The sequence below is a fragment of the Aulonocara stuartgranti genome, assembly GCF_965226115.1.
Source record: "Aulonocara stuartgranti genome assembly, chromosome: 16".
In the NCBI taxonomy this organism is placed as follows: Eukaryota; Metazoa; Chordata; class Actinopteri; order Cichliformes; family Cichlidae; genus Aulonocara; species Aulonocara stuartgranti.
This window is the reverse complement of record NC_138952.1, coordinates 4868754-5105594: the sequence shown is the minus strand read 5'-3', so window position 1 is coordinate 5105594 and position 236841 is coordinate 4868754. Positions and strand designations below refer to the sequence as shown.

The following is a 236841-nucleotide window of genomic DNA, read 5'->3' as shown; positions in this document are numbered from 1 at the left end:
AGAGAACCTGCAGGCACACAAAATAAATGTCCTACAGGTTTATCGAGCTTGCTCTAGATGGAAATCTTTTAGTAACTGTTAATGATCTTATGCCTTTTGTTTTTCTGATGAAAACAAATTGTGTCAGTGGGCCATCATGTCCTGCTGTAGTTTATACCGTATACTCTATATGCTTGCTATCACAACATCAAATTTCGGTCCTTGCCAGGAAATAAAGGTGTTTGTGATCACTGTTGTATCATTATTGTATGTACTTTTATGCACTTCTGTCTCCTTTCATAGCAATTTAAAAGTAACTTATTTTAAGGACCATGATCACATTAGAAATTGCAGCAAATAGAAAACAAATTAACAAAAATAAGAATCGAAATAAAACTAAGAATGAAGAGCCCATCTTCATTGCTTGCACTTTGTTAATAAATGCCTACAATCTGCAATCTGTGCTGGGGGACCATGCAGAGATTTGCTGCGCTTTAAAGCCAAAATATGCCATAGCTATTGCTGTAAATAGCTTCGTCCAGTAGCTTGAACTGATTGCTACTATTGCTGGCACCTAAAAATCCCCGATCCTGTCTTTTTTCTTTAACTCTCTGGTCAAAATGCTAAATTACCTGAAGAGACATAACTCAGAGACACAGTGAAGATAAACCGCTCCCAGCCAAAGAGGTGCAGCCTCAACTTTGCATCAGCTGTTGTATTTTTCAAAATTTGGTTGTGACTTTCATGTGCAGTCACTACCATTCTATGTTAATAAAATCATGGATGAACATTTCCCATAATAAACTGCAGTTTAAATATTTTTTAAACTCTAATTATATTATTTCAGATGGACTGAGTCTTACCTATCAAATGGCAAATCCAAATCTAGAATCTACTACATACATTTACTACTACATAATGGCTTGGGTTGTGGGGCGATCGTGGCTCAAGAGTTGGCAGTTTGTCTTGTAATCGGAAGGTTGCCAGTTTGAGCCCCGTCTCGGACCGTCTCGGTCGTTGTGTCCTTGAGCAAGACACTTTGCCCTACCGCCTACTGGTGATGGCCAGAGGGGCCGATGGCGCGATATGGCAGCCTCGCTTCTGTCAGTCTGCCCCACGGCAGCTGTGGCTACAACTGTAGCTGCCTCCACCAGTGTGTGAATGTGAGAGTGAATGAATAGTGGAATTGTAAAGCGCTTTGAGGGTCTCGAAAAGTGCTATATAAATGCAATCCACTATTATTATTATTATTATTATTATTATTATTATTATTATTATTATTATGGTTTGAGGGAACACACAAGGACCCAAATGCTCATAAAGTCCCGTCTTTGGTCAATTCCAAAGGTCAGATCTTTAATGAAAGGCAAAAGCAAATAAATGCGCTTTCATGGAGGCATTCAAGTTATTAATAAAAAGGAAATTAAGTGAATGCAAGAAATTGCTGGATAGAAGTAGAAACAAGACAACCTGGCAACACATAGAGGGGAATGGGAGTATTTATATTGAATAGACTAATGAAGTGATTGGATGCTAGTGGAAAAACTGCAATCTCAGTCACATGGGCCCAGAGACCATTTGGCAACCACCTGGAAATCTCTAGTTGCTAGGGAAAAAATATGAACTTACCATCTGATTGGCGAATGGTTGCTGGGTGTTACTAGGTAAAACTGGTCATAGAGGTAAACACTTCCCTGTGATCATTTTAGTTGCTACCAGAAGACCTTCAAAGTAAAAGTTGTGTCTCACCTTTTCAGCCAACATGTTTCAAATGGCCCAACTTTACTTGAAGGCGGATGGTCTCTGTTTCCAGTTTGTGTCACATTTTTCACATTTTCACTAATACTCTGCGAGAACTTGGCGAGTGTTTGAAGACAAGTCATTGTCTTCCATGCAAACTATGTGCAAGTGCAGAAATCTGCTAGCAACTACTTTGAGCCAGACAACGACTGGAGGAGGCTGTCTGCTTATTTCAGCCTTGAGTACCACTGTTGTCCCTCTCTTGGTCTTGATGTTATCTGGGTCTTTAGAATTCTTAGCAGGAACTGGGACAGATTAACTCTGTGAACCACATGATTCTACATTAATCAGCAAGAGTCAACCTTTGTATCTGACATGTGGGGCAAAGTTCTCATCAGTGATTATTTTAAAAATTCTTCATGTCATAATCAAGAAAATAAAAAATAAAAAATCTTATAATCATAACCAGACCACAAGTGCCAATACATCAGGGTCTTCAAAAACATAGCAGTACTTGGGACCAACCTTCAGTCCTTTGCCATCCTGCCATCCTTGTACCAGACAATGAAAGGGTCCGGGAAAGCGCTAACACTACACTTCAGCTTTGCTGTGCTGCCTTCAACAAGGACCACATCTCTGAGGTCTTGCAGGATCTTAGGAGGGCCTTTCTCTTGCCACTCTTTATGTGACCTAGATGAGAAATATAGGCATTTATAACAAGTAATAAGTTATAAGTTCAGTGAGTCTAAAAGGTTTGAGGACATAGGTACAATCTCTTGAAGGTGTTTCTGGTGCAATGTAGACTTTATGAGACAAGTCAGTCCATCCAGTGAATATGTTGTTGCACTGTCGGTTCTTAAGGGGTAAAAAAATCCAGCAAACAAGCATCTTAAACATTTCTTATGCCTCAAAACCTCCTTGATTGTCAGTGACACCAACAAGAATTAAAGATTCTCTTACCTGTGTCCACGATATAATGCCTAATAATAATATTAATAATAATTAAGTATTGCACCCGGGAGGGGGTGAAGTCTCAGCTTTGGACATCTGCAGCGGAAAGAGATAGTAAACATATATTTAACAATTTCCAAACTAGTCTGACTGGAAATTTCTCTTGCACCATTTCTTTACAGCTTATTCCCTCTCTTCTTACCTTGGAGATCCTGTCAAAGATACACACAGCTTCAGATCCACTACAGAGTCAGCAAACCTAAGAAATCTGATGCTTTATAAGCAGTAAGTATTGTGTCATACAGTCATTCATTCTCCTTTGGTTACTACTGATGAGATTGATTGAAGATGCGCAACATATGTTCCAAAGATATTTTCCCATCTTCATATAGAAATCAAATACTCGTGAGAATCACTGAAGCAGTTCATAGTTTAGTTATAGTAGAGGGAGTATTCTGGAATATGGATCTCCCCAGCATGAAAATAAGCACATAGTTGTTGGTCTTCAGGGTGATGCAGATGGAGTGGTGTAAGGTTGGACTTACCACACTCAGTAATTCTTTATGGATCAGCCGTGATGTGTATACCATTTTCAGCATGGTCTTACATGCAGTTTTCAGCCAAGAAGATGGCAAGTTTTCCCTTATATTTGTCACATTTCCTTTATTGTTCTTAATCTTAACAACTGTCATGCCGTTTCCATGCCAGATTCAAATGTTTCACAGATAAAAAGCAGAAGCCGTAACAAATACAGTCACTCAATAAATAAACAATTTGCAAAAGACACACGCACACAAAGCGGCCACAGTCATATTATCAAAATAAAGAAATAGTCATTCTTTTTGACAAACTACAATCTCTGTGAGTCTAATATCTGTCACGAGGCACTGCAACACATTCCACAAAATTTTAAATACAAAATGTAGAGCGCTCTTGTGTCGTCTGCTTACAAACAGCTGTCATTTCATTTAAAAGATGAACAAATAAAGTTATTATAAATTGCACAGACATTTAGGATTTAATGCAACGTTGCATTTCATGCAGGACTTGCATGTTTTCATTCAGGTTTGAAACAATTTCCTTAGTGATTATACTCTGCATAGGAAAAGGAGCCAAAGAAGACAAGAGCTGCAGAAGGGCAGTATTTATCTAGCAATAGCATTAGACAATAAAGCAATAGTGAAATAATTTCATAGGATTACCAACTACTTGTCAGTTAATACACAGTAAAACAACTCATGATTTTATGTATGAAGCAGCTTTTAAACACCCGAAAAACTGAATCTGTCCACAAATGGATCTAAACTCTCATAAGTGTTACACTTTGAGTTAAGTGAGCAAATCTGTGCTTGATATCAGTACGTATGAAAGCAACAGCATCAAAAATCAAATGTGCTGGTCTGAAAACTTAGTTTACCCCCAAAGGGGAAAGCATATATTATAAAAAAGCAAATTAGCCTTTGATGTGCCATAAAATGATAGAATCTGTGTTCAGTTTAGTGCTAGAGCCAATGAGAACAGATTCCAAACAAATGTTTGGTGTTTTATTATATTTTTTCTCTGAAAATAAAACAGTTACAGAGCCTGGTTTTCATAATTTACTGTGTATATTATATTTAAAACATATATTTAGATCTGCATATTTATGGATATCCATACTTAAATATATCTTTTATAGACAACTTTTTCTGGCATGCCCCACTTGAGAAAGTTTACATTTCAGTTATTTCAACTTCAATGAAATAAATGAGTGAGTAGAGTAGATGCACAGTTGTATCTGCAAACTCTTTCATTTTTTTTCATAAATAATATTGATTCAACTTAGTTTCACTCCATATTTTATAAAGCCACCTGCAGTGGCTCTAAGCCCCATAATTGGGGCCTGCCCCACATCTTGAGAACCACTAGATTTTGTGATCCGATGTTTATTATGGTCTTCAGGGGCTCATATGATGAATTTATGCTATTAGTGCTTATGGTGTCTTGTATGCTTGTATAGCATGGAAACATATAATTGAGGCTATACATAATTTAGGTTCAGCTTAATGCTAATTATAACGATTTTATGTCTTTTTATATATTAAAAAAAGGTTTTGCCAGTTAAGCCTACATTCTTTAAAAACAATGAAGCAAACTGCTTTCTCAAAGCAGTAGCTGTTGGTAATTAAAAACACTAAAATAAGGACTAATACACTCAGTAACGTCTATTATTTAATTTTTATTTTTTGCTGATTAATGCTCTTCAAGGGCACTTTGGGGGACCGTGATACCCCGGTGAGTTCCTAAAATGCTTCAGTTTCCCTTTCATCCCCTGAATTTTTTCAGATGTGATTAAGTGTTTTTGATGTTAGTAAAACTTCATTACACATGTCGAAAGTTGTTTTGTAAAACTCAGATATGAGTATCTCTTTGTGGCTTAGGTATCTCGCTGCGGTTTGAGTAAAAGAGTTTACTTTAAGCCAATGACAGCTTATCTGTGGTGAAGAAACGAATGCCTATTTGCCCTGCAAAACCGTCCACATTATCACTGGGAGGAAAACAGTTTTATATGGAAGCTCAAAGATGACAACGGGATAAGAAATTTAAAAAGTAAATTCTGCTTTTGAGAATGAGATCATCATTACCGTGCTGTCTAAGAACACAAGGAAAGGGGAAAAATGCAGACAAGTGTCCTATTCTAATAGCCCTTGTAGAGAAGCCACCAGAGTTTCCTCTTAACTCAGTACATATTTTTAAAAACAAACAAACAAAAACTTTCTGGAACTGCTACAGTCTTTAAAATCACTGAAGTGCCAACAGCACCATCATACCACTACAATTCCCTAAACTCGTTTGTGGGTTTGGAGAGTGACTTTTGTTTAAATCAAGGACACAGAATTAGACATAATTCAGTGCATTTACAACCCTCTCTCCTTACCTTGGCTTTCATTAATGCTGTTTTGTCAAAGCTGCAGACATCGCTGGGTTACACACAAGGCATTGTTCAGCATCTGTGCCCTGATACTCTGGACTGTGGCCTTTATGAGACAGGACTGACACTCCGAACTCATTTTTTGACATCCAGGGTAAATGTTATGTATATTTTACCCATCACCCATCCATTTTCTTAACTACTTATTTTGGCCTGTGGGAAGAAACATCTGCAGGGATACCCAGAGAAACCCCAAACAGGCTCAGGCAGAACACACAAAGTCCACATAGAATGATGGCAGATTCAGACTCAGAACCTTGTTGCTGTGAAGCAACCATGCTAACCACAGCTCCACCTTGCCAGTCATTTTTCTTACTCCTAAACTAAACTTAACCAGAAAATTCAGCCATACCTCTTTTTTAGTGCTTATCCAACGTGGGTTTGTGGCACACACTCTCACATCTACTACTGTAACACACTTAAAATAGCCAAGTCAACCCATGCAGGAACATGGCGAAGATGGGAATTCCACAGAGAAAGTCAAAGACAAGGAAGTTTGAATGTTCTTGGTGTGAGGGGACAGTGCTACCCACTCCACCACCACACCCAAAACAAATCAGCAAATGAAAAAAACAACAAAAAAAACCCAAAACGTGTAGTAAACACAAAAGTTTCAATCTGACGTGAACCTGGGTCTCCTACCACTGCTACACCTCCATCCTAATATCTAATATCTCTGAAACACAACTGCTACCTCTCTGTGGCCAATACCATCCCTGCCTCTGTGCAACAGAGAGAAGATTCTGGCAGCATCTGACAAAAAACAGCATTATCTGATGCCATGGGATGATAATGCATTAAAAATTCTGGTCAGGAAACATTAGAATGTCAACTATAGACTACTATTTTAGATGTGCTCCAGTGACAAAGGTGTCAGTTGTTTCAATATGTACTTTTAATTGTGTAGATTATCCCTTATTTTAAAGTTGTGCTAAGAGCTTTTTGCTGAGGAATTAAATGAGGTTTTCTACTAAATTATGGCCGGTGACCACACTGTATTTGTTTTTCCTCTCTTTACAATGTTCAGCCAACAGTAAGAAAGGAATTAATTCAAAAATGTTTGCAAAGTTACAAACCTTGAGGTACTAGCTTGAAAAGAACAGCCTGCCCTGTATGAACAAGGTTCACGGTATACAAAATGCAGTCAGGCTCTTTCAGAGAGTTCCTTAATGCATTAGATTCTCTTTTAGAACCAGATTAGAAATAGAAATTATGTTTCTGTAGATCACAGCCATTGCTGGTTTTGTGGGTTTTTCTTCTTCTGATCAAGTTCAAGTCAGACCTGGAGGGACCACCTCACTGTAGCCTCAAGTTTTATCTCGCTTGGATGTTTGCCCCCCATTCCCACCACAAAGTCCTGCCACAATGGTGTGGGAGTTCTCTTCACTAGGTGACAGGTGCAGTGGGTGATACTGGCACATTCGGTGTGGCAGGGCTAGTGGGGGTTTGTGGCGAGCTCTGGTAAGACCGCAGGAGAACTTTGTGCTTGGTTGCCACCTCCGCTCGCCTGCGCTGCTGGTCAGCCAAGAATTCCTTGAGACGGGTGGTTGTAAAGGTAAGAGTTTGCCTACGAAGGCGCATCAAGTAGGCATCTTGAAGCCAGGAGTTGCTGAAGCAGTCCTTGATGGATGGACGGGCCCTGTTGAGCATGACAAGGAGCCAAATATTACAAATTGGCAATACTTTCAAAGTACGGCAAAAATGAGAAGAATCCATTATTCAGCTTACCATGGGTAGCTACAGAGGATCTTTTTAAGAAACAGAGAGGCACTTTGGGACACATTCTGGTAAAGTTTAGAGAGGTCAAACTTTGCTGCCTGGATTCTGGCTTCAGTCTCCTGAGGATCATTATCCATGAAAGCCGACCTGCCGCTCAACCTGAAAAATCAGGAGGAAGATTTCATACTACCAAAAGAAATATATAATAGAATAATACCTAAAAAGTCTTGAAATTAAAAATACAAATGTAGCAGACCATTCTTAATCATAAGCCTGATCTTTTATAAAGAACACAAATATATTTCTATTTAAAGAGAACTCAGAGGGTGGAAGCTGTGAAAGCAATACTCACATGATGAAAGTAAGCACGCCTACACTCCAGATGTCAGCTGGTGGGCCCACAACATCCCCTTTCAACATCTCTGGAGCTGCAAGAAAAAGGACAAATTCACGGCCTTTATTATCTGTGTGTACAAAGAGCTTTCATTTATCACTTTGACTTAGATTTTTGTTTGTGTGTGTTATAATTTCTTTTCTGATAAATGGCCACAGTTAAGATTACATAACGTACACAAAGGTTTTTTATCTATTTAAAATGCTTAAGAAAACTATAATATATCTATTATAGTTATAATATATCCAAAAGACAAAGTCCATATTTAAATGCACAGTTGTTATTCTTTAACCGCGTTGGTTTAAAACCATCAGTTATTCAGTACATATATATTGAGTAGTATAATCAAAGGCTCTCTTATAAATGAAAAACAATTCCAAGGACCCTCTCGTAGTTCCAACATAAAACAACTTGTATGGTCAGTTTCACTTGACAGTGTCAACTGACTCAAATATTTCACACTGCTTTCAAGCTAGCTAGTTGGCTAAAACTGTAAGTTAGCTAATGCTGCTGTAGGGGCAGCTCGTTAAACACTGAGAAAATGAATTATCTCATGACAATTTGATTATCTGTTGGCCCAAAGATAACATGGGTGGAAAGGCCACACTTGTATAGCCACTACCTTTACTGAAGTTCATTATAGCAAAAAAAAAGTGGGTCAAATGACTGATTTATAACCATTTATGTACATCCTGCTATCGGTACATACAAAATATTTTCTCTGTATGAAGTTAGCTTACATTTAGCAAACATTGGCTTACATGCTCATTAAACTTAAAAAGAACAGCATTCATTTTGTAATATGCTGAAGGTTTTCAGATGAAAATAAATTCAATATTTGCTCCCTATCAGCTCTGTTTTAGTCTTCATCCACTTATAAGTAAAATATCTGTCGTTTAAACTCTTGATTGCTCTGCTGTGTCGAGCAATTAGACAGAAACTGTCATGATTGGTGGTTCTCCGCTCTATTTAATTTCAATTCCATTTTCATTATATAGCGTCAAATCACAGCAGCAGCTGCTTCAAGGCACTCTCATGGTTTTGAGCCTTTTAAGTTGAACTCAAATTAAGGAATTTATTATCATAAGATTTTCTATAGTTATTATCGTCATCATTGTATTATTTCCATTGCACTGTTAAAAAACAAAAATCCTTACATATGTACTCCAGTGTTCCAACAGGAGGACTGAATTGCTTCAGGAACAGAGGGTTGTATGTCTGAGCACTGCCAAAGTCAATGATCTTGATGACATTCATATAGGTGACAATAATATTGTCCGGCTTGATGTCCAGGTGGAGGATGCGTCGAGCGTGGAGGTAGTCCAAACCTTGGAGGATCTGCACGACGTAGGTTACCACATCGTCCTCCGAGTAACGGAATCTAAGAGACACGATTAAACAGCTTCTTAAGCACTCCAAGTAGAACAGTTTAGGGCACTCGTTTATGGATAGTGCTAAAAATGGCCTATCTAATCATACCTATCAATAAGGCTGTAGAGCAGCTCCTTCCCACTGCAGTACTCAGAGATAAGCACCAGGTAGCGTGGCGTGACATAGGCTTCGTGTAGAGCCATGATCCTTTCGTGATGAAGCGACTTGAGAATGTCATATTCCTGCAGCACTGCCTGCTTGTTGTCTGCCTCATATGGAACAATCTTAGCCATGAAAAGGTTGCCTGTGGCGTTCTCCCGACATTCACGGATCACACCAAACCGACCTCTGCATGAGAAAGCAATGATATAAACTTCCAATGGAAAAGCACAGAAAATTCTCTATGTCAATTATAAATAGCTACTAATTCAGACCGTAAATGTTTTACAAAACTTATCACCTTGCTTTCTCATCCATGAATGTATACGGTTTCTGTGGAACTCCCTGACGCAGAGATCCCTCTCCAGGCTTCCCCAGTGGGGTCCTACGTCCTGATGGCGTGATCCGTCCTGATGGAGTGATCCGGCCAGATGGGGTAGTGTGAGTGTCCCCTCCTTGCAACACTGGTGTCAAGCTCTGCACCACCACCACAGGTGGGGAGATGGTTGCGGGAGTGACTGAAGGGGTGGTAGTTGTTGGGGTGGAAGTAGTTTGGGAAGGTGGAGTAGCACGAGCAGTGGCAGCTGGCACATACATTGGCACAGATGAAATAGGTTTCCCTATTATAGGTGCAGGTGGTGGAACAGGGGATGGAGGTTTGTTGGTCAACTGGAGGACAGTATGTACTGGACTCTGAGGTTTGGGTGGAACAACAGGCGGGGGTGTCAGCTTTGTCTGGGGTTTGCTCACACTGATGCTAATAGAGCTCTTGGCTTTGGCTGGTGTGGCTTGGGCAGTTGTTGTGGTCTTAACAGGAGCCGACTCTGCCGGGGCAGTACTAACAGCAGGACTGATGGTTACTGGAGAGGCAGATTTAACCAAAGGTGGAGCAGGAGCTGATGTTGATGGAGGGGCAAGTTGAGCATTCGTCACTGTTGTGGATTTACTGGGAGCTAGTTTCATGGGAGGCACTTTCATGGATGACATCATTACAGCAGGGGGAGGAGGAGAAATTGCAGGAACAGTCTTCACCACTACTGTGGCACTGGATTTAGCTGGTTCTATGAAAAACAAGAAAAGGCAAGAAGCTACTTGATTTTATGCATTAATGCAACAAATACAACACAGAGGTTTGTTTTACCTCAACTGGAGTCGAATAATTTGTCATATATATTATTCCATCAAAAACAAAATTATACACATAAAAATATAACCTTCTATAATGAGCTGAGCACAACAACAACAACAACAACAACGATAGATACAAATGTAAATCTTTCAGTTTTGAAAGTTCTTTAATTATTTCATTGATAAGGGTATGTAAAACAATTGAAGGTTTTCTGTAAATACCTGAGGCATCCATGCTCAAGACCTTTGAGAGGTTGCTGTAGGGGCCCTGGCCAGCTTTGTTGACACATGCCACCCTGAATCTGAAGGAGCCCCCTGCTGCTAAGTCAGTCACATTGTAATAACAGTCTGCTATCCCAGTGGCCACAATCAGCCAGTTGTTCTCACCTGAGGACAGATGTGGAAGGAATATTAAGATCACTTGCTTAAAGTAGCAGTATGAAATTAAATACTCCCTTTGACTGAGGGTTTTTGTCTTTATTTAATTTAATTTTAAAAGACATGCTCAAGAGTTAAACACAAGTACACCTAAAACACATTAGTGTGTCTCCTTATGATACTTGATCAAGTGTTCTTAGCTTAAAGCCTATATCAGAATCAGAAAGACTTTATCCCCAAGGGCCAATTAGATATGCCCTAATATGCCCTAATGAATACATGGCAACCAAATAGAGATATACAGTGTCTGGGATTCTAGTTGCAATTCCTCTTTGTCACTCGCCATGTCTCATGAAATATATATGCAATACATGTGTTTTTCTGTGCTTGTTTGAGACCCAAGTTTGTTCAGTGTAGCCCTTTCAAAACCTTAGTTTTAGGTTTTGAAAGGGTTACTTAGGACATCGTCTTGATGCATTCTCAATCATGCATCTCATCATTGAAAGAGGCCTGTGGACACTCTTTCAATGATGAGGATGTAACATCCTGGACAGGGAGGAACGCTGGTTTGAGCGCGGAGTCAAGGAGGCCATTTCTGTGAAAAGGGAAAGACCATCTCTAATCGAGGAGGGGGCCTAAGGGTACATCTTTCACCATCTTACAATACTGTGATTGCAGCCATTCCCCAACTCTCTGTGAATGGTACTCATGGCCACTGATCAGTGGTCTTTGATCAATGGTCATGAGAATTTGCATAATTATGATGAAGGTGACCTCCCAGCCCATTGTTCCTTCAGTGGGCTGGTTTCACCTATTATGCAAATGTACTGTTTATAAGAAACCTGCAGTCAGCTGAGACTGAAGAAGTCAGTTGGATGAGTAACGAAACGTTTCTCCCACTGAAAACGCTACATCTAGATGAACAGAATCAACTTTTGGAGAGTTACTTAGGATAGGTCTAATAAATCTAACAATGGATGTACAGCAGTGTTAATCTAGATTACAGAATTATTGCAAACACAGACCCTCTGCTCGCCTCTCCAGAGAGTATGTGCAGGGAGCCATTGTGTCTGAAGGCCTCCACAGAACCAGTGCAGTGTTGTTGTACTTCTGAGGAATCTCTGGGGTCCCAGGACGGTTGGGCAGGCCTGTAAAACAAATATATTAGTATTACTAGTAATACTGTTGGGATAAAGTAAATGTACTTCTTCAAAGACTCAAACAATGTCTCATTTCTTACGTGCAAGAGATATTGTGCAAGAGCTTGATACTGAGGCCAGCGGGTTCGTAGCCACACATTCATAAACCCCTGCGTCCTTTTTGGTGGTCTGCATTATCATCAGCAGCTGCCTCCCATCAGGACAAGCAATCATATTCATCCTGGCATCAATCTCTAGGGGCTTCTTGTCTGAGAAAGAACACATGCACAGGGAGGGAATTTTGAAGGTGAATATTTATTTCCTTTTTCTTACCTACCCTTTTCTTACTTGCCCTGTGTCAGGTTGTAAATTTGAGCCCATTTATGCTGCTTAAGGATACCACTCCAAAGAACATGATACTGGCATAACAACTCATTCAAGAATAATCTCAGCTGTTTTACCTACAGCAACATTTATGTTCACTGTATGTAGCATTTGTAATTACATCATATTTGCATCAATATGCAACATAATGTGTCTCTGCACTCATGGATGTTAGAGGAATTATGCAAATTACTGCAAAATGCAAACAGAATGATTCTATTCACATGCACATGTATTACCCTCACTAAGACACTACTGTTTATTCCCATTAAAGATCCTCACCTTTCATCCAGGTAATGTGTGGGTGGGGACTTCCAGCTGGCAAACAGCTGAGTGTCACTGGATCTCCCTCCAGCAGCACATGATCTCTCAGTTTGATATGGAATACTGGAGGGAAATCTGGAAGTTGAAGACATTACAATAATTAATCGCATAAATACTGTACGATGAAAGGTAAAACTAACAGTTATGATTATGAAGTAATTTTTTTAAAAATCTGAAATTGAGCATATCTGAGGCCTCAGCAAATACATTTCTGTACATCCTATTGGCAAATGTCATGTATAAAACCCTATTTACATCATAATGTTAATTTAAAATATAACGTGTCTCAAGATAACTATTAACTATATGACTAATATAGCATGTCTGTGGCTGTTGTAGCCTTTGCAAGATGCTTTACAACCCACTGCCACCTTGTTATTTTAATGCTGTTTTTGGCTTCTTTGTTGCAAGTGATGGTTGCATTTTTTTGTAATGGGGTCTTGCTGCTGCTTTTTGTGCCTGAGGCTTCCCAGTCTGACTGAAATACACATTTTGCTAAGTAACTATATTTTAGTGAGAAAAAATATATTTCTTAGTCACAAGCATTTTGACCAAGCAGATGGAAACTGTCACATTCTAAAATACCACTATTGCACGGTGACAATAATGTCACAGATCCACTCTCTGCTGGTGATGTTTGGTTTTATTTCTGGTCTGGTAAAGAAAGTGAAGTGTCTGCTGGCTGTAGCTTCATATTTAAGGGCTACATATAAGTAAGTGGTCTTCCTATTAAAATAAAAAGGAGGCCCATACTAAATGTCATCATTGCCTTACCCAAATACTTTATGCACACTCTTATATAACTTACCAGAAGCCAGTTTAGAGTATTGACGTGAACGTAAGGAACTACTATCTCGAGAGATTGCTGTTGGTATGTCAGGCTGTGACACTGTCTTATCTCGCCTCCCTCTAGTCAGGCCCCATCGATCCCAGCGGGATCTGCGCTCAGCCTCCAAGCCTGCTACAAGAAAAGAAATAGGAAAGAAAAGCTTCATAAATTACATCACTCTTAAAAAAGTACAACAGATAGTCCTCTGGTAAAATATTGATTCAAAATGGAAAGGTAACTGGACATACCCTTTGCTGTGTCTGATTTTAGGCTGGACATAGACTCTAGAGACTCGGTTGAGGCACCATTAGTGGCCTGAGATACTAGCTGGTTCTGAGGAACTTTCGTTGCACGGCTCTCTGATGTTGAACGACGAAGCATGGAAAGAATGGGTGTCCTCTTGGGTTCCTTGTCTTCTGATGCTCTTCTCTCCTCTGAGTAGCTGCGGATTCTTGTAGAGATCCCAGCAACTGTTGATTCAATTTTCCTGCGCATTGCCAACACTGGAGATTCATTTGGTTTCTTAATCTCTTTTTCATCATTTTCCACCAATCTATCAGTTCCCCCATCCATTCTTGACATCTCTACTTCTTTCTTCTCCTGAGACCCTCTTCGGCCCAGAGTCCAAGAAAGCCTACGTCTCGAGGCAACAGAATCATCTTCCTTCATCATTTCCTCTTTGCGCTCTGTTGATGGAGTCCTCTTCAAGCGCATTGAGAGCCTTCTCATAAAGCCTTGGTCCTTTTGAGCTTCACGAAGATCCTGGACTGACTTTGACTTCTCCTCAAGTCTTCTTGGTTTTAATTCTAAAGGTGCACCCGTTGGCCCAGGTCTGTATATCTCTTCACTTTTCTCTGTAGAATCTGCAGCAGCTTGTAATCCATCATCTTGCTTTGAGCGTGACAGAAACTTCAGACTTCTGGTGAGAGAAGATTCACGTTTTTTAAAGCGTGCCTCAAAGACCTCTTCAGAGGTGATATCCTGTAGGTCTGCTCCTGCTGAAAGCCCTTCTTGGGCTGAAGAATATGTAACAGTCTTGGGTGGAGTGGGTTCTTTTGTTATCATCTCTGGTGATGCTACTCTGGAATATACAGCAGGGTGCTCAGTGGTTGAAACGGTGGCTGGCTTTGGTGGACCAGGTATTTCAGAGCTGGCAGGGGAAGATATACCCGTTGATACTGGGGATGATGAAATCGTTGGAGTAACAACAGGTGTAGAAGGGCCTAGCGGTGGCTCACTGAGTGGCTGAAGTGTGGGGACCATCATAGTCTGCATTATACTGGCATATGCTGAAGTCCTTCCATCTGGCAGAACAACTCGAGCAGGAAGCGAGGGTGTCGCATACGTTGAAACAACTTTTCCTGGGGAAGTGGAATATTCTTGTGTTGGTCTCAGCATAAATGAGCTTGTGGTTATTGTCACCTCAGGGGATTTCTCAGGGATAGTTACTTTCTCTTCTATATGTTCTATAACATCTTTTACGTTTTCCTTAGTGTTTGATTCAGTGACAGTATCAACTCTTTCCTCTTCTTCTTTCATTAACTCTTCCTTTTCTTCATGCTTCTTTTCTCCCTCTTCTTCCTCTTCCATTTTCTCTTCTAATGCAGGACTTTGGACCATAGAAGGAGGTGTAGGAATTCTCTGACCTACAGACTCTGATTCCATCATTGGTTCTTCTGAAATACTCATGTCCTTCTCTGAGAATCCACTGGTGCTTGATCTCTCATCAAAATTGCTATCTGTGGTCAGCCCTTCCATCTTTTCACTTATAGTCTCATCTGGCTTTATTTCTTTTTCCATAAACGATTCCTCACTCTCAGTTTTGGTTGGACTTTCCTGCAAAACCGACTCTGGTGTTGGCGGTTTTGGTGAAGGCTCCCTGGGAGTCACTGGGCGGGAGTCTAGCTTGGTTTGCTCTGTTAGAGATGACATAGATATAGCTTCTTTGAGCCTTCTCTCTTCTATCTGTGCCAAGGGAATCTCCAGAGGCGCTCCTGAACGGCGGTGCAAAGGTATGGGTTCTGAATCCCCCTGACTGAAAGAAGTGCTTTTGCGCAAAACTTTTGGTTTAGGAACTTCATCCCTTGGGAAATCACTGGATGCAGCTCTTGTTAGTGGAGGTGGGCCCAAACGGACTGTACGAGAATACCGATCTGAGGACACTGCACGTTTTTCATCTCCCATTCCTAATGTTTCCAACAGAGGTCCTCTCAGTCCACTCATCTTGTTGTCCACAGAGCCACCACGAAGCAGTCGTTGCCTCATCAGCTCCAGTTTGAGAGCATAGTCTTCTTGGCTCATCTTGGCAGTTCCTGGGCTGGTGCTCCTTTTTGGTAGTTCCATAGAGACAGCTTTCTTCAGAACTCTTCTGCCATCATCTTGACTTCCTTCTCCAGGTGCTTCTTCTGGTGTAATCCGAAGCATCAATGCACTATCAGCTGAGCCACCACGCCTTAGCTCTCCTCTTCGTCGTCCACCTTCTGGTTTGTCTGACTCCATGCTTGAACCCCGTCTCAGTGGTTTTCTAGACAGCTCTGATTTTTGGGGCAATTCAGCAGGTGATTCTTCCTCATCTGAAGAACCCTTTTCATTGGGTTGTGATGATCTTTTCCTCAGGCGGCCTTTGCCTCCCACTTCAAGTCCTTCTTTATCCATTTCTTTAGGATCACACTCCATTGCCTCCTGGCCTTGAACAGAAGACCCAGACCAGGTACTTGCTCCGTTCTGCTTCCCTGCCTCCTGCTCATCAGTCTGAATGTCATTCAGTGACATCCTTGATCCAGAGAAGTCCATGTTAAGTGGCATTGGAATAAAAGGTAGTTCATCTATGTCCTCATCAGAATCAGAGGAAGATGATGGTGGTGGCGAACCCTCTTTAAGGTGCCTGGGAATTGCGATGGAAACATGGCTGGAGGAATCATTTAGCAATTCGGGTATGGACCTCATGACCATTTTTGATTTATAGCTGATCAGAGAACGCTAAAAAAAGGAAAATGTGACAAAATAAATACCACAATGTGACCTTGGAACATGCAGTAATAAAGAATTACAACCCATCTCACCTGCCACCTCCTGCGAGATACAAATTTCTTTAAGGCCTCTGTACTTATGGCCTTCCCCTTACTAAGGGTCTGTACAATAAATGGACATGAAATTTAAAACAAATAAATGAGAAATGGGACTTTACTAAGAATTGCCAAATGGATATCACTTATTCATACCTTGAACCAGGGGTGTCTGAGACATTCCTGCGTGTCTGGTCGTCTAAAATGATAAAACAAATATGAAAACTGAAAATAAATAAATCTGCAATAGGCTATGTGATAAATAAGTATCAGACAAAATTCTGGAAATGCTGAAACAAAAATCTTTGATTTTAATTTTATTAAATTCAAGCTCAGTACAGTGAATAAAAATAATATGTAATGACAAATCTTTATACTTCTGATCATTAACTCAGTGTTGTTGACTTGGATATGACTGTTTTCATAAATTATTATATTTGATGTATGACATTCGATGATACATAATAACTGATGACAGTTATCCATCAAGTCAGGATTTTACTGTGGTTGACACATAACTGTTTGCAAGTATTGAAACTTGGACTAAAAGAGATACAGCGGTGTTACTCACAGTCTGTCAGCCACCAGCAGCTTTATGATGAAACCTTTAGCTTCTCGGCAAAGATCGGCAAACATGCCCTCCTCAAAAGCCACGTTATAGTTTCTGATGTTCAGTACAGAGCTGCGATCATTCTCGCCAGCAAATGGAGATACACCGGTGAGACTGACAAGAGAAATAATAGCATTTAATAATAACAAACTTAATAAGAAACTTAGATGTAGTCCTGACCAACACACTGAAAAAGGTTTTTAGCATTATGGAAAATTGAAACTAATGAAAAATGTGCTTACCACAGATATGCTATTACTCCAACAGGCCTAGAAAAGTAAAGAAAAAATACAGTGTTTAAGATCAGGACATTAACAAATATTTGTAAGTACTGTATTCTAAAGCTTTTCTACTGTGATAGTCAGATTAGGGAAAACAGCGGAATGACCAAAATTACTGGAACCACCATGATCTTATTGGCTTTGAAACTGCTTTGGGACCAGGTGTACAACTACTCACATACAGCTGCTGTCTTAAAAGCAAAAGAAAACAGAAATAAGAAAGAATCAGTCTGCCCTCTATCTGCTATTAGTTTTCAATTGAATGCAGTCAAGCTGGAAATTAAATGCAATGTGTTTGTGCTAACTTGACAAACAACTGTGATAAATCCTCCAAAACTGCTAAACTGTTGCAGTCAACATAGACAGAAAGTCCCAGGAGGAAATTCAATTCAGAGTTCTCCCAGAACCTCATAAATGTGAAACAAAAATGTAAAAATTCCTTCACAAATAGTGATTTAGTTGTTGCAGGATGGCAACAAAATGACGTAGGGAATTGGCAACTTTGTTTTCTTTTTTAAATTTACTGTTTTAAATAAAATATAGGGTTCAAAAGCAAGGCAGAGTTGGGGTCTTATTTAGAAAATAAAACCAGAATAGAACCAGCTGGCAACCTGTTGAGCGTAGTCCGCTGTTGCAAGAAGATGCGTCACAGACAAGTTGCACTCATCAGTACAGACAGTCTCAGATCAACTGAAATGTGTTGACAATGTGTCTATTTTTTTTTTTTTAACTAGATAGCTGCTATTTGCAAACCTTTGGCCATCTGTTAGAGAGGGATATCAGTTAGCCTGAGTCGGACTGTGATTGCTTGGAGACAGGTTGCTACCCACCAGGACAGATATAAGTGGTTGACCAGAGACTGAGGGCGTTGCACGTTCAGCCTCTGGGCGACCAGTTGGTCACTGCAACTAATTGCAACTGGGTTTCAACAAAAAATAAATACATAACAAATCAGTGCAATCATTGGGCTACCTCTGATTTTCACTAATCGCATGGAAGGTTCTGTCCTATTTTTAGTGTAGTGTGACTGAGTCATACCATATATCTGTTGCTTTTGACACGGGGCTCTGATTGACAATTTCTGGTGCAACAAATTCTGGGGTGCCATATTTGCAGTACTGAGCTTCATCAGGTGTGATCTCCACCGCGTTGCCAAAATCACAGAGTCGGATTTGATCACCATGGGGGTCCGCCATGAGGATGTTTTCAGGCTGATGAGAGAATTAGGAAATAATATCTAACCCACTGTCTGCTATGAAAGTGCAACTGATCATTTAAAAATAACCTTCTGACACACAAGATGATGGAAGTATAGATTGAGTACTCTTATTTATCTACCTTGATGTCCAGGTGTATGATGTTCGAATGATGAAGGTAGTCCAATCCTTCAAGAAGTTGTCTAATACATGAACGAACCTGATGGTCCAAAAAACAAAAACAAAAAAAACCAGAAGAATTTTTTGATCAGATAATAAGAAAATATAGATAAAAGTAGTATTTACTTAGTGAAAAATTGGGATCCTTACATCAGACTCCATTACTGTCGATTTTCTTGTAAATCTGTCAAGCAGCTCCTCGTGGCATCTTTAACGATCAGTTAAGGCATTTCTTTTTGTTAAATTAAATGCACTTTGTAACAAATTATTTATTATGTTATAACCAGTGTTGGGCAAGTTACTTTGAAAAAGTGATTAATTATAGTTACTAGGTACTTCTTCAAAAAAGTAACTGAGTTAGTAACTGAGTTACAAGATTCTAAAAGTAATTAATTACCTAAAAAGTAACTATAGTGTTACTTAAAAAAATGTTTAACCCTCTGGGGTCCAGGGTATAATTGGCCATTTTTAACTACTTTTGATGTTTCCTCCACATTTCACCTTTAAAAACTATTTACTTTGCCTTGTTTGGTATCATTCTTTTCAGCACAACCTCACGTGTCTGAATTTACAGTCATGTTTTCATTTTGACATACTGTATTAACACAACTGATCTAGAATCAGACAAAAAACATAAAATCAGAGTAGAAAAAAGTTCTGTTTTTTACTGTAACAACCACAAACATGTTTATTGAATCATATTTCATAACTTTAAATGCAAATATAAATTGTCAATTTTAAAATGCACAAGTTTTGCAAACAACAAAGTTATTTGCAGCCATTTACCTTTTACCCTTTTTTCTTTATAACCATTTCAAACTATTTACAGAACAATCAGCTGTTCTGCATTCAATAAGATGTCACACAAATTATTTGTGCCACTCCAAATATTTTTGTCCACTATAAAGGAAACATCACAGCCTGATACCTGCAGGTCTGACAGCAGCAGGTGTATCACTCCTGTTTCTACCTGGAGACAAAACTATCCACAACACTCTACACTAACTACACAAGACAACACATTAACTACACACTCCAAACACGCTAAACGTCACAAATCTCTCACATCTCAAAACTCGCTCTCTCTGTTTTTCCCCTGTGTTTTTGTTTGTTTGTTTGTTTTTGCTCATAAGCAGAGAGCGCTTGCTGCGCTGTCCTTAGACAGCAAACGTGACGAAACTATTGAAGAAAAAACGCCGCGTATATATTGTTTATCATGACTCTGGTTTTACGTGGCCTATCAACACAATTTAAAAACTGGTATATATCACCTTGTTGCTTTGTCATCTTAAAGCGGTCATGTGATTGGCTTACCATGACTATTATACTCTTCCTCAGTCAAACAGCAGCACTCATGCGATTGTTGTGCGAGAAAGTGATTGCCGCCCACGGGAGCGCGCGCAGCTGCTTAAAGCAGTAGGGCCCAAATTACTTACAGCTACTTCCGTGCAACTGATATAAGATGCGGTAAGCTGAAGGCAGCTTCAACCGTCTGTTTGTTGAAAAATAGTAACGCGACCGCTCCGCATTTTCTTGTTAGTAATGGTAACGGAGTTGTAACGATAGGAATAGTAATTAGTTAGATTACTCGTTACTGAAAAAAGTAACGCCGTTACCAGTTATTCCTATCACTGGTTATAACGCATTCAATATTAAAATATTCTTTTAACATAAACCTGGTATATTATACTAAGGCTAACTGAGTACTCAGCATCAGAAGGTTTGTTTTCTGACTGCTTTTAAATGTGGATACATTTCAGTGATGATGACAACAGCATTCTTCTTCTCAAAGGCATCATGAAAGTAAAGCACTCTCTCGTGGTCCAGCTTGGAAAGCAGCTTCATCTCTCTCAGAGCGGATGTCTTCTTCTTGGCCCGCGTGGAAATAAACTTTGCAGCGTGCTCCATCTTGTCTGCCTTCTGGGTCGCACGTTTCACATAGGAAAAAGCACCTCTGGAGAAACAGTTCATCAGTTTCATAATTTCTTATTAGTTGAAAAAAGACTGTCAAATAACAGTGCACGTCAGCTGTGGGATCTTTTCTTAAAACCGATTTACCTTCCAATTTCCTTGTGGATGTCATAGTAATCAGTCAGTCGGCGCATTTTCCTTAGAATAGTTTCCTCATCGTCGATGGGATCTTCTTTACTTTTAGCTACAGCAAAGATAAAAGATTAAATGAGTTCCATCAATTTGTTCATTCAAGAGCCTTTGACACCTCAGACAGACAGACTGGCTTCTTACCTTCATGAACGGTGAGTTCAGCTTTACAGGATACAGATCCGGCTAAGTTCCTTGCTGTGCAGGTGTAAACCCCAGAGTCTTCCGGACGAGCATTTAGAACCACCAGGGAGCATTCATTATCATCGTACACAAACGTGTAATGACTGCTCTCTGACAGCAGGATATCATTCTGAAAGCAAATATGCTACGTTTTACAGCGGGTCGTCTTGCGTTTGCTAAAAACTCCCTAAAAACTCTTATGGTTATTTCCCATTTCACTAATTTAGTTAACAGCACAGAGAAACCAGTAAAGAATAACTAGTCATGCAGGGCCATTGTATTAAACACTATAATGGATGGAAACCTTGAACCACAAGATGTCAGGGATGGGTTTGCCCTCCACAACCACAGCAAAGCGAGGGGTATCCCCAGCACAAACATCCAAATCTTCCATAATGGTCTCAAATGTTGGTGGAGCTGTAATGACAGTACAAAGTTCAATTAATTTTGAGGCAATTATTTGCAGTTATTTTGTACTTAGTCTCCAAATATGTCCATCACTAGAATTCTGAAAGCAGATGTCAGAGATGATCTGACTGAGAAACTGAGGGACTACTCATGCTGATACAGCAGAGATCTGGACTCACAGTAGGTCCACCCTAAAGTACACTTCATCCTCCTTTTTGACACTAGTTCAGATCATTATCATGTTGTAGACCTGATGAATCAACACCAGTGAATAAACCCATTATAAACATAAACTCCTAAGGGAACATGTTAACTGAAGTCATAGGTCTTGCAATCTATTTTCCTTAATTCTAAACAATCCGACTTCTTTTTGAAACAGTCGCCCCCTGCTGGCCATTAGAGAGACTGCATTTCAACAAAAGCTTTGCTTTTAAACCCAGAGACTATGTTCATAATTTATATGCACACAGTCTACCTGAAATCTATACCTGCCATCTCCACAATGAATTTGCAGCTGTCACTGCCATACTTATTGGAGGCCACAAACTCCATCTCTCCAATGTCAGCGCTCTTCACTTTCAGCAGCTTCAGCGTGTGCTGGTCGTCATCTGGCATTGTCATCTCATATAGGCCTGGCTTGTTGGCCAGGACCACTCCTCTCCTGGGAACAAAAGCATTTTCAGTCAGGTCAGATACTTATAGGAAGGAGGGCAGCAGAGTGTCACTGAGTCAGGACATAATAATAGACTTTCTTAACTGCTCTGGAATCCTGGATAATCACTGGGAATAAAGCAGCTGCCTCTTTGCATACTGTCATACTGTATTTATGCTTCCCAGTAACAGTACATGTATCCTGTTATGTACTAAGTCAGAAAGGGGACAAACGGCACTAGATTCTCTCATGCGACAGGAATATGTTTGAATTTTTTTTCTTTAGTGAAATTAAAGTAAAACTCATTCATTTCCTTGAGTTTCTCTTTTTCTAAAAACAACAAAATGAAGTGTATTGACAGAAACTAACCTTTTCCAGATGACTGAAGCATTAACATGATTGAGAGTCATTGAGATAGTGACCGACTGGTTTTCCATCACATATACAGTTTCTGGCTTATCGATAATCACTGGAGCCTCCTGCACATAAGGACCTGAAGACATAAACCACAGAGGTAATATTTAACAGATTTGTTCTGGATGGATGGATGAATGGATGGATGGATGGATGATCTATAAAGTCAAACCTACCTCTGTCCAGGAGCTGCACTGGGTCAGTAGCTGGTGAGGGCTTGCTGAAAGCCTTGGAGGTGATGGTGAGTACCCTGAAAGCATAGCGCACACCTTTGGAGAGTGTTGTGATGGTGTAAGTTGTCTCCTTCAGGCCTGAAGCTATAATGATCCACTGGATGGAGCCTAAGGCTTGCTGTTGGATGGCGTACATCAAAGAGCTGGGATCTGGAAGAAAAAAAAAGGCTTTTGATTCAAAATGCTTTGGGTCAATGATTCCTTTTTATATCACGCAGTATATGAAGTAAGTACATAAAGTACAACATGTAAAAACTGGAGCACCTCACAGTGTGTCAGTATGTTATTTTTAGCATTTATTCTTGATGTTTTTTCATAATGAAATCTGCTGCTTGTTTCAGTGTCCCAGCTGTAAAACCAGAGATGAGTAAGTCTTACCCAGAAATGAAAGAACACATCACACTCACAGCCTGGCCATTTGTCAAACACTTTGTTTTCTTTCATTCGGACACATTTGGGACTACAATTTACAAAATGAATATTGTGAAAACTTAAACTTAAATAATAAAATAAATAAATCAGTAAAATCATTAAGTAAAAAATAGCTTAGCTTAATAGCTTATCCAACATAACCTTTTCCCTTCTCCTATTTTATTTTTATGTTTTATGATTTTGTAAACTGCCTGTTTTTATGCTTGCTTTGTTCTGCTGTGTACAGTGTCCTTGAGTGTTCTGAAAGGCACTTTTAAATAAAATGTATTATTATTATTATTATTATTATTATTAAGACAGAAAAGTAGCAAATGAGACCATAAACACATCATGTAAATCTTATACTGAGGTCATAAAACAGAGAAACTGAGAAATGGGATAATTTGCTCATAGTCTTTTAGACCAGCAGCCCCCAACCTTTTTTGCACCACGGAACATTTATGTCCGACAATATTTTCATGGACCGGCCTTTAAGGTGTCGCGGATAAATACAACAAAATAAAACCAGTACCGGTACCAAATAAAAAAAAGATTTATTCATAACACAAGGAAAAAGACCGAGGGAAACCCAGTTAATGATAAAAACAATTGCAAAAAAATAACACTAAAAACCATAAATTTCACAACCGAGCCTCAACTCTCGCAGCCCGGTACCAAACGACTCACGGACCAGTACCGGTCCGTGGCCCGGGGGTTGGGGACCACTGTTTTAGACAACCCAGTGTTTTTTTGGAACCAGAACTGTTGCCCTCTGCTGGACATTAGAAAGAATGCACTGGCTTTACTTTTTAGACCTAGAAGCAAGGTCCATCTTTTACATTCAGTCTATGATCAAATGGCCCTCAGCTCAGATCTGTTCCATGTTGAAAGCGATAGATTACAATCTGTCAGACTTTCATGGAAAGATGAGATAGACACAAATATTTTAAAATGCATGTCTGAAAGAGACCTTAGAGAATAAGATAAGATAAGATAAGATAACCTTTATTAGTCCCACACGTGGGAAATTTGTTTTGTCACAGCAGGAAGTGGACAGTGCAAAAGTTATGAGGCAAAAATTAGAATACAATAAGAATAAATACAGTACACAACTGTACAGAATAGAATAAAATAAAATACTATATACAGTAGAATAAAATAAAATAAAATAAATATACAATAAGATAAAAATAGAATACAAATACAAATACTATATACAACTGAGTAAAAATACAACGATGACAGAAAGAATGTTCTGCATTAAATGTGTAAAACAATAAATAACTTAAGAATAAGGAATATATTGTTTTGTCTCTTGAATATAGCACATGTGACAATGTTTTTGCTTACCAATGGAAGGGTCCAGCCTCCTTGGTTTCTTCCAGCTCAAGGTGATGGTTTTGCCAGTAATGGATTCTATGACTGGAGTCCCATCAGGTGGGTCAGGGAGGATGTCTGAAAATGACAATGGATTTAGGCAGCTGTATTTTTCTCTGGTGTGGTGCGGCATGGGGCAGCATCAATCTATAAGGTGTACTTGAGTACGGTTGTGTAATCAAAACATGTTTCTTTCTCCAGAGCGTTCAATTCAGTTCAATTTTATTTATATAGCATCAAATCAGAATGAGAGTTTCCTCAAAGCACTTGAGGAAGAAGAAAAAAAAATTACCTGTAACATAGAGATGAGCATAGCAGGTGGCCTTCCCAACTTTGTTAGAGATGACACTCTTGTAGACACCACCGTGGGCATGGCACACAGAGCGGATGACCAGGCTGTGAACATCACGAACTGCAACAGGAGAAAGCGGCTTGGCTTACTCGGTTTTACACGACACAGACAAGGAAGACTGAGGCAGTGTGGATTCATTCAGGGGTGTAAGTGCTCAGTGTAGCAGCTATAGAATAACGACACTCTCTGTATTTAATTAAACCCTGATCTCACAATGAAATTCTGTGTACTTTTGCTCCACGCAACAAGAAAGAGGACAGCACCCTCGTTTTTGAAAATTGGTCTTTGTAGATTAAAGGTAGTTGAAATGATTTGCTGCTGAAGCACAGAAGTAACTGTCGCAATGATCCTGGCAATGAAGAAGCAAACAGGGCAAAAAGAGAATGATAAAATCACTTCCTCAATAAAGAAGTCTTTGGTTCTGATTATTACTGCTAGATCAGTAATGGTTATTGTACCTGCTTAATACAAGCAGTTATTTTTTAAATGAAGTAATAAAAAAAATATTTGTTTGCGTTTGCTGAAAAGAAAATCATACATAAAGGAATTTCCATACAAAGGATGGAAATAAATATCAGATGAATATAAATCCATTCTGCAAAACTTACACTGTGTCATCTTTCTGTCCTCTGTGCTTTCAATCCTCTTTCCATTGTGGAACCAGGCGATAGTTGGATACGGCAAACCAGCCACTTTGCATTTGAGCACAGCCTCTTTTCCCTCAATCACATCCAGGTCATAAAGGGGTTTGATGAAGTCAGGCATGGTGAAACGCTCCACCTCATTCTCTGGGACCTCTGGCTCTTCAGGTATGGAGGGCATTTTCTCCAATTTAGCCCTGAAGTGATGAGAAGAAGAATTGGATAGGTAACAATGAACACCACTGGGAGCTCAAGCGGAATTTCAAAAAGCACACGTGATCCAGAGAAAATCAAACACTCTTACATCTGTGAGGAGATGGCTGGACGTGGCTCCTGTATGTAAAGTTCAGCAGAGCTCTCTGCCTCGCCGTGACTGTTATGGGCTCTGACAGTGTAAAAACCCTCATCATCGCTGGTCACGTGAGAAATGACGAGAGAATGGCGGCCACCCTCCTGAAGAATACGAATGTCCTCACTTTCTGTAAGTAAATGATCTAAAGGAAAAAGGAAAACATATCCATATGGTTTTATATTGGAGGAGCATAAGTAAGATAAGCTAGAAGTTTACCCAGTAAAACTTTAAAGATAAGTGATTGATCAGAGATAATTAAAAACACCAAATGATAAAGAATGCAAAAGTCAGTAAGAGATTTTGTGTTTATAATTAATTAGATGTTCCAAAAAAGTTTCACTTTTTGCTTGCTATTAAGCGACAATTTAATTAAAACTTGACAGTTGATTTTATATCTGATTTACCATCAGATTAAGAAATAAGGCTAAAATCGTCAGTTGGCAGTGAAATTCAGTGATACAAAGAAAAAAGAGAACACTCCAACAATCACATGACCCCTGTGAGCAAGCACTTTGGTGACAGTGGAGGGAAAAACTCCCTTTTAACAGGAAGAAACCTCTGGCAGAACCAGGCTCAGGGAGGGGCGGGGCCATCTGCTGCGACCAGTTAGGGTGAAATGAAGTCAGGGGTTATTGCACTGCCCACAGAAGGAGTGTGTGTATAAGTGACAGCGTCATCAACCTAGAGGAGTATAAGTATGTTCCTACCAAAGTGGCTCCAGGTGACTTTAGGAGGTGGCGTCCCACTGACTTTGCAGTCAAATCGAGCGTTGCGCCCCTCAATTACTTCCAAAACATCCAAATTGCGAGTAAAGAGAGGTTCGAGGGAGGGGATGACTTTGAGTTTGCCACATGAGGTCACTTCCTCTAAAAAATGAAAAAAATATCTCTTAAGTAGAAACGAGTTAGAAGTGATAAATATACTTCTTCAAGTTTTGCATCATGCATGTGGGATATATCCTTGACACTTACCTTTAGCTGTGCTGAGTTTGCACATGTATGTTCCGCTGTCATCTTCATGTACAGAGTTAAGCAGCAGGCGGCACTTTCTTCCATCAAAGTGCATTTTACAATTGAGCAATGCTGGCTGGATCAGTTTCCCATCTGCAAGCCAGTCCACATCCGTGTCCTTTGGTCCAATGACGTGACACTCAAACAAAACAGTCTCTCCAGCCTTGGCTGTGATGTCCCTGACTGCCCGGATAACTGCGAGACCTGGCTCCACTGGTGGTGCTGGATATAAATAAAGTACATTTTCTGAAGATTGCTGTTAAGTGATACAAAAACGGTGATGTTGTGAAGTAGTTCCAGCCCTCTGTTTATGTTTTTAGTCACGTGGAACTATGGTAAAGGAATTGGAGGCATTTCTTTACAATGTAGAACAAAATTACTTCCCCAAAACTGACACGGACATAATTAATCGGTGAACAAGAGCGAAATGTCGATTTATGCATTCTTAATTAAACAAGCAGAAAAATACATACCTTTCACCTCCAGCTTTGCTTCACACTGCTTCGTCCCATACTCATTAATAATCCTACAAGTGTAAATCCCAGAGTCCGACTTCACTGCCGACTTGATTGTCATTTCAAAGGCGCCATCCTTCATCTCACGTACAATGTGACGTGGGCCTGTTTTTACCGTCACTCTGTCCCTCAGCCTACAAGAGCACATGGGACCAATTGTTTCTATATTTTTCAACAAGAGGTAAATTACTCATACACTGTATTTCAGTTTTTCAATAAAGGATGGTCAAGCACACGTTTTGTCCCACCACATTAGGGGGTGGAATACATTGTCTTTTCTGCTATTGTCTCTTTAGATTCATGACTAACTCTTATGACAAAACCTGCATGAATGACTCAGCCGTTTATTGTCAGCTACATTAAAAAAATAAGACTGGCATTATTAGCCGTAATGTTAAATTTAGCATTAAAAGAACCCCACAAAAAGACCAAAAGCAGTATGTAATTTTCTCTTTTTTAACTGTTGTGTTGTCACTTTTCTATTAAAACACATTTACAGAGAGTGCTATTTTCAATTAAATCATATATTTGGATACCATATTTTAGCTCTAAAATTTATTTGTACATTTATTTCCTTTTTTGTGCTTTACTTTGATATAACTTTTGCATTTGCAGCTATATGAGACTAACTTAAAACCAACTATCTTATGAAGAAAAGTATCACCAAGTTAAAGTTGCAACAGGAAAAGGAAATGATCTCATCTCTACATCGTAAGATCACTTCACTGATTAAGCATGGGGGTATGCAAAAGCATCACATGCAATAAAAAACCAATTTAAAAGTTTTGACTTTAAAACTTTAAGTTTCCACCTCCTTTAATGAATTAAAGGACCATGCTCAAAAACAAACTATGCATTCATGTTTCCTCATGGTTTGTGCTGTCCATATCTTATGGAAGCAATGAGTTTAAGTAGACTGATGAAGTGAGGGGGGGACCTACCAATACAGCATAGGTTTGGGTTGTCCACTTATTCGGACAGACATGGTGACTTCCTGTCCCTCAATGACAGCTTGATCACTCATTGTTACCTGTTTAAAATTTAATGCAAGTTAGACGCTTAGAGATGCATTTCACCTGTAAGTTTTATGAGAGATGTGTTGATGGGGTGACCACACAGCAGATAATACATTTATTAAGGGAAAATTAATACTGATAGAATGCTTAGTATGGAAGATATTTCCATGCAGTATTGTTGCCACTGTTCGATTAACATACTATGGTCACACTAAAGGGCAAAGTAAGATTTATCCAATGAACCCTGCACAGTCTCACCAAGAATGCAGGGGGTTTCCTAAAATGTGTGTCAATAGTTCGCCTTGGCTCTGGCCCCCCAAAGTCCATGACTTCTTCCATGGGGCTGAGATACTCTTCATCAGATGTAATAGGGCTGCTGATATCCATAGGAACACCCAAGTTTCCCTTTGGTTCCTGCACAGAATCTGCAAAGCCAGAAATTGTACTATTATAATCATTGTCATACCTTGATACCTTTTTTAACAATCAAGTCCCATTTATACTTTTTTTTTTTTTTTACTGAGAGCAAAACTGAAAGAGTACAAGGGGATTTAAAAGAGTTCACATATTGAATAAAACATCCCTCCTGTTTAAAACACATTTAGAACCTAAGATGCCAAATGTGAAATCTAAACAATGGTGGATTCACAGTGAGTGGAGCCACTGAGCCTCATTGGGCACTTTATAGGTTCAGTTTTGCCTCTGAGTTTCCATGGTAACTATAAGTGAGGTTATTCAGCTGGAATATATGGCGCACACATTTCGCTGAGAGAGATAATGACAAGGGAGCCAGGAGAGAAATACAATGCCAACGTGGGAAGAGACTACGAGATGATTTTTAAGACGACAAAAATGGCCTCTGAAAATGAATACTGTAAACTGGAAATTACTGCTTAGTACATTTACCTTTTTTTTGATTAGGCTGCATATTATACTAGTGTAGGGGGAGTGATAAATGTCCTGTTCAATTTCTGAGCGACTACAATAAAAGTTTAATATAATAACTGACGTGGCCTTTCTGTGTGGAGTTTGTATAATCGTCCAATAGCTGTGTTGGTTTTCTCCAGATATTCTGGCTTCCTGTTGCAGTTCGAAGAAATGCATGTTAGTTTAATTAGGGGATTCTGAATTGGCTTTAAATGTGAATGAGAGAATGAATAGTTGTGTCAGTGTTAGCACTGTGATGGACGGGCAACCTGTCCGGAGTGTACCCCACTACTTGCCCATTGTCCACCTAGATAGGCTGCATGCTTCGTTGGGTAAGAGATTATGGATGTATGTATAGATATGGATGTTCCTTTAGCCTCAGTCAGACAGGCCTTTGCGATGCTTTTGGTCTCATGTCCCAAAACATAAACTTACCTGCTTTAACTATAAGAGTGGCACTGCTTGAAGCTCTTCCCATCTGATTAACAGCAGTTACACAGTATCTTCCCCCATCACTTATTTTAGCTGATCTGATGAGAAGACTATGTCGTTCACCCTCCACTTTGACTGCATAATTTGCAATCCCAGTGACCTCAGTGTTGTCTATAGTCCAGGTGACTTAAACAGAGAAGAAAACAAAATAAATCCACCTCTCCATCAACTGATTCAAAGTTACCTTTAAGGGTTTTGCTGTTGAAATAAAAATTACAAAAAATTACCTTCAGGGCTAGGGGTTCCAGCAATTATAGTTCTTAGCAGTACATCTGCACCAGCAGATGCTACAGTATCCTGGAGGGGAAACTCAAACATAGGAGCCTCCATGGGGTCTTCTCCGGCAGACACATAAGAATCATCTGAAGAATCTGCACATTTTAACAAGAGACAAACTTAAAGTGATTTTTGTTCCTTTGCTCAAATTACAAAAATGACACTAGAGGACAGAGAAAGTCACTTTATTAGACATTACCACAAAAAAGCTTACAAAAGAAACAGAACAAATCTAACCTAACTCTGGAGACAGGGGTCGTGTACGACGGTTCTTTCCTCTGGACTTTTGCTGTTGTCCCTCTTTGGCACCAGCACGCTTCTGTTTAGGCTCACTTGTGCTTACAGGAACATCCTCTTCCATTTTTTCATCTTCAACAATAATTGTAGGTACCTTAATCTTAGAGATTGGTTTAGAAAGTTCCACTTCCATTTTCTCCTCTGTTGGAGAGCTTGGTAATATTCTTGGGGGTTTTGAAGGGGCAAGATCTTGCACAATGATGGGCCTTTTTTGTACCAGAGGACTCTCAGGTCTGTTTTCAATTTTTCTTACTGCAACTTCTATTGGTGTCTTTCTCCCCGAAGTCTCATCCTTTTGCGTTTGTACAGGAGACTCTTGGATGTGTGGGGATTCTTGCATTCGAGATACCCTTTGTACAAGAGGACTCGGTGGCCTTCGTTCAACTTTGCGCAACGTCATCTCTGTAACATTTCTGCTTGGTGAATCTTCCCTGTGTTGATTATATATTGCTGGTGATGATGATCGTTGAATAATTTCTGTAACAGGACTGACTCTATTGAATTCTCTCACCGATCGTTGTCCTGGTAAGTCAGATAACTGCATTGACTCTGGGGTGCCTGCAACTTCTCCAACTCTACTAACTGGTACAGCTGTTAAACCAGTGTCTGCTGTCTTTTGAGGTTGAGATTTCTGCTCATGTTGTGTTTGCTGCTGTTGCTGCATCGGTTGCTTACTTAGTTCCCTTTCTCTCTGTTCTTTTGCCCACTGGACTCGTTCCCTTTCTTGGAGTTTTTGCAGGACCTGAGGAGGAATAGGTTCAATTTTCCTGAAAGGCTGGCGCTGCTTGACCTTCAGGGTTAGCTGTTCAGTTGAAAACGATTTCTTCAGATGAGGTTTACCAACAAGCTTTTTAATGCGTTGGAGCTCCTCAGTGAACTTGTTTTCAATGTCCTGAACTTTTTGAGAGTAGCGAGGTTTCTCTTCCAGCGAAGCTGCTCTCTGTTTAAACATAGACCTTCGTTCAGCAGCATCTTCTTTTAGAGCTTCCCTAAGATCTTCCCTTGAACTTTCTCTAGAGATACCCAAATGGCTTCCTCCATCATCTGAATCCACAGATCCAGCCCGATTGAACCCTGCCCAGGATCTTCCCGAAATGGAACCTTCTGGAATATCAAGACTCCGTCTCCGCTCCTCTAAGTCACGGACCTTCTCAAAAACCTTTGAACTAGCCCTTGTAAGCTTTGGAGAGGGTCTAAGAGTAAATTCTTTCTTGGAATATTCACTCAGTGGAGTCTGTGGTCGGGAATCTTGGGTGTTACTTTGGGACACAGATTTTGGCTGCTTAACCTTTTCTTCAAACTCCCCAGGCACGGTGTCTTGGTATTCAGTTGGCACAACGATTTTCTTCCGCAAGCTAAGAGGAGTAGTTGAACCAGAGCGACTTGGCATTGGAGAGGTGGAGGTGCGTTTGACCAGTCTTGGAGATGGGGGTGGGAGAACTTGTGTGGGAGATTCTCTTGAAAAATCCTCAGACTGGCTCCTGAAATAGAGGATTTGAGGAAAAATCTGTTAAAATTAGGAAGCTGTTGCTAATTTACAACCTTACTCATTACTGTGTTTTAGCACTGAATTCAAGTCCAGTAGTATAGTCAACACACAAAGTTCTTTTTACTGTAATTGTTGGGGTTACCATCAATGCTGTATGTTTTGTACTTGCCTGTTAGAGTGATCTTCATGTCCATGTGTTTTACTGACATCCTGGGCACATTTTTCCATCACTGTGTCTCGTGTGAAAGAAGAGATGCATTAACACATTTGTATGGCAAAAATTCTAGGTCAGGTATTCATGTTCAAATCTCCACCAAATAATATTTCTATGTAAACACTGGATGAAGTGACTTGCTGTATCACTGCAGGCTCTGCCATCTGTATAGAACACTGCTGGTAACCACTGTGGAGAACTGAGGTTCTAAAAAGACAGTTATTTCCCTGATCAGACATACAAGGAGAGCAAAAGAGTGAAGGAGAGAAAGACCTCCAACACAAAAAGTACACAATATATATATATATATAGATATATATATAGATAGATCTAGGTCGATAGATCTATATCGATAGATCTAGATCGACAGACAGACAGACAGACAGACAGACAGACAGACAGATAGATAGATAGATATACATGTTTGTTTCTGTGTCAGAAGTAGCCAAAAAGAAAACTAGAGAAAAAAAAAACAATGGAAATGAAAACTGTTATTTTTCATTAGGTTCATGTGATTGCCTTCAGCTCCATTTTCTTTCTTGTTGTTGGTACTACTATCTTACAACCTCATAGCAGGTCTCAGTACCATCCTGTAAGCACTGATGCAAATTAATGATTGAAATCAGAAACAGTTCATACCTGCAGGCACAGCCTGGTCCTCAACATCCCCGCTATCTTCTTTGGTCTCATATTGGTCTCCACCTTCATCTTCTGTTGTTTCAGAATCTGAAATAAATAAAGCAAAATAAATGGAAAATTACTTGTGATGTAATCACATTTCAACTAGACCAGTTTGTGAAGAACATTATTTGGTGAGAAAATAAAAGTGCATTTGAAAGCATACTTGTAAAAAAAGCAGAAAATAAAAGTAAGGACAATCTAAAACTATTTACTAAATGAAGCATGGCACCATCTGTGATGTTGTTTGGCAACAATGGAAAACTGTCTTTCTGCAGTGGAAACAAAAGATGTAACAGACAGTGGACAGGATATCGTCACTATTACCTTATCATGTTCAGTTCACTTTATGGAGATGCTTGGTGAAAGAAACTGAAGTGATTTTCCTGACCCCCTTTTGGGGGTGAAGTGGGGGGGACTAACAATCTGAATCAGAATACTTTCTTTATACCAAAGGAAATTATGTAATGCCACTGAAATTTTCTGTGGCACTTAACTGAATTTCATAATATATGTAGTTGTTCTACTTGATGAGTTGACGCCCCCAGGGTCTCATTAGCACAGCTAAGCTGAATATACTAAATTTGTTACAGCTGAATTGTTGCTGAGTCTTGTCACCCATAATTACTTCAACGACATCAGCAAATTTATTTCAAGGAAGGGAATACAAGAAGAAAATAACTACAAGTGTGTTCATATTTTCAGCAGAAATGTATCCTCTTTAAACCTAAAAAACTGTTCCAGCTGTACTATCTGATAAATATGACTGTTCTTCACAGGCTGAGAGAAAATTCAGTCATTGGTAGGACTCAAAATAGAAAGCAGTATTGAGTCACTGGCATCCCAGCAGCTCTCATGAGGTGTTTGCTTCACAGTAGGTGGAACCACTTATAAAAAAAAAAGAAATAAATAAATAACAGAAGCTATCTCTTGTTCTCTTGCAGTAAAAGAACACAACAGGGTAACGCTGGCCACAATGGAAATGGTGGAAAAATGTTTTCAAAAACAGGCTTGTTTGAAATCAGCAGACAGAAAAAGTCAGCTATAAACTACACAGAAAAGCTTAGAGTCCTACTCACAGCTATTTAATCTGTATTTAGCTACACTGCACATTCATGCAATATTAATATCACATAACATAATTTTACATTTCAAAGTAAAACACTTTCACACAGACACAACATTGTAAAGAGTATTATTACACAGTATAACATCATATTTCTCAGTGTGACACATTATTTTTCCAAAGCAGTCATTCGAATCCGCTGATTTTGTCCAAGACTAAACTACTGAAAATTTACACAAACATACATTAAATAATTGAAAATTTATTGCTGTGCCCTTTACGTCAACTAACTTTCTCATGCGATGCTTGTTTAGGCTTGAATAAATAAATAAATAAAACTATATGGTTTGTTAGGTCTAGGGAAACATAATAACAGGGTGCAAATATGGACTTCCTTTTATGTGAAATACATGTTCCTGTATCCTTTGGAGAAGCTCTACTGAAAATGTAAGTATTACATTTTTTTTCCTGTATTAATTTCAATAACAATTCATCGACTATGACTTTGGTCCTTTGTAGACATTCCAGGTTTGAGGAGCTCAGGTAACATTAATGTATTTGTACTCTGTCATTATATTAAGCAATGCTATCCTTCTCTTTGACACTTTAATCGCTCACCTCAAAGTTGAGAAATACAACTTCAGCACCTGTCCTCTTTGATATATTGCAAGGCAATAATCATTCTTCACAACACTAAAATATACCATCCCTCTATCCACCCATCCTCTTCCACTTATCCATAAAATATACCCCAAAATGACAAAACACAGAAATGATATTTAGCCATTTTATGGTATCAGTGTATGTGTTGTACCATTATCATTCAGTCTTAATCTTGGGACAGTTCAATGAGGTCTCAGATTCACTTTTCTGTGCTTCTTCTTCTTCATCCCAAGTTAATTAACTTCTTTTCAATTCGCCTCATTCATTTGATAAGTGCCACCATGCCATGAAGAGTCATTATGCAGTGACTCCAGTAAGTCACTTATGTTTTAATTAAATATAACTGAATGAATGTGAATTATAATCGGGATATTTTTATTACGAAAATATACTCCAGTATCATTTTTTTGCATTCCTTATAAAACTAGCTTGTAGTATAAAATTAGCATGTCATAATATCTTGTTTGAAGTCAAGGTGGAGCAGTGATGTCTTTCTATGTTGGCTCTGCGGTGGACTAGCAACCTCTCCTCTGTGCCTCTTACCCAATATCTACTGTGAACCTAAGTTAGATGATAGACAATGAATAAGCCGAGGAAGTCCCTGATTGGTTGCACATGAGAAGCAGACAATATTAAATCCCTGCTGACAGTGATTTTATAACTCTTTTAGTAACTGACAGTTAATAACACTGTGACTGACTGCACAGGGTATTATCAATCATGCTGTAGTCTCAGAACAGTACAGTACATGAGCCTGTCACTCAGAAAAAAAACCAGAGCTTAACTTACAGTTTCCAAAATCCAATTTAATAATTGTCAAGAATATTTTTAGTGTCACTGTGAAATCTGTTAGAGGAGGTAGAATATAAATGATTGTCTGGGCAGGGGTGTCACCAAGGGGGGCCAGGGGGGCCAGCAGGCATCCCCAAAAAACTGCTGGCCCTCCCACTGCCCCTTTTTCGGCAAGACCCTATGTTGGTAATAGTTTAAATAAACGTGCGCACAAGAGAGAGGAAGACACCCTACAATGAGTTGAAACAAACTTGTTATTTCTTCCTGCATATATGATGTTTGTCATTCGTATTGTGTCACTTTGTATGTCTCATTATTTCACATCGTCACCCCCTCCCCTCCGCTGCGCCCCTGCATTGTTCTGTTTTTGGTGTGCCACCCCAATATTTGTAGTGGCCCCCTAATGGCCACCCCTATATCTGGGTTACAGTTGCTACCGGTTTGCTGGTGCACAAATAGACATAAAAGTGCACACCAAATAACACCAAAGAGCCCTTAAGTATAACAAGTAGTTCTGGAAGTTTCCTCTCAACATCGCAGCACTGCATGGAAGAATTTTAGTGAAACTTTTAGTGAGACTCTCCTGTAGTTTTCTGAAGTTCAAAGCTACGGAAGAGCTTTGAGGTTGACTGAGTTTCTAGTTGGTTATAGCTCACAGTAACACTGCTCCTTCTCAATTAAGGACTTGCAGAGTGAGCTCTGTTAAGCAGCACCATTGCCTCTGCCACTGTCAGCTGAAACAACAGTGTGGTCAGTTCAACAGTAATATTTATAAAATGTCGGTGTCAGCATTTTAAATGAAATATTTTACGGCGCTTTAATGCTCTATTCACAGATGAAGGTTAAATCACTGCAGGAAGAAGAGAAAGATAAATTGAAATAGCACTTGCCTGTTTTGTTCTTTGGTCTGAATGTTTTTTCATAGGCACTGCTGGTATGTCCTCGACAGGTATTTTTTGTCTTGGCTTACACACAGCAGCAGGGTATTCCCCGAGATACACTGGGGGCTCCGAGCCATTACTACACGCCTAACTGAGCAAATTTCCTAAGAAAACATGAGCAATTTCTATTAAAAAAAAAGACTGAACTTATTACATATTGTAACTCTCCTAACATGCAGACAAAAGCTCCTCACTAAAACGGAAAGAAAAATGAAAAGAAAAGGCACTTTGGTCCATTACGTAACAAGTCAGAGTCTCAGCAGCTCTTGTGAGAGAATCCGTTTCTGAAAAGCACAGAGCAGAGACCTCCGTCCGCAGGTGGAAATGTCTGTTGAATGCATATCATGCACTCTGAGGGAGCCCCCCTGTCCACACAATAGCCAGCGACAGCGTAAGCATCTTCCCCCGCTGCGTTCCACCCCACAGGCAGTGCACACCGATAGGCAGAAAAACCAGTGGGAGTGATCCAGCCCTCTTGAGATCAGTGTTCTACAGCACTGGTTGACATTTTTCATGTTTCCCTTCCTCCCCATGTGTCTGTGTCTTTTTCATCAACGGGTATAATGAGCCGATGTTGTGTTGTTGGAAGAGAGGGGGAGAATCGCCGCAACAGCTAAAAGGGACCTCCTCACTCCTCTGCATTGCTGGAGCACTGTTCGAGCTCACAGAAAATGTGTTAGCCTACTGGCTGCTTTAACTGACTGCACAAGCTTTGCTCACTGCTAGAGATTGTTGTTTTTCCACATGACAATTTCAACTGCTCATAATACTTTATTGTTTTGACGTAGTAATTGCAGTTAATATTCTATCTTTAGTACAGTTTGAATCAATTGAAACAATACCTGCTTGCACAGTAGAATAAATCAGTACACAGAAACATGCTTAAAATAACATTTCAGTTCACACATGGTTACACAGTACTCTCAGCAAAATGACTGTGTGAGAGTGCAGAATAAAGTCTATATTACTAAGATAATAGTTCATATAATTACTAATGATTGCAGATCACAAATGCAAAGCAAATGTAGTGAGCACTTTCATTATAGGAGCCACCTTTCGGGCTTAATTACATGGTCTGTTGATTATGTAACCTCAGGCCTTTTCGTTTCCTTGGCAGCTGAATATCATGTGTGACTTCGACGTTAACCTCACGCTCTAATGACATGAAATCATGGGCCGCTTTGCTTTTACACTTGCTGTGTGCTACAACAGCTCATTCTAGAATAGTTATGTAAATGTACAGTCACCAGTCACTTTGTTAGCAACACATGTTCACGTGTTTGTTAACGCAAATATCTAATCAGCCAGTCACATGGCAGCAACTCAGTGCTTACTGAAGTTCAAACTGTGCATCAGGATGGGGTAAAAGGTTATTTAAGTGACTGAAGATGGCACGGTTGTTTAATTTTCCCCCATGTAACCACGTCTGGCATTCACAGAGAGCAGATATCCAGTAAGAGGCAGATCTCTGGGCAAAGTACCCTGTTGATGCCAGAGGCCAGAGAAAAACAGCCGGACTGTTTTGAGCTGATGAGAAGGAGGCTCTGACGCAGAAAACATCTTTTCATAACCAACATGTGCAGAAGAACACACAACATCTGTTTATGTTTATAAAAGAAAAAATATTGGACAACGTATCAGTTTTGGGGTTTTTAAATAATCAAATGTTGGCATCAGTATTGGTCTTAAAGATCCTGTACTGGTTGGTCTTTACTCTTAGTCATTATATTCAGTTTGTCATCTGGAATTCAGATTTAGAAAACTGTCACCAGTACATATCCAAGGCCATGTGACCAGCACCGTTAGTAACCAGTTTATTTAAGCTCTTTTCATAATGTGTGGATTCCTAATGGCTGCTAAGTTCTTTTGCTTATCCATCACTTCACCTTCTTCTGTTCAAACATGGAAATCACAGTTGCATTATATTTCATAGTTTGGATTATGTATTCACTGAATTATGGTTTGTAGCTGTGTTTGGTTTTTGACTCTTGAAAAATCTTTAAAGGGTGCACTATGGACTCTAGTATGTTTTTGCACATTGCAGTGAAATCCAGAGAGCTAGCTATTTGTTTATGTTTAAAGCTTTAATTCTTTGTTTCCATTAACTTCAATTTGCACATGTATAGAAAATTTAAACTACAAAAATTGACCTTCAGGATGTTTTAATTTGATATTTACTTGTGACCATATTGTTCATGTTAATACTGTTTATACTTGGACTGTGTATAAAATGAGTAAACTGTAATTAATATTTGGTAAAAGCCTTTTTATCAGACAGAATAGTTATGAGTGAGATCATTTTCAGAACACACTTTAGAAGATCGTCACTAGTCTCTGAGACCCTTAATAATTAAAGACCTGGGACAAAAATCAGCATTTGTGCATGTTTACATCTCGTGATGCCCTTCTGTATTTCTTATGAGCTGGATGGAAACAAGACATCACTGACACACTCAAAAACTCTGACCAAACAGACTCCAATATTCTAAACCATTTACAGCTCACATAAACCCCTTACCTGTCCTTCTGTCCATTGAAAAACACAATAATTTGTTGATGTACTTATGAAGCAACACGGCGCTGTAGGGGATTTCCACAGTGTAACTGTGGCTCCACCTGTTCACTCACATTCAAGGTCTAGGAGGAAGACAACACGGTGAGGAAACTATCCAAACATACTGGAAAAAGGCCACCGTCACACTCTGTGGCGACAGCTAATGTTCCCAGATGTAGGCAGTGCCAAGCAGTATCATTTAAGCTTCAGACAGGCACTACACCTTTCTAAATCAAATCACTATCAGCCAGTGACCAAAGTGATTCACTCACCTTATGTTTTTAGTGTTTTTCCTGCTTCCTGAGACATAAATCAAAATGAAAGCTAATGTTCTGTATCTGCTGGATGTGTCAAAGAGCAACTGTTTGGCTGCTTTACTGTCATAAAAGGTGATAATAGATGTGTGTTGTGTATAAAATAGCAAAAATAGAAAATAAAGAACGCTGCAAATATTTCGATCATCTTTCAGCTTATTGTTTGGTTTCATAGCAAAGGTGTAAAGAACCAAAAAGCTTTGATACGACCTGCCTGGCACCAAATGACAGACTAAGTTAGCAGCTAAGAGTCAGATGTTTCACACTGGAGATGGCAATGACTAAGCTAATAGGAGCTTAATAGCAGGTGGCCAGAAATACACGAATCAATGCTATTGTGGCCCCGTGTCTGGATGTGTAAATATGCAGCTACTGAGTAAATACAATAAATCAACTGCCTAATTAAAGGCAAAAACTAAATAAGGAAAAAGGCATGACATCATTCAGCATGTGGCAGACAGTTTTTTGGTTGTATATTTAGATGATGTGGATTCAAACGCGTACCTTTTCCTGATCAGTGTGCGTGTGTTGGTGGGTCATGCAGGGCTCGGCTAAAATTAGCAGTGATGTCTTCCTGTGTAACAGGAGAGACGCTGGCCTGCTAACATCAGAAAAATCTAAGGCCTGGCACATTCCACTGTATAAATAACTAGGGAGAGTTGGTGGACAAGGGGGGCGGGACAGAGAGACATTTTCAAAGACGGAGGAAGAGGTGGGAGAGGGAGAGAAAGAGAGAGGGAAAAGGTTCAGGCCGGATCATTGAGTGATGGGACAGCTGTAGACTACGAACATGGTGGAGAAGAAGAGAGCTGAATCAAAGTGAAGGTTAAAATGGAGCGACAAATGAAAACTTCCCAGCATAAAAAGCCCAGCAGCACAGGACTTGTTTAGTCCTCACAGGCTGTAAATGCTGACAAAGCTCTCGTCCAGCTAACGGTTCCACAATTGTTAAACTGATCACATGAAACATGAACATTCATGTGAATATTGTGTTGCCTGCTTACATGAAAGCACATTTTTTGCAATGTGATTGCTGTAAACATTGTCATACTGTATCATGTGATAGGGATGTAATAGGACTTCTGCATTATGGTCATTATTTATCTCTAAATGTGTTGGTTTCTCTGATACATACAGTTTGTTAATGAGGTGGTGACACTGGTTTGTTTTTTCTGCGATATATCGTATGATGTTGCAGATTAATGTGCGGTTTCTGGATTTTTAAAACGAAAGGCCAATTATATTTTTTCCAACAATCAAACAGAAATTGAGACTCAACCAAGACTTGTTTAGTTTAACAGCCTGGTTGTGAGATCCTGTTGCGCAGTTTTGTGTATCTTTTTGTGGACAGTGTCCAAGCATTCAATATTTATGTAGGAAAGGAAATGTTATACGCTGCAGTATTTTTTTGCTGCCTACACTACAAACAATTCTTGTGATCAGCTGTCCAGTTTGCAGACTTCACCACTCTTTTAGAACCCATTTTTCTGTCCTAGGCTTGCACAATCTCTCTTGTTCTTTGATACGAGGAAAAACTGTTATATAAGGACCCAGTCCCTTTTCCCACCAGAAAACACTTTCAATCTTCCAAACTTTAGTGATGTTTAAGTGAGTACAGTGTATCCAGGAGAGATGGTTCTGACATCTTTGCTCACGTAAATGCATGCCACATGTAATATATTCTAACAGCAGGAAAGGGCAGTTAGAAACTTAAGCAAGAGTTTCCCTACACACTGGTGCTGACTGCAGAACAATGACAAATGCTGGGGCTGATATATGAAGGGCAAATTTGAGGAGCAGCTAATGCCATTTTTCAAAGCAGCTGAGGTGGTCAAAGCACTCAGGTGAGCTGAATTTAGATCAGTGCCGGGGATGACAAGAAGCATGAGAAGAGGTTTTTGTTGATAAGAATGCATTGCACCGGCCTCCGGAGCGTCTCCAGTTAGACATTGAGGAATCTAACTGTAATGCATTCTCAGGGACTCACCTCAGCTAAATCGGTCAAAAGCAGCGGTTGGCTTAAGGGTGGTTTATTTTCAGCATGCATGGTGGAAATCCAGCTTTTCCACTACATGCTTTTCTCAAACAACAATGCACCACAAAGGGAGACTATACTTGTATCTTACTGCACGCTTCAGCAGGACAGAACATCGAAGAAAAACAATATGCTTTGCAAGCACACACTGCATTTGGCTGTTTGTGCGTATAAGTTTATTCTTTATTATCTGATTTTGCGATTATATTTTAGGTGTTTTGCCTCAATCTCAGCTTCAATCACAGTGCCATGCACTGACCTTGAGTGAAATGATAATGATATAAACTGATTTAACATTGAAAAGAACGGTGAGCTATAATAATGATCTTGTGACAATGAAGCCTATGGAGCAACTTGCATCCTTTTTGGAATATTAACTGCAACTCCAACCCTGGTGGAATAGATTCACAGACGGATCAGCGGCTGCTCTAGCACGTCATCCCTGTCCTTGTGTACATGTGCAAAACATGGATGTATACGATGACTGACACTTCACCACCAGCATTGAAAAATTGTTGAAGCTTTGACTTGTCACTGGCAGCACGTAGCAACAAGTTTGTAGCTAGATTTGTTGGCTTCCATTAAAAATAACTTTCAGACATTTGCTTCTGCCATCAGTCGTGCATCAATACGTGCAGCTACATTTTTAAAAGCTGCATGGACACATTTGAGATTGATTTTTAGCAAATGCAGTTGCTATTTTGCTCTCCATGTGCGCTGTTTAGCTGCAGACTGGTCAGAGGAAGATGGTCTATAATCAGACTGCAAATGGAAATCATGAAAGCTTCTTGTCATGAAAACCTTGTCCTTTGCTTTCATATTCTGCATATTCATTTGCAGATGCTTGTTTATAGAGATTACTGATATTCTAAAGGCTCAGGAACCAATCAAGCACCATAGTGGACTTTTAAGGGAAAACTGGAGGGTTTTTTCCAATTAATTTGAAGGTTACTTTTGGAAAAGTGTGGTATAAAATATGTTTTAGTGGATTTTCACATGTCAAAACCTGCAAAGTGAATCCAGAAAAAGCTATTCAGTCTGAAGTAAACCTTTAGACAGATGGATATTACCTTCACCCAGATCCAGTACAGCAAGCACAGCGCTGCTCCGAGCCTCTCCCAGGTGATTGTTGGCAATGCAGGTGTAGAGACCAGCATCACTCGGTTTGCAATCCCTAATCCATAGCCCTCCGTACTCTTGGTTCTCCATGTTGAGGAGTTCATCGTTATGGTACCAATACAGGGAAGGCTGTGGATCTCCAGCCACAGTCACCTTCAGACGGATGTCACAGCCTGTCCCCACGGCAGCGTTCCTCATTTTCCGTGTAAAAACCGGTGGGGTTGGGGTGTGGTAACCAGGTCCTTGAGGTTCCGGGACAACTTGGTCTGGGCTTGCTTTGGACCGTTTTGGGGGGATGATGGGACTTGGTGGTGCCCCTGCTTCATCTGCCCCTTTTTTCAGGGTCATTTGCACCTCAGCTTTTCTCATGGCTAAAACAGTCTACCTGGACTTTATGATTATATCACTACCTGGGCCTTGTCTTAGCAAGCCGTAGTCATGCCTTAAAAGGGCATTAGAGGCTACAGGTTACACACATACACACATACATTACAGCTAACATGGCGTTCATGTTTTTGAACATTGGAGAGATAAATTCATTTTACTTTTACTTTAGAAACACGTCAATAAGATTAAGTGCTCCTTGAATTGCTGTTCTCTAACCGCAGCTGTTGTTTGAAGAAGAAAAAGAAATTGTTGATCATCAGGTAATTAAGCAGATAGAGATAGCTGCCGCTCTCCTGCCTGAAGGTATTTTTAGGGCAAGACCTACTGGATCATGTTGCATTAACGGCTCCCTGGACTTGTCTGTTAGAAGTGACGGTTGCTTCTCCCCCTTCTTTTCGTGGTCTTCTCTGACTTTTCAAACTTTTGTAACCAGTTCCCAGAAGTGTGTAACGCATTCACTCAGCATTGTGTGAAAGTCTTCAGTGAGATTCCTCTTTATTCCTGGTGGCCTTGAGAGTGTTTCTTGGTTGGCTTCTGGTTGAATGGAAGCATCAAGTCCTCTCTGGTGAGTCGCACAGTGCCCCCCCCCTCCCACCTTATCCCATGAGTTAAACCGCCCCACTCATGATCTCCCCCTTAGCTCTACCAGTCAGGGGAAATGACAGTCACAGCCCAGCAAGTCTTAGAACGACAGCTGCATGCTGAACCATCTGACCACTCACTGCTGGGCTCCCGCCCCCTTGTAATTTTTAGCCAACCTGAGGTCAGTAGAACATGTGAGGTGGCGCAACACTTGGTACACCAGAGGGTCTGCATGGGGCATATGTTCAATTTCTAAGTCACAGAGTCTGACATTGCCCCACCCCCCCCCACCCCCCATTATGTGTAAGGTGTCAAATTTCATGTGTATCATTCAAAACAAATTTATCATTGGAATAATTATGTGAGGCAAGAGTTGGACCAATGAAACAAATATTGTAGGAATCCTTAAGTATTTAGTAGCAAAGGTAGCTGAGGTGGCGTCAGAGGTGCTAACCTGTTGGCTGATGTTGGCTAGTATGTCGCATAATCCCCCCCCCCCCCCCAAAAAAAAAAAAAAAAACGTAGCAAAACTGTGCACATTGTTTTCAGAAACCATAGATCATATATTAAAAAAATATTAACGTGAGTGTTAATGTTGCATAGCTTGCCCTCCAGTTGGCACTTCCAACGCACAGGACTTTGTAACATCTAGTTAAGGTAGACCTTAAACAAGTCAATTTATTACGGTCACAAATGTTAGGTCAAAAGAAAAAATATCTGTGGGTTTATCGGAATATCTGTTTTTTTAAATCACCAAATACTTCTATCGGTGTTGTTCTTAAAAATCCTTTAGTGGCTGGTCTTATTTTTCTATTAGTCATTACATTCAGTTTGCCATCTGTAATTTATGACTGATATTGAGTGTTATAAGTGTTGATGGTACAAAGTTTGCCCACCAGTGGGCCCTCTGGAACTTCTCTGCTGGCAATACACATGTTTGAAGTACCTGACACGCACTGTGGAAACAAGTAACTACACGAAACAAATGGTGGAGACATCTGTTCATGATTGATATGTCTGAATCATGGACTTAACAACTATCAGCTGATATTTCCCAGGATATTGGCTTTTTAAATATCAATTTAATATCAGCATCTTAAAAAGTCTTTATCAGTCGAGCTCTAATTATCAAGCCTGAAGTTGCATTTGCATTTTCAGCATCGTAAGTTTGCCTTGGAAATGGGAAATGTCGACATGCCCTAAAGCAGACCTTCCCAAAGTGTGGGGCCCGCCCCCTAGGGAGGGGGAGGGGCGCAGAGCCATGGCAACAGTATCCCACATTCTTGATTTTTAGTTCACAAACACTTGTTGTAATGACTACTCCTGACATTTTGGAGATGTTAGCGCTTTATACAGTAAAGTTACAGCGGGATACAAATAACATCAGGCTGATCCTGCCACGATTTGTCCCCCGGTTCAAATCACAGACAAACAGTATCCCACAGTTGTTTGTTTTTAAACCCATTTTGCACAGAGAGGCGTTTTTTTTTATTTGATAGCAATGTTGAATATTATTACTCAGGGAAAAAAACAACTACACAAACATAATCACACTGTGACGCCTCTGCCTTTGTAAATGGAGGGACAGTAGCTGCCTGTTTGTATGTAAGCTGTAAAACCTGAAGATAGTCAGATTAACAGAAACGTATTTTGTCTCTATCTGCCATTCTGCAATTCATCTCATGTAAACAAAAACGTGGCGCACAGCGTGACGTGAAAAAGGGCACATACCTTTGACGTTGCCTGGCGAACTCTGTATTCCTTGTTCACATGTACACGCAAAAAAGGAGTTTTAAAAAGATCTCCGTTTTCGGTGATTCAAAACGCTGTTCACGTGTGAACGAAACAGCTGCGTTTTCAAAAATAGCCGTGTAAATGTGGATGTAGCGTAAAAGAGTTAGTAGTTTATTTTCTTACTACCTGTAATTTATTGCAGATTACTTGTATTTGGTTAATTGTTTACTAAATGTTTGAGTTGTGAAATAAACCACAATGGAGCAAAATATGGGTGTGTGTGGTTGGAGGATGTGTGCGTGCGCGCGTGCACGCGCGGGGGGGGCGAACATTTTTCTTGTAAAACAAAGGGGGCCTAAAGAATTTATTGTTTTGTTTGTTTCTTTATTTTATTTACTAATGTTCGATGTTTATCAAACAAATGGTTTACTTAATAAAGTTTAACATGAGAGACTTATGACTCTGATGTCCAACACTCTATAGACAAGGAAATAAAGTTAAACCTTATAAAACTGACACAAAAACTGAATCTGGAAGTGGCTTTCCATCAACAAACCCAAATTTAAGTTGTATAATCGTGTATATAATTGTACTTTTATCACAAACCGTGCCCAAAACAGCTCAAAAAACCTGCGGTCTCCCAGTATTGCTACACATTTAGTGCTAGCATGCTAGCTTTGCACATGTACTTGTCCATTTATATTTATATGTATATTTATACCTATATCTCTATCTTTATCTCTTTATCTTAATATTTATCTATCAATATCTCTGTTTTACACTCATTTTATACGAGTGCCTGATGTTTGAGATATATTTGCTGCTATGACAACTCAGTTTTCCTCCGGGATTAATAAAGTCTCTGATTCTGATTTACAATATACATGAATGCTGAAAGAAGCTGCAAACTTCAGCTGCAATGAAAACAAAAAAGCCTGACATACATGGAGCAGTTTTGTTGTAAAAAAGGACAAAGCTTGTAAGACCTGGGCAGTGAGAAAAACATGAACCTTTTAATTAACCTCTTACACCTGGTAGGAAAAAAGGAAAAGCACAAAACCCAAGAAAGCAACGTTTTGGGCTGTAAATGTTAGATTAAAAAGTTTGAAAATCCACTTTCATAGCTTTTGCATCCTGGATTTGTGAAAACTATTTAAAGTTAGACACAAGTTCAGCAGTAGCAGTTGGTTAGTTGCACACCTGCAAGTTCTTCCCGGCAAAATAGGAGTTTCTGTGGATCATCCAAACTGGCGCTATTTCTGCAAACCCAACAGCCAGTGCCAGTATTGAACCAACATGCTTGTCAGTTATCAAGTAAATTAGATGTTTTTGATCATTTTGTAATCAAGAGGGAGTAGATATCGCTCCTCCGATCTCAAATATGGCTGCATTTCTGTGGCTGCAGTCATCAAAACTTCTGCTTTTTCTCCCCTATACAAGCAAAGTTCACACCATTAACCCAATGGTGGGAACCTTGTGGAGGGGGGGGGGGTTTCCCATCATTTGACTGTGGTGTCTCAGCTGATCAATGAACACGTAAACCTCCAATGACTCTGCGGTGTCATATCAATCACAAACAAAGGAGCAAAGTGGATGGTTTTATTCATTTCTCATATATACAGACGTTGATGGCAACCATATACAGATACAAAAATGTGAATGCATTTCTATAAAAATAACTCAATGTTATGTAATTGATGAACTGATGTTTCACAATCTACCGCCGAATTGTTGCAACTCAGAGTTCACTGGCAAGGGCTCAGTGTTAATGTTGTAATGCTGCGATGTCGTGTTGAAACGCGACATTTTTTATTTTCTCTTTCTTCAGAATCGTCATTGAAGATGACGGGGCGAATTTAACAAAAAAGTGTGTGCAGCAAATCAAAGTTAAATAATAATAAAATAGAATCTAAAGTCTTAAAAAGTATGTACACTAATAATATTATTACACAAATTATTTAAAAATATTTTGAAGTCTTTCTTTGACAAATATTAGCTGCAGTACAAATATGAGGATTATCAAAACTAGCAGTTTCCCACACTTTAATCCCCACATTAAATCTCCCTGATCAGCTGATCTGAGTAGTTTCAAGTGTCTCTGATGTTCTCACATGATTGTAGGCGTGAGCTCCGATGACAGCGAAAATCTGCTGCTTCTTGATGTTGACGATCTTTCAATGATTCCTATCTTTGCCATTAACTGCCGTAGCCTCCTTCTGAATTTCTCTCCCAGGAAAGCGTACAGCACTGGGTTTAAACAGCTGTGAAGCAGGGCCAGACTCTGGGTGACAAACATGGCCTGGTCCACTGCTGTCCTCGCTGGGCACTGATACTCTACTATCTTTGCCCTGAAAAATGTGTCCACTATCACTACTAGGTGGTACGGCGTCCAACAAAGCAGGAAAGCGAGGACCACGAATATGATAACTTTCATGGCTCGCTGGCGTTGAAACCCCCCACGGATGTGAAGGAGGCGATGGATGGTGATTCCGTAGCAGGGCAGCATGATGGCCAGGGGGATGAAAAAACCCAAAGTGTGGCGGAGAATTCTGGTGGCCAGTCGCCACTCATCAGCAGTGCTGGGATCGTATTTTTCAGTGCACAGTACGTGACTAGAGTTGTAAGAGGTGAAAGTGGAGCTGAACAAGCCCGGGAGGGACAGAAGCGCTCCGACAATCCAGACGGCGGCACAAACTCCCCAGCTGACCAGCTGTCGATTAGTCCTACGAACCTCCATGGCGCGCACAATCACAGTGTACCGGTCCACACTGATGCAAGTCAAGAAGAGAATGGTTGAGTAGAAGCTCACCTCTTGGAGGACAGTGACTATTTTGCACATGGCTTCTCCAAATACCCAGCCCCGAGTAACCGAGGTGGCCCAGAACGGGAGGGTGATGGCGAGCAAGAGGTCTGCGATCGCCAGGTGGAGGAGGTAGAGGTCAGAAGGGGTCAAAGGTTGCTTGCTTAAGCTGATCACCAGCCCCACCACCACGTTACCGGGAAGTGCCATCACAAAAATGAGGACATAAAAGACACTGACAACGATCATCACAGTATCTGAGATGGTGTGAAAGCTACAGGGCTGGGTGGCGGGGTCAAGTAAAAAGTCTGTGTAATTATAGCTAAAGTTCAGAGCATCGTAAATGGCACCAAAATCCTCCCAGGACAATGATGCGTTTGGTTCTGAGGACAAAAAAGAAAAAAAGAAAAGAAAGCATTAAATTATTACAAAGACTTTTCCCAAACAGATTTAAGTTGATGAAAGGAGGATGAAAAAACTCACCAGTCATTGTGATGTCTTCTCAGCGGGACGCACTGAATGTGTCACACAAAGGCATTTGTCTCCTAAATGATGTATCCCTCTAGACCCCTCCCACCAGGTCCATTTTCCTGTTTGCGTCACACACACAGACTTTGATTTGCTCAAGAATCCAAACATGAAGGAAGTCTGTTTCCAGTCCCATTTACATTTACACATAGCTGCAAGCATATAGCACAACGTCACTGTCATTTATTTCTTTTTACAGCTTCATGTGTTGTTGTTTTTTCTTTTTAATACATCATTACAGAGTATTTTTAATAGTCTTTTTTTGTTGTTGTTGCTAAACCACAGTGCTTCCCCCAAAACAAACCCAGGCCCATGATGTGAATCACTGTGTCATGGGATTACTGTCACACTGGAGGCAAAATTGAAACAGAAACCACTTGTTGATGTGGTCTGTGAAATCTGTGAAATAAAAAAACACTGTTTGTTTTGTTTTGTTCCATGCATCGCGATCGTGTAAGCCATATACAGAAAAAATGGGAAAATAAGGAAAAAAAGCCTGGGGTACCGTTCAGCCTGTCGACAGTAGGATCTTTAGGAGTTGCCAGATCATCTTTTACCGCAACCATCAACCTGTGCCCTGGCCTGAAAATATGAACAGTTACAGCAATCTGACAGCAGAAGGGTTACCGTCATGATGATAATTCAGTGATTGCAGATTGGGGAAAAGCCTTGAATGTCGTGCACCTGAGTGCACAGTGATGCTGGTATAGCTACAGGTTATACATGAGTTGTATCAGGGTTGCCAGATTCCCAAAAGAGATTGTCAGTAGATGCAGTGAAGCTGTCAGCATGTGAGGCTGATAAGAGATCCTTCTTTGTAAATAAACCAATGGTGTGGCTTAAGAAAATCCTACGTGGCCTGCTTCTAGAGCTGTTGTGCTCAAAAGATTTCCAGTAAACTTGACAATAGCCTTTCAGGCCGAGGGGTAAAATACAAAATGAAGCAAAACACACCACAACATTGCTCCACCTTTTCCGACTCAGTTTAGAATCCTATACAAATGATTTTGTATGTGTTCAAAATTTTTTTAAATTAGTCGATATGTTCAAAATTTATTGATGTAACAGGTTGAAATCCTCATGTCGGCTTCTGTCGGTACAAATCTAAAATATGACAAATCACACGACGCTACTAGACTTCTGATGAAACACTGAGGAAGTTCCCAGCTCATCACATTCTTTGTCAACACGAGTGTCTAAGATCACATTTCCTGCCACACTTCTCATGTGTGTGTCAACTTCCAGTGTCACAAGCTCTCGGCTTTTATCATAAACATGTTTTGAACATATGGTTCTTTGAAAAAAATAATAAAATAACTTTAAAAAATAGTTCTTTGAAAGGTGCTCAGCAGTGACATGATTGCAAAAAAAGACTAAGAAAAAAACACATCTTGGTAAATAAAAGTAGAAATATAGAGTTACAGTAAAATGAACAAGTGATTACAACACATGAGCAACACAGAAATGAATTCTGAAACAGTGCTTTAAATATTTGAAATGAGCCTCGACCTCTGATTGAGAACAGGATTAGTGTATCAGGAGCTGTAAAAATAATCTTTTGGATTAGGGATGTTAAAACTGATGGGTTGTTTGATTGGATTTACTTTGCAATTCTGGACCAGGTCAACTTAGATGCTCTAAGATACAGTGGGAATGTGCAGCAGAAATCTAGACTCACTAACCCGAACACTGAGCCACACTGAAAAAAACCTGCCTGATATCAAAGACGACAGACAGATTCTCACTTTTATCATCTGTGAGACGGGATTGTATTTGCAGGATCTTATTGTGTTGTGAAGACTTTAATGGGGGGGAAGGAACGTTACCCATTAACATCAAAGTGTACTTGGCACGCCAATCTAACTTGCATGGTGTATTGCAGGGGTGTCAAACATAAGGCCCAGGGGCCAAAAATCATCCTGGTGAAGATTCCTATCCAATCACAGCTTTTCCCCACACATAAAATCCTCCCCAGCGGCCATTTATACTAAAGTAATTAAATGATAAATTTTACCCATTTACTTCTTACAGGCCAAACAGTCGTGCTGACAGATATCTTCCTTTAGAACTGGATGCAAAAACAGAATCATTATGAAGAAGTGCTGTGTGTTTGGAAACTTTTTTTTTTTCAAGGTCACACAAAAACAGAAGTTTAAAAATTTGAATAAACGTTATTTAAACTCAACAGATTTTTCTCCACGGGGGGGAGAAACTCTTGCAAATGAAATTTGCAATTTTAGTAAAGACAAGTTGGATGTGCAGTGCTAATGTATTTAAGAGCTGCTTATTCAAAGGGGATTTTGTGCATTTCCCACTTTGCTGAAATTAAAATAAAGACATTCAGTGGAAAGACGATGATTCGGGGACGGGCATATTTAAATTTATCTTTATGCAGGTGCTCAGGATCTAAGTTCACCCTACAATGAGGTTTGATACCCTAAATTTGTCTTACTTTAAATATGACGTGAAGTCCAGCTGTTTAGACTAAAAAAAAACAAAAAAACAAAACACTCCTACAGCTGCTTTAGGGATCTCTTGTAGTCCCAGCAGCACACAGATCAAACAGCTGGCCTCTACAGGCAACTACACTTTTGTTCCACTTGTGCACACAGAAGACAAAGGTGGTGTCCTGGTGTTTTTGTGCAGCTTGAAGTCTACATGTACGTAAACTAACGTGAAAGGCCCTTTCACCTTTTGACATAGAGAGTAAGAATCAAACAAAAAAAAATAAAAAGAGAAAAACCACAAGTGCGTCAGAAAAGTGAGACTGGGAAATTGCGCCATCCTGAGGCCATAACGTTTAGGTGCTTGGTGCAACAGAGGATATGAAGACAGGGTTTTGTCGAAAGCAACACATTGCTTCAAAACAAAATTCTTAATGCAAATGCTTTCATTTGTACAGACATAAGGGTCCTAACCCAACTGTGATAAAGGAAGTTAAACAATAAAACTCCAGTTCCACTTCTGCTTGAGCAATCTCGCCAAAAACCTGAAGTAAAGAAAAGTAAAACGGTAAAGTAACCATTGTCTGGGCATGCGAAGGCATGTCCAAAAATAACATAATTTATCAATCTGGGCACTAGATGGTGCTGTAGAGTGCAATGATGAGCAGAAAGTAGGTTTATTTTGCCGTTGGTGGCAGTGTGGAGCTTTAATAGAGGTGGCAGCATGTTTACAGGACGATGAGTCTTTTGGGGTGATGTGCATTCAGGCCCCTGAACACTTCTCATGTAGGCTTTAAACTGCAGTGTAAGAATATATCAGCGACAGTACGAGTAACTCAAGCTCTCAAACAGACTACAGAAAAGCAAATGTGACAGAAAATTGCTCTAAAATTTATTTGGTGAACCGTTTTTGCCAGTATTTAAGTGGTCCCTAAAGGTACAGTTGATGGCCAACAAAGAAAAAAAGAAAAAGAAAGAAAACAACAAAACATGTCTTATTGAAAAGAAAAAAAGAAACCGTTCACTATCAGTCTACCTACCAATAATTAAAACTCAAAACTAACACCTTTCCTTTCACACAGTCACTTCAGAAAACAGTTTGGTTTGAAGAGTTTCACGTGGGCAGTCAGTTCAACTACTTATTTTCACAACTTAAGGCCTTTTTTTTTTCCTCTAAAAAACTAAATAAAGCAGAAACTGATTTCCTGAATTAAATGACAGCTAAGCCTCGACATAAATTAAGAGAAGAAAGTGCATCAAGTGTTCAAGTAGGGTGTATAGTTTTAAAGAACATGAAGAGGGCAAGGGTTCAGGTTGGTGTTTGTTTGGGAGTTGGGGGGGTAACACTGGCACAGAACTGGCAACTTGAAGAAGAAGGGTGCAGACTGGGAAGCTGCCCACACCTCAGCCACACCAGGTCGCGACTATCTAAGAAGCCCTGAAAATGCATAAAGTGGTAGATCATAATCACACTGTGCTGCTTATGAGAGCACTACCTGCACTACGGATGACAGACGACACATCTGATCATGTTAGCCTGGATTAAAAAAGAAAGAAATTCTGCAAGTAGTCAGTTGTTTGGTTTTTTTTGTTTTTTTATAGCCAACACAGGCTGTGATGAAGACGGGGCAGACAGGTCGGAAAGCTGTAAGAGGGGGGTAAATGGTGACGTCCATAGATTTCTCACATACCACCCTCCCCTGCACCTTCTAACCCCCAATTTCATCTTTTGGCACGTCGTGGGTCCCTGCCGTTGCTAATTGTAACTGAGGACTTTGTAGCTGGTGGGGCTCCAGCAGCAGTAACCGAAGGGGCACCGTTGCCAGGCGACCGTCCATTGGGCCGCCCGACGTTCCCAAACGTGGGGTCACGGGGTGCACCAGGTGGTTGATTATTGTTGGCATATGGCGGCATGGCACCGTTACCTGCAGGTTAGAAACATGAGTCAGTCCTCACTCATTTCTGTTTTTTGTCTCACATTTGTGGGTGCGACTGAAGTGTGTTTTGTTTTAACATGTCACCTTCTTCCTTTTAAAATCACAACATGAGTCATTTGTTAGAAGCAAGCTCATGATTGCCACCTCATGTTTGGTGTATTTTCTTTATTTTACCGCCAAGTTGTGTTTTAACTCTAGTTAAAACTAAACTAAGTGAGAAAATTACATAACCCTTGAAATGCCAGCCTTTTCATCCCTTAAAAGATTATTAAGCACATTTGTGAATAATTCAATTGATGACAGACGAACTTCTTTTAGCTGCTTCGCCTTATGCCAGTCCCTGTCTGGAATCTGAGTTTTTGAGGCTCCATCAGTACAGACATAAAGCTTTGTAAATGCAGGTGACTACAACAACAAACCCAATGTTAGCATCAAAGTGTACAATTACATAACACATGCACACAAGTCATCAGTCAGCTTGTGGTTAACTCAAAATTTGCATTAGGAAAATACACTGACCTGGTGGAGCAGATGTACCTGAATTCTGATTGGGTGGAGAGTTCCCCCTCTGATTCTGGTCAGGCTTCCCCTGGTAGACAAAGAGGAAGGCCACCTTAAATATATTTTCACTTAGACTGAGGCATGCAGAAAGCTTGCAGAAGATAGTTTAGCTTGATTTATTTGGGGAAATGCACAGATCTGCGTGAGAACAGGACAACCAAAGTGTTCTTGAGGGGTCTGCACCAGCTGGCCAGTTTCCTAAGAGTACTCACAGACTTGTTTTGCTGGTTTGCTTGGGCTAGCAGCTCTGGGTTTGGTTCACTGAAGTTGGGCACTTCTGAATACACCATACAGAATCTGGAAAGATATTAGAGAACATTTAATCATCTTGTATGATCGTTTCAGCCATCAGCTGTATTGCACTCATCCTTATGAAGAAATGCCCCACTATTCACACTTTATCAGCCAAGGGAAAGCCAGACTGTAACAACCACAAACTGTACTGTAGTAGAGGTCAGTGTGCAAACTTATAAAATGAAATTTTATTCGCTTTAGAAATAAACTTCAAAAATGCTCCAATCATATTTTGTGAAATGCATTAAAATGCTTGACTGTGTTTTAAAACTGCCTAAAACTAAAAATGTTTTACCATTACATTTTACAAAGCATGACTCTGGAACAGAGTGATACGCTAAGCAGAATTCCAAGAGGGACCGGAGCATTACATAAATAGATGTGTGTGACCATCTACTTACTCTCCAATCTTCTGTAGATCTCCTCCTCTTCCAGTGTATAAGGTCAGGCAGCCTTTCCATATAGATGCATAGCTAGCAGAGAAATACCAGGTTAAACTGGTGCAGACATACAAAATATGCAAACACCGATCTCTCTGGCAACATTGAAGATTTCTACATCCGCAGTCTTACCCTCTGGTTAGCTTGATGATGTCCCCTGGCTGAATAAGGCTGCCGAGTTCATCCCAAACGGAGATAGCTATGCTACCGCTCTTGTCTGCCACCTTGCATGAGCGCACCTCATGGCCATCTTTCGTTTTGGTTACTCGACCTAACAAAAAAAAAAAAAGAAAAAAAGACTCAAGGTACAAATAGCTCTACCAGAGGCCAACTCTCAACTTTCACATAGAACAGTATTAAATCAAAGCCTCACTGTATTTAGGCTGTATCTCTCATGGCTTTCACAGCAAAGCTGCCGGTCCCTTTAAGAAAAAGGAGCACGAGTTGATGTAGGGAGAGACCGCTTTAGCCTCACAGTCCAACTACTCACCTATTTCCAAAACGATGAACACGATATTCAAATTTTTCGAGCCAGGCTTCACATCCTTTATCAAAAACAAGGCCTCGTTTGTTGGTGCTGCCATTATTAGTGTCGAGGGTGGAAAAAACGGACCACTGATGTCTCTCTTCCTGTCACTCAAACTCAGCAGCTATAACTGTCGTTACTATGTAATGGGGAGCTAAAACCGTTAGCTTCAGCTTAGCTAACTAGTTAGCCTGTCAGCCTTGCTACTTCTAACACGTATCTTAACTGTTTATAACATAAAACACAGGGGACCAGCGCCTTAGATAACCCACATTAAACTTAACACAAACGCTTGTGACAGTGGTGAAGGACAACTATACTCTTTACAGCTAACTGACACTAGCAGGGTGACAAGATAGCTCCGCTAAGGAACAATTCGCTAAATGTTTGCTAGCTCCCAGTTAGCTACCTTATTTTAGTTTCAGAATACGAGTGTCTGGATATCTCGTTTTTCGCGATTATCGCCATAATGTCAGCTTCATTCTTCTCATAAAATTAGCTAACGTAGAATCCGTTGCAAAGTAGCTGTCAAGTACTCAAAACGATGTTTCGAAATCAGATACCAATAGGCTGACAAATCCAGAATCCCTGGTTCAATCTGAGGTTCCTGTTTTAACAAATACCACTCCACTGACTGCAAGTTACATTACAGCTTAATGTGCTGCCTGTACTTCTAGCCTTTTTTAGTAGATCCACTCGATCATTTAGACACTTCTTTTTAATGCTTTTAAACTAATCGACCGCATTTCCTTTGTGTGCCTTTTGTAAGTATAAAGAACTGTTAGCCTTGTTAGCGCGCAGTCTGGCCAAATGCTTTGTTATACGACTAGTGTGTCTATTTTTAACTATCTGTAGCCCCAGTAGCGTTGCTGTTGTTCGAACAACACTTATTGTTAAACGTCCGAGGTGTTAATCCCTAAATACTACGGCCCCCAAAACGCTGTTTTTTTAAAAAAAAAAAAACTGTACACACTGCCAACTACACGGTTTAACCTTCCTGAACAATGCCCCAAAAACTACGTCAGCTGTACTGCCGGTCAGTTTTATCTCCACCGGACGATTCCATTTTTCTACACGGCGAAGGGGTATATTCGTAAAAGTATATTTTAATGTGATTTTATATAGACAAATCAATATATAGAGAACAATTGTATAGTTGTATTCTTGTAAGATACTGCATCCAAAACCATAAAAAGGCACAAAACCTAGCTGTTTAGAGTTGCAAATGAAAGCAGTTGGTTTTTACCATAGCAAATGAATTCCATTCACAAACAACGCGAGACGAGAGGAAATGTGAGTTTACTATCAACCGTAAAACGAACGGTGGTTTGCTTATTTATTTATTTTTAATAATGTCGCATCCGTTTTACTAATCTCGGTTTATCGTTGTTTTTGTCTTCAAGGTGTCCCAGTTTAAACACAGATTTCACTCAGAGTGTAGAATCCGTCATTTAGCACTAGGTATCGTGGGTAACCCTTCGGGGACACACATTGTATTAAATCAATAAATTGGGTCCAGTTTGACAAGTTTCTGAACGATTGAGTGTGAGCGTGTTTTATAAGAAGAAATTTGTGGCAATCAAAAGTTTTATCGTCACGAACAGGATTCGAACCTGTGCGGGGAAACCCCATTGGATTTCGAGTCCAACGCCTTAACCTCTCGGCCACCGTGACTATACAATCTGGTTCCACATATCTTTTTCACTATAAACATAAGCACTGCCGAGCGTTTACGTTACATATATATTTGGCTGAATTGTGCAAACAAACAGTTGCGTTTCCTACCGTGCTACTTACTACTGTGCAGTGAACGAGAAGAAGGATGGGGCGGTGGAAGAAGCGCAGGGTGTTTGCTTGATTTCGGACATAGGAGGGAGACAAACACCATCAAAACACCCCGCTCGCTCGCTCACAAACGTCGGAGAAATAAAGCTCATTAGACGTTTTAACGATGTACGCAAAAGAGCTGCGTAAAATATAGTGATCTTAAATAAGTTTTTTCTTGTGGATTTTATAAACGTTGTATCGGACAGTAATAAAAGTAAGGTTACGACTGCTGTGGAAATTTCCTTCCAAAGTTTATTGTTGGCAAAGGAAATGCCGGTATCGATGTCCTCTTATTAACAGGAAGATTACCTCACTTTATTGGTAGAAATCAAAATTAAAATCAAAAGGGTTTTTATTGCGAATCGCTTCTACAGAACATTTTGGTTAGTCTCCGTTTTAATTGGATTAAACTGTGTTAAAGGAATAATGTGATCTTATGTTACTGTGCAATCCAAATTAATGGAAATTTGTATTTCTACAGTATCTGATTACTGATCTTGCTACTCAGTGCTAGTGTATATAAAGTCAATGGTTAATATATAAAGTCAATAGTTAGTGCTAGGGATCGGGGGTTAAGGTTGGTCTAAGGTGCTGCGCAACATTAAACCACAACCAACCTGGATTTTGTTGTTTATATAGAATGAGAATGAATAATCTGATCTAATCTCTGTATCATGAATCCACACTGTGTAAATAAGGGTTGAGTAACCTCGCCACTCCTTTCAGATATGGGTGATACACAGCCCTGCCTGCTCTAAAGTGTACTAGATTCCAGCCCTATGACAAAACTAAACAACCATACAGCCCTGTCAGCAACAAGCTTAACTAGCCTACATGTTTTCTACGCAATTTTAGGTCAAAGGTATTGAATTAAAGGAGACTTACTACTAGGACTCTACTAGCTTTGTAGGATTCACATTTCACAATAATGCATATTCATCTTATACTGGGTCATATGGAGGCCCTTAATACATTCTCTCGCTGAAAAGGGTAGCTTGCTTCTGAATGGCCATCTCCAGGTGGTTTGAAAAGCAACTTTAAGCCTGAGCTATCTATAAACATTTAGGAATACTTGCTTTTAATGACCTCATACAGATCTAAGAGCAAGGATTACTTGTACACACTGCATACCTCATTATTTACAACTATAGTCGTATTTTATATGTGCATTCACACAAGTTTGACAGAAAAACAAGGAAAAGCACAATAGATAATCTTTACCTACCTCTATGTAAGATCTACACCATTATCGTGTTTAACCTTAACATAGATTAAAAGAAAACAAACAAAACAATTTCAGTGTTATAAAATGTTTATTAATGTATACAATACTAAAGTCTGCAAAGGAAAGGTCAGCATGTTTACAAGATTGGTGAGGGGAGCACATTTAAGCCCTCAAGTGATGAGTAATCTTCTGCCATGAAGGAAACTTCTTTGGTTTAAGTGGTTATCTAAGTCAGCCGGCTAAGAAGCAAAACCAAAGGTTATGTTAAACACAAGATCACTACCTGACAGTGCTCAAAGTGTGTAGCACACCGTGGTCCTCATAACTCGTAGATTTAACAATGCAAAGAACGAAAAGAAGACTTTTGAACAAATACACATTGTATACATTTATTTTTTAGCAGACCAGATATCACCAAGTAGCACATTTGCATGAATAAGCAGAAAGTACACATACACCTAGTGTTCAATCCATTTTCATCTTGGGTGATTTATATGAAAAATGTAAATGAAAAGCAAAGGTTAAACACACTCAAGTTGTTCAAAAGGATACATATCAAATTGCTTTACGCATTTATTCTTAACAGATCTTACTCAATAAACGTGCAGAGTATTGCTGTAACACACAAAGCACTTTCTTTTTCTCCAAATACTGTAATACCAAAATGTGCTGTGTTTGCAGGGACTGTTATTTGGCTTTGAATTTTAGTGAAAGATAAAATTCTTTACTTTTACTTCAACCTACAAACCGTTTTGACGGAAAAAAAAAAAAAAGCTCTGAAATGCAAGCAAGCTGCAGAGGCCATTTATAAAAACAGAGCCATGAATACCCTTAGATTACTGCTTAAACATAGTAACAACAATAGTTAAACAGCATATTTAACAATTAACATACTTTATTTGTTTAGTTGTATTTCAACAGTGGATAGTAGGTTTTCCCCCACGTGGTGTAAACATACAACACAGTCTATACAGCTTTGCTGTAGTAAATTCTCTATTTAATCTGATATCTGATGTATACATAAGATTTTTTATATTGCTGTTCATTTCCCATGTTAAATATTCCCATTGATTTTCCACAAATGAAGCTAAAACAATACATATGTTCCTGCATAAAACATACTGACTGAATACAAGTGTAAGAACTTCTTTTTTTTTAATTTGTTTTTATTTTTAAAATGTGGCACATATATGAAGCGAGTCACCTGAATGATAATCTTAAGCTCAACTATTATTATAATTAGGAATGTGTCCACACTTTTAATAAATTGATCTTTAATGTATAGTTTAGATTTTATTTTTTGACTTAAGACTAAAGCATTATTACTCACTTCAATCAGAAGCAGTGTAACACATCTGGTTCCCACAGTTTAAACACAATCCTACTAAGATGCACATACTGTTGCTCAAAGGCAACTTTAGCATCTTTCCCAACAGCTCAAGTTCTATCCTAGACATCTCACCTCGCCCTCCACTATGAGCTCATGCCTAGGAGCCTCTGCCGGGGCATAATACCTGTGGCTCCACGTACGCTGTTCCTCTCTCTGCACTCCCAATAAGGAGGCCAAGGGCATGAAAAATGGGCTGAGAAAGAGTCATCCGTCAAACCTAGGAATGCTGCCTTCTGCCTTTATCCACTTCTGTGACCTCTCTGGATCCACTGCACTTGGTTGGGCTTGCTAAATTATTTTTAGGAAGTCATGGCATTGGACAGCTTGGGAAAAGCTCCAAGGAAGAGCAACAAGAGAAGGGTCACTTTACAGGAACTTGAAGGAATGACTTTCAAACACAAAGTTGATGTTTGCACCTCCTTTAAAATGTCTCATGGAGTTAATTTCAAAAAATTAAAAACTCCACGGAATTTCCGGCATGGTTTACTATCACTCTTATATACAAAAAGCATAGTAATCCAAGCCTACTGGGGAGCAGTTCCTTATACCAGCTGGTGCATGATAAAGACACTGCAGGTGAATGTCTGTGCAGCAACAAGACAGACGGGCTTTAGTGATGAAACAGTGTTTACATTTTAAACATATGAATCCCAGTAAACATTTCACCATGAAAGTTAGGAACGCCTTCAAGACAAACACTTTAGAATCACCCAAGTATCACATAATGACAGAAATCTCACAGATACATTTAATTTATGTACTGAAGGCAGTTATCGCATAGCAGTGTGCCTCACATAGAAAAATATAATCATTTCTCCAAAAGAGACACTTAGTATCTCAGTATTAAAACAATGTCTTCTACATTTCAAGCAGCTTCTATACTGCAGTCGTATGCTTTATTTGCATCAGCGTGACTGAACTCAAACTTAATTCAACCATAATAACCACAATTTTTTAAGGATGTTCTGAGGGTTTTAAAATGTATCTATTACATTTCATTTCTATGTGATGCAACAGATAATTGTTAGAAGTCAAATGGCAGCAGTATGTAATTCAAATAGTGCTTCAGATAGTCAATGTTTAAATTGTTAGGAATGACGAAAGTGGATCTCACTATGGGACTATATGCAATGCGTAAAACCCGAAGTGAAGGACAAGAGGCAAGACACAACCACCTGTTAGTCTACATCAGGTCAGCATAGGCCTAAGATTTCAGTGAACAAGCTCTAGTCCACTACTTAAAAAAAACAAAACAAACAAAAAAAAACCCACCCCAAGACCTTTTCACTAAAAAATGCTGAAAAGTCCCATTCCAACTATTGCACAACCTGGCAACACACTGCCTCACCAGGCTGTGGGCAGAACCACGGTTGGCAAAGATTTACTATTTTTCACAAAAACACAAAGAACAAAAGAAGCTATCTGTCAGTGAGGAAGAGCGGGCCAGGAGCAGACAAACACAGCAGGAGGGAGGTATTTGGTCCCGTGCCCAGGAGATGTGCACCTATTGAAGTGGTAGGCACCAGCTGAAGAGAGTAAATTCTGCAACGTTGCCTTATTTGGACAACTTAACTACAGAGTTCATGGAGCAGTTGCACTAGAAGCTTCAATCTGAACTCTTCACAACAAGTACTGTCCGGGGTTGCTGACCACATCAGGGTTTTTAGACTTTTCTGGTGATAATTAAAGGTAGTGTTGTGGGAAAGGTTTGGGGGTGGACTACCTCGAGAGGTCGAGAGGACATTTCTAGTGTAAATAGGTGCTAAAGACGAGAACATGAGACAGTTTGCGGTGGAGGGATAATTTGTGCCTGCTGTGTGCTCAGCAATCGGAGAAAGAAAAGAATAAACGGGCAACTAGAGCTTGTGATCAAAATTCAATCAGATTAAGAAACTTGCTCCAGAGCAACTGCCGCTGCGGTAATCTGGGTATCTGCTGCCGTCTCAACAGGAGTTTTCTGTTCCTCTTTTTTTCTTCTTCTTCTTCTTCATCCTCTTCATCATCCACACCAAGATCATCTTGCTCTGGAAGTGCCAGACCAGCAACATGATCACCATTAATCTCACTTGATGCTTTTCCATTGAACTCTGCCTTCAAGCTTTCTGGGCTGGAAGGGCTTAGCATCTCCTCCACAACCCCCTCATGGGTATGCACTTCTGCCCGGTTGAGCTTGGCATCCATGCTTCCCAAAGGAGGAATCTCTACGTGGGCTCCTCCTATAGACTTGGGCACATCTTGTGAAGGAGACTCCCCGTCTCTGACCTTCTTGACATTGAAGGTCATGGGAGACACCTTAAAAGAGGAGCTCTTGGCAGTTGGGCTCTTGGGGTGGTTAGGGGTGAAGCTCTTCTTGATCTTCTCACGTTTCTCTGGTGGCACAATCTTGGTGGTGATCTGGCTCATCTTTTTTTCGATGCTCTGGCGTGAGAAGGCCTTCTTGAGGCTGTCGACCTTTTTCAGGCTGGACCGTTTGAACCTGTCAGACCTTCTCTCATAAAATACGGAAGTGGCCCCTAAACCTTCACAATCCAGACTATCTTGTTCCTCGTGTGTTGGAAGCTCATCGTCGGAGGACAGGTTAACGCTCTGGAGGACCTCATCTTGGGTATGGATGCCATCAGTGGAGCCTGTAACAGATGGAGCAGGCCGGGTGGATTCTGCATCATACTGGCTTGGTTGTGGGGTCTTGAGGGAGTCCTTGACTGACACAGTGGTAGGGATCTCATTGTCTTCCTGGTGGAGAAACAGAAGGATAGAAAGAAGTTTATCAAGAGGGCAATCATTTTGATGAGTAAAAGAAAACTATGAACAAGGGCAAGTCTGACAAGCAATGCGCTAATGCTGTCTGGATTGGCTATGGCTGGTTTATACTTAAATCTACTGATGATTGCTACCACAGTCTACATCCTGACAATTTAAGTACAGAAGGTGTGCTTCAAACTGCACTTTCAAGCACACATTACTGTGTACTTTTTGGTTAAGCACAGTTGTTTCTGATTCATCGGAAACTGACGTCTGTGTTTAATATTCTCAGCCTGCTGAGGACTGAAGAAACGAGTCTCTGCATGCCTCCCAGATTTTCTCCTCAAGGTGCCTGAGGAATTCCACCTGTTTCTTTGCAGCAGTCAAACACTTCATACTGTCTTTTATACCGCCGACCTCCCCATCCATAAACATACCGATAACCACTAACCCGGTAAAATAAGAAGCAATCGTTTCCATATGCAGACATTCATTTTGTTCAACTCTCTTTTTCTATGAGCTCCCCCGCCTCCGTTTGACTTCGTCCCCACCCATCTGTGCACAAACATGCTATCACACACATACACAGCCAATGTTCTCCTCCACTGGGGATTTATGAGCCTCAGTGCCCCCCAACCCCTGCCCCTATCCTTTCACACCCAGGAGTGAGTGCAGAGTGAAGGTGAAGCTTCAGTGGTTGACATACCCCACTACACATTTGAAATGCTCATAAACAAACCCTCCCTGGAAGAGCCTAAATATCGCCACTGTATTCTCATCTTTGAGCTAATTTAATGTAGCACAGTGTGAAGTTTGAAATGCATTTTAATGCTTTACAGTCCATAACACATGATGTATGAGCTGACTGACTAAATTAACTTCTATAATTTCTTGAAGCAGACCCATTATGGTTTTGAGTGCTTTTCTTTATTTTGTGACACACACACACACACACACACACACACACACACACACACACACACACACACCCTCTGAGCCAAACCCTCAGGTTTCAGAGTGTTCTGAACATATTTTAAGACACCCTTTTCTGCTCCTCAATCTGTATGATGTCAGAGTGGATGTTCCTTATATGGTAATTTCAGCCACATGAAGCCCCTCCCACATTCTGCTCAAAGGACGCAATTACGTGTACATTAAGTTGATCGATTTCTTTGAATATGTGAACTTTGTGGGAAATCTGTCACTGTAATGTGAGGTCACAGATCAATAGTGGAGGAGCACATTTTTGAGATCTTTAACATCTACATATATAAGTTATAATAACCAGTAAAGGTGCCATTAACCTTTATAGCTGACTAAAAGTAAAGCTGAACTAAGCCAAAAATAAAACTCTGGCTAGAAAAAAAAAAAAAACTTACAATATTAAATACAATAAAGATCTCTTTCTAGTCTTTGTCGGTTTTGGTCATTTCTTTTCCAAAAGAAAGAAAGAAAAAAAAAAAAAAAAAAAAGGGCCCGAGGAGACCTTGACAAATCTTTTTTTATTGCAACTAGGGTGACTCAATAAAAAGACAAGACTGTCAGTCAAGTATTTGTGTTGCAGTTCCTCTTCTGAGCTTCTTGAACATTGCCCACTGCCAAATACCACTCATATTATCATAAAAAACGAAACCACTAGCTTTTTCTTTGCATCTTGCACGTAAGAAAGAGTCTTCATTCAAATATGACTACACTTTAAAGAATGCTCTTGGGTATTATGAGAACGCTTAAAGCATCAGGATGGTTTGTTGTTGAATGCCACCATGCATCTTTCTTGGAGTGGACTGGGCCAACCACACTGGAACAAGGCCAACAACAAGGTCTTTGAAATGCCTAAAACGTGCCCCATTCTGTACAATTCTGTAGCCCTTTTGTTGATGCATAAAAAAGATGCAAAATGATAATAATTATAAAATGAGTCATGATATAAATAAATTTTGCCTTAGTTAAAAAGCCCAATCAGTTGCAACAATATAAATTACTGTGATTGCAGTGTTTGTATGCAAAAGATTTAACTCTTTATTTGCAAGAAAACATCCTCACATTTTCAATGTCATTTCTGAATTCGTCTGATCTTCTGCACAAACTCAACCAAACTGGGTGACATGAAATCTGAAATACTCCAAAACACACCATTTGCCGCATGCTCGTAATTTCCCAATGTTTAAAATGTATATGGCCCATTTCTAAACGTATTCATGCTCTGCTGTCATTTATTGCATCCTTTGTGGGAAGGAAAGTGAATTTCATGAAGCCTTAGTGAATTCTTTCAGCTGTTTATCTGTCATGCCATAGCAGATAAGCATCAATCTCTGTCATCGGTAGATGACAACTTCTTTAGGAATAGGCAGATAGCGGCCGGTCAACGATATAGCAGTGTTCACCTGAACTGTACATTCCGAAAAAATGAAGACAGGCTATGTTCTGCTGCCGTAGCTTTTCCGAGCACCTAAACTACAACTTATGTAAAGCTTTTGTGAAATGGTAAGTAATGCCCTCCTGTTTTTAACCACCTTGCAGATGCCTGATATCTCCAGCTTCATCTGAAACATGCAGCTGTGATTCGCAGTTGAGGTGTGCCAAGCCAATAAATCTGTCAGCATGTTATATAAAGCACAACACCCAGAAAACCCAGGGACACATTTTTTAAGGTGAAGGAAAAGAACAATGCATGTTTTACAGCTTCAGAATATAAAATGCAATATAGACAGAGTAAAGTTGATAAAGCAGATTCATTTCAGAAGTGCAAGCCAGTTACAACAGCTTCCAGAAATCATATGGCAATTTCTAAAGAAATTACACCTCATGAAATTTCTTTCTGGGATGTTTCTAAGAAATACAAAATCTCAAAGAAATCATGATCTGAGAATGTAGAAAGTCTTTATTCACCACCAACCAGTGTTAGGTGTAACCCTTCACAAAACACTGTTATTCTACATAATAGTTATAGTTACTTTTTAAATGCTAGTAATTATTTGCAAGTAAGGTGTCACTCTGAGGAAAATAACAAGCTTGACGCTGGTTATGTGGTGCAGAAAATGCTACAAATATCAACTTACTATGCAATGGGGTAAAGTCAGTAGACTCAGAGTTAAATATACAGTAGAGTAGATAACCTGCTGGCTGTGTAACCAACCTGTGCAAGAAAAATGCACTTGGGTGTTTACTTTTCATCACGCAACTAACCAGTTACTTATTGATATGTAATGCTGTAATTTTAAAAATTACATTTTAATAGAAGAATTCTTTCAATGCAACCCAAAACGTTTCTTTAAAAAACAATATCAGCCCAAAAGTGCCCTCAAAAACAAATGAGGGTTGCCATCTGTCCTACAAATTGGGAACTGTGATGCACTCTGGATTTTGGGCTTGAAATCCCCCCCAAAAAAGACAAAGAGTGGCACCTTGGGGAACAGCTCTGGTTACCCGCTGCCTCTCAGTTGGTTTAACTGTAATCTCTCCCTTTCAGTTTTGTTCTCTGTGGCACTTCATTGTTGTTCGTGAATGGGCAGAATCTGAATGCCCTATTTTGGTGCTGGTCTGACACTGCAGGACCGCCACAGAAACATGTTCATGCAGACACAAATCAGAATAGCCAGGAGCTCTGAGGGTGACAGCTTAAAAAAAAAAAAAAAAAAAAAAAAAATCAAACACATTAGAGATTACAGAGAAATGCCAGAAATCTCACTTCTAGGAAGATGATGGTGCTCCAGGCTTTGTGCTTATCTCCTCTGTTCGTGTGTGTACACTTCAGATTGAGTTGGGCAGTTTTAATCAGCATGATGTATGAGATTTCTTAAGGGTTAAGCACCCATCTAAAATCTGACCAGCTGTGATTAGCAAAAAAATCAGAGCCAATATGGCCTCTCCTGACCCCCAGTGGAGCATTTCCTGGTAATAAACACTAATCTTCCCTGATTGTTCTGTGCAGTTAAGGTTTCTAAAGATTCAATCTTGACACCTCTGCACCAGTCTGGGCACGTCACAGACTTTGTGATTTGGCTCAAACATGTTTGGGGTAATCAGTGTGGGTGCTGAAGTGTGTGTGGGAGGCAAATTAAACACAGAGACTGAGTTCTGAGCCCACCTGTGACTAAATCTACAAGAGTTTGTTCAGTAACACTGTTATTAACTGAGACATGCATTGCTCAAAATGTATGGAGATGGCTTTAAATCCAAGAGATGTACATTGCGCTATATTTATGGGACTCTCTATAGAGAACAACAGGGTAACCAGTGCGATTGCTTAATCTAAAACAACTAAAGTTGTTATGAAGGGGTAAACTACCTATGGAGGACAATCCAGTGTTTGTGCCAGGCTATAAACATGCTTGTAGTGCTTCTAATGTAATAATTTTAACCTGGGATTTGTGGGACAATTTGTCAGCACATAAGGGTGAAGTAGCTTTTAAAGAAAGGATCTTTTTATTACTTCGTGAATCAGAAACTACCGTCTACATTTTAGGCCCTACATGTTATTTAGAAAACTTTGTGAATATAGATGGGAATAAAAGCAGAAAGTTGGGTGGATTTACACTCACTAGCCACTTCTTTACTTGCACCACTAGCACTGGGTTGGACCTCCTTTTAAAACCGCCTCAAATCTTTTTGGCACAGATTCAACAAGGTGCTGAAACATTCCTCAGAGATTCCTCAAGTCAGCAACAGCCTGTGGCATTTAGATGATCAGTTTGTACTAAGAGGCCTGACCTTACCATCTGAATGTCGCAGCAGAAATCAAGACTAATCAGACCAGGCAATGTTTTTACAATCTTCTGTTGTCCAGTTTTGGTGAGCTCGTGCAAACTGTAGCCTCTAGTCTGCATCTAGTGTGGTTTTCTGTCGTTGTAGCCCATCTGCTTCAAGATTTGACGTGTTGCGCGTTTAGAGATCCTCGTCCGCATACCTTGGTTGTAGTGAATGGTTGTTTTGAGTTACTGCTGCCTTCCTATCAGCTCAAAGCAGCTTGGACACTCTCTTCTTAAGTCTGACATCAACAAAGCATTTTGCTCAGAGAAGCTCAGTGAAATCTTTGTCTTTTTGGACCAGTCTCCAGAAATTCTGCAGATGGGTGTATGAGAAAATCCCAGCAAATCAGCAGTTTCTGAAATACTCAGAGCAAACAATAACCATGGCGCATTTAACGTGATTAAAATCATCTCTCTTTCCCCATTCTGTTCAATCTGAATTTCATCAGGTCATCTTGACCATGTCTACAGGAGCAGAGTTGCTGCCATGTGACTGGCTTATTAGACACCAGCATTCAAATGCAGATTCATGGATGTACGTAATGAAGTACCTCATAAGAGCTACCAGAGATGAAATTTCAGATATAACTTTGGTTTGTTTGGCTGCCCAAGTATATTAAAATAGTGTGATATTAGCTTGCCCTCAGATTAGCTCCCAACAGTGTTAGCAAGCAAGCAACAAACAAAATTTCCCTAAATACCATTTGACCCATGAGTGTCCTGTGTGTGTGTGGACCTTGCATTCTGGTACAGGGCTCTTGGGAACCCTCTTAATTAATGCACCATCTAAGCAATCACTCATTAGCCCCCGAGAATGCGATACAGCATGTGTGTTTGAGTGTTTGTGTGCAGCCATGTAGGACGCCAACCATTATAATTAAAATATATTTGGAAGCAACCACAAAACAAAGTTAATTTAGTGTGACAGGCGGTTTACTGTACATTACAGGGCACACACTTCAAAGATATCTTGTACTAATAATTATATAATGTAGTTCAAGAGCCCATGTAACTGTTGCATGTAGGCCTGTCAAGATAATTATTTCATTGACTGAATATATGCACATGAACACATTTTTTTCTTCGTATTGTTGACCACACATTTGTTTATGTCAAATTACGAGCAGCCTTTTAGCCTACACGATGCCACAATGCACTACAGGATTTTCACCACCCTTCTACGACTTGGGGCCGCGCCTACGCGGGATGAACGGGAAAAGAACATGCCGAGACACGTTTTTCTCTCATACCTTCCCACACTGCTTATGTTTTTTCCCCTCCTTCCTTTCAGTCTTGTTTTCAGACAGCTCCTCCACAGACATGAACACCACACACACCATAGTAATTCACGGAATATTGCCTATAAAACAACAACTGTGACCTTGGGCACATTTTGGATGATCCATTAGGTGATCACTTTGTACAAGTGTAGAAAGAATAGATATTCTTGTGAACTGTGGACAGATTACTAGATACTTTGCTATGACATGAGCTCATTGGTATTTTGGCTAGATGAGCTAAAGACAGAATTATCCATTATGTCATCGATTGTTTTATTGACTCTGTATTTACAGATTTACACTATTATTAGTGCAGCCTAGACTTAAAACTAGTAGTAGATTAAGAATAAAATTCTGCACGTCAGTCAACAAAACTGAAGCACAGACTCCCTGATTACATTAAAATATGTCAAAGGGCACCAATAGCACAAACAGGGTTAAATGCCAAGGGTAAGTAAGTACGGTAAGCATGTTGACTCACTATTGAAGTCAACCTCAAGTCCTAGAGAAGCTGAAGAGACATCAAAGTAGGTGCAGTGAAGATAACACATTACCAGTACCTAAAGCTCATGTTTCTTCCCCTCCCTCTGTCAGCTGCCTATTTCTACTCAGAAAGTTGAAAAGATTGGGTTCAGAGCTCTCCACATCTCTGCTGTTTTGCATTAGAGCCAAATGAAAGAAGAAACATCATTTTGATTTTGTCTTTGTTACCTCTATCAAGGCAGCTAGGTTTTAACTGCCCAGTCAAAAAGCAGGACTCAATACATTTTGTTATCAAGGAGTGGATTAGAAGGAGTTTTTCTTAATTCAACTCTTAATTCACCACCAGAGACAACTGAACAGGCATCCACAGAGGCCCTCTATATGCAATGTTTGATAATTCACTGCTCTTTGAAAGGTTGTATTAATTCATTAACATGTCACCCATGCTACCAAACAATACGGTTTTTCCTGGGACATGTTTTTTAACAAAAGTAGCAATGGTGACAGGACAAGTTGGAGGGTAGAGTTACAATCTAATTGCAAGCATGCAACATGTTGCTAAGCTTCAAGAGTCACTTGCTGTACTCAGATAAAGAGATCAGGGTGGGGAAAGGCAGAGTTGCAACTGAGTGAAAGAAGTGAACTGGGCTCGCATTACTGGATGAGTGACTTCATGTTTACACCGCATGCACCATGACATCCTATACTGTTTCTTTTGTATCTCTTCTCTCCTCTTAGTTTACATATGCGTGCACGTGAATACAAACATCCGTTCACATATTCAGAAAGCACAGGATGGACCTCAGAGGACAAATCCAGTCTTTGGCTTTCTCGACATTCACATGAACCTCAACTGGAGTTTCTGTTTAGAACTTATTGGCAAACTTCACCATTAATAGCTCACGGAAAGAAAATAATCAGGACACCAAAGCACACAGCAATTAAATGTGTGTTTTTCTGGCTCTTCAGCTGAACGGGGTTCCACCAGGTGAGGCTGGAGCAGGTGTGCTGGTATAGTTAGTCAGGTGGCCTCCTGGGAACAGCAGCAATGAGAGGGCACAGCATCACCACCACTCACACAGAAATCTCTGTTACTCTTGTAATTTTAGAATGAGGAAATCTGGAAGTTTATTTTAAAAAGAATAAACAGACGAGAGAGCGGAATGACTCTGTGCTGCTCGCACAGAATGGACAGCTCCAGATACAGAGATTTTTTACCCCCTTTTTCGACAGTCAAAACAAAAGGTCAAATACAAAGTTGTGAAAGATTTCCATCTTCCCACTGTTTCAAAATTTGCCAATCCTCACCATCTGTACAATACCACTGTCCATTACACCACAGCCACGCTCGTCGATTCCCAGAACAATAGCAGTGTCAAGTCCACCTGGAACTCACATGATTGCGCACATTTGCAGTCACTTTCACCCCTACCCAGCTTTTTCCAAAACCTCACATCCCGTCTACCCTCCAACCCAGTGTGAATGAAGAGCCATCTGTGGACACAGGAAGGAAATGAAGAAAAGGAAATTGAATTCTACTATTCTGACTGTAATTTTACCAAGAGACCTGATAAAATACCACTGTGCTCTACACATTCACTTCTGAATGTAGAAACAAGGACTGTATTGTAGCCCGTCATTCCAAATATGTATCAATTATGACAAACATGATCATAAAAACAGAAGAAAAAAAAATCTCATCAACGACTTTGCTCCAATTTTGAATCCTGCCCCTTGGCGTAATACCCACAGAGCTTTGCAAACAACTCGGAGCATTCTTTTGCATTTGCACCCCTCCCATATCTGCCTCACCAAAAGAAAACAGCGAGCTTGTGTAATTGCACAATACAATAACCAATTGAGCCACGATATCATGCTTACGTGCTGGCAGAATGGAAGCTGTGGCAGTCTAGAGAAGCTGCCATTATTGCTGTTGACATAAATGATGATGTTGAGGAAACCTGTTGACACAACCTATTATTTACAGGACAACCGTGAGTGCACTTTGGCTGCTGATGCGCTTCATATTCTGTCACATAAGCTCTCCAGTCCTAATTAATTCACCTATGGCCTCGTATCCATTATACAAACCCATTATTGACTTGATCTCTGGAGCCTTGTCGCTTATTGTACTTCCTCTGCATCAACCAGATCCCAAAGTTTAGCACAATCTACCCAACAGAGAATGATGCAGAGTGCTAAATAATATCTTCACTAGTTTGCACTCTTGTGTTAACCCCCCTTTGCTTTTTTGTTCGAATCTCTCAAGATCCTTCTTCACACAAAGCTCATTGTGTGCGTGTGTATCAAAACCATTGTTTGATAAGGGCTGTGGGAGCATTTTTGATAAGGCTCTCTATTTGTCACAATGTTTACTCCATACAAAGGTTAAAGGGCACATGTGTCCGCAGTACAGACAGGAATGCTAACATGTCAAATTTTCACATTCCGTTTAAGAGCAGAGGAATGAGAACAAAATAGTTATTGTTGTCTCTCTTCCGGGCATGAATGTAGAGGCCTAAAAGAAGGGATTAGACAGATCACAAAAGTCAGAAACGGCAAACGACTCTTTACCCCTCAAAGGCCTACTAGGAATAACGCTACAAGCGCTTTCCTGAACTCAATTATTGGATTTGCAATGGATTTGCAATGGAAGCAAAGCTACTCTTGGAAAAAATAAATAAATCTACAGTAATGTCATCACACACACGTTTTTGCTGACATATAGTGACATGTCAAAACCTGTCAAAAAGGTGGCATTACCCTTAGTCTGTACTTAGTTCAATGTGTGGGCAGGGTGGGGCTTTACACACATTGTGAAACAGAGAGCAGAGGACACAAGTGGCAGCTTTGGCAGCCAGCCATATAAATTAAATAAGTGCACATTATTAACAAACCAAAATGTTCCGTTTCTTTTGTATTTAGTTTTTTCCCCCTCCCTTTTAATTCGATTAAGTAGAAGAGCTTCAGTCTTTCCATGTTTTACACTGATCAGCAGTTGCTGAGAAGCTTTTGCTGCACTAGCAGTGAGATTATAAGGCAGTTTCAACTCCAGTAACTTCCTCCTCACTTCAGTGGTCTCTCCTTTGCTCTACATGGACATGATAGAAGGTGATGGGCATCTTGTAACAGAGCATATCATGAAACTGACATATACACACTGAAACCAAGAGCACAAAAACTAGTGAAACTGTACACCGCACAGAAATTCAAGAAGTGCACACAATCCACTTTTTTGCCTTCAGTTTCCTGGAGGGATGTCCAACTGGGAAGATGGGGCACCCTTCTAAATCCACGGTGGTGGAAACACTGAGCTTCATTACCTTATTAATAATCTGAGATATCATGGAAAATGCTCCCGGCGCTTCCCAAATAAAGACGTGCATTGCATCATGCAATACACTGAGAGACTACTACCTTTGTTGTATGTCTGCAAGCATGACTTTACTGCAAAAATATCATAAATTAAACAGTCAGACCAGATTATCAGTCATACAGTATCAGTCAGTTGCAGATACCCATCCAGGCTCTAATGTTACCACCTCTTTTCTGCGTTATTAAAGCTGTTACAGATGCTATTTTACTCGAACATTCTGCGGTTGCAAACTTGCCTTTGCCTCAGAGGCTGAAACTGTTGAGCCGACTCGTCAAACCTGAATGTTACATCAGGAATAAAAGTAAGCACTTAAGGTAATAGATCCCCATTCTGATGCATGGGGTTTGCTCATTTACAAACTTCTGTATAATCTCCACACTCGTTCTTATACTATCATTAACTGACAATTGCAGGCCACGTATTCACTTTGCCTTTTTTTCTGACTTCCTATCATTTTTCACTCTATATTTATCCCTTACTCGCAGTTCTGCCATTTTTATTTTTTGCTGTCAGGAAAAAGCCAGAGGATTATCTGAGGAATGAACCCCAAAGGAAAAGAAAGAATGATAACAAAGCGAGAACCCATGCTGTAAACACAGTTCATTATTCAACTAGAAAGCACGCCTTAAAGGCTGCACACCCATTTGAGACTATTATCACTGAGACCAGTTTTACTCTTTAGAGTCTTGCTTCAAACAGCACTTTCTAAAAATATTCCTAACAGAAAAAAAAAATCTCACTGTAGAGGACACAAGTCATACTCGTGATCACATGATTCCTATCTAGAAATGTCAGCATTGTACATGTGGTCTAATTCAATTTACAGCCAAATGTAGCCAAAAATCTACATTTTGTGCAAAATGCATTATCACATGTTGATTCGTAAGAGGCAAAAAAACGCACACATGTAATTTGAGTCATGAGCTTTATTAATCCATTTCCTATCTGTTGAACTGGAACATGATAACAGATCTTATCTGTCAGTCACATTTAAAATCAGTTCTGTTTAAAGTAACTTTTCCACAACTGCAAAGCCACCACACCCACCTGTTGCTTAAAGAAATGGGAAAATAAGACTTTGATTTTAAATTAAACTTGTGCTCAGCTTGAGTTGCAGTGTTACTCGCTTACTGTTGAGTATGAGCATGTATTATACAATAGAACAGAATAGCTCTTTATTGCCCTTTATCATCATTGTACATGTATAACATTACTAATAAAGTCACTAATGGAGCAATTTGGAGAAGATGTATTGTATAGTTACTTGTGTATTATGTAACATTAGATTACAGCCATCATCTCCGTAAATAGCTTCAGATATTCTGCTGGTGAGCCAAGCAAAGAAGCACAATCCTCAGTATTAGTGAGCTTCTGACGAGCCTTTTTATTAAAGTGATTCTATGAAAGCACAAGAAACGTGTGTATGTAATTACAATAATTAACCATAATTATTCAGCAAAACTCATGATAGTTATACTAATCAGCCATACAGAGTCATTGTGTTGGGTTTAATATTAAAAAAAGTACAGTTAAAGGATAAACCGGAAAACTGGTTGAGAACTAAGCCAAACAATGGACGCAATACATCCAACAGCTATTTAAGCCCCATTCCTCAACCAAGTACGATTCAGAATAAAACATTAATGCAGGTTTGCAAATGGTTAACTTTAGGCCTCAGTCACAAAGGCCTACAGATGTGCTGATGATCATCTGGCAACCACCTGTTCCTAGGGAATGCGAGTGGTTGCTAGTAGTTACTAGCATGAAACTGGTTGCAAAGAGGTGTATGGTGCTGCATTGGTGGGTTGCAAGCAGAGTGGTGTGGTGGTCAGTAGTTTGCATGGAAGAAGCTTATTTATCTGCAAACACTCAAACTACTTGGTAAGAGGCACTAAAACTGAAATGTGAAAAAGTAACAACATTTGTCTTCAAAGTAAAAGTTGCACGTCGGTTGTAGCACAAGGTCCAGCACATTCTTTGTGACCAATCGGCAAACGATCAGAGAATACACTTGTGCCCGGGGTGTGACGGGGGTCTACAGGGCTACCTGACTGAGGCCTTAATAAAACTAAAAGGACAAAAAATGTCATCACTTGGATCTTCTGAGATGTGAACTCATCTTGTGACTGAACGTTTGCGGTTCCATCTTCAATCTGACAAAAAGTTCTGAACTTACACTATTAGTTGCTAAGAAAGCCAAATATTACTTCAACCTCCTTTCCCTGCACTGTAGATGATTTTGTCTTTACCCATGGCTGCATAAAGTAACGTAACTAGTTACTCACTTTAACTACACCTTTGCTGTATTCAACATCTGCGGCATGTATGCACAGCAGGTCTGAATGCACTGAAACAGCTAGCACGGCTTTCAGCCATAACGTGGTGAGATCGACCACGTCAAAGAGGGAGACATACAACAAACCTCGACTGTAGCCTGCAGACAGCTTCCTGCTCCAACCTGTAAAAATACTGTGAACATACACAATACGTACTCCAGTTGCACTCAAATATCTAATTACTCTTGTTAGAAAACAGATTTTATAAGGAAAGCTAATAAGAGAGCCACCCTGAGTTCAGCTTGAAGGTTTTTTCTTGTCTGTTGTGTCACAGTTCACTTGAATATACAATTTGGGACTTGAATAAGAGTTTAAAGTTGTGCACTACAACTACTACCGTTTTGATTTTTTTCCAACCCTGCTCATTCAGCTTCTTTGAACTACCAGTACAGTTACAGTGCAGGGCTTGGAACGTTACCCGTTTTTCCTCCCTTTTAGAGAATAACAAAGCAAAAGAAAACAACCTTTTCTTCCTGTTTGGAAAGCTGAGATTAAGTCACAACCTTGTGTCGCTGTATAAAGGCTCCAAATCAACCGGTAGCAAAGCAAACAAAATGAAAATGACAAACTCTAAACCAATCAATCAAATGGTAAAAGGTGGTAAAGAGGTTTCTAGCCGATGCGAAAAGAGTGAATATAACTACATGAACGTTTTGTCCAGTTGACAGCAGCAAAACACAGTAAGTGTGTTTATTCTGGCCTGAGAGCCTGTTTGTCTTTCCTCGCAGAGCAATATGAAGGTTCTTTGATAGGTCATGTAAGTGTGACGGTGTGAGAGACGGGGCTTCTGTTGCTCCCACTGGCTCTCTGCGATTAGCGATCCTGCAAACCCAGACAATCGTCGAACATCCCCTTTCCCATCCCTTCGAGGAAAGAAGCACAGCTGTACTCTCGCTGCTAAATATACAGCAAAGCTCTGCACACATGCAAAGTGACAGAACAAATAAAACCCTCACGCCGCTCAAATTCAATTTGCCACAGAGGTTGACGTGGTTGTTGCAAGGCTATTCCACAGTGAAATAAACACAGATGGGAGCGTTATGATCTACTTAGAATAAATGACTTTTCTGTCGCAGCAAATTAAATTCCAAATACAGCGCGTTTCATGTAGCGTGCCACAGAGATGCAAATTCAGATAAGCTATAAGATCTCCAAGACCCCTCAGGTAATGAGCCTTTGAAGCGCGCCTATGTGACGAATAATAGGAAAAGAAATTTTTGCGATCCAACGTTTTACCTCTCCAAAGAGAAATTACCAAAACAGTCTTGACACTGTACACAGCGGAATCTCTGATGACTTGGAACTCTGTCTGTTTTGCGTGTGTGCATGTGTGTGCGCACACAGCAACAAAAGGCCTGGAGATGGGAGGGCGGTGCGGAGACAGGAAAAGCACTGATGCACAAAACAAACAAAGCCCAAGCAGCAGTAATTAAGACCTCGTTAGTCCTCGTTATGCGCAGGAATGCAGCAGAAATCGCTGCCATTTCTGACCGACCGCGGCCAAAGCTAGTATGGGACCCCTGCTCCGTGCAACTGAGGGCATTTAACCAACAGCCCTCTGTGTTTCCGCCTCATCTAGCACGTACAGGGTTTTGGATCAATTCTGCAGAGCAGGGAGGTGAATAGAAGAAAGTTTGGCTCTAGTGTGGGCGGCAAAATATCAAAGAGCAGCGTGAGACGTGTGGCATGTGCTTTAGCGAAGTTTCAGGGAACCAGGACAGGTGGTTTGACCAGAGAGAGAGAAGGGGGAAAAAAAGGTGGATTTAGTTTAAAAAACAGAAACCGGGAGTGAAACAGAGCAGATAAAAAGATACCAGACAAAAAACAGAGTACAGCACTAGATGGAGAAAATATGGACCTACTGGTACCAAATAAGAGAGATTAGGAGAGGTGTAAAGCGATGGAAGAGTCAAAACAGGTGAAGGAAGAAGGGCTGCATTTAACTTCTTTTACTACCCACTCCCCTGGGGGCACTCTGAGTGTCATTTACAAGCTCTGGAGCTGTATACACCTGACCCAACATATCAGCATGACATCCACTGGGCAAGTTGCAAGAATGCACATGTTTTGCACACACGCCCTTAAGGTCATTCCTAGTCTTTCTACACCCATCTGCAAACACTCCACCTCTTAGCCTGACGTGAAATTGGGGGGAAAATGAAGGAACATTTTAAGCAGAACCCAAAATAACAACAGAAACTCTACTCGTGCTCATTTATATGCTGCTTAGGTGAGAGAAACTCGAGCACATGCAATTTGACGGTGCATCGAAAGCCAGCAGCACTGTCCACTCTCATTATCTCCAAAGCAACAAGTCACTCCCTTCTAGCACATACATACTAAACGATCTTGGCACCTGCTGCGTTTGAACAACAGAGCCTCAGTACCTGGGAAACCAGATAACAACAGCGGTTAAAAGCTTGCCGAGGCTCTGGCTGTGTCAACAGTGCCCCCCCCCCTTTTCACTACCTGGGCACAAACTAGTACACACATGCTCACAGGTACCCACGCACACGTGAAAAACCATGCACGAAGACTCCCACAGCCACGCGGCAATCATCAGTCGGCGCAACAATGTATGGAAAACAATTTTCAGTTCTTTTAATGTTCCTTGATAAGTGAGGGACGGTTTAGGTGAAGAACCATTAGTCATAGTTTTCACTCGAAACCATCTCCTGGAATTACAGAAAGTGGAGAACTTTTTTTCCTTGCCTGAGTACAGGTGTGATATGGCAGTAAAAGTGGGAAATCCATCCAAAGAAACCACTTGTCTCTCTGAATTATGACTGTGGGGTGTAAACAGATCCACTTAAAGTCAGAGTCTGAGCCCTCCTCTATTATCCTGTGCAGCTCCATTCCCAGACACACCCTTCTCCTCACAAACAGGACTCAAATGTACTCGAAAGGGCCTCAACTCATAAATAATCTGATTATATTTTGCGTTGGTTTTTCGCTCAGACTTCTTTTAATGTGCACACGTGTTTGTTTAAAAGCCTGCTCCGCAAGTTTTGCAGAGCTGAAAATGAAAATGTCGCAAATCACTTACGACTCGTCACGTGTCAGTGCCAACCAGGCACATGGCGAGTGTGCACACAACCAAACACACCCAAAACTGCAGTCAAATGTAAATGCAAATAAAGCCAACACACACAAGTTCACTCATCTACCTTAAAGCAGTAGTCCAACCATTGAACACTGAGTTTTAAACAATTTAAAAGGTTACTCGAGTTACACTGAAGATGTTCTCATTTTTTCCCTCCGTTTTCCTTCTAGGAGCAGGTCTCACCACTCTGCCGCCATCTTGAAATGCATCCAGACACTTGTTTGGGCAGTTATTTTGGAATATTACCAGGTCATAAAAATGGCACGCATAGGAACCACAAATTTGTCAAATCTGATAAATAGTGCTTAGAAATCTGCCGACTTTACCCCAAAATAAAGGTTATAAAAATGATTTTTTCCCCTCCTTTTGACATTTTCCTTCCAAACCATCTTTGTTGTTGCTGAATTCATGATGCGTTTAGTGCTACGTCTCCCTGCCTGATCATGTCTCTGTTTGTAACGCCATATTTTGCTCTGCTTCAGATACTGTTTTAAACCCAGGTGAAGGGACCGTGCTGACGTCACTATAACGCCACCAGCGTTACATTTTCAGAGTGTGCAGTATTCCAGCTCATGCAACTAAATTAACTGTCTGGCTGCGTTTACAGACTTGGACTTAGAGTTTGTGAATAAAACGAGCTTCATATAAAAACTCGGGGGACTGCACCTTTAAAATTAGCACAAAGGGGCGTTTATTCTGGCTGGAATGCTGTCTGTGCGTCTTGGACACAACGTTAGTGTTTCTTTGTGCTTCCCTTACCTGGAAGATGAGCACTTTGAAGTGGTTCCTCTTCAGCAGGTGGCTGTGGTTGTTCTCCAGCTTCTTCACCTGCACCGCCTGCTTGTCCAGGCGCACCCTCACTTCCTTCAAGTGCCCGCTGGTTTTGCGAGAGCGCTCCAGCAGCTTGTCCACGTTTAAGGCGGTGGTGAGGTGGTTCTTGGTCAAGCGGATCACGTCGCCCTGCACGCTCTGCACCGCGTTCTCCAGGTCGGCCTGCCGCTGCTCCATCCGCTGCTGGTTGTCCTGCACCGCCTCCATCATGTTTACCAGCTTGTCCAGCAGCGCCACCACCGTTATTGCGCTCACCTGTCCGCGGTCCACCGGGCTCCCAGGGGCGACCGCGCCCGGGCTGGTTGGCATTTTAAAGCCGAACCTGGAGAGGGTACCGGTCGGGGTCCGGGTCGGAGAGGACGAGGTGGGCGGGGAGGACGCCGGGCAGAAGCTCGGGATGAGGAGCTCCGGGTTCTCGGACTGCTGGCTGCTCTCGGGCTGGGGGCTGCCCTCGGGCTGCGGGATGGTGTGGGTGCTGCCAGAGGCGCTGCTGCTGGGCTCGGCGTGGGGCGCTTCTTCTTCCATGGCTCACGGGTGGTCGTGTGTCCCGCAGTGACTGCGTGTCTTAGAGGCACACGGGAAAGTTTTGCAGACTCTCGGATGCTGCTGCTGCTGCTGCCACTTGTTGCAACTGGAGAGAGGTGTAAACTAATTCCTGCACTTTTCTCGGCCTCCACGCCCCTTTGCCTCTTTCTCTCTGCACCCCACACACGCACAAACACGCCGTGAACTTTCAAAACACCTCCCCTGCAGGGAAGGAGGGAGGGGCCAGGCTGCTATGGTAACCGTGAGGGCCTAGCCCAGTTGACAATATAGAGGTAGAGTTGCAGTGTGTATGTGTGTGTGTGGTGTTTTCGTGTGACTGCCACCCATTCTACATTGAACAAGCCTGGCTGCATTTGAAAAATATCTGTGAAGGCTACTATTGTTTACAACAGTCAGGTGGTGTGTGTGTGTGTGTGTGTGTGTGTGTGTGTGTGTGTGTGATAAATCACATACATTGTTTTGTCTAAGCCAAAGCCTGGCATGTGTCTCTATCCTTATATGTTGGTGTATGATTTGGTGTGTGAGTGCCCCGTGTGCCCCCTGCTCTTGTTTTTGACTTTGGCCAAACTGACATGGAAATGTGGAAATCCCTGTTTCAACAGTGAGCTCATCTGTTGCCTGGCACGCTGCCCTGGCCTTTGTGTCAATCAGCCTCTTTGTCGCTGTGACTGTAAATCTTACTTTAACAGTAACACAATTGCCTAATCTGCCTTAACATGTTGTATCAAGTAAATATGCCACATTTATTAAGAATGTGTCACAAAACTAGAGACAGAAATTTGAATAAGAGCAGAGAAGCAAGTGTGTTCAGCCAAGTCATTGGTTCCCCCCCCCAAACAGAAAAACTGCTGTACATCAAAGCTAATAAAACAAGGTAGTCAAGCCCCCGCCCGAGTTTTATTGGATTCTTCCTGATAGAGTAAAGGCTTGGTTGGTTTGGTTTTCAACTGTCTCATCTAAGATCAATACTGTCCCACCCCTAAGCTCAGATTAGGTTTTCCACAACTACTGTAGCTCATGCAAAAAGCCACACCTCAAAACAAGCATAAAAAGAAAGCTGGCAGAGGCCACCGCCAAATCACATTCATAAAAACAGTCATCTCTCTGTTTTTGATAACAATTATTACATCTCTGTTACTTTAATATGCTTATTTGCTGCCTTGGTAAGGGTTGCATTTGAACATGTGGTTCTGCTTCTGTTGTGCATTTCTGTAAAGAAGAAGCTGCAGTCAGGGCTCAGTTAGCTTAGCACAAAGATAGAGTTGTAAAATGCATGTCCAGTGTTTGCAAAATATACCGATCAGCGCATGAAACTTCATTCATTTATCATCCATTAGCACGTAATTTGTTTGTTCATTTAAAACCAAAGAGGACAGAATGACATCATGGAATTTTATGAGGGAGGCTGCAGCATGGACTATATTTTGACCAGGTGCAGTGACCTGGCCATAAAGGAGGTATGCTAATTAGTGAGCTTTCAAGTCGCTTTGTTTGCTTCAGTCAACTCTGTGTCTCCAAATAAAAAGCAAAGGGAAGAGTGGCATCTGTCTGCTCATCCAAGAACTCGTTCATTGCCAGCATTAACGCATATCGTGGGTGTTCCACTCACAAGAGAACAGTACCTCTCCACATCCATCTTGTGTTAGCACCTATGATCTATCCCTACTATATGCAAACAAACTCATTTAACATATTATTTGAAATGTCCGAGTCAATCTGTAGATTCTATCTTCTGTTCCACCAACAGCACTATAGCTCAGAAGCTGCCAAAACTAACGATTGTACCTGCGATTAGGCTGCACAGCCACTCATGCTGTGCCCTGCTTTCACTTCCGTAACTGATCAGCTTATATTTGCCTTTATGCAAAACAATTGCTAATAATTGTCACCAGCAGTAAAAGCATTTTTGGAACAGCTGAGCATTCAGTGCCTCTGATCCCATTACTGCAACCCCCCTCACACACACACACACACACACTGTTGCCAAGAGCTTGCTCATTGCATCTTTCATACTGAGCTCCCTGCTCAAGATTGAATGACCCTAAAAATTCGACAACTTCTGCTCTTTCAAAAAGAGACTGCTGCCTTTATTTACAAGACAACAAAAGTTTTCCATTTTCCTGTTCCAGCTCCCCGTTTTCAGTACATTCAAAGGTGACAGATTCCCACACCAACATCCAAGACCAACACCTCTTCTCAAGGTGACTTGCCCAATAAGCCTAAGAGCTGTCAGAGCAGTGTGGAAGTGCTAGACACAACTCGCCCAAACAAATTTCCTTCCTCATCTAACTCTGGACTCCAGTTTTTCCTACCTCCTCTCTCTGTCACTTCTTCCCCTTAGAGATGCACACTTTAGTCAACATAAAAGCGTGACCTCTTGTTCCTAGCTTTTGAACTCTGATTTTTTCCCACTTTCACCCAGGGGACAGAGTGAAGGGAATGGTAACCCCATCCTGTCATTTTTCCAGCTGTCCCCTTCCTTTCCTTTGCTGTCCTTTCCTCTGTTCCCACTATTCCTCCTTTCCTCTTTTCTGTGATCTCTGTAACACGTATGCTTTCCTGAGTCCCTCCAGTGTTCTTTATGGTCAAATATACATTTCACACTTTTCCTCTGTTATGTGAAGGAATTTTGCGTTGCTTATTTTTGCCTTTAGCTTTCCTGCAGATAAGATGGAACCAATAAAGAGGTCTTTATTGGAGCTGGTGGGAGTATATCTATACAACTTGATGTATTTGCCCTCTGGAGGCTGCAAGTGCATGACCTATTTCTGACCATTCAGTGAAGGTTTTTCCTACATTACAACTGGGCATTTTTTATTGAATTGAAAGGTGCAGTTTCGGTTAGTATTTTCCTTGTTTTTCATGAAAAAAAATTTCCCATAATCAAACTTTTAACTGCAGAAACAAGCAGTGGTTGAAAGTACTGCAGAAAAGAATCATAGTCCCAATATCCAATCCTTTGAGCAAACAAGCCTCTGCAAGTTATATTGATTAAACGAGCTTTGTATCCTTTGTATCTGGGAAACATACCTGGAGTTGCTTGAAAACCAGCAGCAGGGGGAGTGGCTGTAACCGTTGGCTGCTGGCAAAGTATCTGGGTGGATGACTAATCATTCAAGAATAGTTGATGAACTAGTTTCATTGAATCTGACATGCGGTTTCATGCATGGGGGATCATTTAGAATCTCTTTGCAAAAAAGTCAGCAGTTTTGGTTCACTTTCCTCTTTTTCTAAAGGCAACGTAACCAGTTTGATTACCGGTAATTAAAAATATGCCTTTTTGTTTGCAGTGGTGACAGACATTGACTTTGATGTTTGCAGACAATACTGTAATCCATAGTGATAGTGGAGACGGGTGGAAGAGAGCCTAGAGAGGAGGAGGTATGCTCTGGGGAGAAGTGGAACGAAAGTCAGTAGAAGTAAGACAGACAATATGTATGCAGAAAAGAGATGAAGAAGAGAGTGCAGGGTGGGGTAGGTGGAGATGAGTAAAAAGGAAAGTTTACAAGATAGTGATAGTGACACCTGTCGTGATGATAAAAAGACAGGAGGCTAAGATGAAGATTTTCACTGGGAGAGACCCGGATGGACAGGATTAGAAATGAGAGGGACAGCTCAGATCAAGTGGTTTGGAGACAAAGCTAGAGAGACAAGACTGAGATAGTTTGGACATGTAAAGAGGAGGTGGTTATACTGGACAAAGGATGTTGAATGTGGAGTTGCCAGGGAGAAAAGAGAAAGACCACAGAGAAGATTCATCTATGTAGTGAAGGAGGACATGCAGAGGGTTTGCTTGATAGAATAGGATGGATCAGGTGAGATGGAGGAAGATCATTTGCTGTGGCGACCTCTGCCACAAGAAGAAGAAGAAGAAGAAGAAGCCTGTTTCACCTTAACATTGTACTTTTTGACAGGGATAGCTTCTCAAACAATGGAGCACCTTTAATCTTTCTTCCTGCTTTTTTGTACCGTGCTTCCTTGTCATTGTTAACTGTATCAGTTTGTCAGCTTTGAAAAATGGCGCCCATCCTTTGCATGTTGTTTCAGGACATGTTTGTGGATGCAAGAATGCAACTGAAAGACCCTGAGGCAGAATTTGTACCACATTTAATGACAGACTCTTGTATACTCTCAGATATTATGCTCTGAAATTTCAAGTGTTCAGCTCTCGTGTTGAGCTTTTCTGACAGATAGTTCAGTGAATCTTTGCTTTTATTTAACTGCTGCATGTGCATTATGGATACTGAATTCACAGTGATGTTTAAGTCTGGGACCTTTGTCAGTGGATTAAACAAAAACATTACTCATCATCTTAAATACACGTCAGTCTACTTTTTAGGAAAACCTGCTCCAGCATTAGCAAGATACAACACACTCTTCTATTTGCTCAGTTTTTTGTCTTGACTTTCTAAATCCATTTGATCATCACTTTGGTGTTAATTACTTCGGTGACCAAGACAAGGTTTTGCTGCCCCACCGAGAATGGATTTTGCAGGTCCTAAATTCAAAACAACAAACAAAAAGAGGCTAAAAAAAGTTGCGTAGAGATAAGGAGAACAGTTGGGTGGGGGGATATTTTTGTTACCAGCAAGTTGGATTTTTAGAGCAACATCTGCATGAGACAGTATTAAATTATTAGCTGACGATAGGAAGACTTTCCAGGTTTGTCACCAGGACAGATACTGTCTAACTGGTGCTTAAAAATATTGGATATAATTTTGCATGTTATATCTATAACTGCATCTAAATTGCTCCAAAGGGCACCAACAGAGTTGAGTGCTAGTGATCATGGAGTCCAGTTAGTAGTTAGACCTAGAAGACAAATTGCACCTACAGCTGCCTGTGTCAAAACCTGCTGTCCAACCAAGTTATTCGTGAAGACAAACCTTAAACCCTTTAACAAAATTTAAATGGGTGAGCTTGGGAATTAGCTATAGAGACCAAAGCTCAAGACCAAGACAAAAGACCCAAATTCCTACCAAAGTAGGACCAATACACAACAGGACACAATAGATTTGTGCTTTTGAACTAACTCATATGTTGGAGATAATTAGGCATTTTGAGGCCTTTAAATCTCCCAAAACATAATTTTGGATTAACAGATTTTGATTTTTTGGAAACCACAAAACTGATTTTCCAGCAAATCTGCAAAAAACAAAAAAAACAACTGTATTTCAAATCTAACCACCCATCTGTCTACTCAAACTCCATAGTTAGTTTTCTCTGGTTATGTGATATTTGCAAGAACCACAACAAACAGTCCCTGATCAGTGTTTAAATGGGACCCCTAATGTTTGTGATTACCAGCAACAATCCCTCACAGGTGGGCATACCTGTGATGATGCGATGAATGCCCGGCAGTGTTTGATTTGTATAACCAGCTATGACTGGATGTCTGGTTGCACAGTGGGAAGGAAGGAAGCAATGTTACCCTTTTGTCGTTAAATCAAAGGCCCCCACAGAGGAGAAAATGGCATGCTGGGACCGTAACAGATGGCGATGGATCTTTAAATGACCCTTTTTCACAGACCAGCGTGTGTTAGACACACGCTCACTTAAAGGTGGCCTTGTACGTTGCTAGAGTGTGTGCGTGTGTTTTCTTTGGTGTGTGTTTCTGCGATGCTATCAATTCTGGAGCTAATGGACCAATTTCCAAGGTGGTGAGCTTTACACACATGCCCTCAGAATGTGAGGGAATGCCTGGCATTTGTGTACTTCTTCGTTGGTCAAGTGTGCATGTTTTCATGTGTACAACACCATCAATTTTCAAACCAATGAGCCAATTCTTCCCTGCAAAAAGTGGTTGAAATGCCATTTGTTGATTGTAAAATCAATGTGAGGGCTCTCTTGCCCAGTCATTCAGCTTGGTGCTTCCCCCGAGTGAGGGTTCCTGAAACACAGCCACGTGCCTCCTAGCAAAATGGTTTGATTTCACTGTTTTCTTTTTAATTCATCACGGGTACTTCTCTCAGCACCGCCTGTAATTTTCCAGAGGGAGATCTTCAAGTAGAGAATATGTTATTATTATTATTTTTTTTAGTGGTATGTAGATTATTCGTGTTTCATTACCCTGGAAAGCAAGACTGCATGTTTGAACATGCTGTTTAAAAAAGGAGCAAGATGAGGAGTCACGCATTTCTAAGAAAGGTGTCAGATTCCAGTCCTGAATGCGCTCTGGTCTACAGGGTTTCTTTTTGATGTGCGCAGGTTGTTATGAGGTGAACATAGAATCAAACCGTGGGTGTTATTGTCCATTTGGGGTCTTTGTTCAGACTCACATTAAATTTGAAGTTGCATCCACAGTAAAAATTGGCAGTGTCTTCTTCCTCCGCTCCACTATTACGGCTGCAGCTCAGAGGGGTTGTAACGGGTGAGAGAAAACAAAACTAGACCTGACAAGCTCAAATCTTCTGCAGAGTCTGCTGACTTGCAAAGAGAAACAGGAGGCCTTTAAATGCTTGTCAATGCAAATAGGATCAAACAGTTTAAAGAAGCGGGAAAATAAATGTTCTGTTCTTGCATAATCTTCCTGAAGAAGATGAAATCAAGCAGAATCATTAGTTTTATAACTAGGCTCTTTACAATAGAAGTACAAAGCACCAAAACTTAATGCTTAGACACTGTATGGAGTGACACATCAGTGTCCAATGTGGTGCTTTATGTGCAAGTATACCATCAACACTGACACAAATACAAGAAAACAGCCTTTGAATAGCTGTTCAATGTAGTGACCACTATGGGTGAGAGGGTTAATTACTCCCCAGAAAAGTAATTTGATACACTACTCATTATATTATTTTTTGTGTTACACATTGCCACATAACTTCCAGTTAGCAACACAAACCTTAGACTACAGTTCCGCACACAAACACAAATCTCTGTGCTGATGAGAACACGCATCTTTCTCTTAGTTTTTATGTATGAACACAAAACTAACAATGCAAAGCAGAGATGAAAACCAACCCAGAGAAACTTCAAAGCAATCGTCACAGTGATTCAAGTAACAATGGAGGCTATGCTGGTGCAATGCTGACCGCTCATCACTGCCTTTGTTACCTGCTGAAGTTCAGGCTCTGTCTGCTGGCCTGGGGTCAGCTTATACTCAGCTTTATCATCACTCTGGGATCTTGGCTTGCTTTGTGTTAGCATGCTGTCTGTGCAAATGCTTGCAAAGAGCCTAAGTTGTGTTATCAGTATGAAACTGTTGGTTCTGTCCTGGACGCAGTTTGCACTTTACCATCCAATGAAATAAAAGTAATGTTCATATCACTTCTGGTGGTAAAACAGACAGTGCATGCAATACAGAGCACAGGTTAAAGAAAATAGTTTCTTTATTTTTACTGTATCTGTGCGTAACCGAACAACAGGTGAATGCCAAGAGCAAGAAGAATTGTAAATATTGGAGGACGAACTTGTTATCAGCTGTAGCATTTGCCAGACTCCAGGGTCTCAGCTGAGAGCAGATACTCAGACATTCACAAAGATTTCCTTCCTGCTCCTCCCTGGCCTAGAGCCCATTGGATCTGAGCCTAAAGCTGCAGGGGGAGACAGGAAACTGACAGGATTACACTGACTGGGTCCTGCCAGGTTCTGTGCAGACACATAAGTGGGTGTACCAATGACTGAACTGCAAGAAACCATGACTTTTTACTTTGTAATTTCAGTGAGGGTGAAGGGTAAAGTGTGTACTGTGACACTACACAATTTCCATTATGAGATACTGATACAACAGCAACCTTGCTCGCCCTTCCTTATAGGTTTAAAGAGGTAAAGTTTGTTGCAAGTGGGAAAATGGAGGGAAATGTGAGTGCTATTAGATGTTGTTGTTCTTTGTATACTTATAATTACTGCTACGTGAAATGTATCCTTTCCTGAATATTCCATAAAAAACTCTGCATAGGTTATGTAATTGTTTAAAGTTATTAGTTCTATCAAAATGACCCAGGATTTTCCAGAGCAGAATTCTAGGATTGTTAACTTTTCCTTTTTTGGGATAGTCTTTTGCCGATTCCCATAATAATGTGACTTTGATGTTCTTAATGCACTAGGTGGCGCCTGGAAGAAGTCTCAAGAAGTGTGCATTCTACAGTTCGCCCTTCAACAGCCCCACAGGAAAAAAAAAAGTAATTTTGTAACTCATTCTGTAAAAAATCGGTGGTTTAATCAATACTTATAGGGTGACCAACCATCCTCTGTCTTTTGCATTTGTTGACTTGGAAAAACCTATATGACATTTTATTTCACCATTCACCATCAGAGAAGGCATTGTTTAAATATGTTAAAGTTTTCTTTAAGCAAACAGTATTATAAACTTCATCATGACTGGGCCAAGTGTCCTCTTCTTTGGAAATCAAAATATGGTCACCCCATAGAACCTATTATCATATTCAATATCTGTAAAAAAAACAAAAACAAATAAACAAATAAACTTGTAAAACTTGTAAAAGCCTCAAATATGGAGGACACAGTTAAATCATCTGTACAGGCAACAAGAAGGCTACACGTTAATCGTGACTGGATGAGTCAGGTCCAAAGGAAATCAGCTTTAATCCTCGAACAGACCTTTTTCCATGCAGCAGACGTTTTGACATAAATAAAGACAGGTGTTACTAATCACATTTATTAGAACTCTGGGCTTAAATAGAACAGCACCTACAATGAGGTTATTAGTAATGCCAGTGTTTTATACTATTTAATGTCAAACAGGTGCCGTGAAATTGATACAATGACAGAGAAACATAGCGGTTCTAGTAAGCAGTAATGATTTCCTCACGTCCCTATTACCGGTTTTTAAAACATCAATTCGTTGTCGGCAGGATTCGAACCTGCGCGGGGAGACCCCAATGGATTTCTAGTCCATCGCCTTAACCACTCGGCCACGACAACTACACAAACAGTTTCGATATGAGAAATGAGTTCTGATGAGTCCGTGATTCCACTTTTTAGCACAGCTCGTCAAACACACACTTTCTCAGTGATGTTACCGCATCTGTGACGCGGCTGTGTACAGAAGAGGCGCATGCTGAGGTCAAGTTCCGGTGAATGCAGCGCCATCTGGTGGCGGCTGACACCTGTTGCACTGTGGTTACCTGTTACTGTTAAAACAGTTTTTAAAAAGTGCCCGTTTTAACTCAAGGTTTATTTTCGTCCTTTATTATCTAATTGGTGATTCAATGGAAAAAAATGGAGAAGATCAGAATTTTACAATAATACAAAAACACGTGAAACAAAGTCATCTCCTCAGTAAGCAGATTCACCAAGTTTCTGATCAAACTGACCACAACTAAAATAAATAAATAAATAATAATTACACTTAATACATATTTATATATTCACAGTAACAAAAAGTAACAAAAATATTTTTTCTCTCCTAGTTTTAGTTTATAGTTTAGTTTTAGGAATCAGGTGAAAAAAATCCCAACAACAACAGCTGAGCAAACTCGCACTGAATTCATTGTAAGTGTATATTAATATAATGTTGGCGTATCAAAAGTAAATGCATTCAGTGCAGAAAGGAACTCATGTAAGAGTAATTAACACCATCAGTAATTATGTTCATGTGTCAGTAGCTGATGTAGCACTGTATAGTACTACTGTTGTGGCTGGATAAGGTGGGTGGAGCCTAATTTACTACAGAACCGCATCCCCTTCTTACCATATGTGTTTAATTAAAACTCAGATTTTAGAGTAATTTAGTAAATTAATACCCTCCTCAAAAAACTGAAGGGCACACTTGGCACTCTGCACCAGAGACAAAGATGTTTTGATTCCTAACTGAGCAGACTGATATTCCTGAAGTTTAACTGACTTTGTGATCATCTAGTTTTCACTTAATAAAAAAATAATAAACTTTTTAATTAGTTTATAATACCAGATATAGCGTGGAATAAAATTTTATGAAAGTCATAGATATGTAATTTATTCAATGCAAAATAATTCCAATATGACTTATAGTGTAACTGTAAAAAAAAAATTAAAAGGCTTTATGTTAAAATTTGGCTTTGAGCTGTGTTTGGGGTTTTAAATTCCCTGCTTCACAAAGATGCAAAGCAGAGGGTTGCTTCCCCTCATGGGAGTTCAGCTCTAAGAAGCAAAGCGCCGTTTTCATTCTATAGTTATCCTAATGCTGAAAAGGCATTTTATTTTACCCCACCTCAGGTCTTTATTACTTTCTTGAAAGGTAGTTTAGAGATCCTTCCACCCATCAGCACTTCACAGTGTTTTGCCATCTTTCTTTAATTCTGTGTGATGGCTTTTTTCTCTGTCTCATCAGAGCTTGATGTATTGATGTCGGTGTGTTCATTTTTGATCTGTCTGCTTGTGTTTTAGATAGAGCTGATGTAGTCTCCACAGTGTTACAGAGTTCTGTGCACTACCAAGTTAGAAACTTTCAGTCTGGAATTACAATCGGACTTCTGACACTTTCTTGTAGTTCTGATGTTTCCTGCTATCACAGTGCTGCTTAGTGAGCAATGTTCTGCTGGAAGTTTGAGGCAGATGAATAATGACTGCAAGCTGATTTGCACGAATAAGCCTCTGATGAGTCGATCAAAACCACCGTTATCAGTCATCTGAGTGACATCTGAATAATGGAAGGGCAATAACTCACGGAAATCTAAGCTTTTATACAAGGAAGCCAAACCAAAAGAAATCATGCAGACCCTAAATCTCTCTATGCCATTTCCCCCTTTCTCCTCAGGGACAGCTGCTCCTCCCTGAGCTCAGTTCAGAGGTCAACTTAAAAAGAAGTTCCTCCTCCCCACATTTGACAGGCACATGCTCAGATTTGTCTTAATATTAAAGTTTTTACCTCTTTACCCTGCAATATAAAGTAGTATGAACTGGCAACTTAGCCTTCCATCCTCTGTTGCTTGTGGGGACAGAGATACCCAGGCCTCCTTTGTCCAGCCACCTTCTCCAACTCCACCTGAGAGACATAATCTCACCAGCACGTCCTGGATCTAGCCCAGGACCTTTACCCATTTGGAGATGCCCAAAACAGCTCAACTGGGAGGTGTCCAGAAGGTAATCCTAGTCAGATGCATTGAACCACCTCAACTTGCACTGTTGAGTAGTCTACTCTGACTCCCTCTCAAAACACTGAGCTCCTCAACCTGTCAACTTGTTTGGTCACTACCCTCCACGTGCAGCCATAGATGTGGGTGAGAATGCTGATCTGATAGTGAAGCTACAGCTTCACTTTCGTGCTCAGCTTTCTGTTCATCATAACAAACCAACACAAGATCTGCATTACTGCAGATTACTATTTACTCATCCTATAGAACTGCAATCACAGCACAGGTTTTTGTGTCACTTTTTCTATGTGGTACAGCTGAGTGTGAAGCAGCTGGTTTGAGTTCCTGTGGCTTTGGTCTTATGCTTCAGAATGGTGGATTCACTGTTAAGGATAGAAGGCGATTAAATGTCTCCCAACCTTACCTGACTGATGATTACCTGATGATACTGATTCCCTGACTGAGCAGATTGGTGTGATGTCAACAGTAACTCGGATCATTGTGATGAAGAAACAGCTAAAACAAAAAGTAAGGCTTTCAATCTCTGAGATTATGTAAGTTCCAGCCTCCATCGATGGCCATGAGCTCTGTGTGCAGAGTCTACTTCAGCTATACCACAGGGCCAGAAGTGGGGTATACCTATATCCATCCCATATTGACACAAAACAATCACACAAATGAAACTGTCACATGAGAAAAAGTGAGATCCAGATCATATGCAGTATGTGTATGACCAATCCATCCTTTAAAATTGACTTAAACTGGCCTATTTTAACTAAGTCTGAATAAGGTAAGAGTGATGTGTGTAGGTGTGGAACTAGACTGTTGCTTCATGTCGTAAAGAGCCAGGTGAGGTGATTCCAAAATCCAGTCAGGATGCCACAGGCATTCTCTCCTTGGAGATTTTCCAGGCATTTCCACCTGGAAGGGGGACACTGGTGTAAACCAATAACTCACCGTGCCTCAGTATCCCCCTGGAGAAACAGAAAAACACTGAGAAAAATGGATGGATGGTGATACAGATTATGATTATGACACTAATAAACACTACCAACATGTCATTGCTTCAAAACAGACAAAGACCGACACAGAATATGTTACATTTCGTGATATAAATTATTTATTTACATTTACAGAAAAATTACCCCATCAAGACAACGTAGTAATAACTATTGGAAATAGAACCCAAGATACAGTAGCTGACGTCATCGTCACAACCGAACAGAGAGCTCTATAATAACATTGTGCCCTCTGTCAAAGGTCTCCTATAACACAAGGTGCAAGGCATCACGTGTAGCCCCCAAACCCCCCCACCCCCCTCCCAGGCTGAACACACACCTCATTAAAAGCCAGATACCCTGCTTTGCACTACCCCGATTTGCTTTGTACCCCTCATCTACAAAGAACAGCTAGCCCACCTCTACCAAAGTGCACACATCTAATACACATTCACACACACACACATTCAGTATCCTCCGCACCCCCCCCTCCCGAGTCCTCATAGTTCGTGTTTTGTTTAGTTTTTTTCAGGAAAAACCTTCAGAAAAAGGTGCAAGGAGACACATGGGCATGGGTAGGGGGCTGGCGGCGGCGGTGACTGATGACAGCATTTCTCCAATGTGTAATCATTGTCACCTCACTTGTGTGCCAGCTCTGTCTTTGCTTTGCCACCATCCTCCATGGACATTCTTTGAGTTCATACTGGGAGAGAGGGCGAAGAGTGATGGGAAGCAGATGCTAATTTTCAGGGTTGGCCTACTTGGGGGCGGGGAAGAAACATCTAACGCCACAGTGCTCCGTAACGTGGAGAGGGGACTCTGTCTGGTGTGTCTGGGCTCAGATCAGTCGGGTGGAGGCGCGCATGGTATTCTCTGAACTGAAGTGGACATTGTTCTGCTTCTGCCGGTTGATCCTGTTGGTCCGTGGGCACTTCCTGAAACACAAAATCACGAAGAAGATGAATTACTGTTTTAATATTAATCTAATAACTCAGACTTTAAAGGGAGAAACATGGATGGCAGACTGCTGCTTTAATACAATACAATACCTCTGCTTTAATACTTTAAAGCAGAGGTCCCAAACCTTTTTCATGTAAATCACCTGTCAGGGACACAGATGTTAGCACACGATTATAATGACCAAAAGAATTCATGATACACGCAATATGACTGAAAAATGAGTAAAAATCACCTTTTTTAAAAATGACTACAGTTTAGAATGTAACAGCACCAACAAATTGAGTATTAAAAAAAGAATACTAAAAATAAAGTAAAGCTTAATTTGTAACCTTAAACAAGCATGAAGAAAAACACATTTGTAAATCACAGTTAGAGCCTGCTTCTTTCTTTTATGTTGCATATGTTCAGGTTCACTGTTAATAAGTCTGAGTTTGGGATTCATGTGCCTGCTTCTTTGACTCGTGCAACCCCCAAAGGCCACATCCACCAGGCCGAGAGACCGGAGAGTCACACCTACTGAAAGGTTTGCATTCCGCGATCGATTGGCGAGTGGTTGTTGGCAGTCACTGAGAAATTTGTTAAAGCTCCAGTCACGCCAGGGACCAGTTAGTGGCCCCCTGGCAACCACAGGTTGCTAGGGAGAAATGTATTCCCTGACAACTGGAGACTGAGCAGCCTCTTTGCGATTTGTTTCAGCTGTGTCTGATTGTGTGACTGCAGCTACACTGATGTATGCCGCATTCACCTCCAAATGGGGAACATAACAAAGATCCCAGGGCATTGGAAGGACTTTCAAGCACCTCTGATCCCAATTAGACTGCCAGAAAAAGACCGATCCATGGAAGCCCCACCCAGCAACCCCACAGCATCCAAAGGATCTGTGCCTGACGTTCTGATGCCAAACAACCCAAAGCACTCCGTGTGATTCTGAGTACATAGCCATGCTATTCAGCAATACTCAGCGTTGCTTGCAAAACTTATTGCTGCAAAAACAAAAGAAGCATCTGAAAACAAATCAGATGAACACCTGTTTGAGACTTTTGTAGCGGGAAAATGAGAGGACAATCTGTAGAGACATGATTTTCTTTTTTAACAGAAACAGAAAATAGCATTTCATAAGATGCTGAATTTGTAGGAAATGACTAACATCTTCATCTTTGAAAAATCAAACAAAATATTGTCTTTGCCAACAATTTCATAGGAACCAGAGGGCTTGGGCTCCACAGAAGAAGTTCAAGTTATAAAAGCCTTGTTTGTTCTGTTCATTTTATAAGACAGAAGTAACGAATAATAAAAATAAAATGGTGGAAACATGGTATTTTGCAGGGAAGTCCTTTTGAACAGACCTTTTCCAAGATGTCACAAAATCTCTTACACAAGAGGCAAAGCATAGGGATGACCTTTTCCACTTCCCCCTGTTTGTCCTTTAACTGAATGGCAAATCTTTACAACAAACAGAAATCACATAAAACTCCAGCAACATTCATAAAACGCAACAAATGACGCGCAAATTCGATCGGCTTGACAGAGATGGAGCGAGTCAGTAACCGCTGAAACGCTCGCCTGCGTCGATTCGCTTGGAAGTTCATTCCTTTCGACTCGTAGAAGAATTTTCAAGTATGTTTTTGTGTTAAATGGATATCGCTACGCTGCAGGACACATTAGTGTTGCTGTCGCTGTATTTCGTGTTATAAATTCTCTCTTTGCTTCTTTATCTCCTCTCCTTACCCTCTCACCCTGCTCCACTTTCTCATTTCGCCCCTCCTCCTCCTCCCTCCTTTGCTCGGAGGAGCAGTTTTGTCTCGGTCAAAACTCCTTTAAAATCTTTTATTAAATGTCATAAATTGCTTAGGTCAGCCAGAGGCAGACAAGCTGCAGGCTATATGTGAATGTGTGTGTTTGTGGCTCTGAGTGTGGGTGGGTTTTTATAGTGAATACAAAATGCTTATGTTAAAACACAAGTGTCTGTGTGTGTGTGCATGCTGGACTATACAGATATGTGTGGGTTTCTGTGCTTGCATACACACCTGCAGGTTTTCAGATATGTGTGTGTGTGTGTGTGTGTGTGCCCCCTGAGAACGTGACAGTACTTTCTATGTGTGCCCAAAACCTCGGTGACCTTTCAGCTGTTGCCTACATGCTCAGGAGTCTGTAACTCCCAGATACACACCCAGGCTCATTAGTAGGCTGTTTTTGTATATGTGTGTGTGTTCGAGCATGACTCACCTGGTAATGCAGAGCACCACCACACAGATGATGACCACCTGGAGTGCTCCGATGATAGAGGCGATGAGGACATAGTGCAGTTTGCCGGAGCCTGGCACCACATAGAGGACGTTGTACTCCTTGATGTCACAATGGGGGCCCCTAAAACCCGAGTGACAGCTGAGATCACGCACACACAGACGCACAAACGCACAAGAGTGGGGGGAAAGTGAGAGAGAAAGCGAGTCATTCCTGTGCACGGAGTGACAGGTTCATTATTTTTAGCATTTCTAATTGAAACGTCACCGAGTGTTTGATAAAGACATTGCGGTGGAACGCCGCATTTCTGTGACAGTGTGGTGACTTTATTTTTTCCTTAGCTGTAGCTGTTCAGATGAACATGACTGATGGGGTTTGCGGTTAGCGGTATAAAAATGCATAATCTTCTCTTTGTTCTAGGCCTGTGGGCATACTAATGCTGCCATTATAGATAGTGTGTTAAGCTGTGTGTCTGTATAGAACATACACATGTAGCTGCCACAGTGAAGTGCTGAAAGCAACCAGATGAAAACGTCAAGTAGTGCGATTGGTCAGGTTGGGCTCCTTGTGTTTTCTCTTACAAGCTTCTGATATCAGGAGATTAATAGGGAAGACACTCAGGGAATAATGGAATGTAAGAACAGTTACTGCAGGGACTATAATTAAAGCATGATGCAATTCGGTCATGATACATCCATCTTGTGGTGCGGCGCTGGTATCAGTGTGTGAAATCAAACACTGAACGATTAATCAAAGCTTTCGCTGTGGGGAGCTGTGGCGCTCGAGCTGTCATTGACACCTTAGGACAAAAATAAAATCCAGATTTTATTTTAGAAAATAGAAAATCTATAGAAAACCTTCTCAGGAAATGATCTTCGGGGTGGATAGATATTAACTATTTGTTATCTGGGGTGCCAAACTCATTTAGCTCATCCCAAGTAGGTCAAGCCACTTGAGCCACATTTCAAGAAAAGCCACATACCATCTTAAAAAGAGAAAATCTAAAATGTGTCCTTTTTTGATGTAAATAAGGACATAGGTACATATATTTAATAAACTATCTGCTTACAAAGATCAGTAACAACAGAATAAGAGATGCAAAAGCAGCAATAGGTCCCAGCTTTTCTACATTCAGTTCATTTTCTGTCATTATAAAGAACACCTGCTCCTTGGATTCATCACTTTACTTGTTGTTTGTAGCGCTTTCTTTGTGCATAGGAATTTGCTAAGAGTGCTGCCCCCTGGTGGAGGCTAAAGAATCTGCATTTTCAAATGTGCACATTGAAAAACAAAGATGCAAACACAGAGTTTTGTCTTGCAGGTTATGGTCGGGTGAGCTGGTGAGCTGGTTAGTACTTGGATGCGAGTCAACATGGAAAACCTAGGTGGTGCAAAGTTGGGTGACGTAGTTGGTTGAGTGGTTAGGAGACAAGACACACCTTTCTGTGTGGAACTGGTGTGCCTGTGTGGGTCTTTGCCAGCATGACAGCAGTAAGTATGCCCACTTCCACAGCTCAGTTTCTATGTATTCAATGATATTGTCTCATTTTTTATACTGTATGACAGTTTGAGCTTTGCTATCTATAATTAGGCATTTGACATCTTTATACAACCAAACTCTGAAAACAATGGATAGAAAGCCTGTTTGGTGGCATCCTTGTCACATTTTAAAGAAATATAATTTACTTAGTTTTGAGAGATTTATTCATTTGTCTTTTCTTAACTTAGTTTTCAAATGTATAAACAGTCTGGGTCCAGAGTGTTTTTCCAGACACGTTCAAAGAAAAGACAGTGATAGCATTACTGGGAGGCAAGGTGTGACTGTGAAATACCACATCACAGATCTAAAGTTGGACAGCAGCAAGCCACAGCAATTTTAAATACATCATAAATCATAATTTCACAAAGATTCATACCCTCTAGCATGTATACATGCTAGAACATACTTGAAAACATGCACAACCAATGTGCATTTTACAACATATCTAATTTATACTAATCTTTTCCATATGGGTGTTGAACGTGTGTCAAACCCTGAGTCCCAAATATTGCTTTGAATGACACCAGCTCCTACTTGAAAACATGTTAGCGTGGCTGTGAAGAGCTCTAGACCTCAGGCTGGGGCGAGACTGACAGCCTTCTCTAATAGGCCAGATGTTTGGCTGGATGGTTCCAGCCCACTGGCTGTATGGTTGATACCTCTGCGCTTATTTCGAGGGTATTTTCTGACATCTGACAAAACAAAACAAAAAATACCCAAATTTCACCACCCTGCAAAAAAGTGAAGTCAAAATGAACAATGCTGGGTTCATACCACAAGTTTGTTTTGCTACGTTTAGTCCAAAATTATTTCAGAATTTAAAAAAGTCCAGCAAATATCAAAAGTGTAAATTAGAGTCCAAACAACAATGACCCAAAACATCTTATTGAACTTGTTACTCTCACCAAAAAACCTGATACAAAAGAAATGAAGACAGGTGTTGCAAGCTTGGCTACACTGTTGCCTTTGTGTGTCAGATACAGCCTGGCTTCCATACAAGGACATGTGGGGTAAAACAGACAAAAACCCTTTTGTATTTAGAGCATTTTGTATTTAGAGGTAGTCTTTTACGGATGCAATCGGCAGCATAATACTACAGGTTTTGCCAGCTTGGTGTAGACCTTGAGTGGGAAAACACACACAAACACACACAAAAGACTAATGGAGATGATCTTTGTCCTCAGAGACGAGCTAAAACAGTCCCCCTTTTAATCTCCCCTTCTCCTCCATCTCCTCTTTACCTGCTTTTCCTGTCTCTGGGGAGGTTGTTACCCACCAACACCTGCACATCCTTGTTTGGCACAAACACACACACACAAACACACAACCTGCTTCACATTCTCTATCCCTTCGACCTGACAGCGTACGAGATGAACATTGCAACCTTGTTCTGTTCGGGGGTTGTGCTTGGTTTCCACACTCGTGTACCGCACAAACACACACACAGTCACAGACATGCACCACTCCCACAGAGACCGCTGCGCTTTCCTTCACATTAAGATACAGACTTTGCCTCGTACAGCCATCAGGGGGCAGCAGAGACCCTCCGCACTCCCTGGCTGCTCAGCATGCAAAGAGAACCTCTGGGATGATCGAGGTGAGAGAGAAAGTAGAGAGAGATAGCGCCAGCGAGAGACTCCGAGACCCCCTGGCTGCTACACTATCAGGCTGTAAAAGATGGCAGACCTGAGCAGCACACATGTATACTGGCTTGGTGTGTGGGTGGTGGGTTTTAATATCATTCCTCAGTGTGCCTTTTTGTAAATGCATATCTCTGCTGCCTGTGTTAAGTGTATTCTGTGTGCCTGTATGAATATGAAATTTGCACCTGTGTGGCCAATTCTCAGCTGGTGTGTCTGTCGGCAAAATAGGGGCACAGGGGTGCACAGAATTCACGGTTTCGCATGAACTCTGGTTTTAGAGTGACAGCTTGATACACACAGTGAAAGCATCAATTTATTTTCAAAAAAGGAAAATGCTCTAAAGTTTGTAATTGTCCGTAATTCCAACGTTAAATGCTGAAGCAACTAAATGCTGCACTCTCTCAGTACAGAATTGGACCTGTTTCTTCTGTGACGGTAAAAACATAGACTGTATATAGTAGATGGATGTATTTAAACCCACCTACTACCATTTTCAAACAGCTTCGAGAATTTTAGCTGTGACTGTTTTGTTATTTAGGGCCACAAATGATCATACTTAATTTCCAGCTAGATAGCGAGCTTTTTTAACTAAGAGTATTGGATTCGTTTTTCAGTCCTGGAGGTTACGGCTTGAGTAAAAAAAACATTATGGGACATAATATACTTTCAGCTTCTCTCTTGAATGGACCCAGATGTTTGACTTGGTACATTATATATTGTATCATAAGCCACGACCTGAACACATACATGAAAAGATATTTGCCCTCTTCCTGATTTCTTCGCACTTAAATGTTTTAGATCGTCAAATAAATTTCATTTTTAGACAAAGGTAAGCTGAGTTAACACAAAAATACATGTTTGAAATGATAATTTAATTTATTAAGGGAAAAAAGTCTCTTCAAACCTACCCGACTCTGTGTGAAAAATTAATTGCTGCCATTGTTAAATCATGAATTAACTGTGATTATCCACATATTTTGCAAAGCTGGGTTTAATTTCAATAGGTACACCCAGGCCTCATCACTGCCAGACCTGTTGAATTGAGAAGTCACTTAAATAGAACCTTTCTGACAAAGTAAAGCGGGCTAAACAATCTCAAAAAGCAATTCATAGTCCTACAATCTCAAGAATAGCAGAGAAGCAAACTCACATCTATCAAAATCATTTCTAAGGTTCTGGGACTCCAACGAACCATGACGAGAACCATTATCCAAAACTGGAGAAATCTGAAACAGTGGTGAACGTTTTCAGGAGCAGGCAGCCTACTGTTGAATCAGGAGGTCACAAGAACTGCAGAGTTCATGATTCAGCACAAGAAAGAGACGATGATGATCCCCAATATGTTTGGGAAAATACTCTGTGGACTGTTTAGACAAAAGTTTTACTTTTTAGAAGGTTTGAGTTCCGTTATCTGGCATAAAACTACCGCGGCACTTCATAACAAGAACATCATACCAACAGTCAAACATGGTGGTGGTAGTGTGGTGGTCTGGCGAGCTGCTTTGCTGCTTCAGGATCTTGAGGACTTGCCACAACTGCTCTCTGTCCGACCACCAGTTCATGCCCTGAAACTAAAGTGAACTTGGATTATGCATATCTGAAACACACAGCTCTCCGTCTGAATGACTCAACAAACTGATGGTTTTGGACTTAAATCGGATGGAGATGCTTTGGTTTAACCTTCACCACCTCCAATGTGGCATCGCTGTGAGATTTGAAAGACTCATTAGCAGTTGCAGTTGTCAAGGGTGACACAATGACTTATTTCATTCAGGGGGCTTTTACTTTAAATTTAAATTACTAATAAATTACTAATAAAGTCTATCATCATTTGAAAACTGTATTTTGTATTTACTTTAGTTATGTTTGCTAATATTACAATTTATTTGATGACATTTTTTTGTCTGTAAATACCAACTTAAAAATCTCAAACACTGCACGAATCTTTAAATAATTCATAGTTTCCTCCTTCCACATATAATATGTTTTTTTATAAAGATTTGACTGAGCTGGCACAGAATGACTTGCAGCGTCTGTCGCTTTGCTGTCACTTTGCAGATTTTATCAACAATAACAAATTTAATAATTCCAGCAAATACGCAGTAATAACAGGATAAGGCTTTCAGGGTTAATAAAAATAATAAATCATTTAAATTGATCACTTTTATTCAACATCATAAATGAACATGGATGAAGCAGGAAAGCCAGTAAATCCATCTGCATTTATCTATGATTGAATGTGAGAGTTTCTTAAAGTGTCTGTTATCAGCAGCTGCTTCAAGTTTCTGCTTCAGTTCATGAATCCCCTGCAGCCATCCGAAGGCAGCGGCACAGATATGTTGATACATCTGCAGTTTATGATTAGAGCACAGCAACATCAGAGCGCCGAGCTATTACGCACACTTGTACACCGTTACATGCAAATGACACTAGGCTGCTACAAAGTAACCACACATCCCCACAAATCACTGGTGTAGTACTACATGATTTACTGCTTTATACCACATCTGCACCAAGAAGATGCCTGGATTTCTCTGTAGCTGCTTAAAATGCCCCAGGATATGTCCTCCCTTTCCTTTATTTTTGGGCTATATTTTTGTCACAAAGAAAATGGGCAGGTAGACACGAGCATTGTACTGATCAAAGTTCAGGCAACAGAGTAGTCTGTGTGCATAACAATTACAAAACTGAGTGCTTCAGCTGTATGATCACACCCAAAGATGGAAAACTAAAAACTAAAAATGTTTGTATATAACAATGTGACATCTCCATCCATCCATCCATCCATCCATCCTCTCATGCTTCTCTAGCTCTTCTGGGGGCATACGAAACCATTCCCAAGCCAGTGTGTTCTGAGTCGGTCCAGGGACTTCTCATAGTAGGATATGTCTGAAACACTTCACCTAGGAGGTGCCCAGGATGCATCCAGATCAGATGCCCACAGCATTGTGATGGAGTCCTTTCGTTGTGGAAGAGTAGTAACTCTACTCTGAGTCCCCCCCCCCCGAATGTCTGATCTCTTAGGTTGAGCTTCTACACCTTACAGAGGAATCTCTTTTCCACCATTTGTTTCCATTCTCATTCTGTCCATCACCACCCAGATAACCTGACCACAGGTGAGGGTGGGATTATATCAACTGATAGACTGACGGCTTTGTTTTCATGCTCAGCTCGCTCTGCAACACAACAGACTGGAACAGCTTCTTCATCACTGATGACTGTGCTAATTCATCTGTCAGTCTCTTGTTCCATTCTTCCTTCATTCATGAACAAGACCCCAAGATACTTACATAAGATATTCATCTGTTTGGGGTAGCAACTCAAGGGCAACCAGTAGTCGGCACTCCACCCTTTTCCGGCCGAGAATCATGGCCTCAGACTTGGAGATGCTATTTTTTACCCCAGATGCTTCACACTTGGCTGCAAACTGCCCAGTGCAATCTGGAGGTAATGGGTCAATGAAGCCAACAGAACGACATCATCTGCAAAAAGCAGAGATGAGATCTGAGACCGTCGTACCCGAGACCTTCCAACCCTTGGCTGCACCCTAGAAAATGGTTTGAACCTGCAGGGGTCTCGAGGCGCTCTGGCTTTCTCCCAAACTCCAAAGACATGCATGCGAGATTATAATTGGAGATTCTGAAATTGGTGTGGATGTGAATGTGAAGATGACTGGTGACACTCACACTATGACAGCTACAATAGGCTCCTCCCCTCTGCGACCCTGAACTGGATAACCAGTTGAGAAAAATGGTGGATGGAAGGATTTTTTGACAGAACTTTTATTTGAGTGATTTTGTTTTGTTTTGCAAATGAACAGAAACATGATAATGGAATTAACTATTATGCTAATTTACCCAGTTATTTGACTTCAATTTTCAAGCAGACATTAAACTATTAAAAACTGAACAGTTTGTGACTAGTTCTAGTCAAAAAATATATATTACACTTGTTTAGAGCGGCACATTGTCAGATGTAATCCACCTCAATTCTGATAAGATGGCAGTTTGCAGACTAGCTCATTAAAGAACCAAGAATAAGAGGCCATCGCCGGCCGATACTTTCAGAATGCTGCAACTGGTGCTTCTTTAGTGCTCTACAACAGCAGCATTCTCCCATATGATATAAGCATTTGGAATTACACACTGAAAGTCAATAACTATATGCAAATAAGAGTATAGTTAGTTTACGACCAGTTATTGTAGACTTTCAGACTCGTAAATTGTTATAGAATATGTTGGATGTCAACAGCTGTCAGACCATTATAGCTATTGAAAAAGTGGGACATCTATCTCACTTGGCCTGTATATTCTGGGTGTTAGGGAGTTTGGTGTTTATGAGGTGCTGCTCCATCATTGGCGTATACATTACTGCGAGGGAGTATGCCTACTACAGTAAAATAGACTACACCACTGCTCCACATACAGTACAGCAAACTGGTCTGTTGGGACTTTTCATTCAGGTTATGATCAGATACTGGATTAAAATATTTTTCAAATAAAACCTCCTTTCCAACTCTCTCTTTTAGTAAAAGTTAAGCACGTTGCAAAGCAGTCATGGCTGTGTTACATTTCATGACACAATGTAACCATTTATGATGTGAGCTGGAGTCGAATTAAAACTCAAATCGCATCCTATAACAAGTGATGCAGTCGTATACTGCAAATTACTCTGTTTTTTTACAATTAATTTTTTACTGTAAGTTTCTGCCATCATTATACAAATACAGTAAAACCAATAAAACACACGCCATCTGCACTTCTGTGGCAGTGCGGGCTTAGGCTGTGCCTCTCTGCGCTGTGCAGACAATGATATGAATTCCCAGAGTGTCTTTGGGATTGTTAAGGTATTCAGGGTTTTTTGTAAATGCAGGCTATCCTCTCGAACCACTTTCGCTGTGAGCCAAAGGAAAATCACTGGCATTCTAATTAAATTATTTTTCTAAAGCGTTTTATTAATTGGGCTCCATTTACTCAAGCTTAATAACCAGGATATTTAGAGCGCCCTAGGGTATTATTTTCAATACTGTGAAATCTTGATAGGTTTTTGTTTATCAAACGACTAAAAATAGCAGGAAATGCACTGATTTCTGTCCAGTGAGGTAAACCAGACTCACTGCCTTTATTATAAGTGGCTCGCTCATCCTCAGGAGTGCACCTCCCCAAAGGCTCATTCTAAGCTGAGAAAAATCCCTGCCTGTCTGTGAATAGCACAGCTGCAGCAGAAGCTGACACTTTAAAAAAAACAACTATAATCACAACCCTCTCTGATATGTATATATCCCCCTTCAGCCTCTTACTGTGTGCTGTATGGATGTGAACCACAGTCAAAGGCGTGATTGCAGATGGCACAAAGTCTGTGGGTCCAAGACCCGAAGCCCACCGCACACCGCAAAATAAGACCCTAGATCATAAAGCATGGGGATGGAAACACCAGCATCCTCATTAAGCAACAACAAACCCAACATGGGATTAATTTGAAGCAGTGCAGCATATTTGACTGGTCAACAGCCCGTCCAACCATTACAGCAGGAGGGATCTTAAACACATCTCGCTCTCAGCGCACTGGCTTATATTCATTTAAAATAAACAAGGCTGATTAAAAAATAAATTTGCTCCAGCACTTGCCAAGGAATTTCTAAATTTTACAGCTGATTAGCCATCTTACATTCCACACTTCCTGTTAGTGTCTGCAGATCACACAGAGAGAGAGAGGAACAACAAATTTGTGATAAAAAAGACAGAACGGGCCTCAGTCATCTCGCTTCGTGTAGGGTTTGTTTGTTTGAGTGGAAACCTAATGAGTACGGTATGCTCGACTGATAAGTAGAAAATGGCCAACGCTCTGATCGTAATAGTTAACATAAATATAAAATTGATGATGGGAAGCTTTTTAAAATCCATTTCTCTCATTATAAATAATAGTTAATACCATCTACAATCCAGAATACTCTGCTACAAGTACATCATATTTAGGAAACAATGGTGGGCTGGCTAGCTTTTAAGTCAGAATGTCAAACTTGTGTTCAAATGTTGCAACTTGATATGTCACATGTGTATCTTTGCTTAAGACGCAAACCACATTTGTTGTCAGTCTCACAACACACCACCAACAGGCTTCCTCCACTGGCTAACTCAGAACTCAGAAGCCTGTTATCATTGGTAACCAGTGATAGAGAGTGACCAGTTTATGTGGGAGGCATCTCGTGGTCATGGGAAGACACGAGATGCCTGGCTTTTGACATGGCAAATGTCAAAAGCCAGAAGCCAGACCCTCACAGAGATAATGAGACAGTGGTCAGCTACGTTAGGCACCGACACTAACCTAAAGAACGCCCAGAAATGAAACCAAACAAGTGCAAATATCATAATTTGACATCAAAAATTAAACAGCCTTTTACCTGCTCTGTGCATTGTCTGTGTGACCTGTTGTGCTCATACAACAACAGAGCAGGTAGGCGAGTGTCTGGCTTGTATACTGATCCTGCACATCTTACCTGTGACTTGAACAAAGTTATGTTTTTTTTTTGTTTGCATTCAGGGACCGATTGCAAGTAGTTGCAGCAGTTAACTGATCACCCAGAGGCCCACCAAGTTATTTTATAGTTAAATGACCATCCTGCAGCAACTACATGACCATGTGTGGAGAATTTCTGAATTTATTACGTCTTCAGATCTTTGGGATTGTGGTTGGCTTCTGAATGTAAGCGGTTAATGTGAATTTCTGTGCAACAGATTTGCAACAGATGGCAACAGATTTGCGATTTTTATTTTTTTATCACACTTAATTGCCGTTTTATCACCCCACAGATTGCCTGTAATTGCCAACTTGACCCTATTCAGTGCAAACTAACAGCAGACGGACTCCATCTTACCGCCACTTTTAAGCGTCATGTCGCTGCACCAAAGTCGCTTTGAAGACGGCAGCTGACTGCGAATGGTCTTCGAAGCAGCTAATTCAAAAGCAAAGAGATTCCGAGTTCACTGCACACAGACCCAATGATTTTGGTCATGCCTATTTTCACTGGTGTGACTGCAGCATTAATCAAATTCCCAGAAGTGAGAACGCATCTGTGAAACAGACTATCTCCTGCAGTGTGCTGCATGTGAGAAAGAAGGAGCACGAAAAAGCTCCTGATTTAATTCTCCTGACGTTATCCTCTGTTCATGTGCGAAAACATGTATTATCACTTTGTAATATCATTGTCGTTTTTCTGTTTCCCCTCTTCCTATGAACCTCTCTACAACTGTGTGTGTGTGTGTGTGTGTGTGTGTGTGTGTGTGTGTGTGTGTGCATGTGTACCTGCAGGAAGGCTGAGCCAGGACGCTGGGGAACTGACACTCTCCATGGACGCAGTAGTTTTTATAGCGATCTGGACAGGGGATGGACAAACCGCGGGCCAGTCCGTTCCTGGTCTCCTCTTTCTCCCCTACAAACACACGAGACCCTTAAAATCTGCCACTGCCCCTCAGGAAGAGATGAATTATAACAAGTGGGAAACATGAAAGGATGACGAACAGAGGAAAGTCTGGGAGCAAATCTAATTCATCTTTGAATGACAGCACATGTTATGTGCTTATCTGCCACCATCATGGAAGCACTCACCCGTGGGGTCGGTCCGTGCGAAGTGTCCATCTCCGCCTTTGTTCCCAATTATGTCATCTGGAAAGGCCAAAGACACATTAAAGCTGAGCTCAGGTCACCGCAACCTGTCCTACAGCTCCATCGCAGGTTACTCATGCACAGTGATGCTACTGCAGGTAAAGAGGACTGAATGTGAATTATCATCTCAACAAAAGGTTCATGTGCAGTGTGCGCCTGTGTGCTTAATGCGTATAAATGGGAGCCATTCTCTTCAAGTCAGAAACCGCCACCCCTAATGTATTACACCGAACAAAGGCCAGAATGGAGCAGAGTCGGGTGGAAAAGATCAGACGGAATAATGCATTTTTGCTCACCCCATTGACGCTGCATCGAGTTCTACTTTTCACAATGGCTAGACAAAATCACCTTCAAATCATTATCATTTTATTGCGATTGATTTTTTCTTTTTTTTCAGAGGTCAGTACGATCGTTCCCTCAAACAGAAGCTGTGAAAGCATTCTTCAGATTCATGATGCAAGACTTGTGGCTGGATCTGTGACTTAGAATTTACTTCTTATTTTTCTTCTTTTATTTATTTCTTTATTCACAAGAACACCTGAGGCACAGTAAAAGAAAAGAGACTCAGAAAGATTTCAGTGAGTTCAGAAGCTCAAGTCCCGTATGCGTGACATCCACTTAAGAAAAATCAAATGAAGAAAACAAATGAATTTTAAAACGTAGCCAGCGGCGAGACGCTACAAGCTCAACAGACTGCAGCTCCAGTGGATTCAACGAGTATCTGGTTAAATTTGTCTGTGGAGCTGAGGTTCAACAATATCTTCACAAGGTTATCTGCGCTTTTTGTTGAGCTACTGTAGCAGAAGCCGTTTCCTAATAGCATGAAAGTGGAGCATAATCAGCCATCTAAGTGCCGGGGTGTCACTGTGAGTCCTTGCTAACATGAGGTCGTCTCAGTGCCTCCATTTCATGCTATTTGTCTTTTTCCTTGATTGAAACAGAATCAAACGGGGTGGTCTGACCTACAGGACATAACATGAGGGAATACAGATTTCTGTTTGTGTTCCAGGGCTCGTTAGCCCTGATTGCTTTACTTCCCATTACTTCTCAAAAGACCTATTTGTCCTGTGTGTACTTAGAACCTCTCAAATGGTCTCTTACACTAAAAAAATAACTACAGATCTTAAAAGGTGCATTTGACTCCAGAATCAAAGCCTGTAGTGTTTCTTTTAGAATGTTTAGGTGTAAATCACCTAGTTTGGGAGATTTCTGTCTCTTCTTTCACATAATGGAACTAAATGACTCTCTGAAAAAGCTTTATGTAACCCAGGTCCCACGTAGCTATGGTAAAGCTAGAGTATATAGTACAATGAGACTGGGCCTGGGTTCGTAGTGCTACTAATAATAATACCTGATACCCTCTAATTGCTATAATAAGGACCACCACAACTGTATTTTACACAAATTTATCCCTCACCGGGTATTTATTTAGACAAAAGAAATGAATAAAATAAACAGTTACTTTAATAAAATGGATTGAATTCAAATAAACAAACAAAAATACTGTAAAAATGACTACATGGATTTTAAATAAAAGATTATCAACCCAAAATACCTCCTTTTTAGGTATTTCAACTGTTATTTCAGCTACAACAGCTCACACCTTTAACATGGATGAATTTCAACCTTTGACAATAACTTTGATCAACTACACACTTACTCAATTTAAACCGATTGTGTAACAGTGGGCCCACACACACACACACACACTTTAACCTGTCCACACTACACCTGTAGCACGGTGCTTGATGCAGGCCTGATTCGAAGTTCGGGTGCGGTGAGGCCTAAAACTGATGGCCGCTTCACTCAAACTGAGCAATAAACAAAATATGTGCACTTTAGTTCCAGTTAGTACTCACGAGTCCAATGAGTTTGTTAGTGGGGCAATCAGAAACGGGCAGTTAGTTCACCAGTAGTGAAGACAGTCAGGGGTAAGAAAACAACAGTCAGGGGCGAGGAAACAGCAGGGTCCATCCGGGCAGAAACCTCTCTCTCCTTTCAGAGCGTCCCTCGGCTTCTAAACACATTAAAACACTTGAGCTACAATACCAAATGCTATCACATAACGATTTAGCATTAGCATGCTTTGCTGAAAATCACAGAGCTAAACATACAGCATGGTATCACAGCACATAACGCGGTAAGTTGCGCTAATTAGCAAGTCGCTAGTTAGCATCACATATCACGATATTATATCACTATAACGAATAGTTACAGTACAAATGTCAAGGCACACAGTCTCATTTACCTCTTGCAGATCACAAATAAGTACTATCAGGACCACGGGTAGTCGACCTCAATGACACACTTAGATGCAAAATCCACACCACGTTTGCCTTACGACATCTCTCTCTTCAGACTTAGCTTCTGTGTCCGCTCCCACAGATTCACACAAACATTACCACTCGTCCCGCCCCCATAGCAGAGAAGAGTGACATTGACTGGCTCGTCAGCACAACAACCAATGACAATACCATATTGAGATAACTGACACTAGATGGGTAAATAAACTTAGGTTGCACCCCAACATATTTAGTGTGTACAGAAAATGAACTCTAAATCATGAAACCCTTTTACTTATTGGACTCTTAACTGTAAATGAAATACATTTGTACCAAAGCATATGATTTTTAAACGTTTTATCAACTATTTATAGTTTAACCATTTTTTATTACAGTACACTTTTTCTTTATACTGCAAGCCCAAATAATTGCAGACAGGGCTACACCCTCCCCCTTCTAACCGTGTAGATGTCCTCATCACACCTCTGACTTCTCTTTAGCTTTACAGGGTGATGGTCATCCTCACTTCCTAAGAACTTCTTCGATGACTTAGAACGTCCCTTTGTTTCACTGACGTCTGGAGGGTTTAATTTTAGTTGAATGACCATACCATGGTGCATGATGGTAACAGGCTCACAAGATGGGTGACCTGGCTTTTCATAGGTCAATCTCAAGGGTGGTTTTGGTTTCCTGAGGGATTTTCGGGATGTGGAGAACTGTTCACTCTCATTTCTTGTACCTCTATGAGAATTGTCACTTCGGGTTCTGTTTGAAAAGGGTGAACTTGTTTCCCGTTCCTCCTCTTGCTCTCCCATAGACTCATTTGTCTCTTGAGCATCATATTCCAGCATAGTAGGTGTATCATCTCCAGATGAGTTTTCACTTTCTCTTACTGGTTGACTTTCTGCTTCTTCAAAATGTTCCTCCTCAGAAGTGTCATCCTCTTCCGAAGTCTGATGTGGCATTGCCAGTTGTCTCCTGACCTCTTGCACACCAAAACTTTGCGGATTATGGACAGCTTCAAACATTTCATCTGAGGATGCTGTGTCACTTTCTTCAACTGGATCAGGCGGTTTAACTGCTTGACTTTTCTGGGCACGATGTGCTCTGGTTACGGGTCTCCTAATGTGTCCTGTGTCATCCGATGGATTAGGCATCCTGACCATATAACCAATGGGCAACAGGTGGTCTCGATGGAGAGTTTTGAGTACACCTGGACCATGTTCTGGTTTTACCTTATAAACAGGCAGGTTAGTCAACTTCTCCACTACAACATACGGTGTAGATTTCCAACGATCCTGCAGTTTATGCTTGCCTTTTATTCCAACATTCTGAATGAGAACCCTGTCTCCCTTCTCCAAAGGCAGATCTCTCACGCGTTGGTCATAATGTGCTTTGTTCTTCAAATGATTTTTTGTAGCTGCATTTGATGCAAGTTTGTATGCGTCCTGCAACTCTTTTCTCATCCGTGAAACATACTGTTGGTAGGAGGATTCACTTTCACCATTTGGCGAGATTCCAAAGCAGACGTCGATGGGCAGTCTAGCTTCTCTCCCGAACATGAGATAATAAGGTGAGTACCCCGTGGCATCACTCCTTGTACAATTGTACGCGTGTACCAGGTGGGTGATATGCTGGCTCCAACACTGTTTCTTTGCAGTGTCCATGGTACCGAGCATTGCTAGAAGGGTTCTGTTGAATCTTTCCGGTTGCGCATCACCTTGCGGGTGGTAGGGAGACGTTCGTGACTTCCGAATCCCCAACATGGACAACAGCTCCTTGATCAGTCGACTCTCAAAGTCTCTGCCCTGATCAGAGTGTATTCGTGCAGGTAGACCGTAGTGCATGAAGTACTTCTCCCACAGGACTTTTGCAACGGTAATGGCTCTTTGATCTTTGGTAGGAAACGCCTGTGCATAACGTGTATAGTGATCTGTCACAACTAACACATTTGCAACACCTTTAGAATCCGGCTCTATCTGTAAGAAATCAATGCAGACCAAGTCTAGAGGGCCATTGCTTGTTATCTGATTCAAGGGCGAGGCACGCTGAGGGAGCATCTTCCTGGAGATGCACCTTCCACAAGTGCGAATATACTGCTCAATCTCAGCTGCCATACGAGGCCAGTAAAACCTCTCTTTAATCAGTTCTGTTGTTCGCTCTGCTCCCATGTGCCCACACTCATCATGCAGAGACCTTAACACCATAGACCTGTATCTTGCTGGCAAGACAAGCTGCCGGCTTTGTTTTCCAGCCATTTTTTCTTTTACTCTGTAGAGTATTCCATCACTCAACTCCAATTTGCGACTTTCACGGAGGAGCATCACAGTCTCTGGCGAGTCAGTTTTAGAGCGAGCAAACTCTTTATTGCTCTTGATGGCTTTCTTCAATGGCCCAATGGTAGGGTCCATATCTTGTGATGTTTGAATGTCTTTTGGGCTCAGCTGATCGAGGATGTTTACGCTGAGATTCACAGGAAATGCATAGGCTTCTGGTACTGCAGAGGCAGGAGCACCAAGTTGATCCACCAATCTGTCAGGTACAACTGCTCCTTCCCTGATGCAGGCTCGTTTACAGAGAGCTTTAATGCCAGCAGGCGGGATGGAAGTCCATTCTCCAACTTCCTCTTGGGCATACTGTCGGGACAGCAAGTCAGCATCAATGTGGTGGCGCCCAGGGCGGTACTGTATGGTGAAATCATACGTGGCGAGGGCAGCGAGCCAGCGATGCCCTACAGCACTGAGCTTAGCCGAGGTCAATACATACGTTAAGGGGTTATTGTCAGTCCTGACAATGAATTTGGCACCATACAGGTAGTCGTGAAATTTATCCACAACGGCCCACTTTAATGCCAAGAATTCCAGTTGATGAACTGGATAGTTACGTTCTGAGTCTTTGAGCTTTCGGCTTGCGAAAGCTACCGGCCTTAGGCCCTCGGGGTGTTCTTGGTTCAAGACAGCACCTAAACCATTCATGCTGGCGTCCACATGCAGGATGTATGTCTTGGTGGGGTCAGCAAATGCCAATACTGGAGCATTGATCAGACATTCACGGATCTGTTCAAAAGCAGCCTGGCAGGCTGGAGTCCATCGTTCCCCAAACGGCTCGGATGCTTTAAAATAGGTGTGGTTTGGGTCTACACTCTTCTTGGCTTTGGGGTCTTTCCAAGTGGGTGCATAACCCTTGGTGAGTTCTGACAAAGGACGGACAATGGCGGAGTAGTTGGCTATGAACCTCCGATAGTAACTACAAAATCCGAGGAAAGACTTGAGAGGTTTCAAGTGAGTGGGCACTTTCCAGTGTTTCACCACCTCAACCTTCTCTGGATCGGTGGCTATTCCATTGGTGGATACAATGTGACCCACATACTTAACTTGAGGACGACAGAATTGACATTTGTCAATGGAGACTTTCAAACCAATCTCCTCTAGTCTGTCCAACACCTTAAAGAGGCGTTGCTCATGCTCTTCAAGCGTTCTTCCAAAGACAATGATGTCATCCAAATACACAAGGGCTTCCAGAAGATGCATGTCCCCAACAGCCTTTTCCATTAAGCGTTGGAACGTTGCAGGAGCTCCAGTGATCCCTTGTGGCATGCGCTCAAATTGATAGAAGCCCAGGGGGCAAATAAATGCCGTCTTTTCCTTGTCCTCCTCAGCCATTTCTATCTGATAGTAGCCACTACGCAGATCTAGGACTGAGAACCATCGGCTGCCTGACAAGGAGTCCAAGGCATCATCAATGCGTGGCATTGTATACTGATCAGGTGTAGTGCGGTTGTTCAGTGTTCTGTAATCAATACAGATTCTTATGGCCCCATTCTTTTTCCGCACAACAACAATTGGGGAGGCATATGGGCTACGGGACTCTGTTATAATGCCAGCAGCCAACAGCTGCTGTATGTGTCGCCTCACATCATCAATGTCGGCTGGGGCTAGTCTCCTTGACCTCTCCCTGAAAGGTCTAGGGTCATGTAGACGAATGTGGTGTTCAACACCTTTAGCCAAGCCAACGTCCCACTCCTGCATTGAGAAGACATTTCTCCTCTCAGCTAACTTCTGCCGAAGTCTACTTTTCCACTCCTCGGGGATAGGGGAGTCCCCAAAGTCAAAGAGGTTTGGATCTATTTTCTCAGTGGCCAGGTCAGAGGGTTGGGCTGGGGTGACTGTATCCACGGCAAACATTTCAGCAATGACAGATCCCACTGGTATGGAGACTGTCTTGGTGGACTCATTTTGGAGGAGTACATTCAAGCTATTGCTGTCTATACCAGCATCTGAGAGCACACCTGGCTGTACCAGCACGCCGGCAGGGAGTAACTGGGTAGAGGGTGCATCAATCAAGATAAGGTCTTTGGAGGGGGCACTGTGCCTGTCTACTTTGCAGGTGGCATAGCAATTTGCTCCTGGGGCGATAGAAAGAGGGCAGGGCCCTTTCCATTTTATCTGTCCCAGCACATCATTTTTTGGCAGTTGCTCCTGTGCCCTAATGGGGGCATACACAGACTGAATTCTCATGGAATGAGCTGTGTTCTGGTCACCTTTCATTTGCACCAAATCCCATAGGCGGTGGAACAGAGACGTATTGGTGCCCACCAACACGGGGGTTTGTTGCTGGTTTTTCGGGTCAGGACAAATCAATGCGAGCACTTCTACTCGCCCAGAGACACCAGTGATCTCCTTGGTAAACTCCATCTCTACAACAACATAGCCTTTGTAGGGATACTCTGTGTCAGCAAGTCCCCAGAGTCCCAAGCGGGAGAGAGGTTTTATGGGGACATCTGCCAAGTGTTGGTTATACCAGCTTTCAAAGATAATAGTCACGTTAGACCCACTATCAATAAGAGCATCACAGGCCACATCATTGACTTTGACTGTGTGAATAAATGACGGGCCTACAAGACCCTCAGGCAGGCCTGTGTCAGTTTCTGGGACTTCAACCTTGTTGGTCCGAGCAACGCATTGCTCTTCTCCTGTAGGATTTGGGTCCTCCTTGTTAGGACCAGATACTCCTCGTACTAATCGTATGAGTTTTCTTATGACTTTCTGCGGGTTCTCAGGTGCAGCGCACCTTGTAGCTATGTGACCATTTTCTCCACATTTATAGCAGAAATATTCATCACTCTCTCTAGCAGATGATGCTTTAAAAGAAGCAGGCTTGGGGCAAGAAGCTGCTTTGTGTCTGCGAGACTGAGTTGAGTGTTCTTGTGGGGGGTCACTTGTAGACTTCACCGCCATCACACTCATTTTATGTTCTAGTACTTTTACTTGCTTTCTGAGTGACTGTATTTCACTCTGTGAATCACTTTTCTGTTTTTGCTTCTCTGTTGGGGGTTTGAAAGTGCAATCAGACAGTGGTTGACTTCCTAAGTGGGTTCTTTCCTCTAACTGTGCTCTCAACTCTTGAATCTGAGCTTGCAGTTCACTCTGAGTGACCGCTTCAAACTCTTTCTCCTTTTCCACCCGAACTGTACGAACCCTTTGGTGACACTTAGATGTGGTCTGGCTTTGTTTGGCTGCTTGACGGCCTTCCTCTTCCATCACCTCTCTTAACAAGTTCAGGAATGAGGGAGGATTTTCCATTCGCTCCCTTATTTTCAACTGAAGCAACATAAGCTCAGAAGTGGATCCTTTAACTAACTGCTCTAACCGAGCTTTGTTAGCAGCACTAACTGGTAAACCACCTCCCTGGACTACTTTAACAAGAGACCTCTCTAATCTTCGCAGAAACTCAGACAGGTGCTCACCAGGCTGTTGGAGAAGGGCTCTGAATGACAGATAGAGCTCCTCTGCGGACTCTACTCTGCCAAAAATGGTCTCTATGGCCTCTATGTAGTCCTGGGAACTAGCATCAGGTTGAGTCAGACGCACGGCCTGAATGATCTCCAAGGCAGGCCCTTTGAGACTTTCCAGTATGCGTCTACGTTTTTCTTTATCGGAGCACTCGCCTTCATCTACTAGGAGTCTCGCTTGCTCCAACCAGGTATCCAAGACTTCTTCCCCAGCTGGGGTGGGAATGACGCCGGAAAATGTCCTTAGGCGTCTATATGGATGGCTTTCAGGCTGTTTGTTTGTTCTGACCATTAACTCACCTACTGCACGGATGATGGCTTCAGAATTACCATCCACTTCCCCTCCGTGGGTGCGTAACCCTTGGATATCCTCTAAGGTTTTCCCTTCATTCTGCAGAAAAGTGAGTAACTTTCCCTCAAAGTCATCTGGCTGAGGTTCAATGTAGTACACTGCTTTCCAGCCACTTCCACCACTTATTGGCATTATCTCAGGGGGGATTGTCGTGGGGTTTATCTCCTCACGACACTCACACAACACCATTAATGATTTTAGTTGAGAGTTAAACATTTTTCCCTTAACTACTACTTTTCCCAAAGCTTTGATAGTCCCTGCTGTTTCTTCTATTTCATCTCTCGAAACACCTTCCGGTACCCCATACAATAGTAGAGCATGTTTCAAATCTATTGATTCCCCTTTGCACCAGTTGACCAACTCAAGTTGTGATGGTCTGCTCCTTTGTTGTGTCATCATTGCTATCTGGTTTATTTTTTTGTTGCACGTTTGACTACTTTAACAATTTGACAGTTGTGGGGTCGACCTGTTATCCTCTTGGTCCAAAAATAAATTTAGTTTACTTTAGTTAAATATCCCAGCGGTGCCTCCATTTATGTAACCCAGGTCCCACGTAGCTATGGTAAAGCTAGAGTATATAGTACAATGAGACTGGGCCTGGGTTCGTAGTGCTACTAATAATAATACCTGATACCCTCTAATTGCTATAATAAGGACCACCACAACTGTATTTTACACAAATTTATCCCTCACCGGGTATTTATTTAGACAAAAGAAATGAATAAAATAAACAGTTACTTTAATAAAATGGATTGAATTCAAATAAACAAACAAAAATACTGTAAAAATGACTACATGGATTTTAAATAAAAGATTATCAACCCAAAATACCTCCTTTTTAGGTATTTCAACTGTTATTTCAGCTACAACAGCTCACACCTTTAACATGGATGAATTTCAACCTTTGACAATAACTTTGATCAACTACACACTTACTCAATTTAAACCGATTGTGTAACAGTGGGCCCACACACACACACACACACTTTAACCTGTCCACACTACACCTGTAGCACGGTGCTTGATGCAGGCCTGATTCGAAGTTCGGGTGCGGTGAGGCCTAAAACTGATGGCCGCTTCACTCAAACTGAGCAATAAACAAAATATGTGCACTTTAGTTCCAGTTAGTACTCACGAGTCCAATGAGTTTGTTAGTGGGGCAATCAGAAACGGGCAGTTAATTCACCAGTAGTGAAGACAGTCAGGGGTAAGAAAACAACAGTCAGGGGCGAGGAAACAGCAGGGTCCATCCGGGCAGAAACCTCTCTCTCCTTTCAGAGCGTCCCTCGGCTTCTAAACACATTAAAACACTTGAGCTACAATACCAAATGCTATCACATAACGATTTAGCATTAGCATGCTTTGCTGAAAATCACAGAGCTAAACATACAGCATGGTATCACAGCACATAACGCGGTAAGTTGCGCTAATTAGCAAGTCGCTAGTTAGCATCACATATCACGATATTATATCACTATAACGAATAGTTACAGTACAAATGTCAAGGCACACAGTCTCATTTACCTCTTGCAGATCACAAATAAGTACTATCAGGACCACGGGTAGTCGACCTCAATGACACACTTAGATGCAAAATCCACACCACGTTTGCCTTACGACATCTCTCTCTTCAGACTTAGCTTCTGTGTCCGCTCCCACAGATTCACACAAACATTACCACTCGTCCCGCCCCCATAGCAGAGAAGAGTGACATTGACTGGCTCGTCAGCACAACAACCAATGACAATACCATATTGAGATAACTGACACTAGATGGGTAAATAAACTTAGGTTGCACCCCAACATATTTAGTGTGTACAGAAAATGAACTCTAAATCATGAAACCCTTTTACTTATTGGACTCTTAACTGTAAATGAAATACATTTGTACCAAAGCATATGATTTTTAAACGTTTTATCAACTATTTATAGTTTAACCATTTTTTATTACAGTACACTTTTTCTTTATACTGCAAGCCCAAATAATTGCAGACAGGGCTACATTTATTTAAAAACTCAGCAACTATTTCTAGAAATCATCACCTGGTTAAAAAAAAAAAGCACTCACAACAGGATTTACTTTTGTATGAACTTTTTTCCGCTACCAAACGACATGTGTCAGGTGTATCAATCTGCAAAAGGAAGCTTTTGTGACAATAAACACTGATGTTTCTGCGCTGAGCTGAGCTACAAGGTTACCGAGTTGCATTCTTGTATAGACTGGAAATAATGCCTAAAATAATTCCAAAATGAAAGTTCTTACATTTCCATGGGCTTTTGGAAAACACAATGCTCTCAGTGCAAAGCAGTCTTACGTGTACATACAGCCCACAGAAGGCAGCAATAAAAACAACAGACAACAAATCCATAATTAAAGTAAGAATAAGGTCGTCAGCGCGCCGTCCATCTCCAGTGCTTCACTCAACATCTTAACAGAGCCTAACTGCATCTGGTGAGTGACTCAGTCTGACTTAGTGGGTTCGCTGTGGGAAGTGAGTCTCTCACAGAGTGCAAGGGAATTAGCTGCGACTACGGTAAAGTGAATGTTGGTGGTGGTGACCAGCCACAAAGTGTGCAGACAAGCTCAGGCTGCAGTAAAGTCTGTTACATAATGAGAAGAGAGCCGCAGTAAACTGGAAAGTGAGGCTGACACTGATTCTCCTCAACACCTTTGCAAAGTGTTCAGATGACCAGCAGACCAGAAAACAAGACTTTCTGGCTAAGAGGTTAGTGCTAAGCACTGCACCACTGTGCTGCCTTCGCCTCTGAGGACACTAAGCTTTGACTGTCTACAGGCCATGGATATACACTCACTGGACACATTATTAGGTACACCTTGCTAGTACTGGGTAGAACCCACATTTGCCCTAATTCTTCACTTCACAGACTGAAGAAGCTTTGGGATATGGTGTGTTACCCTGCTGGAAGCAATAGATGAAACACTATGATCATAAATGGATGGACATTTAAACGATGGTCACTTGGTGCTAAGGGACATAAAGTGCTAAGAAAATATCCCCCACACCATTACACCACCAACACCAATCTGAATCACTGATACAAGGCTGGATGGATCCATCGTTTCATGTTGTTTACACCAAGTTCTGATCCTGCCATCCAAAAGTCACAGCAGAAGTCGAGACTCAATGGACCAGGTAACGTTTTCCTTATCTTCTGTTGTCCAATATGGTGAGATCTTCTGTATTGGTTGTAATGACTGGTTTGAGTAACTGGGGTTGCTTGAAGCAACCAAATAAAAGTTAAATCAAATTTTGTATTAAGATGTGCATTTGCAATTTTGAAACAACTCAGGTGTGATTTAAAAGTTAATATTCAATTTTATTTATATAGCCTCAAATCACAACAGTTGTCTAAAGTCTACTAAACCTGATGTTTTGAACAAAATGTAACCTTCAACTATTCAACAGAATTAGCAGAATAGCAACAAAATTGCTAATTGTTAAAATCTGGTTGAATTCAAACCTTTGTGATAGTCTGAAAAGATTTTTCTAACAAACTTTAAACTGAAAGGAACTGTGTTTTTAAGGGCATGACTTGCTGAGCAGATTCAGCTTGGACAAAAAAGGTCCATGGAAATCTGGTGCTTCAAATCTTTCATATCTATAACTAAAGCTATATTTTGGTAGTTGGAGCTCCACATGAATACCATTTAGTTCCATTATAGTCAAGAATACTCGGTAGTATAATACTGATTTTAGGTTTTAAACCACACAAACCGTAAATGACATTAAACGAAATAAAAACACATTTGTCTGTCTCTGTCTTCTACATGTATTCGAACTATAACTCAGTTTAAGGATTAAAGCACTGAGATTAATAAAAAAAACAACTTTATCCCCAGAAATAGTGCGCCAATATCAAAGATACTACATTAAAAAAAGGAGGGATTAACATTGTGTAAAATTATCTGTATATGTAGCAGCAGCGGCTCTGAGGATTATCTTTCCACACCATTCCAAAATTTGATTGAGTGAAACTTTCTTTAATTATAAAATGTGGCTGGAACTGCAGCTGGAGGGAGATGCAAAATCACGCCGCCTGCATTTAGCTCTGCACGATGCCTCATTTGCCTCCGTGTTTTCACTCCAACGTGACGCAAACACCTGTTCATGGAGGTACACTGACGGCTTCCGCTGCGTTTGTGAAAGTGTTGTTGTGCCTTTCAGAGTCAGTGTGCTAGTGTGCATTTGAGAGTCTGACCGTGGCAGTGGCCCAGGTACTTGACCTCGATGCGCTCCTGCTTCTGACAGGATGCCTCCTTCACCTGGCAGGGGTTGTCATAGGAACGACCATCTGAGGCGCACACTGGGTTGAAGCTGATGTGGGAACAGTCGATGTTGCAGACACACCTAACGAACAAAACAAATATCCATGTTACAGCAAACCTTCTGATTATCAAAGTCAAAAATCTAAAATAATGAAAACAGAAATATTAATAAAAATGAGAGAATCCTTATTCTGGAAACGCTGCTTTGTGTGTTTGGCTGCCGGAGACAAATTCATTCAGGGATTAAAGGCAAGACAGCAAAAAAACCCTACATTTGCACTCAGACAGAATGCTGGACCATGCATAGTAATCCTGTTCAAACTGGGGTTTCGGCTCATTCAATTTGACACAATAGCAAATGTATTTAACTTCTGCAAAAGAAAAAAAAAGAGAGAGGCTGCACCGAGGGCTTGACTGACAAATGATGTTCTCTTACAAAGGCAGGAAGCAATTAATAATGAAAGAACTGTAGATAACAAAGCAGTGCATTTTAATGTTGTGGAGAAAACAGCACACACTCACATACAATTCAAGCTGTCGGGTGTGGAATTCATTGGAGATAAGATAGAATAGCTTAAATGTAAAATAATAACAACTTATATGTTAATATGCCAATGCCATTGTTGAAAATCCATTGTACTATGCAGAAAAGCTTGTTTCTTGTATCTGGCTTTATAACAAGCTAATATAACGTCCTTCAACTAAACTTAAACCTGCTTAGAAATTCACAAAATCATAATGATGGGCTCGAGATGCGAGGCAGGCGTCACAAGGTGTGACCTACATTTTTTTTTTAAAACGAAGCAAAGTAGTTTAAAGGCCTGATCTTTCACCTCTAAAATTAGCCGAGTTTGTTTTCTCTACATAGTCAAAGGAGCTTGCAAAGAAAAGCGTCTGGACTTCTTTAAGTTACTTGAAGACGTTTCACCTCTCATCCGAGAAGCTTCTTCAGTTCTAAGGTCAAATGGTGGAGAGTCCCAGATATAAACCTAGTGGGAGTGACCCCCCACAGAAGGACAAAAGGACCCCCTGATGATCCTCTAATCGCCTGAGCCAAGGTGTGAAACTGGGTGTGGGTCCCAATCAGCCAGAGTTTCGGGTGAGTTCATTGTGAAACCTGGCCCCACCTTATCATGCGAATTCCTGAGATTGAAGAAGCTTCTCGGATGAGAGGTGAAACGTCTTCAAGTAACTTAAAGAAGTCCAGACGCTTTTCTTTGCAAGCTCCTTTGACTACGATGACCTGGATGACTGAGAACCTTCACAGACATTTCTCTACATAATGAATTTGTTGCTTTCTTCCACCGAGCTGGCGTTTCTGCTGTGTTTTTGTGGCAGACTGAAAAAAACATCAATTTCTCCAGGAATCTGGAGCTTACTTGATGCTTTTAGCTCTTGCAAATTAACCAGGCAATTTGCTGGCGTGCCACAATTTTCGATTAAATTTCAGTGCGAGTGTTTGTGTGTCTGTTTGCGTTCTTCTCCCGGCCTGACATCTGCATAAATGACAGCGAGAGCGAAGCACCGCGCACACCTGCGTGCATGTGCATATTTGTGTATTTGTGTGTGTGTATTTCGGCATTAGTGTAGTGTGACCCTTAAGTCTGTGACAGGCCTGATCAGCAAAAATTACAGCCAGATTGCCTTCCCCAGACAGTTGCTGAGTAGCGCTGAACGCAAGATTCTGTAATTATAAATCTGTCATTATTCTCCCGGCCTTTTCATTTTCCCCTGGTGCCAAGCTCTCAGTAAAGCACAGGCATTCAGCTGTCTTACAGCAGCATTTACATACACGCCCACATGGGCGCCCGCCAACACATAAACAGATGCCCAAACACGCACTCACACACACACCTTGACAATCAGCCGTGATGATTCGTACTGCTGACATTGATGTTGATTGAAACGCCGTGCAGCAGAGTGTGGCAGCGCTCAGCTACTGTTGTAATGATGGATCAGCAAAGTAAGAATGATGTGAAGAAAGGCTTCGTTATGCATCAGAGAGGACGCGCTTGTGTTGAGGCTGCCGACATCCAAAATCCCACATGACACTGAAGGTGAGCTGCCACAACTATGAATGACCCAACACTCCTGAGGGCTGCTCAATGAAACTGTAACGCTGTGATTCCAAATACCATTTCTCACCAATGACAAGAAAAAAAGGCCAGTTTTCGTCTCTAATTAGGGGTACAAAAATAACAGTCTGAATCTATGCACAACCACAGACATGACACACAATTTGATATAGCTTTAAAAAAACAAAATGAAAAAAAAAGCCCTCTCTGTTCACTCTGTTTTTGCTGTTGGCGTGTGTGCACCAAACAACCTTCTCTTGCTAGTTAGCTCCATTTTCAGATAGAAAAACTACAAAGAAATGTCACATTGTACCATATACTAAACTGCCTGAAATCCTGACACTGACTTCTCCTCCTGCAACATGAAGAGTAGCTTTAAAAATGTACCAGAACTCTACATGTCATTTAAGAAATGTGTGGGAACCGAATGCCGCTAATGCTATTTTAAAACTCTTCCTGACTGACGTCAAATACAAAAGAACTACATCGTATGGCAAGCTAAACAAGCTAGGATGCCGTTAGCAGCATATGTGTTTGATTAATAACTGATGAAATACTGACCTAGTTTTAGTTTAGTTTTCACTTTTCACATAATGGACTATGGATCTGGACAAGCTCAAGAAGCAACCCCTGGGAGTGAAAAATAAAGCAGACACAGAAACAGCAAAAACTGCATTTCCTCGATTGGCAACTTAACATTCTGGCCACTGTGATCTTAGATTTTTCAAGCAGGTGTCACGAGTTTGTGCTGGATCTTAATAATGAGAGAGACACTGCACATTCAAACTTAGCTGGCCTGCCCTAAATCATATTCTACACTAATGGAGACCATGATTTACAAAATGAGCATTATGCTGTATTTAGTACAAGCACAGACTCCTCGGAAACGTGCTTACTGAGGGAATGAATCAGTGTAACTGAGGGCCTGTTTTTTCTATAGAGTTCTACACAACTGCACTTCTTTTTGCAAACAGTTGCCATGTGATAAAGAAAACATAAGAAAGAATGCAGGTTTAAGGTGTTTCCATATAGGTTTCACTTTTCAGGCCCAGAGGCAATATATAAAGTTATAGTAAATTCCCTTAGACCAGGGGTGTCCAATTCCAGGCTCAAGGGCGGGTGTCCTGCAGGTTTTAGATATCATCCTAAATCAAATGATTAGTTCATCACCAGGCCTCTGGAGAACCTCAAGACATGTTGAGGAGGTAATTTAGCCATTTAAATCAACTGTGTTGGATCAAGGACACATCTAAAACCTGCAGGACACTGGCCCTTGAGCCTGGAGATGGACACCCCTGCCTTAGACCCTCATGTCAATGCCAAGTTTTTGAGACCTCTACTTTATTGATTGTATTGATACCAACTGTGATAGGATTGAAACTTTGTTTCTTTCCTAGAAGTTATTTTTTTTTGTTTTTGTTTAGAAAAAAAAAACAAAAAAAAACATACCTTTATTTAAAGCCTATACCGAATATGTGAAAATACTAGCTGTGCATTTACTTGCAAAATTTGCAGTATGGCATTACATAAATAAAATGAATTGAATTAGATTGGACATGTTAATCATGTTTCTGGTGTTTGATTCCTTTTGGAACATTTGTAATGCAATACAAAATAAGGTGTTGATTTTCCAAGCCAAATGGGTGTAGTCACAGTGGTTGTGTTCGTCTTCTATATACAATCTAATCAAGACAATGATTATTACACATCCCATTGCATTAAGGTGGATGCAGATTTTACAAATAGGACTCTCAGCAATCAAGCTCAAATTATCTGCATAGCTAGATACCACTGGAGGCAAGTGATTTTTATTTTTTTTTGTCATTTGTGTTAACCTTTAAAGATTATACAGCACAGGCTTTAATTTTTGCAAAAGCTGCCCTGAAGACAAGATTAGGCTTACAATTATAGTGCCCGCGTTATCATAAAAAGTATCTAAATGGGAACAGTTTCAGCATGAAAGGAAGCAGCAAGACTCAAAGAATCAAAGCACAGTCTTCCCAGCTTCTGAACTGAGAGCAAGTGTCCAGACATCCATCACCAAAAAACATAATATAGGCTTAACAACACGGTCGTATACATGTGCACATGCACACCACTCATCTCCCATCGTAGAACACTTTCAGACTGTTGTCCATCCCGAGAGGCCGCAGTTGGTCGGTGGCTGATATCTGTGCTCCATACATTTTTAATGAGGCCTCTCACTTTCTCCACAATAGGCACTATACCACCAGACTGCAGTGCGTCAACACATCCTAGTGCTACCCGCAGACAGCCATGCACAAAAACTCATATGCATAAAGAAGACAGCTATCGTTTTGCCGTAGTCTTTGTTTTCCCCATTCTCCTTTTCACACACACCAAGCCATTCCTTCACACATGCTGCTGAGAGGTACAGAGGGGTAAAGAAGTGTTAAATGAAAGGTAGCAGTGTGATTGCAAATGTGCGAACTATATCCAAGTGTATGCACAACGTGTGTGAGAGAGTACTTTCCTAGCAGGATGTGTAGTATTGATTAGTTTCTGGCGATTTCCCTCCCATCAAAGCCTCCCCACCTCCAGACTGTCTGCGGGCTCCCAACTGAAAAGGCCACTTTACACACATTTCAACACTTACAGCAGCTGAGGACAACATATCCACTGACTGCCTCATGTTGTGTACAAATCCTTAGCAGCTAACCTCACTGCAACTGAACACAGCATTGATTTTCATAATCCTCAGCCTCAAATTTCACTGTAATCCTTTGAAAAACTGTGCGAGAGAAGCAAATAGACAAACAGAGCCAGAGAGAGAGATGTGGAGACAGGGAGAGCAAAACAGTAACGGTGCAATGCAAAGTAAGGAAGAGAAAATATACAATAAAACCCAACAGGCACAAACAGCAAAAATAAATTGCAATGCTCTGTGACACAAAATGTTATGAGTCCAGTAGTCATTGATGGATTGCTGAACAGGTATACTGGGCGCAGACAAACAACTTGTACAGGTGCTAGATCAAAAAACAAATTGAAGACAGAAGGTCATCACAAAGCAGAAAAAGCTATTTACAGACATAAACACATTCATCATCTAGGTCGATGTGATGTGTTATCTTCATGAGATGTACTCGCAGACGTCACCTGACAGAGCAGAGCTGGATAACACAGCTGATATTCCCATGAGAAGGAGAACATGGCGGAATGGGAAAAACAAAGCAAAACTACAGACTGATAAATAATAACACTGCTCGGTCTGTACAGTCATCTCTGGGCCAAAAGTCAATGTAAACATTTAATATAAGACATAAAATCTAAAGTCTATTCGTACACGCAAAGAGACCACAAAGAGTTACAAACTAACTAAAAGTAAAGTAGTTATCCAGTGCTCACAAAGGGATGTCAAATAACCTCAAAAAGGTCTCCAAAGAGATGTAAAAAATCTACATCAAAACACAGAAAGTTAAAATATGACTACACGTGGAGGTAAAACTTCACACCTCCACAAAAAGATGCAGAACAATGACAAAGGGACAAATAAAGTCTATGAAAAGTTAGAAAAACCCCTATAAACCACATCTAGGCATTGTACTGATAAACTCCCTGATAGCCGATTGTTTGGTGGACTCTCTTATGCCGTAACAAGACGTTGCGGGAAATCTGGAACTTCAGTTGACATACAGCGGACAATTTAAAATGTTCTTCTTGGTCCTTGATGACAGATGCAATGTTTGCAACACAGTCCAGTTAAAGTTTGAGATTACAAAGGGGATGGCAGCAATGCACTCAGTGACAGGGACCGCGTCAGGAGTGATTCGTTCATGGGGGAAAACGAATGCTTCGATAAGCTGGGGCTGTGAAAAACTGTTGCATTTTTAAAGTAGATGCATGAGGAAGCTGTCAGGTGGCTCAGCCTGGCCAAAAAGCTAACAGAGTGTGGGACCTGAGAGCTGAAATACGAGTTTTGTGAGAAGAAGGACAAGGACATTCCAGAGCTCTCAGATGCAGAATAGAAGGCAGATGCTACATTTGCTGTTGATGTGACCGTCCTTCATGTTTTCACCTCGGACATTGATTTCGCTCACTGAAGAAAAAAAAACAAAACAGACTGAAAAACTGCAGATTATATAATTCAACTACAAGTAAAATAGCAGTAGCACTTTGTATAAAGTTAAAAGTCCTTTTTTTGCAAAACCATGCACATTTTGTGCACAACAGTTTTTGTCAATGTTGATTAAACTGCAATAACACATTGGCGTTTTAACTAGAGATGGACCGATCTGATATTACGTATCGGTATCGGTCCGATACTGACCTAAATTACTGGATCGGATATCGGAGAAAAATAAAAAATGTAATCCGATCCATTAAATATCACGAAAGCACCTCACAAAACTTGCAACACTCCGTAACTCACCTCAGAACGTTAGCACGTCGGAGCAGTATGCATCACGTGATAGAGCGGCTGTGGCATGCCGGACCTGTCGGTGGTCTGGATAGCATTTGGAGCTTCGCTAGCAACCCGGCATTTCATCTCCGACAAAGTTATCCCCGAGAGAAGTAAAGCAAGTGTGTAAGTCCATCTCTGAATGTTTGTAAAGCATTCCTGCCTTAAGCTTAACAAGCGACTGCCTCTTGCTCTCCGGCTGCTACTTCAATCATGAAACTGCTTAACGATCAGCTGATCGGCTTTTCTGTCGCGAGTCCGTGTCTCTAGTTTGCTTTTGGCCCACTTTGCACCAGAAAGAGGAAACCAGCGGCTGAACAACAGCAGCACGTTTAAGCTTGATCAGCTGTTGTTAGAATTTATTTAATCTTACTTTCTACTCCAGGATCTTTTTCTACGTAGCTGACGCTGGTAACTGTGCAGGGGCGGATCTAGCAAAGTTTAGCCAGGGGGGCCGATAGGGCATTAACAGGGAAAAGGGGCACAAAGACATACTTTTCTTTCTTATTCTCATTTAAAATGTCTAGCTTTAAATAAATAATTATCTAACACCCAAAGTTTTAATTTGATGTAAAATGAATAGAAGTCAATTACTGTATATAGTAACTAGTAAGTCTAATATACCCTAGTAAGCTATAGTACTTTTTCCTTTGGGAAGGTACCATCTGTGCAGTCTGCAATTTTGTTGAAGAAAGATGTTGAATCTATTTAATATTTCTTGAAAAATAATTGATTTCTGTGCATTTTTTTTCACACTGCATCAAATTAAGGTTGATTACGTCGATTAAGCATCATGAGGTGGAGTGTGAGGGGTGGTTCCCTATTTTTTATTTATTTATTTTTGTTGTTGCTGGGAGTTGGAACCCTATTAGTTAGGTTGCTTAATATTTCTGCTAAGTACTCTTTAAAATACCAGAATAGGGAGGATGGTGTAGGTTTAAGTTTATTAGATTGATCAGTATTGCTGAACTATGAAATACTTTTTTTTGCATACAGGTATAACAGAATAGCTTTAGTGTAGTTGTTGTTTTAAACTTGAGTATGAACTTATACAAAATGCAGCAAGATATTTAAAAACAGTTTTGTTGATTAAAAAACACTATATCGGATTCATATCGGTATCGGCAGATATCCAAATTTATGATATCGGTATCGGACATAAAAAAGTGGTATCGTGCCATCTCTAATTTTAACTGTGCCTATTTCACATTTTCACTGCCTGATTGTAACAGATACTCTTACAAGCAGCAGTTTCCCATGTGAGCCTTTGGGAAAATGAATTGCTGGCACGTGATTTTACAAATTGGAAACAAAATAAAATGACAAACGAATGAACAGAGTCTATTAAAAGTTACTATATTACAATAACTGGGTGTAAAACAAATGAAAAACCAGAAAAGGACTCAAAACTTCTTTAAAGAGGTGCCAACCAGCATCAAAGACATACTACAACAACTTTCAAGGTCACCATTGCTGCAAGTGAAACCACAACAAATGGATTTAGAAACAGAACGAAGAGATGAGAAGTGACAAAGCCTATGAAAAGTTCAAAAATGTACATTATGCATTACATACAAATGTTATCAAAAATAGTCTAAAAACTAAACAAAGGGATGCAAAGCAGAGACCAAAGAGTCTATTGTGAAGTTACTAAATTAGTATAACTTTATATAAAATAACAAAACACTCAAAATTTCTACAAAGAGATGCAAAATATCTACAAAAGGCCTCAAAATATCCAGAAACACACTATTAAAACTATAAGAATGTCACATGACAAAACACTACAGAGGTCTAAAAAGTACTAAAAGGAAATGTAAAACAACTAGAGTGATAAGTACGACTAAAACAAAGAAAAATGAACATATAGAAATTGCAAATGAATGATAAAAAAAGCAAAGCTCTGGTTTACATGCAGGAGGGGTAGTTTGCTCTCCACAGAATGGTTTCAGTGAGGAGATGAGTGCTGGCTTTTAAAAAACCCTCTCAGGAGGTCTAACCCCAGTGTTCGTGCAGCAAGTGTCCCTTGCCATGACCGGTTCACTCGCTGCTCCTCCTCTTCCTTAATTCTATCAACACCGATGGGTGCTACTGATGGGTTTGAAAGCATGGATTTTTCTGGGTAATTACAGTTTTACACCACAAATGGATCTAAATGGATTTTTTTGTGACACTGTATTGATCCCTCAGGGGCAAATTTGTCTTTTTTTGCTTGCTGTCTGCCTCCAGAATATAGAGAGGTGGAGTAAGGCTACTAAGGCTCTTTGATACAGCAGGAACAAGTGCAGTAAAGTTTACCCAAAAGAGGTTCTTGCAAACTACACAGAAAGACTAAGCACATTTCTCCTTTTCCTATCTGAATCAATAAAGAGAAGAAGATTGATTTATGAAGACTGATTTATGGTGAGTCGAGATAGACTTTATTGATTCCTGCAGGAAAAAAATGTTCTCTCTCTTTAACCCATCGCAAAAACTAAGACCAGTGGGCAGCCCCTATGCGGCAACAATAGAGTTTCAAGCAAATGCCTTGGTCAAGGGTATTTTTAACCGAGTATTTGATGATGAATCATAAATGATGACAACTGGAATTATCTGAACTTTGTTGAAGAGGGAAAAAAAATGCTGAAATAGTTTTTATGTTATCCTGACCAAGCAAAAGCTGAACAGCTTATAACATGCTGGCATGCATTCTATTATACTGTCAGGATGTATAAAAATAATAATCAGGTTTTAAAACAACAAAAATTAAAGATGCAAATAGCAAACTGATAAATTCATTTTAAACAAAGCAAAAAATAAAAAGTGCAAAATCACGTCATCACCATCAGCAATTTATTTCAAAACAGCTTCTAGAATAGTTTTAACCATAGCCTTTATCCGGACCTCTAAATTGCTGCACACATTTCAGACCCTTTTCCATCAGGGTTTCACATAAATTTAGTTTTGTGACTCAGTAATGGCTGCAACCGCAGTTAGAAAAGCAACTGAGCAAATCACAGCTTTTTACGAGAAATTACAAATGTGGAAGTTGTGTACCTGTACTGAAGCCAAAAAAATCTGTGACAGGAAAATTGGTACAAAACAAGCACTGATGGGCTGTTTGGAATACTGCCAAGTTGAGACCTTGTGCATCCGGGTTGATTGGGACAATTGCTTGTTCTAACAACTGCAGCGTGTTATAGTGTAGCAGGACCAATATCCACAATAACACAATGAAATAATTTTTCACTTTCTCATCAGGTTTACCATTGTGTAAACCAATGACAGTACACAGAGTGCTTCGTTGCATAACAACAAATGACAAATTTGGTTTCTGGCCAAACTAATCACCAATGTTGGGATGTGATTGACTGGAAGTCTTGCAGCGATGTTGGCGAGCTAACTTATAGCAAAAATGCAACTTTGCAATTACTTTATCTGACCACAGGACAGCTAAAGGAGCAATATAATAATATATAAAACTGCAATACAGTAATATCCACTGATTAAAATTCAAATTACAGTAAGGTGACAATATTGATACTGCTCTTCTGGCTGATAATCATGAAGCAATAACAGCAGCTAGTTAGCTTAAATATGTAAGAAAACTTCAGACCTAAGAATACATAAAATGGACACAGCCACCATAATATTCTTTGTTTGTGGACTAGTGATCATTTGTAACAGAAAACACTGTTATATTGCATAGAAAATGGTTGTAGCAATCACCATCTGTTAGTGCGCTATGAGATTGTACTCGTGTAGTGCACTTCCTCAGTGCTTTCCGAAAAGTACTGATGTTCAAGCATAGACTGTAATGCATCAAGGAAAAGGAGAGAAACATCTCAATATGAAGCGACACTAGGCATTTGTTTTCATTAGTTTGGGAAAATATGCCGATATGCTATAACGATATGGAATATGCATATAACACAAAAATGTCTTTGTTATATTCAACTTGCATGAAAGAAATGAAAAAAAAAAAGCAGAGAAAGTGGCTGAAAGTCTTGTTTTCATTTTGCCAATGAGCTTAATTTTTCTACAAAACAAGTAGTGAATGATCAGTGCTGATGTATAAAGGTACTTTCAACTGTTCTCTTTTCCCAAAGGGTTGCTACAATGGATGGATTTGAATAGTTTTCCAGGACTGGGACAGGGTTTGTGTCACATCCTGGTCTTGAACTGAGGATCACGCACATTTAAGGCAAAATGTGTTAACCACTACACTGTGGAGCCACAAACTAGTGCTAATGCATAAATAAAGTAATATTAGAATTTTACTAACTGAAACGAATCCCAGCACAGTGGAGTATTTATTGGCTGGTCTCTCTCTCATAGAGGGCCGAATGACTTGTGAGATAACTGCACTGAAAAGCATCAGCAAATGCCTTAGCGATGGTTAAATGTAGTAGACAGTTAGAGGCGTTCAAACATCAATCAATCAACGTCAATAATACATAACTCTAAGCCTTCACACAGTGAGTGTGATGCACCATAGTTCATAAATGTGTTCATCTCTTCCATAAATTCTTTTAACATGGGAGTGTATGTGGATTGTTGAGCTTCTGAAGCCAGCTTCAGGTGGATATCAAAGGAGGTGCAGTTTTAGAAACTTCTCCTGGGCTTTGTTTTTTAGGCCAGGAGTTTGTCATTTGATTAAAACTGAAAGCAGGAGGAAACAGTTAACATAGGCCTGTCCAAATATGGCAAAATCTTCTTACCAACCAACACCACTTAACCTCGCTAATTAACGCTAATTAACAAGAAATAAACACGAAACTGAATAATTAAGTGACAACGAGACGCCACTTCATTCTGATTATCAGCCCACGTCAGGTCCCATATATCTGAGCGTTGCAGTGCTTTACATGGCAGCAAACAATTTGCAGAGGAAAATTATTCCTTAATTATTCATATCTGCATTTCTTGTGCGAAAATAGGAAAAATGTTTCACGTCACATCACTTTATCCTCACCTGGTATTTGATTACTTTCTTCTCTCTCCACTCATTGTTTCATCAGCTGACGGTTTGTTTGATTAAACTCAGCTGCCTCCTGATTGGAATAACCTGTCATTTTAATCAAAATGATCTTATATTATGCCAGTTGTTGGGTGCTGTTTGATGAAAATTACCTGCTGTTGGTTTGCAATTACCTTTCTGATTATTCGCCAGAAACATTCTTATCAAAACACCTTTGGGGCTTTTGAAAGATTAAAGGGTACTTGCTGTTCCTGTTTTTACAAGAAAGGACACTGAAATATTCATACGTCTGTTTATGTCAACTGCTTTTTTAACGAGATGCATTATTGACTTTCGCTGCCTCTCTCGCCCGTTGTCTCCTCCCTCCCTGCATTATGTAGAGTATAATTGTCTTTATTTCAGCTTGTGCTAAATATGCTCAAGGCTCCTCTTGCTTTAATGTTTTTGGTTTTCTGTGCACAAAACCATTGAAAGCACTTTGCTGTTGTGACCTTATGGATTCTCCCTTTGGATATTAAGAAATTGCCAATAAATCAATTTATGTGCTTTAGCAGAATATTAAGGTGCATTTGTGGAAGTGGGAGGCATCAGGAGGAGTGGACTCCAGCTGTTCAGTATTTGCAACAGGGCTCAGAATGCATCATGAAGCCGTTCCTTGGCATTACGGTTATTGCACACCCGGGTACATTATCTTTCCATTACATCAAGCAGTTTGATAGAGTCATACTCTCAGGGCACTTCTAATTTCTAGCGGTACATCTGGGATTTCTTAGAAGCGCTACCTTCCTTTTTGCTGATACCAGCTGACGGTGTTCCACACCAAATCTGTACCGTCGGTTCATTTAAGCCTCATTCATGCTGCACAAAGCACTGATGCTTTCGCTGGAACAGTTGAGCCTTCTTCTAATTGGCTTCTGAACACGCGTGTTTTTATGTACCCCTGAGGATGTTTTTAGTGCTGCCTACTTGCTAATGCATGTGGGCGAGCCAAAAAACACATTACCTGCATCCATCTCATCTGCAGTAAATGGTTAAATCTATGACAAACGTTATTTCATCACTGAACTAGTTTTTCTTGTGTAAGTCAAAGTCATTTTTGGCCTGACATTGCCAAGTCCTGTAAGGATAGTAATTGGATTTCCAGAATAAGCGAAAATCTCCTTTCTCTCCCTGCCCTGCTCTAGTAATTGAGGTTAAATGAAATGGTCAGCCATGCACTAAACCTCAGTGGGTGTTCAGAACTGAGCGTCTGCAGGATAAAAGAGGGCTCTTATTTGAGTTCTTTGTGTTCAGACTTGCCAAAATGTCTCAAATAACAAACATAAGGGGTATATTTATGATGAAAATAACATGATTTGTGTGAGAAGGCTTTGACAACATCAGTGATGTACCTCATCTGACTCACCATCACCAGTGAACCTATAATGAGTGAGGTTTTCTTGTGGTTGGCTGTACTGCACAAACTGTGACCTTGACCATGGCTTAGGTGAAGAGCCATTAGGTGATCACTGAGTGCAAGTTTGATTAAGTTGTGACCACTTCTCTAGAAGGAGTACTGATTCTTGTGGACTGTGGACCGACATGAGCTCACTGGCTTTAAAAACGGTAGATGCAAGCGTTTCGGTTGGGAACACTAACCATACATCTTCTGCGTCCACATCGCACTCTGCCCCAAACTGGCAAATGTCACAGGTGGACGTCTCCTTCAGCCCAGTCTCCGCTGAGCCCTCTCCTCCTGCAAGAAACAGAGAGAAACAGAGGAAAACATGCGATGACTGATTCGTTGCTGCCATTTCTTCTCTTACTTGTTGTCTAAAAGCCAGCAGGCTCTTTCCAACCTCTCACAATGTGACCATGAGAAAGCAGACAAGTGCATTTACATTCTGCCATATCCCGTCATAATCCCAGCGAAGCTATCTCCTTCATCCATTCACTCTTACCCCCTTCCTCCACCCCTTTCGAGTCCCTCGCCTGACTCTCATCTATCTCTCTCAAATCCCCGCTGATCTCTTCGGAGTCCCTCTTTTATTTCATCTCGCTGATTTTCTCGCTCTGAGAGTGCGACGACTCTTTGGCGGCGGTGTAGGTACTGGCGTCAGGCTTATGGTGGCTTAGGGACCCCACCGGTGCATATCACGCCTCATGAGTGGCCGAAGGGGAGAAGAAAGGGGGGGAGAGAAAAGTAATCTGGCCAATCTCAAATTGCATTCTCCTACCACAGAGGATTCTGCACGCTCTTTCGTGCTTTTTCTCCCTTCCCTTCGGCCCTCTTCTCCATTAGACAAGCTCTATTTTTAAACTTACCAGGGCCCGTGGGGACAACTTTGGAAAAGAAGATGAAGAGGTGGAACTTGGCATCATTTCCCCATGTCATATCTTTAATCTCCCCAACACACACACACGCTTGCACAGACACCCACGCTGCTGCCACCACGCATTGCTCCCTTGTGTCACGTCTTTCATTTTCCCTTCAGAAACTTTTGTTATTTCTTGTGATCCCTCGCGACACGCTGGATTGAATTGGAAAGAACTCCGGTAGAAAGGTTTTAACCTGATTTTCCACTAAAAGGCTTAAGTTGAGTTTGACTCTTCTTTTAAGGTCAAAGTCAGTTAGGTCTGCTTTGTTTGACTGTTAACATGTGAAGTTCCTTATCCATAACTCTCAGCTTGAATTTTGTTGCTATTGGTCAGATTATCCCAACAGCTTTGTCCGTGCCTTTTGCTTGTGTCCAATCCCACAATGCAGCCTACAAGAGTGAAAACTTCTTTTGCTGAGGATGTTAAGCTCCTTTCAAATGCTCTGCCTTTGCTTTCGGTGTTTTCTTTTGAAGCTGCGTCTGATGCTGCTGCAGGTGTTAGACGGCAGCCATGGCAATGAGGCAGCATGTCCTCTGAATGCTGAACATCTGCAGTCATGTGAAAAGATGTACATTTTGAATTCACTGCTTTACCTTCAGGTCACAGGGCTGGCAAGAATACAAAATGTGAAACGGTGTTGATGTTTAGCCATCGAGTTTAACGTGAATGCAGAGAGAAATCTTTTGCTTAGTTTGTCTTTTTAAACCTCTTTCAAGTTCCACTTTAGGTTAACTTTGAAATGCCTAATCAACAAATAGCACGCTTACTTTATAAATGCTTTAAAACATAGAAATTTTCTTTGTAAAAGTTTTGTTCACCTAATTCTGCAGTAAAAAAAAATCAGTAGATGACTTTGAACTAATAAATAAATCTTGGACTGGCTCTTTTATAGTGCTTTTCTACACCTGAGAACTCAAAAGTTCTTTATATAGCATTTCTCATTTACTCAAGCACTTTTTTTCATCTATATCTGCTCATATTTGAAAATATTCATCCTTTATCGTATTCTGGGTCTTTGTGTAACACTCACAGGTTGTCTTCAGTCTGAAACAAGATGTTTTAGCTTCCTAGCCTCTCTGGCTTGTCTTCTGATTGGCTCTGCACTGCAAACAGAACATTTGAACAGAAGTTGGCTGAACCTCCTTTAAAAGCACAGTTTTACAAATGTTTTATAAAGTATTCTTGCATCTGTATGATAGCTTAATGTATGTGAGAGTGGATATCCTTAGTACAGTCACAATATCAGACACACAGCTCTGGTGGTGAGCACAGAAGTTGGCTCAAAGAGTGCTACAACAGCTTGTTTCAGGCTGAACAAACTAAGGGCTACACCAAGGCTCAACACAGGATAAATAAGGATTATTTGAACTATAAATGCATGTACCAAAGGCACTCTAGTAGAAACCATGAATAAAAATATGGAACTATAAATAAATTGCCTCTTTAAAGTGATAATGTTCAGCTGTTATACTGATTTATTCCGGTGTATTTATCTTGTTCTTAGATATACAGTGTAACCAGAATGGACAAAACATGATGCCTGCCTACAAATTGCATTCAATTAAAAGTGTGTTGAGAGCCCTGTAAGAGTAAAATGTGTTATATAAATTCCAGTCAATGCACCACTTACAATTTACACCCTCAAAGGTAAACATTTATCTTGTTTTTAGCTGCTAAATAATATATTGATTAAAGTTTTTATCTTCTAACACATTTCTTCTTCCCTTTGGTAAGTCAAGCTCCAAAACTCCAGGAGTTTCACTTTGCACAATGTAACTCATTAGTATATTTTCTTTATATCCTCTTTGCTCTGGTAATTGCCATCTTGTTCAAATTCTTCAGTTTGCAAGTCAGAGGTGTTCTTATAAATCTACGTAAAGAATAGATGAGATGTATGCAATGCGCAACATCAGAGGCCGAATACAAAAAAATAAATAAAATCTGCTAACGTGCCCTTTAAAGCCCATTAACAGGAAAAAGAAATCCATGTCTGTGAATTCATATACTTCCAAGGACTTCTGTCAGTGTTGTTCTCAAGTGTTCAACAGCGCATAGCAGTTCAATTATATGGACTCGGGTTTTGTCTCACATCAGAGTTTAGCGTATTGTCAGCGCAGACACTCCAGCTGATTGAATTAGCCAGTTGTGACTCTTTGACCACTGATGTGAATGTAATTTCCCTTATTTCCACCTGTCATGTATGTTTTGGTGTGTGAAATTCTCTCTCCCTCTCTGTTACACACACACACACACACACACACACACACACAGGTTGCAGCAATTTTCAGTTCTTGGAGGCACCAGAACTAGCCAGCCTCTCCAGCCTTTCTGTACTCTGTCAAATGATCAGCTTCGAATAAAGGCTTGTGGGCAGGCGAGCATGTAAGCTCTCCCACGACTCTACTCTCCCACAATTGCACACGGGAGAAGGAGAGGGAGACAGAGAGAGCGAGCCCATGCATGTTTCTGTATCGCCCGCTTGTATTTCTTACATGTGTATTCGCGCATACATGGCACAGATGCCAGGATTATCTCCATGCCTGCTTCTTTCTGTCCTTTTCTCCATAGAACTGCAGCCAACACTTCACGCACTTTTCCCCAGATCCCCATTCTCAGTATTGCAGACACAATTACCAAAAGCAACTTGGGACAGGCAGTATTTTCCACATTCCAAATCCCCGATAGAGTCTCATGTAGCACTAACACAACATCTCCCGTGTTTCTGTGCCTGCTAATCCCAGGAATCAGGAGACACAGCTGCGTAATAACTGAAATGATTAGCCCCTCTGCTGCCCCCACAATCACCCCCCACCGGCTCCTACATCACCTAATATCGATCCATGCCTGGACCAGAGCGGTCGACCGGCCTCCTCTATGAGTAAGATCCTATAGCCTCACCTTCATCTCTAACAAAACCTGCCTTCCCTTTGTTTTAATGCTTTCAGGCTAAATAAACACATGAAATGTAGATTTTGTGCAAGACTACAGCAAAAGGAGAGAAGAAGGCACAGAAAGAAGAGAGAAGGGACGTTTAGGATTAAGTTACTAGGCAGAGAAGAAGAGATCAGAGTGAAAAATGTGCGTTAAAGGGGAGATAAGCAGGATAAGAGATAAAATGACAGAGGAGTAAAAAAATGGTGGATCAGTCACAAAGGTGCTGTGGACCTTCATCCGGGGGTTAGAGAGCATTCTTAATCCCCTTAGTACTGTGTATGGAGATTAGCCATGCATGCATCCACGGAAATTCACATAAAAAAAAAACAGCAGAATTCATCACTCCACTGGTGGCGCTAGCTATGCATTCTCCAGGCTGCCGTAGAAAAAACGGTTTGCTGCAAGGGAGGACACCAGCGACAAGCCTGGAGCTCATTTAACTGCAGCAGCCGCCTGAGTCAGTGTGCTGAAAGCAGGCGCTGGTCGATTTGTTCGGCTCCTGTAACTTGTGAAATAAAAGCAGGGACATCCAGTGTGCAGTCCCTGAAGCATATTTGTGATTCTGGGTGAATTGCAACTGAGGTCTAGCAGTTAACCACAATCATTTCTCACGCAGATTGTGACTTTACGAGCATATTATGACAAAAGGAACATTGCCGTCCAATCTAGTGGTGACATTTTTGTGCAAATGTGAACACAGTTTATTCACCGCCAACAGCAAATAGATCAGCTGCACAGATGTAGCTGTTAACTACCAACATATGTAGCAACTGTGCGTTTCTGCGACTGCACACACGCTTTCGAATCTATAATAATAATTTCCCACCAGTACGCGCTCATTTCGTTTTGTTTTTTATTACCTACAAATGTTCATGAACTGGAGTCACAAAGATCAGGACAACATGTTCTTTACGCATTTCAGTTAAAACATTTTCAATTCACATCCTCCGCTGAAAATTTGCATTTGTCTATTTGTGCTGTGTGTCTTTCTGTTGGCTTCATTTGCAATGACGACACATCTAAAATTCACTTTGCATTCAGTCTAAACACACCTTGTGACACAATCGTGTTTAAAGTACCTATCAGAGAACTAGCATGTGAACTAAATTTAAACACATTCAAAGGAAAGGCTGATGTGGAGCCACCGAACAACACACAAAGGCACTGAATAGTAAAGCAAAAATATAAGTAGAGGATAAGTAGCCCGTCCTCCAAAAATGTCCACGAATGATCGGCTCTGAATGAGCTACAGGCTTTCATAGCTGAGATAGGACCTGCTAATGCTGGAGTGATTTTGCCTGCCATTGCTTTATGCCTATCAAAAACGAGGCTAGTATTTGCCAGAAGACTTAGCAGAGACTCGGTGAAAGAGGGTTATATGGTTAAAAAAAAAAACTCTGCAGCCCAGATTATGACAGTAACACTGGATCTGAGTGTGATGACTTAAAAACAACCATCTCTGTCTCAGACCGATCCAGATTTCACGCTCCCCTGATAGAGCTCAAGTCCTTTGGCAAGCGAAAATAGAGGACAAATTGCATCGTCCAGATGTGCCAAGCAGATAGAGACCTATTGATATTGGCCCAGGGCTGTAACGGCTGCCAAAAGCGCCTCTACTAACTATTGACTTGAGTGGTGGGAGTGTTACTTTTGTGTTCTTTGTTGCTCTTATTTTCTTTCTTCCTCCCTCTCATGCTCTTCCTCTCCCCCTTGGTTGAATCTCAGCTTATAACCATGCATTGGTCAGAGGGCCCGGTGGCGCCAGTGTCCGGCAGCCTCACCTCTGTCAGTGCGCCCCAGGATGGCTGTGGCTACAATGTAGCTTGCCATCACCAGTGTGTGAATGTGTGTGTGAATGGGTGGATGACAGGTTGTGTAAAGCACTTTGGGGTCCTTAGGGACTAGAAAAGCGCTATACAAATACAGGCCATTATTCCTGAATGAGCATATTCTCCACCACATGTGCGACAGTGTGGTGCAGTTGCATCTTTCTTCATGTCGATGCATTAGTGAAATAAGAAGGAGATTAAGAGAGAACAGAGGTGGGGGTCGTTGATTTGAGCGAGCGTACAGAGGGAACAAGAGACAGGCACAGGCTTGCACAAACAATAAGACAAACACGCAAGCACGCACGCGCAAAGACACACACCCAACGCGCCCATCATTGGGATGATGAATGAAGCCCACACAGCCCTGGAAAACAGAGCAGGACCAATACGACCTTGGTTGCAAACACACTGGGGAGAGATGGAGTGTGGTGGAGAGGGATGAGAGAGAGATGGAGGCTGATATATCCTACATGTGGCTGTGTGTGGCTGCTGAAACATACTGGGACGACCCCACATTTTGCTGTTACTGCAGAACGCCTCTTCAAATGGTTCTGTTTACAAAATGAGGCTTAAAACTTTTCTTTTTGATAGTTAGTGTTGGATCAAGTGACAACTCCCTTAGTTACACTGCAATAGGTCTGTGCTGCTGGTGTTTCTTCTTCACTCCCATCTTTATACATCACTTTACATCATTATTTATTATTAATCTCTGGCTCTCTTCCACAGCATGTCTTTTTGTCCTTTCTCCCTCCGATCACCCCCCAACCAGTCACAGCACATGGCTGCCTCTCCCTGAGCCTGGTTCTGCTGGAGGTTTCTTCCTGTTAAATGTTTTTTTTCTTTCCCACTTTTGACAAGTAATTGCTCAAAGGGGGTTGTTTGATTGTCGGGGTTTGATCTATATTATAGTGGGGTCTCTACCTTACAATATAAAGCACCTTGAGGTGACTGCTGTTGTAATTTGGCACTATGTAAATAAAGCTGAATTGAATTGCGTCTAGAATTTAGATCTAACATGTTTACTGCAATTTATTTAAACCCCCTGTTTATTTGGCTAAGATGGAAGGATGTTTTGGCCATATATTGTAATAACAAAATATAATATTACATAATTAATAAGGATTGAGAGCAGAAAAATTGCAAAAGTAAAAATGATTGTGGAAAATGTGACGATGCCTAATCAGTGATAAGGGAAGTTGGCTTACAAAGAAATATATAAAAGGTTTGAATGTTGGGAAACCTTTGATTAGTGGTTCAAACTAATGGTAATATGTCAACTGTTAGTTACAGTCAGTTAAAGTTATTTATGTTCAGCCATCAACATGTTGTTGTAAATAACATGGGCTTGTTTCATTTGATTATTTAAAGTGTCCATGTTTTGACATTTGGACTTTTAAGCATATGACAAATGACACAGCTGACTGATTACTAATTATATTTAGATGTTGAAACGAATGCGGTTAAGGTTAGGTTAATTGGTGATTATAAATTGATTATAGGTGTAAGTGTGAGTCCTGTGGTACCAAGACTGGACCTGTCAGACTGGACAGGTCTAGGCTTCAGCTGAGACATTAGTCTGTCAAGTAGGATTTTTCAAAGTACACATCATAAACTTAATCAAGAGCTGTGCATTAATGTTTTTAGTTATGTGTACCTAATGAATTACACCTTATCCAAATGCTTAGTTGGACTGCGTGCGCCAAATGTCCTGTGTACAGGCTACTAAATATATGTACCATGCCAGCAAAACAAAATTATGCCTACTGGCAGGTGTGATAAATCTAACCAAGGGCTGTTTTCTTCCCGTAAAACGACATGCGATCCATGAAAAGTGATCCAGGAAGCAATGAACATGAGCTAAGTAGCTGATAATGGCCTGGGATGATGATACAGAATCTATTGTACAGTATCACTGTATCAACATCGCAGTGCAACCTTGCACACAGTTTGAACCCTGCCTCATTTAAGATGTAATCTCTCTGTTGTGTGGAGAGCTCCATTAAAATTAGACCGTGCTGACAATTAAACTATGAAAGCCATCAATCAAAATGACATTATCTACGGGGACACTGCCCCAAGTGGCTGATCTGACAGGGCGAGCTGGGCCAGAGTACAGAAGACAGCCAAATAATCCATAAACATAATGGACATCAATATTGAAAAGATGACAGATGAGACTGCCGACAGAGGCCAGGATTCAATTTCTATTCTTTTTTTTGCTGTGGGAGACCATATCGCGTTTCACAAAGTCATTTGTCAGCCATAAGGCCAGTGAGGAGAAGCCAAGCTTCTCCAACATGTGAGCCAAGGGCGGTTGTTCCACTGACGCAAATGGCAAAATGAATCAGGCATGGGACAATAATGACAGTGATATAAATAATGAAACCATCAAAGTGTTTGGTGGACATTGGCACAGAAACACATCATGTGAACTACAGTGACATAACATAAAACCGATTAAGCTATATTTTCTAAGGCTGTGAATGAGCGTATTTTATTTGCAGTCAAATAATTAAAAGGCGAAACTCTTCTTAAGCTCTGGGAGCTTCTTTTATTAACAGTGCGAGCCGGCAAAAAAATTGCTTGCAAATAATTTACATGTGGAAGCAGAAAAGAAAAGATTTACTTCCAGTCTCGAACTGATCCAGCCGGAGTTCAAGGATCCTCGTTCTCCAGCTGGTTTGAGAAATGGGCTTCTCCTTCAGAAAAGATCGATTGTTAACATGATTGTTTATCACTGCAAGTAATCCATGCACCAACGAAGAAGCAGTGCTGTTGGACTGCATTGGGTTTGCCACGACAAATTTTGCTCGCCGGAGTCTGACCTGATCACACAATAAGTCAGACAGTGTCCACACCAGGATAGATTCACTACTGGTTTTATCATTATTATAATCCAATTGCAAATAATTTGCAATTAAAGAGATGATAAACATGCACAAACCCGGCCCTACCCTGTAACAATGGGATAAAATATGATTTGAATTCTCACTTGACCCTGTAAGAAGCACAGAAACAGAAGATATATTTTATTGTATAGTAATAAAGTTGTGTTGCTGGAGTTCTGAATTTACTAAGGAGTGATACTTGACTGTGATATGACAAGCTGCAATATTTGAGCTTAACTTTTGTGAGCATGCTGACCTGATGTTTCTCCAAAACCACAGTTTGATTTTTTTTTTTTTCGGAAAGGAAAAAATAATAAAAAAGAAGCAGTTTTAAGTAGGCATAAGAAATTCCACATGGGTCTCATAGTATTAGCATTAAGAAACCAAGAGACCAAACTGCTGATGTTTGTATTATTTTTGGATTTGTATTCAGCCTCAGTTTCAGAATTGTTCCACCCCTAATGCTAACAAATGAGGTAGCAGTAATCCCTTATAGCAGCCACTCTGGAAATCATTAAAGGGAAATGCTCATTTCCAAATCCATATGTTTTTATTCTTGGACTCTACTAGAGTAGCTTTGCATGTTTCACAGTGCAAAATAATCCTTATTTATTGCACACCAGTTTTGACAAAGATTTTGCAAGGCTGTACAAGAAAAGCCTGCTTAAATCTTTCTGTGAATGTTTGCAAAGATCTACAAAGGATTATTCCTGAATACCCAGATCCACAGCGCCATGTCAAAGTACCATTCCTCGCCTAACCAAGAGCAAAGTTCGGCCACGAATGAGACTCAAGCTGCTCCTGGACCGAGGTCAGCCTAACTGGTAGTGGGAGAGACAAACAAGTCAGCCAGATCATTCTCACAGTGCTGTGGTTATGTAAGACTTAACTCCATGAATTTTGTCCGTCAATGTGCATGCATCACATAAACCTGCCAAAATTGAAAGTGCAATACACACACGGTGACCTCTGTCGAAATCCCACAAATGCTAGGCACAGCTTCAGCCAGGTAAAACTTCTATCAGCAATAACAAAGGGGATGTTAATGTAACATAATCCATAAACAATGTTCCCAACTGGGTCAGAGCCTTTATGAGTGGATTAAAAATATGAATTATGGTTCTAAAACTCCATCTCTCCCTGCTTTAAGAGGATTAGATCACACATTCTGTTCTCCTCACACCCAAATGGCCCAGGATGTGTCACCTACAGTCTCTGTAGTCAACCAGAGCTCAGGGGAAGTGCATTCAGGTTACTAACATAGGACTTTAGTGTATGTTTTATATATGTGATTTCACTATATTCACTTGTTGGAAAACAACAACAACAAAAAACCCACAGGTATTAAAACTCTTTACTAATTAAAATAATTATGACTTAATTGAAGGCATCTAAACATCCATCCATCCATCCATCTTCATCCGCTTTGTCCGGGGCCGGGTCGCGGGGGCAGCAGCGGGCAGGGGCGGGGGCCTCTTTGCTTAGGCTGCTGCTTAGGCATCTAAACAGAACAAATAATAATGGCACGTGCTGCAGTCTTACGAGAGAAACATACCATAAAATTAGGATTCATAAAGTAACACTGAGAACTTGGAAGAACATTATTTCACACTGCACTGATTCCCCAACAACAGAGTGTGGAATCAGCTTTTGTGCCGTTTCCCTGCATATTTGCAGCGGTTTACACCGACCTTTTTCTGAGCAGCCCCTTCCTTTGTTGTGTCCCAGCTTTTAATCCGGAAATATGCTAAACTAGCCTAAAGCAAGTCACATTGGGCTTTAAATAAGACAGGGAGAAGGCGCTGCACACTGCTCCCTCTTTAAGAGGACACCCATCTATTTTAAGTTTGTTATCACTAATGCGTTATGACAAAGCAACATTCTGGTCCAAAGCACTTACTGTCTATTAAGGTGAAAAAATGGATTAAAAAAAAAATCAACCTCACAAAATCATTCACGCCTTTGTGTCTGCTTAATTTCAGTTCCATTTAATTTGATTCAAATGTGACAGCTAGCACCATCGGGGCAAATATGCAAGCAGTCTCCATTACTTAGCCAATGATTTTCTTTCTTGGTGTATACTTCCCTCCATCATGCCATTGTTTGTCCTCATATACACAGCCCACAAGGATTCTGAATTTCCAAGCCATATCTCACATCAGCATGCTCGTTGGAAATTCAATTAATTTCCCTCTCAGCTTGCACTAGCAGCTAGGCCTCTCTAACCTTGGCATATTTACACTCAAGCCCCTGCACAAGGTGAAGAATATACAGGAATGAGCTGGCAGCGAGTAACACTCTCTCTGTGTCTCTGGCTTTTTCTATCCGACCCTTGTGGAAAATTGTGATGCACTCTGGTTTGTTGAGTGGTCCTTCTGCAAAAATATCGTGTCCTATGCGGCTTGTTTGGGACACAAGTAGCCCACCTGGACCAATGCTACAGTGTGAAGCTTCCGTGGATAGGTACTGTGGCACACTTCATCCTACTGTGATGGTGTAAAGTTACCTAAATATATTAAGGCAACATTTTAAATGTCTGCTAATTAGATCTTAGCTCATAACAACACAGACAGGCATTATTCTGGCTTGACAGGGGGCTACAAAACTAAGTAAAGCAGGCATAAACATGTCAATCAGGCACAGTGTGTACACATCCACGGTGCTGAGAAGTGATCTAATTAGGTATATGAAGTGGAAACACCTGTAGGGTGAGGCCTCTAAGCATCTCGACAATACAAAATCCTGTAATGTTTTTATTCAACCTGACAAAAACTACAGCTCCTGCACATTTTCCATGTGCAGCTTAAATGAGGCAATCATTTGGCCAAGTACACTTCATCCCTTTTTCATTTATTTTTGGTGACGCTTAATGAAAAGTCTTTGCATGTGTTTGCCTCATCTATGTAGTGGCAGCAGGGAAAGAAGCTGTTGGCATGTCTCTGTCTATTAAGCTTGCAGACAAACAAGACACATGTTAAAATGTCTATAAATCCATGCATAAAAATCAAAATTTGTGACTTAATGGGGAGTTATGTTCCTCAGTAGGTGAAGGGATGTTATACAGAGACAGACACAGAGAAAGTAAATTAGAACATTTCTCAAAATGTCACACTGTTCCTTTAAATTAATTCCTTAGGCAGCATCGGATGATAGCAAAAAAGAATGATATTTTACCCATTAATGGCCCAGTCGCACCGGAGAAATATATGACAGCTACGTTCTTGTCACAAGGAAGGATCATTAAGGGTGATTTCACTATTTCTGGAGGAATTTCTGCAACAGATTTGTGATTTTCCCCAATTTATCACAGTTGATCTCAGTATCAACAAACAGATTGCGTCTAATTACCAACTTGAGCATGTTCAATCACAAACTGCTAGCAGACTGACTCTGTCTTATTAACATATAATCGTGACCTTGATGCACCAAAGTTGCTTTGAAAAGTGTCAGAGACCTCTGACCAAGTGGTCAGAGACCTCGTCCCTGTCTTTGCAGCAACTACTTCAAAGTCAATGAGACTGCAAGTTAGTGTACATGGTTACAATGATTTTGGCTGTGTCATGGTCCCTAATGTGACTGCAGCATAATGACCACAACCCAGCATCATATTTACATTTACAGAAAGTGAACAGCCAAGTTCAATCAGTGTGTAAACAAGTTATGCTGAGCCATAGCCTCTCTCATTTAAGATTAGTTTAAAATGACCCATTCATGCTAATTTATACCAATTATATTCCCAATGATAGGCTCCAAAAATGACTGCGGACAGCCAATTGAGCCAAAGCAGTGCAGTAAAGGTATTGTAGTGCAAAAATACACATGTACATTTCCTTCATGTTGCCACAGGAATTAACATGTATTAAGGCGTTTCTACCAACATCTCTTGTTTTTGTTCTTTATAGATCTTAATGACGCGTTTCTCCTGGCTAACCAGACAGCTCTCAGTTGGTCCATGTTTTGCAGAAGAGGAGTCAAATGACATGTCAGATGCTCCCTTTCATGTCTGTGTTCACATACCCTGAAGCAGGAAGCCAGAGTTGACAAAGAAAGCCGATAACCCCGACACATAATGCCCTTTATTTTTGACTGTGGTTTTAGGTCAAAGAAAGCCAGACTATGTTGAACTTTCTTTGTTGTGCACCCCTCAGAAGACCACTGAACACAAGCTGTCTGACTGTCGGAGCTGTGACTGCATGTTTCTGTCACCTTAGCTAATAGTGCTACTTCGATTTTCTGGAGCTGCTAACACTCTGGTCTGGTGAAAAGCTAGACCAAAGGTATCATCCAGCTCCATCTGGAACTCGAGACAAATCCATTCATATTTTAATGCTTACCCATGTCCTGCCACTCAGCTGGCAACACACCAGGCTTCTTGCCTTGCAAGTGGCGAGCCCACATGGCAAACCAACAAGACAGCAGCTGACTAATGACTGTTTCTGTAAGCTAATGCTGCGTTTGACCAGCAGTGTAATTATATACTGTGTCATTTGTTGTTGTTATTACTGAGGCTGCAGCAACACAAGCAGCTTTTGTTTGGTTGCTGAGTAGCTGATAATGACGACAGTACATGATATAAATATGCTCAAGCACAATATCAGTATGTGCTTCTTGTATGGTAGTTAGACACCTTTAGCTATGCTACAAGGAGTTCTTTTAAAATTCCCTAAAAAGGATTACCTGATTAACAGCAGAAGTTGCACTTTAAATCTGTCTGTGGCTGTCACTAGGGTGGGAAGAAGCCAAAATGACAGCAAAAGAGAGCTAGGATACCACATTCTGAGTTAGACAGCATGTACTTTGTGTGAATCTCTATAGCTATGAGCAGTGTTGGGGAGTAACGGAATACATGTACCGCCGTTACGTATTTAAAATACAAAATATGAGTAACTGTATTCCGTTACAGTTACCGTTTAAAAAGGTGGTATTCAGAATACAGTTACTTTGTTGAAATAAATGGATTACACTGCGGTACTTTCCTGTTTCATTTTGTCGCGGGTCAGGACTGTTTGGGTTTTGTTTGACAGCTATGTTCTGTTGTTCCAGGCGGCAGCGTTACGGTTGCCATGGTTACAGGGCGACGCTCTCTCTCTCTCGCGCGGCTGTGTGTTTCCTGGGTGAGAGAGCACCTTTTTGTTGTTGTTGTTGTTGTGCTAAGCTAACAGGCAGAATGCTACAAGAATAGCTCAAAAGAATGTAGCCTCATGGGCAGTATAGTCCGTGTTGCAGGGAGAATGGACTGCCATACACGTTATGTGTCTGTGAGCAAGAGGAGGGAGAAAAAAGGATAATGGAAAGGTACGAGCAGTCATCGAGAAAAAACGGGAGCTGGAAGCATGTAAATATAATAATAACCACTGTAGCCAAGAAGAGAGCCTGACGAGCCCAGTTGTAAGTAAGCTATTAAGACTCGACTGTACACCGTGTTCTCCTCCGAAAACAATAAGTTCCGTTGGAGCAGTCTTTCAACGCCTCTCTCTGTCTCTCGCAAGAAAAGTTGACCCACACAACAAAGTAAAGCTATTTTTCGGCTAAAAGCCCAACACGGACCCCGCCGTATTAGTCAGAGGTCCCTTTACTAAGGTTCGGAGCCGCGGACCTTCAGTAATGGTAATAAATCACACAGCAATAGTACATTCACGTTGTTGTAAAAAGCACGATAATATGTTAAGTAATCCAAAGTATTCAGAATACGTTACTGTCATTGAGTAACGTAACGGAATACGTTACAGAATACATTTTGGGGCATGTATTCTGTATTCTGTAGTGGAATACATTTTAAAAGTAACCTTCCCAACACTGGCTATGAGGTCAAAAATCTCCTAACAGGGAGAAAAATGAGCCAGGCTGAGATTTATGTTTGCATCAGTGACACAGCAAGAGCTTTTGTAAACCACAGTTAAGTTTAATTTATGGTTAGCCCAAGTCCTGCTGTGGGCCTAAAAACATTGGGTTCACCTATGACAGCTAAAGTAGTGCAAACACAACACTTTCCTTTTTATGTGTAGAGCATAGGTGTGGCTAAAGATATGGCAAAATATAAAATATAGCGTAAGGCACTGAATATCTATATCCTTATCAAAACATGCATTTTGTAGCAGGTTTCACATACTGGAGTTTCTGCTTCAAGACTACTAGAAGCAGTGCTTGTGAGCAGGGGTCTACTGACTCACATTTACTGCAGTGAATAAATACATAAATATTCTTTTTAGCCTCTATAACAATATACGTAAATGATGTTGCTTGGTCATGGAGGTAAGACAAAGAATAAATCGAATTAAAGACATGGACAGAAAATGGATTTGAATCACAAACCATTTTAATAAACATCAATATTTAGTTTGAATTTTTAATCAGCCCATGGCTGCCAGTAACCCTGCAGAAGATCTGAATTTACAGAAACTCTTTTGGGCATTTTGGCAGTATTAGTGGTTATTTCCAGACCCATATTTACAATAACTGTCTTCTTCATTCTTAAATTAAAAATCTTCCATCCCTAAAAGGGCTTGGTTGCTTGGTTATTAATGTAGTTTAAACATGCTACATTTGACAGTATACTGGCATCTGTCCAGGCAACAATTGCATCTAAGTGTTTGTATTTCAAGCAGACAGGCTCATCTGCTAAAACAACCTGCTTAAAATAGTGTAGGTCGCATGTGTGCTCCCAAATCAGCTCTGACCTTTAAAGGCATGAACTTCACACTAATTCAGGACCTCGGAAGGTCTCCTGTCGTATCCGATATCAAGACTTTAGCACCAGATTTTTTTAAATTCCTGTAAGGTGCAAGGTGACGCTTCATGGATGGATTTGCTTTGGGTTTTTCTTTTTACTTGTTTTCCCAATTTTATTCCCAATATACCCTGCAGATATTTGATTAAAATTCACGAAAGTGAAGTTTTGCTTTTCAATCATACCTCTGCATGATGCCCAAATTACAACACTTTTACACTCAGATATTGCGTGCCAATTTTCCCAAGTAAACAAACAAACACACAAGCTGTCCATATGATGTAAAAGAAAGCTCGATTCATTAAACTAGGACATCGTCTTTTATTGCTCCTCTTTTATGGAGTCAAATGCCGATTGTAGGCACTTTCTGCGGGCTATACAGCCCAATAAGTGGTGCGCAGTTTTCATCAATTTGTGCTACAGTAGCTCCTTTGTGGGATTGGGCCACACGGGCCAGCTGTTGCTCCCGACATGCACCAGTGAGCCCATGATCTTGTTGCTTGCTTCCCCCTGAGACACTTTTGCAAGGTCCAAGGCGCCTGCACGCTGGAACACCTCACAAGACCAGGGTTTTAGAGATGATTTAACCCAGTCCTCTACCTGTCACAATGTAGCCCTCGTCAAAGTCGCTCAGATCGCCAATTTCTTTCTGCATCAAGCACATTGGCTTCAAGAAAAGACTGTTGTCTTGTTCGCTAATATATCACACCCCTCAACAGGCGTTACTGTAACGAGATAATCAACATCGTTCAATTCAGCAGTCAGATGTTTTAATGTGGCTGTATATACTAAAACATATGATCAAAAGCAACTCATCAGAAAGGAGGCAGTTCTGTGGGAATCTGCGATTACAAACGTTTTGTGCTCACGGAAAAATATCAGTATCAGACAGATGTTTCACAATCTCCATTTTCATTTTGCTGCTTACCGCTCTAACCCATTGAGAAGCACTTCAGGCACTTGTATAACTGAAGAAATTTGCTCAGCACATCACTCTGAGAAACCAAAATATGCATTCAGCAGGGCTTTCGGAGTGCAGGAAAAGACATCTGTAGTGTCATTTTAGTGGGCAGAGCAACAGCTTTTCTCTTGAGGACTTGGAAAATATTTGTGTGACATGAGTGACTGGAGCTCCACTGCGCCAACAGCTAATCACATCACCAATAATGCTATTTTGAGCCAGTCATATGACACTCATGTAACATGACTGATCATCTAAATAAAACTTCGAAAAACAAATGTGCTTCTGTTGTGGTATCACACATCGGATAGATGAGACAGTGCAGATGGGCATTCTTTTGGACATGCAACTCCAAATCTACTGTGTTCTGCTTCCAAGCACCAAATTATTTTGACTTCTGAAATCAGAAACAAATCCACACTAAATTAAATCAAACTCTACAGATCACTTCTGATTTTGGTTTGAATGTTTTTCGGGTCATAGTTTTCCTGGTCTGCAACTTTTCTGCTCTCATTCACTCAGCCGCTCTCCTGGTGAGTCTCATTAGGGAGCCATAGGTGTTACCTGTCCACACCTCCTGTCCAGCATCAAACAACTGACAGACCTTAGCCACTGAATTGAATTGGCCACCCCAGAGCCCAGACTTCACCATTACTGAAACAATGTGGATCATCTTGACAGAGAACAGACCAAAAAGCAGTCAACATCCAAAGAAGAGGTTTGAATGTCCTTCGAGAAGCCTGGAGAACTATTCCTGAAGACTCTTCAAAGAAATTACCAGAAAGCTGCCTAAGAGAGTTCAGACTGTGCTCAAGCATAAAGGTGGTCGTACCAAATATTGACTCTCAAGCTTGTTAGAATAAAACAGTGTCTTTCATTATATACTGCATTTCCGTGTGTGTTTTAATAAATCCCAAACCTTGGCTCAAGACTTTTGCACAGTGCTGTAGGCTGTCATATCATATAATAATGTGATGTACAAAATTTAAGCCAAGAGAGGAAAAAACATCCTCACAACTTTAAGAAACAGGTTCAGATGGCTGTAAGTAATTCAATAGACTACACTCATCAGAAGTCGGCATAATTCATATTATGCGTTGATATAATCAACATGACAGTGTTTTGTTTTGTTTTTTTTTAATAGCAACCCTGCAAAAAAACACCTTTGAGAACACACCTGCCAGACTGTCACCATCTAGTGACACTTCTGTCCTTGGGCAATGACAGACATTGGTGATTTTGGCATAGTAATGCCCCTTCTGTCCCCATCACCTGCTTGCTCTATTATGCAGCAGTGTCAGAAAATCCCAGGAACTGTCAGGCTCCAGCCTGCTATTTCTCTGTTGCACCAGTGTCAGCTTGCTGCCCACCGAGCCCCGCCATGCCAGGTCTAATCTCGGGCCCATCCTGCGAGGCCAATCTCCTGCCGCTGAGAGTTGGATTGGAGCCCTGGACAGTGATGGCGGGTGAGCAGTGGCGGGGTATGATCTTAGGAGTGGAGGAGAAAGAGTTAATGACTAATCCTGTGGACACAGGACCACCAGAGAGGATTGGCTGGGGCTAAAGAGAGATATGCGGACTAGAGGGAAATTGGAACTAGATCAAGTAAGAAGAGAGGAGCTGGAAACATGGGAGGAAGAGCCATGCCAGGATGTGGAGAATATGAGTCTGGCTTATTTTACCAACAAAAACAAGTCTGTTAGCAAACTGTGTCCTGATTATAACGCAATAATCTGTTACTTGGCACCATCAGAGTTCAAGGTTTCCACGTCATTTTGCCTTGTAAAGATAAGATTTTATTAAAAAGTAACATATGGAGGAGGTTGGGGTGGATGGATGGTTTGAGGCACTTTGATGCACAGGGCAGCTGCTATTTTTCTTTCTTTTAACATTATGATTTTAAAATTCATCATGTTTTTTATTATTTTAACCACTGCACTGCAATAAAATCCAAAGACAATGAAAACATAATAAACATAATAATTTTAATTGTGTTCTTACACTTCACTCAGTCAGTTGACCACGCTCGGATTTGTCCTTAATCTAACCCTGAACTGCAGAGTAAGCTTCATAAAGATGTAGAGCGGTTTATTAACTGAATTTTAAAAAGTGTTACATTTTTTACTTCATCAACTGCAGTATATGAGAGTTCTCCAGATACCAAAAACCCCTAAAAAAAACCGGCACATTTTGCTAATAACAGTCTGCTTATGGCCAGACTGAGTTGTCCATAACAGTGAAGAGCAGCACTGCCAGAAAGAAAAATGTGGATGGACAATATTCCAACAGAAAGAAAGAAGCTTAGACATCGAAGTGAGTTCAGTCAGACGGCTCACGTTCAAAATGATTTACAGCGGTGGCACAATATTGTTAGAGTCTGGTGTCTAGGCTCCAAGCTCATAGATATGTCATATGTAGAAATTGGTGTTACAGAAACACTGGTTAATTATAGCATAAAAGGTCTACAGGAGGCAAAAAAATCTACAACACATGTTAATTGTCTCAGTGGCCTTACAGTACCTCTAGTAAAAATGTCATCAGCAGCTCTGCGACACTTCCTTGCTGTTTCATTCTCTTAATTTGTGAAACTCTGATGGAGTATGTAATGAGAAAGGTGAGGTTAGCATGGCACCATTTGCAGCTTGTATTGAGAAGCTTGTACTGCATGACGGGCAGCTACAGGTATAAAAAACCGAACACCTGAAAGCAAGTTCATAAACCTGCCATTTGCTAATTGACCTGTTCTTTTTTCCCCTGCATTTAGCCGTGACAGTGATGCTCCTTTTTATAAGTGATTCAGACGTAATAATCAGTGCAATCTTTTGTTTAATCGCTGAACACCGCTAACCGTCCCTGCATTCACAAATGCATACATTTCCCCGTTTTGATTCCAAATCCAGCCTCTGCTCACGTATGCAACGGATGAAGTGTGATTGGCAAGTTCTTTTATAAAGTAGCTGTTTAGGAAAGTGATAAGAAGGTAACATGCTGAAAGCAGGAGAAAATAAAGCATGAAAGTGGGCTTCATTTTCAAATACTGTAGCACATTACAGCGAGGCTACATTTTATATACGTCCTTCAGGAGGAAATTCAAAGTAGAAGCAGATATACCAGTTGCTCCGCTGAGAGAAACCTAAATAGATGTCTTTGAGGATGTGACTCAGAGGCTCGCCATTATCTCCACCAGCAAATTACAGCTGAATACACACACTCGGGAGGATTTTAAAAGGTATTTGGGGAAATATTAAATTTAAAAAAAGCAGACTTAGAGGAGAAGCGCTAGATTGATTTTAGCTGTGTACACTGAAATAACTTCACTGGGTATGTTAGCGAGGACAATAGAAAAAGTGTGTCGAGCTGTTTGTTTCTTTACGGCATGTGACTGATGCGTCAGTGAGCGTCTCAAAGCTTTTGCTTTTCTCGCAATGCCCTTTGATATTTAGAGGACTTTGTGTGTGTAGTGATTTTCCCTGAATAAACAAGCCAACTGTCCCTCTGCCAGTCTGCCATTACAACAATCAAAATGATCAGTTTCTCTGATGTAAACAAACCACGAGCCACTGTGGGGTTTCCCAGAGCACAATGTGTAAGTTTGGCTTTCAAACACAAAGCCTTTAGCACGCGCACAGTCCCCCCCCACACACACACACACCCCACTTTAGCGCCACGAGGGATTGCCTGCTCCTCCTGAGATGAGTGCTGAAGCCCACAAATAAACAGCCTTCAGATGTTTACATATGGAGCACAACACCGTCGAAGGCCTCCGGAGAATGAGCGGAAAGCTCATTTGCACTGTTGATGAGAAGAATCAGAAATTGCTGTGTCGGTTCATGATGACTGATTAAGAGAGGAATATTACAGAGATAAGGAAAAAAAATGAGTGTTTATGCAGGAATTTTCATATTTTCAGTTATTTATTTTAGGTTTTGATGAAATAACGATGAAGTGCACAGAATTTTAAACATGTTTATTCTTTAGAACATTTTTTCCAGCAGGTCTCCAGGTCTCGGCATCTCGAACAGTGATGCTGGGATATTGCTGGTGATGGTTTTCTGTCTGACATGTAAGAAAGTCTGTTACATTTAGCTTTATAGCGCTTGCTTCATGCAGTTCCTTATAGCTGTTGTAATATCAGTATCTCTGCAATTCACACAAATTCAAGCATGTTGTCAGTGGGTGACTTTGACAAAGTTGCCCTGCTTTTACTTTCATGGCACTTAAAGATAAGGAACGGCCAGGGCAAAGAGAGTTACCGCAGTATCGCAGCTTTTTCTAGCTTCTCTTGGCTTCATTAGAACCTGCATTTCAGCACTGGGGTGGTTTGCAGCCAAGTGTGAAGTGGCCAGAATGAAAGTCAGCACCTCCAAGTCTGAAGCAGTGATTCTCTGCCAGAAAACAGTGGATTGCTCCCAATGGGTTGGGTGAGAGTTGCTTTGGGTGTTGTACTGGGAGAAGAAAGAGCTGAGCCAGAAGGCAAGGCTTTTGATTTAGAAGAGGAATTAAATACCAGCTCTCACCTATGCTGAACAGCTCTGTGTAGTGCTGCAGGAATGAGTTTGTGGATACAAGCTGGTGGTCTGGTTCTTTGCCTGAAAACAGTGGCTTGCTCCTTCTGGGTTAAGGAGACATGCCACACTGTGTAAAGCAGTTTTAATATATCTGAATCTTATTTATGACCAATGGAGAGGTGGAGCATAATGTAGCCGTTGCGTTGAGTGTGAAGGTAAAGCTTTTGGTTTACTTTGTCATTTGTGTATTTCACCTCTCCCCTCTAGGCATGAAGTAGAGGAGGAAGATGCAAGAGGCTGTAATGTAAGAAGTTTCCTCTGTATGGTGGTGTTCAGCCTTAAGGACAGGAGAAGGAGCTTGGACATTTGGAGGAATTGTGGTGTAGGAGCCAGCTGAGGTAGTTCAGCATTTCCCCTAGTGCTTTCTGGGCACGCCAGGCTGAGAGCAGACCAATTTTATATGGCTTAGGAACACCTGAAGGTCCCCTAGGAGGAACAGGAAACCCCATCTGTCTAACCTGCTGCCTCTGCAGCTCAACTTTGGATAAACAGAAGCAAATGGGAGGATCATTTTTCCCCCCTCCCAATTGCATGAAAAAGGGACATCTGAACATATGCTTCTCTATGACTTTACCATTTCATTGCCCAAATGTATAAAGAAAATACTCAGATTAATCCAGAATAAAACTTTTATTCTTTGCACTCCTAAATGCAGCCCACTGTTAAATCACCGACTGTATTAATATAATTGTGGGTGCTGTTATCATGCCTTACTTTAATAATGGCTTCTGTAAGCAATAAGATGAGACAAAGACAAACCAACAAATGGCTACAGGGTGTCCAACAGATATTACATCTTAGCAGTGCATAGAAGTCTCATATAAAATGACCTGCTCTGGTTTAGTGCTTAACTGAGCATCAGCAGAATAATGAATGCTGCAATTATCTTCAAGCAAATGAGAAAATGTTCTTCTCCCCGCAACAATGACCCTCATGAGGAACCGCTATTGTGACCTCTTTCTTTATTTCCTTTTCCCCCTCCTTCCTTAATTTGTTTCTATCTTCCTTTCTTCCCCCTTCTTTCCTTAAATAACTCTCTTCCTTCCTTCTTTCTGTTCTTTCAGGGTTTCCTTTTCCGTCCTCTCTTTATTCCTTTCCACTTGTGTCATTCATTTTTATTTTTTTCTCTCTCCTCCTCTCTTCCTTTCTTGCTTCCATCCCAAACTCATCACACTGCTCAAATTTTTTCCTAAAGTGTCCACCTGATTCCCTCGCTCCCTCTCCTAATCCCAGTCAAATCCTGTCATTACAGAAAAAAGCCCAGTCCTGCCATCTCTCTATCCCGATATCTGCTCTTCCCTCCTTTTCCACAGGCCTTGATTTGGCAATCTTCCCCCCCTGCACCGCTCTCCATCTCAGCCTCGTTCCATTATTTTCAGGATGACAAAAAAATATATGACAATAAAATCCCCGATGCCACTGAGAGCGAGGGCTGGCCCTAAGGTGACCCTGTTACTCTCATCAGCCTCCGTTCCACTTTTCCTTCCACCTTCACTGATAGCTCTGCCACACGGCGGCTGCCACTCTCCGTTTACATTATTCCACCCTCACACCAGATACCGTCTGAACCTCACCACCGCCCCACTCCAATTCATCTCATTCAAAACCCCTGCTGCGCACACACATATGCACGCGCACACACAGGCGAGGGAAATTTCAATAATAATTTCAGAGTGGTATGATTGGATACGTTCCCATGGAGAGACGAAGGAAAAGCAAACCCGCAGAGGTGAGAGATGGAAATGGGAAAGGGAGTGAGCGCGAACGTGTGTGGATGAAGGGATCTAACAACTTTGCTTCTATCTCATTTGCAGATCCTATCCCTCTCGGTCTAGATTACGCTGTTATCCCCGTGCCAAAATAAAGGCTTATCAGCCCAGCCTTTCTTGTGTGCTCTGCCTGAACGTATGCTCCGTGAGACCGGAGAATAGATCTCTTTCAATACAGGGACGATCTTCATGTACACTGTAAAAAAAAAAAAAAAAAAAAAAAAAAATCAAATGCCACTCATTTTCATGTGTTGTGGACTGTAGGAAATGGGGATGCCGTCCAAAACCTTTTAACTTTGTTTTACCATCATTAACTTGAATCAGTAAACTATATTATGCCGATACGGTCATACAAAGAGACTTACCTACAAGTGAAAACATTATTTTCTCTACAGAAGTAGCACGCCTCGGCATCATAGTATAACACACAAATTATTATTAGTTGTAGCGTATTTATTCACAGTGCACCACCAGACTCTAAAGAAAACAGTCAAGTGATACCTCACAGGGTTAAATCTGAAATTAATTTCAATGTTTCAGTTTGTTATCGATCTCGTGTTTGGAGTTTTCTGTGGTCACTGTTCACAGCTGTGGAAATGTTCGCGTCTACCTCGGCTTTTAAGGAAAAAACTTTTTTTTTTAAGTGGCCTCACTTTTTTTTAATCATGTGTTAAGGATGGTTTATACTAATTTAAGCACTTCGTAAAATTTGTTTACAACATCACACAGTAAACACAGTTTACATGAAACCGTGAGATATATTAGCCAAACATTTGAAGGTAACTGCTTGCACTAGCTGGGAAAGACACCAAGATCTTTTTTTTGCTGTTTAAGAATAAAGGTACATATTATGTATATTTGCTCCGCTCTCAGTTTAATTCAGTTAAATTTTATTTATATATCAACAAAAAACAACAATAGTTGTTTCAAGGTGCTTTATATTGTAAGAAAAAACAAAAGGTAAGGTTTAAGCCTAATCTTAAACATTTAAATGTAAAAATCTTAAAGTCTTAAAATCTCTCTGAAACATGAAATAATATAAGGTTTGTTAACATTAACCGATTCCTGTTGAATGTTGAAGACCAGGGGTTTGGAACTCCAGGCTCAACGGCCGATGTCCTGCAGGTTTTAGATCTCACCCTGGGTCACCACACCTGAATCAAATAATTAGTTCATTACCAGGCCTCTGGAGAACTTCAAGACACTTAGGGAGGTAATTTAGCCATTTAAATCAGCTGTTGAATCAAGAACACATCTAAAACCTGCAGGACACTGGCTCTTGTGGCCTGGAGTTCCCCTGCCTCTGTTCTATCACCTCACTTGCGGTGCTTTCTGATTTACTACATGAAAGTCGCACTTTAAAACAAACCACGCCACGATCACTAAATGTGCTCGATGTTATTTCTGAAAGATTAGTCACAGTCAGTGTGGAGATGGTCAGTTTATGCAGTTTATATGCAGCTCTTCATTACTATAAAATGTTTCAGGCATTTAACTAGAGCAGCTTATTGGGGCCGTTGTGGTTCAAATAATGAATGATGTGAGGTTGTACTCTCAGAAAACAAAAAATAGAATTTATACACAAAGTTGTAATTTTCTTATATTTAGACTGGTCAAGAGCCACTTTGCTATTTCTAATTCACCCTCAATACACCAGAGCAGTCACCACACATTAGTGCTGATCTGCTGCAGTAACAATGAGCACGTTGTTTTCTTCTGGAAAGGCCCAGTTCTCGGCAAACGTCTCTTCAAAGTCTAAGTATGATACAGATCTAGGGGAAAAGAATATTTCCTCATTTATAAATTAGACTGCAAAGGAAAATTTGATTTCGTTATCCACTGCAAGCGGCTGTGGCGTGATGACGCTGATTCAATCTTGCAGAGTGAAGCAAAAATACTCCCTGACAAAAAGATCATTTTTTTAGATTTGCCTCTTAGTAGGGTGACTTTAACTTGAGATTTCTTTGTTCTCTAAAACATGGTTTCATAATCTGTTTTCTTTTGCTTGTATGCATACACACACACACACAAACACACACACAGCACGTTAGCCTCCACCTCACTCTGGAGCAGTTTGCAGGGATGAGAATTAGCACATCCAAGTTTGAGTCCGAAAAGGGTGGATTGCTCTCTTCGAGTTACTCAAGTGTGGGAGTTCAAATATCTCAGGGTCTCGTTCATCACTGAGCGGAGAGTGAAGCGAGACACTGACAGACGGTACAGCAGTAACAGAAATGGACTGGCATTTATATATAACACTTTTCTAGTTTTACTGACCACTTATACAGCACTCTGTTCATTACACTTTGAGCACCTGACTACCTCACATCCATGAACAATTTAGGACCAGCAATTATCCAAACATGCATGACATGTGGGACTGTGGGAGGGAGCCAGAATACCTGAATGAAACCCACACAAGTGCAGCAAAAACCCTCCCCTGTGCTCAGGAGCTGTGGGTAGTGATGAAAAGAATGAGAGTGCAGATAAAAGCAGCAGAAATGAGCTTCTTTTAAAGATGTTAGTGTAAGTGATTTGGGAGGGGCTCAGAGTTCAGGTTATGGCATCTCATCAGACCACCTCCACCCAAAGGAGATGGTTGAGAAGAGGGAGGTGATCTGGATGGATTAATAGACAGCACGAGAAATGAGTCCTCACTGAGAAAAGAAATGCTAACCTTAAAACTAAATCCTATCTTTTGGGGAAAAATAAAATGCTTCTAAAATAAATCTAAATGATTTTTGATCTGTGCCAATCAGAATAAAATTGTTTGTCCCCCAAAAAACATTTTCTGATAGCACCGGGTTCAGGTTTGAGCTTTGGGCTTCTTAAACCACACATTTGTGTCAATTTCAGACAAAAGAGATTTTTTTCCCTACGAAAGGTGTCTTGTGCCATTATTTTCCTTTTGTCTTTACGGTGGCACTGCAGTGCAGTGGTTAGCACTGTCTCCGCACAGCAGAAAAAAAATATCAGCATGCCTTTCTGGTCGACTGTGCTCTCTTTGTGTGGAGTCTTCATGCCCTCCATGTCCCTGCATGGATTTCCTGCGGTTCCTTTGGCTTCCACCACCAAACCAAACAAAGGTGTGTTAAGTTAACGGGTCTCTTTACATTATAAACTGTGTATAGATGTATATGTAAACGACTGGTGACATGTCCAGGGTGTAAAAATAGTGAAACAAAATCTCCCCTGTTTATAGTCATGGTTCATAATAAATGAGTGACACTTAATGTCAGCTTGAGTGAGAGTCAGACTTTTCAACAAGGCTGGATGCCTATCTGCCCCTTGGCTTTCACCTGCCTATTAGGGTGGAACATATTGGTTCTGTGTGTGAGTCTGTGCATGTAAGCAGTGCAGCACAGAATAACTGAATAGGACACACATACACAGACACACACACACACGGGTGGGCTAACGGTGGCGAGCCTTATCGCTACACCACAAAGTGGGAAGATTAGATTACTCCCTAAACCTCTAACTTGGTTACCATAGCAATAGCAGTGTGACTGGGGCAGCGGTTGGTCACTGTGGAGGCTGCTGAAGCAGGAATGGACGTAACAATTACCGGGGGAACCGTGGGTCAGCCGGCGGCTTTACCTCCGCTTCTCGCCGATTCATTTGGTTGTATTCTTGTGTTTTCTAAATGAGGTCATCCTCTGGTCGTGTGCTTCAACGTGGAGAAAAGTGACAACATCGGCAGAGCAGACATTCTTCTTCATTTCTCCTAATGGGGTGTGCTGTAGCTACTTTAAGAAGCCCTGCACGCATGTTGATAAGATATGTTGCTGCAAAATATTTGGATGGTTGATAAACGGTAAAACATGAGGTCCCAGCTCGCGTTGCCATTTCTGTGCACTGCTGCATAGCGGCTAAGGAAGATCAATTGATATTGAATTCATAATTGCACTATAGTGGAGCCTCGCCCTTAATTCAAATTAATGAAGTGCTTGCAAATCCATAGTGTTTTGGGTTTGATCATTAGATTAATTACCCCAATAAGGCTATTGTATTTCAATTAAGTCAATTGCAGTGTTTATCTTTTCATTAGTCAACACTCAGAAAAATACATTTTACACAAAGAGTGGAGACAAGGCTCGGCACGTGTACTTATGGAGAGAGAAATACAAATCAAACTTCAGTATATCAGCATTATTGTACTTCAAATTCTGTTTTTAGGGTTAACGTTTCGATTTCAGCTCACAAAAACTGTCATCTTCCACTGATTTTTGCTGAGTACGCGCACCAAAAGTCCTTGCTGTACTGAGTGATTTGACTAAATTGACAAAGACTACAAAACACGGACCTTCCATTCAGTGTATTTTCTATTAGAACTGAAAGTATACACTATGATCTCAGTTTTTGTCTTCATTTTATTTCAGTTCATTTTAGTCTGAGTTTACTAAGATACCGCCAGAACAAGTGCTTCTAAAGTGTGAGCCTAAACAAAGCTCGGGAAATAATTAGAGTGACACACAAAAGAAGCAGGTAGGTGAAAAAAAAGCAGGAGAGACACTTCGAAGAATGCCCCATAAATACTGGTAATTACAGTGCTGACAGCCCTGATGCTCTCTCCCTGCTGTTAAGGACTTATAATGGAGTCATTTTTTACTATTCAAACTGGGAAAAAAAAAAAAGGCTCTGATAAGTTATGGGACACTGTTTTGACCTTGACAAAGCACTTAATTCAGATAAGAGTTACCCTCGAAACTGTGGTGAAATTAGGTCACTACAATGCCGGTGGCTCACAGAGCATGACAGCGTTTAAATCTTTGACTTAGCGGCTCGAGTCCAGCTGACTCCTAACCAGTATTCTTGCAGGTCCAGCTGAGGACTAGTTTATCTCTACTAGAACACTTTTCAAAAATTCACTGTTTAATATTGGATTGGAGAAGCCACAGTGAAGCATAGACCTAATGTACTTTTGGGTCTTGTAAAAAGACAGTGAATAATTAAAGTCACCAGTTGGCAAAGTAGCAATTTTACAAAATTAGTTCCCTGTATGAAGATGCATTAGATGACATCTGCTTGACATAAACTGAAAAGAACAGAAATGTTTTGTGCTTCTCAGAAATTGTTTCATGACAAAGTTAAGAAATGTTATGCAAGCAAATAACTCTAATTTCAATGTGTTTTTACTGCACAATCACATCTTGTGGTGTTTTGCAGTGACTGGGCTGCAGTGTTAAAGAGCAGTTAGCAAAGATACTGTATTGAGCACTGAGTCTTTATAGCTTAGCTAGAGCCAGCAGTGCTGACACTGTGACAGGACGTGCTTTTCTACTGTTCCTTCAGTGCAACAGATGCTGGCCGATGACGGCTTTGCTGCAACTTGTGGAATAAAAAAACATTAAAGTTCAAACATGGAGATAGTTTGCATTCATGCTGCATGCCAGTCACATCAGCGCATCAAACTTATCTCAGCACTGCAAAGAGAGACACTCAAGTCTGTGCAACAGAATCCACTGCATCTTATAGTTTTTAAGTCACAATGATCATATACTGGAATTTTACTACTATTGTTTGTATACTAACAGCTGGCATCTGTCAAAGCAACACCAACATATAACATGAGCTGGGTGCTACTCATTGTTCCTGGAGGCTGCTTTCATGCCAGTTCAGTCTGTCAAAGCTTTGCTTGTTAGCCCACATTAAATTAAAGAGTTTTTAATAAAATGCATCAAAAGGAACTTGTGATTTTTCTTATTTTATGTAAAAAAAATTGGGGTGGACAATTAAAATAAAATGGCCACAGTTTCAAATAATGAGACAGGTAATACATCGGAAATACATTTTCTTCATGAGTCATTCTGGACATTTTTTGTACTCCTGTTTCTGGAGGATGTTATTCATAGGGGAATTCCTAAAATGATCATCTTGGGCACATGGCTCTGCCAATATTACACTAAAACCATCTTTTACAGGGAGTGGCTAATCAGAATACAGGTGGCTTAAAGAGAGAAGTACTAAAACTGTTTGTTTTAGTACTTCTCCCTTCAGAAGAAGAACTGAAGGGCTTATCCTGGTTCCATAAGATTTATGACCTGCATGCAAAATGGCAGAACATTGTAGTGCAGATAGATATTTTCTATTTGTTACATTCCTGGTTGTTGCTGAGAATTACTGCCTCTCAACCTTTAAGAGGAGAAAAGTACCATCTTTGTCAATTCCTTGCTGCCACCTCCTGACAGAGGGCATGTTTTACTGCACCTGCCCACCAGACACATTTGATCATCCACACGCACACAAAAAAACCCATTTTGGAATAGACACCCTCTGCTAAACCTGATCTCAGAATCCACCTCTCGCTCCACCTCCACTGCTGAAGCTGTCAATACTTCTAACGGGTATTTTGTGATCAGCTGCTGCGTGCAAGAAATTCAAGCCAACCCGTCCAAATCTTGTGGAGATATTTTTGTGTGGACGAAAGCGGTGGACTGACATCCAAGAGGTGGTGCTGCTTCAGTTCTAAAAATAAGGACTGTATTTTTTTCCCCTTTTACAACACTTCAGCTCCTTTTTTCGAGGTGATATCATGCAAGAGTAGGTTTTATCTCTCTTACAGTTTGGCATTCTAACAAATGATCATCTGCCAGCAGCGCGAAATAGTCTGTCTTCTTTAAAAATATACTTGGACTGTTGAGATGCCTCGAAATCTTTCAGGCTCAAGGCTTTGCTCTGTCTTTGTTCTTGCATGATCATGTGAGCGCAATTCAATTTCTCCACTGTGCAATTTGATTTGGACAAATGGTTGATTCTGACTAAAGGGGCCATGTGACTCGACTCGTGCCCAGAGGGCATCTCCCTGCACAGTTGACTTGTGTACTTATCAGATAAAAAACAGCAAACACAAAGGAGAACACACACTGACGAGCATGAATGCATCCGCGCTTGCACTGCCACTGGTCTGCATTCCACACACACACACACACACACACACACACACACACACACACACACTGAAACTGGCAACTTCCTGGCTGACCCAAGTTTTATGTGTGTAGATTTATCATCGGCCATTAAAATATATTTGATTTTCACTGAGATGGCTCTCTACTGCTGACTTCTTACAAGTCCAAGCCGTCTTTTACAACCGCTTGCTTTAACCTTCTCCCCTGCTCATAAAACACCAGCATCTTCTTCCACCTCTGGCAGATCCCACTCCTCCCTCCCCTCCATCTCTCCTACTGTATCTCTCCATCTATTGTGACCTCTGCTATGATTCTATCTTTATAGGGTGTGTTTGTGTTTCTCTTCCTCCTGTCCTTGCCCTCTTCTTTCCCTTCTTCCTCCTCTACTGCACAAATACCCTCTCCACCCTTGAGCTATTTTTTCTTAATTGTCTCTTTTCCTCCTGAATGATCGATTCGTCAGATTTATCTGACATTTTGAGAGTGAGGACAATTCTCAGGCTTCTACTTTAAACCGCCCAGGGGTCTTGGAAGGTGAACATTTATAATGAGCTTTCATGAGGATATTCAGAGAAAATCTGTCTCACTTAAAGAAATATGTGAACGATGACTCTATACCTTTCACCTTTTGATCGTCTGATGCTACACTAATCATTCCTGTTGGTTTGGCTGGGATACTGTTATTTTTTTCATGATGACACATGAATTTTATGAGATTTTTTATTAGCCTTTTAAAGCCCGCTGTAGCAGTCTGTATGTCGTGCTATGTTATGGAGTGATGTCCTGTTGGGTAACTATTTTGAAGGACACATGAAGCATGTGGAGTATTATTTTTCTGTTTTATGATACTTAAACTTTAGATAAAACATGTAAAATAAGTAAACTATTCAGTCTGCAGTTGCATCAGTTTGTTGCTGTCACAGCACTGCTCTTTGGCTTAAAGCTGCAGATAGTCAGTAGGTGTCATTTGGCATTAAAACCTTGATACACCGGCCACAGTTAGAGTTTGCTCAGCCAGAACACTGCTGTTTGTTTAGCTTCCACTCACTGCTCGGTTTGCTATAGGCACCAAAAACAACCTGGTTAGTTCTAAAAAAGGTCATAATCTGGGTTCAAATATTCACCTCTCGCTACCTGCATGATGAAGACGCAGACCAGTGCATTTAAATATGAAGTGTCACTGATCGAGAACACTTTGTACATATCTCCTGTGACTGCAACTGCAACAAATCAGTCCTTTTTTGTTATTCAGATGTTACACAGCATCGGTAAGATTTTTTTTATTTTTCCATCTTTAGACTAACATAAATAACTGTCTAACAAATTATTTGCATGATGTGTTGGTTGAAAACTCGCTGACCTTTTAATGTTTTCAAGCAGACTGATTTTACCACAAGTAAAATTAATTTTAAACATGCACTTACTGAATGAGGTAAAAGAAGTCGGCAGACTCTGCGCTTAATGGATGTGTAAATTAATAAGTAAAATCCAGAAGTCAGAGGATCTGGCTGTTATTTTTCACTGCAGACAATATAATTGTCAAACACTGTATGTCTCTGATGGCATTGCAAGAGAAATGCTTTTGAAAAACGGATTAAAGCCCTGTAGCACAACTCCAGGCTAACGTTAGTCAACTGAGGTGTCAAACAAATGACCTGCAGGCTAGAACCTGGACCAGCAAGGGGTCCAATTTGGCTCATTGAAAAGTCTAAAAACTCACAGAAGGAGAGCATTACTTTTTGGGGATTTTGCACTGTGTTTTGCACCAGGAAGCTTTGTGTTGTGTAAGAATGCATTAGTGGATCTGAGTGGTTGCCTCAACTGTAAATTTAACCTGAGCCAGAGTTCTGAATTGCTGTCAGGTTAGAGCCTCTTACTGAAAAAGACATACCGCGCAGCAATAAGGTGCTGAAGCCAAAGAGCCACTCTCTTTACAAAGAGTCTTGGTAATGACAGCAGGCTGGCTGGGAAAACTAAAACATACTGTTGAAACTGCACTTTTTTTTTCTTGAGACATCTCATGCTGTTAGTCTTTTTTGTAATTAAACGGTTCATTAAAGGTGAATGTTTTCAGAAAGTGCTAATTTGCACCCAAACACTTTTCGTTATGGATTATTATGCAGTGGTTTACTGTTCCAACCAGCTTGATCAAATTGGTCTGTAAATGGCGTGTGAACTAAAACATTTGCCACCTTTAACCTGACTTTTATGGCTAGAAATAATATATGTACTACTGTAAACAAGCGCTGGGTTTGGGTGGAATAATAGTTCTGTAAATTAGAGCAAACTAACATAAGCTATTCCTTCCAATTTCCACTGAAGTGCAGCTTTTCAGATTCAGAGTTCTTAGCGTTATAGGACTAAAAATTCTCGGTTTTGTTATTGAATTCTCTTCTGTGCTATTTTGGTTCTTGTAAGGCACCGAGAGCATTAAGGGAAAAGAAACCCTCTGACTGCTTTCTTTCACTGCAGATTTTATGGTGGTGTCTTGCAATGAAATGCCGAAAAACAGCCCGAGGAAGTGTGATCGTCTATACAACGGAGCTCAGAGATAGACCGAGCATGCATAGCATTACAAACAAATCACGATGGTACTGGCCGTGCCATTTTTCCCTTTAATCCCATGCAAGTGTAAGCACATTGTGTTCACGGGACATGCATAAAAATGTATGTTTCATTTTGCTCCTCCTTCCTCCTGCTTCTTAGGGCTGTCTGTCCTCCTCTCCCTCAATCTCTACACCACTCGCCGTCTGTTTCCTCTGCTCTGTTATCTATTTTGCGACTTTCCCCAGGCCATTTCTTTGTCCACCCCCATCTTTCCTCTCTATCTGTCTTTCCCTCTCTCGCTTTCTCTCTCTGGTTGACCTAGCACCAGTTTCATTTCCGCTTGTTCATCCGTCTATCTGCCGTCTTTTTGGGGGGCCCTAATCTCTTTTTCAATCTCTCTCTCCCTCTCATATATGCTTGGGAAAGCTCCATGCATCGGAGTTAATGAAGTAACTGCATGGGCAAACACACGGGAGGATAGAGAGGCTGCAGAGTGGGGAGTGTAAATATATGCATGGGTACAAACGTGTTCTGACAGACGAGCCTGACTACTGTCTGTGCTGATGTTAGAGTTGAATCTTGTTAGTCAATTAAGCAACAAATTAGAGACTTAGCTCAAAGACACGTTATTAATACGGTGGGGGTTTATGTGATTAGTTACACAAAAGTTATTCTTCATAAAGTCACTCATGGCTATAAGCTCATCTCAATCTTATTGCAATCAACTCTCACACACTTGTCACTCTCTCCCCAAGCTCCACTGTTTATCAGCTGCAATGCTGCCCAGGCCACCATTCCGCCCTTTCACTCGGCTTCGTGAAGACGGGCACACAAAGCTAAATGAGGACTTTCTCCAGCATGCCGTCTCTGCAAATCTTGGCTTTCAATGTCGAATTTGCACAAAAAAGTAGTCAGATGAATCAGCGTGAGATTAGAAAGGTGAATTGTGTAATTTCTGGGCTTTTGCTTAAAAAAAAAAAACACTTTCAATTTTTCAAATAATTCCCAGTTTTTTTAGGACATTATGCAAATTTTTATCTGGCTGAGACTTGAAAAAAATCAGTTGTGATTGAAAATCTGTTACAATTCCAATTGTTCTGTGTTTTAAATGTATTTTCTGCTGCAGTCACATGATCTTTTACTGCAGCTGTGAGAACAGCCTGTTCACAAAAGTCTAGTTTTGACAAAAGATAAAACACATGCTGGCAACATCACTTCCTTCATCTTTATCTGTGTTTGTTAGCACCCATCACGTTATGTAAACTCACAGTTTCCCATACATGAATGGCTATTTGATTACAATGCATTACCAGTAAAAGTTTACTCTGCATGTTAAAAATAAAAATAAATAAAATGACTCCATGCTCACTTCTTTTGTCCACTTGTTGCATTAAATAAATAAATAAATAATCAGGGATGAGCAGGTTGAGTGCAAATCAAAGCCATCAATCCAAAACAATGAGCTAAAAGAGCCTAAAACACTACACAAAGCTAGAGGCAGCTCAAAATTAGCACTTAATCCTTTTTAAGTTTATCAGCAGAAGTGACCCTGTTTGCTGAAAGTTATTGAATAATTGATGGTCATTTATAATATCCCATAATTGTTTCCCAAGAAACAATTATTAACAAAGAGTTAATTAATAAAACACTATAGTCCCTGCATGTTTACATGTAGGATCTCTCTGACAAGCTCTTTGAACCAGCCCGTTACTGCAGGTCATCAGGAACGCACCACCTGGTTACTCATCAGGTACCAATCAATACATTTGTTAGGACCTTGCAGTAATAATAATAATAATGGATTGGATTTATATAGCGCTTTTCAAGGCACCCAAAGCGCTTTACAATGCCACTATTCATTCACTCTCACATTCACACACACTGGTGGAGGCAAGCTACAGTTGTAGCCACAGCTGCCCTGGGGCAGACTGACAGAAGCGAGGCTGCCATATCGCGCCATCGGCCCCTCTGGCCAACACCAGTAGGCAAGTAGGGTAAAGTGTCTTGCCCAAGGACACAATGACCAGGACAGAGAGCCCCGGGATCGAACCGGCGACCTTCCGGTTACAGATACGCTTCCCAACCCCCTGAGCCACGGTTTAATCTATGTATATACTCATGCTACAGTCTTGATGCTAGTGCATTTGTGTAGCAAATTGTCTGGTATGAAATATGCTTTATAAATAAAGTTTTGCTTTAGTACATGAATTCAATTAGATTAAACGTTAGCGTGAATAAAATAATAAGTGAAGCTAATGATGTTAAGAGAACATGTTTTTAATTGGTTTATCATATTATGAAATTAAAATACATTGAAGTCAGCCCCTCATACTCAATAATAAATACAGTGCTGTGGAACACAGCGGGTAGAGAGCAGCATATTAAAAAGCAGTATGTGAGGAGTTAGAGGAGGTGGAGGAGGAAGAGGTGAGTAATCTTACCATCGTCTCCTGATCCTGAGCCAGCATCTGCAAAGGAGAACAAACAGTTATTAACCAGAGGCTCTCACAGACACAGACATTAGCTGAATAATGTGTGTCTGCATATGTAAGTGTGTGTCTGGACCTATTTGAATATCTGCTTGTGATTGTGTGCATGTACACAAGAGAGTCTGTGTGCGTGTGGGTGCGTTTAAGCGAGATGAGATTTCTGTGAAGACGGTGCAGAAAGTGATGCCGAGAGACAGATCTACAAAGAAAAAAAAAACAGCTGAAAAACCAGAGAGGAGGATGATAGTGAGGTGGAGGATGCACTGATGCTTTGAGCATCACGCAGCTCCCGCATTCTGTACCACAACACCTCCAACTGTGGACCTCTCAGTGGTAGGACTGTGGGAAGGCGCACTGTTGCAAATGTGTTTGTGTGTCAGCGAATCCTTCTTCATGGCTTTCCCACTGAATCTGTGTAAAGCCCCTTCAAACACACTGAGCTTACTGAGCTGTTCAACAATACAGCTGTGAAAGAGATACTCATGAGCACTCCGAAGCTCCGTGTAACTCGAGCTGCTGCACAAAGTGATCTGCTAAAACGCACAGTGCCAGAGCACACGCAGGCCCTCCGAGGACTGCAGGGGGGATGAAAGCGCAGCTCCATATGAACACCCATGTGAGAGGGTTTTATAAGAAGAGGTGCACGTCATGGGGCAACTGCAGTCCCAGAACACATGGAGTCTAACCATCAAGCTGACACTGATACTTTCGTGACACAAGGTTTGGATCAATAAAATACATTTTTGATGGGAGTCGGTATTGCCAAGACTCTCTGAGGTCAGAGCAGCAGACGCTCCGATGTGTCAGGGGAAAGTAACTCTTACACTCTTGTTTGACTGATATTTTCTATAGTTCAATGATCACTGAATAATTCACATCGTTATAATCGTGAGTACTGTGTTATGCGTTCACACTGGTGATTTTGGAAGCCCTTATGCATAGAATTAGTATCAGTTAGATAGGCAGTATCAAGTAATGCTTCGAATGCTATGAACCCTTAACCTGGCCCGGGGGCCAGAATTGAACAGGCAAAGGCTCTAGTCTGGCCACTGAACAGGTCTTGGAAATGTGAAAAAGTGCCCAGACTTTTCATTTTCATAGGTCACACAGCTTTCCCCCTGCCGTCAATTCCTATTCATACTACACCAAAATAATTTAAATAAAATGGGCATTTTTTTAAATTTTAAATTTATATTTCATAACTATGGGACGGTTGGGGCAAGGGTAGTAGTAGTTTCACTTAAGATCAAAGTAGCCTTTGTGCGCCCCACGATGTAAAACGAGTTTGACATCCTTGCCTTAACCCCTCAACCGGTTGAACTCACTAAGAGATATAACCTGGAGTGAAAGAATTCATCATCCTCAAAAATGCTACACTTCTCTAAAAATACAATCTACTGTGAGAACACCATCAGCATCAGGAATAATGCTATAATAATATTAATTTTTAAAAATTGACTCCTCACATAATGGATACAAAATAAACCAAGTAGGGACGAATTTTCATTAGAATTATCGACATCCATCAGCCTGATTCTGAGGTTTCGTGTAGGTGATGTTGGGACAAATGGAGTATGGTTGTTTACTAGGATTACTGTAGCAACGGGAGCTGAAAGCAGTATTACAGTGCAGTGAACTGGGCTGAAAAAAAGGGATCATTAGTGATTTGTTCCCCTGAGGACAGTTGTGAGATAGAGTGAGAGAATGGCCAATGAATATTTCAAACTGATACACTATCAGAAACAACAGGGGTTGTTTATGACGTAGGGCCTTTGTCTGACCAAATTTGGTAAAACCTCAACACAATGACTGGAAGAGTAGAAAAGCGGAGTAGAAAGACTCTTCAAAGACAAACACACAACAGAGTGCTTCAAATCCTAAACCCGACAATTACTTAGCATTTGCACACTTTTCCACCATCTGTTATTTGGTTAGATGCCTGAAATAAACCCATTTCTTCATGTTTTCTTTTACATTATGACATAAGTGTGAATTTCTAAGCTTTTTGTGTCTCAGAGAAGACATTTTCTAACAATAGACTACAGAAGTTGTCATGGACTTTCAACATGATCAAGCTAAACACACAAGCTCAATGGCAGTGACAATGACATGTACATATACACCAATCAGGCATAACATTATGTCCGCTGACAGGTGAAGTGAATACTGTTGGATGGTGGGATATATCAGGGAACAAGTGAACAAGGTTGTTCAAACAGATGTATTAGATTTGACTGCAGCTCTGTTGGGTGTTCCCAGCCTGCAGTGGTCAATATCTATCAAAAGTCCAAGGAAGGAACAATGAACCAGCAAAAGGATCATGGGGGGGCTAAAGATCACCGAGGGGAATAAAGGCTGGCCCGTATGGTCCTGTCCAAGAGATGAGCTCAAATTGCAGAAAAGTTGTGATAGACAGGTGTCAGAATTTACAGTGAATCACAAATCGTTGCATATGGGGCTGCAGACCGGTCAGGGTGCCCGTGCTGACCCCCGTCCACCACTTAAAGTGCCAACAATGGGCAGGTGAGCATTAGAACTGGATAATGGAAAAATGGAAGATGCTTTGGGAAATGTTCTGCTGGGAATGTTAGGCAGGTGGTTAAATGTCGTGCCTGACTGGTGCATACGTACCATACATGTGGTAGCTCGTATAGCTTTTTCCAACTGCCTTTGCAGTTCAAAAATCCTAAAAGTTTCAGTGTGTTGAGATTTTCTTACTGAAGAAAACCCGTAAATATCATTAACTTAAAAAAAATTGCTTATTTCTGCATTAAATCAAAAGGCTACACACAAATCCCACTGGCTTTTGTTGCTGACCTACAAGGCCACACTTCTTGTATCTTGCTTCCAGCTCTGAATCTTTAAAAACACCACTTAAATGAATAAATATTAGTGAATCGGATACAGAGATTTCATGAGGAAGAAAACGTGTGAAGTCAAATTGTCTAGAACCCCAGAGAAAATATGACAGATTTTCGGTGTGGAAATAAAGGAAACAATGTAAACAAACATAAAAAAAGGAACTATTAAGGTTGGTACACTGATTCTATGTCAGTAGTAAAGTGTAATCTCATCAGTGGAGCAAATCAAATAAAAAGTCAGATTCCCTTGAGTTGTATCCCGTCCACTGAAGTATCTTTTGGATAAAAACTGAGAGGCTTTTCCATATAAATCAAATAGCAGCCATTGTTTACCTGGTATAAATATGTGTCTTCACATTTCCAGCCAAACATTGCTTACTAAGCAGCATGGAGATAGTGGGCCCCTCAACATGTCAGAAGTCAAACTGTTGTTCTCAGCAAAGAAGGGATTTCTCAGCATCAAATCACAGCACGACACATGGTTCCTCCGGGAGTCAGTGCACGGCACTCTAACATGCTTTATGGAAATCACTTGTATCCAGAAGTGTAAATCTCTATATCTGCTTTGTTAAAAGATGCTACAGCAACTTTACAGCAGATATGTAATTAGCTAAATCAAGAGACAAAAACTCTAACAAGTAAAAATCCTGTCAAAACAACACTGTGGTCCCAGAGGATGAGGAATGCGTCTAAACCACTTCTCAGGAGAGAACACAAATCAGCACTTCGCAGTGGATGACTGGAAAAAAAGTTATTTTTGCTGATGAATTCAGTTTTAGATTTGTGGTAGTAAACAGAATGTGGTACTATATGACAGGAGACAAGCAGGAGGTAGTGGGAATATTTAAGTCTGGCAGTATTTGCTGCTCTAGAGCTGGAGAGCTGCACTGAACTCCAAGCAGTGCTTGATCCTTCAGGCCTCTGCATGTTTGCGTAGAAAGATTCCTACTGCACCGCCTGAGAACCAAAGAAGACCAAGGAGTGCTGATTTTCAAAGACCTTCCTGCACAGTCACTTCACCTCAGCTCCTTAAAACATTTACAGAGGCACGTGAAGCCTCAGAACGAGTTTTGCAAACTTATGTGTCTGTGTGCAAAAGAGAAACAGAAGCCACATTTTTGCTGTAATCCATGAACATCATTTGGAGACTGAATACTTCTTAAATGTATTAAACAAATCACTGATTTTGGAATCCATGATGTATACCTTTATTAAACTTCCAGAACAGAAGCATTCAGTAATACTGACCGTAAGTAGAAACTTTCTTTTTTGTTTACAAGAAAACTGTACAGGGCACCTTTAATATATATATATTTTTTAAAAACAGCCTCTACAAAAACTCCTCTGCCTTTCTCCCTACACAATTCCAGTGACCTTGGAGTGTGTGGGACACTAAATGTGCAGTGTTTCATGAAAAGGCTTAGCTTTAAGGATCAGGCTGAAGTCAGAAGGGGTTCATGGGAGATCAATAAAAACCTTTAGTATCTGTACAAGGGTAAAGGTTTGAGGAGAAAAAGACTGACATTAGAAAATAGAACAAAACAGCAGGGGAGAGAGGCACAAGCTTACATTTCTTCCCATTTGTCTGCCAAATGAAGGGTCAAAAAGAGGAGATACCACACAATTTTATTTTGTGAAAGGCACTGGAGGGTGAGGGTGAGAGCAGAGAAGGACTGCATCAATAGATGATAGAATTTTTTCCTAGTTTTAAAGCAACTGATTGGAAGAGGTGCAAAGCAGAAAGAAGAAGAGGAACCTTCTAGGGGAAACTGTTATTAACCTTACAGAGCTGCTGAGTCTGTACTGCATTGCACACAAACTGTACGCACACACACAGACCTCAGTCCTTGCACATAAACACACTTTTCCACTTTTTACTGTAAATAAGTATTTCAAGTTAGCGTTGAATAAGAAAGAATCGCTTGCCTTTACAGTAATGCCATCAATGTTTGCCCCGAAACACACAATCTGTGACATGAACCTGTAGGAAAACCTTCCAATCACTACACTAAGATATCAGCATATATACAAAGACGACCTGTGTGAAACGTTTTTCCCTTTAAATAGCAAAGCATCGTTGTCAAATGATGTCCTCCTTTTAAAAGAGCCTAAAAACACATCTGATCTAAGTGACCATTCTCTTATGAGTGATTAACAGCAAGTTCTGATTCTGATTCACATCAGTGCAGCACATGAGGAAGGAAATTTATATCCTAAACATTTGAGTGCTAAGTCACATTTGGAGTACGTATGTGCAAACTGGATATTTTGGGGCCAGTATCATCGTGTCATGAGGGACATCAAAGTATACAAGACTGGAGCACTTTTTTTTTCCCCTGCCACACAATGAATCTGCTCACCTGTGTGTTTGTGGCCAACAAGTGTGCTTTCTCACAGAGCAGAGGTTTAATTGGAGCTGTTAAAATATTGTGTGCAATCCAGTATGCTCTGTCTGGTTGGTATGGTTCAGACCATACAAAATAAACTCAGTTATATCCAGACACAGGGGCTGTAAATTAAAATGGGTGGAGTTACAAATGTATCTTCTTAAAAAGCGTGTCACAGTGGGCAAAAAAAACTAATGCTGCATCTAAGTTGCTACACAATATCCTTACAGAAATGCTAGCACGTGAAACTTTTAGAATATGAACGTCACAACCAGTCAGTGAATTCCTGCTGCGAAGCCCCAAGCTAAAAGTTTCTCTGTTGCCATTGTTAGCAAATGAGCAAGAATAATCCTCCTTTCTGACTCTAATAATTACTGAAATAAAAAAAGACCTGAATCCAGCTAATGAGATAATAAATTAATCAGGAATGTGTTTACCGGGAGAGAAACGGAGCCAAGGGCCGTTGTCCCATAGGCTTCAATACAACTGCAAGTCTTATTGCAGTCGCCCCCTGAAGGCCACTTTTATATCGTCTCCCACGTGACATTTCCTTCTCTTCTGCGAGGTTGATCAAGAGAAGCACTGGCCAGTGAGTCTTTCTTTACTGCCAAGCGCTGCATCAATGCAACAACGGCAAAGCAAAAGAGGAATGAGTTTAGCAAGATAAAAGTGTGAAATGAACAAGACACTCAGTATCACACACGCCATTGTTGCAAAAGCCAGTGAGACTGGCTGATCGGGGAGCAACATGTAGTCTGTCATGACTGTCAGTCATGAAAAGGACAGATTTCTGTGACTCTACAACTCCTTTGTCCTAATCTGACAAAGTGGCCATAGAAAAAAATATTATATAGCCTAACATTGCCACTGAGGATCAACAGATGCAAGTTGATGTCAGAGGATCTGTTCTCACATCTAGGGTTGGATGCTATTTTAGTTAATTTAAAAAAAAAAAAAAGGATACCTATGAGCTTACACCTGTAAAAGACAGACTGTTTTAGGAAAAGATGAAGTCTTCAGAATCCCCAGTTTTTCATGACTGAATGTGCAGGCAACTCAGGAAAGCAAACCTGCATGGGAGGTGTGTCAGGCAAAAAAGTAGGTGCTATCCAAAAAGACTATTAGCACAAAACTCCAGGTTGATGATGGAAATACAGGGAAAAACCAGCAGCCTTATTTGTAAAGCTGTGCATAAGATCCATACTAAAAGTGTACACGCAGAAATGCTGAAAATAATGTGCATAAATAAGGTAATTCGATTTATAAAACCGTGTGTACGCACACCTCCAGGCAATCTTCCATTTATACATCACAGTCCACACATAGTCATCTGTGCCAGTGCATCAATCATGCAGCATTACGCATGAGTGTCACAGAAATATTTATGTTTATAGCAACTAAACTGACTGCTTTACAACTTTCCAGAATGATTGCAACACTCGGTGCTATCAGGCCCCCTGAGATGTGAGGAACTATGATATGTGAACTTTATTTATTTATTAATTAGAGTTTTGCTATTGTGAACTTGGCCTGCAGTATCGGGGCATGGAGTGTGTTCATTTTGCTGTCAGAGCTGTCAGCAGCTTTGTTTCCAGACTTTGCTAATTTACACAATCCATATGTGCAGGTGGTGGAGTTTTGCCGGGGTGAGGTGTCCAGAGACGGCAGAGTGTGAGCAGCGCTGTGGTGTCTACTGTGCGCCTGACAACACCGTCACCTTCACTGCTGCGATTTCCCACACGAAAACTAAATGAAACACTGTGTCCTTGGTGATGCGGGTGGAGAATTAGAAGATATCATTAAAAACGAATTATATTCTGTTGCAACAAGGTGAAAAGTGAGGGCCTGGAGCCTAGATGGGCAGGTAGCATGTCAAAACTAATATGCAGAAAGGGTTCCATCGCAGACTGGGATCTTACACCGGGAATGTCAGACTCATCTTACATTATAGACCACATACAGTATATTTTTTTAGGCTGGACCACTTAAAATATGTTTCTCTCAGTGTAAACAAGTTTAACTGACTTGTAAAAACAAAAATTACCAGATTTTTCTTTTTACCCGAGTTTTGTTTCTGAGATAAATGAGATGAACATAAGAGGACATTCATTTTAAATTTCAAGAGAACGGTGGCAGTATAATGTTTGAAGGTGCACATCAGGCCCTTGTAGAGTAAAATTGAATATTTTTGTCTATACAACCCAAAATGTGATGTCCACATATGTGGACGCCAGGTCGTAGGAGGTTAAATCCGTAAGAAATATGGTGTAAAATTACAGAAAAAGTTCTGGTATTTCATTGCCCAGACTTTCCTGTAATTATAAAATACAATGTTTTGTATCATATACTGTGAAAAAACGAGAACGTCACCGTTATTTAAATCCATATCTATTGCTTAATTACTTAATTACCTTTGCTTTGGTGTAGTATGAATTAGGGGTGGGTTTTGATGATTAAAATCGATTCTAGCTTGAATAACATGATATCGATTCATTAAAATCCTGAATCGATTTTTAAATATAAATTTATTTTGCCCGAAACACCAGAATCTCAGGTTAAACTTAAAATTGTTCAGCTCTGGTTATCGCCTTTCTTCACATTCATCCCTTTAGTAATCCTCGATATTCAAAGTATCCTCACATTGGAATTGTTTGTTCCTTCTCATTTTAGAAAGAAGAAACAATAAAGTACTTGAATCCTACCCTTCCTGATAGAGCTGCTTCAGGTTAATCAAGTTAATATCTCTGCTGCTTTGTGGCTCATCTTGGCCTCTCAGCTTGATGTGAGGCAGCAAGTTGAAAGACCTGCAGTGATCAATGATGTATTAGATTATCACTACTTAATGTAATTGTAATTTAAATTGAGATAGACTTCTGAAATAACTAGAAATGACAGTGTTTTTTGTACACAAAGAATGAGCAGTGCATTGACTCCTCCTGTACTGTGTGTGAGATTATGCTGACACCATTGGACTGATAGCACAGAGAGAGCTCCTTAAATCATTTGCCAAACATATGGCTCCTGTCATCTGTCAGTGCTCAGGCATCGCAGTCACACGAAACGGTGATTAAACATGCCATCGACATTTTAACAATGTGTCAGTTAAATGCTCTCTCACCTTTCCATTTAATGACTTCCTGGAACTTATGCGGCACACTCCACAAACTGAGTTGGAAATACCGTGTTTCTGCTTGCCTTAGCTCGACTCTCTCCTTTGGGGAAAATAGACTGCTGGGTTTGTTTTGCTTTGCTAAGCTAATGCTTAACTGCTCCTTACTGTGCTGGGCTAGCACCTGATGGGATAGGAAAGCGGTGCCATCCTGTTCTAATCAGCTTTCACTAGCTTTGTAATCCTAAGAGCTCTTCCTTCTATCGAATTTTAGATCAGGACTTCCTTATTTGTTGGTGACACAAAGGTAATAGAGTCCAGAACAGAGTGTAAATTAGCTTTTTCTTCTCACGAATGTTTCACTATAAAAGTCAATAAACTAAACGCTAAAATAACCACATTGTAAAACGTCACAACCTGTGGTGCAATATCGCGGCTCAAATCCTGCTTTCTGTTCAAACTTTGTCTTCCCAACAGCAAAATAAATGTCTTCCACTTCTTCCTTGCTTGCTCTGTTTTTTGGTCACCACACAGCGCCTTCTTTTCTATAGCAACCAGTAAATGGTGCCATCTTTATTTATTACAGAAAACAGAAGGCAACACTATCAAATCATGTTTGTCTCTGCCTCGGTGTCCTCACAGCATGAAACGGGCACCTCAGCAGGCCTCTTGTTTACTGTTTGGAATGACAACCGACTCCAACGTCTGCCCTGTTGGCCTCGGCAAGATCAAAGGGGTTCGGCGCAAGGGAAGCGCGGACGTCGCTTATGTATATCACCAGAAGAAAAATGGTAATGCAAGATGTAAGATACAAGTACAGCACATTTATCTTTCATCAATGTAATTAACATCAGTACGCAGGGGATACATTGGAAAGTGTAATCTGTAGAGAGCTCTGTGGTTTCAGGTTTAGTATGGGTGAGCAAGAGGAAGCCACTCATGATTACAAAGGAAGGGTCTTCTCCCCAGAGAGTGCAATGTTGTGCCACCATGTTTCCACACAGGGCCTGAATAGACAAACACTAAATCTAGAGAGTGCACTTTGTTGATTTCACGCTGAAGTGATGGCATCTGCTCTAAATATTTTGGAAAAGATGATCTGAGATCTGCAGCTGGTTATAATATATGCCACAAGATAGATAGACACTGACACTACTGAAAAAGAGAAATTTGCAAAAGGCAGGCCCTGGGCAAGCTGTGAAAACGTCTTTCTACAATAACTGCTATATGTACTATTTCCAACCAGTTATGAAACCAGAATTTAATCAGCCATCTCATTTTTAAAATGAAAAAATTAGAACGGTAATATTCTAATCAGTTTATAAAATGTTTAGCGCCTTTCAGCTCGTAGTTTCTTGTGGTAACGCTCATCTATAACGTTCTTGTTCAGTCTCACCAGTGTCCTCATTGCCATTTCTTAGAGCAGGTTGTTTTCAGCTATAAAGCTTAAATAAAGCCATTTCCCTTGTGAAGACAGCACTAAACAGCAACAGACATTCAGTGACTGTATGATTCACACAGTCTAGAGAGACAGGCTTTGGGTTTATTAGAGACCAAAGCGTAACTTGAAGGAATCACGAATGTTGTGCTAAAGTCACACTAGAGAAAACTTCGCTTGGAGACCAACCAAATTTTTAAGAGCTCGTGCAATGAATTTGTTGTCTCATTGCCTTTGAAGACAGGGACCAGGTCTGTGACAACTCTGTCAGCTGCTGTCTTCAAAGCAACATTGGTGTGTCAAGATGCGAAGAAAAGTCCAGTGAGACAAAGTCAGCCTGTTATTAGTTTATGATTGAATGATGTCGAGTTGGCAACTATGTGCCATCTGTTTGTGATAGATCAAGAGAAATTGCAAATGTGTTTCAAATTCTCATCAAACAGAAATTCACATTAACTACAACCGGAATGTCATCGATTTGAAACAGAAATTCTGAATTCCCTCAAAAAAAAAAAAAAATAGCGACATAATCAGCAACCATGTTTTCATACAGGAATACAACAAGAACAAGGTGGCAACCAGGTGATTCGAATCGCTCTTTACAAAAAGACACATCTCAGGTGAGTTGTGCTTAATGGTGGAACTTGAGTCAGACTGCACTGTCTGTGTTATTTGCCAGTCTTCCTTCACCATCATGTCTGAGAATGATTGCAATCAGTCTGAACGGGACTGGGATTGTTTGGAGACAGGCTGCCTCTTGTCTCTGATATCATCTTGTGATCGAAAGTGGTCGCCCACAGTTCAACCATCAATGGCAAGGAGATCGACGTCCCACTTTTACTCTAGTGTGACTGATTTATCAGGCCACCAGAAACGTACGATCAGACCAATTCTATTGTTTATTCATGTCTCATTGATATTAAATGGGCAATGGTTGTAAACATTGACACCAACAGAAACTCTGTCTGCTAAGAAAATCTTGTGATATGACTGAAAGTTCCAGAAAACAAACAAACATCTATAGAGGTGAAGCTGTTTCCCCCCAAAAAAATAACATTACTTTATCTTTTATTTTTCTCCAGCAGTCTGGTGCATGATATCTCTCACCTCAGCAAGGGAAACAAGTATTGGTGCCAGCGACTTGACATATATCCATTATAGAGTGTACTGTTGCCGCTAATGGGATTTCTGAGGATGGAAATGGAAAGGAGGACAGGGAGAAGCTGCGAGAGGAACAGAACGGGAGGAGAAAAAAGAAGGCTTCGCTGCAGTGGATGTACGGTTAGATAGCTGCCGCTCTTGAATTCTTTACTCTCAGTATCGCTCGTATTATATTCACAGCATTTTAACATATTCACTGCTGAAGTGATTTTAAAGCTGAAAGTATCAACAAAATGCAAGAGAGCAGAGAGAAACTATCCAGAAGCAGCTGCCTACCATGCTTTATCACATGAAAAGCAATCATATAGGAAGACGTGTCTTGGTGAGGGAAGTAGCTAAATTAATTTTAATAGGCATTTCACATGGGAGGCCCCCCGCAAAGCCTTACATTGAAAAACTGCTTTTTAAAACATTATATCTTTAGTACAGTAAGTGAGCTAATGTTTCGCTTACATTTAGACATTTAGCCTCAAAGCGCGGTAAATACACTTATATTGATGGCGAAGACTTCAGGACAAAAACTATCAAGGGGAAAGCAGATGAGACAAAGTTAGCGGCCATGATGGAATTACCCCATAACAGGAGGTCCAGTGAGACTGGGTTTTCTGAGTCCCAGTTCCTAGAGTGTGCCAAAGGCCACTGTAACTGCTCTGGAGGCACATGCAGAAAAAAACATCTGGGTAAAAAATGTTTTTTTTCCCTTGGCTCAAAATGGGCCTTTGGGGTGTGACTATTTATTTAAGCATAAGTGGTTCACTTACAGGAACTTAAAGGAAAGAGGCTGTATTACCTTAATTAAAAATGTTTATTTAACTGGAAATAGAAAGAACAAGACTAAAGTGGCAGAACTGAGCTTCCTCTGAAGGGTGTCTGTGCTCAGTCTTAGAGATGGGATGAGGAGCCTAGTCATTAGCAACAGGCTCAGAGCAGAGTCGCTGCTCCTTTGCATTGAAAGGAACCAGTCGGGGTGGTTCAGGTGATGGAGACTCGTGGGCAGACCCTGGAGAGTTAATGTCTCACAGCTGGCTCGGAAACATCTCTCCTCCTTGGGCGAGCTGAAATCTTTGCTTAGACAGCTGCCACCATGACCTGGACTCAAATGAGCAGTGGAAAATTGGATGGCTGGATGTTTGAGTAAATAGAAGCCCAAAATGTTCAGTATGCAGGATTAACCCTCATCTCTCAACTCAGTCTGAATTTAGTCTCTGCAGAATAAAAGTTCTGACCAGGATATGAACTCAAATGCAGGTAGATCATACCCGCTTTCCTTTTATTTGTTCTTAAAATCTTAATATCCCAAGACAGCTGGCCAACCACGCCACTATTTTTTTTAAAAACAAAGATAAGGCTCTCCACTCAGCCTGTGTGCTTTCACTAATTATATTTGTCTTTTATTTTAGTCTCTGAGCCGCTGCTGTATAAATGGAATAGATTTTAATTTCTGTGAAATTTTGTTTTAATTTATTTGTTTGTCTCAAGCGCTCGCTGCATCATTTTAAATTACATTCTTCCTTTTTACTGCCTCCTGCTTAATTTATCTGTTTTCTTCATCCACATGGAACAACAAATGACACCAGAAATGCTTCAAGTCCCAGACAAAAAATGTAAGTTTGAGAGTGAAAGCGTAGCAAATGTCATACCACTTTATTTGGGTGAAATAAAGAAGAGATTTTGTAATAAGTTTCAGTTATTTCTTTCAGTGACCACTTACAAAATTATATATGCTTTTTTTTACCAGATTTAGCTGCTAGCTAATTTGTCAATTATGGAAAAATGAGCCGCATCTGCCTCAATATCTGACCTTACTGAGCTTTTTTCTGATTAGATTTTGGCTTTAGTCACTAGTTTTAAATGTTATTAAGTGGAACATCATATTCTTTGTGTAAATTATGCTCTGATTTAGAGTAAAACATAACTGATTAAGTCCCTAGATAGATTAAACTGCTATCCTTGTTTTTTAGTCATATCCACCCCCAAAAAACAAAAAACTACACATGCCTTTACAAGTTGTCTGTGAAGGTTCTCAGTCATCCAGGTCATCACAGTCCAAGGAGCTCATCCGAGAAGCTACTTCAGTTCTACGGTCAAATGGTGGAGAATCCCAGATTTGACCTCAGGAAATCACATGATAGGGGTGTGGCTATGTTTCACAATGAGCTCACCTGAAACCCTGGCTGATTGTGACCCATACCTGTTTTCACACCTTGGCTCGTGTGATTAGGTAGAGGATCATTAGGGAGTCCATTGTCCCTATTGGGGGACACTTCCACAGGGCTTAAATCAGGGACTCACCACCATTTGACCCTAGAACTGAAGAAGCTTCTCGGATGAGAGGTGAAACGTCTTCAAGCCATTTAAAGAAGTCCAGACACTTTTCTTTCGAAGCTCCTTAGAATGCCTTTTCAAGCTGACCAATGAAGTTATTGTCACTATTTCCATCTTTTACATACAGTTTAGAATAAAATTTGACTTCTCCAGTCTTTACTTTCTCAGACACCCCCTATTTGTTTACTGGGACCTTGTTCTGGACCGACATGAGAACAAAGCATACATAAAAACAAAACACAAAATACCGAAGGGAAGAATATAAAACCACTGTTCTGCTCTATTAGTAGTCTGCACAGCAACAAAATCCTTGTGTGAATGGTGAATTGTGTCCTCAAAAGTACTGCATGTTGCGTGGAAGAAAAGAGTCCTTATCTCTTTCTATTTCAAAAGATACGGAAATTCATATCAGACACCCTGGCTTACAACCATCACATGTCTTGAAAAGAGGACCTCATACACAAGCAACAAACAAGCAATTTAGAGAGCGGACCTGGGGAATTTCATGTGACCGTGCACAGCCCTACTTACTGGCACACTGACACCACTGCTCTTACGGCACAAACATTTCCACCTTGGTCTCAAAGTTTCCTCTGCTGAGCTGTGCCCATTCAAGGGGACCTTTAATGGACTTGTGCCGGCTTTCTGTCAGCGAGGTTAACTGAGTCAGCAACTGCTCAACTTGAGCCAGCAATACTATCTTGGCTTAAGCAATGATTCACACATGCCTAACAGCAGCCAGCATCACATTGCCAGTGGATTCACTCATTCACAACTAAGCACATTATTCAGAACATGACTCACTAATTGATAGAATCCTCAGTAGGCGTTGCTGCTTTTCCTTCAAGTTTATGCTCATCTATATAAATTTGTCATCATAGGATAAAACGCGTTGCTCTGGCCAAAGCTAATTTTACATATTCTGATAAAATGTGCATGTGAAGAACAATTTTACAGACTCAACATGCAGTTTAATTCATCATTAAATCAGACTGCAGTGTTTTCATTCATATGATACATAAAAAAAAAATGTGTGTATTTCAAGTGAAACCACTGGCCCAGGGCGTTAAATAGCTGATTATTGCAGGAGAATGATTTTTCACTGCTTCCATTGAGAGAGTTAATATGGCATTTTTAGACCTTGCATGTGCGCAGGTCTATAATTCACGTTCATTCAGTGGACTGGTATCCTCACAAATAGCAGTGCACGCTCTAAGCACCAATACTGGTCTCCACATGATGGCTAATGAAGTGCCTGACCTTTTCCAAATGAAGACACCCACTCAGCAGCTTAAACACCAAACGATAATCCCAGTTATGTCTGATAATTATGCCAAGCACTTTTACTTTTCAGTCAGTGGAAGGGAATTAGTATTTATTTAGTATTTAGTATTTATTTATTTATTGTCATTGTCAAGAACAATGAAATTGCGTTTGGGGCTTCCATACAACCCAAAAAATACACTGGACATGATGTATATAACATGATGCCAAAGCTGAAAGAGGAGCGTTTTTAATGCAGCATTTATGCGTCGGAAACTAGCCCTCGATGACCAGAATCATTCAAATGAATAGCTATTTCTATCTATTCGCTGTCAGTCAACATGACTGTTAGTCCGGCCATTCTCCTTTGAGCTCCTCCGAGCTCAGACACACGGCTGCTTCTGAGGATAGAGACGTCACTCAAATCTCACGTTTAATGTGGATTCTCTGTAACGTCAGCATGCTAACGTGTTCACAATGACAACTTGCTGAGGCAGATACTTTTTATCACAGTATGGCTAACAAGCAGTGTAGCTATACAGCACAGTGAGGTTGATGTGAATAGGTTTAGTACTGTTACAGTCCCTCAACGTAGTATTAAATGATTCTCTTAAAGCTACAGAAAGTACTCCTAATAACATTTAACAGAAAAAAAAGTGTTAAAAAAAGGAAACGGCCATCAAGATGATGTGTGATTCAGTGATTTCATTTTCTGCTTTGTTGAGCATGCCTCGTAGCAACAGCATTACAGTAACTACCTATGACAATTTGGCCAATGCATTCTATGGCTTTTGACATTTATTTAAACATTACGTAACGAAAGGTCAAAGCTGTCGAGATTTCTTTTGCTTCTTGTTAAACACACCTAATTTTTAATAAACTGTAATTTAAAAAAGGCCTTGTGGCCAAATGCTGTGTTCATTTTCTTGAGAGATGGTGCCGTGCTTGTGATGAAATCATTTTTTTGCGCTTCTCACATTTTCATTACGCAGTTTTTGTAACTCCTTTGAAATAAAAGATCCGCTGGTAATTACTGCATCCCAGCTACTGGATGCAGATTAAAATATTGATGAGAGTAATAAGGAAACATGAAATCTATGCTGCTGCATATAAAACGTTAAAATTCATGTGGAATTGCATTTTCAGCTTTATATTTGCTGTTGCTGAATCTCATATGCATGCTTACAGATAGCCGTGTAACCTCTTGAATATTTTAAATCCAAACACGGCTGCTTGCGCATGTGTTCAGTGTGCTGGTATCAGAACTCCTCTGTTGTGTGTGTTTGTGTGTAGGCACCATAAGGTAAATGTACATACCAGCAGGACAGTCGCCTTCTGACACAATAAGCACTTCAGACTGCTGCTTGCAGGCATCCCTGCGCAGGAAGCACTCGTTCTGGTAGTTCTTATTGTTGGAGCCACACACAGGCACATAGTCATTGTTGCACTGCAGAGAGGAGAGAAGAAAACAGGTAAGAAAAGGAGCATGTAAAAGAGACAAGGTTAAACTAAAGTGATATAGTGAGTCTGTGTCCTCAAGTAAACACTTGAGCCTTCAGAATTCTGCAGGGAAGCCACTGCCTTCAATTTCCAATTTGAATACGCTTCAATCTCAGCACTGAAAAGAATGACATGTATGGAAACGCCACCAAATACATAACCCGCTTGGCAGAGCAATAAAATACCAGAACTTTAAAGCAACAGCTGATGCCTACATCGCTCACATTGCACATTTATGGAGCGACCAACAGCACTGAGCAGACCACTGCTGAACAGCACAAACAGGAAAAAAAGATCTGCTTTTAAATCCAATACTTCAAAAAGCCTGATGATCAAGTTGGAATACTTTTCTTTAATTCCAGCGTTCTCCTTTGTTAAACTCACTAAGTTCTTCAGTATTTCGGTTAAGGGGTTTTGGCGCACCTATCTACTGAAAGCTTCTTGTACAAGGACAAACCATAGCAGGTTCATTGTTAGCTAAGAAATGAAATTGAGATTTCCATGAAAACAGTGCAAATCTCCACTTTGTTCTTACCCAACGTGGTACAGTCAGATAATATTATAAGAATCTTCTGCTTCCTGTTCGAAATTATAAGCAGATTACAAATTGGCCACACCAGCTTGAGAAACTAGCCATTGTTACCAATGTCAAGTTAAAGAGACAGTGGAGTACGCTCTGACGTATGTAAGGATACATGAATAAAAATGAATGGTTATCCAGGTTGTTGAAAGAAGCTGGCGTATTTAAAAGAGTGTGACTCAATTGGAAAAAAACAGCATTCATTGTTATTACTTGAAGAAAGTGAAAAAATTGAGAAAACGTCAAACAGCACAGAACTAGTGCCCTCAAGAGTTTAAGTAACAGAAACATCTTGACATCCCCTGCTCCTCAACACTGGTTTTCTGTCCACATCTGCTTAAGCCGAGTAGCAAAGTGCGGCGTCAGATGCACGTAAGATAAACTCAAGTGAGATGGGTGGAAGGAAGAAAAAACCCTGCCCAGAAGAACTCAGCAGGAGTGAATTCATAGTATGTACAGCATGTTAACCAGCTAAACTGCTTAGGATAGAGTGTATTCACAAAGCTAAAAAAAACTCATTTTCAGTGTAACATTTCTATACTCCTTCACCATTGCTAGAATTACGATTAAGCACCAGAAACCTAACCATGCAGTACCCTTTTTAAGGGAAATTAACCCCAATTAACCTTAAATATATCTGCCTCACATTAGCGAGATCATACGGTGTTTGAAGTTCTTTAAGACTGCCTGATGAAGATATACCAGTGCTGATTCTAACCGTGATACCTGAAAAAATTAAAGCTGGCACATTATAGCGGATTATAGGATATTACAGTACAAGCACCAGTCTAGTCACAGCTACAGTCACATGTTCCAGTTTACTGTGACTCACTTCCCTTTCATTAACTACTAAACTGCTCTCACTTCACGGGTGACTAAAGAAAGGTAACGTCATTCACTTTCCTGTTGCCGTGGTGACTTCATTCGCTCACTTTGAGACAACACAAACCCCAAAGTCAGCTGAGATCCTCACACTCATGCTTTTTTATATAAAAGTTAATATGCTGCACAGTCCTTAATGTCCTTTTTATACTTTTTACTCTGATTTGAATGAGCCATCTGTGGCTGCCACCAACACCACCTTGCACCTACCCCATTCACACCCCTGCATTAAACCTCAAGATTAACAAAACATGGTAACAAATAAGGCTAAGAATGACTTTGTCTCGTTGACTAGCTTTTGTATTATTAGGTATTCTTTCTGCCATGATCATCGTCTATTGAAAATCTGAAACTGCCCTTGAATCAAAGCATATTATGCTTTGTTCACACTTTGTCCAACAGGAAAAAATGCAAATGGTAATTTACCAGCGTAGAAAAGGAGTAGGTGAGCTAAAATCTTATCACACATCGCACATCTGGCAGATTGTCATTCTACAAACTAATTCAAAAATCGGTCAAACTTCAGTCCAGCGTAGGTGTTAAAAAACAAGAAGCGAAAAGAAAGAATAGCTTGGCTCGTCCTCCTTTGAATTGTGTTTAATTATGAGCGGATGCGCACATCAAATCAGTACAAGTCTAAAAACAACTAGCACCATGGATTTTGTTAATAGATTATATTCACACTGCAGACTTCTGAAAAGCTGCACACCTCTTGTTGCTCCACTGGAGCAGTAGGAGGTTAAGTGACTTGCTCAAGGGCACTCAGCAAAATAGCTACTACGGTACATGAGAACATTACTCATTCATTTTCCTCACATGGTTTGTTGGCTATGGAGTAAGTCAAGATTTTTCAGATGACTGATGGCACTGGAGGGTCGAGTCTTAGTTTTCATTTTTTTGGCTGTAGAGGAGAGATATGCATTTGATTTGAAATCGATTCACTGCTGCCGCACTGTAGGAATAACAAACGTGATTATTCAATTGAAAAATATTACCCACTATTCCCTGGGAAGAAGGAACAGCTATCAGAAGGTCCAGAGAAATTGTTGCTCGGTAGTCACAGCCCGTAACCTGATTAAATATAAAAGTGCTGAAAAATGGGGAACGTGTGAAAATGTGTTCCTGCTGGGTGTGACATCGCAAGGACAAGAGGCTCACTGGATATTCCCCACAGGGATGAAGCTAAGGAGCTCACGGCTCTTTGTCTCCACTTCTTTTTTTTTACTCTAAGTCTCTAATGGATTGCTCTGAAATCTGTTTTCTCATAGCTAAATCATCTCTGTGCCCTCACGGATCGCTGCATGGTTTTCACAAATGGACATATTGTAGACGCAGACAGGCATTAACAACATATTCAAGTACGTCTGTGTTTATGGTCACATGTCAAGCCAACTTTGTAAAAGCTTAGTGTTGGAGAAAAATAATATTTTTATCCTCTTCCTTCCTTCCAGTAAAAAAAACCCATTTAGTCTAATATTGGTTGAAGCAAGACACTTGAAGCTCTGACTTTTTCACTCGTTCCTCTTCACACCTGTCCATTAGCACAATATTTTTCCGCTGCTAGTTACAGTGGTTCGCTTTAGCAGGTGGTTAACAAAAAAGGGGTCAACAGCAAGATGTCGTGGTGTGCTAAGCTGCCAGCTTTTGACACTTGTTATATGCTCCATTGCATATTCTAATTTTTAGAAGGAGTAGGTCTTCGAGATCTGGAAAACAGCAAACCGCAGGCGAGAAAAAGCCATATTTTTCCACTTTTCCATATCAGGGTTATGGCGGTGCCTGTCCCAGTTGTTACAGGGCAGGAGACAGGGTCCACCCTGGATAGGTCAACAAGCCATCGCAGGGCTAACACATGGAGACCGACAACTATTTACAGCCAATTTAACTAACTTGCATGTTTTTGGACTGCAGGAGGAAGCCAGACACTCTGGGACAACATGCAAACTACATATTGAATTGCTCGGCCTGGATACAAAGCTAGCTAGTGCTACTGCTGACTAGCTATGTTAGCTAGGTGCATCCCTAGATTGGGGCAACTGTGGCTCAAGGAGCAGAGTACTCTACTAGTTGGAAGTTTGGTGGTTTCTTTCAGCCCACATACTGAAGTGAAAGAAAACCCCAAATTCCTGCTGATGCAACTATTGTGTGAGTGTGGCAGAATAAGAGAATAGCATAAATGTATATTTGTGAATGGGTGAATGTGACTAGCATTTAAAATGTCTCTGAATGTTCAGTTAGAGGAGAAAAGTGTCATATAAGTACCACATCATTTACCATGTGTGCATCATCTGAGTGCATACTTCTTGGATAGTCTTTCAGTACAATAAATTATGTGTCATTATACATCAGATCATTACATTGGAAATGATTCAAAACAACACAAATATAAATAAAAAGGCCCTGCTAGCAGGTTAAGCATCAAAGACTGATCGAAAACAGGCATTCCTTTAGAAAACTATAACTCTGAACCTTATAGTGTTTTTTAAATCAGTTGTCATGATCAATGAAATTATTTTTGTATGAGGTTACATGATGTTTAGTTCTCCTGTAAAGTTGAGATACTTGTGAGTTAACACAAGCGTCTCACTTCTGAAGCCAGCCTCAAGTGGCCATTTCTGGAAATGCGACTGGATTAATTTTCCTCTTTATTGCTTAGTACAGCATCAGTAGAACGAGGTCTGAACATTGTCAGAACTTGTGCTTTATTATATTTAGCGCACAACAGGACACTCTTCATGTCGCCTGTGTACTCAACTAGAGAGAAACTCCCATTAGCTTAGGTAAGGGGCGGTGATTATGCTCACTGGGAATTCCCCAGACAATTGCCTCCATGGATTTTATGCAGACTTTGTACTAAGAAACTGGCACAAGAGTAGAGTAAAGTAGAGTGTGAGATCTGATTTAGCTGATTCTCTCTACCTTGCAGTGTTTGGAGCTTTAACTTAACTTAGCATTTTTGACGCCCTTCAGCTTCATCTGACCCACCCGGGCAAATATTAACCAATCAAACCTGCATTCTAGTAGCTACAGGCTAAGATGATGTTCACACTTAATCAGGCATGTGAGTTGGTTGAAAATGGCTGCCAAAGTGAATTGATTTTGAAATACCATAATCGACTCTTAAAACAGTATGAACCAGAAAAAGTGACCTTGTTCAAAAGCTTTTAGACTTTAGACTAACAACATTAGTGGCCTCTGTACTGAAAACATGCTAAAGATGAGCAGAGAGAGCACCCAGGAGAGAAACTTGGCTGCCCCACGCTTTACCACATGTATGAGTTTAGCTGTTTGGGGACAAAGCAGAAAGGATTCAGCGAGTCTGTTATTTAGGGGGCTTAATTGTGAAAGGCCTGAAAGGACCAGAAAAACAGCACGAGGGCATAAACTGCATTTCAGATTAAGCTAACTAAGTGTGAAGGACAATTGATACACACATACCCATCTGATACCCACAAGGAAAAGAGCAAAAAATAACCATCCATTCAGGAAACCAGAAGGATGATAATGATCAAGTGTGAACACTTTTTAACAAGCTGGGGGAAAGAAGATGGCAGAAAGCACACAAAACACAGTAAAAGGGGGGAGTATAGTAGGGAAAGTGAAGCTGCACACTGGCTTCTGATCAAAGGGATTGGAATGCAGGAAGGAAAGAGGCTGTAGAAAAGACGATAGGCAAAAAAGATGGGTGAAATTGGGCTAACGGGGAGAAAGAGTCAGTGGAAATGGATGAGGCTGAGACAGGAGGAGACTGAGGGGTAATGAAAGAAAAGTAAAAATACAGAAATGAGATGCAGACGGCCAGAAAGGGAGAGGCAAAGACAGGGCTCTGGCTCAACAAACTTGGCACGATAAAAAAGAACCACAGCGCCTGAAGAAACCGAGGCATACACGGAAAAAAGGGAACATCATGAAATAAAAAAGAAAGAGGAGAAGAAATGGGGACACAGACTGAGAGAAGGAGAAGGATAAAAAAATCCCCTCAAAGGCGACCGAGAGAGAATGAAAAAAATGGCAAGCCCACAAAGGCGCTTGGAATAGCTTACTGCAGGGCCTGCGCTGCTTTTGCCATCCACTATCACTCCCCTCTGCCTAACCCCCCCACCACCAGCAGCACAACTCTCACACTCTCTCCCATCTGGCTTGGGTTGTCCTTAACCTGGGGACTCTCACTTCATGCCAGGCGTGATGCAACCGAAGGGAAAGCTGCCCGGCAGAACCCTGCGGGCGTCTTTTAAGAGTGCCTTCTTTCCCGTGAAAACTCCCTCAACCCATCTCTTGATCTTCTTCAGTATTTGGCTCTCACCCCCGTGGAAAGGAGAGAAGTGATGAGAGGATGGGGCGAGGATTTAAAACCTCACTCTCTCTAAGAGGAGATGCAAGACGGAGGCTGCAGCTGTGTGCAAATTAAAAGTCTCACCCAAAAAAATACTCAAGTGTTGGCTTAGAGGAGCGTGTTATTGGTCCCTTACAGCATGTTGGATCGGATCTCTTGTGTTTTAGGTGAGGCGGACCATATGTAAGACAGCCAGGGAGCAGAAATAGATTGCCAAACATAAAGTAAGACATTCGGGAAAAGATGTGAAACGTTCGACTTCTTCATCTTGGTTGAATCTTTCAACTTTTCCTCAGCTATTCTTGTTGGAAAAAAGAAATGTTGACGCTCATCTGCCAACTTCTTTTTATTCTTCTGGGACTTCTCTTGAAGTGACAGCGAGGCAGGGAGTGAGCTAAGGTTACTGGTTTCAAACTTTTTCCTGACTCGTATTTCTCCACACGGCACTTCTTTAAGCAGCGCATGACCGCATCGGAGACAAAGGCATCCTTGTTGTAGCCCTTGTCAGAGCCCTGCAGCTTTGATCCTTTAATGTGTTGATAACAAGCAGCGTGTGACGTTAGCAGTCTGCAAATATAAGCTGTCAGCTGTTGCACTTAACTCTATGCCAGGCAAGATTACTGTCAGCGGAATGGAAATGAAAAAAACCAAAAACAACCAAAAAAACAAGACAAAGGTGTCAGAAAAGTCTGCGATGTGCGCTTGAAAAACAGCACCATCGAAGGGAAGATTGTGGAGGAGGAAAAACGATGCGATTATGTTAATGAGATTGGGTGAACGAGACAGAAGGTGAGAAAATTTGATCCTCTGCAATTCTCTGCAGACAGAGAAGTGGGGGCCAGTGGCCAGAGCCATATGGCGCAGCCTTATGTGCCCGCTGGCTCAAGTTTTGCAGAAGTCGCAGACGCTGCCCCACGGCTCCACTTTGACAAAACCCGGACAGTTGTGTGGCGTCTTGACAGAAAATACCACGACAGAAGAGGTGCTAATGGTTCTGTTTACGTGTGTGAGAGAATATGGGATGGGAACGGCTTATTGACAGGAAAGGTGGAAGACAACCACACGGGTGAACTTAAATGCATTTGATGATACATATAGCTCTTCAGAGTTACATTTGCAGCATGTGATCCAGCATGTATGCATACATGTAGACCAGTCTCTAATCTTCCACTTCATATCATTTGCACCCGTTCTGCATTTTGTCACAGTAAATCTAATTTCCACAAACCTCCTGCAGGGGTTGCTGTGGTTCTGCCTAGCCTTAGCCCTCCTCATTTGAGTTTGAAATGCTAAGCTTTGGGACTGCAGCCAGGACCTGTTGTCTCCCTACCTGCCTGGGATCCTGCACAGACACACATACACAGGCAAAGCAACCAATGCATCCACTATCGGAGCACTTTGTACTAAAAAAAAAAAAAAAGCATCTGCTCCTTACCAGGTCACAACACACAACCTAGCAAAACAAGCAGAACCATCATCATTCATCCTGTGCCTCGATAACAGCTCCCAGTGTTCACTTCACCATACATCCGACATAACTGCTGGCTGACAGGGGTGGAAAAAAGACAGGTGGTGGTGGGAGGAGGAGGGGGTGAGAGGAGCAGGCACAATACGGAGTTAAAAAGCAGGAAGTGAATGTGGAGAAGAGAATGGAGGAAGAAAGGAAGGACAAATAGTGTAAGAGATGTGGATGATAGGGCGATAGCAATGATTGCAATTAAAGAACGAGGAGGACAGTGTGCGGGAGTGGCGAGGGATACGCATGAGTGAAACCACACGAGAGCAAACCACGCGAGTGGGAGACAAAGGAGAGGAGAGATACAAAGTGAAGGCGGGTGCACGCATCAGTGCGTGACTATGTAGCAGAGGGAAGGAGCGTGCCAATTTGAGGGGTAGAGCTCTGCAAAACGCAACAAGAACAAACATGACAGGATATCAGCATCAATAAGTGAGAAAACAAATGACACATCCATCCGTCCAGCAGAGCCCCCCCTCCGCCTGAACCCTGCTATCTCCGCATTCTGAAAAATGATCTTCATTACGGGCAAAAATTAGTCCCACATTGCAAATCTAACGAACTAACGCATTTGTCGGTCACACAGTTACATTCTGATGATTAGTGGAAGTCCAAGTTGAGGCAAAATGAAAGATTTTTCCCACTAATGCACTCATTTACATGTTGGAAATACACTTTTCTCTTGCTAGGCTGGAGCTTATCCTAGCTGTGATAAGGTGAAAGGTAAGGTACACCACGAGCAGAACACCGGTCCATCACAGGGCTATTATGTTCTCATTACATATACATATACATATACACATATACATATATACATATATATATACATATATACATATATATATACATATATACATATATATATACATATATACATATATATATACATATATATACATACATATATACATATACATATATATACACATATACATATACATATATACATATATACATATACATATATATACACATACATACATACATACATACATATATACATATATATATATATATATATATATATATATATATATATATATACACACACACACATATACACACACACACATATATATATGTATGTATATGAAAATTTAAGCAAGCAGACAAACCTCTAACAAGCCAAACTCTCACTTTTCTTTATTGGCTTTAAATGTGTTTCACAGTGAAACTCCTTAGTACTGTGTGTAAACATTAAAACAAACTTAATAGACTGACATTTCTCTCTGATGATATTATGAAACACATAACCAGAAATGTACTAAAATATTACAGTCACGGGGAATCGTAGTGCAAGAGAGTAGAAAGCCCACACTGAAATGCAATATGAGAAAATTTCAGCAAAAAAACAGACATTTAAGCCCTTAAAGTTTCACAGTGTTTTGCTTGTTTTTTCCCTTTTTATGTGTTAAATTTATAAACCAGAGTTATTCTGCAAAATCTATGCACAGCAAGCACATTTGGTAAGCTTGGTGTGCACCTTTCCAGAGATGTAACTACACATTGCAGGGACACACACTGCAATAGCTTTAATAGATCTGCTTGGTAGCATGTAAACACAGTATATTGATTATCACAAGGATAATGGAATAGTCTGCAATTCTATCTTGCTTGCTAACACAATCCTCAGTATTCTGCCGGTGTGGACATAGACCATTTTTTTCTATTTTTTTTTCATAGCTCTGATAGTCCATGTACAGACTCCATCATTTCTTACTCTGCATATCAGGAAAATTTGCTTTTTCACGATTTTCATGAGCTCCAAGTCCAATATGATCAGCAATGCAGACACACCAACACAAGTATAGGTTAAAAAATGTCACCTGTTACGGCATAAGGGCTGAAGAATTGGGAATAAAACTTTCCAGAACTGAATAAAGAAGTGTGTCAGTATCTGTAGAACACATGTAGAAGTTCATAACCTAATCTAAACACAATCAGCAAAAATATTGTGGGACTACTTCATTAAAAAAATGAATCAGATTTTATCTAATCAAAAGAAAGTAACTTATTTTAGTCGTCACGATTGCACCAGCAAACTCAGTTAGTCTAAATCATCTTCATTTGACTACCCCCAGCAGCAGGAAGGCTTCCCACCAGTATGAAAAAACACTCATTTATTTGGTGTAACAAATCCCAAATACACAACTTAAATATTTAAATACTAAATAATAGCATTTTATAGCTCCTCTGTGTCTCCAAATAGCCTGAAGATAAGGATAGTTTTGGAAATAAACATTCTTAGCAAAGACAGGAATATCAAACACCACCATCCCTCCTACATAGATGCAAACATTCAATCCATTATGGTAACATTTATCTGATTGGATGGTGAGGTGCAGGTGGCCTAGCAGGGCCTTCCACTCTAAGTGGAAGGTTCAATCCCCAGCTCCTTTTTTGCACATGCCAGTATGTCCTTAGGCAACACACTGAACCAAAATTGCTCCTTAAATGCATTCAAACATCTTCTGCAGCAGCCATAAGTATACCAGCATGACTGGTATCCTCATGTGGGAGGAGGGCAGCCCATTTACTCTGTGTCTTTGTTGATGTTTTCACATCTCTTTTAGTTTTTCATGTTGATTTCCCAACATAAATCGCTCCGAGTTAATTTGTACAAATGTTCTGCTCCAGGGTCAGTGGTATGTATGTCTGACACTCTTGTGCCTCGAGGCAACCGTTGAGAATTCCATTTGCTGAAATAAAACTGAATGGATTTGAATGAGACCACTAAGTCATCTATCTAACAAGTTTTCACTTTCTGATTCTTGTAGCAGGATACCAATGAAAGCCGGTCGGATTTAAGGACCTACCATCGACAACTTAATTCCTTTTGTGTAGGGATGGGAATTGGTAAGAATTTAGCGATTCGGATTCCATTATCAGTATCACTTATCACTTAGATTCCTTATTGTTTCTCATTCGTTCTGCTTTAAGAATCACCATCATCTCTAAACCGCGTATTAAAGATTCGTACAAATTGATCGCACCCTGTGTGATTAAATGTTTGCATATGTTGGAGGTATTTCCCCTCTTTGTTGTGATCAGTGTTGGGGTTGTTACTAAAAAACAAGTACATATTTCACATATTACACTGAATACTTTTCTTAAAAGTAATGCTATTAATCAAGTTATAGGCTCTCAGAATGCCCAATTCATGTTTTGTAGGCTTCAGTTGTTTAAATTTTGACAAATTTGCAGAAAAAAAGGATTGCAACATGGGTGTTGTCAGTGAGACTCCTTATGGGGCATGTATTCAAGACAAATATTTCTTTTTCAGCTATGAAGCAGTCACAGAGACTGATGGTAACCTAATGTGGATTAAGTCAGACCTCTTAGGTTGCCAGAGGACTTCAGTGCAAAAACTGCAGTTCATGGACTGGCCACTTGAGGCTGACTCCTTTTTTGTAAAATGGCTTTTTGTAAAATGGCTTTGATCTCTTTGAATACTTTCCATTTCATGACAACCATACAATGGATGATTTCAATGAAAAAAAAAAAAACTACTTTGTGTGTTTTCTTGGAAATTTAAAGGGCATGCTGAAAGACAGATGTGCTGGTCTCTGAATATAGCACCTTACAGCCACTGGTGACACTGAGTCTTTGTTAAGTGAATGAAAATATATCTGTGTAGGCTCTCATTCATCTAGATCATGCTGGCCCTTAAGCACTTGAGCTGAAGGAAACTTGAAAAAAAAAAGTCCTTTAACTCAAGGAGTTTTAATGAAAACACTGACTGGAGCAATAACAGTGTAGGAGATACAGTGCAATAGGGCATCTACAACAATTAAATAACATCCTTTTCCCTTAATATCACTATCATTATTCTTCTTATTATCATTAATATGATCATCATTAACATCATTATATCCTTTAAGCATCTAGAACTTTATATTTAGTCATCTAATCACCAGGAAAACCAAAGATATTGGATTTATCAAAACTGTCTCTATCCCGGCTGTTGTTTCGATATATTTCTCAATTACATTTTTGTTTATGCATTTTCTTTGCAGATATATAACTGCAAGTTTGCTACCTCAAAATTGGCAACACTTGCACAGAGCTGGCATTTTGCCACTGTACATAAAGACTCATGGCTAAACCACAGCCTCGTGTTAGAGGTTTGGGTGGAGTTCGACATACAGATGGAAACAAACTAAGACCTTACATCCACCTTGAATTCCATGACATCAGCATCTAAACTTAGATTTCAAACTTGAGTGCAGTTTCTCCAGTGGAAATTAAACATCAGAGACAGAAAGGACAGTAATTAAAGACAAAACATCATTGATACCTAGCAGTCAATATGTTGACCCAATGGAATAAGCTACCATGTCAACCAGCAGAGGCTCCCTGTTGGTAATCACCATTGATATACTCATGAGCTGCTATTTGCCTGCTTATTTACTCTTCATCAAAGGCCTATTATGAGCTACCAGCAGGCATTCTACCAGTAAGCTCCTAAGCAGTAGGCCTTAAAAGATGTGAAGAAGTGTTTGTCTAAAATTTTTACTAATCAGGTTTTCTTGATGTTGGAAGTGAAAAGTTAAAATATCACAACTACAAATTTGAACATACTGAAACGTTAGTTTAAAAAAATATTTTGTACGACACAACTATTTGAATATAAAATATTGAAATGGATAACTCATAATAACACATTCAAATAATGTAATAATAATAATTATTCAAAATAATCCATTCTATTTTGTGGCCTGATCAAGCATGACAGTGTGTCACTAAACAGATGCTCCTGTCATGATAATATTTGCATAGCCCTTATGACTTTGCAAGAGATTTAGAAAGCAGCTGTACTACTATCAACAGAGACCATTTCATAAGCTAATGATATGACTGGCTGTGTTGGGCAAATTTGCTGCCAGGCTAGCACAGCGAGAGATTGCTGTGTATGCACTAAACCTGGCAAACAGTATTCCCTGAGAAAGCCTTAGCTCCAATGGACTTACTGCTAGCTTACATTTAGACAGATGCGCCCACTCTCACTGTATCACATAAATGACTAATGCCTAACTATGACCATTCACTCACATGCTGAAACAGCTTGTAAATCCATGTAAAGTCCTTGCTGAATTAAAATCCCCACGTAAAGCATTCCAAGACGCTCTCAACAAAAATTGCATTTTATGACTCTCCTAAAAGCACATAAAAAAAAGAGAAGTGCCAGCTAATACTAAAACTAAAAGCAATCACCTGTTAACAACACCTCTTCACTGCTCTGTTACATAACACAAAGTCACACTCAAAGCTGGTGGGCACAGCAGGTTAATTCAGCCGTTCTCATCCAAAACCACTACACAAATGCAATTTAAAGAGCCAGTTCAGCCCCAAATCAAGATCACATCATTTTGCTATTTGCAATATATGCTATTTATTAGTCTAGATTATTTGCAGAGGCAGGCAAGGTAAAACAGGTTGGGGCCCCAGGTCAGCAGGGCACCACCAAAGGCTGAGAAAGTGTAAAGTAGAGCAGTGGGAATATGTCAAGTTTACGGTTACCATCAGCGTGGAAAGGCCCAAAGGAGCCCACCTGAGTCCACTGACTGCCATTGTAGCTAATAAATGAACTGGTACTTAGTCTTCTTTTGTAGACTATTCCAGCACTTGAAGCACTTTCTTACTACAAGCCTCCTTTGCCCATTCAAAGACAATTGGTTTTAACCAAACATTCAAACACTCACACGGATGCTTCGGGGGAAGTTTGGGGTTTGGTGTCTCTTGACTGTGGATACCAAAACGAAAAGACTAAAGGATCAAACCACGAACCTTCAACTGAACTGAAAACAAGTGAAAAAGCAACCAATGGCCAAAGAAACATTTTGAAAGAACTTGAGAAAGGTTGGAAAATTATTGCTCATGACCACTTTCAAAAACCCACAATAAAGTCTGACTCCTTGGAAGAAAAATATTAACAATACTAAGAAATGACTCGAGACGTTTGCACAATTCTGTAGGTTTGACCTGCTTTAAATGATGAGAAATTCCATGTGATTTAAATTTAAGTTGATTTGAAGTTTTTATGGACAATTTAACAGTGGAAAACAATTACAAATGCACAACAGCAACAGAGAGGAAAGCCACAGCCTACACGATACTGTGAGCACTATACCAAGGCAAACTTAACTTTTACTCACATGCTCACATCTCAAGAGAACAACAGTGCATGTGGGCCCACTCACTATCCTCCTAAATACAGAGTCAGTGGTTCAGAACTGCTGAGAAGGGATTTCATTTGTTGGAAGGACACTCTTGGGAACCTTTCTGTGCAGGCATCTCAGGCATTACCCCAACATAAAACAGGGGTATGAAATGCTTTGCTACACTTCCCTCCCTTCATCAGCATCTGTGGCATATAGAATGAATTTCAATGACAACTTTGACATTTTCCTGGGGAGCAGAAAACTGTTTCAAGGGGATGGAGTCCACTGATCCTAGCTGGGAGTCGAGGTGCTGCACAACAATTTATTACATGGCCTTCAGACACTTCTTTTGAAATGTCTGAGTGTATCTGAAGCTGTCTGACGAGCGACACATAGACATATGGATCTGAGAGCAAATCTGACACTGTTTGTGCATCGCTGAAGTACACCTAAAGAAGTAGACAAAGACATGTGAACTCTACCAGAGTCTCGGAGATTGTAAAAGCCTGTGTTAAGAAGGCTGTTTGATTTTCAGATCCACTCACATTTTCTAGTTTCCTTCACAGCCTCTCAAACTTGCATGATAAGACTCAACGGCTATTGTGTTTACCCTAAAATGAAAGTGTGTAAATCTGGGATGTGGCAGTCATTCAGAGGTCTAAAACCAGTTCACATACTAAGTCTCGCCTCCTGGACCACCCATCTGCCCATGAGCGAGGAATTCGGTTTCAAAAAACACAGCAATCATATAACATAAATAACATAAACTGTGACTTTTACAAATCGGAGAAGATGAAGCTGAACTGAGTTATGGGGAAGGTCATGACAACTCTGGTCCAGTCGTGTTATTTTCTTCTAAAATGACCACAAATGTTCAACAAAGTATTTATCACTTTAACCATGACGATGAATGTGCCTAACACTTTTTTGTTGGCCAATCCTAACCGAGCCCTAAGTAACATGCGATCAGATCAGAACACTGATTATTTTCACAGAGGAGGTTATGTGACTGTATGATTGGTTCGGCCTATCTTTTTGTATTTTTAACATTAAAATTGCTCATAAAAATGTAATTGCATGGAACTTTTTTAACCAGAGGCAAACTGTACTGTAAGAACTGTTTATTTTGCATCACATCAAAATAGATCCATGGTATGAAATCATTGTAAAGACCATTTTGATGGGGAAAATATTTATTTTTGCTTTAATAATGAGATCTCTGTTTTGCTTGTACGATTTCTGTGAGCCTACATGCCAAGCTGACTGTCAAGTATTTTGTTTTCATATGATGCTGTCAATCAATAAGTACATATTGGACATATTTAAGTAAGCTTCAGATAGTTTTTTTTTCTTTTAACTTGCTCTGGATTTTCTTTTGATTCATAAATGTACACCATGTATGGTGGGTGAGGTGCAACTTTTGTTTGTCGTGGTAAAGATTGGGACACCAAACTAAGTACTAATTACCCATGATGTGGAAATATGAGCAACAAAAAGTTTATAAACAGTAAAAATAGATTCAGTGGCTAACCTCACGCTACAAAAGCGCTTTAGGCAGACTGAAGGTTTTGAAGATAGTACAGTAAATATCTACCCCTCAAGGCTGAAGTGTACCAGCTGCGCTATCTGGACAGTAACACATTACAACAGATGATGTAGGGACATCAAAAGAAAAATGAGTTGTGTACAAAAATGCTACATTAATGCCTAAAGCATATCCATTTGTTCCATCATTTTTAAAAGGTGGCAAAGGTCACCTGGAGTGATAACTGCATGGAAGTAAGAGGCTTGTATTAAGCCTAATCCATGTTTTGAGGATGGTTCTCTCTGTATTTTTAGGAGAAAGTAGAGATAGAACAAGCATACAGACACATGTGCAGTATATACAAAAAGAAAAAAAGAGTAGTAGTAGATGCTTAGCTGCATTAGAGAAGTTGTAAAAGACAGACAAGCAGTATACATTAGAAATGCAAAGATTTGTGTATTCGCCTTGTAGTTGGTAAGGGATGAGTCTTGAGGATAGAGAGTATGAGATTAGAGCAGAGTTGAAAGAGTTGAAAAAGAGTCTTTGAAAGAAAAGCTGGAGTTCATGGAATTAAGACCTCCTCAGTGTGAAAAGAATTTGCCTGTCAGAAATTTGGTTACATTTTCCCACACGAATTCTCAGAACCAAAAATACGAATGCTGTTTCAGATGTAACAAAAACACACATTTTGAACATTGTATATTATCTATGAGTTAACTGGATACACAAGTGGTGATCTGTGTCACCATAAGCCTCTATTATACACATCAAACGGTTTTATACTTCCTTACTGTTTTATAGAAACAGGAAGTAACTACAAACATTAAAAACAGGAGGAAATGGTGAAAACAATAAAACAGAATAGGACAACAAAACCAATTATACAAGGATGATGACAAAGTCAGACTGAGTATGTGAAAGGACTTTGATAGACTAGACTAGAATCGCCTGGTCTGGTCATTGAAGTTATCTTTATTCATTTAAAGAAACAGCTTGCTTCTCAGTTTGCTAAATTATGCTTCCTTGGATCCTTTCTCCTTGCATAACCAGGAAATTATTCCCGATCCACTGAGAATGAGAATCACTGAGAATGTTCCAATCCCTTAAATGCACCTTGTGAAGACAAGAAACATCTGTGGCAGTGGCTCAGGAGGTAGAACAGGTCATCTCCTGGTTGGATGTCAAAGTGTCCTTGGGCAAGATACTGAACCTCAAATTGCATTCGTCGGCATGTGAGTGTATGTGAGAGATAAAAGCTTCTAAGTGCAGTGTGAATGCGGCTTGTAGTGTAAAAGTGCACTGAGTGGTCGGTAAGACAAGAAATGTGCTATGTACATACTAGTCCATTTACCATTTACTAACAGAGAGAAGTGAAAGTGAGGAAAAACCGATGTGTCCTGCATCAGATGCACACTGAGGAGAGGATGCAAGGAAGTGATGATATACTGTATATGTTAGGATGATGAGAAGCACCCGCAGTGTTTAAAAATGTAATGAAGGAAACGGGTGGATATTATGTTCTCTCCTGCATTTTCTTTTCAGTGGTAAATGTGACATTGCTCTAAAGTGTGGCTAATTGCTGGCTTCACTTCTGTAGGATAAAAAAAATGTACAGACAGTCCCAGTCTGTGCAACAGCCCTGCAGAAAATAGCTCCACATGCTGAGTGAACAGCACTGCTGCAGGTAACTATTGATTTTTTATAGATGCTTTAATGCTTCCATTTCCTTTTGGCTGCTCTGGTACTTTTTTTAGAAGTTTTTCACAAACCACCCTGATGCCAGTTATGTCTCACCACAAAATTGCTGCTTTGGTTTGTTTTCCGATAAATATTCCCAGATATGTGCGGTTATCTTAAGACAGGCTACATGGGTGATAAAATCGAAATAAAAGTTGACATTAAACACGAGTAGTGTCTCTAGCTTTGCTAAACACTGAGTTTTGACTGGTCAGAATTAATATTTTAGTTTATCATGAATATCTATGTGTTCATATATGATAATATTGTAGTCCGATAATTTAAAAATCCTATTAACCCTACAACATAGAAACAACATCAAATTGACACATTTTTCTTAAAAAAACGGTAATTGGAATGTACCATTTAAGAAAATATTTGTTTATTTTGAATTTAATGGCAACAACACGTCTCAAAAAAGTTGGGTTGGGGCTACAAATGGGTGGAAAAGTGAGTGATGCTAAAAGGAAACAGGTGGAAGAACATTTTGCTATGCATAAAGTTCACTGGCAACATCATTGGGTATAAAAAAGAGCACCTTAAAGAGGCGGAGATTCACCAATCTACAAAACACTGTGCCCATCAACTTGAATTTCCAAGCACTTAGAATATCTCATCATCTACAGTCCTATGTGTCATTGAAAGATTTAAATAATCTATAGAGAAGTCTATTTGTGCAAGTGACAAGTTTGAAAAATTAATACTGGATACTAATGGTCATTTCCACATAGTTCACAGGTTAAAGCTCTATCATGCAAAGAAGAAACCATATGTGTTTTTTGTTTTGGAAAGGCCAGGAGGATAACATTTCAGACAAATCAAAATTCAAAATTATTTTTGGAAAACACCGACAACATGTCCTGTGGTTTAAAGAGGAATAAGACAATACCGGAGAAGATGCTGGGTGCTGAACTGGCTTGGCAGTCCAGACCTTTCACCAACTGAAAACATCTGAAAACTAAAAATATGACAAAAACCCAGGACTGTTCAGCAGCTAGAATCCTCTATAAGACAAGAATGGAAAAACTTTCCTCTCCCAAAAGTCCAGCAGCTCATCTCCTCAGATGTTTCTGGACTGTTGTTGAAAGTAGAGAGGATGCTACACAGTAGTAAAAAAACTTTTTTGAGCTACGTTGCTACCAACAAATTCAAAATGACTTTATTTCTTTCTTAAAATGAAACAGTTTAATCTTTGATGGGTTCTCTTGTGAATTAAATATGGGTTTATGAGATTTGCAAATCATTGCATTCTGTTTTTATTCATAGTGCTTTATCTTTTTTTTGGAACTGAGGTTGTAGTTTCTCAACTGATTTCCTTCAAGAATTTCAGAATTTCAACAACAGAACAAGCATGAGATTTTATTTAAACCGTCTGAAAAATAATGTGTCGTAATAATATGCTTCCTGGGAGGACAAATTTAATTACAACACAAAGACTGCCCTGACTGACATAATTAGTGTTCTGACATTTAACACATACTTCTTATAGATGTCAGTGAACCATTTGATATGCATGCTTGGGCACTCAGTTGGTCACTCTCTCTGTTATTTCTGTTTCTAACGGAGCTTTTTCTTCCTTATTTAATCATTATTAGCAGTTATTTGGAGTGCCTTCTCTAAAGATCTGATACATCCACAGTCCACCCACACAGGTGTTTTTTTGCTTCTTGTACCTGATTTAATCTATTCTGACAACTGTGTGGGTGACTCAGTTGACAACTTTCTGACTCACCTGCTCACGTTGTTGCACCTGATAGGCCGGAAGAATTTCACCTTTTTAAATGTTTATTATGTTATCCCCGGTCCTCTGGTTAACATGTGCAACGCTGAGGTTTTCATTTCCATTTCCAAAATAAGCTCATTGCAATCACTTGGACAAAGAAAGCATGCATGACAGTCCAGTCTATAAAATTTAGTTTGAAGCATTATAATGATCAGCTTTTCTTTTAATTAGAAAATAAGAACCTTTTCTTCCTTCCTGCACTGACGGCCTCACCATAGCAGCAGCTCTTCTGTCATTTAACTGTGGACAACAAAACCCAAACTTCATGACTCAAACAACAGCACAGCTTAACAACTGACTCAAAAAAACTGTTGGGTCTATTTTGCAAAATAAAGTTAAATTAAAGTTCCATCTGTCGCGTATTAAGTGCATTTAGATTCCAACCTTAAAATGTGTTTTTTTTCTTTCTAAAAATGTAATTCTAAACAGCTAATTCTTATTTTGTCTGAAGATGTAGGTGTGATGAAGATGACTACAGATGCCTTTCATGAACCGTGGCATTTTGATATTTTGTAGCAGCTAAAAAACAATAATGATTTTTATTTTCCACTGGGGAAAGTCCTGATATTGTGGGTGTTGGCTCACTGGAACAGGACGTTTACCAGATAGTTGTCAAGTTGGAAAGTTGTTTATCTGACATGGACACCTTTGGTTCTCTGAACAGAAAATGGGTTAAATTTCATTGCTTGGTGTGTTTAAAAAGCACACTAATTACCACTTACGGTTACCAGAGATTAATGGTAATAAACTGTTTATAACTAGTATAACTACTATAACTAGATAGACAGAAATGGTTACAATAACAGTACCTAAAAGCGTATCTCAAAAACGATCTTAGCAAAGACATGTGACATGCAATATTCGAATTTGCACCACTAATTCAAAGGTTTTTATCGTTATTAATGTTTTATTAATGCTTATTTTCATCTGCCAGGCCTGGTGCATGACATTTTTTAAACTTTATGGGCAGTTGACCAGAGTTTTCTCATGATCATTATCTTTGTTTTTCCTTTATTGTTTTTCCTAAAGCCAACATGTCTGATGTGAAAAAGTTCCCTGTTTCTACACAGGGATTATTAATATTTACTTATTTTTAAGCACCCAGCTTTAGTCTGACCTATATATCTTAAATTTAAGGAAAAAACTAAATAATATATCATTTTTATACTCATTAAACCATTCAATGACTGCTCGTGTGCTAAAGGAGAGGTCAATCTAAAAAAGACCACTCCACTCAGGATAAATATGTTTCAACAAAAGATAAAAATCATCACACAGAATAACTTCATATTCATTTGCAATGACCCTTCAGTCTAGTAGGACAGGTGGAACCAAAGCATGCCGGCGAACACCCCCTTCCTGCCCGCCGCCACACAATCCTCTAACTGTTGGGCTCAAAGGTTCAGTTTTGTTCCCCTTTAATTTGTCACACGCCTGCAGTTCACAGTTCTACACGATTGCGCAGACTTACTGTGAATACACACATACACACATGTGCATGCACACAGAGAGACACATACAAACACAGACACATCCTTCATCCACAGGGACCTGACTGATAGCCTGATCCATTTCCTGTATCCATTAGAGGCGGCTCTAGATTATGCAATTCATCCCAAGGCTATCATCCACCTCTATCAATAATAAACATCTCCACGAAACTAGGGCTAGCCTCAGAGGATGGAAACGCCACCGCCCAGCACGTTCTACTTCTAATGAAACCCTCTGCCTGCTCGGCCCCTACTGAACGCCACATTTGCTTCCACACTACTTGTCTTCAGTTGCTGAGACCCCCAGGTGCAATCTTTACTTATGCTTATCAAAGCTGTATCAAGTCTCACTGAGATGGCTCAGCGCCTGTGGTGGTGATGGCAGAGAGCACCTGTGGCTTATGACAAGAGACAGACGCTCTCGTCCGAAATCCCGCCACGCATGCGACGCGCCCTCTTTCCATCAGCCTGCCTTGACGTCAGTTGATTGATGTCTGCAGCATTTGTGATTTGACCTTGTAGTGAAATGAGGTAGTAAGGGAGCTCAGAGGGGGAATGACTGTATATAATAATGCATAAATACCATGTTCGATTTTTCTTTTGCTTCCTGAGACTCATGTCTCTTTTCCTGTCACATTAGTGCCAAACACAGAATTATCCTTTTCTTTTTCAGTTTCAGCTTCAGTTGTACCAGTGTATCTCTAAAGGCGGGACAATAGTCACAAAATGTGGACTAGAATTGCCCTTTTCTTGTGGCATTAACAGGGGAGTGGCTGAGGAGGGCATAGGGTGGCACTGTCTGTCTGTAATGTGATTGCCCCCTCATGGTGTATTATATGATAATAATTATAATATAATAAATGAATTATTGAAGTTGCAACGTTTCTGAAGCCAACTTTCGCAATGAACTTTCAATGGATGGATTGAATTTTCTAATTTCCCATGGGCTTGACTGATTCTTGATGATTCTCCCTAAGGCCAGACCGTGCAGTGCTCAGAGAACTTGAAAAACACCAAGAGCTAGAGCTACATCTCAGACTCTACAGACCTCAGTTTGGATGCTAAACGTTAAACTTCATGACCTTGGCGCCTTGCAGTTATTGAGTTCTTCATAAGCTCCTCTCTATACTAAAACATTCTAGTCAAATATCAGGCAGCTTAAGCTGGGCCAGAATTGAGTAATGCAACAAAACAATGATCCCAGATCTACAACATTGTAGCTGAAAAAGGTGGTTCAATGGTTTAATCAAAGTCTAGACTTCAACCGGACTAAAATGCTGGGGTGGACCTTGAGAGAACGTGATAAAGCAGAGCTGACCTAAATTCCTCCACACTGGTGTGAGAGAATGAAAAAGTCTTACAGACAATGATTACTTCAGGTTATTTCTGCTAAAGGTGACTCTAAAAGCTACTGGAGTGAACCAAATACCTGACATTGTGTGTTCATGAACAAAATTAAATACATGTGCTGTTGTGACCATTTAAAAAAATCATTGCAAGATTGTACAGTGAAAATAGGGAAAGGAAGAGGCAACATTTGTGGCTCATTAGGTCCTGATGTAAAGCTTCTATCCATCCATTCAAGCACTGAGAATTGTTTTTAAGAATTATAGCAATTTTTCATATTTCATTTTCAGAAAAATGTTCAAGGGTAGCAGAAGCAATTCCAAGTGAAATCATTATACTATTCAAATAATCTACCTGTGGTTTATTTTAGTGTCATCTTTTAAAAAAATACTTCAAAAACATGTGTTTCTAAATGCTTTTTTCGGAAAGTACATTTTGCACATATTCTAATGGTTAATCCACAATTTGGCTGTAAATCAAACAAAGTAATTGCTCAAAACCTTTCCATAAACCCTTTAATCTCAATCAGTGTTCAAGATTGTTAATTCAGCATGTTCACTGTTCTATTGATTACGTATTGTCCAATATGGGGATAGCAGGAGAAACTTCATGTATGATAAAATATGTCTGGGTTTTATTTAAACATCAGCACAAATATTTATTTTATCTGAGAAATAATGTATTTTCCATACATTTTAATTATTCATCTATAATGTTTTTGCAGAAAGAATCATATCAGGCCTTCTCTGATATGATTTACTCTTTAATATCAAATCATTAGCACGGGTTTGTCCCAAAGTCAAAATTCACAACATCTATTCTGCTGCATCACTGTGCTAAAAAACATTTATCAGATTATCAGCTTCATGCAAGGGGCTGACCTTCATCCATGCAAGAAAAAGAGACAACCAAAACACTAACGATGGCTCACACACGAAGAACAAAGTGTGGTGTGGGCTGCTGCATCTGTAATGGTCACTGACAGGCTTGGGCTCAGCTTCATTTCAGATCCAGTTATATCAAAATTCCTAGGGAGAATGGAGACCACGGAAGTTAGCAGCAACCAAAAGGCGAGTTGCTGACAAAGGCAGTGTCCCATAAGTGTAGTAAAGTTTTATTTTGCTGAAGATAAACTTTAACAAAGCCGGATCGCAAACACTTAGAACAGTGGATGTCATATAAGGTGAATGGGGGAAAAAAACAGCAAAAAACCAACAATGAATCCCAGTGGAGTGCTGTCAGAGTGACAAATCTTTTCTGTGCCTGACAATGTGTTGTATTCCACAGACCTCCTGGATAGAGCAGTGTCAAGCACTGTCTGGGTAAGTGACAAACTGTTTTCCCGTGATGCCTTGCAATGTTTACGCACACTGGTCAAGTCTTTACAATGAAGGAGAAGACAAAGACAAAGTAGCACAGGACGGCAACAAGGCAGGGCAAGTTGTTTGGACAAGTGAGAGGGAGACAGAGACGGGAGTTACTGTGACAACAGGAAGATGGAGAGAGATACAGGAAGACTGGGAGGTGGCTTGTGCTTCTGCTCTTTAACCGCTTCGCAGTCTTCTCTTGATTAGGGCCTAGCCTGCCAGTCCCTGTGGAGTCTCCCCAGCCGAGTCGCTAGAGACAGACTCCTCTGTAATAGTGTCTGACAGGCCAGCCAGAGCCACAGAGGAGCTGACACAGATCCTCCGTTTTTCAGGAGAGACACTCAGCGCAATTCCTCCCCGAGTCCAGTGTCTTCCTTCTCTGCCTTCCCGGTGTAACAGGAACATATTTAGGCTGTCATTGATATATATCACATGCACTACATCTGGGTATGAGAGCAAACAACCTGAAGAATTAATTGACGCAAACAACTAAAGAGACATATTTGTTCCACAGATGGTGCTTTGTCCTGCTTAGTTGACCGTGCTGACATGTTGACACAGCCAATGCTAATACTTCTGCTGCTACCATAATAAGTCAAGCATCTGATATCAGCTTTTGCTAACTTTTACATAGGGTGAACTGTTAAATCTACTTTAGCCTGCTTACAGCTGTTGCACATCTGCAAGTCACTTTGCAACCCACCTCCACAACAGCAGCTCTTTTCAACCTGTTTGACTAATCAATTTGAAGTCAGTGACGCCTACTGTTTTCTTAACAGCCAGCTGCTTTCTTTCTATGCACATGGTAGGATGTGTCCTCTGCCCTATGTGTTCTATGTATACGAGAGCTCAAGGTCCGAGAAGAGCACCCTAAGACCAAATATAAATTGCTACAGATGGAAATAACCATCTTCTTTTAGTGGTCCTTTCTGATATAAAGATTGGAATTCCACTTGTGCTTCTCAAAGCCTCCTACTCAACTAAAACATAATAATTCAGAAACTAATCTTTACAGAAACGAATCTAAAAATGTTGCTTTTCGTTATGAAGTACTCTCAAGCATTTCGAAGCAGAACAACATGCTTAGAGCAACAACATTCCATTCAACACTTTTGTGTTGCACTTGCAGCAGGAATAGTTCAAAACCTGAGCTGAAATAACAGAATGTCTCCTCATGGAGTATAACCACTTGAACCAAAAGTGTATTTTGTATTTTCTTTAGGAATGCCTCCCACAAAAATGCTGCTGCTTTAACTGATGTGCTTGTTCAACCAAAATCAAAAGTTCAAGCTAAGACTAATGTAATTTATTCTTCATCACTGTTAAAGAAAGTAACTTAAACACATGTAACTGCGATTTTGTAATATGGGTATTTCTAAAATCTGTTATATTAAAAGGTAGATCATATCCAATCATTGTTTTAGTGATGACTTCATAATATATACATGAGAGCTCTCCAGTCTTTTTCCACCATCAAATTTCACCAACTGATTTCCATGATGTGAAAGAAAGTCACACTGCTGTCCACTCGCTGCAGTGAACGGCCAAATCTAGATCACTGACAAAACTGTGATACTGGTCAGCTCGAGGAAATAAACTCACTATTATTCAAAAGCTCACTCCCAGTAGGTACACATGGCCCTGGATAAAATGATTATAAATGAATGCAAATATATGGAATGGGGTCTACATCAAAAGCTACTGTCAGTACCACCTGGGCCTGTGTGACGGTGTGTGGATTTCATGATTTTAGCTTATTTGTGTGGAAGTGAATGGGGTGTTGTGTTAATCTGTTGAAGGAGGAAGGTGGGGAGAGAGGGAAGGCCAGGTGTGTTTCCGCTGTTTAAGGTGCACTCAGGCATTTGTTGCTGTGTGTACGTGCTTCTGAAAGGTGTGTGTCAAAACATTTTCACAGCTTCTTGTTTAGTGCAATATGAAGGACGCAATGCCCTTCCACACCCTCCCATCAACATCATATGAACCCACATTAGCTCTCATCCCTCTTTGATGTGCTGCGAGCTTCAGCAGTCTGGCCATCACAACCCAAACATTAGACGGCTTCCGGCGGTGAAAAGTGGGAGAGCAATTTGAGGTCAGGCATAACAACGAGGAGTGGCCACATCAAACAACCAGCAGGGAACACATTGAGGACCAAATGTGCTGCCAACATTATCCTAAATTCTTTTATATAAAGTCAACAAATTTGCTTTGCAGTCTGAATGTACAGTGTTGGATGTATTTAGAGAGGTCAGACAGGATAGTGCCTGCATGCACAGATTTTACACCACACTACACTACCTGCATACACAACATTTGTGTGCTCTGGCCTGAAGTATTGCTCTGTATATCTTTCTAACTTCAAGTCAATATTTGTCTCGCTAAATTTTAACTCTCTTGTACTTCAAAAAAAAAAAAAAAAAGCGAAATTACTGACACAGCAATAGGTAAAAATGTCACTCCCCTTCCCTCATTGCAGCGACGATCCACTAGAGGGCAGGTAATCTATACAACCCAAATTTCGCAAAAGTTGAGCTGTGAAAATGAAACTATTTGGACATCTCATACTCAAACTTACAAAAACTGCCATTTAAGAAAAAAAATAGTTTGCATTGAATTTGATAGTAGTGACAGATCTCAGAAAAGTTGGGACGGGGGTGGCGGAAGGCTGGAAAAGTAAGTGGTGTGAAATAGAAACAGCTGGAGAAACATTTTACAACTACGTAGGTTAATTGGGAACATCTTGCTGACAGGATTAGATACAAAAAAGTATCTTACAGAGTTTCTCAGAAGTAAAGATGTGTACAGAGTTCACCAATCTACGAATTTCAAAATGATGTTCCTGTAAAAGCGCACAGGCTGTAAATAACTCCTCTTCTACAGTTCATAAACTCAAAATAGAATCTGGAGAAATCACTGTACGCAAGGGACAAGGTCAAAAATTAATGCTAGAGGTGTAGAGCACTACATTAAAACCATTTATGCTTCTGTGAAAGAAATCAAGGCATGGGCTCAGAAATTCTAGAAAACACTGTCTGTGAACACAATTTAGCATATCATCCAAGAAGCAGGTAAAATCTCTGTCTTTTAAAGAAGAAGCCATATGGGAACCCAATCCAGAAATGTCGCTCTCTACTATGGGCCTTCTATTCTCATTAAAAATTGACTTAGGCAAAATGAAAATGTAATCTATGGTCATATAAATTATTTGGAAAACATGGATGCCGAATCCTCTGGAGTGAACAGAAGTGGGACCATCTGGCTTGATATCAGCACTCACTTCAAAAGCCTCCATCTCTGATGATATGGCAATGCATTAGTGACTATGGAATTGGCAGCTTGCACATCTGGAAAGGCACCATCAGTGCTGCAAGGTATATACAGGTTTTAGAGCATCATGTGCTCCCATCCAGACATTATGTTTTTCAGGGAGCGAAGGCATCTATTTAAACAGCATGACTTCAGAGCAGAAGAGTCCACATGCTGAACTGCCCTGCCTGCAGGCCAGACCTTTCACCAACTGAAAACACTTGGTGCATCATGAAGTGAAAAATACAACAAAGAAGACCCAGGAATGTTGAGCAGTTAGAATCATATATCAGAAAAGAAAGGGACAACAATCTCTCCCATAAACCCAGCAACTGATCTCCTCACTAACCAGCTTTTATGGACTGAAGAGGGGATGCTCCACAGTGGTAAACATGGTGCTGTCCCAGCTCTATTAGAGATGTCTTGCTGCCATCAAAAGCCACAGCAACTTCCCAACTTCTTCAGTTTATATAATAAAGGTACATATGCCTGATTGTATACAGTTGTGTTATTAGCTAATAACTAGTCTTATTTTTAAACGCGATATTAATAGCTTTCCACAGATAAGGATCTCAATTACATATAATATACCATAAAATAGCAGTTACAAGTCATAGCAGGAGACAGGATGGGAACAGCTGCCCCCGCATGTCAAAGCACACTGTCCACCCTAAACCTCCTCTCTAAGAGCGTTTGCACTGCTATGACGTTAAACTACTTCTGTCTCAGACAATGTGTTATCTCCATGACTACAAAAGGTCATTTATGAGGAAAACACATACACGTAGCGCTCAGAGGTCGTTTTGCCTATTTGAATGAATAATGTTGTTGTTTTTGTGGAATATACAAGGGTATATAAAAGATTGATGTAATAGGGCTGGACAACCTCCTTCTTAGTCAAATCATCCAATATGTGCAGCAATTGTTTGATAACCATCTGATAGCGTCGGTGGCAGGGTAATTGAACAGAAAGTGATAACAGGGAGTTTGTCTCCCAAATGTATTTTTACATGTGTAGAATGACTCACAGAATCCTCCATATGTGAAGCATAGTGTTTCATCTTCAAACAGACAGTAAGCGGAAAAGTTACAAAGAGGTGATAAAGAGGACAGAGGTGCCACGTGGGGGGATGTACAGAGAGATATGATCCTGTTGCAAGTGTTGGTTATATGCTGATATGAAATTACAGGAGGGCAATTTAGAACTGAATATGAATTTAATAATCAACCCTCATGGATTTCCGAGATCATCGTCTTTTGGCTCAACCCATGAAGTAACCCATTGGTTAATCTTATTATGAAAGTGAATGTTTTTGCCATTGCTGTCTTGGTGAGAGGTGAATTTGTATTTTTTTAAAAAAGCCAAGGGACACTCTGTATTCATAAAGTACCAACTTGTCGGTCACAAAATAGGCCAATACTAAAACTGTCGTCTTTATCATCATTTTTAATTCTAATGGGAACTAACTGGAAACTAATGACTGAGATTATAAAATCAACACAAAACTTTTTACGAAGACATAGACATGAAGACATAGACAAAAGAGTCAACTACTTTTTTCCTATATTTATTTATTACTATGACATTTTTATTTAAACCCACACAGACAACGTTGAGACTTTGTGAAGCAGTATTAAATGAGATCCTCAGAGCCAATGTATTTTCAAAGCAGCCTAAAGGGAAAATGAGCTCTCAGTTATGTTGATTTTTAGCACCTATTCATAAAACCTTAACCGTACATACACTTTCACACTGTGGCATTATGATTATGAATCTAAAAGGCACTTTTAATATAAGGATTACAGTGTTCCCTCGTTTATTGCGGGAGTTACATTCTAAAAATAACCCGCGAAAGGTGAAATCTGCGAAGTAGCCAGCTTTATTTTTTACAATTGTTATAGATGTTTTAGGGCTATAAAACCCCTCACTACACACTTTATACACTTTTTTCAGACAGGCATGAACATTTTCACACTTTTCTCTCTTGTTTAAACACTCTCAAAGTTCAAACCTTCGTAGAAAAATAAGTCCAGTATTATAGAATGAAACCAAAGATGAAACCCATGTCCAGGTTACCATCTTCCTCTGTCTCTTGGGTGCTACCGCAGGTGCCTTTGATGGTGCAAAATGTTTCGTCGACATTGTTTTTGTTGACCCTTATGAAGAAGACATTGAGGGAACAGTTTACCCTGCCCGGGATAGGGTTACCGGGGCCCCACTAGGGATGGGTATCGAAACCCGGTTCTTGTTGAGAACCGGTTCCCACTGTTTCAATTCCTTGGAATTGTTTGCCATTTTTGCAAACGATTCCCTTATCGATTCCAGTCGCCCCAAATGACGTCACCACGTTGCGGAGCGTCGCTTACCTGGCAGGAAACACGGTACCTAAGCGGCTCAAATGCTCAAAAGTTTGGTTATACTTTACCAGAACGGATGACAACAGGGCAACATGGAATACTTGCAAAGTAGATATTTCATTTAAGGGAGGAAACACTACGAATATGCAAAAGCATTTGCTCACAAAACACGCGATGACCTTAAATGAATGTCGTGTTTTTAATTCCGCTCCGGACTCGTGAATCTCAACCCAGCAGCAGCGGTAACGTTTGCACGTCCTCTCCCGTTAATGCGGCAGATAAATAATCAACTAACAGGTGCATATTATGTTAGCGCGATCTGCCTTATTACAAAACCTTCCATTACTGTGCATTTAGGTGACCATGATGAGAGACACAGACAGAGTCTGGCTCAGATGCTGGCAGTTCTCGCTGCAGTCTACCGGTAGCGTCTCCTTTCAGGCCAGGATAGACTAATGTCACCGAGCAGTGAGTAAGTTTGTGGTCAAAGGCTTGCACCCATTTGCCACAGCAGATGCCCTGATTTCACTTTGGTAAGTCAATGTGTTTAATTCTAGGCAGGGACATTACTGGATATTCTTGTGTAATTGCTACAGAATAATTTATGTTACACTTTGTTATTGCTACAGAAGAATGGTTATTTTATTATTTTACATTTACATTTTTTTTCCTGGGGACCCTGGGACAACCCATTGAAGAGCCGTAGGCTGTGGATCTCTTAAGATTTCACTGTTGGGTTTGTAAGGCCATGTTACTCCTCAATTTCTATCTTGTTCAAAGAGAAGATATAAAACAAAGTTCTAAGCTAATCGACTTTAGTGTTCTCCTTTTTTAAAAATAAGAATCGATAAGAGAATCGATAAAGACTCGAATCTTTAAACAGAATTGAAAATGGAATCGGAATCGTTAAAATCTTATCAATACCCATCCCTAGGCCCCACCCTGGAGCCAGGCCCGGGGAGGGTGCCCGAGGGCGAGCGTCTGGTGGCCGGACATTAGTCCATGGGGCCCAGCCGGGCACAGCCCGAAAAGGGGACATGGGCCCACCCTCCCGCAGGCCCACCACCCGCAGGAGGCGCCATAGGGGTCGGGTGCATTGTGTGCCGGGTGGGGGCCAGGAGCAGAAGCCCTGGCGGACTGATCCTTGGCTACCAAGACTGGGAATTGGGACATGGAATGTCACCTGTCTGGTGGGGAAGGAGCCTGAGTTAGTGCATGAGGTTGAGAGGTATCAGCTAGATGGCTTGGTCTATGGAACCAGTCTCCTGGAGAGGGGCTGGACTCTGTCTCAGTCTGGAGTTGCCCCTGGTGAGAGGCGGCTGGCTGGGGTGGGTATTCTAATATCCCCTAGGCTTGCTGCCTGTACGTTAGGGTTCTTCTCGGTGGATGAGAGGGTTTGTTCCCTGCGCCTTGGGGTCAGGGAATGGGTCCTGACTGTCATCTGTGTTTAAGCGCCGAGTGGCAGTTCAGAGTACCCGGCCTTCTTAGAGTCCCTGGGTGGGGTGTTGGAAGGTGCTCAACCTGGAGACTCTGTTGTTCTACTGGGAGACTTTAATGCTCACGTGGGTAACGACAACGAGACCTCGAGTGGCGTGATTGGGAGGAACGGCCTCCCTGATCTGAACCCGAGCAGTGTTTTGTTGCTGGACTTCTGTGCAAATCACAGTTTGGCCATAATGAATACCTTGTTCGAACGTAAGAGTGTCCATAAGTGCACGTGGCACCAGGACGCTCTAGGCCGTAGGTTGATTTTCTAATCGTATCACCTGACCTGCGACCATACGTTCTGGACACTCGGGTAAAGAGAGGGGCTGAGCTGTCAACTGATCACCACCTGGTGGTCAGTTGGATCAGGTGGTGGGGGAGGACACTGGACAGACCCGGTGCACCTAAACGTGTAGTGAGTGTGGTGTGCTGGTACCATCTAGCATAGGCCCCAGTCCGTGAGATCTTGAACGCACACCTCCGGCAGAGCTACAACAGCATTCCAAGGGAGACTGGGGACATTGAGTCGGAATGGACCATGTTCAGCATCTCTATTGCTGAAGATGCTGCATTGAGCTGCGGCCGCAAGATGGTTGGTGCCTGTCGTGGTGGTAATCCCCGAACCAAATGGTGGACACCAGAGGTGAAGGGTGCCACCACACTGCTGACTTCTCAGTCGAAGTCAGCAGCGTTGTTGGGCGGTGGACTTGGAGAAGGCATTCGACCGTGTCCCTCGGGGTGTCCTGTGGGAGGTGCTGCGGGAGTATGGGGTGTCTGGCCCATTGCTACGGGCCATTCGATCCCTATACATCCGTTGCAAGAGCTTGGTTCGAACGAGATCACGGATACAAGCGGCGGAAATCCGGGAGGGGCTCAGAGTAGAGGTGGTTCAGGCAACTGACAAGGATGCCTCCTGGGTGCCTCCTGGGTGAGGTGTTACGGGGATGTCCTACCGGGAGGAAGCCCCGGAGCAGACCCAGGACAGGCTGGAGAAATGATATCTCTCGGCTGGCCTGGGAATGACTTGGTGTTCCCTCGGATAAGCTAGAGGAGGTGACTGGGGAGAGGGAGGTCTGGGCTTCTCTGCTTAGGCTGCTGCCCCCGTGACCTGGCCCCGGATAAAGCGGAAGAAGATGGATGGATGCTTTTGTTGGGGGTGAAACTTACAAACATACAATACAGCACTTCAGAGTCACACTGCTAGTGATCGAAGATTTATGTAAATTTGACAAACTGAACGCATTCTGCACTGTACAGGAGACACGGCATGGAGGAGATTGATTGACAGTGGTTTACAGCCGATCAGAAAGCAGAACACAATGCGCTGGAAAAAAAAAAACACGCAAAATTGCACAAAAATAAATACGTGAAACAGCGAGGCCGTGAAAGGTGAACTGCATTATAGCTAACCCTAGCGGAACACTGTACTGAAAGGATGACAAACAGAAACATGTCACTCATGTTGTAGTTCTAGTTGAATGTCACTCTGTCAAACTCATAAACAGCCACACAGATAAAATCCTGCAAGAGTCTTTTATGCGATTCGATTCTTAAAAAGAAAAAAAAAAGTATTTCTCAAGATAACAGGGCTAAACTATCCAGAGCAGCAATAACCTTCAGTGTACTGCTTCAGGAAATGTATTACTGGTGCCAGGCAATTTGCAGAAACTTTCATAAACTAAACATGACCTACCTGGAACACTACAAGGACTCTGGGCTGGTAGTCATCAGCCTCGAGTAGTACATAATCCCGAGATAAATGACCCATCACATTACTTACATCTGCTGTGTTAACATCTGCCTCTCATTCATCTGCAACACCTTCGGCGGGAGATGCTTGGATGATTTTACACATATTCCATTCACATTCAGCTGTAATGTAACATCTTACTCATAAACAGAGCTGCTGGATCTACTCACGGTGCTTTCCAACTCTCTGCCCTTTGAGACTTGAACGCCTTTCAAAAGGAATTTCTGTCAAAGATTTGCTTGCACACAGTCTATCACATGCTTTGGTCATGAATTTTGCCAACACTTTGTTTACTCCAAATTTTTGTAAAAATGATTACATTTTCTAGCATTTGCATTTTTTATTTTTAACTTGTTCCCAAATTCTTCTACTGATTCACTTACCTGAATAAACACAGGCTTAATAAGCAGTAATTGATAACGTTGGTGTCGCCAATGTTTTTGAAAGGACATTTGCCTTTAAAGTGTCATCTTATTTTGTTTAATACACTAAGCCACTGAAAACATTTAGTGGTAATTTCACTGACTTTGATAAAAAACATTTATTAAATTATAACGTGAGAGACAAATTCATTGTGTAATTACACTGCAGATAAATAAAGCTTCCTCTGCTACCTAAAACACTCACTCTCCTTCACACAAATTAAATTAATTGATTGACCTGTTGCACTAATTTGCACCTAAGTACCAGTATTTCGCTGCCATTAAAAATTATTTGCCATCATTACCTTTTGTCGATTAAATGCATGAATCCAGCAGAAAATTAAACAAAATGCAAAAAGTGTAAGCTAAGTAGTGTTAGCTTGTGTTACAGAGCTGCAGCTATAATGTTAATGCTGTTTTCAGCAGGAACAAGAGCATGACTGTTCCTGAATTTGTTCCTGCTGTAGGCTATGACAGATTTTGAACTTTCTCTGAAGAATATTACTGCATTCATTCTTGACCCAAAAACCTTGCTATTGTGTTTGGAAGAGACTCATGAAGGTATGCTATGCACACTTATACTACTAATTACACCGTGTGGGGAAAAACTCATTATTCTTTGAGCTATTTTATTCTAACCTACCAAACACTGTAGCACTTTGTTCTAACTTTATCTGATTACAGATATATAAAAAAAACAACAACACTTTATTTGATTCCTGTATTTTTCTAAGAGTCTATTGAACATGTAAGAGCTGATACATTAAGACGCAGCATGTGCCACTAGCTTCAAGCTACAAACCATTTTTATGGTGGAGAAAACGGGATAAATGACAGCACAATTCAGTTTAAACTTTTCTTTTAGTTTCTCATCAGTCTCCTAAACAACACTAAGTTATACAAACCCTCCACCCCAGTATTAAATCCATCAGTATTGATTGATATTAATGTCAGGACGAAGGTATAATTTCATGGATACCTTCAGGCTATTGATTTAACAACTTTAATCAATTATTCATTTAATAATTCTGCTTGTATCTTTGACTTTATGTATGTGAAATGCTGTAAAAAATATGAATGACTTGGCTCAATAGCCTTTAATCTTATTTGAATTTACGTGATAGATTTCTTCCAATCTACAATGTAAACATGGGAAGCGTATGAACATCTGGATTTCATGCAGGATCCATTTATCATGTTCTCTGTGGGTTTGTGTGTTTTTTTCTACTTGAAAGTGCAGTTAATGTGGTTCATAAACATTTTCCCAGTATTCTATCAGGCAGTCCTGTCCTCCTCGCTAACTAACTTCTTGACGATCCTCATAGCAGAACATTTCGTTATCACTTGCTCAAAAATATATGAAAACCTTTAACTGCAAGGACTGCATTTTTTATTTTTAATGCCATTTTTGGCCATTTCTTATACTCAATTGTACAAATAGCCCTAACATGCAAAACTTGAGTTTATCTGATGCATTTCTTGTTTTACGAGAGAGATTCAGTAATAATTAAAAGACTCCTAATCTCTTGCCAGCTTTTGTAGAGAAAATATCAATGATAAAATGACCGATCTAATTCTTTATGTGCTAGACCAACTTTAGTGATATAGGTGGGGGATTCCCTCAGGTCATAGCATCCATCCAGAGGCTCCAATATCAAAGCTGTAAAAGGTGCAATATGAGTCTTACTTTTAGAGCAGATTAACTTGATGTTTATCTAATTTCATTTGCTTAACAGTTAAAACGGGAAATAGTCCCAAAGGTCCCAGTAGGCTACTCCAGCATCACCTGCCACATCCATCTTTTATCTTTAGCCATGACAGTTTAGGATAGATGACTCAAAAGTGTGGTTTCCTGTTGGAATTACTACAATAAAATAAATAAATAAAATGAAAATTCATTAAATTATTTTTTTTGAGGAAAAAAGCCCAGTAATCAAACATAACAAAGCAACAAAAAAAAAACCCAGACATTCCTGCCTATATTTAAAGCTCCTTTATTTGCTTCCATGATGTCTTATATCTTTCAGAGTCTGAGAACAGCTATATGCAAATTTTGTGTCTAGTTATTGGATATTTTTCCAGCAACTCCCAACTTTTCTGTTAAAAAGAACCATTACTAAGAACAATAAATTGTTCCAGTTACCCTTTAGTGGACAGTTTGAGTTGAAGTATTTCACATCGCCGTGAGCGCACATACTTTTAGACTGGACGATCCCTTTGGGAATCAGCACTGTGACCTGACATTAACAAAACCAAACCGGCAACAATAGCTTTGCCCGGCAGCTGCTGTGAGATGAATTACCGGCAAACTTTATGTGATTAGTCAGGGCATTGCATTAGCAAAGACAAGACGTAACTCATTTTCAGGTACAAGAGCGCACACTGCTGTGTAGCAGTTTGACTTGGGTTAGCGAGAGAAAGTCTTGGTTCTTTAAAGAGTCAGTGTGAGGCAAATCTAATGCATCTTGGCAATGAATAGTGTCCATTGATTCCACCACATCAAACTCTCTTCCTCTTCACAGTCCCTTGCATGTCTCTTGCTTGGGGTTTTTGTGTGCGAATGTGTGCACACATAGATTCCTCTGGAACAAAGGAAATCCATCCAAGATGAGAATTTATGCAACGTTCCCCTCTGAAAGCTTGAACAAACTGCCAACAGGAGAAAAATCTTGGATCCATTTATTTGACAGTGATTAGTAGTGACTGATTATTTCAGGGCATGGCATCGCCTGCTAGGCTAGGGGGGTCATGTTTATGTTGACTGATGAAATAAAGAGACTGACATTAGGAACTCCTCCACACAAACAAAACAAAGATGCATAGAAAGTTGCCCTCTGACTCATGGTATTAAGGCAGAAATTGTGGTGTGACCTGTTCTTTTCCGAGAGCACAGAGAGCGCCTGAATGCACAGCGACAGCAGTATCAGTGTGAGATCTCTTGAAGAGGAATGGAGCTGTAATGTCATTTATCTGCAGGCCTCTGTTAACGTTTGCTCCCAGGGAAGTACGAAATTGAGATAAAAACTGGTGACCAATCGAGTGTCAGCCTGCCTAGTGCCTGCTCGCGCTGATGACGTTCTGATAAAAGCGACAGATGAGAACACGTGCCACATCCTCAGATCCCAGTGGTTTCTATTATCAGGGGCTCTGTATAGCATATTCATTGGCAAAGCTTGCAAACGTTATACAAAAATCAATACTCTGCTGACTGGCTTGCTCCTTTTTTATTATAGGTCTGGCCATAAAGTTAAGTATGAGTCATTATCAAGAACAGCCTAATTTCCTAGATTTATGCCGTTAACGAGGGCCTTTCAGTCTTTGGTCTCATCAGTGACAGTCTTGTTTATGAATGTGGAGAGTGTAGTATACCAGGATAGCGATGTCAAATTTCAGAGCAAGCTATAAACTGGGCTCATGGTATGCGAGCACCTCCCCTTGGGCCTAATATCGTCTAATAGAGACAATGGACTTCGATCCAATCGATTCTATAAATCTTTAAATTCTTTCTTCAGACGCATCACAGATTAACTTTCAAGTTATTATAGGTGTATATTTCCAATAACACAAGTGTTTTTTTTGCTGTGTTTCATTATTATTTTTCTTTATACGTGCCATTTTTACACTTATACAAGTGCAATTTTAATTAGTTTCAGCATTTGATGCTCAAATCATTTAGATTTATTGTGCTGAAAGCAAGAAAACACACACACTCCTGGCCTTTGACTGTTGAATATATTAAAATAAAGGAGGTTAGACTAAGGGCCCTGGTTTTCACGACTGTTGCAGCTGTACTGAAATGAGATTTCAGACACTTAGTAATCATCATTTTACATAACACTAATCAGATGTTTAGAATGATCATTTGTGCATTTATAAAATGCAGCAATTGGATTGAGGGATTATAGTGTACCATGCACACTATTTATTTTGTTCCAATGAAGCATTTCTTCAAGTGCTACAAATTCACACAGTAACAAAATGAATACTCAAAATTAACATAGATTTAACATAGATTGCACCAGCCAGGTAATGTCTCAGTCATGCTAGAAAAACAAAACAACAAAATAGAACAGCAAACTACTTGGGACAAAATTGTTATTCGCCAATCTGCCACAGGGTTTTGGCCAGCTCTAAGCTTTTACTGTGAATTCCTTTTTAATGTGAGTGTCCTCATGTACAGAAGGCAGCAGATATGCAATTTTTTGCTGATTTACTACAGTTAATTGCTGTTTCATCACAAACACATTCCGTATAACTGCCATAACTGGGTTCATCTTATTCATCTTACTGCTGTTTTATTGCTCTCTTACACAGCAACTAACCACAAGTGGTTGCAGACCTGGTCCCTGTGTTAAAAGCAACTATTTCAAATCCAAAGAGATTAAAAGTTCATTGCACAGAGTTGTAATTATTTTGTTTGTGCCACAGTCTATAAACACTGTTTTCCCTTGTGTGACTGTAGCATCGATGCTATAACCTTGAAACTAGCGCCTGTTTTAATGGCTACCATCTGGACAAGGACAAAAGTGGAAAGTTAACTAACATGTGTCAACATATGGTAATTAATGGGCACAATCCCTGAAAAAAATATAGCATGAAATATGTAGTAAGCTAGTTAGCAGATGTGCTAACTATTCTGTATGTTAGCATAAATATTGGCAACATTTTGGAAAAGCTGGAAAGGCAGACACTATTACAATTCTTCAAATGTATAAATAATACAATTAAATCAAACCTCCGCCTTACATTTATTGTTATAGATACCATGAATGAACTTTTAATAAAGACAGGGGCGGGTTAGCAGAGAGACATTTAACACCAAAAGGAAAAACGTTGTAGTAAAAAGACACAATGAAACAGTAACAGAAACGTCACATCTTACCTTGAAATCGCAAATGCATGTCACCATGTTCCCGATTCTTAGACATTCCCCATCAAACTTGCATGTGTTGGTGTCGCACAAGAACAGGTCTGTGTCCCGGTCATCGGAACCTGGAGGACCAAAGCCAACAAGAGACAACAGTGACTAAGTGCTTTTCTGTCGAGCCTTCAAGCAACTCTAACCTGAAACCCATTCAGGGTCGTTTCTAATGAACCTCTGCCATTAGTCATATCTCCCTCAGCACGCTGCACTCCTGGAACATAGGTCTACTGTGCAAAAACACAATGCTAGTGCAATCCTTCTCCTTAGCTGCCAGAATGATCAAATGAAAAAGCAGTAGTCGCTGCTGAAAGGTGAACAAAAGATTTTTTGTTGATGGTATATTACATGATGTTCTGATGATGCTGGAGATATTGAATGGTAGATAGTGCTCTTTAATACATCGTTTTAGAAAGCACTCAGATGTTTAATAGAGGTGACATTTAGGTTCATTACTGAGGTCATGGCGTATAATTTTGTGTCCTACACAACATATTTGTTCTGTTTCTCCACCCATTTATTTCTCTTTAATATTTGTTTGTGTACAACAAGACTAACTCCTGGGGCGTTGTCCAGCAGAGGCAAAACTGGGCTGTGATCCGATTCAGGCTGCGTTAGGGAGCTCAAATGACTCCAACATAGCTTTCTGAATCAAATCAGCGAGTCACATGGGCCTGAGACTGTAGACTGAGCTCAGGGCTGTTAGCTTACCTGAAGTGATTGCTTTAAAAAAAGGCCACGTGCACAAAGACCGTAACATGTGCATGAAGGCTTTTTCCAAAATAAATTTAAAGTGTATTCCACCAAATTCCAGCTGACATAAACCCGGCAATCGTGCAGTATCTATTTGCACAAAGATTATTTTAATGCATTCCAAGTTAAAAGTTGAAAAACTGACCTTTTTTTTTTTAAGATCACTGAATAAAATTCTATAGCTTAAGACATTTGTCAGACAAACCAATCTGAGAACTTTTTGCTGAGAATATTTATGAACCAAATGGCTTAAATTATATAAACATGGCCATGATGCCCAGGTCAGACTGTAGTCTCACTACAGAAGATTTTTTTATTTACGTTTATATTGACATGCCTATCATCCTTATTCAGCTATAAATTGTTTTACATCATCATGAATCAGTGAATATATTAGACATGGCATATCACAGACATGTCAGTAAATTGTCTTATATGCAAAATGAAATTGCATTCATGACTGACAGGCTGCTTTCTATTGCTCTAAGCCAGGGGTCTGCAACCTTTAACACCCAAAGAGCCATTTGGACCCAGTTTCCACGCAAAAGAAAACACTGGGAGCCGCAAATACTTTGTGGCATCTAAAATGAAGATAACACTGTATATATTGTTTTTTCTACCTTTATGCTTTGTGTGAACAACTAAAGTGTGTTGCTTATGAAATCCATGAAGTGCTACAGAGAAAACTACATTATATTTATGTAATGAACACATTTTGAACACTTAAAGAAACATAACAAAAAGGAAAGACACCTAGCTGAACTAAAATGATCCATGTAGCAAAGAAAAACTGTTGTGAACCGCCAGCCTTATATCGCCTTTGGGTTTTTGGAGCATAGCAGAGCCTTGACCTGAATTTTAAATTGGAAAAAAGCACTATGCTACTAAAAAAATGAAAAATAAATATTTGCAAAATTCTGCATAAATATTTATGTATTTATTTATTTATTACACAATTAAGTCACTTTCATCTTTACGCAGGACTGTAAGCTGTCATCTGTGAGGCGGGAGCGGTGTTTGTTTTTAACATAGTTCACGGTGGAGAATAGTTGCTGACATAATGTGGATCCGAAGATCCATAATTGGCCTACCTGGGGTCTAAAGTCTCGGTAAATGCATGGCGTTTCGGCGAGTGTACCGGCTTCCGCGAGTGTGACGCTTATTTTGAGCGACGAAAAATAATAAAATATAATTTTATTTTTATATTTCAATATCACAATCTTTCAATTTAGAACTACAAGTTTAAAAAGAACTAATACAAAAAAAATACACTTCAGCTAAATACTTGTAATTTATTTTCCCAAACCACGCGGAGCCGCAGTATAAGGACTAAAGAGCCGCAGGTTGCCGACCCCTGCTCTAAGGATTTGCATTTAACCCTTAAAGTCCAATCTACTATATTACTCGTGTATACATGTTTTTTTCTCAAGAAATTATAATGTGTTTTCTAGCAAAATATCCAGCTATTTTATTAATATTAATTACTAAATTAATATTAATCCTCCCTCTGCAAAGAGTGAGGTCCTAACACTGTTTTCAGCCACAACAGTCAGGTTAAGCTTTAATAATTTGCTGTACCCTTCCTGGTGAGTACTGAACATCAACAGAGCAGTTGTTAGAGACCAAAAGCAGAGTTAATATAGAGTGCATGCTAAATCTAGAGTCATGAATCACATGACATCACACCAGATGAATGAACAATAGACCTCTGTACATTTTTCACATTATTTCACTGTTTCCATTTAAAAGGTTGCATGAACAGCTGGTTTCCACTCCACCCAAACAGGACAAAAAGACTGTGATTGGAGATTTCATGACTTCGGCCAAAATAACTGTTTTTCTGATGAGAACACAACACTTTTTTAATATCAAATACAAACACTGAGGCAGTCGTATCATGTCATTTGGCCATTTATCAGTCCATAGGTGCACACAGAAGGCAGAAAAACAAAATAACAAAAAGCAGACTAATATAAATAATTAATATGATATTGTCAAATTTTAGGATGTAATTTTAAGCAGCAGACTATTTTCATCCAAAGCGTGAAGTTGGTGGTTTTGAATTCCCATGATAGTTAACAATAAGAAAATAAATCTAAACCTTTTCAGAAGGAAGGAAACCAGTTCAACTAAAGTTCCCACGAACTGCATACGCAGTATAGATTAGTGGAATGACAGTATTTAGGTACAGCACATTATATACACGACTAAAACCTGGAGAAAAGATGCAGTTCAGTGTCTTTTAGCAAGCATTTTTAAAATATTTAATTAACCATTAAAAAGAAAAACATAGTTAGAAGGTCCACAAGGCATGGCAAAATTGGAATTTGGAGCTAAATATGAACATCAAACGGATTCATCTTTGATGTTCAAAGACGAACAGTGTGGGTTTTGTTCTTTTATGTCTCAGTTTATACTTTGCAGCCTTAAGGGAAAAGCAAATAGGCGAGTGACGTTTTATCTATTTCTTTCTTTTAAACACGAGACACAGATGAAGCAAGTATACGATGAAGATGCTGAGTATTTAGGTTTAAACAACGATTAAAACACATACATATTCTTTTATCTGCGACCATTATGAAAGCCCCAGGGAAAATGCACATTTCTTTGGGATCAAATGTCTCTTAAGAGCAATAAAATTTAATTTTAGGTTATTTTAATCAACCTTATTTAATCAAACAATTAGAGCATGAAAAAACCCCTCCTAATTGGGTGTTTAACTTTTCTCACAGAGATATTCTTTATTACCACACCATCCTACAGGGAGCACATTACACTATCAGTGAGTGTTCTGACTTTCATTTAGCCTGGCTTTTACGATCAGCCCCAAAAAAGTTAATCAAGCAAACTCTACATTAAGAAATACACAATTTAAACGATGAAATCTACACATTACTAAAATAAACTCTTTTTTTAAATTCTCTGGACTGGACAAATATCTAATCATTAGGGAAAAGATGCTCGGTATCAAGTGAATGTATCCAAATCAAGTAAATGTCATTTGACTAGATTCCATTAAATGCAACATTGTACACTGAACTTACAGGCGTAAACTAAACGTATGCAAAAAAAACCTAAAAAAACATTATCAACCACAAAACTGCCAACGTGCTATCATGACATTGCATTAAAGGTAAGGAGCCAGCCTCGTTCATCTCACAAAACAGCAAAAAGTTATCATGTGAAATGGCACGTGTGATATTCATACACATCATAATGCCTGGCTGTCTGTGGATGTTACAGGCAAGATATCTTACAAAGCTATTTTCTATTCATAGATATCTTATTATAATGGACACTTAGACACAGTATCTCCTGTAACCTGTCATAACCAATGACCTTCTCCACTTCGAAAAGCCCTTCTTGGCATAGAACAACCTATCAGGCAATAATACCCCATGGAATAGAAGTCCATGCTAAAACGAACCTGCTATTTGCCAAGGTCCTGAATGACCATAAGTGTAAGCTCTCTGTGAAAACATACAATCACTGAGCCAAGAACAGTGGTATGAGAGGTCTCCAAGCTTGGAGTGCACGGATGAAACAAAGCCCTCAGCCTGAAGAGGGCCATACAAGACAGTCTGGAAAACCACACACAAAAAAAATAATAATTAAAATTGGCACCCAGGCAACTGGCATGTTGATGATACTCACTGGAGAGAAGCATTGTTAGGATGACAATCATACAACTGGCTACGTGCATACAAATGACTGGAAAATATCAGATCATTTTCAAGCCAGCTAGTAAAGTCTTTGAAAGATTGGAAATGTTTTTGTGTGTGAGCGTGAATCTGTGTGTGTCAAATCAGTCCAAGCTACAAATTTCATAGTTTGATATTTTAGCTCTTTTTCAAGGTTCTCTGGGCAACAGGCTTATGGAAAACAAAGGTGGGGAAAAAGCAGAAACTCGATTTTAAATGAAAAAAAAAGTGACTCCTCCACAAGTCATTAAACTGTCTTCTTTACCGAGAAACAGATGCGAAGCTTGGACATCCCCAGGAGCCAGGAAGCAAGAGGAATACATCTATCACTTGTAAACAATAACTCACAGGGATTCATTACTGCTGGAGACATTCTTATCATCTTATGAACAACAGTGCAATCAAGACTTGCAGATGAAGATGCTTTGTCTACTGGAATCAAAGACGATTGTTCCTGTGAACTGTTTACAAGGATGCGAGTGGCACAGCTTTTGTAATAGCTGTAAATGTCTGAAAAACAATCATCATGTGACATAAATTATGTTATGTTTTATACTTGCTTCTCTTACATCTTCAGAGACACTGGGGCCAAAAGGGTTTAGACTGCAGGGAAAAACGGCACCAATCTCAGTCATTTGAGAATGATTGCCTACAAGTGGTATTTACTGCGGTGGTACAACTTGAAAAATGTCTTTGTTTACACAATAATAAATGACACAGAATCAACAGGTTAGTATTCATCACCTTTGTTTTTTAATCATAAAACCATTTTGCCTTTTGGTGCAATCTGATTTCAGATTCTCTCGTGTGGCAGCGGCTTTGAATTCAAAAATTCAACCCCACATGTTTGGCAAACATAAAAAAAAATAGAGGTGTTGGAAGTTTGAAATGTATCCATTTTAAGGGACCTGAAACAGGATTACAGTGATAAGCATTACTGTTATCAACTAAAAATGTTGTCAGTATCCCGTACAAGTACCTACATGTTCAGTCAGTGGATATTAGCTAAACATATTGTAACATGCTGTGGGATTATTATAATTGTAATTGCCTAATATGTTATTCAAAGTCAGTAGCTTACAGAACATTTAGGTTGAATTTCTATTTTACTAATGTGAGACTGGTTTGATGAAGTTCATACAGACTTCAGAAACATTTCTGTGACATACTTTACCTCATAAAAACTTTGTAAAAAATGTATATGTATCAAGAATGACTGAATACAAGATATCGCCTAATTTTCTTTCAAATGAAAGCTACACATCTTTCGTAAATGTCCTCCCTCCATAAGCACATTAAACCAGTCGTAACCAGGATTCCTGTTGAGTTGGCTGGCTTCCTGCTGCTTTGCGGCAAACATGAACAGGGGTAAAGTAAAGTAATTTTATGGCTTATCCAGATGTTCTGAATAAGATCAGATCAAATGGATAAAACTGAATCCTCAGAACAATACCTCACATACCTGGTTTGGCCAAGCTCAAGAGGACAAGTTTGATCAAAAAATATGAATTCTGAAACTAGTTTTGACATTGACGAAGTTACGTATTTGAACCGAACACATTTAGGGAGTAAAAGAAAAAATACCAGTGGATTCTTTACATGTCAGAGTTATACTGAAAAGTGGGGACCTGTTAATTACCTTTCCAGCAATGTATTTTTGGAAATTTTAAAAGCTTACTGCAAAAGTGCTACTTGACTCCACATTACTGTCTGCTCAGCTGTGAGGCAGACTATGCTTCATTTATTTGAGTATTGCAAGCAACAAAGGCCCAGCTTGTGTACTGGACAAATGATGATTCCATTTTATAATTTTATATGACCCCAAGCATTTTTCTTTTTTTCCTTTCTTTTTGTTTTCATACCCGCAACATATATGCCTGGATGGATGGATGGATAGATGGATCTGGCAAACAACTAAAAAACAAAAAGATATAACCCTCAAGTGTTAAATAGCAAACAGTGCTGAAATTAAATGTGCACCATGGCTAAGAAATTATGCACTCAACATGTGTAGTCTGGATGTCACCCTTAATTGGCCCATGTGGTAAATAGCACATAAGGCCTGAATATAACAAAAGAAATGTGGGCCTGGATTTGCGGTTAAAGTTGTTATAATTTATTTGTGCTTGGTTGATGTGCAGAACTGTTATGGCTAACACTTGGCGCAGATCTGATAAACAGTAGCAGACCATCCAACTGATATGAAGACCATATTAAAGTGTCTAGTATTAGTCACATCTGGTAACCGACTGATTAACAGATAATTAGCTATCTGTTAGCTAATCTTAAGGACATTTAGCTAAAGAAATCAGATGTGTTAGCAAGCAAGAACAAATGCTCATTAATCAGCAGGCGAGCTAGAGTAATTCTGGTCCTACCCCAAAATTTTAATTTTATGTTTTGCATAAAGCACAGGTTGTAAAAGCTAGGACCACTTCTCTTCCTTACACTTTAAATCCAGGGTTCTAAAATTGCTGCTAATGGGCTAATGTTGCAGCTTCTCACAGCAGACTAAACCTTCCTAACAGTGAAACATATAACTACTGCAAATAAATACCACCTCACAAACTGTTTAAAAAAAACTACAATTACTAACAAAACTGCCACTCTGAAATAACACATTATAAACAGAAATGTGCAGATGTGTGCAATTTCCTGTGCGCAGCAATTTCCTGTAGCTGCGTATAGCCTTCAATGATTTGTTGGCTCCCTAAACATGCAGTCAGTCAATAAAAATGTGAAAACCACAGCTTTAAATAGACCTGCTCCAAACCCAGCATCACCAACTTTACCAAAGGTAACTTTAAGGAGAGAACAGAAAACAGATGCAATGATAAAATCATTCCAGCTGTTATTGTTTGCTTTGGATGTGTTGCTAAGTGTGCTGCACGCTCTCGTGCTTCATTCCCAACCAAATTTAAATGGGACACGACTGATACAAGTTCCGTGCACGGCCCAAGCTGCACTGTGTCGGAGTCCAGGAAAACGTATACTTCCTGCTCCTGCCCTGTCGTTCCAGGAGGAGATTACAGTGAGCTGAATAATTAACGAAAACAAGCTGCCAAACATCAAATATTGAGAAGGTAATGTTTATATGCTAACGATTAAGATGCCAAGCGAAGCACTTACTTGTCTAAAAGAGAGAACTTGTTAGCCAAATGCATCTCCTGCTACCTACCTGGAATTTCACTGCACTAAGAACTATGCACTAAGAAGAATGAAGAGTTCTCCACCCAGGTTTTAAGCATTGTGCTGATCAATAATTAAACAGACTAAATGAATAATGAAGGCTGAACAACCACAGTGGTGAGACATCTTCTCCTGACCTTTCTCGTACTGGAGGTCTTTTTTTTTTTTTATAACTTTGCAACAGGTTTTTTTCCACATGTTTGTGAGGGAGGAAGTTACAGTTTAGTCTTTTTATATCAGATTATTGAACGCTGAACACCAAAAGCAAGTCATAGTTTGTTTGGTCTGAAGCAACTGATGGGTTTGTAAACTTGTAGCTCTTTCTTGTGGTTTGGTTTCTTTTTATACAGAGAAAACTTGAAGTGATCCAAAATTTGTCATTGCAGCATTCAGTTTGCTTGCTGGCCAGATGTTTCTGTGGAAGGAGCAACAAACGTAAATACAGGAAGAACGTATTGTGTTCTGGACTATTGAGACCTCGGCTCATTTTACAGCTAGCAGTTACAATTTGTGTACTCTGCACATCGATGGTACTTCTTTGCATCTCAGAATACAAAACATAACGCAGCTAGGGGAAGATGTTTAGCACAAACTTGCAGTGTACTTCGGGTAGCTTGCTTGGCGCGAGGTAAGATCACGTTCTAGTCATAAACAAACCGCTCTGGAGGTTGTTTGCAACTGGACTGAGACCAGCTCCTCCAAAGGATGTTGATGCAGATGTTTTTGAGTGTGATCTGTGTTCAGTTTGCACAGACAAACTGCAACAAGGAGGGAAATTACACTAGACTTTGCTTTAAATGGTCTAAACCACGCAGGTGTGAAAACATCCTGAAACTTTAAACAAATTTTCAAGATTTTTTTTAAATAAAGTAAAATATAAAGCATTCTTAGTTGACCAACTTTCATTTCACTACTTTAATAGAACCAATTAGCAACTTCAGATTGGTTCGATTAAACCAAGCCAGCATTGCTTATCTCAAAATTCATCTCTCATTGCAGTTTATTGTCAGAGGTGTAAACCTGCATGCAAGTATGTCTGACTTCTGTCTTGACAGATCTCGAAAGCAAATGGCCAGTTATCCCCTGAATGCTCTTAAATTCCCTCCACTTGATGGGATTTGCAGAAGGCTTTGCATATTCTACACTTATCCCTGTCACTATAAGTCTCAAAGCATCACATGGACTTTTAAAGTTAACAATAGCAAAGTACTCACTGCAGAACAGATTGTCTTTATCACAGAAATGTCCCCACAGGAGATGTAAGGTATAATTAAATTGTGAGCAGTCATTCATACAGTTTATTATTACAGTAGAAATGTGTGATAAAGATAAAACTGAATTGGACTGAATTCCTTTCAGCAACCTATGAATGCATTGTTCTACTACTTGTTTTAATATGACCAAATACAGCCAAAAGCTTTGAGCTGATCGTGTGTAAAAGTCTGCAAGTACATCTGTTAAGGATGTCTATCAGCCAGCTGATGTGCAGTCGGTATATAACACAGACGTTACTTGCTTGTTTAAAGCAATACAAGCCCAAAAATTGCAGGTTTGATTGAGATAATTACACAAAATTCTAATTATATAGTTAACTGCGTTGGATGAGTATGACATCTTGGATAAAGCAGCAGTTTTTGAGTGCATGCAGGTGAATTGTCACCGGAAAGAATTTTACCCAGCACAAATCTGTACAGAAATGTGTTTCAAAGAGTCCCAACATGACAGTAGTAACATTAACACATTACTGTAGTGTTAAGGCAATATTAAATGACAGGTGAGGCGAGCCTTCAGTTTGGCTATAGGGAACCTTTTAGGATCTTAAAACTCAATGTACTTGTTGCACTGATCGACATCATCACAGGATCAGGCAGCAATAAATTGTGCAACTTAAGGTCCGTGTCCAGCAAGCTACTATCTAGGAACTAGATGTTCCTGATTTTGACGATACTAAACACGAGACGGGTGTGTTTCATTTGTTAGATAAAGGACCTTTACAAGGGAAAAATGACTATAAAGTAACAAAAGCCACGTCCAAGTCCTAACATATCTGACATTTAGTCTCTAGTGAATATTCCACATATCCTACGCCCCCAAGTGAAACAACAAGTTCACATCTAAAACCACCCTCTTCACCTTGTTAACTCTTTTTCACTTGTTATTACCAAATACATCATACTATAAGATGTTGAATTTTAATCGACATATCATGGTCTGTTTGTCATTCCTACTCTTTTCTTATGTTTAAGTCTGTCTACAATAGCAAGTAGGGCCAAATTCAGGTCTAACTTCACAGACAGAAAATTACATGCTATGTGGGCCTTTATGTCTTTAATAGGTGCTGGTATTTTAGCTAATTTGTTTCACTTAAATTTAGAAATACCTTGGTGTTCTTTACATATGACTGCTTGTTTTCTGATAATATTGCCTAGATGAAGGATGTCGAGGGTAAAAAGTATTGGCACTGAACCCTGTTGAATGCCACAACTACTTCATGCGTCATCATGAAGTGACACAAACACCAATAAAGAAAAATAAGCATCCCCTCTTTTCTCTTATGGCTTTTAATGAATCCCTTAATTCTACATCCTGAAAATGATAACCTTTTACTGGACAAATAATGATGCAGCAACAAGTATAAACACAAATCAATAGAAAATCGACCAACTCGCAGATCAAATGGGCCCTTTTTATAGCAGTCATTATGACTTGTCATGGCAGGAAAAAAATCATGTGTTTTTAATTACGTTAACAATGATGCAGTTACACTCAGGTGTCCTAGAAAGTCATAACAGTGTGACAAGGAGTCTGCACAATACATGCACAGCATCAGAAACTGAAGCAGCTAAATGGAATTCAGCACTCGTTAACTTTATAACTGTACTGTTCCTAACCTATTGTGATGTGTCAACATGTCAAATTCTTCATTTTCTGTAACATTACTCCATCAATATGGTGGCAAGTGTTAAAAAACATTTCACAGCTCAGTTATCCCTTTTAAAAATCTTGGCACATAATGCATGCAATGATTATAGCTTCCCACGCGCCTAACTCAAATATAATTAATTAAAGAAATATATACTATATAGGACCTTAAGAAGTGTGGAAAACATTTCTTTCTGCTGCAGCTTCACAGAGCCACAACTCGTACATTCAAATCTTTACACAAATACTACCTAGTACAAGATGACACGAGGGATTTGAAGAACAATTTTATGTCTGTACTCGCACTCAAACATTCACTTGGTGCCCTTCTAGGATTGAGATTGAGCTGTTCTGCCTCCTCGCTGGCAGTTCCTCAAGCCATTAACAGATGCAAGCCAAACAGAATGGCAGTCTTTGTCAAACCAAGTTTTTTCTAACTCCCTTTTATTCCATAAAACAAAATCGAATTCATTGCTTTTTCAAAGGCGACGCTGTTGAAACTGGCAACTCGTTTTCTTGATACTACTGCCCATAATTATCTGTTTCTTAGCACTGAAGTGACATTGGGCTCATCACCAAACTGTTTTTCAGTCAGTGCCATTCTCCCTGCGCTGCAAACTGTCACACATTGGTGGTGTTGTTAGGAAGAAGTGGATAATTAAGCCCTGTGCCATTACTGCGGGTTTATTAATATCATTATCTTATTTTTATTATCTTTCAAAGGGTCTTATCTTTTCACGGTGGACTACATGTCACTTGTTGTGCTCTATTAATTGTAACTGATGCTGGGTGCATGTGAGTGCCTGTCCATTGTTCTATCATATGCACTTAAACCTCCTCAAGGCGTGCAGGATAAAAGCTTTCGCTGAAATGCAGATGAGAGTGTGTCAGGAAGTGGGGAGGCAGGCGAGTGTGTATTGGGACAGGATGTGTACCATTATCAGTGATTACGTGCTGATCACCACCATCAACAGCGGCGGCACAAAACCAGCCTCCAGTAGGTTACAATGCAGTAATCTGAATAAAGATATGATCAATTATCGGCCTGAATCAGAGGAGAGTACTGTTCAGATGAACTCATTCATGACTTCATCTGCATGTACTGTAGATTCTTGGGCCACGGCTTCACTTGATACCTGGGCTTTTCATTACAGGATGAATAATAAAACAAAAACAAGGGAAAAAAATTCCTTGTACCACACACCTGATCGCTTGTCATTAGTGGATCAATGACATAAAATTATCCTCATGTATTTCCAGTTCATTCATTACCTCAGTGATCCTTCAACATTAGCACTTCAACATGGGTATCACGGTACAGGAAGATAGAATCACGGTCTGATGTTGCGGTTGTTTGCATCACGGTTTTGGTCTCAACCCTATGAATACCAGAGATGCTTAGAATAAAGACAGCAACCTTCGACAGGTTACAGTAATACGATAGAGTTCAATCGCTTCTTCTTTGCGTGTACTTAATTAAGTCTGACTTAATCCGCCCATTATCATAATCAAATTCATTTTTAAAACTTTGATATCCAAATTAGACATCCCCCTTTCTGGTTGGCAGTCTAGTTTGTAGAATCAAATATAGATCTGTCATGTAGCATTTCTTAATATCATTCCTATACATGTCACATGTGCATCAGTTATGCTCTTTGTCATAAATGACTTCCCCTTTCTTTTTATTGAGATGTCATCCAAGCAGGCTACACTGATACTCCTTTTTTCAAGCAGCAAACAGCAGTCATAACTCTCATATTGATGTCTGGCTGTTATGAGCTATAATATCAATACTGCTACTGCCCATGAGTGTGTGGAACCGGCTTAGAGCTATTTTAAGGGTTCAGACTTAGACAGGCGACAGGGGAAATTTATGGCGGCACAGTCGGCTGATTTACAAAGGGAGGCGAGGCGCTGCGCTCTGCAGCCCGCTCCGCTTCTTTTATCGTTTTGGGCACCAAAGGGAGAAAACAAGTTTATAGCTCAGTGGTCTGTTAAAGAAACGACAGCATTTTTTTTTAATTTAAAGGTGTCAATTAATTAAACAATTTGCCTGCCAAATAAGCCCATAAAACTAGGCTGTAATTTCCTGCTGCGATCGATTTGCTGGGTTAGAGTTAATGGTCAATCTGAGCGCGATAAAACACCCTAGAGTTGACTAGAATGTGTTTTTGCTTCGGGTTACTGGCAGATAACACGAAAGATGCCCGTTTGAACTCAAACGGAATTTCTGCGACCTCAAACTAACCATGTTGTTATTGTGGCGCACGCCGCCTTATTCCGTGGACAAGCTTCCCACAGACCCCAACTCCTCCCCGCCCGCTCTATTTCTCGTTAAAATGATCCTTAATGTCGCTGCTTCCACTTCGTGTCGGATCGAAATCATCGACCCTCCCGCTCGCCTGCCCGGTGACATGATCGCCGCTGCATGCTTTGCTGTCAAGCTCCGAGGCGAACTCAGCGAGGCTAAATGCACATCAAGCAAACCCCCTCCAAAACTCTGCATCCCCTCATCGTCGGGCTTTTGCAGTCGGTATCTGCAGCCAGAGTGCTCCACGGCTCCAGCACCGACCCCGGGCATGCTAACAGGACACAATCACAAAACTACAGCGAGGAGAATGAGGCGTCTGTTGCAAGCGCACTCCTAAACTTTGATCTGGTCGTGCTGCTCAGTCTCGGGGATCTAACACTAGTCTCACATGAGTTTAACTTCGATGTGCGTCTAGATATTTACTGTACACAACCTGGAGCGAGGCTGCTATTGAATAAAATGACTCTCACCGGAGCAGTTCCAGCCGGTCGGCGTCTGGCAGTCGCTGAGGGAGGAAGGGAAGGCGCGCAGCTGCTCCACAGGTAAAGTGGCGAGAAACGAGACGAGTGTGATCCTGAGCCAGCCCCCCGCTGTCCCGCTCCACCGGCGCAGTCGTCTGGGCTCCTCGAGAGGTGCCTGAGCCGCCACGGACAGACCCATCTCTCACTGGCCCCGACCGCACAAGCGAGGTGGGAAAGAGACGCAGACGCGCACCGACAACTCCAATCCCAACAGGTTCAGCGGGGCGCCTAGAGACCTACAGCAGAACATTTTCCGAGCGAGACCGTGCGCCCCATGTAGCAGTGCCCCGTGTAGACCGGCCAAATAGGTTCCGCCCGATCCAAGCGAGAGTGCGAGAAGGAGAAAAAGAGGTCTAGTGGGGGCACTGCCGAGGGGTTGGTGGGCGATGGAGGAGGCGTGTGGGATGGAGGAAAAAAGTTAGCGACGCAAGCGAGAAGACTTGCGAGCAGGAGAAGATGCTCAAAGATGAGGAGAGGGGAGAAAGATGGCAAAGGGGGAGAAAAGGAGGGTGATATAAAAGGAGGTGATAAAACTGCACAGCAGAGAGGATGAAGCCAGAGTATCCCACGGGCAGGATTTGGAGACGACGGCACTTGTGTAATAGTATCCACGGGTGAAACGAGCAGCGGTCCTCCCGATTTAGTTTGTATGTGCGGTGCGTTCAGAGTCGCGGCGAGTTGGTGTTTCTCTCTCCCCCTCTTTCTCTCTCGCTTTCTCAGCAGCAGCTGGCTGTGATCACGTGGAGCATGATGCGAGGAGGAAGGGGGCGCCCCTCAGTAACAATTAGAACGGGTAACTGGTGGAAAAGGCAAAATATAAAAACACGCGATAACAAAGGGAAGAAAATAAAAGATTTTTTTAATGAATGAAGATAGAAAACAAAGTAGTCCGGGCTTTGTCCCGGTGCTTGCTGATGGCTTCCCCACGAATAAGCAGCATAAAGGAGGACAGACTGCCTTTATAATTGGCCAGGAGCATTTAGTGTCTGCAGGAATCGATTCGTCCAGCCTGGCCTGGGATAATTGCTCCGCTTTGAAACGAAACTGACGCTATTCCTGAGTCTCTGCCTCCAGGCGATCCACAGAGACCTCAATAGTATTCATATATTTTTGGATACTGCTGTCACGCAGGGCGGGGCGGGATGGAGCTGGTAATTGACGTGCTTTTGGTCATGAAAGAAAGTGCACAGCATCTGCTGGAGCGGTCAAGTCCAGCGTCAGGCTGAGAACGATCACCCTTTGAACCGAGGAAATTGGAAGCCACGCGCGTGGAAAAGCCCCATAAAGCAAACAAAGCGGGTATCTGTTAAGATCTGTCACAGTTGTGAAGACGTTTGACTTCATGATATTAGGAGAACGCTGCAGTTGCTTGCAAACAAATAAACCCCTTATTCTTACTTAAAGATCATTACATTTTTCCTCTGCTGATGGGCTTCTTGAAGACCATCTGCGACAAACAACAAAATGCAAAATACAGAAACTTCGATACTTTTGGGTTCTTCTGGGTCATCACAATGAAAAAAGCAAAAACAAAAAAAAACAACAAAGGGGATTATTTCACAGACACCTGCACCTGCGTGGGATGCGGTGGGAATGACAATGACTCAAGAAGCTGATAAATAAAGACAGATATGAAATATTAAAATGAGCAAACATTTTTACTGGCCACAGGGGGCAGCTGAATCAAGCCGCAAACACAAACCTGACATATTCTGACCTCTGAGGCTGACAGCTGTTTTACCAAACAGTGAGTAATTCAGCAAAATCATACCTGCTCTCAAGATAAAAACACCAAATAGTCACCAAATGATCTGTTTCTTTGTCAACACACATTCTTGTTATCATTTTTTCAGGGCAGTTAACGCATTTAACTTTTGAAGAGAGTTCTGTGCCTCTGAGAGGGACAGGTGAGTGAAAAGAAAAGCCAGGTTTGTAACAAGTAGTAATTGTTGTACTTTAAGCAAGCAACGCAGACCTCAACGACTGCAAAAGGTCAGTTTGGCAGTAATATGCTGCGTAAAACACAGGATATTGATTAGGACTGTGAAACTAATTGTAATAGGCTTTAATGGTATTTCGCTTGCTCATTATTCCAGTGCAACAGTACTATGCCAGTGTTTTTCTCTGCAGACTCAGTCAGCTCTGTAGTCTTCTCTCTTTCCTGTGTTTCAGTAAAACTGTTCAAGATGTATTTGCTTCGAGGCCAACATGAATCTTAATCATAACCAAATAATGAATGAAAACCACTTTATTGTTTGGTTCTCTGTACAAAGCAAGAAAAACATAAAAACCACTGGTCCTCTGTGGGACTCAAACATAAGGGAATAATGAGTAACTCTTGCCACCGCCAACACCTTCTGCCTCCTACTATGGACTCTGTTCTTTCAAAACACCAAATAAGCACAGAGATCTTTTTTTCCAAAAGAATGAACTAATAGACATAATTTTGTGTATCGCAAACATCTCTCAGACTGTGTGGCAATCGTTGCACAAACCAAAAGGAAAATCATGAACACCAATCAATAAATTCATTTTGTGACTGTTTCACAAATTGCAGTCAGAGTGTGTGTGTGAAGTGACACCGGCATTTATTTGGAGTCATGTTTCTGCATTCTTCAACACCAATTCTCAGGTTCTTTATATGGATTTTGTTCATCTTTTAAATTTATTTTGGGGTAATATATGTTGCCCTACAAACATAATCAGGAAGGGACCGTTGTTTGAAGAAATATGACTTCATGAAGACAGGTTCAGCTAATTTGGATCTTTGTTTGATTCTTTTCATTTTGCTGCCAGCTGTATATGCTCACTGGAGCATCCGGGCACACTGTACAATTGCTCCTTTCCAGTAAGGTCTGGTATATAATCCACGTGTCAAAGGGTAAAATGTGACAGTTTTAGTGTAATGGAGCTTGTCAAACCACTTTGATCTAATTTTCAGAAAGCAACAGCAAGTCCTTCATATGAAGTGTGTGCTTTTTCAACAGCGACACTCTATAGAGGAAGCTGTAGACCTTGGTTACATTAATGATAGTGAAACTTACTTTCACCATAAATTATTCTGTTTGACGCGCGCGCGCGCACACACACACACACACACACACACACACACACACACACACACACACACACACACACACACACACACACACACACACACACACACACACACACACACACACACACACACACACACACACACACACAGAAAAGCTAAGAATCTATTTAACATTTTTATTACCATCAAATTGTGAATAATGAAAAGGTAAGGATGGCGTTAGATTTAGATATGAGTGGGTTCTTTCATTAGAGTTTCATTTTGTTGGCAGGATATAAACAAAGCATCAAAGGATTTTAGCGCCTAGAATTTCAGCTAGGCTGTAAGGATGAGTCAAAACGGCAAGAGGAATCTTTGAAGAAAATGACTCAAAGGATTTGGACCACTGTGACAGCGTCTGGCCCTGCTGGCACGTGAGGTGATGCCACACACAAAAGCAGACTTTAGACTTTTTCTTTTAAATTAATGAATAATAATCCTTTTATAAATGTGGTCGCTGATGAAAAAAATACCTTGTTGGGCTTTTTTTTTCAGAACTGATAATGGGATAAGTGCAGAAAAGATCTGAAGTTATTCAAAATGTCCATGAGAGAACAATTTTATTTTTTGCTTCATGGAAATGATTTGGGCTTTGAAATTGTTAAAATGTTTGTAAATAGTTTGTTAAATATAACTATGAATGTAACAAAATGATCTTGACAGAACTATTGTTTGCTATGCAATATGTCAAAGCTTGTTTAACAGTTTAAGTAAATAGATTTACTTTACTTGGAGTCCAGGGTTGCACATGAATTATCATAACAGAAAGTTTCTCACTAAACTACAACTGCACCAAAAGAAAGCAAATAAGCTTTGGGGTTTCCAATGCTGCCAAAACCAATAAACCAGCCTTTCCGACAAAAAGAACGAAACAAAAACTAAGCAGCAAGAAAACCTACAAAACCTGAACCCAAGGTGTCTGTGTGAATCATCCAGGCCCTGGTGATCTAAGGAGCTCGTAAAGAAAGTGACTGGACTTGTGTAAGTTTCACGGAACGTCGTCACGAAAACTTAAAGAAACTTGCAGAAGTGTAGTTGATTTCTTTTTTAAACTCCTTAGACCTGACCCGAGGGTTGACACAGAACAGAAAAAAAGTAATTAAAATATAAAATGAAAGAAAACATGTAGTGAGCAGCCAAGAGGTTACAGGCTTTCCAGCCATTTGCAAGAAACATGCTGAAGATATGCTAAGTAAGCCTAAATCTAATGCCCAACAGAGGCTGTTAGATTTGGCAAGGAATTAAACAAAAAGGAGCGCTTGGTGTTTAATGTGCAGCTTCACTAACAAGGAAATACTACTCAGCTGTGGCATTCACGAGTGGAAGACCTGGAAATCACAGAGAGGCAGATCCTTCCCAGATAAGGTCAAAAGATCAGTGGACGCAGCAGAGACACATCTATTGATCTCATAAACAAACATACGCATCATTTATATGCTCTCCATAGCACGCTATCCTTAAAGTTTGTTTTGTGCTACTTATGATAACAGTATGCTAAACAGATAGCCACCAAAGCTGGTCAGTAATGCTAAAGCAATGTATGAGAAACACTTCTGAGAATGTAAACCAAAGAATTAATATTTGCCTTATAAGGTTGTTTACATCATATTTCAGACACGCGATTTTTGAGGACTCTGTCAACTAATGATCAATACTTTCCTCAAAACCTGTTGAATGAGATTGAGCTCCATACAGCAGTAATGTCCTTGAATGTCAAACCCCAAATTACTGCTTTCATGTTATGAGTTGCTGTTTTCTTCATAATAAATCTTTGTCTTTGTAAACAACTTATGTTTTAATATGATTATTCACTGTATTAAAGAAACTTGCAGGTAATTAATATGCTGCATCTGGTAGACCAGTCTACGACCTATAGCAGTGAAAAACACCGCTTTGATTTATTTAAACTAATTAAAGAGTGAAATTAATCTTATGAAATATTTTGAGTGGAAATTCACATATTTATGTGTTCTTCTTATTATATGCGTAAATATAATGTTTTGAAAAACATGTTTTATGAAAAGGAAGCAGTCTAGTCTTCCAAACATAATGAACAATATTTGGATTTTTTAAATTTTTGTTTTCAAATATAATCTGCAAAAATGCCAAAATTGCCAATGATCATTCAGCCCCCTTTTTTATTTTGTATTTTGTGAAAGTCAAAAAACTATAATTTTCCACCCAGTATTTTACACCAAACACAGACTTTACCGAAAAGTGCATCCATTAGCACACCACACAGCTCTTCCCTAAATGACTAACATGATATCTAACACATGGCACATATCAGCACAGCTTGGTAAAATGTGAGCTGATGTAAAAGTATGAACAAGTTGGTTTGTCTAGTAAATATCATAGTACAGCTAATGTTGTATGTACTAGTCTATTTTCCACAAGAAAGATCTTTGCTTCTGCCTCTTGCAATTGATCTTGAAACTGACTGCTGATCAACAAAGCAGGTTTCAGGTTTGAGTCTGTAAAAGGGCAAGCTTTACTCCAGAGAGACATGTTCACAAACCTAGCTAAGGCAATGATGGATGAGTTAATAACAACAGTGATGGCAGCAATAGCATTAGCTGCTGGCCTGTCTGAAGAGTTTTGTGCCATCAGCAGTAGGTTGCATCTTGACTGGAATAGTTCTAAGAGTGCTTTTTCGGCCAGTTTATGGTTGACCAACAGACGATTTG

General features: G+C 40.5%; 6 protein-coding genes across 6 annotated transcripts; all 6 read right to left on the bottom strand.

Annotated features, from left to right (window-relative positions):
• Positions 1 to 1818: 1818 nt before the first annotated feature.
• LOC309690441 (SPEG neighbor protein-like) lies at positions 1819 to 3260 on the bottom strand (the record flags this gene model as incomplete). The annotated part of the gene is given in 6 exon segments (XM_082507473.1): positions 1819 to 2032; positions 2034 to 2056; positions 2188 to 2250; positions 2253 to 2409; positions 2735 to 2766; positions 3216 to 3260. Coding segments are annotated over 6 exon segments (534 nt in total).
• Positions 3261 to 3319: 59 nt separating this feature from the next.
• spegb (striated muscle enriched protein kinase b) lies at positions 3320 to 42709 on the bottom strand. Its single transcript, XM_082509011.1, has 41 exons — positions 42271 to 42709; positions 32797 to 32883; positions 32113 to 32173; positions 30395 to 31935; positions 30109 to 30252; positions 29825 to 30007; positions 28721 to 28887; positions 28388 to 28476; positions 27405 to 27580; positions 26893 to 27153; positions 26629 to 26787; positions 25874 to 26063; positions 25537 to 25766; positions 24869 to 24988; positions 24550 to 24654; positions 22732 to 22938; positions 22511 to 22634; positions 21978 to 22150; positions 21386 to 21498; positions 21043 to 21211; positions 20857 to 20953; positions 20552 to 20752; positions 18949 to 19006; positions 18761 to 18838; positions 18461 to 18633; positions 17384 to 17410; positions 17103 to 17255; positions 16688 to 16730; positions 16529 to 16597; positions 13715 to 16445; positions 13446 to 13598; positions 12596 to 12712; positions 12031 to 12198; positions 11816 to 11938; positions 10635 to 10799; positions 9586 to 10345; positions 9234 to 9473; positions 8912 to 9135; positions 7713 to 7788; positions 7370 to 7519; positions 3320 to 7280 (listed from the first exon to the last, which is right to left on the bottom strand). The coding sequence occupies exons 1-41, from the start codon at positions 42686 to 42688 to the stop codon at positions 7028 to 7030; spliced, it is 10776 nt and encodes a 3591-aa protein (XP_082365137.1). The 5' UTR covers positions 42689 to 42709; the 3' UTR covers positions 3320 to 7027.
• A 3898-nt stretch (positions 42710 to 46607) lies between these two features.
• LOC309691540 (C-X-C chemokine receptor type 2-like) lies at positions 46608 to 51379 on the bottom strand. The gene is made up of 2 exons (XM_082509262.1): positions 48306 to 51379; positions 46608 to 48205 (listed from the first exon to the last, which is right to left on the bottom strand). The coding sequence occupies exons 1-2, from the start codon at positions 48310 to 48312 to the stop codon at positions 47130 to 47132; spliced, it is 1083 nt and encodes a 360-aa protein (XP_082365388.1). The 5' UTR covers positions 48313 to 51379; the 3' UTR covers positions 46608 to 47129.
• A 285-nt stretch (positions 51380 to 51664) lies between these two features.
• nabp1a (nucleic acid binding protein 1a) lies at positions 51665 to 55588 on the bottom strand. The gene is made up of 6 exons (XM_082509263.1): positions 54517 to 55588; positions 54159 to 54297; positions 53988 to 54059; positions 53505 to 53589; positions 53251 to 53320; positions 51665 to 52719 (listed from the first exon to the last, which is right to left on the bottom strand). The coding sequence occupies exons 1-6, from the start codon at positions 54608 to 54610 to the stop codon at positions 52517 to 52519; spliced, it is 663 nt and encodes a 220-aa protein (XP_082365389.1). The 5' UTR covers positions 54611 to 55588; the 3' UTR covers positions 51665 to 52516.
• A 2085-nt stretch (positions 55589 to 57673) lies between these two features.
• On the bottom strand, positions 57674 to 78687 carry LOC309691241 (caveolae-associated protein 2-like). Its single transcript, XM_082508834.1, is given in 3 exon segments — positions 57674 to 60965; positions 60968 to 61727; positions 77822 to 78687. Coding segments are annotated over 3 exon segments (1443 nt in total). The 5' UTR covers positions 78419 to 78687; the 3' UTR covers positions 57674 to 60879.
• Positions 78688 to 90551: 11864 nt separating this feature from the next.
• On the bottom strand, positions 90552 to 232001 carry LOC309691061 (tomoregulin-2-like). Its single transcript, XM_082508576.1, has 10 exons — positions 231007 to 232001; positions 217622 to 217731; positions 180515 to 180644; positions 164606 to 164632; positions 130311 to 130407; positions 117148 to 117296; positions 104445 to 104501; positions 104142 to 104268; positions 93639 to 93797; positions 90552 to 91387 (listed from the first exon to the last, which is right to left on the bottom strand). Exons 1-10 carry the CDS (start codon positions 231194 to 231196, stop codon positions 91291 to 91293), a joined length of 1143 nt encoding a protein of 380 aa, XP_082364702.1. The 5' UTR covers positions 231197 to 232001; the 3' UTR covers positions 90552 to 91290.
• Positions 232002 to 236841: the final 4840 nt, after the last annotated feature.

What these genes read in the sequence shown, in the direction of transcription:
- spegb (XM_082509011.1), bottom strand. Translation starts at nt 42,688, where the DNA reads ATGAGAAAAGCTGAGGTGCAAATGACCCTGAAAAAAGGGGCAGATGAA. An exon ending in GGACAGAAAGATGACACAGT is followed by an intron (nt 24,989 to 25,536) that starts GTAAGTTTTGCA and finishes CTCCTGTTGCAG; the next exon opens with TTCGTGATGTTCACAGCCTG. An exon ending in CTTGAGCATGGATGCCTCAG is followed by an intron (nt 10,346 to 10,634) that starts GTATTTACAGAA and finishes TGTTTTTCATAG; the next exon opens with AACCAGCTAAATCCAGTGCC.
- nabp1a (XM_082509263.1), bottom strand. Translation starts at nt 54,610, where the DNA reads ATGGCAGCACCAACAAACGAGGCCTTGTTTTTGATAAAGGATGTGAAG. An exon ending in GTTCATCGTTTTGGAAATAG is followed by an intron (nt 54,298 to 54,516) that starts GTGAGTAGTTGG and finishes TTTTTTTGTTAG; the next exon opens with GTCGAGTAACCAAAACGAAA. An exon ending in AGGTACATCTGCTCCACCAG is followed by an intron (nt 52,720 to 53,250) that starts GTCAGTGTATTT and finishes TCTAACCTGCAG; the next exon opens with GTAACGGTGCCATGCCGCCA.
- LOC309691061 (XM_082508576.1), bottom strand. Translation starts at nt 231,196, where the DNA reads ATGGGTCTGTCCGTGGCGGCTCAGGCACCTCTCGAGGAGCCCAGACGA. An exon ending in GACCGGCTGGAACTGCTCCG is followed by an intron (nt 217,732 to 231,006) that starts GTGAGAGTCATT and finishes TTGGTCCTCCAG; the next exon opens with GTTCCGATGACCGGGACACA. An exon ending in CATGCATTTGCGATTTCAAG is followed by an intron (nt 180,645 to 217,621) that starts GTAAGATGTGAC and finishes TCCTCTCTGCAG; the next exon opens with TGCAACAATGACTATGTGCC.